Genomic DNA, 243793 nt, shown 5'->3' with positions numbered 1-243793 from the left:
AGAGAGAAACTGCAGATGCTGGAAATCCAAACAACACACACAAAATGTTGAGAGGAACACACCAGACCCGAAACGTCAACTGTACTTTTTTTTAACCGCCATAGATGCTGCCTGGCCTGCTGAGTTCCTCCAGCGTTGTGTGTTGTCCTAATACTCGCCTATTACAAGAGATTGAGGAGATCAAAGCTTCGGCCTTGCTTCTCTCGCCTACACCAGCGGATGAGACCAGCCTGGCCTGATGTCCCTGCATCAGCTGAGGACCCAGGATTTTAGCCCCCCCCCCCCCCCCTCCTCCTGACACAACACACACATCGCAGGGCGCATGCGCTCGCCAGCCGCCATGTTGTGTCCTGAACAAAAACTGGGTGAGGGGGAGCGGACGGAGCCCGGTGCGAACGAGTAAATGAGACCCGGGAGTCGAACGCTGAGCTTCGATGCGGCCTGGGTATTCCGGGAAGAGAGTCACCGGAGAGCGGCTGGCCTCCGACGCCGGCGAGCAAGCAGCGGTAAGCGGGGCTGGGGGGAAGTTTGGTCAGATTGGGGGGGGGGGCGCCGAGGCCCGGCTAGGCCGCAGCTCACGGCCGGGGCTTTTTTTTTTACCGGGCTGTTGTTCCTTCACCGGCATACGGCCCTGATTCTTTAACGTCGTCGAGGTCCGCGGCCTTCCCCTCATCACCGCACACCGCCCTTGGTGGTTGTTCCGTGGCCGCGACCGTTCTCGCCGTGTTGGGGTCCGCTGGCCGATGAGAGTATGCAGTATGATCTAAAAGGTATTTATACTGGTTCGTCAGCTCGGGTTTCAGATCTTTAAAGGGGCCTCTCGGCACCTGGAAGGGATAGGTTTCCGGTCTCACCACATACCCCCCTCCCCAAGCATTAATACACAGAAATACACTTTTAAAATTCCCTTTTCTTATTCTCACTGGCTGCTTCTCACGCTCTCTCATTCTCTGTCACACTCATGCACTCATACTCTTATTCACTCCTTCTCTCTCATTAACCATTTATCTCCCTCACCACACATTCTTCCTCACCCTCCCCTCCATTCTTCCCTCCAGCCTCTCCCATCTCTTGTTCTCCCCTCCAGCCTCCCCCCCCCCCGTCTCTCTCTGCCACTGTCTCTCACTCTCCCCTGCAACACCCCCCCACCCTCTCACCATCTCTACTCCTCTTGGACCTCCCCCCATCCTGCCCCTCCTCTTGGACCTCCCCCCATCCTGCCCCTCCTCTCGGATCCCCCCCCCCCCCGGTCCTCCTCCTCATCCTGGACACCCCCCTCCTGTCCTCCCCCTTGCCCCGGACCCCCCCCCCCCCCGTCCTTCCCCGCCTCTCAGACTCTCAGATCCCCCCCGTCCTTCCCTGCCTCTTGGACCCCCCCCCCGCCCGTACTGCCCCTCCTCTCAGACCCCCCCCCCATCCTGCCCCTCCTCTCGGATCCCCCCCCCCCATCCTCCTCCTCATCACGGACACCTCCCCCTTGCCCCGGACACCCTCCCCACCCCCCCCCGTTCTCCCCCTTCACCTCTCACACCCTCACTTCCTCCTCTTCCTCCCCCCCCAACTCCTCCTCTTCTAATTTCCCCCCCCCCCCCCGGACCCCTCCACCTCCTCTTGGATACTTTCTCCACCTGCTCCTCCTCTAGGAGCTCTCCTCCCCTCTGCCCCCTCCCTGTCTTCTCCCACCCCCCCCCCCCCCCCCCGGTTAATTGGGGACATTTTGGCCAGATAAGCAGCTGCCCTTTTTAGTCAAAGTTTCATAGAATAGTTAAAAAGGTATAAAAATGTATACTGAGTAAGAAATTATGTATTTAAATGAAATATTGAATAAATTTGAACACTGTCAATACTACTACAGAACTATAAAACCATGCAACACACACAAGATGCGGAGACCCTTCAGCCAAAACATCGACTACTTTTTTTCCATAGTTGCTGCCTGGCGTGCTGAGCTCCTCCAGCATTTGTGTGTGTTGCTTGAATTTCCAGCACTTGCGGATTCTCTCTTGTTTGTCTATAAAACTTTGTATTAGTTCATAACAAATGTCAACGTAGGAATTGATTCTGTGTACGCTGCTGTCTTCTTTTGATTGTACATTAATAAAATCAGTGCACAGTGCAGTTAATGGACTTTTGATGATTACATCCTCTAAATTTTTATTTTCACTAACATTCAAGGTGATTGTTGATGCCTTCAAATTCCTCACAGGAGTGTGTCCTAGACAAGGAAGGTTATTGTTTTTAAAGTTTTATTGGTATTTAAATAAAAGGCCAGAGCCATGAAAAGCCTGATGGTTCACTGATGTCCGATGTGAGGAAAGCTTGTCTAGTTGGACCTCTATGCAATTTCAGACCCATAGCAATGAGTAAGTCTGAAACGGCTTGGCTCATTTCTCAGTAACAGCCAAGAATGGGCACTCCATTTTTTAGGTCTACATCCTAAAAAATGAATTTAAAACTAAAAGACTGGATTGTATTGAATTTTGAGTATATTTCAGTAAGATCTTTTAATAATATTTTAGTATGATTTTTTAATATTGAGGATACTTGATAAAGGTTTTCTGATTGACAGATCCTAAATGTCTGAAGTGAAAGGGGGAGGCCACAGAAGTTTCAGAATCATAATCAGGATTAATATAATATAACTGGAATTTGTTGTGAAATATGTTTTGTAGCAATACATTGTAATACCTATTACTAAAGAAACTAAATTGCAATAAAGTATATATTATAAAATAAATTAACTAAATGGTACATAGTTTAAAAAAAAGTATTGGTAGTTTACTAGGGTATGTAGACACACCCAGCCTCCCGGACAGCCACAACTATGTCCTTAGGGACCGGGTTAGGGAACTGGAAATGCAGCTTGATGACCTTTGTCTGGTCAGGGAAAGTGGGGAAGTAATAGAGAGGAGCTATAGGCAGGTAGTCACACCAGGGTCTTGGGAGACAGACAAGTGGGTAACAGTCAGGAGAGGGAAGGGCAAGAGTCAGATACTTAACAATAAGTACTCCTGTTTGAGTACTGTTGGCAGGAGGGAAATGGCCTACCTGGGGGAAGCAACTGTGGCCACGTCTCTGGCACAGAGTCTGGCCCTGTGGCTCAGAAGGGTAGGGAAAGGAAGAGGATGGCAGCATTGCTAGGGGACTTTATAGTTAGGGGGACAAACAGGCGATTCTCTGGACACAGGAAAGAAATGTGGATGGTATTATGCCTCTCAGGTCCCAGGGTCCGAGATGTTTCTGATTGTGTCCACGATTCCCTGAAGTGGGAAGATAAACAGTACATATTGGCACCATCGACATATGTAGGAAAAGGGAGGAGGTCCAGAAAACAGACTACAGGAAGTTAGGAAGGAAGTTGAGAAGCTGGACCTCAAAGGCAGTAATCTCGGGATTACTGCCTGCGCCACGCGACAGTGAGTATCGTAATAGTGTGAGGTGGAGGATAAATGTGTGGCTGAGGGATTGGAGCAAGGTGCAGGGATTCAGATTTCTGGATCATTGGGTCTCTTGAGGCAGGCATGACCTGTACAAAAAGGAAGAGTTGCACTTGAATCCAAGGAGAACCGATTTCCTGGCAGGGAGGTTTGCTAAGGCTATTGGGGAGAGTTTAAACTGAAGAGACAGAGGAAGGGGTAGTAGGTTTACAAATCAAGAAAGCTTGTAGGCATTGTGAGAGGAAGGATAGGCAGCTGCTAGGGAAGGGATGCACTCAGACTGATGGTTTGAGATGTGTTTATTTTAATGCAAGAAGCATCATGAATAAAGCGATGAACTTAAAGTGTGGATAGTACATGGAGCTAAGATGTTGTGGCCATTACAGAGACTTGGATGGCTCAAGGGCAGGAATGGTTACTTGGAGTTAGTTGATGTTTCAGAAAGGACAGCGAGGGAGCCAAAAGAGGTGGGGGCATGGCACTGCTGTTTAGAGATAGTGTCACAGCTGCAGAAAAGGAGGAAGTCATGGAGGGATTGTCTACGGAGTCTCTGTGGGTAGAGGTTAGGAACAGGAAGGGGTCAAGAACTTTACTGGGTGTTATTTATAGACCATCCAATAGTAACGGACATGGAGGAGCAGATAGGGAGACAGATTCTGGAAAGGTGTAATAATAACAGGGTCATCGTGGTGGGAGATTGTAATATTGCCAATATTGAATGGCAGCTTCTAAGATCTAGGGGTTTAGATGGGGTGGAGTTTGGTAGGTATGTTTAGGAAGGTTTCTTGTAGGTTTCTAAGCCTACAAGAGGAGAGGCTGTATTTGATCTGTTATTGGGAAGTGAACCTAGTCAGGTGTCAGGTCTCTCAGTGGGAGAGCATTTTGGAGGTAGTGATCATAATTCTATCTCCTTTACCACAGCATTGGAGAGGGACGGGAACAGACAAGTTAGAAAAGCGTTTAATTGGAGTAAGGGAAAATATGAGGCAGTAAGGCAGGAATTTGGAAGCATAAATTGGGAACAGATGTTCTCAGGGAAATGTACAACAGAAATGTGGTAAATGTTCAGGGGAGATTTGCGTGGAGTTCTGCATAGCTATATTTCAATGATACAGGGAAAGGATGGTAGGGTACAGGAACCGTGGTGTACAAAGGCTGTTGAAATTCTAGCCAAGAAGAAAAGAAAAGCTTACGAAAGGTTCAAACATCTAGGTAATGATAGAGATCTAGAAGATTATAAGGCTAGCAGGAATGAGTTTCAGAATGAAATTAGGAGAACCAGAAGGGGCCATGAGAAGGCCTTGGCGGACAGGATTAAGGAAAGCCCCAAGGCATTCTACAAATGTGTGAAGAGTGAGAGGATAGGACCAATTAAGTGTGACAGTGGAAAAGTGTGTATGGAACCAGAGGAGATAGCGGAGATATTTAATACTTCAATATTCATTATGGAAAAGGATCTTGGCGATTGTAGAAATGACTTATAGGGGACTGAAAAGCTTGAGCATATAGACATTAAGAAAGAGGATGCACTGGAGCTTTTGGAAAGCATTAAGTTGGATAAGTCACCAGGACCGGACAAGATGTACCCCAGGCTACTGTGGGAGAAAAGGGAGGAGATTGCTGATCCTCTGGCAATGATCTTTGCATCATCATTGGGGACTGGAAAGGTTCCAGAGGATTGCAGGGTTGCAGAAGCTGTTCCCTTGTTCAAGAAAGGGAGTAGAGATAACACAGGAAATTATAAACCAGTGAGTCTTACTTCAGTGGTTGGTAGGTTGATGGAGAAGATCCTGAGAGACAGGATTTATGAACATTTGGAGAGATATAATATGATTAGGAATAATCAGCATGGCTTTGTCAAAGGCAGGTCATGCCTTACGAGCCTGATTGAGTATTTTGAGGATGTGGCTAAAAACATTGATGAAGGAAGAGCAGTAGATGTAGTGTATATGGATTTTAGCAAGGCATTTGATAAGGTACCCCATGCAAGGCTTATTGAGAAAGTAAGGAGGCATGGGATCCAAGGGGACCTTGCTTTGTGGATCCAGAAGTGGCTTGCCCACAGAAGGCAAAGAGTTATTGTAAGCATGTCATATTCTGCATGGAGGTCAGCGATCAGTATTGTGCCTCAGGGATCTGTTCCGCGTCCTGTTCTCTTTGTGATTTTCATAAGTGATCAGGAAGTGGAGGGATGGGTTAGTAAATTTGCTGTTGGGGGGTTGGAGGTGTTGTGGATAGTGTGGAGGGCTGTCAGAGGTTACAGTGGGACATTGATAGGATGCAAAACTTGGCTGAGAAGTTGGTGATAGAGTTCAACCCAGATAAGCGTGAAGTGTTTCATTGTGGTAGATCTACAAACCCCATTTCCAGAAAAGTTGGGATATTTTCCAAAATGCAATAAAAACAAAAATCTGTGATATTGTAGCGGTGTGCAGCGCTAAAATTACGACACGGAGTCGGTAACTGCAGTTGAAGGAAAAACATTATTCGAAATCCTCAGCCTCACTTTTAAGCCTCCCTCAACCTGCCCCCTGTGGCGCAGAGGCTCCAAAGCTCTGTGCTCGCAAACCCCCGTAGGCTATCTCCCTTAGCCGGAAAGCTGGCTAATTGTGAGCCGGTTCGGATGTGCCAGGAAATGGGTCGCCACATAACCCCCCCAGAACCGGCGATACACCCCCCAATGTCCACAGTCTGGGCCGGAACCTGCTTGGGAGGTCGGCCTCTGCGCCGAGGTGCCGGAAACTCAACCGGTTGCGCCAGGTCCGCATGGGCCGGTTTGAGTCGGTCTACCGTGAAAACCTCCTCTTTCCCCCCAACGTCCAGCACGAACGTGGACCCGTTGTTCCGGAGCACCATAAACGGCCCCTCGTATGGCCGCTGCCCGCCCCTTCGTACAAACACAAACTTACAGTTCTGCAGGTCGGGTTCTGCCCGTGCTGTGAAGTGAGTATGGGGGCCAGGGTACCGAGCTTCTCGCGTAGTCTGCCCAGGATTGCTGCGGGATCTTCCTCTTGCCCCCGTGGGGCTGGTAGGAACTCCCCGGGGATGACCAGGGGCGCGCCGTATACCAACTCGGCCGACGAGGTGTGCAGGTCGTCTTTGGGTGCTGTGCGGATGCCGAGTAGGACCCAGGGAAGCTCGTCCACCCAGTTGGCTCCTCGCAGGCGGGCCATGAGGGCCGACTTCAGGTGACGGTGGAAACGCTCCACTAGCCCGTTCGACTGTGGGTGGTAGGCAGTTGTGTGGTGCAGCTGAGTCCCCAAAAGGCTGGCCATAGCTGACCACAGGCTGGAGGTGAACTGGGCGCCTCTGTCGGAGGTAATGTGGGCCGGTACACCAAAGCGAGATATCCAGGTGGTGGTCAGGGCTCGGGCGCAAGATTCGGAGGTGGTGTTGGTGAGTGGGACCGCCTCTGGCCATTTTGTGAATCGGTCCACGATAGTCAAGAGGTGCCGCGCTCTGCGCGACACTGGCAGGGGGCCCACGATATCCACATGAATGTGGTCGAAACGCCGGTAGGCGGGATGGAACTGCTGCGGTGGGGCTTTGGTGTGCCGCTGCACCTTGGCCGTCTGGCAGTGCATGCGCGTTTTGGCCCATTCACTGACCTGTTTGCGGAGTCCGTGCCAAACGAACCTGCTGGAAACCATCCGGACAGTCGTCCGGATGGAGGGATGCGCCAAGTTATGAATGGAGTCAAAAACACGGCGCCGCCAGGCTGTCGGGACGACGGAATGGGGCTGGCCGGTGGCGACGTCACAGAGTAGGGTCCTCTCACCCGGGCCCCCGGGGAGGTCCTGGAGCAGCAAACCGGAGACTGCGGTTCTGTAACTCGGAATCTCCTCATCTGCCTGCTGTGCCTCTGCCAGTGCCTCAAAGTCTACCCCTTGGGAAAGGGCATGAACGGTAGGGCGAGAGAGCGCATCCGCCACGACATTGTCCTTACCCGAGACGTGCCGGACATCCGTCTTGTATTCAGAGATGTAGGACAGGTGGCGTTGCTGGCGGGACGACCAGGGGTCGGACGCTTTCGTAAACGCAAAGGTAAGCGGTTTGTGGTCCGTGAAAGCGGTGAAGGGCTGACCTTCTAGGAAGTACCTGAAATGCCGGATTGCCAGGTAGAGCGCCAACAGTTCCCGGTCGAAAGCACTGTACTTGAGCTCGGGTGGCCGCAGGTGTCTGCTGAAAAACGCCAGGGGTTGCCAGCGACCTGCGATGAGTTGCTCCAGCACCCCACCGACTGCCGTGTTAGATACGTCCACTGTGAGAGCGGTAGGGGCGTCCATTCTGGGGTGCACTAGCATTGCTGTGTCCGCCAAAGCTTCCTTCGTTTGAACAAAAGCGGCGGCGGACTCCTCGTCCCAGGTAATGTCCTTGCTCGGACCCGACATCAGGGCGAACAGGGGGCCGCATGATCCGGGCAGCTGAAGGGAGGAAGCGGTGGTAGAAATTGATCATACCTACAAATTCCTGAAGGCCTTTGATCGTGGTGGGTCGGGGGAAGTGGCGGACCGCATCTACCTTAGCGGGCAGAGGGATTGCCCTGTCTTTAGTAATCCTGTGGCCCAGGAAGTCAATGGTATCGAGTCCGAACTGGCATTTGGCGGGGTTGATTGTAAAACCGTACTCACTCAGTCGGGCACAGAGTTGACGGAGTTGGGACAGATGCTCCTGATGGCTGCTGCTGGCTATGAGGATGTCGTCCAAATAGATGAACGCGAAGTCCAGGTCCCGTCCCACCACGTCCATTAACCGCTGGAATGTCTGTGCGGCATTCTTCAGGCCGAACGGCATGCGGAGGAACTCGAAAAGGCCAAACGGGGTGATGAGAGCCTTTTTGGGGATGTCGTCAGGATGCATCGGGATTTGATGGTACCCTCGGACGAGGTCTACCTTGGAGAAGATCCGTGCGCCGTGCAGGTTTGCTGCAAAGTCCTGAATGTGCGGCACAGGGTAGCGGTCCAGTGTGGTAGCCTCGTTCAGCCTGCGGTAGTTGCCGCACGGTCTCCAGCCCCCCCGTCGCTTTGGGCACCATGTGCAGGGGGGAGGCCCATGGGCTGTCGGACAGCCGGATGATCCCCAATTCCTCCATCCTCTGGAACTCCTCCTTCGCCAGTTGGAGCTTGTCCGGGGGAAGCCGCCGAGCGTGGGCGTGGAGGGGTGGTCCCTGGGTCGGGATGTGGTGCTGTACGCTGTGTCGGGGCATGGCCGCTGTGAACTGCGGTGCCAGAACTGATGGGAAATCCGCCAGGACCCTGGTGAAGTCATTGTCGGACAGCGTGATGGAGCCGAGGTGAGGGGCTGGCAACTGGGCTGCACCCAGGGAGAACGTCTGAAAGGTCTTGGCGTGTACCAGTCTCTTCCTGGGCAGGCCGACCAGTAGGCTGTGAGCCCGCAAAAAATCCGCACCCAGAAGCGGTTGGGCTACGGCGGCCAGTGTAAAGTACCACGTGAACTGGCTGGAGCTGAACTGTAGCTGCACCTGACGGGTGCCATAGGTCCTTACTGTGCTGCTGTTCACGGCCCTCGGGGGGGCCCCGGTGCCCTGCTGCGGGTGTCGTAACTCGTCGGAGGTAAAACGCTGATCTCGGCACCAGTGTTGACCAGAAACCGGTGTCCCGACCTTCTGTCCCACACATACAGGAGGCTATCCCGATGGCCAGCCGCCGTAGCCATCAGCGGCGGCTGGCCCTGGCGTTTCCCGGGAACTTGCAGGGCGGGCGACAACGGCGGGCTTCTGCGCCTCACTGCTGGTGGTAGAAGCACCAGTGTTCATTGGGCCGGGGGTTGGCGGGCTCTGCGGCCGGGCCTGGACTGGTTTGCTGCTGGGAGCGTGGCTGGGAGATCCGTGTGATGGACGCCCCGCTCACCTTTTTGGCGTTCCACAGCAAGTCCGCCCGGGCTGCCACCTTCCGGGGGTCACTGAAATCCGCGTCAGACAGCAGCAGGCGTATGTCCTCGGGCAGCTGCTCCAGGAATGCCTGCTCAAACATGAGGCAGGGTGTGTGTCCGTCGGCCAGAGACATCTCATTCATTAAAGCCGAAGGAGGTCTGTCGCCCAAGCCATCCGGGTGCAGTAAACGGGCAGCCCGCTCGCGCCGTGAGAGTCCGAAAGTCCTGAGGAGCAGGGCTTTGAATTCCATGTACTTGCCGTCTGCCGGGAGCGACTGTACGAACTCCGCGACCTGGGCCGCTGTGTCCTGGTCGAGGGAGCTCACCACGTAGTAGTAGCGGGTGTCTTCTGAGGTGATCTGGCAAACGTGGAATTGGGCTTTGGCTTGCTGGAACCATAGGTTCGGTCACTGTGTCCAGAAACCCGGCAGTTTCAATGAAACCGCATGAACAGAGGCGGCGTCAGTCATTTCTGGTCCAAAAATCGTTTGGACCGTCGGGGTCACCAATTGTAGCGGTGTGCTACATGTAGCGCTAAAATTACGACATGGAGTCGGTAGCTGCAGTCGAAGGAAAAACTTTATTCGAAATCCTCAGCCTCACTTTTAAGCCTCCCTCAACCTGCCTCCCATGGCGCAGAGGCTCCAAAGCTCTGTGCTTGCAAACCCCCGTAGGCTATCTCCCTTAGCCGGAAAGCTGGCTAATTGTGAGCCGGTTCGGATGTGCCAGGAAATGGGTCGCCACAATATGTTAATTCATGTGAACCTTTATTTAACTGACAGAAGTACAAAGAAAAGATTTTCAATAGTTTTACTGACCAACTTAATTGTATTTTGTAAATATACACAAATTTAGAATTTGATGGCTGCAACACACTCAACAAAAGTTGGAACAGACACCTGTTTACCATTGTGTTACATCACCTTTCCTTTTAATAACACTCTTTACTTGTTTTGGAACTGAGAATACTAATTGTAGTAGATTTGCAGTGGGAGATTTTGTCCATTTTTGCTTGATATAAGACTTCAGCTGCTCAACAGTCTGTGGTCTCCGCCGTCTGATTCTCCTCTTCATGATGCACCATACATTTTCAATAGGAGGTAGATCTGGACTGGCAGCAGGCCAGTCAAGCACACACACTCTGTGTCTACAGAGCCACACTGTTGTAGACCGTGCAGAATGTGGTCTGGCATTGTCCTGCTGAAATAAGCATGGATGTCCCGGGAAGAGACGTCGCCTTGATGGCAACGTATGTCTCTCTAAAATCCTAATATACGCCTCAGAGTCAATGGTACCTTCACATACATGCAACTCACCCATGCCATGGGCACTGATGCACCCCCATACCATCGCAGATGCTGGCTTTTGCACCTTTCGCTGATAAAAATCAGGATGGTCGTTTTCATCTTTGGCATGGAGAACTCAACGCCCGTTTTTTCTGAAAACTAGCTGAAATGTGGACTCATGTGACCACAGCACATGGTTCCACAGTCTTTCGGTCCATCTGAGATGAGCTTGGGCCCAGAGAACTCGCCGGAGTTTCTGCATAGAGTTGATGTATGGCTTCCTCCTTGCGTAATACAGTTTCAAGTTGCAATTCTGGATGCAGCGACAGACTGTGTTAAGTGACAATGGTTTTCCGAAGTACTCCTGAGCCCAGATAGCTATAATTGTCACAGTAGCATGACGGATTCTTAGGCAGTGCCGCCTGAGTGCTCGAAGATCACACGCACTCAACAGTGGTTTCTGACCTTGCCCTTTACGCACTGAGATATCTCTGAATTCTCTGAATCTTTTCACAATATTATGTACAGTAGATGTTGAAAGACCTAAATTCTCTGCAATCTTGCATTGGGAAATGTTCCTTTTGAACTGACTAACAATTCTCTCACGAATTTTGGCACAAAGGGGTGAGCCACGAACCATCCTTGCTTGCAAAGACTGAGCCTTTGATGGACGCTACTCTTATACCCAGTCATGATACCTCACCTGCTACCAATTAGCCTGCTTAATGTGGAGTCTTCCAAACCGGTGCTACTTGAATAGTCTGTGCACTTTTCAATCTTATTTTAACTCTGTCCCAACTTTTGTTGAGTGTGTTGCAGCCATCAAATTCTAAATTTGTGTATATTTACAAAATACAATTAAGTTGGTCAGCAAAACTATTGAAAATCTTTTCTTTGTACTTTTGTCAGTTAAATAAAGGTTCATGTGAATTAACATATCACAGATTTTTGTATTTATTGCATTTTGGAAAATATCCCAGCTTTTCTGGAAATGGGGTTTGTAATATGATGGCAGAATATAATATTAATGGTCAGACTGTTGGCAATGTGGAGGATCAGAGGGATCTTGGAGTCCGAGTCCACAGGACACTCAAAGCATGCTGTACATGTGGTTTAGAAGGCATACGGTGCATTGGCCTTCATCAACCGTGGGATTGAGTTTAAGAGCCAAGAGGTAATGTCACAGCTTCACAGGACCCTGGTCAGACCCCACTTGGAATACTGTGCTCAGTTCTGGCCACCTCATTACAGGAATGATGTGGAAACTATAGAAAGGGTGCAGAGGAGGTTTATAAGGATGTTGCCTGGATTGGGGAGCATGTCCTGTGAGAATAGGTTGAGTGAACTTGGCCTTTTCTCCTTGGAGCGATGGAGGATGAGAGGTGACCTGATAGAGGTATATAAGATGATGAGAGGCATTGATCGTGTGGATTTCCGGAGGCTTTTTCCCAGGGCTGAAATGGCTAACGTGAGAGGGCACAGTTTTAAGGTGCTAAGAAGTAGGTACAGAGGAGATGGCAGGGGTAAGTTTTTTACACAGAGGGTTGTGAGTGTGTGGAATGGGCTGCCGGCAATGGTGGTGGAGGCAGATACAATAGGGTCTTCTAAGAGACTCCTGGATAGATATGTGGAGCTTAGAAAAATCGAGGGCTACGGGTAATCCTAAAGCAAGTACATGTTTGGCACAGCATTATGGGCCGAAGGGCCTGTATTATGTTGTAGGTTTCCTATGTTTCTATTTTTCTAAGTCTGATGGAAGGGAAGGAGCTTTTCCTGAAATATGGAGTGTGTTTTCAGGCTGCTGTACCTCTTCGCATTGCTACCATCAAATAAGAGGGCATATCTTGGATGATGGTAATTCTTTATGTTGGATGCTGACTTTTTGAGGCATCACGTTTTGAAGATGTCCTTACTTCTGGGGAAGTTAGTGTCCACAGTGGAGTAGGCTGATTTTGCCAGGCTGGCTGCATTGTTGGGAATAGAACACCAAAGTAAAGTGTTTTCGTTTACATTTGTTGATGTAAAGTAGGGACTTTAATATGTATTCTCCAAATCAAAAAACGTGATTTAGTTGGCTGCAAAATTAAATAGCAGATGGTTAAGTTCATTGAAAGAAATCTAAGTATTTGGGTTACATATTTCATGACCCTGGCATGCCCCAAAGCACTTTACAACCAATTAAATATTTTGGTTCAACTGGAGCTGATGCTGTCATGTTGGCAATATCACAGTAAATTTTTCTACTGCTGGTTGCCACTGTCAGTAAATGGTCATTTACTAGATAGAGTGGATGTGAAAAGGAATTTTTTTATAATGGGGGGAGTCTGGGACCAGAGGGCAATGGCTGGGAATAGAGGGACGTCCAGTTAGAACAGAGATGAGGAAGAGTTTCTTTAGCTGGGGGTAGCAAATCTATGGGATTCATTGCTACAGTTTGCTGTGGAGGCCAAGTCACTGCGTATATTTAAAGCAGAGGTTGATAGGTTCTTCATTAGTCAGGGTGTCAAAGTTTACGGGGAGAAGGCAGGAGAATGGGATAGAGAGGGATAATAAACAGCCATGATGGAATGGCAGAGCAGACCTGATGGGCCAAGTTTTCCTATGTCTTCTGGTCTTACTGTTGTAGTGATTTTGTTTTAGAGATAAATGTTTTTGAAGATTCCCATGTATCTGAAAATGCTCTCCATTTGAGAAAGAAAATTTAATAGAGACACAGGAGACTGCAGATGTCGGAATCTGGAGCAGTCCGCAATGTGCTGAAGGAACTCAGCGGGTCCTTCTGGCCCAACGAGTCCATGCACCCCAGTTATACCCATGTAACCAATTAACCTACTAATCCATACATTTTTGGAATGTGGGAGGAAACCAGAGCACTTGGAGGAATCTCATGCAGTCACAGGGAGAACTTGCAGAGAACAGCGGGATTTGAACCCATATTGCTGTCACTTTAATAGCGTTATGTTAACCACTGTATTTTTCTGCATGGGAATGAGAGGGAGGATTCCTATATAAAACCGTGGATGGAAGAGCTGAAGCAAAGCTGTTAGGTGAAAAGTGGATCCAAGTGAGGGAGTGATCATATAAACTGAGAGGTGACAAGTGGAAGAATGATGCTTGAGAATTCCATTTTCATGTCATCACATTTAAGAGTTATGATTGTTTAATGGCCTTTCCAGTACACAAGTGTAAAGGGAAATGAAATAATTGCTGCAATCAGATAAAGAACACAATAATAATAAAAATAATAAATGTAAGTACATAAGGTTGCTTATATGAATGATAAAAGTAGTGGTTGTTGGGGATGTGGAAGGGTGGATTAGTAGGTGGAGGTGTTGATAAGCCTTACTGCTTGTGGAAAGTAACTGTTTTTGAGTCTGGTGGTCCCAGTTACATCCTGGGTGCTATGTAACCTCCTCCCTGATGAGAGTGGGACAAACAGTCCATGAGCAGGGTAGGTGGGATCCTTCATGATGCTCTGGCACTTCTCTGGCATCTTTTTGTATATATGTCCTTGATGGAGACTGTTCAGGTGGAATGAGATGTTGTTCTTTTAATTTGTTTTTAGCTTTGACTTGAGGCTGAGGATCAATGTGTTGATGGGGAAATGGGGAGTGGAATTAAGGTGGCTGGCTGCTGAGATATGCCAGCTAGCATAGCAGACAGACAAGAATGTACTTGGTAAAGTGTTGTTGGACTGAGTGATGTAGAGAAACCCACAATGGGAGCACCACATGCAGTAAATAATACTGCTGGATTCACATGGGAAAGACTGCCTCACCTGGAAGGGTTGTTTTGGGCCCAAGATTGTAGCAAAGAAGGAGGGTCAGGTGTAGGTGTTACATTTTTAGTGGTTATGGGGGAGGGATGTATCTGGAGAGGGAGTGGTTTGGGTAGGGAGGTATGAATGGAGAACGGAATCACAGAGAGAGTGAATCATGTGGAGAGGTGAGTGGTGGGGGTGGTTGTGTAGAATGTACCCGGTGGTGGGATTCTGCTGTAGATGGTGGAAGTAAGAAGAATGATATGTTGGATACATTGGATGTGGAGGTAGGTGAAGATTAGGATGGGTGGCAGTAAGGGCAAAGGTGAGATGTGTGTAAGGGTTCCTCAATAGCAGTTTGCGGGAGGGGACCCCATTGAAGCTGGGAGGTGAGGTAGAAGAGGTAAAGGACTGAAGAAGAAGGAATTTGATAGGAGAGGCGAGTAGACTATGGGAGAAAAGAAAGGAGGAGGGAACCGGGGTGGGGAGGTGGGAGGAGGTGATGGGCAGATGAGAAGAAGAGGAGAGCCAGAATGGGGAATGAATCCGTGGCACACTGGTCTCTTAGCACCACTAGTGGATGAGTGAATATTTTTTTATGAGGTGCATTGTGCCTCTGAAAGAGGCTGATTGAGTTGGTAGTACCAAGCTGCTTCACTCTTTAAATTAAGCTTTGTATAAGCTGTGAAAGCATTTTTAGATTCAAGAGTTATATCACCTGCGACAGATCTGTTCATCTAGCTGCTTCAAATCCATCTCATATCTGTGCTGGAGAATTTGATGCATCAATTTGAGAATCAATGGCATCACATTGATCAGAATGGGGACATGGTTAGGCTCTTGAGTGTGTTATTGGAAATGGTTTATTATAGTGATGTGTACCGAGATCCAGTAAAAAGCTTGTCTTGCATACTGTTCATACAGAACAATTTATTACACAATACGTTGAGGTAGAACAGGGTAAAACAATAAGAGAATGCAGAATAAAGTGTAACAGCAACAGAGAAAGTGCAGCCCGGAAAAAACAATAACGTGCAAGATCAAAATGCAGTAGATGATGATGTTGAACCCATCTTATCTCACCATTTAACCAATTAAGAGGGAACCACGTACATACTAACAGGGTAGAAGCTGTCCTTGAGCCTGGACATGTGTTTTCAGGCTTTTCTATTTTCTGCCCGAAGGAAGTGGAGATAATATCTGTTATGTTGGGGCTTTACTGAGGCAACAAGAAGTATAGATAGAGTCTATGGAGAGAGACCTGTCCCAATGAAAGATCTCAGCATGAGATGTCAGCTGTTTGTACTCTTTTCCTTGGATGCTATTGGCCTGCTGAGTTCCTCCCAACATTTTGTGGATGGACAGGACAGGCTATCGGTGATGTTCACTCCTAGGAACTTGAAGTTCTCAATCTCAATGAGATTGCATCCATCATGGATCTGTTACAGCAGAAGGCAAATTGCAGTGGGTTGAGTTGTCTGGAAGGCTGGAGTTAATGCACACCAACATCAGCCTTTCGAACCTCCTCGTGATACCGGATGTCAGGGCCACTGGGCAGTAGTCATTAAGGCACATTATCTTGTTTTATAGTATTGTCAATGTTAGCTATAGGTTCATTAATGATTAGGATTGGCATGAAGATTAACTAGACTACACTTGCTTTGCTTTTCCTGGTCTACCATATGTCCTGCCTGGGGTATACCTGATTAACTTTCCATATAGCATTTTTGTGGCTGCAAGTGAGCCACTGAACCAGAAGTGTGCGCTGGTTCGGGAGATTTTGCATTGTACACTCCCAATAATTTGGAGTGTGAGTGCTCTCAATTTGTTAATATCATAGGTAACTTGTCAAATTAGCTGAAGATTGGTCCCTGCCAAGGTGGGAATGTTGGGAGGTCTGAGACATAATGTTCACATGGTACTTCTGTTTGAAGATGCTATCAAATGCTTCTGCCTTGTGTTTTTCACTTCCCTGTTGGACTCTGCTATTTTTGATTTGTTTTTGAGCCTCCTTTAGCTGCTTAATTGTCCACTGTACACCATCATATGATCACAGAGACAGGACTGTAGAGCTTTGATCTGATCTGTTTATTAATTTTATTTGGCCTTTTCTATCTCCTGCTGTTTCTTCTATTTAGTCAAGATTGTTTAAGGCCCTGTTCCTGTCCTGTACTATCTTCTAATGTAAATATTGTAAGTAATATTCCGGTAATATAAATGCCAGCTTAGGAAGTTGCAGATGATGAACTGTTTGTAAGTTATATTCTTTATGTGGTTTGTTTTCAAGGTTGCTCCAAGGAAATCTGCAGACCTACTGCTTTGCTACCTTTGAAGACCTTGCTGCAGCTGACAGACTGAGCTTTGTGCCTTTTTGTACACGAGAGCAGATATTGCAAGGAAGAGCAATTAGTTTACTGGAAGGAACAGTTAACTTTAAAAGGTTGTGCTTTTAAGGACAAAATAAAGCTGATTGAGGGATCAGCATCATGTCTATCACCAATACCCCAACTAGTAATGATGCCTGCCTGAGCATTGTACACAGTTTGATGTGCCATCGACAAGGTGGAGAAAGTGAAACCTTTGCCAAAAGAGCCATTGAGAGCTTGGTCAAAAAGCTGAAGGAGAAGAAAGATGAGCTGGATTCACTAATCACAGCTATAACAACCAATGGAGCTCACCCCAGCAAATGTGTCACGATACAAAGAACGCTAGACGGAAGACTTCAGGTAAGTGCTCAGAGGAATTTTTCTTACAAATAACTATTTGTATTAATAGAATGCCGTTCCTGTATATAGACATTCCAAGGAGAATGAAATCTCCAGCACATCTTGGATAGGGTGTCATGGTAGTTAGTGGTTATTGCAATTTTATTACCATGGGGTGTGTCAGAATTCAATTCCGGCATCCTCGGTAAAAAGAATTTATGCATTCTCCTCATGACTCTGCGTTTCCACCAAGGTGCTCTGGTTTCCTCCCACAGTCCAAAGGTGTACTGGTTATTAGGTTAAATGGCCATTGTAAATTGGATTAGTGTTAAATAGGTGGGTTGCTGGGCAGTGCAGCTCATTGGGCTGGAGGGGCCTGTTCTGTGCTGCATGAAAACAAAAAAAAAACATTTCCCAGGAAAAGGAGATAAAAAATAGAGGACATGAGTTTAAGGTGAGAGATAACAGATTTAAGAATCCTGAGGGGCAACTTCTTTGCCAAGAGGGTGGTGCGTATAAGGAATAACTTCAGAGAAAGCAGTTGAGGCTGGTACAATAATATTTAAAAGACATTTGGATAAGTTCATGGATAAGAGGTATTTAGAGGGAAATGGGCCACACGCAGGCAAATGGGTCTAGCTTGGTGGGCACCATGGTCAACTTGGACGAGTTGGGCTGAAGAGCCTGTTTCTGCAACTCTATATGTAATAGAAGTTGTTATTTCATTGACTGACAACCAAGTCCAGCTCCTGGCCTTTATACGTGAGCTACTAAGTCTATTGGAACTGTTTCTGCTGACAGGAGAAGAAGCAAAGACTGGGTTCTTAAAACTATTGCTTTGGGCAGATGGGGCTCATCAGCTGTGGTGGGCATTTCATCTAGGAGAAGGAAAACTCTGATTGCAAACCTCTGCTGCTTTGTCGTTATACCCACTATTGGTGAAGGCTTCGGGAGTAAACCTCGAGAATTGAGTTCAAGAGCCGAGAAGTAATGTTACAGATGTATAGAACTCTGGTCAGATCCCACTTGGAGTATTGTGCTCCAAGTATTATTCTGGTCACCTCACTACAGGAAGGATGTGGAAACTATGAAAAGGGTGCAGAGGAGATTTACAAGGATATTGCCTGGATTGGGGAGCATGCCTTATGAGAAAAGGTTGAGTGAACTTGGATTTTTCTCCTTGGAGCAATGGAGGATGAGAGGTGACCTGAGAGAGGTGTATAAGATGATGAGAGGCATTGATCGTGTGGATAGTCAGAAGCTTTTTCCCAGGGTTGAAATGGCCAACATGAGAGGACACAGGTTTAAGGTGCTTGGAAGTAGGTACAGAGGAGATGTCAGGGGTAAGTTTTTTTATTCAGAGAGCAGTGAGTGCGAGGAATGGGTTGCCGATGACAGTGGTGGAAGTGGATACGATAGGGTCTTTTAAGAGACTCCTGGGTAGGTACATGGAACTTAGAAAAATAGAGGGCTATGGGTAACTCTAGGTAGTTTCTAAAGTAAGTACATGTTCGGCACAGCATTGTGAGCCGAAAAGCCTGTATTCTTCTGTAGATTTTCTGTGTTTCTATGTTTCTAAAAGTCCAGAACTAGAGTCCCTAAGGCAGACCTATGATGACTGGCAAGTCCTGCAGTGCCGATGGTGCCAAACTGTATTGGTCTCTGCTGTTCCTTTGGATTCATCTGCTGTGTGGAGGGGAGGAGCCTGCTGCAGAGCACAGCTTACTCTCCATATTGCATTACCCTGGCTTGTGTATTGATGGCTAGGATGCAACATCCATGGTTGGCGCCTATCCACAGAGAGCCTCTGTTTCATTGCTATGATTTTTGCAACAATCGGGACAAAAATCCATTTTGGTGTCTTTGCATCTTTGAGAATCATCAGTAGAAATCATTATTTTGGTTAACTGTTTAGATCTCATTGGCTATTAAACATGTATTTCAGTTGCAGATAGTTAATGTCATCTTTGAGGCTTCACTCAGAGAAAACAGAAAAGCTAGAGTTTTTTTCCTTCTTTATATCTGCTCATTTAGGTAGAGAGGACAGGTGAATCGTGCATGCTCTTCTTGTGGGATGTGGGAAAACGGGACCTCCAGCAATGTTCCCTCTAATTTTTAGTAGTCAGTGTGCACAAAAATCTTATGTTGTGCAAATTCTTTTCCTGTGACAAAAGTATGTGCGCACTGAATGCACACGTGGCACAATTTATATAGGTTTACAAAATATTTGACATAAAACGGCACAGAATAACAACAAAGTAACAAACATATTTAAGTCACTCAGTTATTTTTTCTCTCCTGTCTTTGGCATTTACCCATTCTTTGTAAACTCTATCTAGACTAATAGAACTTCCATCCAATTGATAGCTTTTGATTCTCATTAACATATCCAAACGACATTCACCTAAACGGTTTCTCAGCTTGTTTTTGAGTCGATTCATTAGGCTAAAACCTCGCTCACAGTCCGTACTAGACGCAAGAAAGGTTCCCCCAATGTCCATCAACTGTGCAAGGTGGCAGAACTGTACATTTTGAAGTACAAATGCCACCATTTGAGCAAAGTTTGAAATCAGTTTGGATTTAATTTTCTCTTGCATGGAAAATTTGAAAACATTAAACTGTCTAACTATTACAGTATTTTCAGCTAGAAAATCATGATATTTTAGACATAAGGCGTTAACTTGTTCATTGCCAAATGTGAAGTCACAATCTGCAATTGCGGAGAAATTAAAAGCTGACCATTCTTGTACCTCATCTTCAGGAAACCTTTCTTCTAAATGAACACAAAGACTATTTATAAAAGTCAACAGCGAACTTGTATCTACTGTGATGTTTTCTTCACGTTGTTGCCTTCGCAAAACTTTCCTTTGTCACTCCATGAAACATTGTCTCCCAGATACTGCTTTCTTACCTTAATGTGTTGAACTGAATTTAAAGAGTTACTCATTTTAACAGCTAAAAACACACTGTTGATAAGAACTTTGATTTCCTCATGGTTTGATTGTTTTCGCTGTCACTCATCTGTACTCAGCCATAACATGCGTAGCACTCCTGTAACAGGTAATGACGGGTTCTGTTGCCTGAGCGTTTGTTCCGTCCAAATGCAATTTACTTGCCAAATGATGCTTCAAAAAGTCAAGTTTCCAAGTATCATCCCACTTCTTTCCACTAGCAAATTCTCCAGCAACTTTCACATCACGACAATACAAACAGATAACTCCAGTTTCCGAATCATACAATTTCTCGTAGCTGAACGTTCATGACCTCATGAGCTTTCGGTGTAGTAATTTATACTATTTTGTTAAACCATTCAACTTTAAACAAATTTGCAGTTCTTTTGCGCTTCATGCCCTTTGCTTCTTTTGAATTTGACGTAGTTAATCAATATTTTTTTCAATAAAACTTGGTAAGCTATCTACAGGATTTGAAACAGATCTTTGTAAACTTTACAATATGAACACTGTCCGCCAAAGATGGCTGCCTCCGTGGTGCAGCTGTACAAACCGGAGGTGACGTAAATTAGCGACATGCATTGTGGTATTTGAAAAACCGACTAACTAGTTACCAGAAACATTTAGCTAAAAGATTATATTCAATAAGTATAATTATTAATTACTACATTATTTTAAGTAACTAACCTTTTGTGTGCTGGTTGAAAAATGTGTGCGCACGCACAGCTTAGAGGGAACATAAACCTCCAGAGTCCCTGACCACTCCCAACTTTGAGAAGTGCATCTAGCTGCTGCTTCTAATAAACCATATTAAGGAGTTGGAACTGGATGAACTCTGAATCATTCAGGAGGCTGAAGGGGTGATGGATAGGACATAGAGAGAGGTTTTTACACCCAAGGTAGCAGGACCCAGGAAACTGGGTGACGTTCAGGAAGGGGAAAGGGGTTAAGGAGCCAGTGCAGACTACCCCTGATCGTCCTCCTGAACAACGGGTATCACATTGGATATTGTCAGGGGTGAGGGGGAATGACCTAACAGAGGAAAGTCACAGGGAAGGGTCTCGGCCCGAAACATCGACAGTGCTTCTCCTTATAGATGCTGCCTGGCCTGCTGTGTTCCACTAGCATTTTGTGTGTGTTGTTTGAATTTCCAGCATCTGCAGATTTCCTCGTGTTTGCTCTTTAAATTCACTACTGCAAAGCCTCTGCCAGTGATGCCTACACTGAAGAAGTGGAAGGGTCTCGGCCTGAAACGTCGACATTGCTTCTCCCTATAGATGCTGCCTGGCCTGCTGTGTTCCACCAGCATTTTGAGTGTGTTGAAAGTCACAGTGGTGGGGTCTCTGGCACAGTCTGCCTCTGTGACTCAGAAGGGAAGGAGGATGAAGAGGCGCGCTGTGGTGATAGGAGATTCATTGGTTAGAGTCAGATGTATCAGTATTACGGTAAATAATGATGAAAAAGCACCCAAAATAAAGTCATGTAAAGTTAGTATCCTCCCCCCCCCCCCCCCCCCCCAGAGGAAAAAAAACTCCAGACCAAGCGCTGCAAGATGTGGGAAATATTAATCGGAGCATTCAAACCCCCAAAACTGTATATAAAAATAAGAACAAATAAAAATAATTCCTACTTTCTTTCTTTTTAAATCTTTTTATTAATTTTAAGCAAACATAAATGAAACATGAATACAGAGAGCTTGAGAGTACATCATTAATAGGTTAAAGTATAAATACAAATAGATGATAATCCATATATAATAACCTCCCAAACTCATAGTAATTACAAAAAATGGAGTAAATAAGAAAAACCCCTCCAAAAAAAGAAAAAAAACCTAACCAACCTGGGCCATTGCATTATGTCAAATATACACAGTAGCGTCAATAACTTCGCACCTCCATCCAAATAATTAAGGATAATACAAGTAAGGTTTAGGAAAAGTCAGTTTAGCTCATACGAAAATGTTGAATAAATGGTCTCCAAGTTTCTTCAAATTTAGCTGAAGGATCAAAGACAACACTTCTAATTTTTTCTAAACTCAAACAAGAAATAGTTTGAGAAAACCACGAAATATAGTTGGAGGATTAATTTCTTTCCAGTTGATGGATCTTCTAGCCCAGGGGTCGGCAACCCGCGGCTCTGGAGCCGCATGCGACTCTTTCATCTCTGTGCTGCGGCTTCCCGTGGTTTGTTAGTTTTTGAAATGTAATTCGAAATTTGAAGATTATGGTGATCTTATACAATCTAAAAACATTGTGGAGACCCCATTTCCTGGCACATCTGAACCGGCTCACAATTAGCCACCTTTCCGGCTAAGGGAGATAGCCTACGGGAGTTTGTGAGTACGTGTCTTTTGGAGCATCCGCGCCCACGGGGAGCGGGTTGAGGGGGGCTTTAAAGCAAGGCTATTTAGTTTGAATAAAGTTAACTGCAGTGTCTTTATTTTAGCGCTGCGTGTAGCACACCACTACAACTTGTTTTTTATCGCTATTAATATACATCACCACTGCCAATGCCTGACACCCGCCAGTGCGCGATTTCTTTTAATTCTTCGATCCAAGGTAGGCTAACTATGGAGTAACCTTCAACCCAACGTCTTTTTTTCGGAGTTCAAAATGTTTTTGTTGCATGCAGAAATGTAATTTCGTTTTCTCTGCAGGAATTCATCAATTTCATAAATGTAACACATTATAGTTTGTTTATACATAGCATAAAGGCAAAAAAAAAACGTTGTATGCAGTGTTATTTCATTTTAAATGTCAAACGGGTTTTGTAGCTCCCAGTGTTTTCTGTGGGAAATGGATCCATATTGGCTCTTTCAGTGGTAAACGTTGCCGACCCCTGTTCTAGCCATTAATGTAACAAATGCAATCATCCGCCGGGCTGAGGGGAATAAACAACTATTATCCATTGGTAAACCGAAAATTGCAGTAATAGGATGCGGTTGCAATTTGATATTCAGAACCGTTGAAATAGTACCGAAAATATCTTTCCAATAATTTTGCAAGGGCAAGACCAAAACATGTGGGTCAATGAAGCGACTTCAGAATGACATCTGTCACAGGTTGGATTAACATGAGAGTAAAATCAAGCAAGCTTATCCTTGGACATGTGAGCCCTATGTACAACCTTAAATTGTATTAGGGCATGTTTAGCACAAATAGAAGAAGAATTGACTAATTGTAAAATTTTCTTCCACTGTTCAGTGGATAGAAGACAAAAAAGTTCTTTTTCCCATTCCTTCTTAATTTTTTTCTGATATTCCTGGCCGTATTTTCATGATCAGATTATAAATGATGGCTACTAAACCCTTCTGGCAAGGATTCAGAGCTAAAAAATTTTCCGTAATGTCCATTGGACATGATTTTGGAAAAGACTGTAACATATTATTCAAGAAATTTCTAACTTGGAAGTATCTAAAAAAAAAATGAGTTTTAGGCAAATTATATTTATTGGATAGCTGTTCAAAGGACATAAAACTGTTATCTAAAAATAGATCACGAAAACATGTTATACCTTTTGTTTTCCATAATACAAAGGCTTGATCCATAAAAGAGGGCTGAAAAAAAAGTTAGATATAATAGGGCTTGATAAGATAAACTTTTTCAAGCCAAAGTATTTACGAAATTGAAACTATATTCGTAATGTATGTTTAACTATAGGATTAGTTATTTGTTTATTCAATTTAAATAAAGCAAAAGGAGGTTAAGATCCTAAAATAGAAAACTAAGTCTTGTACAGATTTACATTCCAAAGTTACCCATTGTGGGCAAGGTGTAATCGGTTTTTGTGTCCAAAATATTAAATATCGAATATTAACTGCCCAAAAATAAAATCTTAGGTTTGGCAAAGCCAAACCACCTTCCTTCTTAGGCTTCTGTAAATATTTTTTACTTAATCTAGGATTTTTATTCTGCCACACATTCGAGGATATTTTGGAGTCAATAATATCAAAAAAAGATTTAGGAAAAAAATAAAGTATAAGTATAATAAGTATAAAAATTTGGGTAATACTATCATCCTTAATAGCATTAATTCAACCAATCAATGACAAAGATAATGGGGACTACCTGGTAATAAATCGCTTGATTTGGTCAACTAAAGGTAAAAAATTAACTTTAAATAAATACTTATGTTTCTTGGTAATTTTAATACCCAAATAAGTAAAATGATCTGTGGCAACTTTAAATGGTAAGTGTTTATAAATTGAAACTTGCATATTTAATGGAAATAGTTCACTCTTATTCAAATTCAGTTTGTAGCCAGAAAAGCTATTAAACTGAGCAAGCAAGGATAAAATAGCAGGAATAGATCTCTCAGGGTCAGATATGTATAGTAACAAATCATCAGCATATAATGATAACTTATAAGACCCTTCCCTACGGGTAATACCAAAAATATTAGATGATTCACGAATGGCAATGGCTAAAGGTTCCAAAGCAATGTCAAATAATAGAGGACTTAAAGGACAGCCTTGCCTCGTACCACAGGATAACTGAAAAAAGGAGATCTCTGATTATTGGTAAGAACCGAAGCCAGAGGTTTATAATATATTAATTTAATCCATGATATAAATTTCAAACTAAAATTAAAATCCTGCAACGTGTTAAATAAATATGGCCATTCAACCCTATCGAATGTTTTATCAGCATCTAAGGAAATAACACATTCTGGCATTTTAGATGAAGGAGTATAAATTATATTAATTAATTTTCTGATGTTACAAGATGAATTAACGGTTTTTAATAAATCCCGTCTGGTCTTCAGAGATAATTCAAGGTAATATATTTTCTAATCTAGTGGCCAAAATTTTGGTGAAAATCTTAGAATTTGCATTCAGCAAGGATATAGGCCAATAGGATGCACATTCAGTGGGGTCTTTATCTTTTTTTAAGAATTAGAGAAATGGAGGCATCTTAAGAAAATTGTGGTAATTTACCTACAGTTAACGCATCTTTAAAAATTTTACAAAGCCAAGGAGAGAGTATAGAAGAAAAGGATTTTAAAAATTCCGCAGTATAACCGTCCGGACCAGGGGCTTTACCTGAATTCATAATAGCCTCTTTTATTTCGGTTTCCGTAATAGGTGCGTCTAGAAGTACACAATCTTCTGCTGTTAATTTCGGTATATTCAATTTTCTTAAAAATTCATCCATTTTGGAAGAATCCTCAACAAATTCTGATTGATATAAAGAATTATAAAAATCTTGAAAGGCTTTATTTATCTCTTTATGATCAATTGTCAGTGCCATCTTGTTTACGAATCTTAGTCATTTGTCGTTTAACCGAAGTAGTTTTCAATTGATTAGCCAATAATTTGCCAGTTTTATCTCCATGTACATAAAACTGGGTTCTAGATTTAATTAACTGATTTTCAATCGAGGAGGATAATAACAAACTGTGCTCCATTTGAAGTTCAGCTCTCTTTTTATAAAGTTCTTTACTGGGGGTCACTGAATAAATCTTATCAATTTCTTTAATTTTATCGATCAATGTTAGTATTTCAGTATTAGCTCGTTTCCTAACTCCAACAGAGTATGAAATAATTTGTCTGCGAATAAATGCTTTAAAAGTGTCCCATAATATTCCATAATATTCTTCTGTAGAATTTGTTGAAAAAACCAAATCAATCTGTTGTTTAATGTTGAGAAAGTCTGAGTCCTGAAGTAAAGTGGAGTTGACCCTCCAAGATTTAGCATTAGAAAATGAATTCATTGTCTTAATAGATAGCTTCAAAGGTGCATGGTCAGAAATGGTAATGGAATCGTATTTACAATCAATAACATCTGTAAGTAAACGATGATCAATAAAGAAGTAGTCAATTCTTTAATTATGATAAACATGAGAAAAGTATGAAAATTCTTTATTGTTGGGGTGTAAGAATTGCCAAATTTCAGAAGTTCCAGAATCAACCATAAAGGAATTAATAAGAGAGGCCGATTTATTCGGAAGAGCTTGGGTGGGTTTAGATCTATCCATCGAAAGATTTAAGCAACAGTTAAAATCCCCACCCATTATCAACATGTACTCATTTAAATTAGGAAGGGATGTAAATAAACACTTAAAAATTCAGGACAGTCAGTGTTTGGAGCATAATCATTAACTAAAACAACTTTTTGATTAAAAAGTGAACCAGTGAGAAGCAAAAATCTACCTTGTGGGTCCAAAATTGTTTCATACTGTATAAAAGAGGTTGAGGAAGCTATAAAAATGGAAACGCTTCTTACTTTGGCTTGGGACTTCAAATGATATTGTTGGTCTCTCCAAAACCTAAAAAAACGTTGACTATCCACCTTCCTCACATGAGTGTCTTGTACAAAGATAATATTAGCATTCATTCTGTGGAATACTTTGAATAATTTTTTCCGTTTAATCGGATGATTTAAACCATTAGTATTCCAAGAAACAAAATTGATAATCTTATCCATATTGCCAATATTTATTGCAATTAACACATAAGGTTTAAAAAAAAGATGAACTCATGAATCCGGAAGAGGGAAGTAAGTTCAAGGAGGAACCGGAAGTTACGACACTCCAACCATTTTTGTAGTTTCGAGTCAGCCCATGAAGTGAAACTAAGGAAGAAGCAAAGCAAAAGAAGAATCCCCCTCTCCCTCAAAACCCCAGAAACAAAGCCAGAAAGAGGCAAGCAGGCAAACTGATACTAATTTTACCCCCATGTCTCAAGACAGCAACTCAGACGAAAAAGTAAAACAAAACAAACACAAACCACCCATATTCAAAAAAAAGGGTTAGTATAACGAAGATTAAACTATAAAATTAGTGTTATATATACATAAAATAAAAGGATTAAAAGAAAAATACTAAAATGGTAAAACCTAAGAATGGATAATATTGTATTAATATTTTAAAAGAAAGTCCTCAATCTTACTCAGACATTAGTCAACTCTTAGTGAGAAAAGTACTATTCTTCAAGGAATCTTTGGGCATCTGCTGGAGATTTGAACAACCGAAAAGTCTCATCTTTGAGAGTAACTCTCAGTTGTGCTGGAAATAACGACGCTTGTTTGTAGCCTTTCCAATGAATTTCCAACATAACTGATTTAAAAGCCATTCTTGCCCTCAAAACTAAGGGACTGTAGTCTTCCAGAATTTGAAATTTTGAAAGCTGATCATACCCTTTTTCCAGGCAGCCCGAATCAGACGTTCTTTAGTATGAGGATAATGAATCCGGAGAATCACTGGTCGTGGTTTCATACCTGGAGCTGGTTGAAAACGAAATATGCGATGTGCATGGTCGATTATTGGAGGGGTATCCAGAACTTCTGAGCCAAAGACATCCATTAAAAATTTAGAGAAAAATACAGTCAGATCACTGTTCTCAAAATTTTCCAGAAACCCGATTATCCGGAGATTTTGTCTTCGAGACCGGTTTTCAAGATCCATAAGTTTAGATTTATAACGATCCAGCAGTTGAGAAGTTGAAGATTGCTGTTGTTCCAGAATTTCAATTTTGCAATCTCTCTGGCGAGCGGCATCTTCAAGAACTAAAATTCTTGCTTGTTGTTGTTGAGAATCCAGTGTGAGTGATTGAAGTTTTGCATTGACTGTCTTTAAAGTTTCATCGAGCGTAGAAAGCTTTGGGGTTAGTTTGTTCTCCAGTTTTTCAAGTCTCTCGACCATAAGTTTTGCATTTGCTTCCAAAGTTAACGGTTCTTTCGCCAGTTTTGATTCCTTAGGTTCTCGTGGTTTAGACATTTTAACGAGTTGAAAAATAATTCAAACAGTCAAAAAAAAATTCGTAAGTATCAACCCCTTTAGAAATAGGTATAAACAGGTCAATTAGGGGGTGATTGTAGGTAGAAAAAAGTAAAAGGATTGGAGCGAAGCCTAAAACAGTCTCACTCCATAAGCACCATCTTGAGACCTCAATAATGCCTACTACCAAAGAAAGAAAAAAAAGCTGAAAGTAAGGGACTGAAAAAAAGACTTAATCTAAAGAGGAGTTATGAAAATATTCAAGAAAAGGTCCCCCACACCTTATGAAACTTTATGTCTGAATTAAGAAGTGAGTTGTGAATTTTTTTCAAGATCTAAACAGGATATAATATCATTAAGCCATTGAGCATGAGTGGGTGGGGCAACATCTCTCCACCTAAGAAGAATTAAATGTCTAGCCAAAAGAGAAGCAAAAGATAATGTTTGACATTTAGTCGGACTCAGATGTATATCCGCCTTACCCACAGTATCAAAAAGAGCAATCAGAGGGTTAATTAAGTGGCAATTAAGAATATGGGATTAAGAAAATTTCTCTCCAAAATTTCTCCAGAGTAGGACAGGCCCAGTACATATGGATAAGAGAAGCCTCACCACTTTTACACGTATCACAAACAGGACAGGGTAAAATCAGGACAATTTAGATTTGGACTTGTGAGCCCTATGTACAATCTTAAACTGTAAAAGACAGTGGCAAGCACAAAGAGAGGTTGAATTAACTGACTTGAGAATTGAGTCCCAAACCGCATCAGATAAAGAAACATTTAAGTAATGCTCCCAAGTCGTTCTAATTTTATCAAAGGGGGCGTGCCGTATGGGCACTGATTTATCACGAATAAGAGATATTAAGCCTTTACCCAATAGATTAATAGAAAGAAATAGGTCCACATTGTTTTTCTCAGGTATCGCAGGAAAGTTGGGTGATAAAGGATTAATGGAATGTCTAATTTGAAGGTACCTAAAGGGCATTAGGTAGATTGAACTTAGCAGAAAGTTGTTGAAAAGTTGCAAAATAATTATCAATGAAAAGATCTTCAAAATGCCTAATGCCCTTTCTATGCCAATCATGAAATGTTGAATCATGCATAGAAGGTAAAAAAGGATGATTATGCAAGATAGGACTAGGAAGGGAGAAACCATGAAGACCATTAAATATTCTAAACTGGGCCCATATTCTCAGAGTATGTCTAATAAGAGGATTAACAATTAGTCTAGGCAAGCGACTAGGGAGTGCAAATCTAAGAAGTACAGAAATAGAGAGATCCTTAGTGGAGTTCAACTCCATTGCCACCCATTTAGGACAATCAGACTGGCTATGAAAAAAGGACCAGAAAGTAAGATAGCGAATATTAGCTGCCCAGTAGTATAGACGGAAGTTAGGTAAAGCCATGCCACCTTTTGTTTAGATTTTTGGAGGTAAGCTTTATTATGTCTAGAACGCTTACCCTTCCATAGATGGGACAAAATAATAGAGTCTTTTGAATCAAAAAAGGTTTTAGAAATAAAAATTGGAATAGATTGAAATAAGTATAAAAATTTAGGAAGGATATACATTTTAATAATATTAACACGACCTACCAGAGAGATAGATAAGGGCAACCATTGTGATAAACTCTGTTTTGTAGAGTTCAAAAGATTGGCAAAATTCTCATAAAAATCCTTGAAATTTCTTGTAACTGTAATACCAAGGTAAGTAAGTTGATAATTAACTACTTTAAAAGGGAGGTCGCAAAATGCTAATAATTGTGCTTCTTTATTAATTGGAAAAAGTTCATTCTTGTGTAGGTTAAGTTGATAGCCAGAAAGCTGGCTGAATTGATCAAGAAGTAAAAACATTGGGGGTAAGGAAGTGGACGAATTTGATAGAAAAAGTAATAAATGGTCATCATAAAGAGAAACATTATTTAAAGAGAAATCATGAAGAGGTTCAACACTCCCTCTCTAGATCCCCGTCAGTTCAGGACAGCTTTGAAATGTAATCGCCAGTGGCTCTATAGCCAAATCAAAAAGGAAGGGACTTGAAGGGCATCCTTGACAGGTGCCATGTTTAAGGCTAAATGACTGGGATTGCTGAGAGTTAGAACAGAGGCAGTAGGACATAGGTATAATTTGATCCAAGAAATAAAACTTTGACCGAGATCACATTTTACTAAAACCGCAAAAAGGTAATTCCACTCTACACGATCAAGCGCTTTCTCCGTATCAAGATAAATAACATATTCAGGAGACCCAATTGAAGGTGAGTATAAAATATTGAATAAATGCCGTATATTAAAGAAGAGAAAACGATTTTTAATAAAACCAGTTTGGTCATCAGAAATAATAGAAGGTATAACATTTTCCAATCTATGGGCCAAAACTTTGGCCAAAAATTTAACATCAGCATTTAACAAAGAAATCGGCCTGTAAGAGGAGCACTCGTTTGGATCTTTACCTTTTTTGGGTAGAAGGATAATACATGCCTCATTAAATGATGGTGGCAATTTACCATGTTTAAACGAATCAGACAGAACTGAAAATAACTGAGATGAAGGAAGTGAGGAAAACGATTTGTAAAATTCTGCAGAAAACCCATCAAGTCCAGGAGATTTACCTGACGACAGTGCAGAAATGGCAAAAGATACTTCTAATGATATTGGCTCATTAAGTTTTGCTTAAAGTCAGATGAGAGTGAAGGAATATTCAAACTATTTAAAAAAGGTCAACAGAAATATCATTCAAGGATTCGGAGGTGTAAAGCCGAGAATAAAAATTCTTGAATGAGTCATTAATTTCAGAATGATTTGATGTAATATCCCCATTCTCCTTTCGAATCTTTGTAATATGTTGCTTAGCTTTAGAGTATCTCAATTGATTAACTAGAAACTTATCAGATTTATCACCATGAATATAAAAGCGGCTCTTACTTTCAAGAAGTTGATGTTCAACTGGTTGAGTGGAAAGAAGGTCAAATTTATTTTGGAGTTCTACACGCTGCTTGTACAATTCAGGGATTTTAGTCTGAGCATATAGTTGATCTAGTACTTTAATCTGATTAATCAAATCTAATCGCTCTAAATGGAACTTTCTTTTAAGATTCGCTGTATATGAAATTATTTGACCCCTCAGATATGCTTTCGTAGCATCCCAGACAATCTGGGATGAAATTTCAGTCGACATATTGGTGTTTAGGGAAAAAGTTTTCTGATCCTTCATAAATTTTACAATATCATCGTCAGATAACAAAGTCGGATTAAAACGCCAATGTTTATTCATTTGAGGGAGACCGGGAAGATTTAAAGACAAAGTAACTGGAGTATGATCAGAGAGCAATATACTCTGATAATCACAAGAGTGAACAAATGAAAAAAGTTGATTATCAATTAAAAAATAATCAATTCTAGTAAAAGTATGATGGACATGTGGAAAAAAAGGAATAATCTCTCAGTAGGATGAAAAAAAGCCACACATCGGAGATACCATAGTTAGAAAGGAAAGAATGAATAGCTAAAGCAGATTTGGTAGGTAATCTAGGAACAGAGGACGATCGACCCAAAGCTGGATCTAACCAACAGTTAAAGTCACTGCCCAGTATAAGAGAATATAGATTCAGATCAGGTATTGAGGAAAAAAAATGTTCAAAGAAGTTCACATCATCCGAATTGGGAGCATACAAATTAGCTAATACTACTTTAGTGTTATATAATTTGCCAGAAACAATAATAAAACGGCCATTTGTATCAGATATCTTACTGTGGAGTTCAAAAGGAACATTTGGATTGATAAGGATGGAAACCCCCCCCCCCCCCCGGCTTTGGACGGGAGGGAGGAATGCAAATACTGACCCACCCACCCTGACATAAGATGAGAATTATCAAAACTATGAATATGAGTTTCTTGCAGAAAGGCAATGTCAGCTTTAAGTTGCTTAAGATGGGAGAAGACCTTCCTTCTTTTAACAGGATGATTCAATCCCTTAACATTCCAGCTTACAAATTTCAATGGACTAGCCATTATCAATTGTTAAAACATAAAAGGTAGCAGGCATAGATAGGGTCAAACATTCAAATAACAGTTTTGGAGCAAAAATATAAATCAATAAAATCAGGACAAAAGAAGTCCTGAATAACAAGGAAAAGCAAAAAAAAGCACTAGATAGTGTTGGCACTGGAGAACCCACCCCACCCTCAAATCCCAAAACTAGATGGCTACCCAAAAAAGCAACTAGCTCTACAAGAAAAAGGACACCCCAAAAATCGACTTCCAGTTTCGTAACATTAACATAAGCTCCCTTTAAATAATATAGCAAAAACTAGCTAAGTTATGCACTGCAAATCAAGGTTATAGATAAAAAGAAACAATACCATCAAAAAAAATAAGACTCAATATGGAATAATAATCAAGAAATAATCTACCCGCGAGAAACTATGAAAAAATGAAAGAAAAAAAAGTAAATTTGAGAAGAAAACAAAGGGAAAAAATAGAGAAGAAAAATTTTATATATATATATATTAAAAAAAAAGTACTTATCAGCTGTTTAAAAAAAGCAAATCTGATGCAGTAAACTGGTAGGGAGACATTCAATAAAACTCTAAGCCTCCCAAGCCAACTGAAACCATTTGTGGTTCTCAGTAGTTAAAGTTATTCGAAAGTGAACTAAATTACGCAAGTAAAATCTGAGTCCACAAGAACGCTTTTTTTTAAAGAAAATACTTATCGGCCATTTTAGAAAGTCACACCGAGTCCGAAGAAAAGCTGACAAAAACCATTTGCGGTTCTCAGTAGTTAAAGGTATTCGAAAATGGACTAGATTACGCAGATAAAATCTGAGTCCGCAAAAAGGCTTTTTTTATATAAAAAGTACTTATTGGCCATTTTAGAAAGTCAAACAGAGTCCCAAGAACTCGAAATGGCTGGGAGACCTTCAATAAACTTCTGAGCCTCCTTGACCGAGTTGAACCATTTGTAGTCCCCAGTAGTAAAAGTAATTCAGAGATCAGTGGGATTACAGTGGGAAAGTTTGAGTCCACGATGAAAGAACTCTTTCATAACATCTTTGAACTCGGCGTGCATCTTCAAAACCTGAGGGGCAGTCTTCAACGATATGAATGGTGTTACCTCGGTATCCAAATTACCTCTCAGGCGTGCCTCCATGATCAGAAGGTTTTTCACCTGATATTGATGAAAACAGCGAATTATTGGACGTGGCCTAGAACCCAGGACAACTTGAGAAATGATTATCCTGTGGGCTCTTTCTAACTCAGGTGAAGTCAGAAGAATTTCCTTCCTGAAAATCTCACAAAGTAAAGAAGAGAAAAATTCAACGGGAGATCACCTTTCGATGGCCTCTGGCAAACCGAGAATTCGTAGATTATAACGTCTGCTCCGATTTTCAAGATCTGTCATTTTGAAAGTAAGTTTGCTGTTCTGCACCGTCAAATTGGAGCAGGCAGCTTCCAGATGCTGAACGCGGCATTTTAAATCTTCGGAAGTTAAGTCGATGCAAGATAACGTTCGGCATCTTCATCCACTCTAGCGTTAATCTGATCCAATTTTGACTCCAGTGGACTGATAGAAGACCTAAATTCAGACTTGATATCAGATAGAATGTCTTGTCGATTCTGTTCCAGGACAGAGAGAATCTCCGCAGACAGAGACGCGCAGGCTTCTTTTTTCCCAGATTTAGGAATCTTTGTAGTCATTGTGAGATAAGCGTATTCGCAGGCAGATGAGAAAGACAAAAAAATTAACATACTGAGATAAGAAAAGGGAGATACATAGTGTGAAGGTAAGAAATGTAACGGAGTGAAAATTTTAAGCGACTAAACAATCGCCATCTTACTGGAAGTTCACACTCGGTAGGTCTAATATGATGGCAGAATATAGCATTAATGGTAAGACTCTTGGCAGTGTGGAGGATCAGAGGGATCTTGGGGGCCAAGTCCATAGAACACTCAAAGCTGCTACAAAGGTTGACTCTGTGGTTAAGAAGGCATACGGTGCATTGTCTTTCATCAATCGTGGGATTGAGTTTCAGAGCCAAGAGGTAATGTTGCAGCTATATAATCTGGTCAAACCTCAGCTGGAGTACTGTGCTCAATTCTGGTCGCCTCACTACAGGAAGGATGTGGAAACTATAGAAAGGGTGCAGAAGAGATTTACAAGGATGTTGCCTGGACTGGGGAACATGCCTTATGAGAATAGGTTGAGTGAACTTGGCTTTTTCTCCTTGGAGTGACGGAGTATGAGAGGTGACCTGATAGAGATGTACAAGTTAATGAGAGACATTGATCGTGTGGATAGTCAGAGGTTTTTTTCCCAGGGCTGAAATGGCTAGCATGAGAGGGCATAGTTTTAAGGTGCTTGGAAGTAGGTACAGAGGAGATGTCAGGGGTAAGTCTTCTACTCAGAGAGTGGTGAGTGTGAGGAATGGGCTGCCGGCAGTGGTTGTGGAGGCGGAAACGATAGTGTCTTTTAAGAGACTCCTGGATGGCTACATGGAACTTAGAAAAATAGAGGGCTATGAGTAAGCCTCGGAAGTTCTAAGGTAAGGACATGTTCGGCACAGCTTTGTGGGCCAAAGGGCCAGTATTGTGCTGTAGATTTTCTATGTTTCTTTTGGGGCTGAGAGGAAAATTGGATTCAATGGTCCAAATGGTCTAATTCTACTCCTATATCTTATGTTCTATGGTCTTATCTTGATTTGGGCTGCTTCTCAAATAAGCTTGATTGGTTCATGTTAAAGATATTTAAGCAATGACTGTTGGTGAAAAATATACTGCTTTGCAAAGAGTAGGGGAAAATAATGCAATTTATAGATTTTCAAATGGGAATAAATAAACCCGTGGGATAGAGATACGTCTGTTTCTAAAGGAGGTGTAAGGCACTTCTTCCCTCCGCTAGCATGCAGGTGTAGCAAGATGTAGCACCTGCTTAGCCCCCCAATCAGGGTCACATGAAACCATGGGAACAGGTGGTGGATAGTTGTATGAGCAGCTGGTGCATATCACAAGTCCTAGTTTTGTGACAATCACTGAAGAGCATTGATAATGGCTGAGGTCACCCTTCTTGTAAAGGCACTGCCCAGAAGGGAGTGGCAGAGTACTTCTTTAGAAAAATTTGTCAAGAACAGTCGTGCTCATGGATAAGACCATGATCATACATTTCAAACTACGCAGCACATAATGATGAAGTTTGTGAATAAGGAGAAAAGGCAGGTACTAATAACAATTCTTAATTGTAATGAACATTTTGACTCAAACAGTACCTGAAGATTACAAAAAGAAGTATTACTCCCTCTTCATTAGCCTGTGTTTTTTTTTATTATTTAGCATTGGTCCCCTCTTTGAGATATGGTGTTCCCCACATTAACATAATGAGTTTTGCATTATGTCAAAGTGCTGAAATCAGTAATTGCCAATGCATGGGAGCATACTTTTTCTAATCAAAAATGTTAATGTAAGACCTGACTCTTTCTCCAAGACCTGTTCTTCAAGATATTTGGTGACTTGCACTTGGTTTTGAATCTTGGCTTTACGTAGCTTAACCTACATCTTTTAAATATCCTTCTTGTCCTTAATATTTTGGTTATGTTACCAGAGGAAATGGATTTTTTGTGAATATCCTAGCAAATGTTTTCTTCATTTTAAACACTCTATTAGATTAACATCTCAATTTTCAGTACTTGAGAAATCAGGCTAAAGCTTATGAAATGTGTTCTCTTGGGTTCTGCGATTGTTATACCCATTCAAGGTCATGTATTTTCTTGGATATAGTGCCCAAAAGTGAATATAGTACTTCAGATGATTAGAGGTCTGCATAACTGAACAATATATTTCTTTCCATAGGAAGAAACAAATGTTCTATTTGACTACTCCTTATTAATACCTGCAAGATATTCATAATCTGAAAACCCAGATCTCTCCAGCTTCTCCACAGTTGTCACTATAAATACATTACTCAATTTCAAGTATAGTTTTTTGTCATTCATCCGTTCAGGTGTATACCATCTAACAAAACAACTTTGGACCAAAGTGCATTACTTTGTACCGAATATAACTCGCACACATAATGTATAAAGTGATATTATCACCATAAATTAAGAAATAATAAAGTGCATGTAGATTTCGAACTAGAATTTTATTTCTTACAATGTGATAGAGTAAAAATATTTGTTGTATTTCTGTAACTATGTACAAGCAATAAGAAAGGGAAATGAGGGAGGATATTGCCCAAACACTAAGATTGTATATATAATTGTTTTGTATACATGTATGTACAGTCAAGATATGCATTCAGATCAATGTGTATTGATGCATTTGATGGCCTGGTGAAAGAAGCTGTCCCGGAGCCCGTTGGTCCTGGCCTTAATGCTGTGAGACCATTTGCCAGATGGAAGGAATTGAAACAGTTTGTGGTTGGGGTGACTGGAGTCCCTGATGATCCTGCGGGCCCTTTTTATGCACCTGCTGCTGTAAGTGTCCTGAATAGGTGCACTGGGCTATCCACACCACTTTCTGCAGTGCTCTGTGATTGAGGGTAGTACATTTCCCATACTAGACAGTGACACAGTCAATCTGGATGCTTTCGATGGTGCCCTTATTGAAAATCCAGAGGATGTTGGGACTCATGTCAAACTTCAGCTATCTGAAATGAAAGAGGCACTGTTGTGCTTTTTTCACCACACAGCCAGTATGTAGACCAGGTGAGATCCTAAGTGATGTGTGCATCCAGAAACTTGAAACTACTCATCCTCTCAACTACAGTCCCAACTGATGTCAGTAGAGGCTAGCCTGTCTCTGTTCCTCCTCTAATCCATGATCAACTCCTTTTGTGTTTTTCAATTTTGAGAGAGAGATTGTTTTCTTGGCAGCACTGTGTCAGGGTGTTGACTTCTCTGTAGGTTGTATGACACCAGTTAAAAAGTAAACAGCATAACACTACTGGCACATCATATGTGATGAGACCTGTGTGGTGGCAGGGAGTTCAGTTGTCTAGGGGAAGAAGCTATTTCTTGTCCTAACAGGTCCTGTCCAAGTGTTGTGGTACTTTCTGCCTGACGGTGTTTGGGGGGGGGGGGGGTGGGGGTGCAGGGGTCAAAGAGATTGTTGGACGGATGGGAGTGATAATTGATACTGGTGAGGGCCGCTTGTGTCTTCATCTTTAATCCGTTTCACTTTTAGATCTTTGGCTGTGGTTAGCGAATATTTGGGAGTTCTTGTGCAAATTCTTCCGCATCCCGATAATCAGTAAAAGATCTTCTTTTTCCGTCATCCAAAAAAATTATCAGGGTTGCCGGGTGGCGCAATATAAATTTATAACCCTTTTCCCATAAAACATCAGAGGTGCTGAGGGACTTGAGAGAAGATATGCAAGTTTAATTGACAGGTTGAGTCTGTGGTAAAGAAGGCAAATGCAATGTTGGCATTTATTTCAAGGGGATAACCCTGAGCCTTTATAAGACACTAGTGAGACTGCTCGAAGTATTGTCAACATATTTTGGGCCCCATATCTCAGAAGGGATGTGTTGTCATTGGAGAGTGGGAATGAATGGGGTTAATATATGAGGAGTGTTTGGCAGCTTTGGGCTGGTACTACTGTGGGGATCTCATTGATACCTACCAAATGTTGAAAGGACTAGATAGGATGGATGTGGAGAGAATGTTTCCTACGGTGGGGTATCCAGAACTCGAGGGCACAACCTCTAAATTAAGGGGTGACCCTTTAGAACAGAGGTAGGGAGAAATTTTCTGAGTCAGAGAGTTGTAAATCTGTGAATGCTCTGCCACTGACTGTGGTGGAGGCCAAGTCTGTGAGAATATTTAAGACAGTTGATAGTTTCCTGATTGGCCAGGGCATCAAAGGATATAGCAAGAAGGCAGGTGTATGGGGTTGGGTGGGATCTGGGATCAGCCATGGTGGAATGGTGGAGCAGATTCATTGGGCTGCATGGCCTATTTCTGCTCGTATGTCTTATGGTCTTATATCCTAGAGGGGAAATATGCTTTTGCAACTGGAGAGAATTTTAACTAGATTGGCAGGAGAGTACCACGGGGATTTCAACTTTGGTAAGCATGATATATTTTGAACTGTTGAACAAAGATAGGATTCATAGCTGTGGGACAGAAGGACCTGGGACTACAAGTACACATTTGGCTGAGAGTCAAGATAATTTATTGTCATTCTTCAGCATGAGTGTAAAGAAGAACAAAACGATTGTTGTTCTGGGTCCAGTGCAGCTTTAAAAAAATACAATCAGCATAAAAACCCAATAATAAACCACAGAAAATATAAATATAAAAGTAATCCTATTAAAATATACAAGGAACTATTATATTTGTAAACACAAGAAATTCTGCAAATGCTGGAAAACCGAAGTAACACACACAAACATTGGAAGTATTCAACAGGTCAGGCAGTATTTATAGAAATGAATAAACAGTCACCGTTTTGGGCTGAGACCCTTTTCAGGGCTGGACTGCATGTACATAAAATGGTGCTAGATAACGTGTATCTAATGGTGGTTGGGGGTGTGGAGGTGTGTGTTACTGGGTGGAAGTGTTGTTCAGCCTGATGGCTTGGGAGAAGTAATTGCTTTTCAGTCTGGTGGTTCTGGTGTGAATACTATAATAACATATGACACTCTTGGATGTGAGGGTTTTAATCTTATTGTTTTAATAGTTTATTAAAACTTTGCAGGACAGGAGTGAAATTGAGCCTATTGTTCCCACCATCTCCATAGCAATGAAAGCTCAGCAGCGTCTCTACTTTCTGTGAAGGCTGAGGAAAGTCCCTCCCCCCTGCCATCCTCACCACATTCTACAGAGGATGTATCAAGAGCATCCTGAGCAGCTGTATCACTGCCTGGTTCGGGAATTGTACCGTCTCAGATCGTAAGATCCTGCAGCGGATAGTGAGGTCAGCTGAGAAGATCATTGGGGTCTCTCTTCCCGCCATTACAGACATTTACACCACACGCTGCATCCGCAAAGCAAACAGCATTATGAAGGACCCCACGCACCCCTTATACAAACTCTTCTCCCTCCTGCCATCTGGGAAAAGGCAGCAAAGCATTCGGGCTCTCACGACCAGACTATGTAATAGTTTCTTCCCCCAAGCCATCAGACTCCTCAATACTCAGAGTCTGGACTGACACCAACTTACTGCCATCTACTGTGCCTATTGTTTATTATTTATTGTAATGCCTGCATTGTTTTGTGCACTTTATACAGTGCTGGATAGGTCTGTAGTCTAGTTTAGATTTTGTGTTATTTTACGTAGTTCAGTGTAGTTTTTGTATTGTTTCATGTAGCACCATGGTGCTGAAAAAGTCTCATTTTTAATATGTACTGTACCAGCAGTTATGGTCAAAGTGACAATAAAAAGTGACTTTAAAAAAATCTTTTAGCCAGAGGGTGGTGAATCTATGGAATTTTTTGCCACGGGCAGCAGTGGAGGCTAAGACATTGTGTGTACTTAAGGCAGAGATTGATAGGTATCTGAGTAGTCAGGGCATCAAAGATTATGGTGAGAAGGCAGGGGAATGAGACTAAAGGGGAGATTGGATCAGCCCATGATGAAATGGTGGAGCAGACTCGATGGGCCAAATGACCAACTTCTGCTCCTTTGTCTTATGGACTTGACTTGACTTGACTTGATACCAGTTTCCTAAAGAGGAATCTGCTATTCCTCAGTGTTAACTTTAGTTAGGTTTCTTATGAGGGCCTTTTGTGAACTTGTGAGTAAATCCATGTCAGTTACTCAGCTCTGTAGTGATGTGTTTGCCAATTAGCCCGACTCTTAAAAAAACTCTCACCCATTCCTCAACTACACTTTATTTACTTGTGCACAAGAAGAACAGCATGACCCCTGTCCACCATACCGTTCTGAAATTACATTTTTGTGCAGAATTGGTCAGCAGTTACAGATCTTGATAACTTTCAAATTCCTTATTTGCAAGATCAACCACCATTCACAGTAGAGATGTTTAAGGTTAACCATGGATTATACTTTGAAGTTGGTGAAGCAGTTGTTCCTTAGTTGGTATGTGTGCCTTGAATCCTTGCTTACATTCTCAACATGTCACAGTAAGCCAGGCTCTTTTTCTTTACCGTACAAACAGAAGCTATGCTTTTCTAAGACTTTTCTTAAAATACCTTTCTTGCCTGATCTGCTGCTTAAGCTATGTATGTATTCAATATTCATTGAGAATATTCTCAATTCAAGATTGTTTAATGTTATTTCCAGTACACAAGTGTAAGAGAGAACAAAATAAATGTTATTCTGGATCTGATGTGGCTCACAAAAAAACAAATAAGATAAATAGCACAATAATAATAAAAAGCACAATAAATATAAATACACAAGAACTTCCATAAAGTGATGCTAGGCACAGGAGTGTCTGTACATAAGGTGATGGAAAATGATAAAAGTAGTGGTAGTTGGGGGTGTGGAGGGGTTGGTTGGCAGATGGACACGTTGATCAGCCTTACTGTTTGTGGAAAGTAATGTTTTTGAGTCTGGTGGTCCTGGTGTAAATGCTTTGTAGCCTTCTCCCTGATGGAGTGGGACAAACTGTCCATGAGCAGGATGGGTAGGATCCTACATGATATTACTGACCTTTTTGCCAGCACCTTTCTGTATATATGTTCTTAATGACGGGTTGGCTAATGCTGGTGATGCATTGGGCAGTTTTGACTACTCATTGTAGAGACTCCCTGTCTGCCGCAGTGCGGTTTCCATACCCTGCAGTGATGCAGCATGTTCAGATACCCTCTACTATGCATATGTAGAATGATGCGTGCATAGTCCATTTCTCTTCAGCCTCCTCAGAGAGTAGAGACATTGGTGAGCTTTCCTGATTGTGTAGGATGTGCCCGGGACCATGAGAAGCTGTGTGTAATGTGCACTCACCGGAGTTTGAAACTGCTGGCACTGATGTAAAGAGGCATATGAAGTTGATAACCATCTCCTTTGTCTTGTTGACATTAAGTAAGAGGTTATTTCCCTGGCATCAGGTCTCAAGCTCTTGTGCCTCCTTTCTGTAAGCTGTCTCGTCATCGTTGGTAACCAAGGTAAGAAATCAGTATTAGTGATTCAGTGTCCTATTCTGGTTTCCACTTGAACTTGCTACATACAATGTAAGAGGTCATTGTGTTCATTGTGCCCATGCCAGCTCCCACTAGTACAGTTCCATTCTTCCTGAAGGTTGATGGAAGTCCAGCAGTCAAGGCCCAAAGTCCTGAGCCCCAAGTCTGCAAGTCCACTGGGGAAGTTGGGGCCCAGTGTTTGGAAATCCATGAGGCTGCTGAAACTGGGGCCATGGGCAGCCTGTCATAGGTTAGAGGGCTGTGTGTGCATTGGTGGTTGGGTGAGTGGGAGGAAAGAGCAGGATTTGTTTTGCTGTTGCTGGTTACATTCTGTTTTGTTATGTTCTGTGTTGTTCTGCTGAGCATTGTGGGCATGCTGAGCTGGTGCTAGAATGTGTGCAGGTACCTGCAGGTTGTCCCCAGTATATCTATGTTGATTGTTGATGCAAAAGATACATTCCATTATGTGGTCTGATGTTTGGATATACATGTAACAAATAAAGCTAATCTTTGTTTTTCCAGCTAGCTGGGGTCCATGCTCCCCACAGCTCACTTCTAATACTCTGGGATCCTTGGTTCTTGTGCTCCCTAGAAACTGGGTGGGTTCACTAGAACAACTGTTGTGAATTGAGTAAGTGTCTTATTTTATTTGGAGATACAGTGTGACACAGGCCCTTTGAGATGAGCCGCCCAGCTACCTCCAGTTTAAACCTAGCCTAATCACAGGTCAATTTACAATGACCAATTAACATACTAACCGTAGGACATACAAACTTCAAACAGAGATCAATGAACTCTTGGCACCCCAAGCTGTAATAGTATCGTGCTAATTGAACATGATAAGGACTAGATAGGGTGGATATGGAGAGGATGTTTCCTATGGTGGGGGTATCTATAACTAGAGGGCAAAGCCTCAGAATTGAGGAACTATGGCGACCCATTTTCTGCACAGGCGAACCAGCAAATCGGCTCACGCGCGGGGGGAGACTTTAGTAATATACCTCCGACGTCATTTCCGTGAACTTCTACCACTGTTTCCTCCCCTCAGCAGCCCGTATCATGCGCCCTTTGTACACCCTGGTGTCGGGTAAAGGCAAGGACATTACTTAGGATGAGGAGGCCAGGGCCGCTTTCGTTAAAGCCAAGGAAGCCTTGGCAGATGCTGTGATGCTGGTGCACCCCAGAACGGACGTTCCGACCGCCCTCTCGGTGGACGCATCCGACACAGCAGTCAGTGGGGTGCTGGAGCAGCTCATCGAGGGGCGCTGGCAACCCCTGGCGTTCTTCAGCAAGCACCTACGACCACCCGAACTCAAGTACAGTGCTTTCGACCAGGAGCTGTTGGTGCTATACCTGGCGATCTGGCATTTCAGGTACTTCTTGGAAGGCAGGCCGTTTGCTGCGTTCACGGACCACAAACCGTTGACCTGCGTGTTCATAAAGGTGTCCGATCCCTGGTTGACTCGCCAGCAGCGACATCTGTCCTACATCTCGGGAGTACATGACGGACGTCCAGCATGTCTCGGGGAAGGACAACGTCATGGTGGACGCACTCTCCAGACCAGCTGTCCAGGCCCTGTCCCTGGGGGTGGACGATGCAGCACTGGTGGAGGCGCAGCAGGCAGACGATGAGATGCCCAGCTACAGGACCACAGTCTCGGGTTTGCAGCTGCAGGACTTTCTTGTAGGCCCAGGTGATAGGACCCTCCTGTGCGATGTGGCTACCGGCCAACCTTGCCCCATCATCCTGGCAGCCTGGAGGCGGCGAGTTTTCGACTCCATACACAGTTTGGCACACCCATCTATCAGGACAACCGTCCGGCTGACAGCCAAGGTGCAACGGCACAGCAGTTCGAACCCACCCACCGGAGGTTCGATCACATTCATGTGGATTTCGTGGGCCCCCTACCAGTGTCCCGAGAAGCGCGGTACCTCCTAACGATGGTAGACCGGTTCACGAGGTGGCCAGAGGCGGTCCCGCTCACTGACACATTTGCCGATTCCTGCGCCTGAGCACTGATCGCAACCTGGGTAGCACGCTTTGGGGTGCCGGCCCACATTACCTCCGACAGAGGTGCCCAGTTCACCTCCAGCCTGTGGTCGGCTGTGGCCAGCCTGTTGGGAATGCAGCTGCACCACACAACTGCCTACCCACGCACAGTTGAACAGACTGGTGGAACGCTTCCACCGTCACTTGAAGTCGGCTCTCATGGCCCGCCTGAGAGGACCTAACTGGGTGGACGAGCTTCCCTGGGTCTTGCTTGGAATTCGTACAGCGCCCAAAGAGGATCTGCACGCCTCGTAGGCTGAGTTGGTGTACGGCACGCCCCTGACCATCCCGGGAGAGTTCATACCAGCCCCAGGGGGGCAAGAGGAAGAACCCACAGCAATCCTGGACTGGCTACGTGAAAGGCTTGGCAACCTGGCCTCCGTACCAACTTCACAGCACGGACGGACCCCAACCCATATACCCAAAGACCTGCAAAACTGTAAGTTTGTGTTTGTACGAAGGGGCGGGCACTGGGTGCCGCTACAGCAGCTGTACAAGGGGCCGTTCAAGGTGATCAACAACAACGGGTCCACGTACGTTCTGGACATTGGGGGGAAAGAGGAGGTTTTCACGGTGGACCGACTCAAACCAGCCCATGTGAACTTGGCGCAGCCGGTTGAGGTTCAGGCACCGCGGCGCAGAGGCAGACCGCCCAAACAGAGGCTGATCCAGACTGTGGACATTGGGGGGGTGTATCGCCGGTTCTTGGGGGGGGGGGGGTTATGTGGCGACCCACTTTCTGCGCAGGCAAACCGGCTCACAAATAGCCAGTGCTTGGGGGGAGACTTTAGTAATGTACCTCCGGTGTCATTTCCGCCTGGAGAGGGCGGGCGCTAGGGATTTAAATGCCAGCACCACGAAGTTTGAATAAACTAGTCTCGAAACGACTTACTGCGTGTCGTTATTTCAGCACTGTGTGTAGCGCATTACTACAGATCGACCCTTTAGAACAGAAGTAAGGAGGAATTTTTTTAGCTGGAGAGTAGTGAATCTGTGGAATGCTGTGCCACAGTGGTGGAGACCAAGTCAGTGGGTATATTTAAGGCAGAAGTTGATCGCTACCTGATTGGTCAGGGCATCAAAGGATATGGCGAGAAGGCAGGTATATGGGTTTGAATAGGATCTGGGATCAGCCATGATAGAATGATGGAGAGGCTCAGTGGGCTGAATGGTCTAATTCTGCTCCTATGACCCCAGGTCCGGGGGGGGGGGGGGGGTGATAATCTTTAACTACTTTGCCCTGTATGTTTTTGTTTGCTTATGAGGGTACCTTCCTTTCTTTCATACATGATATCAAGCTTATTGAATGATGTTGGAGCAGTAGTAGTCCAGAAGTGGAGAATATCCCATGAACTGTGCCTTGTATAGTGTGGGAGGCAACAATCCCTCTAATATTTTCATACAGCTACACAGACCAGCTATTGCTCTGAGTGGGAAATTTTTACACAGCCTGAAATCTGCGTGGCACTTTAAATGTATTTTTGGAATATGCGTATCAAACAGAAATCACAGCTCACAACACAAGTAAATGATGGCATGAAGTCAGAAGAACTGATAGGCACAACAGCAAAAGTAAAGACTAGACAGCATTGGTGTTTAGCGGGCTGTCAGTTTAATAACACTGAGCTACTGACCTCCATTCTGTGTTTATTGTTACAATTGATAACAGTACAGGTGCCCCCCCCCCATTTTTCGAACGTTTGCTTTACGACAGTTTGCTGTTACGAAAGACCTACATTAGAACCTGTTTTCACTAACCAAAGAGGATTTTCGCTTTTACGAAAAAAAGACGCTCACTTTATACGTGGGTTTACCCCGAGATAGACTACAATGACCGTGAAGCCTTGTGCGGACAGTTGTTTGTGCATGTGTATGTGTGTACGTGCGTACGCATGCGTGAACATGCGTAGGCGTGTACGTGCCGATTTTTTTTTCTTCTCCAAATGGATTTTGGCTCACTCACTTCCTGAGTTTGATAAGTGAAACTACACTGTATGTACAATATTTTTACTTTATATAGGGTGTATATTTATCATATAATTCCTGTTTTTACTATATGTTAGTGTTATTTTACGTTTTATGTGTTATTTGGTTTGATTTGTTAGGTTATTTTTTTGGGCCTGGGAACGCTCAAGAATCTTTCCCATATAAATTAATGGTAATTGCTTCTTCGCTTTACAGCATTTTGGCTTGCAAGCTGTTTCATAGGAACACTCTACCTTCAAATAGCAGGGGAAACCTGTATTGTAACTTGAAATACTGACTAAAATGCATTGAAGCTCTGAAATATTCAAAGTAAAGGTTTCAGTTAGAATTGGATCATACCTGTGAGTGACATTCACTTATTCACTTATAAAACACCCTCCCACAAATGTACCCCTAATCTCCCAGGTGCGTGACACATGTAGTAACTGAAATGCTTCCATGCACAGTGCCTTGTGATGTGCAGCTGGAATTCCAGCTGCACATCAACAAGGCACTGTGCATGGAAGCATTTCAGTTACTACATGGTCACGCACCTGGGAGATTAGGGGGTACATTTGTGGGAGGGTGTTGAGAAGTGAAGAAGTGAGTCACTCACAGGGATCCCAATCTCTGATTTGCTTTGTAGTCACGGTATTCCTGTGGCTTCTGAATTTGAGTGTCTAGTCACTGTGGCCTTCTTATGTTATGTGCAGTGTCATGTGATGTTGGCAATCATGGTCCATGACAGGTGTCCCCAGTCATTATCAATACACTGCAGAGATTGTCAGCCTGGCGTCAGTGGTCGCATAACCAGGACTTGTGATATGCACCATCTGCTTATACGTCCATCTGCCACCTGCTCCAATGGCTTCACATGACTGATTAGGGAAGGGGGTGATAAGCAGATGCTACATCTTGCCCAAGGGTGACCTGTAGGCTAGTAAAAAGGAGAGCCTTGTACTTCCTTTGGTTGAGACGTATCTCCACCCCACTACCCAATGTGAATACAGCGGATATTAATTCAATCAAGTACCGATTTTCAGTTCTTAATTTAAATTGTATGCAAAAAATTGAAGTTAAACTGATTCAAACACTGGGTCTATTGCAATTGGCGTGCAATAAACCAGGGAACGTGGTTAAGTTACTTGGACCTTTCTGACTTGAGTTCAAGCTGGCAGACCAGATGGATCTTGTCACTTGGATATCAAACTTAGTCATAGGTATAGTTGCAATCAATAGCTGACCTATTGTGTACTCTGGAGTCTGGCTCTGTCTCTATAAGGTTTTAGAATACCACTGTCAAATAATTTGCCCCAGCAAGGGTATGTGAACAGTCAGAGGTGTCTCCCACTATAGATATGTAATCAAAGGAAGCATTATTAAAGTAAACAACATCATTAACCATTGAGATTGTACTGAATCACATGCTGTTTACCTTTGATCTTAAGAGTATAAAAATATGATGTACTTTTGGGTTTGTGTGCCTCTGCCAAGAGCGTCTCCAAGAGAATGTTTGCTTGTTGTCATGAATAAAGACTTGTATATCCACAACCCCAGTATCTCTCCCTGTAGGATGTTGATACTGGGAACTCTGTGTCACTGAATGTTGAAGATAGGTGACTGACACTCTTTTTGGAGGTGTCATTGCCTAGAACTGTTATTGCGCAAGTGTTTCTTGCCAGCTATTAGTCCACGTTTGCCTTTTTCTTGGTTCTGGAGTGTGCAGGCCTGAATGTTTGAAACTGCAGTGATCAAAACTGCAGTGATCAAAACAATTCCAAATTGTCCTACTGTTTATTTCTTGCCAACTGTCAGTGACAAAACTCACTGCTATTTGAACACAAATACATGCAACTGATGCCATTTAAAAACAAACAAGAAAATTGGCAGATGCTTGAAATCCAAGCAGCACACACAAAATGCTGGAGGAACTCAGCAGGCCCGGCAGCATCTATTTAAAAAAAATGCAGTTACTGTTTCAGGCTGAAACCCTTTGGCAGGACTGGGGGGAAAAAACTGACGAGTAGATTTAAAAGATGAGAGGAGGGGAGAGAGAAACACGAGGTGATATATGAAACTTGGAGGGGAATGGATGAAGCTAGGAAGTTGATTGGTGAAAGAAACAAAAGGCCATGGGTGAAAGAAAGGGTGAGGTGAAGGAGCATTAGAGGGAGGCAATGGGCAGACAAGGAAATAACATGAGAGAGGGAAAAGGGGATAGGAAAAGGTGGGGGGGGGGCATTACTGGAAGTTTGAGAAATCAAAGTTCATGCCATCAGGTTGGAGGCTACTCAACCGGAATATAACGTGTTGTTCCTCCAACCTAAGTGTGGCCTTACCACAACAGTGGAGGAGGCCATGGATGAACATGTTGGAATGGCAGTGGGAGGTGGAATTGAAATGGGTGGCCACTGGGGGATTCTGCTTGTTCTGGCAGACAGAGCATAGATGCTCAGCGAAGCAGTCTCCCAGTCTACGTGGAGTCTCACTGATATGCAGGAGGCCACACCAAGTGCACTGAACACAGTATATGACCCCAACAGACTCACAGGTGAAGTGTCGCCTCACCTGGAAGGACTGTTTGGGGCCCTAAACGGTAGTGAGGTAGGAGGAATAGGGGCAAGTGTAGCACTTGTTCTGCTTGCAAGGATAAGTGCCAGGAGGGAGATCATTGGGGAGGGACGAATGGACAAGGGAGTCGTGTAGGGAGCGATCCCTGCGGAAAGTAGAAAGTCGAACTGGATCCCACCACCAAACACATCTTTCCCTCCCCTCACTTTTTGCTTTTTTCTCTAGTCCTACCGAAAGGTTTCGGCCTAAAACGTCGACTGTGCTTTTTTCCATGGATGCTGCCTGGCCTGCTGAGTTCCTCTAGCATTTTGTGTGTGCTATTTAAAGACTGATTGCTCTAAGCATGGTGTAGAGTCTAATGGCCACTCAAGTGCACGTCACTGATGCTAGTTAGAAACTGTTCGGCAACAGTCTCCTAAAGAGTTAAGCAGCACAGTATTTCAAATAAATGAGGAAGTCCTGGCTATTTTCTTGATTATGTTTTGTTCTTTAAGAATTGAGTGGCTGTCCTGATTAACCGATGACCCAGTCAACTTGTAAAATAGTACAAAATCTAGCTAACAGAGAGACCTCATGTGGTAAATCATGTATTTTAAATATCAAACAATGCTAAAGAACATTTGTTGTCTGTTTCGAGTTCAGTAATTTGCCTGTCCCCGTGACTGATTTTCTACATAGCCTGATTTGTTCTTTTTATTTAATTGAAGTTTCAAATTCATATTCACAATATTTGCTATTGCACTATTCCAATTAACTATTGTATAGTTGTATTGTATAGTTTATGATTACTTTTGTGTGTATGTATAAATATATATCTATATATTTAAAAAGTCCTGTTTTCCCCAGGTTGCTGGACGGAAAGGTTTTCCACACGTGATTTACGCCAGACTCTGGAGATGGCCTGATCTTCACAAAAATGAACTCAAACATGTAAAATATTGTCAGTATGCATTTGACCTGAAATGTGACAGTGTCTGCGTGAACCCTTATCACTATGAGCGTGTGGTTTCTCCTGGCATTGGTAAGGGCTTCTGTTTTATTTTCTGTATGTATGTACTAGCAAATATATAGTGAGTGGTTGTTGTGATTTAGTTACTTGTGGTCAGGTGCCTGTGATAACATTAGACAATATACAATAGGTGCAGGAGTAGGCCATTCGGCCCTTCTAGCTAGCACCACCATTCACTGTGATCATGACTGATCATATACAGTCAGTACCCCGTTCCTGCCCTCTCCCCATATCCCTTGACCCTGCTATCTATAAGACCTCTATCTAACTCTCTCTTGAATGCATCCAGAGACTTGGCCTCCACTGCCTTCTGGGGCAGAACATTCCACATATCCACCACTCTCTGGGTGAAAAAGTTTTTCCGCATCTCTGTTCTAAATGGCCTACCCCGTATTCTTAAACTGTGGCCTCTAGTTCTGGACTCACCCATCAGCAGGAACATGCTTCCTGCCTCCAGTGTGTCCAATCCCTTAATAATCTTATATGTTTCAATCAGATCCCCTCTCATCCTTCTAAATTCCAGTGTATACAAGCCCAGTCGCTCCAATCTTTCAATATATGACAGTCCTGCCATTCCGGGAATTAACCTTGTGAACCTGCGCTGCACTCCCTCAATAGCAAGAATGTCCTTCCTCAAATTTGGAGACCAAAACTGCACACAAGACTCCAGCTGGGGTCTCACCAGGGCCCTGTACAGCTGCAGAAGGACCTCTTTACTCCTATACTCAATTCCTCTTGTTATAAAGGCCAGCATGCCATTAGCTTTCTTCACTGCCTGCTGTACCTGCATGCTTGCTTTCATTGACTGATGTACAAGAACACCTAGATCTCGTTGTACTTCCCCTTTTCCTAACTTGACTCCATTTAGATAGTAATCTGCCTTCCTGTTCTTGCCACTAAAGTGGATAACCTCACATTTATCCACATTAAACTGCATCTGCCATACATTTGCCCACTCACCCAACCTGCCCAAGTCACCCTGTATTCTCATAACATCCTCCTGGCATTTCACACTGCCACCCAGCTTTGTGTCATCGGCAAATTTGCTAACGTTACTTTTAATCCCTTCATCTAAATCATTAATGTATATTGTAAACAGCACCGAACCTTGCGGTACCCCACTGGTCACATCCTGCCATTCCGAAAGGGACCCATTAATCGCTACTCTTTGTTTCCTGTCAGCCAGCCAATTTTCAATCCATGTCAGTACTCTGCCCCCAATACCGTGTGCCCTAATTTTGCCCACTAATCTCCTATGTGGGACTTTATCAAAAGCTTTCTGGAAGTCCAGGTACACTACATCCACTGGCTCTCCCTTGTCCATTTTCATAGTTACATCCTCAAAAAACTCCAGAAGATTAGTCAAGCATGATTTTCCCTTCATAAATCCATGCTGACTCGGACTGATCCTTCTACTGCTATCCAAATGTGTCGTAATAATAATGTGCCTTTTATAATTGACTCCAGCATCTTTCCCACCGCTGACGTCAGGCTAACCGGTCTATAATTCCCTGTTTTCTCTCTCCCTCCTTTCTTGAAAAGTGGGACAACATTAGCCACCCTCCAATCAGCAGGAACTGCTCCTGAATCTATAGAACATTAGAAATGACCAATGCGTCCATGATTTCTAGAGCCACCTCTTTAAGTACCCTGGGATGCAGACCATCAGTCCCGGGGACTTATCAGCCTTCAGACTCAACAGTCTATCCAACACCGTTTCTTGCCTAATATAAATTTCCTTCAGTTCATCCTTTACCCTAGTTCCTTTGGCCACTATTACATCTGGGAGATTGTTTGTGTCTTCCCTAGTGAAGACAGATCCAAAGTACCTGTTAACTCATCTGCCATTTCCTTGTTCCCCATAATAAATTCACCCGTTTCTGTCTTCAATGGCCCAATTTTGGTCTTAACTATTTTTTTTGCTATTCACATACCTAAAGAAGCTTTTACTATCCTCCTTTATATTCTTGGCTAGTTTACCTTCGTACCTCATTTTTTCTTGGCGTATTGCCTTTTTTGTTATCTTCTGTTGCTCTTTGAAAGCTTCCCAGTCCCCCGGTTTCCTGGTCATCTTTGCTAAGTTATACTTCTCTTTTATTTTTATACTGCCCTTTACTTCCCTCGTCAGCCAAGGCTGCCCCTTACTCCCCTTAGGATCTTTCTTCCTCTTTGGAATGAACCGATCCTGCACCTTCTGCATTATTCCCAGAAGTACCTGCCATTGTTGTTCCACTGTCTTCCCTGCTAGGGTATTGTTCCATTGAACTTTGGCCAGCTCCTTCCTCATAGCTCCATAGTTCCCTTTGTTCAACTGTAATACTGACACATCTGATTCTCCCTTCTCCTTCTCAAATTGTAGGTTAAAACATATCATATTATGGTCATTTCCTTCTAATGGTTCCTTTACCTTGAGGTCCCTGATCAAATCCGGTTCATTGCACAACACTAAATCTAGAATTGCCTTCTCCCTGGTAGGCTCCAGTACAAGCTGTTCTAAGAATCCCATCTCGGAGGCACTCCACAAACTCCCTTTCTTGGGGTCCAGTACCATTCTGATTCTCTCAGTCTACCTGCATGTTGAAATCCCCCATGACAAATGTATCATTACCTTTGCGACATGCCAATTTTAACTCTTCATTCAACTTACACCCTACATCCAGACTGCTGTTTGGGGGCCTGTAGATAACTCCCATTAGAGTCTTTCTACCCTTAGAATTTCTCAGTTCTATCCATACTGACTCTACATCCCCTGTTTCTATGTCCCCCCTCGCAAGGGACTGAATATCATTCCTCACCAACAGAGCCACCCCATCCCCTCTGCCAGTCAGTCTGTCCTTTCGATAAGATGTATATCCTTGAATATTCATTTCCCAGGCCCTGTCCGCTTGAAGCCATGTCTCTGTTACTCCCACACCATCGTACTTGCCAATTTCCAACTGAGTCTCAAGCTCATCTACTTTATTCCTTATACTTCGTGCATTCATATATAATACCTTTAATTCATTACTTGCCTCTCCTTTCATATCAATTCCTATTTCACTTGGCCATACTGTATGATCTCTTCTTGAGCTTTCTACTCCATTGATTCTGTTGTCCTTTTTAACTTTTCTTATTTTCACTTTCCCTTTAACTCCACCCTTAATATTTCCAGTTCATCCCCTCCTCCCCCACTACTTAGTTTAAACACATCCATGTTGCAGTGGCAAACCTGTCTGCCAGAATGCTGGTCCCCCACCTATTAAGGTGCAACCCGTCCCTTTTGTACAATTCATTCCTACCCCAAAACAGATCCCAGTGGTCCAAGAATATAAATCCTTGCTTCCTGCACTAGTTCCTCAGCCACACATCCATTATCTCCCTGTTCCTGCCCTATCCAGCACGAGGAACTGGAAGCAAACCAGAGATAACCACCCTGGAAGTCCTGCTTTTCAGCCTTCTTCTGAGTTCTTTGAAGACCCGCTGCAGAATGTCCTTCCTCTTCTTCCCAATGTCATTTGTGCTGACTTGCTCTACCACTTCCGGCTGTTCGCCTTCACCCTTGAGGATTCCCTGCAATCGGTCCGTGATGTCCTGGATCCTTGCACCAGGGAGGCAACACACCATCCTTAAATCTCGCCTGTTGCCACAGAAACCCTTTTCCGTACATCTTACTATGGAGTCCCCTACTACCAAGGCTCTTCCTGATGTCTGACTCCTCGGCTCTGCTTCTGCGCCAATTTTCGGCTCGCAGACCTGTCTGCCTCTCAGACTGGCAGTATCTTCTGTCCTGACAGCTTCCAAGAGGGTGAACCTGTTTACGAGAGGTACATCCCCTGGGGTCTCCTGTACTTCAAGCATCCTTTCCTTCCTCATTGTCATCCCCTTTCTCCTGGTATCCTCGGTATAACGACCTCACTGTAGGTCCTGTCCAGAAATCTCTCGTATTCACAGATAAACCTGAAGTCATCCAGTTCTTTCTTCAGTGCTGCAACATGGTCCTTCAGAAGCTGAATCTGGACACACTTTCCACAGCTGTAGCAGCCGGGGGCACCATCAGTGTCCCTGACCTCCCACATCATGCATGTAGCACACTGAATCAGCTTAGCGGTCATGTCTTCACCCTTTCCAATTGTGCCTGGCATAGTCTCTTCCCTCAGCCTCCTCGCCGAAGACTCTCGAGCTAAAGACTAGCACTTTTCACACCAGGCACTTCCCTCAACCGGGTCACTTCCTGACAGGCATTGACTTCGAGTTTATTGTCATCTGACTGTACAAATATTCAACCAAAAGAAACAACATTCCTCTGGACCATGGTGCAGCCATGATGCATATGACACACATAGCACATAAACAAAATACTACCACAATTAAGTCAGTAAAATGTAATTCAAAATACATGTGAGGTGTGCAGCACTGGTAAAAAGTGCAGTATGTAGCTTGCTGTTCTAGTGACGGGACTTTGGTGCTGGTAGGGTATTCATGACTGTCACGGCCTGTGGGAAGACTTATTTTCACTATAGCAACACCTCAGTGAGGAGCAAGTCTGAGTGCAAGCTGTTTCTGGTCCTCAGTTCAATAGAGATTAGAAGAATAGTTAGTTGACAACAGTTAGTGATGTACTTTGTAAGCAGTAGTGAAATAAGGAAAAACTGAGGGATCTTCCATAGATTTGGAGTTCTTGACCAGAAATTGGAGTAGTATGCAGTACTGAGTCTTGATGTAAATCTTCATACGACCCCTGCTACAAGTCAGAATCAGAATCAGGTTTATTATCACCAGTATGTGACGTGAAATTTGTTAACTTAGCAGCAGTAGTTCAATGCATTACATAATATAGCAGAGGAAAAATCTAATAAATAAAAATAATAATAAAGAAGTAAATCAACTGTGTATATTGAATAGATCACAAAAAAGTGCAAAAACAGAAATACTGTATATTTTTTTAAAAAGTGAGTTCGTGTCCAAACATTCAATGTCCATTTAGGAATTGGATGGCAGAGAGGAAGAAGCTGTTCCTGAATCGCTGAGTGTGTGCCTTCAGTTGGGGTGTAGATAAGGTAAATACAAGCAGCAGAGAATATAGATAGGGTAACTACAAATAGACTTCTTCCACTGAGGTTGGTTGGGACTAGAACTAGAGGTCATAGGTTAAGGGGGAAAGGTGAAATATTTATGGGAACATGGGTTCCCATAAATGGGTTGTAACTCAGGCTGGTGGGAGTGTGGAACGGGCTGTCAGGGGAAGTATTAGATGCGGATTCAATCGCAACATTAAGAAGAGTTTGGATAGGTACATGGATGGGAGGGATATGGAGGACTATGGTCTGCATGCAGGTTCGTGGGACTCAGCAGGTTAATGGACTAGATAAGCTGAAGTGCCTGTTTCTGTACTATAGTGTTCTGTGACTCTGTGTAAGAAAAATCAAGTGAAGATTGATGTTGAGGGGATTTTCATCATTAATAGGATAAAATATTTCCCTACCACCTTAAGTTATGTTATTTTGATATGTAAGTAAGGCATAATGAATATCAAAACAATTAGAATTGGAAAAACCTGAAATATTAAGTTCAACAGCCTTCCACTTCAGTTTTATATTAATTTCAATGCTTTTGTGTATCATGTTTGGAATTTTGTTTAATAACCTGGTAGTTATTAGTGTTTTGAAAGTGTTTTGGTTGGAGACTGTTCATGCCACTGCAGCAGATGCTGCAGATTTGCCGATAGTCATAGCACAGAAATAGGCTCTTCAGCTCAGCTGGTTCATGCTGAACTATTGATCTGCCTAGTCCCATTGACCTGCATCCAGACCATCATCAGCATCAGTGATAGCTCGTGGTCGAGTATGATTCCTTTTGTGGTTGGTCTGGTCACTTGTGGATCTTGAGATGACTGAAGAGACCAATCTGTGATTCACAAGTCCTTTTGCAGTGTTGGCAGATGCCAGTCATTGAAGTGGTGGCAGATGTAGCTAGTTGGGCCAGTTTCTCTTAAATGTTGAAATTGAACCTGAATCCATCACTTTTACTGGCATCTGATTCCACATTCTCACCACCCTCTGAGTGAAGAAATTCTCTCTCAGGTTCCCCTTAAACATTTTTCTATTTACACCTGTGATAATTTTATGTACCTCTATCAAATCTCCCCATATTCTCGTACACTCCAGGGAATCAAGTCCTAACGTATTCAACCTTTCCTTATATTTCAAGTTCTGGCAATACCCTTGTAAATCTCTGCACTCTTTCAGTCTTATCGACATCTTTCATGTAGTTAGGTGGCCAGAACTGCACACAGTACTCCAGATTAGCCTCACAATGTCTTATACTACTTCAACATAGCATCCCAATTCTTGTACTCAGTACTTTGGTTTATGAAAGCCAATGTGCCAAAAGCTCTCTCTACAACCCTATCTACTTGTGACACCACTTTCTGTATTCCCAGATCCCTTTTTTCTACTGTTCTCCTCAGTGCTCTACCACTCAGTGTTTTAAGTCCCACCCTGGTGTGTCCTACCAAAGTGCAACTTATTTGCATTAAATACCATCTGCCATTTTCAGCCCACTTTTTCAGCTGGTCCAGATCCTGCTGCAAGCTTTGATAGCCTTCCTTGCTATCTTGGTGCAATCCACAAATTTGCTGATCCAGTTTTATGTGAATATTCAGTCGTTATATTCCACTAAACTATCTTTATTTGCTGTCAACATATTTGAACATGCTATATAGTTAAAGAATACTGCAGGCAAGGGTTCTGACCCTAAAAGAACAATTGTCCATTTCCCTCCATAGCTTTTTGTGAGTTACTTCAATTTATACTATTTGTTAGAAGAAGGTAATGCCGCTTGCTTGGTTTCATTGAAGGATTGGTTTTAATGTGCCTGCTTTGTTCATCTTAATGCAGGATGTACTTGGTCTTTTATGCCATTGCTGTACGGACTAATTTTATTACAGCTATATTAAGACCATATAGGAGCTAAATTAGGCCATTTGGCCCATTGAGTCAGCTCCACCATTCAATCATGGCTGATCCTTTTCCGCCTCCTCAGCCCCACTAACCCGCCTTATCCTTGTAACCTTTGATATTGTGTCCAATCAAAAACTGATCAAGCTCTGCCTTAAATGTACCCAATGACCTGGTTTCCAATGGTAATTAATTCCACAAATTCACCACCCTCTAGCTAAGGCAATTTCTCCGCATCACTATTTTTAAATGGATGCCCCTCTATCCTGAGGCTGTGCCCTCTTGTATTACTCCCCCACCATGGGGAACATCCTTTCCACATCTACTTTATTTATACCTTTCAATATTCAAAAGGTTTCATTGAGATCCCCCACCCCCTTCTAAATTCCAGCGAATACAGATGCAGAGCCACCAAATATTCCTCGTTTGATAATCCTTACCTTCCCGGAATCATCCTTGTAAATCTACTCTGAACCCTTTCCAATGCCAGCACATCTTTTCTTAGGTGAGGTGCTAAAAACAATTCACAATACTCAAGGTGAGGCCTGACCAGTGCTTTATAAAGCTTCAGTATCAATCCCTGCTCTTGTATTCTAGACCTCTTGAAATGAATGCTCACATGGCATTTGCCTTCCTCACCACAACTGCTACCTGCAAGTTAACCTTTAAGGTTTTTTGCACAAGGACTCCCAAATGCATCTGCATCTCAGATTGTTTGATTTTTCTCCCCGTTTAGAAAATAGTCTGCAGATTTATTTCTATTAAGTGCTTTACCATGCATTTTCCAACATTGTATTTCATTTGCCACTTTCTTGCACATTCTCCTAATCTAGGTCCTTCTGCATCCTACCTGTTTACTCAACTCTTCCTGCCTCTCCACCAATCTTTTTATCATCTGCAAACTTGACAACAAAGCCATCTATTCTATCATCTAAATCATTCGTATACAGCATTAAAAAAAGCGGTCCCAACACCAGCCCCTGTGGAACACCACTTGTCACTGGCAGCCAACCAGAAAAGGATCCTTTACCACTCACGGCTTCCTACCAGTCAGCCAATGCTCTAACTATGCCAGTAAATTTACTGTAATACCATGGGCAGCCTCATGTGTGGCACCTTGTCAAAGGCCTTCTGAAAGTCCAAACATACAACATCCACTGCATTCCCTTTATCTATCCTACTTGTAATCTCAAAAAGTTCCAACAGGTTCGTCAGGCAAAATTTTCCATTAAGGAAACCATGCTGACTTTGTCCTGTGTCACCAGTTACTCCATAATCTCATCCTTAACAGTTCACTCCAACATCTTCCCAACCACTGAGGTTAGGCTAACTTGCCTATAATTTCCTTTCTGTTGCCTTCCTCCTTTCTTAAAGAGTGGAGTGATATTTGCAGTTTTTGAGTCCTCTGGCACTATGCCAGAGTCCAATGATTTTTGAAAGATCATTGCTAATGCCTCTGTAATCTCTACTGCTACCTCTTTCAGAACCCTAGGATGCAGTTCATCTGGCCTGGGTGACTTATGTACCCTTAGGTCTTTCAGCTTTTTGACCACCTCCCTTGTAATAGTAACTGCACTCACTTCTCTTCCTTCACACACTTCAACATCTTGGCACACTGCTAATGTATTCCACAGTGAAGACTGATGCAAAATACTCAGTTCATTTGCCATCTCCTTGGCCACCGTTATTATTTCTCCGGCCTCATTTTCTAGCGGTCCTATATCCACTCTCAGCTCCTTGAAAAAGCTTTTACTATCCAAATTGGAATAGTTTGTGAGTTTGCTTTCATATTTCATCTTTTCCCTCCTAATGATTCTTTTAGTTTTAGGTGTTTAAAAGCTTTCCAATCCTCTGTCTTCCCACTAATTTTTGCTTTGTTATGTGTCCTATCTTTTGCTTTTACATTAGCTTTGACTTCCCAAGCCATGTTTGTACCATTTTGCCATTTGAGTATTCCTTTGTTTTTGGAATACATCTATCCTACACCTTCCTCACTTTTCCTAGAAACTCATGCCATTGTTGCTCTGCTGTCATCCCTGCCAGCATCTCCTTCCAGTTTACTTTGGCCAGTCCCTCTCCCATGCCACTGTGATTTCCTTTACTCCACTGAAATACTACTATGTCAATCTTTACTTTCTCCCTATCAAATTAAATTATCTTATGTACATCAGTTATTACTCATGTTAATACTGCAAATGCACCATCTGTTAGATTCTGATGTTTTTAATCCAGGCTTCTTTTGGAAGTCAAAAAAGAGACATAAAGCTTGTTGCTTCACAGGAATTTTATGAAGCTTTAATAGAACAAAGAAAATTAAAAATGGACTGTGATAGAGGTATAGTAAGGGAGAGGAGAGAAGAAGAATAAGATGGCAATTTTTCATGGCCATCTCTTTTTATACCCCAAAGATGAGAAACATTACATTCAAATTCATAGATAAGAGTCAACTAATTGGATAGCTCTTGTTGAAATAATGAAACGCCAGAGAACCAGAAAAGCTTCAGAAGCTTTCCAGAATGATTCAAAGAACTGCAACAACCAGACACACTAAACTGCGTATACATTCTGTGGCCACTAGGAAGCATACTACACAGTTATTAAAGCAGTTAAAAGTACTAAAAAAGTGCTAGCAGGCATTAATTATTAAACTGTAAAGATAATGCCAATTAAACAATCTAATCCAACACATTGTAGTTAATATGTTTATACTTATGTTAGTTTCATTTTTGTATTGAGATCTGTTGATCATACAATGCAGTTTTTATATGACTAAATTTCTTACCACTTTATACAAGCTTTTTGGTGTTGTAAAGAAATACTTTTTCTAATAATGATTAGTGAGGCACAGAGAGATCTGTATTTACTGACAAGTACCTTTATTGTTTAAATAAACAAGTACGTGAATTCATACACTAAGTATCTCTGACTCTCCTGAATAGTCAAAGAATAGCAAAGGTTTTACCCGGCAAGGGAGTTTGTGCTAGCCAGGCGTTCCTCTTTGTCCCGATTCACCCTCGTGTTTCACACAAGGTTGCTCTCGCTTGTAACTGCGATGGTCATTCTTCAAAGTTACTGCTGCCAGCACACATAAGACATCCACTTTTATATCCTTCCTTATCAATTCAAATATTGCATTCCAGGGTCATTGACCACAGGTCATGTATTTGTCCTTTAACACCTTGTTATTGGCTGTGCTCCAAACCAACATCCATATATTGCCTTCTTCCCATCAAGTGACAGTCGATAATTTATGGCTCTTTGTTCTCAGTCAGCAACAAGCTGGATTCATGCAGAACAGATACTAACTCCAACAGTCAAAAGCCTGCATGTTATATCCAACCAAAGAACATCTCACAAATAACTTATTAATAACAAATTATTTGGAAATGATCATCCGTCCAGCAGATTACCTGAAATATCATTGCGTCTTCTTTAAAACATTGATCAAGCCCAGCATGTCAAGCTCTGAAAATGGAGACTAGAGTGTCTTCACAAAATGGCAGCCTCCATCTCCAAGCATGTGGCAAAAACAAAGACAATTAGTCTGTCTGCTTCCATTGCCCTTGATTCATTTGATTTCACTGATTTATAGACTTGTCATTCTTTCTGGCCAGCATTGGCATAAATCTTCTTAAACACCTTTTCAAAGTTGTTAATTGAACATGGTATTTAACTACTTCATTAGGGAGCTGGGATACAAACTACATGTGTAAATTTACTGCCATTTGTGTCCCTCTAGCCTGCAACCAAAATCAAGTTACCCTACTACAGTTTTACTATGATGAGCTGCTATGGTAGGACCAAGGGACTTTTGAGTACTGTATTCAAATTTTTGATCTATATAATAAAATGTGCATAGTTCTTTTTATTCTGATTCTGGTTTTAAGAAAACACCCCAGAAATAAATTAAAAGGCTAACCACCATTAGGATCAAGATACTTGACCTCAGTGGCTGATTATTCATTGCTGTAGATTGGACATTGCTGCATTTAGTTGAATTAGTGGTAATTGTTGCAACTTTGGAATTTCTAAGTGGGAGCAGAGGCCTAAGAAGTTTCCATCTCTTTGCAACCACTATGTTAGATTGTATCTGTATTCAGTCGTGAAATGGGAGTTGGAGGTGAATAGGTTTGTTAAAAGTTGATAAACCTGAGCACAATTCTGTATTGTGTATATTTGTTATGGTACCGCTGATGCTGACGTCCTCCTGGGTACCTATCTCTACAGACTGACGTGGATCCCGCACAGTGAGTGGATTTCACTGCATTACTGGTATCAATCAGTGTGGTAGAATGTATTGCTTTCTCATGTTGATCTTATTTAACATTTATTAAAGAAAAAGCACCTGTAGTTAAATTATTGTAATATTTGAATAAAATAAAATGAGTACTAATTTTTGATTTTTTCATTAAATGAAGATCTCTCAGGATTGACGCTGCAAAGCTCAGGTAAGAAACATCAATTGCTTTTGGGTTAATCGGTGTTGTGAATTAATTGGTTTTTATCTTCTGATTGTAAGCTGGCTGATCAGTGTAAATCTCTTTCTGCACTCTGCACTTCACGTACTGAATACTGGAATTATAAGTCTGCACTGCTAGCATTAATTCAGAGGTGCAGGTGCTAAATTCAATTGTAATGTTGTATTCAGTCTCCTGAACATGAATGGAAGAAAGAATTTCAACCCCGCAATTAATGAAATGGCTCAGTCACTTTGAATCAAGCCTTGTTTTGCGTGTTTAACTTGGCATTGAAAATGTAACTGAAAAGTTAGCATGTGCACAGGAGTCGGTGAATAGTTTAATTACTAAATGATGATGATATGAATATTGATTTCTCCAACTTCCAGTAATATATCACCCATCCCCCTTCTCTCTTTTTTCATTGCCCATTCTTTTTCTATTCCCTCATACCCCTTCTCTTTTCATGTGCCTATCACCTTCCTCTGATGCCCCTCCTTCCCTTTCTCTCATGGTCCATTCTCATCTCCTACCAAATTCTTTCTTTGTCAACCCTTTTCCGCCTATCATCTTCATACTCTCTCCCCTGCCCACATGACTTCTTCTATCACCTTCCAGCTTATGCTCCTTCCCCTCTCCCCACCACTTTATTCTGGCTTCTTCCCCCCTCCTTTCCAGGTTCTCGGCCTGAAACTTCATCTGTTTGTTTCTCTCCATTGAAGCTGCCTGACCTACTGAGTTCTTCCAGAATTTTGTGTGTGTTGCTCTGGATTACCAGCATCTGCAGAGGTGTTAAGGATTTGATTATATTGATTTATTTCTGCTTTTCCACATCACAAATATATCTTCACACACCTCTTGGTAGTAAACAAAAGCAGGTCTGGTCTGGTCTATTATATTTTTTTTCCAATCCAACCAGCTGATAGTGAACTGGAATGTGACTTCAGACCTGTGCATCCCTTCCTTAACCCAGAAAACTTGTCATCGCAGCCCTCCATTCATTACGGCATTGGCTTATATCAGCTTAAGAATTTAATAAAGCACATTTCTGCAAACAATCTTACCGGCATCTTAAAATAACTTACCCATCAACACTAATCAGGAAGTATCAGAATGTAGCGTAGAAAATATTTTTTAAAATCATGTTCAGAGGAATGTATTTGAATTGGGCACCTGAATCTAGAGAGAGGCAGCCTGGCAAAATAGTTTTCATCATCAAGCCCCCATCTCTCGCTCCTCTTGCTGCCTTTTTGCCGCTGCCACCAAGAAGCAGATACAGGAGACTTGGGATCCACATCACCAGGTTCAGCAACAATTATTACCCATCAACTAACATGGATAACTTCACTTACAGCAACTTGGAAGTGATTCCACAACCTATGTATGGACTCACTTTCGAGGACTTTACAACTCATGTTCTCATTATTATTTATTTACTTAGTTATTATTATGTTTTGCATTTCCATAGCTTGTCTTTTGTACATTGTTTTTGTGTGTAGATTTTCATTGATTCTATTGTATTTCTTTGTATCTACTGTGAATGCCCACAAGAAAATGAATCTCAAGGTAGTATATTAAAATATACTAATATATTAATAGATTATTTTTCATAGTTAATAATTATTACATTAATAATAAATTAATTTTGAGTATTAAGCCCACTCCCAAGCTGACTTCCTTTGCTCTTTTTCTGTTATTAGAGGTTATTCCAAAACCTACATTACCTCTCTGCAAAACAAACCACGACTTAGAAATCCTCAAAGTTCAAAGTAAATTTAGTATCAAATACCTATATGTCATCATATAAAACATTGAGATTCATTTTCTTGTGGACATTCACAATAATTACAAGAAACACAATACAATGAAAGACTGCGCACAACAGGTTAGACAAACAGCCAGCACGCAAAGAACAACAAACTGCAAGTATGAAAGAGGGAAAAGATAATAATTAATAAATAAATAAGCAATAAATATTGAGAACATGAGATCAAGTGTTTTTAAATCCTCTCTCATCTCTTCAGTCCCTATGTCTCAAGATGATAATGTTTAATTTTGCTGTGCACATCCACAAATCCATTGGTGATAACTAGCAAGTTCCTGAGCTCTGGATTTCTCTGCTGCACCACCTCGGCCATTTTTCCCTTCCCACCCCTTTGCTCCTTTCAAGATGCTACTTTCAAATCTCTTACTATCTCTTCTTTCAGTTAGTCCTGACGAAGGGTCTCAGCCCGGAACGTCAACTGTACTTCTTCCTATAGATGCTACCTGATCTGCTGAGTTCCTCCAGCATTTTGTGTGAATTTCTGTAACATTTATTCTCATGTGGCTCAGTGCCATTTTGCTCAAATGCATTAGTTGTGCATGTAAAAGTGGCAAAATAAATAGAATTTTTATGATAGTGTTGAAATTGCTAATGAGGCTTTCATAAATCAGTACACATTATTTGGCACTTTAATGACTTAACTGGATCTTTGGAATGGGAGCATCATTGAATCTGAAGTGGTAGCATTATAATAGCAACAAACTTAATGAAAATTGTTCTTCATCTGTAACAAATCACAAACCGGACACTTTTCAGCAGTCGATTTCCATAGTAGAATAAGGTGGGAAGGGGTGGAGCAATTGTTCTCTAGATTTTAGCATGAGCACAAAATATTAGCACATGCTTAAGTAATCTTCTGCTATATCAAGTTGATTATTATATTGACTTAAAGGAAATATTTAAAAATCATCAGTCCTAATGGAATTGTATTCAGAATCTGGCATATGTTGTGAAATTAGTTTTGTGACAGTAGTACAGTGCAATACATAAAATATACTATCACATACAATAAGAAATGGATATTATTTATTCAACAGTACAGTATAGAGTAGGTACTTCCAGCCCTTTGAGCCTTGCTGCCCAGTACAAAAAGGGAGCAAGCATGATGAGGTAGTGTATATTGTCCGTTAAGAAACCTGATGGTAGACCAGAAGAAGCTGTTTCTAAAATGTTGAGTAGGCTCCTGTACCTCCTTTCTGATGGTGGTAGTGAGAAAAGGACATGTCTTCGGTGGTTAAGGTCCTTAATGATGGATGCTGCCAAGTTGCGGCATCACCTTTTGAAGATGACCTGGATTGTGGGTAGGCGAGTGCAAATGATGGAGCTGGCTGAGTTTACAACTCACTGCAGCTTTTCCCGATTCTGTTCAATGGCTATACCAGACGGTGATGCAGCCAACCAGAATGCTCTCCACAGTATATCTGTAGAAATTTACCAAGTGTTTTTAGTGACATATTAAATCTTGAGGTAAACTTTGAAGAAGCCTTTGAAGAAACCTCGTGATAAATGAGAAGTAGAAGCATGCCTAATAATGTAGGCGATCCAAACCATTTGATCAGCTCCTGGTATCAGATCAGACTGGATTTATGGAAGCCTGGAAGCATGTTTATTTTAATGACAGATAATGTGAAAGATGCTATTGTAAGAGAAAATACCAAATGTGTAGTCTGTTAATAATTTTTCCATTAATTCCAGGTCAAACAAGCCTTTTAGTGAAAGATGAATTTGTAAATGATTATGTGCAAGTTGAAGGACCGCCGTCTCTGTTGAATACTGAAGGACATTCTTTACAAACCATTCAGCATCCACCCAGCAGCAGGCAACCAAATGAAAGTTACAGTGGACCAGCCATGTTAACACCAGCAGAGCCAAGTACTCCAAGCACCACAAATTTCCCCAGCATTCCTGTTGCCACCACAAGTAAGTAGAAATGTGATTCTTATTGTAAGTTAAATTGGCATGTAATGTAAAGAAATACTTTCATATTTTATGTAATAAAAAAGTTTCAGTATCTAGTATATTTTTGTAATATCTATTTTAAAGGTTCTGCATCTGTCGTCTGCTTCAAACGGTAGTGCTCTAAAACTTGTGTTGAATTTTTTTTAAATGACAATCTACTTTTGAAATTGTGAGACTATTTTCATTTCTGCTATTTCTCACCAAGACTACTGGCTGCTTTTTAAAAATCTCTTCTGTTGCTATTGGGGGTTGTTTTGTAGGGGGATGTCAGGTACATTTTTACACAGAGTGGTGAGTGCATGGAATGTGCTGATAGAAATGGTAGAGGCAGATACATTACAGACATTGAAGAAACTCTTAGATAGGCACACAGATGATAGAAAAATGGAGGGCTATATAGGAGGATAGTGTTAGATGGAGCTTAGAGTTGGTTAAAAGGTCAGCACACCATTGTGGGTTAAATGGTTTGTATTGTGATGTAGTGGTGTTCCAGGTTTATATTTTTAAACTTTTTAATGTGGAGTTTATATGCATTGGTATTTTATAAGTTTGCTATACTGGAAGGACATGTGGGAGGGGGGAGGGTAATGCTACTTCTGGAAATGGAACAAAGCAGAAAATGTATTAGATTTCAGAAGTTCCGTTGGCAGCAGTGGAGAACAGAAATATACTATATAACTCCAACTCTCTGAATGAATTAAGTATACGTACTTAATGGCATTGCCTGATTGGGTGTGGAGGGCGATTGAACGTGTCAGCATCATAGCACAGATCAGATGGAGCATGTCTGCACTGTTGCATCTGCCTTCAAACAATATGATTGTTGCTTTCTGCAAACAAATTTTAAAAAGACGCAGATTTTGTGCGTGTGAGCAGGGGGAGGTGGCACTTAATTCCATTTACTTGCCTTTCCCCTTTTCTCTTAGTCTTTGAAAATTAAAAGTGCACATGCTGACAATCTGAAACAAAAAAGACAAGCAGGAAATACACAGCAGGTCTGCCAGCAACTGTGGAAGGAAGATCTTTTGTCAGAATTGAAGAAGTTAATGCTATAGAAAAAGTAGAGAGGGGAATGGGTAGAACAAAAGGAAGACTTGTGACAGGTTGAGGCAATTGATGCTGTAGGGGTAATTTGTTAAGAGGGGCTGTTAGAAGATGACAAAGTATGATGTGTTTCAAGTTGGGGTGTATTAATGGAGAGGAATGAAAGCTGAGCCAACATCACAAAAGGATAATCAGAATCAGGTTTATTATCACTGACATCATGAAATTTGTTATTTTGTGGCAACAGAAAAGTGCAATGCATAAAAAATTGCTATAAATTACAATAAGAATATATAATCAAAATTAATAGTGCAGAAAGAGAGCAAAATAGTAGTGTTCACGGGTTTGTGGACTATTCAGAAATCAAATGGCAGAGAGGAGTTGCAGTTTCTAAAACATCGAGTGTGTGTCTTCAGGCTCTTGTACTGTCTCATTGATGGAGTAATTAGAAGAAGGCATGTTGTGGATGGTGGGGGTCCTTCGTGATGGATGAGGTCTCGTTGAGGTATCGCCTTTTGAAGATGTCCTCAGTGGTGGGCCCCACGATGGAGATGGCTGTTTTTACAACTTCCTGCAGCTTTTTTTGATACTGTACATCTCGGCCTTCATACCAGGCAGTGATGCAGTCAGTCAGAATGCTGTGAATTTTCAACAGTTGTTTATTTCTCATTTACAGTGTATAAGATGACACTTTGACACTTTAATTGTAACTGTGCTGTATAGCTTTGGAGTCTAATGGGAACTATTATGATTTCTCACAACCTTATTACTTGTAGTGTTTTTGAAATGTAGTACAGAAAATGTAGAACAGTTTAATCACAGTATAGGTCCTGCAGCTCATGATGTTGTGCTGACCCTTCTAACCCCTTTCTACCTCCCACTCACCCACCCATTAACATTGTGGCTAAGTTCCAAAGAGTTTATGTTTAATCTTGCATTTTGTCAAGCACCTCCGCTCCATCCACTAAAAGCAGAACTTCCTGGTGGCCAAACATTTTAATTCCAATTCACATTCCAACATGGTGGTCTATGGCCTCATCTCAGCACCTCAGGGTGGAGGAGCAACACCTTATATTCCATTGGGCTAGCCTTCAACCTGATGGCATGAATATTGATTTCTCCTTCTGGTAAAAACAAATTCTGGCCCCCTTTGCTCTTCCATTCCTCATTCTGGCCTCTTACCACTTCTCACCTGCCTATCACCTCCCCCTGAGTCTGCTCTGTCTTATCTTTCTCCTATGGTCCACTGCCCTTTCAGATTCCTTCCTCTCCACCTCTTTATATTTTCTTTCCACCTGGCTTCACTTATCACCTTCTAGCTATCCTCTTTGCCCTCCCCCAATCTTTTTATTCTGGCATCTTCTCCCTTCCTTTCCAGTCCTGATGAAGGGTCCTGGTTTGAAACATCGACTGTTTATTAATTTCCATTGATCCTACCTGACCTACTGAGTTCCTCCAGGATTTTGTGTGTGCTGCTCTGGATTTCCAGCATCTGCAGACTTTCTTGGTTTATAATCTTCCATTCTACTTTATTCTCTCAGGTCAGCCGAGTAATATGTTGCCAGTGAGCCATAATGATGGATTAATACCGATCGCCTCGGGACCTCAACAAACAACGCAGCAGAATGGCTTCCCAGCACAACCAGCAACTTACCATCACAGTAAGGAAACAGTTCTCCAGAGTTTTTTGAGTATCATTGTGACATGTGATCTGCCTCAAACAAATACAGTGGATCCGACTATTTGGGACACAAAGGGACCAGTACATTCTGGCCCAATTAAGTGACTGTCCCAATTAGTTGAATTTAGTGAAAGTTGTTAGAAAGGTATATTAAAAAAAAGACAAACTACCTTTTAACTGAGTTATAAATTTATGTATTTAAATGAAATAGAAAACAAATTAGAAAGCTACCAATATGTCTGTAAAATTGTGTATTAGTTCCTAATAGTTATCAACAGAGGAATTCATCCAGTGTACGCGGCCTTGCTTTTTTGATTGACTGTAAGTGAACAAAATCAGCACAGACACCTAGTGTAGATAACAGGCCACTTTCATACAATTTTCTAAGATTGCATCCTCTAAGTCTTCATTTTCATTGTAACATTCAAGATGATTGTTGATTCCTTTTAATTCTTCATAGTTCCTAACTGGTTGAAGTAGTGAAAATGTTTCATTTTCACTCCCTGGCCGTTTCTAAAGTTATTTAAAAACTGTTTTCTCTAGTTACAGTATACTGTCTAATGACCACACAAGTGCATGTGGCTGGCCTGATTAGAAAATGTTTGGCAACAGTCTCTTGTCCCAATTAAGCAGCATTTTTTTCTTTAATAGTTGTCCCAAATAAGTGGCTGTCACAATTAACTGATGGTCCAATTAATCGGAATCCACTGTAGTCACAGATGATTAAATCCTCTGTGGTTAAGATTAAGTGGCAGTTTGACTCATTCAAATCAAGGCATGCATATCACATACATCATGTGTGTTTGATGGTTTCATAAAGTATAGTGCTAGTTTGTGTTGTTGGGCTCATTCTTATACAATTTTTTTGATTAATTGTTGTCCCTGGTATTTTTATAAACTGATTTAATTTCAGGCTTTATGGAACATAAGAGATTCTGCAAATATTATTTTATTTATTTAGACAACGCAGGATAGGCCTTTAGGCCTTTCTAGCCCTTCGAACCATGCCACCCAACAACCCCCACAACATTGATTTAGCCCTAACCCAATCTTGGTACAATTTACAATGACCAGTTAACCTGCCTCGTGCATCTTTGGACTGTGGGAGGAAAACAGAGAATCTGGATTAAAACCCACACATTCAACAGGGAGCACGTACAAACTCCTTATAGAGGATGCTGGGATTGAACTCCAATGTAATGGCATTGCACTTACCTAACTGATGACAGTGATCACATAATCACAAGAGATTATGCACATGCTGGAAATCCAGAGCAGCAGACACAAAATGCTGGAGGAATTCAGTATTTCAGGCAACATCTATGGAAATTAATAAACAATCAATGTTTTGGGTCAAGGCTCTTCTTCAGGACTGAGAAGGAAGGAGTGGGAAGATGCTAGAATAGATGCAAGGAGGGAGGAGGACAAGCTATAAGCCATTCCTGCTGAAGGGTTTCAGCTCAAAACATCAACTGTTCATTAATTTCCATAGATGCTGCCTTTCTTGCTCAGTTCCTCCAGCATTTTGTGTGTTTTGCTCTACTTTATGGAAGTTTGTTTTGCTAAATAATTAGTTGCTTTAATTGTTTTGAGTTCAGTCTGCCGATTCAAAGTGTTTGTATTTGGGGATATATATGAAATAAAGAAGCTTAACCTGGCGAAAATGAAATTTGTTGAAACGGCATTGTTTTTTATTAAGAAGTGAGGCTTCACATCTGTGTTTGGAAGGATAACAAATCAGCCACGATGGAAAGGTGGAGTAGGCCTTATTTTGCTCCTATGTCTTATAGTAATAGAAGGATGTGGAGAGGTGGGAAAGCTTGGACCATTTGGCATGAATATCCTATTGTTACACTGCTAATTCTACATATTTGCTTGAATTTGCTTTTCTACAGTAACTACTCATGTCAGAGTTAATATGGATAAATTGCTTTAAAAGCTTACCAACCTGCCTTGTTCTGAATATTACCATTTAAACTTGTTGTTTCAAGTTTTTGTCCCATCGTGAGTTGGATCAGAGTACATATAGATCGATGTTTGGAATGCCATGACTTTATCAGTAATTAAATATTTAAAATCTTAAGAGGGTTGCTATGGATCAAATTTGTTAAACACACTCTCCTCTACATTGTTCATTTCACTTTTCATCAAAGAATGGGGCCATTTTGTTCCACTCCTGTTGCACTGATACACTCGATGATCTGATGATGTTCTGAAAATTCTTTGCACATTGCTCTAAAATTGTGACTCTCGGGAAGCACGGCGGGCCCGTTTGGAAATGCGTGTTTACGATGAGCTGCCTCAGTTTGGTTGCTGCTTGCGGCTGGGAAATATACGGAGACATTTAACGACACAGAAGCTGCCATTAAGTGCACCAAAACAAAACTTCAGACAAGAGAAATTGTATAGAAGTGCAGCACCATGAGGAGGAATTGTTCAGAAAGGACAAAACCAAACACTGTCCCATAGATGGCAAAAATCAAAATTGTGGTGGCCAGTTTTTTTGGAAAAAAAATCTTTATATGTTCTTCTCTTTACCCAAGATATGTTTGAGCGGAAGTAACAGTGATCCAGCTTGCATTAAATCTATGCTGTCTCTGCATTGGAAATAATTGCTGGAGGGATGTGGAGGAAGCAGGGTTCACCCATAATATCCTGAACCTCTCAAAGCCTTTGGCAAGAGGCAACACAGGTGTGCCTTTACTTCGTACTAGAGACAGTCATCCTTTTCACACTAAGTTATCTTAAAATCTGTGAGAATCGCTAACTATATTGGTGGCAGTGCTAATGTCATCTTTTAAACTTTGCAAATCAGGAAGTAGGTCCAATATCCTTTGAATGCATCAGACATAAACTCTTGGTGTGCAGTGAACATACGCAGACTAACCAACAGCTGTAAGACACACTTAGCTTGTGATGACTTTAGCTTGTAGCAGCACTCCCAGATTTTCTTATAATGCTCATTAAAAAAAATTCACTCAGTTTTCCATGATTTAAAATCATGCCTCATTATCGTAAACCCCTCCACAATTTATCCCTCTCCCCTCAGTAAGAACAGGCTGAACCTCTTTAGCCTCTTGTAATGGGCTAGGAGCCATCCATGTTTCCCCTTCTGAATCCTTTCATATGAATGTACTTGTCCTCCTGGATAATCGATATATGCTGAGATTCCCGCTTCGCCTGTTTTTCTCACAGATACCTCGACGGATTCGAACCTTGTAACCATTGAAGATGAAGGTGATGATGAGGATGATTATGAGGAGCCCCAGGAGATCATTCATCCAGATTCTCCAGGGGATGATCCAGATAATGGGCCAAATAGGTGGAGGTCTTCAAGTTGGATTCCTGAAGAGACTTTGTTAAAAATTGAGGAATGTCACAGTGCCATGTTGATCGATGGTTTCCAAAGGATCGAAGAAGGAATTCATGGACTTCGCCAAGACATGAATGAGCACATGGAGAACTTGTGTGGCTCTATTGAGTCTCTCCGTACACCCCTGCAACTAATAGGACAAACCCTTCGGGAACTTCTTGCACACTTGCAGGCCAGCCACCGGCCAGTGCAGGTGGATTCGGCAACTTCACATACTGAAGCGACTGCAGAGCCTGGTCCTTCCAGTGTCTCTTTAGAAACAGTACTTGGACAGAGTGAAAGGGGGCCTTTCAAAAAACAAAGAATTAATTGAAGATATGTAGATCTACATGGGACAGTTTTTTAAAAATCTTGTACATATTAGCTTTTCTTGGAAGGTGTGGTCTTGCCTTAAAAATGTGTGACATCACATATGTAGGTTTGGCTTCCTATAAAGGAGGAGCCAATTTTTTTTTAAACAAAATTTATTTTTGCGTTTTACTATTTTGCGCACTGACACATTCCCTTTACAGCCCATCAAATGAAAACCTAACTGACATAAACAATCATATAACCTCGAGATTCTGGAGAGGTTGGAAATCCAGAGTGTGTGTGTGTGTCTGTCTGTCTCTCTGTCTCTCTCTCTCTCTCTCTCTTTCTCTCTCTCTCTCTCTCTGTCTCACTCACACTGTCACACTCTCTCTCTCTCTCTCTCACACACACACACACACACACACACACACACACACACACACACACACACACACACACACACACACACACACACACAAACACACACACACAAACACACACACCACCCCTCTCTTCTCCCCCCCCCCCCCCCACCACCTAGAGGAGCACAGCAGGTCAGGCAGCATCCCTGGAACACAATAGTCAACACTTCCTGCTGAGACCCTTCACCTAGTCCTGATGAAAGGTCTTGACTCAAAGCTGGAGAGCTTTATTCTTCTCCATAGATGCTGCCTGACCTGCTGAGTTCCTCAGCTTTTTGTGTTACTTCTGTCATGTAGTTGCGCTGTAAGTTACCATAACTGAAAGTTTAGCTATGCTATTTTGATTACTATAAAGTATTTTAAAGGACAATATAATGTCGAGAATGTTGTAGACATGTAACTGAGAATGAAAATCCCTCTTCAGACCACCAAATTTACTTTTTAAGTGGCTTGTCTTGTGGTACAGTGTGTTTGATTATCTCTGCTGGTCTTTATGAGAATGCCTGACTTCAAGATCTTTGCATCTAAAAAAAGGAACAAAATCTAAGAAAGGGTGAGGTCAATGATATGTTTGGAATAAATATATAGAGCTATATGTGTTTATATACATATACAGTGGATTCCAGTTAATTGAGACACATCGGGACCAGTACAGTTTGGCCCAATTAAGTGGCTACCCCAGTTATTGATGGAGGGATTCATTGATTGTATGTTGCAGTGTTCTTTTGATTGACTGTAAATGAACAAAATCAGTTTAGGCTGCTAGTGCAGATAATGAACTGCCTTAATGAAATTTTCTAAGATTGCATCATCCAAATTTTCACTTTCATTGTGGCATTAAAGATTATTGTCGATGTCTTCAAATTCTTCATAGTTCCTAACTTTTTGAAGTAGTGAAATTGTTTCATTTTCATTCCCAGCCATTTCTAGCATCTCCAAGAGTGAAAGCTTGAAACCACAGTGAACAAAACTGTTCCAATCGTCTTACTGCTTATTTCTTGCTAGTTGTGACAAAAATCACTACTTTTTGAACACAAGCTCACGCAACTGATGCTATTTAAAAACTGTTTACTCTAAGCATGGTGTGGTGTATAAAGCCACACGAGTGCGCACATCTGACACTAGTTAGAAATTGTTCAGCAACAGACACCTTCCCCAGTTAAGCAACATAATGTCCCAAATAAATGAAGGGAACCCTGGCTATTTTGTCAGTTTGTTTTTGTTCTTTGAGTTGTCTCAAGTAAGCAGCTGCCCTGATTAACCGATGGCCCAATTAACCAGAATCCACCGTATAAAGTTATATCTGTTTGGAATACGTATGTAAGGTGTGGGTGTTATGGTAGGGTGGTGGTTAGCATGACGCTATTACAGCTTGGGCCATTGGAGTTTGGAATTCAATTCTGGTGCCGTCTGTAAGGAGTTTGTATGTTCTCTCCATGTACACTGGGTTTACTCCAAGTGCTCCAGTTTCCTCCCACAGTCCAAAGATGTAAATTAATTTATCATTACAAATTGCCCCGTGATTAGGTTGCTTGGTGGCTTGGCTTGTTGGGTGGTAGGGCCTGTTCTGCACTGTATAAATAAATAATAAATAAAATTATTCCTTACGTTTGAGATTAAAACTTCATTTGACCCTCTGATTAAACTTGCCCCATTGGGACTGGAAGACTGCAGGATGGTGATATGTACTAATCCTGGGAAATGTTCCAAGGGACAATGTCCCCACTCCTTTCCTCCAGCCCACCTTGATAATGCAATGGTGATATTATTAATTTTGCACTTAGTGTGTTAATACTTTTCAGTCTGTGCAGATTTGCCTGAATTGTGCATGAGTATTCCCTTGGTTAGATTGGCTTTTCATTAGGTGTTGGAATGAAAGGGTTACAAAGCTACTTTGCATTATGTTCCTCTGTCTGGCTTAAGAAATGGTTCATTGGATTTAACAGCAGCATATCTTAGGCAGCTGTAAGATGGCAGATGCATATTAGTATTGACAATTGAAATAGTTTGAGTTTTAATTATGCAGATTATGGGGACCTCATTACAGTGCAGAAGCAACTCAGATCCAGGTTTCAGAACTCCATAGATCTTGCTTTGGTTCTGCATAAACTATGGTCTTAGACTTCTATTTCAGGATAGTTTGGGTGCTCACCCATTAACTTCTCTCGACTGTGAAGTGTGGGTTCTGCAACTTGGTCAGGATGTTTTACAGGAGAAAGAGTGGTAGCATGTGTTTAAAGAAAGATTGTAAAGATTATGTTAAGAATGAGGGGAGATGTAATCTGTTACTCTTTGACAAATCTTTTCTTGTTTATTCCTCAAAGCTTTAGACCTGTTGGTAAATTCCATATCTGAAAATAATAGCTACAATTTCTTTGCTGAGAGGCACTTAAAACTAAAACTTATGGACACTATTCATAAAATAAAGCTCATTTGTAGAAGTATTTGTTCACTTCATCTGTTATTTGACCTCCGTGCATCAGTAAAGTTTTTTATTAAAATTACTTGTACACTTAATTCACCATTTTGATTGAAGCAGTTTTATTATTGGCTCAACTGCCATGAGTTTTTCTGTCAAGTTCAGTTTTCTGATTCTGCAAATATAAAAAGGTTTGTGAAAATGGTACAGTTATGAAGAAAATTGCAAATTTACAGGTTTATTTGTTAGCATTAGAGGGAATTTGAAATGATGGCTTTTAATATTGAGCATAATCTGAATATTTCATAAAGAATTTATATACAGAGCAAATTTCAAATCTATTAACACATCTTTTCTCGCTGGCAATAAAGGTTTACTGTTCTGACAATTTCTGACCATTTGATGTACTTATACTCTATACAGTTGGATTGCTTTTTATCTCAAATAAATCCTTATAATGAGCACCATTGTTATGGAATCCTTTCACATAAGGGTCTTTTGACATTTCATAATAGTCATTATTTCTTCCCATACATGAAATAGGCATTGCCTCAGCTTTCTGTTCCAGAATGTAAAGAGTATTGTGGGGTGTTGAAGTTAATATTAAAAGACTCATTCTTGTTTCTTCTTGGCTTATCAGTCCTACTGGGGCCTAGGCCGCCAACAGCAGCTTGCCATAGTCCTCTATTGTGGGCCAGTCTTTCAAATTGTCCCTGGTGTAGACCATCTTTGAAGAACCTTCATCTCCTAGGATGAGGTCTTTGGAGCTTCGGTTGGCATTTCTGTAGTGCTGTGTTTTTACGGGATGGGGTTGCTAGAGCCTCCTGATTTCGCAGCCAGGCTTTACTGTCCATGGAGGAGTTAAAAGATTAATTCTTCTTTATATATTCACAATGTAACTAATGATTTTAAATCAAAATTCCTCTCCATTATATTAAAAGTGGTTCTTTAAATGTATTGCATGTTGAAAACTGATTTATATATTTGATTGTTGATGACATTGGGTCTCTATTTATTTCACTGAGAAGCAATTACAATGGGCTTAATTTCCTGGTCCTATATGAAAACGGTGTGATTGTCCCTTTATATTTTCTTCAGATGTTAGGCCTTTTGATGACAAAGGTTTATTTTTTTCAGGTGGTTTTTCTCAACCCCATTTTTAGCACCTTAACTGGGTAAAGCTATAAATCAAAGGAAACACTGAGAAACTGATATTTGGATTATATTGATATACTTTGATGAAAATGTAATTAAATATTCCTGCTGTAATGTTTATTTAACAAAGATTATATCCTTATAATATCTCCTCCACTGTATTTACGTATTTGAAGAATGACACTGTTTATTAATTTGTAAATTAAATATTTGATTTAATTGTAAAAATTCATATGCAACTATATCTTCCCAATTTGTAATTTTTAACAGATAGCACTACAACTTGGACTGGAAACAGGACAGCAACATTTACACCAAACATGCCTCATCACCAGAATGGACACCTTCAACACCATACCCCTATGCACCATACAGGCCATTACTGTAAGTCATTGTGATCAGAATAAAAATTGCTATTAGGAAAATGGAACAAAGTGAAAAATTTAATTTGTAACATAAATTTTGGACTGCAGTATTATTTTGTGTTAGTGTGCTGGTGAAGTCAATAATGGTTGAAACAATGGATTGGGAACTTCCCTACATTTTAGCTTCTTAGTGTGCAATGGTCTTGATCAACTTTTAAAATTGGAATCCCTAGATTTGTCTTTCAGTCTGTTTTATTTATTTATTCATTCATTCATTCATTCATTCATTTATTTATTGGGATAGTGCACGGAATAGACCCACCCTGCCCTTTGAGCCACACTGCCCAGAAACCCCCAAATTCCCCAGCCTAATCATGGGATAATTTACAATGACCAATTAACCTATCAACCAGTTAGACTGTGGGAGAAAGCCGGAGAACCCAGAGGAAACCCACGTAGTCACAGGGAGAACATATAAACTCCTTACAAACAGTGGCGGTAATTAAACCTGGGTCGATGGTACTGTAAAGTGTTACTATGCTGTTGTGCCAATGTATTTGTAGTGTTAACACATTAATTTTTCATTAAAATTTACTTTAATATTTAAAATTTCATTTTCCCTTTTGTTAGTCATTACAAATGATGGATCTCAGTGTTGTATATTCCAATATACATGTACTTTGATAATAAACTACTTTAAACAAAAGGAAGGTTTAAATCAGAGCTTACGTAAAATTTCATAAAACTCCTTTCACAGTGCTTCCCAGTCTTCTTACTAAAGTTATTTGCAGGATAAAATTCCAACATAGTTGATGTTGATCACCTATGTGCCATTAATTATTCATTCAACTTTTAAGACAGCATTACATTTTAGAGAGGAAATTCTGAAGAATTGGTGGGGGGGGTGGTGGACCTCATTGAATATTGAAAGGCGTAGACAGAGTGGATGTGGAGAGGATGTTTCCTCTGGTGGGTGGGGGGGGGGGGGTCTAGGACCAGAGAGCACAGCCTCAGAATAGAAAAATGTCCATTTTAAACAAGGATGAGGAGGAATTTATTTAGCTAGATGGTGTTGAATCTGTGGAATTCATTGCCACAGATGGTCATATCATTGGGTGTGTTTGAAGTGGAGGATGTACAGTGCAGGAACAGGCCCTACAGCCCACAGTGTTGCACCAGACCAATTAAGTTAGTAATTAAATGGCCAACTAAACTAAACTCATCTGCTTAATCAACATCCATATCCTTCAATTTTCCTCACATTCATAACGGCTTCAAAGGTTATGAGAAGACAGGAGGATGGGGTTGAGGGATAATAAATTAGTGATGATGCAATCGCAAAGCAGACTGGGTGGGCTGAACATCCCGATTCTGCTCCTGTGACTAATGGTTCAGGGACTGTTCAGGAGTCTGATGGTGGAGGGGAAGAAGCTGTTCCTGAATCATTGAGTGGTTTTCAGGTCTCATAAGTATTGATACATAGTAAAAGAAGAAATTATATATATACATACATACACACACACACACACACACACACACACACACACACACACACACATATATATATATATAAAGGTTTTGCAACATAATACAGAAAGGAATTTGGAAAAAAAAGGTCTGCTTCATTGGGATAAATGGGCTAGTTTAATTTCCACACTTAGACCATAAGATATGAGCAGAATTAGGTCACTGGGCATCAAGTCTGCTCCATTTCGTTATAGCTGATCTAATTTTCCTCTTGGCCTCAGTCTCCTGCCTTCTCCCTGTATCCCTTCAAGAATCTATCAACCTCTGCCTTAAGTATACATAACGACTTGGCCTATCAAGTTGATCAAGGTTTTTCAGTTTTCAATAGTATTCAATTAGGCCACCCCTCATTGTTCTGAATTCTAGTGAATACAGACCCAGTGCCATCAAATGCTCTTCATATGACAAGCCATTCAATCCTGAAATCATTTTTGTGAACCTCCTTTGAACCCCGTCCAGTTTCAATACATCCTTTCTAAGATGAGAGCCACAAGGGACTGTCCTGTCTCTGTTTCTGTTTACACTGTACACTTCAGACTTTCAGTACAAATCTGAGTCTTGTCACTTGCAGAAGTTCTCTGATTGGTTGGGTGTATCAGGGATGGGCAGGAGTCAGAGTACAGAGGACCAGTGGACAGGTTTGTGGAGTGGTGCAGGAGTAATCATCTCCTGAATGTGGCCAAAACCAGGGAGGTGATGATTGATTTAAGAAGAAGACTGTGACATGTCCTTTATACATTCTGGGAGAAGACGTTACAGTGGTGGAGGAGTACAGATGCTTTGGTGTACACCTCAACAACAGACTTGACAGGAAAACCAACACCAAGGCTGTTTACAAGAAGGGGGACTCTTATTTTCTAGGAAAGGTGAGATCCTTCAAAGTGTGTAACAGGATGTTGGAGATCTTTTACCAGTCTGTTGTAGTGAGTGCAGTCCACTTTGCAGCTTTATGTTGGGGGAGCAACATCAGTAGTGGTGATCCAAAAAGACTAAATAAACTCATCAAAAAGACTGGATCGTTGATGGCTACAACCCCGACTCTTGTGAGTTAGTGGTGGAGAGAAGGTCACTAAACAAACTGTTATCCATCATGGACAATCAGGCACATCTCCGTTACCAACTGAATAAGCAGTTGAACACCCTTTCAAACAGGCTCATTTAGCTTTGCTGTCATAAGAATTGTTACAAAAAATCTTTCCTACCAAATGCAATAGGCATATACAGCAGTTCATCTCAATGTAACCGGAGAACTCACATCATTGTACAATATTCTGTTTTATTATTTTGTACATTACTATTGCACATTGGTAAACTATTGTGCATATTATGATTCTGTACTTTAGTATTAGTTATTTATTATTATTGCTAAGTGTGTTAAATGTTGCTGCTGTATTGAAATGATTTCCCACTTGGGATCAATAAAGTACTTATTATTATAAGGGGCTCAAAACTGTTCACAATATTCCATGAGGCCTCACCAGTGCTTTATGAAGTCTCAACGTTACGTCCGTGCTTTTCTATTCTAGTCCTCTTGAAATGAATGCCAACATCACATTTGCCTTCATAAAGAGATCTATGAAAGATCACATCACACTTGTGTGGCTATTTCACTGTATTACATAGACCATAGATCATTACAGCCTTCGGCCTATAATATTATGCTGAACCAATTAGCTGAGTAATCAAGTTGCCAACTAAACTAATCTCTTCTGCCTTTACAATGTCCATATGCCTCCGTTTTCCTCACGTTAATGTGCCTATCTAAGCACCTTTGAAAAATCTCTGATGTTTCTGCCTCTACAACCACCCAAAGTAGCGCATTCCAGACACCCTTCCTTTGTGTGAAGAGCAACTTGTCCTGCTCATTTCCTTTGAAATTACCCCTTTCACCTTAAATATATGCACTCTGGTATTAGACATTTCAACTCCTTGAAAAAGATATTGTCTGTCTACTCTCTCTATGCCTCTCATAATCTTGTAACCTCTGTCAGATCTCTTCTTAGCCTCCGGTGCTCCAGAGAAAATCAGCCAGGTTTGTCCAATTTCTCATTCTAGCACACACCCTCTAATCTAGGCAGCATCCTTTTCTGCACCCTCTCCAAAGCCTCAACATCTTTCCTATAATGGGGTGACCAGAACTACATGCAATATTCCAGATATAGAGTTTTATAAAGCTGCAACGTAACTTCCTGACTTTTGGACTCAATGCCTCGACTCAAGCATGGCAAAGTTCAGAGTTAAAATTTATTTTAGAAGTATGTATATGTACAGCCTTGAGGTTCGTCGTCTTCTCTCGCAAAACAGAAAAAACAGAATAGAATTCACAATAAATACACACACAAGACCGCTACATATCCGATTTATAAAGGAAGTCAAGTCTTGTAAATGGTAAAAAATAAGTAAACAAAAACATATGGAAAATGAATTGCAGATCCCCAAAAGTGAGTTCTCAGCTGCGGAGCCTGTTCAGTGCTGGGGCAAGTGAAGACCAAACAGGATCCTAATGGCTGTAGGGCAACAACTGCTCCCAAACCTGGCAGTGTGAGACCCAAGATGCCTGCATATGCCATGTGTCGTCTTAACCATCCTATCAACCTGTGTAACCAATTTTAGGGACCTTGAAGTACTGTTGACTAAAATAGTGCATTTTATTAATGTAGTGAGACTCTTTTTAACAATATTTAGTTTGCCACTGTTGATGTCAGAAGTACAGACATTATAGCCCATTTTCAATGAATTAAATTATCTTAAGACAATTCCCTTAAAACAAATCTTTTCTACTCCTAGTATAGTAATATGTGTGTGTTGTGTATTTAAGTTATAAAATTACATGCAACTTTCTTTCCCTAGGGGCAGTACATAATGAGCTTGCCTACCAACCACCCATATCTAATCATCCAGGTTAGTAAAAATGATACCTGACATTTGCATTATCTATATAGATACTTATAATTTGAATCTTGACTGAAATCTATGTTGTCTCACTAAGTTAGAAGCAGTCAGGGTTTAGGAGTGATGCTCCAGAATTGGAAATCCAACATGTCGGTCCACGGCCTCCTCTACTGCTGCGATGAGGCCACTCTCAGGTTGGAGGAGCAACACCTTATATTCTGCCTGGGTAGCCTCCAACCTGAGGATATAAACATCAAATTCTCGAACTTCCTGTAATGGACCCCCCCCCCCCCCCCCACCCCAACTTCACCTCTCCCCATTCCCGTTTCCCTCTCTCACCTTATTGCCTTCCCTGCCCGTCACCTCCCTCCCTCTGGTGTTTCCCCCCCCTTCCCTTTCTTCCATAGTCTTCTGCTGTCTCCTATCAGATTCCCCCTTCTCCAGCCCTTTATCTTTTTCACTAATCAACTTCCCAGCTCTTTACTTCACCGTCTTCCCCCTCTCCCAGTTTCACCTATCACCTGCCTTGTATGTCTTTATCCCTCCCCTCCCCCCCCACCCACCTTCTTAACCTGTCTGCTCATCTTTTTTTCCAGTCCTGACGAAGGATCTCGGCCCAGAACTTTGGCTGTTTATTCTTTTATTTCTTTATGCTGCCTTGCCTACATTTTGCAAGTGTTGCTTGGAAATTTATCCATGGTTTTCAGATGCACGTGACATGGTTTGAGAGATCTATGAAAGATCAAAAAAAAGTCATGGGCTCCATTTTAAGTATATATTTGAGAAAAGGAGCCATATGAACTGGACAATTATATTAATAGTTGTAAAATAAATGCATGAATTATAATAGTTCATTATCAAAATAATTGCTTATATCTACCTGTTAATTAATTTTAATCCCTGGAAATAGTCTTTAAGATTTTAAGATACAGTGATGCAAGAAAGGCTTTTATGCTGGGTATTCAGAGAACTACCACATCTGAGAGAAACTACTTGATGTAGCCACTGGATTATCTGTGATGTGTAGATTGAAAAGCTTCAGAGTGCAGAAGTTGCTTAGAAGGTTGCCAGAGATTAGACTTTCACAACTGCTGTTTTGGTCATTCATGTGCATCTTAAAATCACCAGTCATCACGGTTAAAATGGATCATTTATTGAGGTATCAGGGAGATTGGTGTAAGGGTCCTGTCTCAAACAGAAAACAGTTCTTCAGTAGGTGTTGCTTTATTCTGCTTGGTGAGCAAAGCTACGTATATGCTTGTAGCTCTTTTTCAGGCAAAACTCAACCAAATTTGATGATGCTTTTGCTGATTTTCCAGAGTTGATGTTGTGAAGCACTACGTGATTTCTGGATATGACCAGAAAGCATGTGATGCATCAGGCCATAGATCTATCACATTCATGAGGGTGTAAGAGTCATTGATCTCATAGAATTATACAGGATGGAGCGAGCCCATTTTGTTCATGCCTCTTAAACATTAATTGTATGCATTTCTACAGCTTCCTCTGACAGCCTATTCTGTACACTCACCATTATCTGTGTGGTAAAGATTGTCCTTGGATCCTTTTTAAATCTTTCCCCTCTGTTATTTATGCCCTCTTTGACTTTATGTACTCGTATATTTTAGAAATGCATGTGATGTGGGTAGGAATATAACCTGATATTTTAACCATGTAACCATATAACAATTACAGCACGGAAACAGGCCATCTCGGCCCTTCTAGTCCGTGCCGAACACTTATTTTATCAAGTAAGTTTTCAAATCTGATCTAATAGTGACAGGTTAGTAGATATGAGGGTCTTTCTTTCCTTGCAAATTGAAAGAGAAATGTATAATTTGCAAATCTACATTTAAATTGGTTAATTGAGTTCTGTAAATAACAGGCTTAATGTGATGATTTTATGATCCTTTAATTCTTTTTTGATTTTCAGAATGAAATGATTAACTATATTTTTGGGTTACAATATGATTTTTATTCTCGCTGAATGCTTAGTGTTAAATCGTAAAATTGCTCAGGTATTTCTCAAATTCTTTCAATCCATTTTCAAGTTCCTGAATACTGGTGCTCTATTGCCTACTTTGAGATGGATGTTCAGGTTGGAGAAACATTCAAGGTGCCCTCTAGCTGTCCTGTGGTTACTGTGGATGGATATGTGGATCCTTCTGGAGGTGATCGTTTCTGTCTGGGCCAGCTTTCCAACGTACACAGAACTGATGCCATTGAAAGAGCCAGGTAAAAAAAAAACAAGTTTAATTATTCAACCATATAGGAATACTCATGAATAAATACAGACAAATGAAGCAGTGTTCCTCTGAGGCACATGCAGCACATAAAAAAAAAATTAAAAAGAAAAAGGGCCCATTTTAATGAAAAAGTTAAAAGTGCACGTTGGAACTCACTGATACAGCCATTCATCAACAAAACAACCTCCTCTGAGTGTCACTGACCTTTGGACCCTCACTCCCAGTCCACTTCATCCGGTGGTCTACCAGCTCTCTCCTCAAGCATCTTCCTTCTTCATCCCTCGCCAACAAAAAACCACGAAAATCCTTCTTCCAGACCCACAAGAACAACATTCCTGTCATTGGATAGCCCCACATTCCAAAGCCCCATTATCTCCAGTCATAACCCAAACATTGCTGCTACAGAGAAACCATTACAGTAGCAGTGAAACCATACAGCATGTTACACTTTCCCCCCACCAGCTTTAGTCATGTCCTCATGATGCTAAGATAATTCGCCAACCCTTCCTGCAAAACTCAAATCCCAATCCAGGTGTAAAAGGCAGTGACGTAGCTCCCCAAAATGGTAGCAGTCATACCCTGTTCCCCGGTGTTACATAGGCCAGCTTATCTGGTGACCTCCTAATTCTCTGAGACCTCCATATCACCTCATTTAGCTCTTCAGGCTCATACACTACTGGGGATACTTCTGGTCTACCTGGCAAGACTTCCCCTGACCTATTACTCATGCCCACCTGTAACTTGGCACCCTCTGTCCTGTGGCCAAGGCCTGCTTCATCTGCTGCAGAGTCCCGTTGCAAACCAGGCTGTCCACAGATAGTGCCCCACCCCCCAAATTCACCTGACTCAGCAGGGAAAAGACTGGGAGTCACTTCCTCAATCATTGGGGAGTTAGCAAAAGGCAGCATATACCACATATCCAGGTCCTCATCCTCCGAATCAGTATCCCTCTCAGGGGTGGGGGCCAGCTTAACCTCGCCTGCTGTGGGCCCTGCAGTCACCCCACGTTTCCGCAGAGTCCTCTTACGAGGTGTAGGCTCCGAGTCAGGCTCTGAGTCTTCCTGCACCCTCCTGACCCAGGGGCAGTAGGTGGTACTGATGGAGAACCTTGACTGATCTATTCCTATCCTCTGGTTTCACCCAGAAAACTGGTAGGTTTGTCATCTGACTCTCCACCACATTAGGCTTAGCCACCCAACGGTCCACCATCTTATGCTTGCCAGTTAGCCCCAAATTCCTTATGAGGACTCGATTTCCCGGCAGGAATTGGGAGAACCTCACCTTTTGATCATACCTCCTCTTATTTCCTTAATTCTGTTTGGCAGCTGCAACCCCAGCTAATTCATAAGCCCTTTTCAGCTCTCTTCTTGTATCAGGCACATAACTTTAGATAAGGCTTCGGTGGTAATTCACCCTCCTCAGTCTCAAAGCAGAGGTCAATGGGCAACCTTCCCTTGCACCCAGACATCAGATAGTAAGACGAGTACCCAGTAGCGTCATTTCGTGTACAGTTGTAACTGTGAACCAGATGCCCAGTATGTTGATTCACCTGCTTTTCTTGCTGATCTCCAGGGTTCTGAGCATGTCTAGCAAGGCCCAGTTAAACCTCTCTGGCTGGTGATCACCATGTGGGTGATAGGGTGGGGTCCTCAACTTCTCAATTCCAAGCATACCCAGTAACTGATGGATGAGTCTGCTCTCGAAATCCCATCCCTGATCAGTATGTATCCACCTGGGAAGGCTATAATAAATGAAATACTTCTCCCATAGCACTTTTGCCACCGTAGATGTCCTCAGACCCTTGGTAGGAAAAGTCTGAGCGTATCTGGTGTAGTGGTCCGTGATGACTAAGACATTCACCATGTTGCTGGCATCAGGTTCTATTGACAGGAAATCCATACACACTAGGTCCAGGGGCCCTGCACTCTGCAAGTGGGACAAAGCAGCTGCCCGCGCAGGCAGTGTCTTCCACCATATGCATGACTTGCAGTATTCTTTGACCTCCAACTTTATTCGGGGCCAATATAACTGGTCTCTGAGCAATCCGTAGGTTTTTTCCACCCCCCAAATGTCCACAATCATCATGAAGTGACTTCAACACAATCCTGCGATACTTCTCAGGTGAACCAGCTGGCAACTCCGAGGTCACTCTGTGGTGATGTGATCTGGTAAAAGATACAGTTCTTCAACTCCAACCAAGGCCATTCTTGCAGTAATGGAGGCACCAAAGCATGTTTCATCTTCTGCACCTGAGCCATGTCTCCCTTTTTGACCACTGCCCAAGTGGTACCAATGCCCGGATCCTCTAGCTGAGTAGCTACCACTCCCCCAGAACTCAATTCCAGCAGCTGATTTGTCTTCAGAGCAGTCAGGTTACAGTAAACTAGGGGGATGGTGTCATCATAAGCTCCCATTTGATCCATCACTTGACCCTGCCCCTCCTTTTCCTCTGCCTTCATGGTGATGGCAAACTAACACACGGCCTTCAACCCCAGGGCAGGAATGTCCTCGCACTCCTCAACCCTGTCCAATACTTCAGGCTGAAATTATAGGCAGACAATGCTGCCAACCACTGATGGCCGGTGGCATCCAGATTCGCCTAGGTCAGAATATAAGTTAGGGGGTTGTTGTCTATCCTCACCTCAAACTTGGCACCATAGAGGTACTCACTCAACTTACCCACCACCACCCATTTCAATGCCAGAAATTCCAACTTGAGCATGGGATAGTTTTTCCTCAGAGGGCATCAGACGCCGGCTGACAAATGCAACGGGTCTCAACCTGGTGCCCTGATCCTGATACAGGACGCCCCCCCCCCTCCCCCCAAGCCCTCCTGGCTGGCATCCATGTGCAGTACATACGGCATTCAGGGGTCTGCAAAAGCCAGCACCTTCAACGTCTGAAAGGCCTCTTCACCGTTTATGTCCCACCTTGGTCCAAAGGGCTCCAACGGGCTAAGATACTCTCCACCCTCCTGTCTTTTCCCTCCCCTCCCCTCCCTTTCTTCCCCAAGGGAGGGTAACCACATAGAAGCTGATTCAATGGGTGACTCACTTTTGCATAGCCCTTCACGAACCTCCGTTAGTAACCATAGAGCCTGAGGAACAAGCGCAGAGTGCTCACAGTCTGGGGTCTTGGCCAAGTGATCATCGCCTCGACCTTAGCCAGGTCTGTAGCTACTCTGTTCTGTGAGGTGATGTACCCAACATAGCTAACAGACATTTTGCAGAACTGGCACTTGTCCAAGGAAAGTTTTAGCCCTTCAGCGGTCAGGCGGCTGAGCACCTTCAGTAGCCTCGCTTCATGTTCCTCCAAGGTGGATCCAAACACTATGAGGTCATCCAGATACACCAGTATCTAAAGCAAGTTCATGTTCCTGTCTTCTCCATGACCCGCTGGAAGGTTGCAGGAGCTCCCGATATGCCCTGGGGCATCCTTTCGAACTAGTAGAATCCCAGGGGATATATTAAAGCCGTCTTCTCTTTGTCAGCCTCACTCATGGGGATCTGGTAATATCCACTCCTCAAGTCCAGCACACTGAACCACTTCACACCACTCAGACAGTCCAGCGTGTCTTTGACTCTTGGGACTGTATACTGGTCGGGGACAGTGCGCTGGCTCAGAGTCCTATAGTCCACACACATCCATACTTTCCCATTCTTCTTCCAGGCCACTACAATTGGGGGCACTTAGGGGCTTTGGGACTCAGTAATGATCCCAGCTTCCTTCAACTTACACTAATGCTGCTGCATATCTTTCATGTCTGCAGGGGCCAGTCACCGTAACCTCTCTCTAAATGGGGTGTCCTCAGTCACCCGGATAGTGTGACGCGTGCTCTTGGAACAACCCACATCAAACTCATCAGTGGAAAAGACATCTTCCAGCTTCAACATTTTCTCTACCAACCGCCTCTTCCAACCTGCAGGCACCGGGGAGTCCCCAAAGTTGAATGACTCAGTTGTCAACTTCCCCCCTTTTTCCAATAGTCTCGCTCCGACTTTCTCACAGGGGCATTAGACATTACGATCACTGGGAACAGGTGTGCCAGAGGCATCCCCCACTTGAAAGTGACCTCCCTCTTCGTAGTGTTCCTGATAATCACTGCCATCCTTCTGCACAACAATGTTATATCACGTTTGTTTGAGTTGCTGTCAGCTTGAGGCAGTCCAGCCATTTTCCTCTGGCCTCTCTCATATACAAGATGTTTTCACCCATAGTACTGCTGCTCACTGGATGTTGTTTTGTTTCTCACACCATTCTCTAAACTGTAGAGACTGTTGTGCAACAAAACTCCAGGAGATCAGCATTTTCTTAGATGCCTGGTTTGGCAGCAACTATCATTCCACAGTCAAAAGCACTTAGATCACATTTCTTACCCGTTCGTAAGCTTGGTCTGTACAATGACGAAACTTCTCAACCATTTCTGCATGCTTTTATGCATTGAGTTGTTGCCACGTGAATGGCTGATTCAATATTTGGATTTATGAGCTGGTGTACCTAATAAAGTGGCCATTGAGTGTATAAATGATTTGGAGTTAAATATAATGGCCACAATTAGAAATTTGTTAATTTGGGGAGATGGTCTTCTCATTCAGTCTATTAAGGAAACAAAAGGCTACTTTATAAATGCTGTACAACAGAGAGAAATGGTTAATTAATAATCTGGCAGTTCTGGTCCTTCAGGGAAAAGTAATTATCCTGTTTAATTGAAAGTTATTTAGATCAATTTGAAGCTTACTCTTTCAAACCAAGCCACCCACAGAGGTATGAGGCATTAAATGACAGTGGTAGATTTGAAGATTAAATTAAGTAGAGAACATGCGATGGATAATATAAATAATTAGTACTTGGTTCATGACAAATTTTAAACCCTTTAAGGCATAAAAACTCAATTTTCATGGTTAACAAACAATTTTAAAAGTACATACACAATGTAATGTTGAAGAAAAGAACAACAGGGCTGTGCTTTGCCGCTTTTAAATTCTGTTACTCTTTTTTTTGAAGATTTTTGGTAAAATTTTAGCAAAGGAAGATATTGATAAGGGTAAGAGGAAAAGCCAAATCCAACTCCACTCTGTGAGTGGAGGCCAAGTCTTTGGCTATATTTAAAGTGGAGGTTGATATGTACTTGATTAGTCAGGGTTTCAAAGGTTATGGAGAGAAGGCAGGAGAATGAGGTTGAGAGAGAATGAGTTATATCAGCCATGATTGAACAGACTCAATGAGCTAATTTGTTCCTGGGTCTTAAGGAATTATGGAAAGCATGATTAATCTTGCTAAAAGTATAAAAACAAATAGAAAAAAATAATTTAATATGGGTTTATGAGGAATTAGCACTGAAATTAAATATTTGGTGACAATAAGGTAGAGAAAACCTGCTGGGAAAAATGGAGAATTTAGTGGGTCTGAAATTTGCCAAATCTGCAGGATCAGCAGATGCCAAACCTTTACAAGAGTCAGACAGGGAGGTAGTGCATGCCATGTTATTAGCTTTTATTTAGAGACACAGCACAATAACAGGCCTTTCTGGCCCAATGAGCTTGAGCCTCCTAATTACACCTATATGCAATTAACCTTCTAACCCATACATCTTTTAACTGTGGAGGAAACCCATGCAGTCACAGGAAGAAAATACAAACTGCTTACAGACAGCGGCAGAACAGGACCCTGGGTTACTGGCTCTGTAAAAACATTACACATGTTGCCGTTCTTGTCATCTCACAAATTACAGAACAACTCAGGCTTAAGGTGCTGAAGGTTTACTACTCTTATTTCTTATGTTCACTTTTAATGAACATAGTGATTTTGATAGTGGAGAAACAAAGTACTTGAGAACGTCCACAAATATTCTTTACTACAAATCATGTGAAAAAGGTGGAATATTTTAGTGGAATATAAAGGTGGAATATAAAAGACATAAAAACATAGAAAAGTACCAGACAGAAACTGGCTTTTCAGCCCACCATGTCTGTGTTAATAGTGTTGTGAAATTAAACTAACCCCACTGCCTGCACTTGATCTTTATCTCTCTATTCCCTGCTTGTAGCTGGGTCTAAGTGCCTCTTAAATAGTGCTAAATCCCCTGGTTGAGGGCACAGCCTCAAAACAGAGGGATGTTCATTTAGAACAGAGATGAGGAATTTCTTTAGCCAGATGTTGCTGAGTCTGTGGAATTTGTTATCATAGGCAGCAGTGGGGCAATGGCATCAACACGGATGATGCCAGCAGACTCAATAAACTGATTAGAAATGCTGACTCTACGAGTCAAACTGGACACACTGGAGGCTGTGGTAGAAAAAAGGATCCTACAGAAAATCCAGGCAATTCTGGACAATATTTCCCACCCTCTGCATGCCACCTAGGCTGAACAGAGGAGCACTTTCAGTAATAGACTAAGACAATTGCACTGCTCCGAAGAACACCATATGAGCTCATTCTTAACTCTCAGCCATTAGGCTCTATAATGTGTCAACCTGTAGCCAGGGAAGTAATGAGCCCCTCCTGTTGGACTGTTGGGAGGTAACTAATTTTAAAAAATTCTCTCTTCTCTTCTAATATTTGCATATCTGCACTTGTAATGCTACTGTGACACTGTAATTTCTTTTGGTATCAATAAAGTATATCAATCCATCTATCACCACTGCTTTATAAAGTAAACATTACATCCTTGCTTTTATATTCTAGTCCTCTTGAAATGAAAGCTAACATTACATTTGCCTTCCTGACCACAAACTCAACTTGCAAATTAATCTTTAGAGAATCCTGCACAAGGACTCCCAAGATCCTTTGCACCTCAGTTTTTTTGTATTTTCTCTCCATTTAGAAAATATTCAACCCTTTCATTTCTTCTATCAAAATCTATATTCATACACTTCCCAACACAGTATTCTTCCTGTAGCCTCTCTACTTCCTCAAAACTAGGTGCCCCTCCACTTCTCTTCATATTAGCTACAAACTTTGCAACAAAGTCATCAATTCCATCACCCAAATCATTGACATACAACGCAAAAAGAATCAGACCCAGCAAAGCCCCTGGACTTCATACACTTCATGCCCCCGGCACCTGGATCTTCCACAGCGAACATCAATGCAAAATACTTATTCAGTTCATTCATCATTTCCTTGGCCCCTTTTTCTACTTTTCCGGCACCGTTTTCCAGAGGTCCGATATCCACTCTCTCCTCTCTTACATTTTAAGTATCTGAAGAAACTCCTGGTGTCTTAATATTATTGTTTAGCCACTTTTGTATTCCATCTTTACCTTTTTAATGACTCTTTTAGTTGTCTTCTGTTGGTTTTTTTTAAAGCTTCCCAATCCTCTAGCCTCACACTAATTTTTGATCTATTATATGCCCTCTCTTTGGCTTTTATATTGGCTTTGATTTCTCTTGTTAGCCACTGATGTGTCGTTTTTCCTTTAGAATACTTCTTCCTCTTTGGGATTTATTTGTGTGTGGTTGTGTGTGTGTGTGTGTGTGTACGTGTGTGTGTGTGTACGTGTGTACGTGTGTGTGTACTGTGTTTGTACTGTGTTTTCTGAATTGCTTCCAGAAATTCCAGCCATTGCTGCTTTGATGTCATCCCTGCCAGTGTTCTTTTCCAATCAATTCTACCCAACTCCTCTCTCATGCCTCTGTAATTCCCTTAACTCCACTGTAATATTGATACATCTGATTTAGCTTCTCCTCAAATTGCAGAGTGAATTCTATCATACTGTGATCACTTGTCCCCAAGGATTCTTTAACAAGCTCTCTTATCAATTCCGGTTCATTGCACAAATCCAGAATAGCTGATCCCCTTCTGTATTCCAGACCAACCTGATTTTCCCAATCTACCTGCATATTGAAGTCCCCCATGACTATTGTAACATTGCCTTTTTGGCATGTATTTTCTATCTCCTGTGGTAATTTGTAGGCCAATTCCTTACTATAGTTTGGGGGTCTGTATACAACTCCCATCAGGGTATTTTTACCCTTGCAGTTCCTTAGCTCTATCCACAATGATTCATCACCTTCCAACCCTCTGTCACCTCTTTCTAATGACTTGATTTCATTTTTTACCATCATATCAACGCTGCCCCCTATGCCTTCCTGACTCTGCTTTCGATGCAGTGTGCATCCTTGGACATTAAACTCCCAACTGTAATCTTTCAGCCCTGATTCAGTGATGCCTTCAACATCGTACCTGCCAATCTGCAACTGAGTTGCAAGTTCATCTACCTTGTTCAGTTAACTACATGCATTCAGATACACCTTCAGTCCTGTATTCACCCTTTTCCATTTTGTTGCCTTTTGATTCCTAACTTCGTCTGAGGTCTTACCAACATCTGTCTCCACAACCTCTCCACTAACTGTTCTGGCACTCTGGTTCCCATCCCCCTGCAACTCTAGTTTAAACCCCACTGTGCAGCATTAATAAATCTTAACTGCTAGGATATTAGACCCACTCCAGTTCAGATGCAAACTGCCCCTTCTGTACAGGTCCCACCTTCCCTGGAAGAGAGCCCAATGATCCAAAAATCTTATGCCCTCCCTCCTATACCAAATCCTTAACCACGTATTAAACTGTGTAACCTTCCTACTTCTAGCCTCACTGGTACGTAGCACAGGTAGCTTCTGAGATCACAACCCTGGAGGTCCTGCCCTTTATCTTAGCACTTATCTCCCTGAACGCCCTATGCGGAACGTCGTCACTGGCTGTTCACCCTCCCACTTAAAATTGCCGAGGACTCTATGCAAGATATCCCAGACCTTTGCACCTGCAAGGCAAGATACCATCCAGGAATCTTATTTTCTCCAACAGAATCTCCTGTCTGTTCCCCTAACAACCAAATCCCCTATTACCACAGCAGGCCTTTTCTTTGCCCTTCCCTTCTGTTCTCAGAGGCAGACTCAGTGCCAGAGACCCGACCATTGGTGTCTTTCCTCCGTTAGCCCCCTCCCACCCTCACAAACAATATCCAAAGCGATTGTTGAGGGGGTTGGCCACAGGGGTACCCTGCACTGTCTCCTTAACCCCTTTCCCCTTCCTGACTGTCACCCAATTTCCTGTGTCCTGCGCCTTGGGTGTAACTACTTCTCTGTATGCCCTATCTATCACCCCTTCAGCCTCTCTAATGATCCAGAATTCATCTAGTTCCAACTCCTAACGTGGATTGTTAGAAGCTGCAGTTGGATGCACTTCTCGCAGTTGTCGTGGTTAGGGTCACTGGAGTTGTCCCTGCTGTCATCCTGCAGGAGAGCATTGCACTATCCTGCTGTCATCTCTACTGTCCTAGCTGAGCAGGTATAAAGAAGAGAAGGAAAAAAACTCTTTGCTTTATTTGAATGAAGCCTCTGTTCTCTAAGGTCTCAAAGACCCCCTAAAGCTTTAAGATCACCACTCTGCCTGTGTCTCCTCAAACAATGGCCAGACCACTTGCCCCTGCCTTCCTTTAATTTGCTTTTACTAATTAATCCCAAACTCCGACTGGTCGCTGATCAAAGCTCTGTTACACTGCCATGAACTGCTCCTGCCTTTTATCCTCAGGCTGTGGATCTGATTGAAGTGCATTCCTCTCAAGTTCTGATATTTGGATTGGCCACTGGTCAACGCTCTATTATAGAATACAGATGAACAAATTGAAGTGTTTGATTGTTTTACACCATGTAGTTTTTGATTAATTGGAGGAAATGAATACCTTTGGCACTTTGGAAGGCCTGGGCAGTGGTGAATGAAGTAAAACAAGGCAGATTGGTAGCCCTTTAAATCGTCGTTTGGACTCTGGGTTTGTTCTTTGTGTAGTGGGTGCCTTGTGCCAGTTTGAGGTATTGCAGACTTCAAGGATGACATGCAATTCAAGTACTATAATTGCAAAATAGACATTACAGCAACCAGAATGGCTACTTAGAACTGAAATGATGCTCTTGCAATTTCATCTACCTCTGTGAGACTAAACCTGACCAGCAGTACAATTCAGGAAAGAGGCAGAAATTGCAGTGCTCCTCTTTTTTCACTCCTTGTATCTGTAAAGTGCTATCTAAATTTAAAAATACTTGCACAGTTTACATGATTGAAGCCCAAAGGTCTCGATAAATAAATAAATCTTAATTTATTAGTGCTATTTTAGACCATAAGGCCATAAGATATAGGAGTAGAACAAGGACATTTGGCCCCTAGACAGTGCTTAGCGATTCCATCATGGCTGATTTATTACTCTGCTTGAGCATTCCTGCCTCCTCCCTGTAACGTTGATTAATCAAGAACGTATCAATCTCTGATTTAAATATACCCAATGACTTGGCCTCCACAGCTGTCTGTGGCAATGAATTCCACAGATTCACCACCCCTGGCTAAAGAAATTCCTCATCTTGTAACATTGATCAACCACCTCTTCTTATTCCTTTATCATTGAATGTTTAACCTGGCTTCATTTGATTTTGACAGGTTACACATTGGGAAAGGCGTGCAGTTAGAGTGCAAAGGGGAAGGAGATGTTTGGGTCCGATGTTTGAGTGATCACGCCGTGTTTGTGCAGAGTTACTACTTGGATCGGGAAGCAGGCCGGGCACCTGGAGATGCAGTCCATAAGATTTACCCAAGTGCATACATTAAGGTTTGTTCAATTGGATTAACTAAGTGATGAATATATTCATTTTTAAAATATTTGTGTTGTTTCATTTTACATAAAGCCATAGTTATTTCTCAAAATGTTCTACATTTTTTTTTTAAAAGGCAAAAACTCTAATTATAGACCATAGATCATAGAACATTACAGCGCAGTTCAAGCTCTATGGCCCACAATGTGCCGACCTTTTAATTTAGAGCTTGCATTCCACATAGCCCTCCATTTTTCTATCATCCATTTAAGAGTCTCTTAAATGTTCCAAATGTATCTGCCTCTATCACCACCCCAAAAGGGTGTTCTACACACCCACCACTCTGTGTTTAAAAAAAACAATCTATCTTTGACATCACCCCTATCCTTTCCTCCAGTGGCATTAAAATTATGCCTCTGGTATTTGCCATTTCTGTCCTAACAATGACTATCCACTTGATTTAGCCTCTTAACATCAGTATTCCTCTATGAAGTCACCTTTCATCCTCCTTTTCTCCAAAGAGAAAGGCCCTAGCTCAAATTACCTATCCTCATAGGACGTGCTCCCTAATGCAGGCAGCATCTTCAGTAGGTACATCTAATGTCAGAGAAATGTGTACAATATACATCCTGAAATTCTTTTTCTTCGCAAACATCCATGAAAACAGAGGAGTGGCCCAAAGGGTGAATGACAGTTAAATGTTAGAACCCCAGATTCCCCCCCAGCTCCCCCTCCCCACATGTAAACAGCAGCAAAGCGACAACCCCCTTCCGCTGAGCACTCAAGCATGCATCAAAGCATCAGTAAAGACACATTCTTGCAGTACCCCAAAGACTACTGGTTTATCCGATAATTCGATATACTACAGGCTCTCTCTCTCTCTCTCTCTCTCTCCCTCTCCCTAATAAGGAAAAAAGAGGCTTCGTTTCACAGCAAGATGGGAGACGTAACAAAACAACTCACCGATTTATAGTGTTAGAAGTCTGTCTGTTGCTTTTTCTGAGCTCTGTGTCCCAAGATCTCGGGTCTCTGGGCAAACAGCCAGCAGCCAGCTTACTGCTTTCAATTTTCTGTGTACTCCCATGACACGCCAGTTTTCTGCGGTGGCACCAACCTCGAATCCACCTGCTTCTGTAGAACCATAGAACGTTACAGCACAGAAACAGGCCTTTTGGCCCTTCATGGCTGTGCCAAACTATTTTTCTTCCCAGAGCCATGAAAATCTGCCACCCTGAAGGTGCATTAGTCTTTCAAGTCGCATCCTTGGCATATTGCAAAGCGGCCAGTTGCGAGGCCCTGAGAATGGGTCCCATTCCCGCACAGAAGGTAAATCTCATCTGTATCTTCATTACAGCACACTGCAAGCCCTTTGGCCCGCAATGTTGTGCTGACCTTATAAGCTGGAGTTGAAAATATAATCAGTATGTTAATTATAGCAAAGGTATCCAAAATCAATAATATCCAGGACATAATGCTGCAGGTTTATTCTCAAGCCATTAGGATACTGGAATCTTAACTCAACAAATGTGTCCTACAGAAAGCGAGCAAATTCCTTCCTGCTAAGTACTTTCCCTCAGTCAATTTTCAAGTGCAGTGGATTTCAGTTAATTGGCCACCGGTTAATAGGGGCAGCCGCTTATTTGGGGCAACTAATCAAGAAAATAGCCCAGGATTTCCTTTGTTTATTTGGGAATTATGCTGTTTAATTGGGGCAGGAGATTGTTGCCAAACAGTTTCTAACTACTGTCAGTTATATGCACTTGCGTGGCTGTTAGACATTACACTATGCTTAGAGCAAACAGATTTTAAATAGCGTCAGTTGAGTGTGTGTTCAAAAAGCCGTGATTTTTCTGAGAAATAAGCAGTAAGACAATTCGGAACTGTTTTGTTCACTGCGGTTTCAAGCATTCATGCTTGGAGATGCCAGAAACAGTTGGGAATAAAGATGAAAATTTGGAGATGCAATCATGAAAAAGATTGTTTGAAGGCAGTCCATTATCTACAATAGGTGTCGGTGCTGATTTTGTTCATTTACAGTTGATCAAAAGAACACAGCAGTGTACAGTGGATGAATTTCTCCATCAATAATTATTAGGAACTAATATAATTTTATAGTAACACACACAAATTGCCGGAGGAACTCAGCAGGTCAGGCAGCATCTATGGAAATAAATAGGTAGTAAATATTCTTCAGAATTGAGAAGGAAGGAGGAAGATGCCAGAATAAAAGGTGGGGGGAGGGGAAAGGTTTAGCTTGGAAGGTGATGGGTGAAGCCAGGTTGTTGGGAAAGACCAAGGGCTGAAGAAGAAGGAGTCTGATAGGAGAGAAGAGTGGAGCATAGGAGAAAGGGAAAGAAGAGGGGCCCCCGGGAGAAGAAATTGGTAGGTGAGAAGAGGTAAACGGTCAGAGTGGGGGAATAAAGGAAAGGGGGGAGGGGGAAATTTGATTATCAGAAGGAGAAATCGATAATCATGCCATCATAGAAACATAGAAAACCTACAGTACAATACAGGTCCTTTGGCCCACAAAGCTGTGTCAGACACCTTAGAACTACCTAGGCTTACCCATAGCCCTTTATTTTTCTAAGCTCCATGTAGCCATCCAGGAGTCTCTTAAAAGACCCTATCGTTTACGCCTCCACCATCACTGCTAGCAGCCCATTCCACGCACTCACCACTCTGCGTTTTAAAAAAAAACTTACCCTGACATCTCCTCTGTACCCACTTCCAAGCACCTTAAAACTATGCCCTCTCATGCTAGCTATTTCAGCCCTGGGAAAAAGCCTCTGACTGTCCACACAACCAATGCCTCTTATTATCTTGTACACCTCTATCAGGTCACCTCCCATCCTCCATCGCTCCAAGGAGAAAAGGCAGAGTTCACTCAACCTATTCTCATAAGGCATGCTCCCCAATCCAGGCAACATCCTTGTAAATCTCCTCTGCACCCTTTCTATAGCTTCCACATCCTTCCTGTAGTGAGGCAACCAGAATTGAGCATGGTACTCCAAGTGGGGTTTGACCAGGGTCCTATATAGCTGCAAAATTACCCCTCGGCTCTTAAACTTAATCCCACGATTGATGAAGGTCAGTGCACCGTATGCCTTAATCCTTAACCACAGAGTCAACCTGCGTAGCAGCTCTGAGTGTCCTGTGGACTCGGACCCCAAGATCCCTCTGATCCTCCACACAACCGAGAGTCTTACTATTAATGCTATATTCTGCCATCATATTTGACCGACCAAAATGAACCACATCACATTTACCTGGGTTGAACTCCATCTGCCACTCCTCAGTCCAGTTTTGCATCCTATTAATGTCCCATTGTAACCTCTGACAGCCCTCCACAGTATCCACAACACCCCCAACCTTTGTGTTATCAGCAGATTTACTAACCCATCCCTCCACTTCCTCATCCAGGTCATTTATAAAAATCACAAAGAGTAAGGGTCCCAGAACAGATATCTGAGGCACTCCACTGGTCACCAGCCTTCATGCAGAATATGACCCATCTACAACCACTCTTTGCATTCTGTGGGCAAGCTAGTTCTGGATCCACAATGCGATGTCCCCTTGGATCCCATGCCTCCTTACTTTCTCAATCAGGTTGGAGGCTAAATAGACAATGAAAGGTGTTGCTCCTCCACCCTGTAGGTGGCCTCATCTTGGTACAAGAGGAGACCATGGATCTACACGTTGGAATGGGAAGTCCTGCTTGTGGCAGATGGTTCAGAGGTGCTTGACAGAGTGGTCCCCCAATTGATGATGGGTCTCACCAATGTAGAGGGGCTGCATTGGGAGCAATAGACACAACAGATGGCCCCAGCAGATTCACAGATGAAGTGTTGCCTCACCTGGAAAGAATGCCTGGGGTCCTGAATGGAGGTGTGGGAGGAAAGTACTGTAGTACTACTGGTAGTATTCTAATTTGTTGTGTATTTCATTGCGTTACATAAAATTTGTTACTCGATTTGTCTTTTTTATACATTTTTAACTATTTCCATTAAACTTCAGCTGATTAGACAAAAATGTACTTGTCCTGATGTGTCCCAATTAATCAGAATCCATTGTATTCCTAAAATGATGAAAAATGTTGCTGATGTACTATACAACTAATAATTTGTCATCAGATGTTCAGTTTAAACTCAGCTGGGACCAACCACTCAGTTCCACACCTCTTTGTAATCTTGGCCCAAACATTAATGAAGTAAATGACTTACAGTGGTGAACTGCCTAGGATAAGAAATAGCATCTCACCTAGTGCAATGGAATCCATTTGTCCCAAACCCCAGAACTGCACTGAAGTAATGTTTAATGGTAAAATTGGGTACTCTAAACTTGGCCAGTGTTGGTGATAACAATCCATTTTAGGAATGCCCCACCAATGCCCACAGTATCATAGTCTCAAAAGTTGTCTAGCTGATGAATTCTGGATGTGCTATGTTCTGAAAAGTAATGGATACATCCCAGTCCATCACAGATAAAGCTCTTCCCTCCACTGAATACATCTAATTGGGCCACAGGAAAGCAGCATCCATCATCAAGGACTCCAACCATCTAGTCTCTTCTTGTTGTTATCATCGGGAAGAAGATACAGGAGCATCAGGACCCACACCACCAGATTCATGAAGTTATTACCCCTCAACCATCAGGCTCTTAAACCAAACTTCACTCAGCTTCTCTCACTCCAAACCTGATCAGTTCCCACAAACCCATCATAGAGTTCAACTTGAAATTTGACAGGGAGAAAGTAAAGTCTGACGAAACAGTATTTCACTGGAGTAAAGGAAATTACAATGGTATGAGAGGGAAGTGAGCCAAAGTAAATTGGAAGGAGCTGCTGGCAGGGATGTCAGCAGAGCAGCAAATCCGTGCATTTCTGGGGAAAGTGAGGAAGGTGCGAAACATGTGCATTCCAAAAATGAAGAAATACTCGAATGGCAAAATCGTACAACCGTGGCTGACAGGGGAAGTTAAAACTAATGAAAACATAGAAAACGTAAAAAACCTATAGAACAATACAGGCCCTTCAGCCTACGAAGTTGTGCTGAATATGTCCCTACCTTAGAAATTACTAGACTTCCCCATAGCCCTCTATTTTTCTAATTTCCATGTACCTATCCAAAAGTCTCTTAAAAGACCCTATTGTATCTGTCTACACCACTGTTGCCGGCAGCCCATTCCATGCACTCACCACTCTCTGAGTAAAAACTTATCCCTGACATCTCCTCTGTACCTACTCCCCAGCACCTTAAACCTTTGTCCTCTTGTGGCAACCATTTCAGCCCTGAGAAAAAGCTTCTGACTATCCACATGATCAATGCCTCTCATCATTGTATACACCTCTATCAGGTCACCTCTCATCCTCCGTCACTCCAAGGAGAAAAGACCAAGTTCACTCAACCTATTCTCATAAGGCCTGCTCCCCAATCCAGGCAACATCCTTGTAAATCTCAGCACCCTTCTACATCCTTCTACATCCATCTGGTGAGATGACCAGAACTGAGCACAGTACTCTGTGGGGTCTGACCTGGGTCCTATATAGCTGCAACATTACCTCTCGGCTCCTAAATTCAGTTCCATGATTAATGAAGGCCAATACAGCGTATGTCTTCTGAACCACAGTCAAGCTGCGCAGCTGCTTTGAGCATCCTGTGGACTTGGACCCCAAGATCCCTCTGATCCTCCACACTGCCTAAAGTCTTACCATTAATACTATATTCTGCCATCACACTCATCTGGGTTGAACTCCATCTGCCACTTCTCAGCCCAATTTTGCAACCTATCAATGTCCCGCTTTAACCTTTGACAGCCCTCCACACTATCCACAGCACCCACAACCTGTGTCATCAGCAAATTTATTAACCCATCCCTCCACTTCTTCATCCAGGTCATTTATAAAAATCACAAAGAGCAGGGATCCCAGTACGGATCCCTGAGGCACTCCACTGGTCACCAACCTCCATGCAGAATATGACCTCTCTGCAACCACTCTTTGCCTTCTGTGGGCAAGACAATTCTGGATCCACAAAGCAATTTCTCCTCGGATCCCATGCCTCCTTACTTTCTCAATCAGCCTTGCATCGGCTACCTTATCAAATGCCTTGCTGAAATCCATAGAAAATACATCTATTGCTCTTCCTTCATCAATGTGTTTAGTCAAATCCTCAAAAAATTCAATCAGGCTCATAAGGCACAACCTGCCCTTGACAAAGCCATGCTGACTATTCCTAATCATGTTATTCCTCTCCAAATGTTCATAAATCCTTCCTCTCAGGATCTTTTCCATCAACTTACCAGCCACTGAAGTAAGACTCACTGGTCTATAATTTCCTGGGCTATCTCTACTCCCTTTCTTGAATAAGGGAACAACATCCGCAATCCTCCAATCCTCTGGAACCTCTCCCGTCCCCATTAATGATGCAAAGATCATTGCTAGAGGATCAGCAATCTCCTCCCACAGTAGCCTGGGGTACATCTCATCTGGTCCCAGCGACTTATCCAACTTGATGCTTTCCAAAATCTCCTGCACATCCTCTTTCTTAATATCTACATGCTTAAGCTTTTCAGTCTGCTGCAAGTCTGCCCTACAACCACCAAAATCCTTTTCCATAGTGAATACTAAAGTATTCATTAAGTACCCCTGCTATATCCTCCAGTTCCATACACACTTCCCTACTGTCACACTTGATAGGTCCTATTCTTTCACGTCTTATCCTCTTGCTCTTCACATACTTGTAGAATGCCTTGGGGTTTTCCTTAATCCTGCCCTCCAAGGTCTTCTCATGGCCCCTTCTGGTTCTCCTAATTTCCTTTTTAATCTCCTTCCTATTAGCCTTATAATCTTCTAGATCCCTAACATTACCTAACTCTCTGAACCTTTTGTAAGCTTTTCTTTTCTTCTTGACTAGTTTTATTGCAGCCTTTGGACACCAAGTTTCCTGTACCTGTGCAGAACTCCACACAAATATCCCCTGAACATTTGCCACATTTCTTTCGTACCTTTCCCTGAGAATATCTGTTCCCAATTTAAGCTTCCAATTTCCTGCCTTATAGCCTCATAATTCCCCTTACTCCAGTAAAATGCTTTTCTAACTTGTCTGTTCCTATCTGTCTCCAATGCTATTGTAAAGGAGATAGAATTAAGATCATTATCTCCAAAATGCTCTCCCACTGTGAGATCTGACACCTGACCACGTTCATTTCCCAATACCAAATCAAGTACAGTCTCTCCTCTTGTAGGCTTATCTACATATTGTGTCAAGAAACTTTCCTGAACACACCTAACAAACTCCACCACATCTAAACCCCTTCTCTAGGGAGATGCCAGTCAAGATTTGGGAATTTAAAATCTCCCATCACGACAACTCTGTTATTATTACTATTATTACGGCTTTCCAGGATCTGTTTCCCTATCTGCTCCTCGATGTCCCTGTTACTATTGGGTGGCCTATAAAAAAACACCCAGTAAAGTTATTGACCCGTTCCTGTTCCTAACCTCTACGCACAAAGAGTCCGTAGATAATCCCTCCATGACTTCCACCTATTCTGCAGCCATGACACAATCTCTGATCAACAGTGCCACACCCCCCCCCCCCCCTTTTGCTTCCCTCCCTGTCCTTTCTGAAACATCTAAAACCCAGCACTTGAAGTAACCATTCCTATCCCTGAGCCATCTCAAGTCTCTGTACTGGCCACCACATCATAGCTCCAAGTACTGATCCACGCTCTAAGCTCATCCGCTTTGTTCACAATACTCCTTGCATTAAAATAGACACATCCGAAACTGTTGGTCTGAGTGCGTCCCTTCTCTATCACCTGCCTATCCTCCCTCTCGCACTGTCTACAAGCTTTCTCTATTTGTGAGCCTTCTGCCTCTTCCCCAGTCTCTTCAGTTCGGTTTCCACCCCCCAACAATTCTAGTTTAAACTCTCCCCAATAGCCTTAGCAAACCTCCCCGCCAGGATATTGGTCCCCCTGGGATTCAAGTGCAACCTGTCCTTTTTTGTACAGGTCACACCTGCCCCAAAAGAGGTCCCAGTAATTCAGAAATCTGAATCCCTGCCCTCCTGCTCCAATCCCTCAGCCACACATTTATCCTCCATTTCATTCTGTTCCTATATTCACTGTTGTGTGGCACAGGCAGTAACCCCGAGATTACTACCCTTGCAGTCCTGCTTCTCATCTTCCTTCCTAACACCCTGTAGTCTTTTTTCAGAAACTCTTCCCCTTTCCTACCTATGTCATTGGTACCAATATGTACCATGACCTCTGGCTGTTCTCCCACCCACTGCAGGATATCTTGGATGCGATCTGAAGCATCCCGGACCCTGGCACCTAAGAGGCAAAAGATGTAAAAACAAATGTAATTTTAATGTAAAAACAAAAGAGAGGGCATACAACAAAGCAAAAATTGATGGGAAGATGGAGGATTGGGAAGTTTTTAAAAACCTACAGTGAGTAACTAAAAGAATCATGAGAAGGGAAAAGATGAAATATGAAGGCAAGCTAGCAATTAATATCAAAGTGGGTAGTAAAAGTTTTTCAAGTATGTAAAAAAAAAAGAGACTAGAGTGGATATAAGACCACTAGAAAATGAGGCAGGAGAAATAATAGTGGGGGATAAGGAGATGGCAGTTGAACTAAATGAGAATTTTGCATCAGGCTTAACTCTGGAAGACACTAGCGGTATGCCAGATGTTGTAGAGTGTGAAGGAAGAGAAGTGGGTGCAGTTATTATTACAAGGGAGCAGGTGTTCAAAAAGCTGAAAGACTTAAAGGTGCAAAAGTCACCTGGACCAAATGAACTGCACCCTAGGGTTCTGAAAGAAGTAGCATTAGAGATTTTGGAGGCATTAGTAATGATCTTTCAAAAATCATCAGACTTTAGCATGGTGCCAGAGGACTGGAAAGGAGGTAGATAGCAGTAAGGAAATTACAGACCAGTTAGCCTGACCTCAGTGGTTGGGAAGATGTTAGTCAATTGTTAAAGATGGGGTGATGGAGTACTTGATCACACAGAACAAGATAGGACAAAGTCAGCGTGGTTTCCTTAAGGGAAAATCCTGCTTGATGAACCTGTTGAAATTCTTTGAGGAGATTGCAAGTAGGATAGATAAAGGGGATGCAGTGGATCTTGAATATTTAGACTTTCAGAAGGCCTTTGACAGGGGTTGGTGTTAGGACCGCTTCTTTTTATGCTGTATATAAATGATTTAGATGATGAAATAGATGGCTTTGTTGCCACGTTTGCAGATGATACGAAGATTGGTGGAAAGTCAGGTGTTGAGGAAACAGGTAGGAAGCAGAAGGACTTAGATGAGGAGAATGGGCAAGGAAGTGGCAAATGAAATATAATGCTGGAAAATGCACAGTCATGCACTTTGGTAGTAGAAATAAATGTGCGGTTTATTTTCTAAACGGGGAGAAAATTCAAAAATCTGAGATGCAAAGGGATGTGTGAGTCCTTGTGCAGAACACCCTAAAGGTAAAGTTGCAGGTTGAGTCGGTGAGGAAGGCAAATGCAGTGTTAACATTCATTTTAAGAGGTCTAGAATATAAGAGCAGGAATGTGATGCTGAGGCTTTATAAGGCACTGGTGAGATCTCACCTTGAATATTGTGTATAGTTTTGGGCTCCTCATCTTAGAAGAGATGGGCTGGCATTGGAGAGAGTCCAGAGGAGGTTCGCAAGGATGATTCCAAGAATGAAAGGGTTATACAAGGAACATTTGATGGCTCTAGGTCTGTACTCACGAGAATTTAGAAGGATGAGGGTGGATCTCATTGAAACTTTTCGAATGTTGAAAGGCCTAGGCAGAGTAGATGTTGAAAGGATGTTTCCTATGGTGGGAGAGTCTCGGACAAGAATGCACAGCCTTATAATAGAGGGGTTGTAGCGGTGTGCTACATGCAGCGCTAAAATTACGACACGGAGTCGGTAACTGCAGTCGAAGGAAAAACTTTATTCGAAATCCCCAGCCTCACTTTTAAGCCTCCTTCAACCTGCCCCCCGTGGCGCAGAGGCTCCAAAGCTCTGTGCTCGCAAATCCCCGCAGGCTATCTCTCTTAGCCGGAACACTGGCTAATTGTGAGCCGGTTCGGATGTGCCAGGAAATGGGTTGCCACATAACCCCCTCCCCCCAGAACCGGCGATACACCCCCGATGTCCACAGTCTGGGCCAGAACCTGCTTGGGAGGTCGGCCTCTGCGCTGAGGTGCCGGAAACTCGACCAGTTGCGCCAGGTCCATATGGGCCGGTTCAAGTCGGTCCACCGTGAAAACCTCCTCTCTCCCCCCAACGTCCAGCACGAAATTGGACCCGTTGTTCCGAAGCACTGTAAACGGCCCCTCGTAGGGCCGTTGCAGCGGTGGCCGATGCCCGCCCTTTCTTACAAACACAAACTTACAGTTCTGCAGGTCTTTGGGTACGCAGGTCGGGTTCTGCCCGTGCTGCGAAGTGGGTATGGGGGCCAGGTTACCGAGCTTCTCGAGTAGTCTGCCCAGGACTGCTGCGGGATCTTCCTCTTGCCCCCGTGGGGCTGGAAGGAACTCCCCGGGGACGACCAAGGGCGCGTCGTATACCAACTCGGCCGACGAGGCGTGCAGATCGTCTTTGGGCGCTGTGCGGATTTCGAGTAGGACCCAGGGAAGCTCGTCTGTCCAGTTAGCTCCTCGCAGGCGGGCCATGAGGGCCGACTTCAGGTGACAGTGGAAACGCTCCACTAGTCCGTTCGACTGCGGGTGGTAGGCAGTGGTGTGGTGCAGCTGAGTCCCCAAAAGTCTGGCCATAGTTGACCACAGGCTGGAGATGAACTGGGCGCCTCTGTCGGAGGTAATGTGGGCCGGTACACCAAAGCGAGATATCCAGGTGGTGATCAGGGCCCAGGCGCAAGATTCAGAGGTGGTGTCGGTGAGTGGGATCTGGCCATCTTGTGAACCGGTCCACGATAGTCAGGAGGTGCCCCAGCAGGGGGCCCACGATATCCACATGAATGTGGTCGAAACGCCGGTGGGCGGGATGGAACTGCTGCGGTGGGGCTTTGGTGTGCCGCTGCACCTTGGCCGTCTGGCAGTGCATGCACGTTTTGGCCCATTCACTGACCTGTTTGCGGAGTCCGTGCCAAACGAACCTGCTGGAAACCATTCGGACAGTTGTCCGGATGGAGGGATGCGCCAAGTTATGAATGGAGTCGAAAACACGGCGCCGCCAGGCTGTCGGGACAACGGGACGGGGCTGGCCGGTGGTGACGTCACAGAGTTGGGTCCTCTCACCTGGGCCTATGGGGAGGTCCTGGAGCTGCAAACCGGAGACTGCGGTTCTGTACTTCGGAATCTCCTCATCTGCCTGCTGCGCCTCTGCCAGTGCCTCAAAGTCTACCCCTTGGGAAAGGGCATGAATGGTAGGGCGAGAGAGCGCATCCGCCACGACATTGTCCTTACCCGAGACCTGCCGGACATCCGTCGTGTATTCAGAGATGTAGGACAGGTGGCGTTGCTGGCGGGACGACCAGGGGTCGGACGCTTTCGTAAACGCAAAGGTAAGCGGTTTGTGGTCCGTGAACATGGTGAAGGGCCGACCTTCTAGGAAGTACCTGAAATGCCAGATTACCAGGTAGACGCCAACAGTTCCTGGTCGAAAGCACTGTATTTGAGCTCGGGTGGCCGCAGGTGTTTGCTGAAAAATGCCAGGGGTTGCCAGCGACCTGCGATGAGTTGCTCCAGTACCCCACCGACTGCTGTGTTAGATGCGTCCACTGTGAGGGCGGTAGGGACGTCCATTCTGGGGTGCACTAGCATCGCGGCGTTCACCAAAGCTTCCTTCGTTTGAACGAAAGCGGCGGCGGACTCCTCGTCCCAGGTAATGTCCTTGCCCGGACCGGACAGCAGGGCGAACAGGGGGCGCATGAATTGGGCAGCTGAAGGGAGGAAGCGGTGGTAGAAATTGACCATACCTACGAATTCCTGAAGACCTTTGACCATGGTGAGTCGGGGGAAATGGCGGACCGCATCTACCTTAGCGGGCAGAGGGGTTGCCCCGTCTTTAGTAATCCTGTGGCCCAGGAAGTCAATGGTGTCGAGCCCGAACTGGCATTTGGCGGGGTTGATCGTTAGACCGTACTCACTCAGTCGGGCGCAGAGTTGACGAAGGTGGGACAGATGCTCCTGACGACTGCTGCTGGCTATGAGGATGTTGTCCAAATAGATAAACGCGAAGTCCTGGTCCCGTCCCACCGCGTCCATTAACCGCTGGAACGTCTGTGCAGCATTCTTCAAGCCGAACGGCATGCGAAGGAACTCGAAAAGGCCAAACGGGGTGATGAGAGCTGTTTTGGGGACGTCATCCGGATGCATCGGGATTTGATGGTACCCTCGGACGAGGTCTACCTTGGAGAAGATCCGTGCGCCGTGCAGGTCTGCTGCAAAGTCCTGAATGTGCAGCACAGGGTAGCGGTCCAGTGCGGTAGCCTCGTTCAGCCTGCGGTAGTCGCCGCATGGTCTCCAGCCCCCTGTCACTTTAGGCACCATGTGCTGGGGGGAGGCCCATGGGCTGTCAGACCGCCGTATGATCCCCCAACTCCCCCATCCTCCTGAACTCTTCCTTTGCCAGTCAGAGCTTGTCCGGGGGAACCCGCCGAGCGCGGGCGTGGAGGGGTGGTCCCTGGGTCGGGATGTGGTGCTGTACGCCGTGTCGGGGCAGGGCCGCTGTGAACTGCGGTGCCAGAACCAAAGGAAAATCCGCCAGGTCCCTGGTGAAGTCATTGTCGGACAGCGTGATGGAGCCAAGGTGAGGGGCTGGCAACTGGGCTGCACCCAGGGAGAACGTCTGAAAGGTCTCGGCGTGGACCAGTTTCTTCCTGGGCAGGTCGACCAGTAGGCTGTGAGCCCGCAAAAAATCCGCACCCAGAAGCGGTTGGGCTACGGCGGCCAGTGTGAAGTCCCACGTGAACTGGCTGGAGCCGAACTGTAGCTGCACCTGACGGGTGCCATAGGTCCTTACTGTGCTGCCGTTCGCGGCCCTCAGTGGGGGACCCGGTGCCCTGCTGCGGGTGTCGTAACTCGTCGGAGGTAAAGCGCTAACCTCAGCACCGGTGTCAACCAAAAAGCGGCGTCCTGAACGCTTGTCCCACACATATAGGAGGCTATCCCGATGGGCAGCCGCCGTAGCCATCAGCGACAGCTGGCCCTGGCGTTTTTCTGGGAACTTGCAGGGCGGGCGACAACGGCGGGCTTCTGCGCCCCACCGCTGGTGGTAGAAGCACCATTGTTCGTTGGCCCCCCACCCCTGCCCCTGGGGTTAGCGGGCTCTGCGGCCGGGCCTGGACTGGTTTGCTGCTGGGAGCGGGGCTGGGTGATCTGTGCGATGGACACCCCACTCACCTTTTTGGCGTTCCACAGCAAGTCCGCCCGGGCTGCCACCTTCTGGGGGTCACTGAAATCCGCGTCGGACAGCAGCAGGCGTATGTCCTCAGGCAGCTGCTCCAGGAATGCCTGCTCAAACATGAGGTAGGGTGTGTGTCCATTGGCCAAAGACAACATCTCATTCATTAAAGCTGATGGAGGTCTGTCGCCCAAGCCATCCAGGTGCAGTAAACGGGCAGCCCGCTCACGCCGTGAGAGTCCGAAAGTCCTGAGGAGCAGGGCTTTGAATTATGTGTACTTGCCGTCTGCCGGGGGCGACTGTACGAACTCCGCGACTTGGGCCGCTGTGTCCTGGTCGAGGGAGCTCACCAAGTAGTAGTAGCGGGTGTCTTCGGAGACGATCTGCCGAACGTGGAATTGGGCTTCAGCTTGCTGAAACCACAGGTGAGGACGCCGTGTCCAGAAACCCAGCAGTTTCAATGAAACTGCATGAACAGAGGCAGTGTCGGTCATTTCTGGTCCAAAAATCGTATGGACCGTCGGGGTCACCAATTGTAGCGGTGTGCTACACGCAGCGCTAAAATTACGACACGGAGTCGGTAACTGCAGTCGAAGGAAAAATTTTATTCGAAATCCCCAGCCTCACTTTTAAGCCTCCTTCAACCTGCCCCCCGTGGCGCAGAGGCACCAAAGCTCTGTGCTCGCATATCCCCGCAGGCTATCTCCCTTAGCCGGAACGCTGGCTGATTGTGAGCGGGTTCGGATGTGCCAGGAAATGGGTCGCCACAGGGTGTCCATTTAAAATAGAGATGTGGAGAAATTTCTTTAGCCAGAGGGTGGTGAATATGTGGAATTCGTTGCCACATACAGCTGTGGAGGCCAGGTCGTTGGTTGTATTTAAGGCAGAGATTGATAGGTTCTTGATTGGACATGACATCAATGGTTACAGGAAGAATGCCGAGAAATGGGGTTGAGGTGGAGAGAAAAAAAGTAGCAGCCATCATTGAATGGTGGAGCAGACTCAATGGGCCAGATGGCCTAATTCTGCTTCTATGTCTTATGGTCTTATGGACTCACATTCAAGGAGTATTCATCTCTTGTTCTTGATTTATTGCCTGTCTCTCTGACCTTGTTAATTCCTGAGATCCTGAGAGCTGTGCTGTCTGGAGATTAGCCATCTGGCTTTTAGATCCAGGTAGGGCTACCCATGAAGGTCTGGAAGCCCCTCAGAATATGTGGACTTTGGATCAATATCTACAGTCACCTTGAAGTCCCACCAATAGACAACCTTTCAGGCAAACAACATACTCGACTCGTGATTGCACTACTACTACAACTATCATTACTGTACCAACAACAACTACAATTACAAAATGATAAGAGTCATACTGTGGGTTGAGTGGACAGCCAGAGACATTGTCCCAGTGTAGAAATGGCTAATAAAAGGAGTCATAAATTTTAATGTGTTTGGGCAGAAGTCTAGAGGGATGTGACGTAGGTTTTTTACACAGACTGGTTGGTGTATGGAATGCCCTGCCAGAGGTTGCAGTAAAGGCAGATACATTAGAGACATTTAAGAAACTCTTAGACAGGCACATGGATGAAAGAAAAATGGAGAGCCATATGGGAGGGAAGCGTTTAAAGCAGGTTAAAAGGTCAGCACAGCATCATGACTGAAGGCCCTGTACTGTGTGCTGTATTCCATATACCAGATGCAAAATACGATAACGACCTTGGAATTTGGCTTCATGTGTTGATAATTTATGTGGGCTGAATGTTGGATGTGCATGGGAACAGTTTCCTCATAAAGGCCATATTTTGAAGTCTTGTCCAGTCCTAATGTATGGTCATTTTAAAATCTATGTTGTTTGTGTTTCAGGTGTTTGATTTGCGTCAGTGTCACCGTCAAATGCAACAACAGGCTGCCACAGCTCAGGCCGCGGCTGCTGCCCAGGCCGCAGCTGTTGCTGGAAACATTCCTGGACCAGGTTCGGTGGGAGGGATTGCTCCAGCCATCAGTGAGTAACGATGCCAGCCAGCATCTTTGTTCTTCACACAATTCACAGTTTGCTACATACAGGGCCATTGATTTATTCACAGGATCATAGTGTTTTGCAGCACAGAAGCAGGCACTTCAGCACAACTTGTCGTTTGCCAAGTTCCATCTACCTGATCCAGACCATATCCCTCCACACCTCTCCCATCAAAAGTACATTTACTATCAAAGTATGTAAGCAGTATACAACCCGAGATTTGTCTTCCCGTGGACAGCCATGGAATAAAGAAATAGCATGGAACCCGTTCAGTGACAACATCAAACACCCAGTGTTCAAAAGAAAAACAAACTGCGCAAATGGCAAAAATGAGCGAATAACACAGAGTATCACACACCAAACCACAGAGTCATTGAGACAGTCTAAGCATGTTCAGTTCAGATCAATGTACCACTGTGTCATTCGTTGAATGCAGGCTGCAGAGCCAGTGCATCATCATCAAAGTTGTGCAAAATAACAAAAAAAGGAGAATCCATGTACATACTTATGCAAACTTCTCTTAAATGTTACAGTTGAATCTGTATTCATCACTTCCGCTGGCAGCTCGTTCTACATTCTCACCATGCTCTCAGTGAAGTGGTTCTCAGATTTCCTTTCAATATTCACCTTTTATCCTTGACCTATGTTCTCTAGTTTCACCCAACCTCAGTGGAAAAAGCCTGCATGCATTCAACCTGTCTATACCCCTCAGAATTTTGTGTACCTCTGTCAAATCTTTCCTCATTCTCCTACACTGCAGGGAATAAAGTCCTAACCTGTTCAAGCTTTCCCAAGTCTAAATTTTCTCTGTACTTATTCAATCTTATTCATATCTTTCCTGTGGATAGGTGACCAGAACTACATACACTAGTCCAAATTAGGCCTCACCAATGTCTTATACTAAACATCCCAACTCCTGTTCTTAGTGCATTGATTTTTAAAAGCCAGTGTGCTAACTCTACCTACCTGTGACACCACTTTTAAGGAAAAATTAATCTGTATTCCTGGATCTCTCTGGTCTTTCTCACTCCTCAGTGCTCTTCCACTCACCGTATAAGACCTACCCTGACTGGTCCTCTCAGAGTGCAACACCTCACACGTCTCCAATAAATACTGTTTTCAGCCAGCTTTCCCTACTGGCTCAGATCACCCTTGAAGATTGATAGTCTTTCTTGCTGTCCATTTCGCCTCCAGATTTGCTGTCATCTGGGGAAATTTGATTTAATTTTCCACATTATTGTCTAAATCATTAACTTAGCTATCAAATGAAAGCAGACACACTGATCCCTGTGGCACAAAACTAGTCATAGGTCTCCAATCAAAGAGGCTATCATTTACTTTCACTGTTTGGCTTCTCTGGTTAAACTAACGTTGAATCCAACTGACCAATTCATCTTGGAAAAAATGATTTTTTTTGATGAAGTAACAATACAAATTGTTAAAGATAGAGTGGTGGATGTGGTGTATATGGATTTTAGTAAGCTGTTGGACAACGTTCCCCCATCAGGCATGGAATCCCGGGAAATTTGGCTGTGTGGATTCTACTGGCTTGCCGATAGAAGGCAGGTGATGGTAGTAGATAGAAAGTATTTTGTCTGGAAGTCAGTGACTAGTGTTCTGCAGGGATCTGATATTTGTGTTTTTTTAATTACTGACTTGGGTGAGGAAGTGGAAGGATGGGTTGGTAAGTTTGCAGATGAAACTTGGTGGTGGTGCGGTTGTTAAAGTGTCAAAGGTTGTTGTAGGTTACAATGGAACAGGATGCATAAGCTGTCTGAGAAGTGGCAGTTAGAGCTCATTACAGAAAAGTGTGAAGTGATTCACAGGTGAAATTTGAAGGTAGAGTACAGGGTTAATGGTAGGATTCTTACCACTATAGTGGAACAGGGATCTTGGAGTCCTCGTCCATAGATCTCTCAAAGTTGCCTTGCAAGTTGATAGGGTGAATAAACTCTTCCCAGGCTTCCATCCAGGTATAGATATTGATTTTAACCAAGGTTTCGATGCCAAACTCTGCTATCTTCAACAGGAATGATGCCTAGGCATGTATAGTCTGGTGGTATTATACACCCCAGTTACTTGTCCCTCCTGATTAGTTAGTCCTCATCCAATCAGGTTTCCATTGTCCCACCTTGCACACAATTGAATTGCATTTCTTACTTGGAGTGAGACCTTCGCTTTTGAAATTGAAAGAGTACTTCTGACCTATTTCTACATGTGACATATTACACGGGATTTGTTTTAGACATTTGTCATCCTAACAGTAAGTTAAGTACCAGAGGGGATAACTTCATCCAGCTCTGTCCAGAATATTGAAGAATGTTCAATAAATTGTGTAAGTGTAAATCATTTGTAGGGATGGTCTTGGGGACAAAGGGGGGGAGTTAGCTGGTCAGATTAGGGTTTAGAGACAGGGATGTGGAGAAGTAAGGTGGTCAGGTTAGAGTTTCAGGACAGGTTCTTGGGGGAGTTCGAGGTCAGGCTCCACATTTAAAGACCAGGTGGACAGGTGATGAAGAACATACAAGGATGTCTGGCTGTTCCAGGTCAGTGGGACTCCGGATCAGATGTACCAGGGTCAGGAGGCATGGGAGGCCAGGATTTGAGCCTGGATTACGTCATTGGTTTGTCCAATGATTTTTGAAGCCCATAGGTTGATCAAAAGTCTGGAACTCAAAGTCGGATGGTGGGAGGCATGTCCTTGAGTTGGAGAGCTGCTGTGTGTGCGGGTGGGTAGGAGGGATGAATGGGGTTTGTTTTGCTGCGGCTGTTTTGCAGCTTGTTGTGTTCTGTTTTATTGTCTTTTGTGTTGTTCTGCCGACCATTGCGGGAATGCTGTGTTGGCACCAGAATGTATGGCAACACTAGGGTGCATGGTAACGTAGTGATTAGCACAATACTTCGGAGTTTGTATTAAAAATACAACGTCATCTGTAAGGATTTCAAGTTCAATTGTCATTGAATACCAATGTATACAGCCAAATGAAAGAGAGTTACTCCAGGGCAAAGTTGTAAAACACATTACCAATGGTCAAGCACAGCACAAGACACTTATAGCACATATAAGATAGCAGTAAGGTAAACTTACAGTCTCACAAAAAATATAGTCCAAGTCCTTGAGACCATGAATATTGCAACTGTCTGCAGTCAAACACATGTCTTCTGCCAAGCTATCACTGGAGGGCAGCACCAACCAAGCTTGGACATCGCACTCCAGTGGAGTGCACAGACTCCAACGTCTGTCTCCTGGGCAGCTGTAAATAGGTGACACCACAGCTTGAGGCCTAGTCCTGGCTACGACCAAGGCCACACAACTGTCTTGCCGTCCGCTGATAAATCAGTGAATCGGACTTTCAACATTCCACATTAAAAATGTCCAACAATCTGACGATCACAAGAAACATAATCTGTACGTCCTCCTTTGTAAATACGTGGGCTTCCTCCCACAGTCCAAAGATGTACTGATTAGTTGGTTGATTGTGATTGTAAATTGTCCTGTGATTAGCCTAGGGTAAATTAGTGAGTTGCTGGGTGGTATGGTTCGTAGGGCTGGAAGTGCTTGCTCTGTGCTGTTTCTCTTTTGGTTGTTAACACAAGTGACACATCACAATATGTTTTGATGTACTGTACCATATGATAAATGAATCTGTGGTAACCAAGTAAACTGGAACTAAAATCATCTGATTATTATTTCTGCTGAAATGGGAATGCTACTAAAATGGTATTCATTTCCAATATTCAAAGATATTTGAAGATTTGACCTATAGGCATTCAGATGATAGAACATTAGCAAAATCAGTATGCATAATATAGGTTGAGTACCGCTTATCCGAAAATCTTGAAGTTTTTTAAGCACTAACATGACGTAACAAATGGAAAATTCCACATGGCGCTGGGAAGGTTCCTGGGCAATGCACAGGTCTCTTTGGGTCACGGTTCTGAAAAATGACCTCATGAATGTAACGAGCAGAAGTTAATGAAAAGTAGAAACACTGCATTAAGCAAAAAATGAAGATCTCAAATGTGTATTGGAAGAGTGGATTCATCTGTGTGGTGAACATATGCTGCTTTACAGTATGCTGATCACGAAACAAAGATCTGTTGTGATGAAATGAAAATTGAAGATAGTTGGGAATATTCAGCAGACTGGTTGCAGAAGTCTAAGAAAAGACACAGCATTAAGTTTTTCAAAATCTTAAAAATTTTGAAGATAAAGTGTTTGATAATCACAAAGCAACTGAGAAATTCATTGCCAAGTTTGCCAAGAACGTTGCTGATGAAAATCTAGCACAGAACAAGTCAACAATGCTGATTATTTTTATACCTTACATAAAATATACAAATCCAGTGTACTGTAACTTTTTAATCAAAACATTGCTGCTGTTTGTTATTCAACTGCTGATTCAGGTATTCTCCCCATGATGCTCTGCTGTTTTTGTTACCCTGCATACATTATATTCCAAAAGGTTTTAAAAAATCCACAGTCAGAAAGTTCCAGTCCCAAGTATTTCAAACAAGGGGTGCTCAAGTTGTATTAGTTTATTGGTGTAGACATGGAATGGAATATTGTGCCAGACAGCCTTCACAACAATCCTTTTAGAATTTGGCTAATCTGGCAGAGATTTTGAATCCCTTCGGTTTTTATTTCTAACAATCATAGACATTGGAGCAGAATTAGGCCGTTTGGCCCATTGAGCCTGTTCCACCATTACATTATGGCTGATATCCTGTAGCCTTTGGCGCCCTGACTAATCAAGAACCTATCGAGCTCCACTTTAAATATACCTGGAGATTTGGCTTCCGAAGTCATCTGTGTCAATGAATTCCACAGATTCATTACCTCTGACTAAAGAAATTCTTTTTCACCTCTGTTCTAAATGGATGTCCCTCTATTCTGAGGCTATGCCCTCTTGTCCTGGGCTCATTCATTGTAGGAAATATCCACTCCACACTCACTCTTATCTAGGCCTTTCTGTATTTGATAGGTTTCAGTGAGATCCCCAATAATTCTCTAAATTCCAGCAAGCACAGGCCCAGAGACATCAAAAACTCCTCATATGTTAACCCTTTCAGGTTTGTGAACATCCTCTGAACCCTCTCCAATCTCAGCACTTTTTCTTTCTTTCAGTTACACTCAGTTAATTACCACTCAAGATTTTTATTATCATTCTTCAGTACACACATGTAAAGGAGAAGAAAATGATTGTCCCTCTGGATCCGATGCACTATAGAAAAAATACATTAAGCATAAAATACACAATAAATATAAATACATAAGATTAGCTTATATACACTCAGTGGCCATTGAGTGTATATAAACAAGTAATTGCTGATGTAGCCTTTCCACTTTAAGGTTTGACATGTGTGTTCAGAGATGCTCTTCTGCACATTACTGTTGTAACATGGTTATTTGAGTTACTGTCACCTTCCTCTCAGCTTAAACTGGTCTGGCTGTTCTCCCCTCTGATCTCTATCATTAACAAGGCATTTTTGCCCATAGAACTGCTGACAACTGGATGTTTTTTTGCTTGTCGCACCATTCACTGTAAACTCTGGAGACTGTTGTGCATGAAAATCTCAGCAGATCAGCAGCTTCTGAGATGCTTAATCCACCCCATCTGGAACCAACAATCATTCCACAATCAAAGCCACTCAGATCACATTTCTTCCCCATTCTGATGTTTGTGTAATGCTGGGTCATATTTTTACTGTTAAGATGTATGTATTTCATTCTGGCAGTTCTGTAAGAGCAGCTTGTTTGGGTTAATGTTGAAGATAAGGGATGATGTGGAATGTGTACCATCCACTTAGCAGGAGGTTTTCTTGGTGAGGGACGATAAGGTTGGTCTTGGACTTTGGGTCATTGGGAAATGAAGAGAAAAGATGCTGGGGAGAACCAGTTGTAGCATACGATCCGGTGGGAGACCCGTTGGTTCGAGATGGATTGCGAGCGATGTTCAGGCATTCACACTGACAAGGGCCCAGCTCATGAGTGACAGAGAAGTTCAAGGTGAATTCCATCTTGTCCACATTTGACTGTTTAATTAGAATGGGCCCTTTTCTTTTTGTTGTTCTTTATGTAACTCTTGATTAGGCAAGAGGCTTAATCTAGGGGAAGACAGCCGTCGGCCCGGCCAAACTTTAGAAATCTTGTTTGGGTGAATGCTGCACAATTTGTCCCATTACAAATCAGTACCACGAAATAACAAACAGCACACAATATGTAATTAAACAATTGAGCTTCATAATTCTTAATCTGACTACAGGTTTCCCCCGCTATCCGAAGGTAGAGCATTCCTGTGAAATCTTTCGTAAGCCAAAATGGCATAAAGCGAAGAAGCAATTACAATTAATTTATATGGGAAAAATTTATGACCGTTCCCAGACTCGAAAAATAACCTACCAAATCATACCAAATAACACATAAAACCTAAATAACACTAACATATAGTAAAAGCAGGAATGATATGATAAATACACAGCCTATATATTGATTTCTCCTTAAGTATAACTTAATGGAACACCATGCTTTGTACATCCATCAATCTACTCAAGCAATAGACTTTCCATTACTGGATGCCAACTGAAAGAGACCACCTTGCAGCTTTCAAGATTCTTTTTCTCTGCGTGTAAATAGTACGAATGGTGGACGCAGGCAAGTTCAACGCATGCACAATGTCTTTATTTCGTTCACCACGATTGAAACGCTTAATTACATCCAGTTTTACACTGAGTGTAACACCCTTACGAACTCTGTTAGGCTTTTCTGATACCTTAGGACACATGTTGCTAACAGATGCACAAAATAAATTGAGATAAAGCACAGATGCTCACAGACACAGTTCAAAGCTATGGTGGCTTGATGCCGAGTGTAGTTCCCAGGGAAGGAGCTTGGTGGCGCCACTCTCACTGCTCGGGGTGCACGCTGCCTCTATAACGGCTCGCTGCAAAACAAACGCTGAACACTGTTTTTGCTTTTTACCTTTTTTTGTAAAAGCGAAAATCCTCTTCGGATTTCTTTCAGTTAGCGGACTCTCCGGGGGCGCTCATGGTGTGAGGTTCACTCTGGCTTTGCTCCATTCCTTTTAATTTGTTTTACCTGTAACACTCTTATTCATTTTGTTTATACCTACACTGCAGGGTTCATACCCAGATATATTTTTGAACTTTGGTTTGAATTTGCTGAAAATGCAGACTAGAGCTCGAGAATTAAAAGACGGGAAAGACTCTTAAGGACAACGGAAAAAAAGATGGTGACCCTAAATTATCTAAGCAAGCTCCATTAACCTTTGAAACAATGTCGAAGCTCCTAGATGAAAAATTCAGCCAAAAATATGCCGTGTTTGAAGGACTTTTAAAAGCGGTTGAAGATAATCTTAAATTACTTAAACGTGAATTTGAATTACAGCAAGCAAAAATTTCAAAACTCGATGAATCTGCTTGGCAGAGAGACCGTAGGATTGATATTCTCGAACAAAATCTATCTTCAACATCTCAACTGTTGGAACGCTATAAATCCAAGATTATCACCTCAAAAATCAATCCTGGAGACAGAATCTACGGATAATCGGGATTCCTGAAGATGTCAAGATGGGTGATCTTATCAAATACTTTTCTCAATTTCTATATGATGTGTTTGGTTCAGAAGTTCTGGGCACTCCTCCGTTGATCGATTGTGTTCACCGTACTTTGCATGCTAAACCCCCTAGAGAATCTAAACCAAGACCAATGATAATTCGGTTCCATTATGTTCACGTCAAGGAGCGTTTAATACGAGCTGCCCAGTGGAAAGGTATGCTCAAATTTCAAAGTTTCAAATACCGCTTCATCGAAGATTTTAGTCCCAAAGTCCTAAAGGATTTATTAGTGAAAGCAGGTACTAATGTAGGTCTTTCGTAAAAGCGAAGTGGAGTAAAGCAAAGTTTCGAAAAGTGGGGGATACCTGTATATGGGTTAGTAAAGAAACAGAAAAAAGAAAAGGGCCCATACCCATGAAACAGTCCAATGCACAACGTTGGAGCTCACGGTTCAGTCCACTGGTTTCTCGTCGACCTCCTCTAAGCGTAGCCGACCTTTGAACTTCTTGTCTTCTTTCCTCATCTCTCCCTGGCAAAGGACTATGAAATTGCTGCTCCCAGACCTACAAGAAAGAACAACATCCCTCATTGGATAGCCCCACATTCCAAAGCCCTGTTATAAGAACATAGGAACATAAATAGGAGTAGGAGTAGGCCATCTGGCCCATTGAGCCTGCCCCACCATTCAATAAGATCATGGCTGATTTGTCCGTAAACTCAGCTCCATCTACCTGCCTTTTCCCCATAACCCTTAATTCCCCCACTATGTAAAAATCTATCTAACTGTATCTTAAATATATTTAGTGAGGAAGCCTCAACTGGTTCCCTGAGCAGAGAATTCCACAGATTCACCACTCTCTGGGAAAAACAGTTTCTCCTCATCTCCGTCCTAAATCTTCTCCCCTGTATCTTGAGGCAATGTCCCGTAGTTCTAGTCTTACCTACCAATGGAAACATCTTTTCTACTTACCTATCCCGTTCAAAATTGTGTATGTTTCTATAAGATCCCCTCTCATCCTTCTGAATTCTAGAGAGTGTAGTCCCAAACGACTCAATCCCTCCTCATAGGTTAACCCCTTCATCTCTGGAATCAACCTGGTGAACCTCCTCTGCACTGCCTCCAAAGCCAGTATATCCTTCCTCAAGTATGGAGACCAGAAATGCACACAGTACTCCAGGTGTGGCCTCACCAGTACCTTGTATAGTTGCAGCATGACCTCCCTGCTCTTGAATTTGATCCCTTTAGTAATGAAGGCCAACATTCCGTTTGCCTTCTTCATAACCTGTTGAACCTGCAAGCCAACTTTTTGCAATTCATGAACAAGCACTCCCAAGTCCCTCTGCACAATAGCATGCTGCAATCTTTCACCATTTAAATAATAATCTGCTCTTCTATTATTCCTTCCAAAGTGGATGATCTTGCATTTACCAACATTGTATTCCATCTGCAAGACCTTGGCCCACTCACTTAACCTATCTATATCCCTCTGCAGACTCTTCACATCCTCTGTACAATTTGCTTTTCCACTCAGTTTAGTGTTATCAGCAAATTTTGCTACATTACACTCAGTCCCCTCTTCCAGATCATCAATGTAAGTGGTAAACAACTGCGGGCCAGCACTGACCCCTGCAGCACCCCACTCACCACTGACTGCCAACCGGAGAAACACCCATTGATACCAACTCTCTGCCTTCTATTGGTTAACCAATCCACTTCCTCCAACTCCATGCATCCATATCTTATTTATAAATCTCTTGTGCGGCATCTTATCGAACGCCTTCTGGAAATCCAAGTATACAACATCCACCTGTTCCCCTCTATCCACTGCACTCATTATGTCCTCAAAGAACTCCAGTAAGTTTGTCAAACAGGATCTGCCCTTTCTGAATCCATGCTGCATCTGTCTAATGGAACCACTTCTTTCTAAATATTTTGCTATTTCTTCCTTAATGACAGCTTCAAGCATTTTCCCGACTACAGATGTTAAGCTAACTGGCCTATGGTTGCCTGTCTTTTGCCTACATCCTTTTTTAAAAGGTGGCGTGACATTTGCTGTCTTCCCATCCGCTAGGACCTGCCCATAGTGTAGAGAGTTTTGGTAAATGATTCCCAACGCATCTACTATAACCTCCGTCAATTCCCTCAGCACCCTGGGATGCATCCCATTAGTCATAACCCAAACGTTGCTGCTACAGGGAAACTATTACATTAGCAGTGAAACCTTACAGCGCATTACATTTACTAACCCTTTGGTTAAGTTAAGATTCATAAATATAATTCCTTTAATCATATGCAGTGTGCTGTCTGTTATTTCGTGGCCCCAATTTGTAACAGGGTAGCAAATTACGCAGCATCCACACAAACCAGGCTTTGGGTTGGGAGATCGGCTCAATCTCCTGAGTTCGGCGGTGCTGGATGTTGTCTTTCCTAGACTTAAGCAGCCAAGGACACCAGAGGGTTTCATTGGGTGTGAACAACTGAACCTCTTGACCACATCTGCATACTTTTATGTATTGAGTTACTGCCACATGATTGACTGAATAAATATTTGCATTAACGAGCTGGTGTACCCGATTAAATGGCCATTAAATGTACATAGACTGAATGTATGTACATAAGATGACTGATGGGAAATTATAAAATACTGGTGGTTTTAAACAAATTGTAGTTTTACACAAGCTTTTTCAGTAATCCAAGTGTTGTTATCTCCAGGTTTGTCAGCTGCAGCTGGAATTGGAGTGGACGATCTGCGACGCCTATGCATTCTCAGGATGAGCTTTGTTAAAGGCTGGGGACCTGATTACCCGAGACAAAGCATTAAAGAAACCCCTTGCTGGATTGAAATCCACCTACACCGTGCCCTCCAGTTACTGGATGAAGTGCTTCACACCATGCCAATCGCAGAACCACAGCCCTTGGACTGAGTTCCTCTGTGCAGTTACCGTCTTGCTTGGGTGGGTGAGGGAGAAGACTAGAGTTCTGCCTTGCTTAAAAACTGATATTTTACCATTGTTCACAATATGCTTTCAGAACAAAAAAAGGATTGCAAAACGAAAACCAAACAAAACTACTGTTTATTTCTCTCAAGACAAGAAACCCAGTATTCCATCTAATGCCTTTGTTTTATATATAACTGGTGTTCCTGAAACTCCACCAGTATGTTTCTCAGCCTGTGTTATTTGTAACAGACTGCATTTTAGTTCCCAGGAACAGTTAGTTAGTTAAGCCCATCACCCCTAGTGGGACATAGACCACCAACGTGCCAGGATCCTCTGTCCTGGGCCAGTATTTCAAGTTGTCTCCAGGTGTAGCCCATCTTCAAAGAGCCTTCCTGTCCCAGGGATGAGCTCTTTGGAGTTTATGTTGGTGTTTCTGTAGTGCTGGGCTTTTTACAGGATGGGTTTGCTAGCTCCAAGCCCAGTCCTCCTCTTTTCACAGCTGGGCTTGGGACCATTCATGGCAGAGTTTCCCAGGAATCATGCCTTCCCTTTATATTCTGTGAAGAAAGCTTAACTTGGTTTAGAAACAGGCCGCTAGCTTATTTTAAGTTAAGATACTTTTCTTGAATCCAAATTGAATATCTGGAGTGGTGGTGAAGAGATGGAGGGGTGTGTGGGGAGAGGGAGATGGTGATTGAGAAGTTGGTGGGATAAATGAAGTGCAGGAGTGAACATTAATTAATTGTTTTTGCTGCCTGTGTCAAGAGAGGCAGTAAAGGAGAGGATTTATTTTAAGTTAAGGAAAAGACATGGTTTATGATTTATAAGTTAGAAATTTCAAAAATTGATTAAAAAAAATTGGTAGCCTTCTATCGCATTGTAGTTCATGCATTAGTTCAAGGAAGCCAATCTCTTGCTACCCTTTACACATCCAGGCTTTCTTTATTTGAAAGTACACCTGTATTGGCACTTTATTCAAATTTCTGTTTATGTACTGCGCCCTTGAGAGATCTCCTCTCCAGAGAAATGTTTGTCTTGTACAGTCCGTTCTTTACCATTAATATAAGTTAGCTTCATTATTTTTTTCAGTTTGAATTTTCTTTACGATTTTTTTTCCATTTGGCCTGTTTTACTAACTTGCTTTGGCCAAAGCCTTCAGAATGTTTAGTTTCTTATCAGGAAAGAGGTTCCAAAAGGGGGTTAAAAATTATAAGGAGCCCAGTTCTTGTTGGTAACACTAAAGATTAGTGGAACTTTTTTCCCAGTAGCATCTGACATTGAAACATCTCTTTTGTTATCTTTATCAGCTAACCCATCCTATTTTAACCAGCTACAGGGACGGGCTGGAAACGATAAATATCGTCAGTGATGTTACCTTTGAGATGGGCTTTTGTTGGTGGTGAATATTCCTACAATTTACAGCCAAATCAAATTTTATTTTTAATAGCTCATACTGTAGATCTTTTGGACTTCAATTTTTAAAAAAATAATTCACTGGTGTTGATACTTAATGTAATCGGCTCTAAAATAGATCTTGGAAAATGACACCATCTGAAATTGCTTCTACCATTATCACCGGGTGTTTAATCAAGTGCAAATATTCTCGTCTAGACAGTCAGAATCTGACTTGTGTTATTGGATGTTTTCCAGTTTGGGTGGGCATGACGTACAAGTTCTGAGCATCCTCGCTCTCTGAGGAAAAAATACCCAAAAGGGAGTGTGTCAATGACTGCTTCACATCATTGAAATTTAAATTATTTAATTTCTTGCTCCGAATCACTGGGATACGTCATGAAATTTGTTGTTTTGTGGCACTAGTACGTCTGCTGATTAGTTTCTGTGAAGGACAAACTACCACCATTTCAAGTGAATCCAAGTCTAAAATGAAGTGTATCTCTTATGAAATATTTGTCATTTTTACGGGAATTAAAAGTGAAGATAGGAAACTATAAATTTACATGATTTTTTAATCAACATCACATTGTCTTTGAATTGCTTGTCAATAATGTTGACGACGTGACCATCTAGAAATGCAATAAGTGGAGTACAATAACTCAATATACAAGATTTTTTTTGCACACCCCTCTTTAAAATGTTGAATCTGGATTTATCTACTTTCTGGTTACTGGCTATTAAATTGCAAGTGATTTGCTATTGTAAAGTTTTTTAAACTTTACTAAAGGGCAAAAGGGGAAATTGCTGGCAAACTTTTTTTTTCTCCTCCCTTTTTGATGTGTATGTGTGCACATTTTGCAAATTCCTTATACAATGCTTAGGCACCATTTGTATCTAGAGACTACTAGAAAACCAAGTATTATTAGGTTACTTAAAGCAAAACATGGTAAAGGTCTGAAATATCTATCTAGAAATAGTAAAGAGAGTCCTTTTTCTTACATTAGAGTTGCATTGGATTATGGTATTTATTAAAACTAATGTGCAAGAGATCAGGCATTGACATTACATCGGTGAGGATGAAATAATTGTGATGAATTCCAATGAGGTGAGTGAGTGCCTGTCTCACACGTCTATTTTAATTATTTGAATGGGGGGGAGATGTGAAACCTTGGACACAGATGTATTTAGAATACTATTTTCTTTCTACAAGTATATTTAAATCTAGGAATACATGTCACTTTGAAAATTACAAACTTTAAAAGGTGAGTTTAAGAAAAACAATCTTCATATCAAGACCAACTCAATTTCTATGAGGCTATACAGCATTGTGGGCTCTTCTCATCATTTTCTTCTGATAAATAGGGCACCACAGTACCATAGTGGTTAGCGTGAGGCTATTCCAGCTTGGGGCATGGAGTTCAGACTTAAATTCTGGTGTTCTCCGTAAAGTACGTTCTTCCCGTGTGCATGTGGGTTTCCTCCAGGCGTTCTGGTTTCTTCCCACAGTGCAAAGACGTTCCCGTTAGTAGGTTAATTGGTCATTGTAAATTGTCCTGTGATTAGACTAGGGTTAAATCAATGGGTTGCTGCGCAGTGTGGCTCCAAGGACTGGAAGAACCTATTCCATGCTGTATGTCTAAATAAATAAAGTGGATAAATTTTGTTGTAATAGACTAACAAAGGCTATTATGATGTGACTGAGCTCAGTTAAGGAAAAAAATTCCTGAAAAAATTAATTGTGCATCAAAACAGCAAAACATTAATTGATGAAATGGTATCAACATTACTTTGACACCAAATCCTTTATTAGTGAGAGTCAGGCATTCAGAATGTTCTTTGGAGTAACTATTTGGTGATGGGATGGCATTGACTGCACAAGGCAGCACTGAAAGCCTGTCTGAGGTAGAACAATTTTAACAAGAAATGTCATTAAACGTTTCGGTTGAGCAAGTAATGTATGCATTTTATCTTTTCAGCAACTAGTATAAATAAAATGTTTGCGAAGTATAATATTTTTCATTTTTACAGCCTCTTTCTTAAAATTATCTATAAATTTAGATATTCTATTCAACCTGAAATATTGTATATCTCCAAATAATGTAGACTACTTTGATTATATTCTGTAGGTGTGTAGACTGCAATAAATAATTTGCAGTTTGATTATGTCTCTTGATATGCTTAATTTGTATTGGTTAAGTTGACGGGTCAAGGGTAAGATGGCGGTGTGTTCTATCGCAGTGGCTTCTACGGGGTCAGTGGAAGGTGTTATTGTCCCTTTCAAATGGATTTTTTACGATCGCAAGACCCTGCTGGACATTAAGTATTTCAGTCTACCCCATCAGCAAGTTGCTTGTTGGCAAAGAAATGGAAGGATCTGGACAGTGCTGATCGTGTTGCTATCTGCATCAGAGAGGTGTCGGTAAGTGAGGGAGGTGTGCTGTCTTACTACGAGTGATCATCTTAGTCACTTTGACCCTGGTGGACATTATTATGTATAATGCTTCAAGTACAATTCACTGATATATTGGCAGACAGTGGGGAAGCTGTGTGGCCTCGGTCGTAGCAAGTTCTAGGCCTCAAGCTGTGGTGTCACCTGTTTACAGCTGTCCTGCCCCCTATTGTTTGCTCAGCAGAGGACAGATTATTGTATTTGACTGCAACATTCATGGAATCAGGGTCTTGGACTATAATTTTTTGTGTGACTGTATTTTACTGATATATGTGCTGTGTGTGACTGTTGGTACTGGTGTGTTACACCTTGGCCTCAGAGTAACAGTGTTTAGTTTGGCTGTATTTGTGTATGGTTGCATGATAATTAAACTTGAACCTAAATTGAAGGGTTCATCTGGTTTCCTAATACCATCCAGTTTGTTCAGCAGCAACTTTAAGATGTAAAGAAAATTAAAAATTCATAATGTATTAATTCATATAGTATTTATGGTAAGACTCTTGGCAGTGTGGAGGATCAGAGGGATCTTGGGGTCCGAGTCCGTAGGAGACTCAAAGCTGCTGCACGGGTTGACTCTGTGGTTAAGAAGGCATACAGTGCATTGGCCTTCATCAACCATGGGACTGAGTTTAGAAGTCGAGAGGTAATGTTGCAGCGATATAGGACCCTGGTCAGACCCCACTTGAAGTACTGTGCTCAGTTCTGGTCACCTCACTATGGCAGGATGTGGAAACTATAGAAAGGGTACAGAGGAGATTTACAAGGATGTTGCCTGGATTGGGGAGCATGCCTTTTGAGAATAGGTTGAGTGAACTCTGCCTTTTCTCCTTGGAGCGTCAGAGGATGAGAGGTGACCTGATAGAGCTGTATAAGATGATGAGAGGCATTGATTGTGCAGATAGTGGCTTTTTCCCAGGGCTGAAATGGCTAACAGGAGAGGGCACAGTTTTAAGGTGCTTGGAAGTAGGTACAGAGGAAATGTCAGGGGTAAGTTTTTTACACAGAGTGGTGAGTGCGTGGAATGGGCTGTCAGCAACGGTGGTGGAGGCGGATACAATAGGGTCTTTTAAGAGACTCCTGAACAGGTACATGGAGCTTAGAAAAATAGAGGGCTATGGGTAACCCTGGATAATTTCTAAATAAGTACATATTCGGCATGGCATTGTGGGCTGAAGGGCCTGTATTGTGCTATAGGTTTTCTATGTTTCTATGTAGTGTCACTGATTCAGGTTATAAATCTGAATTCTGACTCAGGATGTTTTCTGATCTGCTTTTGTAGTGGTCTAAATATAGGAGCACAAGAAATAAGTACAGAAGGCGGCCATTTGGCCCATCGAGCCTACTCTGCTATTCAATAAGATTGTGGCTGACTCAGCTTCACCTACCTGCCTTGTTCCATAAACCTTTAAGTCCCCTGCTATGCAAAAATCCATCTGAACTTGTCTAATGGCACCATGGTAGTGCAGCAGTTAGCAGGACTCTATTACAGCTCGGGTGTTCCGGAGTTCAGAGGTCAACCATTATGTAAGGAACCTCCGTATGTCCGCCATGAAATGTGTGGGTTTTCTCTGGGTGCTTCAGTCCACAACCCAAAGAAGTAAGAGGTAGATTAATTGGTCATTGTAAATTGTCCTGTGATTTGGTTAGGATTAATTGGGTTTGTTAGGGGTTGCTGGGGCTCAAAAGGTCAGGAAGGCCCTATTCTGCACAATATTGCTAAATAGATAATATATATTTAATGAAGTAGCCTGGACAGAGAATTCCACAGATTCACTGCTCTTTGGGAAAAGCAGTTTCTCCTCATCCCTGTTCTAAATCAATGCCTCTGAATCTTGATACTATGTTCTTTAGTTCCAACCAATTTTGCCCTTTCATCAGCCTCTCCTTGCTAGGAACTCTGTTTGTAGAGTACCTCATTCTCAGCACTATCACTCTGGTTTCCAACCCCCTGCCAAATTAGTTTAAACAGTCTCCGGGAAACCTACCCACAAGGATATCAGATCCCCTTGGGTTCAGGTGTAACCCATCCCTTTTGTATAAGTCGTACCTTCCCCAGAAGAGATTCCACTGATCCTTAAATCTGAACCCTTGCCCCCTGCACCAGTCCCTTAGCCATGCATTCACTTGCCAAATAATATTATTCTTACCCTCACTGGCATGTGGCGCAGGCAGCAATCCAGAGCTTACTACCTTGGAGGTCCTGTTCTAGCTACCAAGCTCCTTAAAATTTCTCTTCAGGAGCTCCTCGTCTTGTCTACTATGTCATTAGTGCCAATATGCACCAAGATGTCTGGCTGCTCACCCTCACCCTTGAGAATGCCATGGACCCAATCCTGATCCTGACACCCTGACTATCCAGATGTCTCTGTCACACCAACAGAACCTCATCTCTGTTCCTCTGACTAAGGAATCTCCTGTTACCACTGCACGCCTCTTCACCTCTGCTTTTCTGAGCCACAGCACCGGACTCAGTACCAGAAACCCCATCACCGTGGCTCCCCCCAGCAGGTTGTTCCGCCTCAGTAGTGCTTAAAGTTGTATACTTATTATTGAGGGGAACAACCACAGAGGTGTACTCTGCACTGGCTGTACATTTCCCCTCCTTCTCCTGACAGTCATCCAGTTACCTGCAACCTAGGGGTGACTACCTCCCTGTACCTCCTCATTCTCCTGTATGAGTCGAAGGTCATCGAGCTGCAGCTCCAGTTCCTTAATACGTTCTCTCAGGAGCTGCAGTTTGGTGCACCTAGTGCAAATATGTTTATCTGGGAGAATGGAGAAGTTGTAGAAGAGGTTCACCAATATGCTGCCTGCTTTAGAGGGCACATGTTATTACGAGCACAAGAGGCTGGAAAAATTTGGGTTGTTTTCTCCAGAGCGCTGGAGGCTGAGGAGAGATCTGATAGAGGTTTACAAGATTATGAGAAGCATATGGAGCCTATAAAAAGTATTTCCCCCCCCCCCCCACCCATTTAATATGACACACCAAATCATCATTGGTGCAACCAATTGGTTTTAGAAGTCACATAATTAGTTAAATGGAGATCTGTTTTTGGAGACCTGTGCACAGTCAAGGTGTTTCAACTGATTTTAGTAAAATACACCTGTATCTGGAAGGTCCAATTTGTTACTTACCCCGTAACTGTGTGTCTAACCAATAGAGAAAGAAGAATCCGTTGGAGTCTGGTGGTACCAAACTAAAGGTGTTTATTAATAAAAATAAGCAAAACCATATCAATAATGCAAATATACATATAAAACAAGTTAGCAGTAATAAACCTAAAAGTGTAGGAATATTAATAAGCAATAATAAACAAGCTCTATCGATGCCTGGGGTAAATGAATTGTCATAGAATATAAAGTTCAGTTCATGAGTGCTGAGGTAGTTATGGTTATTGTATTGTAATCGTTGGAGAGAGAGCGGGAGAGTGAGCGAGTGAGTTGTAACAACTACTGCAGCCAAACCTTTCTTTGCTTTCTTAATCCGTCGTATCGTTGTGGTCATTCAGTTATGACCCCTCTGGTCTTCAGCCAGACCGTTCTTTTGTGGTGGACTCATCACTCTGGCAAGAGTGGACACACACACACAAGCCCCCACCGGCCCTGCTGCAACACTGATAGCCTTACTGACCGATCTCCTGGTTCAGTCTTAAAAGCCCCCACCTTTCTTGTGGGTTCCAACACTCAATCAGTGTCCACTGGTGTGTCTGGAGGGTGTCTCTCCAGACCTGTCTTTTATCCCTGCTCACGGGGACTCAGCTATCCATCACTCCTGAATGACTGTCCATCAAATAAGTCCACTGAGGAATGTTTATGAGCAAATTATTGTCCTTGCAGCGAAACAGTATCCTGGCAAAAACTACACCATGAAGACAAAAGAACACTCCAAGCAGCTCAGCAAAAAGGTTATCAAAAAGCACAACCCAGGAGATGGATGGAAGAAAATTTCCAAGTCACTGATTATCCCGTGGAGAAATAGTTACATCAATTATCAAGAAATGGAAAGAATATGGCACAGCTCTAAATCTGCCTAGACCAAGCTGTACTCAAAAACTGAGTGACTGCACAAGAGGGGACTAGTGAGGGAGGCCACCAAGAGACCTAGAACAACTGGAGGAGTTACAAGCTTCAGTGGCTGAGATGGGAGAGACTGTGCATGCAACAACTGTTGCCCCGGTAGTTCACTACTCACAGCTTTATGGGAGAGTGGCAAATAGAAAGCCAATGTTGAAAAAAAGCTTACATGAAACCTTAGCTAGAATTTACCAGAAGGCATGTGGGAGAATTCTGAAGTCAGCTGGAAGAAAGTTCTATGATCTGATGAAATCAAAATTGAGCTTTTTGGCCATCAGACTGAATGCTATGTTTGGCATAAGCCAAACACTGCACATCATCAAAAACACACTATCCCTGCTGTGAAACCTGGTGGTGGCTGCATCATGCCGCGGGGATGCTTCAGCAAGCCCTGGGGCACGTGAAGGTAGAGGGTAAAGAGAATGCAGCAAAATACAGGGAAATACTGGAGGAGAACCTGATGCAGTCTGCAAGATCTGCAATTTGGTAGACTTGTTTTCCAGTAAAGCAATGACCCCAAGCATAAAGCCAAAGCTACACAACAAAAAGCAATAAAGTTAATGTCCTGGAGTGGTCATGTCAGAGTCCAGACCTCAATCCAATTGAAAATTGAAAAGGACTGTTCACACACTATCCCAGTGCAATCTGACAGAATCTGAGCAGTTTTGTAAAGAATGGGGAAAAGTTGCAGTGTCCGGGTGTGCTGACAGAGACCTGTCCACACAGTCTCAAGGCTGTAATTGCTCTAAAGGTGCATTTACTAAGTACTGACGAAGCGGGTGAATTCTTATGCAATCAATTATTTTGTGTTTTATATTTGTAATTAATTTAGATCACTTTGGAGAGATCTGTTTTCACTTTGATATGAAAGAGTCTTTTTTTTCTGTTGATCAGTATCAAAAAATCCAAATTAAATCCACTGTGATTCAATATTGTAAAATGATAAAACATGACGACTTCCAAGGGGGGGTGAATATGTTTCATAGGCGCTGTAGATAGAGTGGACAGAGAGAATCTGTTTCCCTGGATTGAAATGTCTGATATCAGGGAAGTTGCATTGAAGGTGAAAGGAAGTAGGTTCAAATGGGACATGAGGAGTAAGTTTTTTACTCGAGTCATGGACCCGGAAATCACTGCCTGGTATTCTGTAAAAGCAAATGCATTGAAGGTTTTTAAGAGATGTTTGGTTAGGCACATTGATTGTAAGGAAGATGGGGGGATATGAACATGGTGCAGGTAGGAGGGATTAGTGTTACAGTGTTTTAGATTTGCTTTTTAGCTGGTTCAGCACAACATTGTGGGCTGAATGGCCTGTCCCTGTGCTGTACTGTTCTAAGTTCCTGAGTGCTGTGTCTATCTCCTGAATGAATACAGATGCAAAGAATTACTTTAAGAACTCCCCCCCCCCCCCCACCCATCTACTTTGGCTCCATACATAGATTACTATTCTGATCTTCCAGAAGACCTACATTGTCCTTTGCAGTCCTTTTGCTCTTAATCCCTTGGGATTCATCTTCACCTTGTCTGCTAGAGCAAGCACACACCTTCTTTTAGCCCTCCTAATGTGTGGTTGATGATAGGGAAGCAGGAGCACCTGCGGAAAGAGAAATGATAATATTTCAGTTTGAAGAACTTTCATTGGAAATAAGAGAAAACAAACTAGTAGAAAATGGAGAAAGGAGGGTAACTAGGGAAAGGGTAATGGAGCCATGAAATGGGTGGCTTATCACCACAAAATTGGTGATATTGGTGTCTGATATTGTGCCCAGGGATTCGAATATAGAGTTGGAATGTAGTAAAGAGGAATGCCAATTAAAATGAAATAAAGTTACAAAGAAAAATATTATCTAGAATTGACAAATTCAATAGACATTCAGTTCCAACTTTATTAGTTACACCTACTTGTTAATGTGAATATCTAATCAGCCAATCATGACAGCAACTGAATGCATAAAAGCAATTCAACAGGTTCAGCTGTTGTTCAGACCAAACATCAAAATGGGGAACACACACAAAATGCTGGAGGAAATCAGCAGGCCAGACAGCATCAATGGAAAAGAGTACAGTCGATGTTTCCGGTCGAGACCCGATGAAGGCTCTCTGCCCGGAACGTAAGCTATTTATTTTTTTCTGTAGATGCTGCCTGGCCCACTGAGTTCCTCCAGCATTTTGTGTATGTTGCTCGGATTTCCAGCATCTGCAGATTTTCTCTTGTTTGTGATCAGAATGGGGAAAAAATGTGATCTTAAGTGACGTCGTGCAATGATTGTTGATGCCAGAGGGAAGGGTTTGAGTATCTCAGCAACTGCTGATGTCCTGGGATTTTCACACACACACACACCAAATGGTGCGAGAAACATAAAACATCCAGTGTGGCAGTTCTCTGGGTGAAAGCAGCTTGTTAATGAGAGAGGTCAGAGGAGAACGGCCAGGCTGGTTCAAGCTGATAGGAACTCAGAAACAGCGCATTACAACAGTTCTGTTCAGAGGGAGCATCTCAGGACACATAGGTTGAACTACGAAGTGGCTGGGATACAACAGCAGAAGTTCATGAATATACACTCTGTGGCCACTTTATTAGGTACTGGCTGCAATGGGCATAGTAACAGTGCAAGACAGCTCAAATCAGACACCCCTCCCCAACCCCATCATACATTCCTCCAATCACCTTACAATTCTGTCCATGTGTATTAGCCATTTCTGCCTCGGAAAACATCTCAGACTGGCAAATTGATCTGTGCCTCTTATCATCTCGTACACTAGGGTGGAAATGGCTACAAGAGTGGCATAACTTTTAAGAAGTCAGAGATTGGTGATTGCATGGAATGCCTGGCAGGGGTGGTGGTAGGGAAAGATACATTAAGGGCATTTAGGAAACTCATAGGCACATGGATGAAGAAAAGATGGAGGGCTGTGTAGGAGGGAAGGGTTTGATTGGTCTTGGAGCAGGTTAACGGGTTGGCAGGACATTGAGGGCTAAGGGGCCTGAACTGCACTGTAGCGTTCTAGTCCTTCAGAACGTACTTGATACCAGTTCTAACAGACGCCATGTGTGAGGCACGGAAATCTGTAACCTACCATGTGGCTTCCTGAAACACTGTTCCAGCCAGTGGCATAGTTGAGCTGAACTGCATCTAATGTTGATGATTAATGAGTATTCAGGCATGTATCTGGCTCCAGTCAACACAGAATCAACCTTTACTGGGAGCTCTTAAAATTATGCAGAACATCTAGTTTACTTTGAAAGTAGTGTTCCATACATGAATCAGATGTCCATCAGCTATAACTATGCAAAAAAGGGTAAATAACCTCTGACCCAGAATCAAACCACAGAAATTTCTCAGGAAAAACATTAATTTCTCATGAAGAGCTACTCATGAATGTAACAGGAACTAGTATAAACCATAAAATCATAAGACTGAGGAGCTGAATTAGGCTTTTTGGCCCATTGAGTCTGCTCTGCCACTCCATTGTGACTGATGCTGACACTAATCAACCTTAAATATACCTGATGATTTGGCCTCCACAGCTGTCGGTGGCAATGAATTCCATACTCTGGCTAAAGAAATTCCTCCTCACCTTCATTCTAAATGGATGTCCCTCTATTCTGAGGCTATGTCCTCTGGTCCTAGACTCCCCCACCATAGGAAACACCCTCTCCACATCAACTCTATCAAGGCTTTTCACCATTTGATAGGTTTCAATGAGATCACCCCTCATTCTTCTGAATTTCAATGCATACAGACCCCAAGCCATCAAGCGCTCTTCATATGACAAGCCATTCAATCCTGGAATCATTACTAATGCACTGGACCCTGAGCCAGATCTGAGCATCAGCCTCCCCTCATTAAACAAAGTCATATACAGAGGTTCTCCATTAAAGCAATCTACGATAACATCCCAGGGCTGAAATGGCCAACATCAGAAGGCACAGTTTTAAGGTGCTTGGAAGTAGGTACAGAGGGGATGTCAGGGATAAGTATTTTACACAGAGTGGTGAGTGCGTGGAATGGGCTGCTGGTGGTAGAGACTGATACTGATCTTTTAAGAGACTCCTGGATAGGTACATGGAGCTTAAAAAAAAAGAGGGCTATGGGAAACCCTAGGTAATTTCTAAAGTAAATTCATGTTCAGCACAGCATTGTGAGCCGAAGGGCCTGTATTGTGCTGTAGGTTTTCTATGTTTCTATCCCAGATTAAGTCCTGTGCTGATCAGCAAGTGACAAAGGGAGGATTGTGAGGTGTGGAAGATGTGGACCCTGGATGGGTCTCCACCTGAGGACCCAGCAATAGACAACCCCTTTGGAGAACATCATCTTTGGCTCGAATGATCACACTACACTAAATGTCCAAAGACCTTTGCAAAATAAATGAGTGAAGGATAGGAATTTTTACTACTGATTTGGATGATTTGCGGTGTGATTAAGCAATTTAAAAGTAGGAGCAGGTGTCCAAAGCAATTTAATGTTATTTGCTTGTTAATGTAGCATAACATTTCATGTTCTCAGTAATTTTTTATTTGCACAATTTGTCATCTTCTGAACAGCCAGAGACTCTTCCCCAGTGTGGCAACAGCAAATATAAGGGTTAGATTGACCTTAGAATGGGTTCAAAGGTCATGGGCCAAAGTGCCTGTACTGAGCTGTATTTAATGTTCAACATTTTTCGGATTAGTTGTTTTTTCAGTCTTTGTTCTTGTACCGTTTTTCGTTAGCTCTATTGTATTTCTTTATTTTCCTGTGAACACCTGTAAGAAAATGCATCTCAGGGTTGTACTATATGCTAACATATACGTACTTGAATAATAAATTAATGTTCAAAAACGTTCGCACAACTTCAGTCTATGACTGAAATTTTATTCTGTTTGAAGTATTTGCACTAAAGTAAAAAAAAAGAAACATGGTGTTTATAAAATCTTTAGGCATAATAAAGATTATAAATTAGCTATAGCTGCCATTGATGGGTAAAGATTGAGCATTTTTTGTTAATGATCAGCAAGAAATCAACAGAGTACCCTCTACTGGTATAACAGCATATGACAAATAATTAAAGGCCACAAACTAAGCAGTAATTAAACACAATTTCTAGAATTCAGAGACAAACATCAAATTAAATGAGTACTGAAACTTGGTTTGACAAAATACTAGATTTAAATGTCTAAAATAGTGAATCAAAATCAGAATCAGGTTTAATATCACTGGCAAATATTGTGAAATTTGTTTTACAGCAAAAGAACATTACAATACGTAATAAAAACTACAAATTACAATAAGAACTTTATATGCATTTATACATATACAATACATAATACAGTTCTGTGCTGATGTATTATAGGGTGTCTAAGACAGTACTTAAGTAATTTTATGTGTTGCACTATACTGCTGCCTCCCCCAAAATAACACATTTCATGACATATGTGAACGATGATAAACCTGATTTTGAAATGGGTCTCTAGTTTGGACTGAGAGTGGGAAGGGGGCAGGGAGAGAGGAATCATGGTTGGGAAAAAGGGGAGGGAGCAGGAAGCACCTGAGAGACATTCTGTAATCATCAATAAACCAATTGTTTGGAATCAAATTACCTTGCCTGGTGTCTCAGGGCTGGGTGTGTCTGCACCCCTGGCACTCCTTCTCTGCCACCCGTCCCACACCCATCTCACGACACTCCACCCTCACCATTCCCAAAATCCTTTGCTCCCGCCAGATTTACAAACTCTCTCTGTGCTCCATGTTGACAAATACAGTACTGTGCAACAGCCTCAGGTGCCCGAGCCTGACTTGTTCACAGTACTGTATATATATATATATATATATATATATATATAATCAGATGATGTGCTGAAAGGCCTGTTCCTGAGCGGTAGTTGTTCTATGATCAAATTAGTGTGAAAAGTGTAAAATAATTTACAAATTAGTGTAAAATAGTGAGGCAGTGTACATTCAGAAATCTGATGGTGGAGGGGAAGAAGCTGTTCCTGAAATGTATGTGCTTCTTCAGGCTCCTGTACTTCCTCCTTGATGGTAGCAATGAGAAGAGGGCATGTCCTGGGTGATGAGAGTTCCTACCGATGACAAAAGCTCCCAATATCTATATTCATATACTGTACAATTGCTGCACTCGTGTCTTATCCAAGACTTGTGATCAGTATGTCAACATCAGTGTATCTCCATGCAAACTGTTGCACAAATACAGTGGTAACCAGGCAGACTGAAGTTCCCTGCAAGATCTTACCATCTTCAAACAGAAGTGTTCCCAAATCTTCCCCTCCCCTACCTTGGCCAATCAGTTTTATTGCCAGTTTGAAATGGACATTCAACATATATCTCTTCTGACCCCCTCTGATCCTGATATGCTGAGCCCCTACCCCCTTCCCTTTCACACCACTCCAATGTCATCATCCCCCCTTCACCGTCTTCAGTCTCCTCCCCCTCCCTCCACCCCACCCTGTATTTTCTGTAAAGCAAGGAGATGTTTGCAAACTATTTGGAAAATAAGGACTATTAGAAAAGCTGCAAGCCCTTTTGGCGCAGCATCTCACCTGGTACTCCAAGGCACTCTGGACCAGCTCACACCTGTCTTCACTGAGGTGCTTAACTTCATGCAATTATGCAGGAATCCGATCTGCTTTAAAGTTGCTACAATCATTCCATTTCTCAAGAAAGACAAGATCTCTGGACTTAGTGATTATAAATCAGTTGCGTTGACTTCAGTAGTTATGAAAATCTTTGAACATCTAATGTTAGCCTACTTTAAATCCAAGAAGTTTCTCTTCTTGACCCACTACAGTTTACAGAGCAAATTGCTCAGTTGAGGATGCAGTTAACTTGCACCTTCATTACTTAAACATTTGAATTCCCCCAACACCAACGGTATGTGAGGATCTTGTTTGTGGATTTTAGCTCTGTCTTTAACACTACTGTTCCGGCGTTTTTCCACAGCAAGCTAACTGAGCTAGCTGTACCCTACAGTTCATGCAGTGGATTATAAACTTACTGACAGAAAGGAAGCAGAATGTAAGGCTGGGGTCTACTTGTCCAGTCCAATGTCTATAAGCACAGGGTCTCCCCAGGCTGTGTTCTTTCACTTAATTCACAGGCAGATCCATTAAAATCCTAATTTCGCAGATGGCACAGCTGTAGTTGGTTACATCTCTAATAATGATGTGGCTTGTTACTAAAGTGAGGTAGACTGTCTTGCAGCATTTGTAACAACCTGAAGCTTACTGCCATTATGACAGTGATATCATGACGACTTATCTCCATTGACAACGCCCTAGCTGCCCTCCCTTGGAAATTGATACTCAGGCTGTGTCTGTGATTGTGCCATTCAGGTACCTGGGGACTACCATTTCCAATAAGTTGAAGTGGGACAAGCATGTTCCATTCAGCACTGGGAAAGCCCAGCAGAGACTGATCTTCCTACACCAGCTTAGGAAACTTAATATCTCAGGGCATATTCTGAACAACCTCTACTCAGCCATTATTGTGAATATTGTGACCACCTCAGTCAAGTCACGTGTATAAAGTCAAAGGCATTTCTCTGAACCAGGCTGTCAAACACAGCAGTACATATTACACACAATAACTTAGGAAAGAATAAAATCTACAGAGGAATTATGCATAAATAAACAAAGTGCATAAATTAGATATTGTAAGGTACAGAACAGATTAACCGGATATCATAGTTTGGTTTCCTGCTACCTCCTCCCTCACCAGATACAAGTTACAGTTAGTGGTCCTCTCAGCAGAGATCCTTGGCTACCAGCTACTGACATGATCGTGTTTAGGGGTAACATGAGGGGGAACTTCTTTACTCAGGGAATGGTAGCTGTGTGGAACAAGTTTCCAGTAGAAGTGGTAGAGGCAGGTTCGATATTGTCATTTAAAAAAAATGGATAGGTATATGGACAGGAAAGGAATGGAGGGTTATGGGCTGAATGCGGGTCAGTGGGACTAGGTGAGAGTAAGCGTTCGGCACAGACTAGAAGGGCCAAGATGGCATGTTTCTGTGCTGTAATTGTTATATGGTTATTTTTTAATATATGGACATGAAAAGACCAGTTCATCACCAGAGCGAAGAAAAGAGCTGAAAAATTTACTGTTGACTCCATCCACCATTTGGTGATGGTCACTTATTCACCAAATTGCCATCAGGGAGATGCTACAAGCCTATCACTACCAGGGCTAGATGTCATCTCCAAAATTTGTTTCTTGTAGCTCAACAAAATTCACTCAGATGTAATACCCTAACTGTCCTTGCACAACATCTGTTAAATGGTCTTTCCTACTCTCTTTGTTCTGTTGATAATTAATGAGTCTGTTCATATGCTCATATTTAAGTTTAATTATTGATCATGGCTATTTGGACTGTTGTCTTATAAATTGTTGGTTGCTGTTGTGTTGTCTGTTATGGTATTGTCCTGGGCAGGTTTCCTAGAGCTGTTGGGAGTGGTTTAAACAAATACAGCAGGGGAATGGGAACCAGTATGATAGAGCTGAGGATGAGCCAGCAGGTTTACAAGTAGAAAAATGGGTGTAACAAGAATGTAAGGAAGGGTAAGCCAATGATTGGGTCCAAATGCAGACAGAGCAAAGAGTTAAATTGTACCACAGAGGCAAAATTCAAAAGGGCGAAGAATGCAGACTGAAGGTATTTAAATTTTACATAGCATTCGGAATAAGGTGGACAAAATCGTGACGCAATTAGAGATTGGTTGGTATGACGTTGTGGGCATCACTGAGTCGTGGCTGAAAGAAGTCCATAGTTAGGAGCTTAATATCAAAGGATAAGCAGGAAGGCATAGGTGATGGTGTGGTTCTGATGGTAAGGGATGGAATTACACCTTTAGAAAGAGGTGACATAGGGTCAGAGAAGGTCGTATCTTTCTGGGTGGAGTTAAGAAATTTCAAGGGTGACAAAACCATTATGGGAACAAAAGGCCTCCAAATAGTAGCCAAGTTGTGGAGTTGAGATTGCAAAGAGGGCTAGAAAAGGCATGTAATAAGGGTAATGACACAATTATAATAGGGGACTTCAATATCCAAGGGGATTAGAAAAATCAGGTTGGTGTTGGATCACAAGAGAGGGAATTTGTTGAATATTTTATGAGATGGCTTTTTAGAACGGCTTGTGCTTGAGCCTACTCGGGGAAAGGCCATCTTAGATTGGGTGTTGTGTAATAATCCAGATCTTATTAGGGAGCATAATGTAAAGGAAGTTAGGAGGCAGTGATCATAATTGAATTCATATTGCAATTTGAGAGGGAGAAGCACAGGTCACATGTACCAGTATTGCAATGGAATAAAGGGAATTGTAGAGACATGAGAGAGGAGCTTGTTCAAGTGGATTGGAGGAGGATACTGGTGGGAATGACAGCGAGCAGAAATGGCTAAATTTTCTGGAAAGACTCAAGGTGCAGGATAGATATGTCCCACAGAGGAAGTTGTTCTCAAATGGCAGGGGTAGGCACTGTTGCTGACAAAGGAAGTTAAGAACAGCATAGTAGCCAAGGAAAGGGCTGATAAGGTGGCAAAAGTAAGTGGGAAGTTGGAAGATTGGGAAGCTTTTAAAATACAGTAAGAGGCAACTAAAAAAGCTCTAAGAGGAAAAGAAATATGAGTGAAGACTAGCTAATAATATAAAAGCAGGATAGCAGATTTTTTTCAGTTATATAAAGAGTAAAAGGGAAGTGAGAGTTGATACTAGACCACTAGAAAAATGATTCTGGTGAGGTAGTAATGGGGGACAAAAGAAATGGCCAATGAACTTAATAAATACTTTGCATCACTCTTCACTGTGGAAGACACTAGCAATATGCCAGAGGTCCTTAAGTGTCAGGGAGCAGGAGTGAGTGCCATTGCTATTACAAAGGAAAAAGTGCCAGGCAAACTCAAAGGTCTTAAGGTGGATATGTCACCTGGACCAGATGGACTACATCCTAGAGTCTTGAGAGAGGTTGTAGAGGAGATAACAGATCCATTGGTCGTGATCTTTCAAGAATCACTTGATTCTGACATGGTCCTGGAGGACTGGAATATTGCAAATGTCATTCCACTCTTTAAGAAAGGAGGAAGGCAAAAGAAAGGAGATTATACGCAAGTTAGCCTAACCTCAGTGGTTGGGAAAGTGTTTTGAGGTGCTTGGAGACTAATAATAAAATTATTTGAGTTCTTTGAGGAAGTAACAAGCAGGGTGGACAGAGAGGCAGTTAATGTCATTTACTTGGATTTTCAGAAGGTGTTTGATAGGGTTCCTCACATAAGGCTGCTTAACAAGATAAAATCCTATAGTGTTGCATGAAATATACTGGCATGGATAGAGTAATTAATGGCTGACAGGCAGGAGGCAGTGAGTGGGAATAAAAGGGGCCTTTTGGGTTTGGCTGCTGGTGAATGGTGGTGCTCCTCAGGGGTCTGAATTGGCACTGCTAATTTTCACATTGTCAGTGATTTGGATAATGGAATAGATGACTTTGTGGCAAAGTTTGCGGATGATACAAAGATAGGTGGAGGGGGTAGGTAGTGCTGAGGAAGCAATGTGATTGCAGCAGGACTTCAAATTGGAAAATGGGCAAAAAAAGTGGCAGATGGAATACAGTGTTGGGAAATGTACGATAATGCATTTTGGTAAAAGGAACAATAGTGTGGACTACTATCTAAATGGGAAGAAGGTTCAAACATCAGAAGTGCAGAGGGACTTGGGAGTCATCGTGCAAGACTCCCAGAAAGTTAATTTACAGAGCGAGTCTGTGCAAAAGGCAGAAAAAGCAATGTTGGCATTTATTTCAAGGGGAATAAAATATAAAAGCAAGGAGATAATGCTGAGCCTTTATAAAACACTAATTAGATCATATTTGGGAGTATTTTCAACAGTTTTGGGCCCCATATCTCAGAAAGGATGTGTTATCATTGGAATCCAGAGGAGCTTGACAAGGATGATTTGACATTTGACAGCTTTGAGTCTGAATGCACTGGAATTTAAAAGAATGCGGGGGTGGGGAGGATCTCATTGAAACCTACCGAATGTTGAAAAGACTGGATAGGGTGGTTGTGGAGAGGATGTTTCCTTTGGTGGGGTTATCCAGAACTGGGGGGCACAGCCTCAAAATTGAGGGGTGGCCTTTTAGAACAGAGGTAAGGAGGAATTTTTTTAGCCAGAGAGTGGTGAATCTGTGGAATGTTCTGTTAAGAATGTGGTGGAGGCCAAGTCCGTGGGTATATTTAAGGTGGAAGTTGATCACTTCCTGATTGGTCAGGGCATCAGAGGATATGGCGAGAAGGCAGGTGTACGGGGTTGAGTGGGATTCAGGATCAGCCAAGATGGGCTGAATGGCCTAATTCTGCTCCTATGTCTCATGGTTTTATTCTTGGCATCAAGCCACAATCAATTCTGGTTTGTTTCACATACTGGCACTGAAGTGATTCTGATTCAATGCGTCAAAAGCTCTCTCTATGACCCTATCTACATATGATGCCACTTCCAAGGAATTTTATGAATCTCTAAGAGACATCCTTGTACTCTGAGGCTGTGTCCTCCAGTCCTAGACTCTCCCACTACAGGAAACATTCCCTCCACATACACTATATCTAGGCTGTTCAGTATTACAATAGGTTTCAATAAAATCCCACCTCATTCTTCCAATCTCAACAGGTATAGGCCCAGAGCCACCAAACACTCCTTGTATATTAACCCATTAGGTTGTTCAATGATGATTCATAATCAAGCTATACAGTTTCTATTTACTTCATATTAAATTACCACAATGGGTTCCTGTGGAAGTACAGATTTTACTCAAATCTTTCCCAGCAGAAAATGGGTTTCATTTCTACCTCTGGCCATCAGAACTTACTGAAGCTATTTATCCTCCATGAGAATGATTCCAGGAATGAAAGGGTTAATGTATGAGGAGTATTTGATGCCTCGGGGTCTGTACTCATTGGGAACGTAGAAGCAGCCTTCCATGAACTGGATACCAGCATCGTGTGCACGATTCACATTCAACACGTTTTGTGTTGTTCTGCCGAGCATTGTGGATGCGTGTGGTGACACTTCCGGGCTGCTTTCTGTGCACCTTTGGGTCTGTCGTTGTTAATGCAAATAACACATTTCACTGTCTGTCCCTATTTACCTGTGAGAAGTAAATAAATCCAGAAGCTGTTCTGTAAACACAAGAGATTCTGCAGATGCTGGAAATCCAGAGCAACTGGAGGAACTTAGTAGGTCAGGCAGCATCTACGGAAATGAAAAACCATTGATGTTTTCAGCTAAGACCCTTCTTCAGGACTGCAAAGGAAGGGAGAAGATGTCAGAATAAAGACGTGGCGGCGGGGGGGGGGGGGGGGGAGGAAAGGAGGACAAGCCAGGTAATTGAAGTCAGGTAGGTGAGGGTGGGGAGTGTTGATGAAGCAACTGGGAGGTGATAGGTGTTAAAGAGATGGAGGAATCTGATAGGGGAGGAGGGGGACAAGATGAGAGGGGAGAGGGCAGGGAGAAAAATATACTGAAGTAATGAATCCTCCATGTGAATGAAAGGTTCAACATATCAGGAGCATTTGATAGCTCAGGGTCCGTATTCCCTGGAGTTTAGAAGAACGGGGGGGGGGGGGGAGGGGGGAGGAGGGGATCTCTTTGAAACATCGAATAGTGAAAGGCTTAGATCCAGTGGATGGAGAGAGGATGTTTCCTATAGTGGGGGAGTCTAAGAACAGAAGGCAGTCTCAGAATAGAGGAATGTCCATTTAGAATGCAGATGAGGAGGAATTCCTTTAGCCAGAGGGTGGTGAATCTGTAGAATTATTTGCGACAGCCAGTTGTGGAAGTCAAGTAATTTAAAGCAGAGGTTGTTAAGTTCTTTATTAGTCAGGACATCAAATGTTACAGGGAGAAGGCAGGAAAATTGGTTTGAGAGAGATAATATATCAGCCATGATTTAATTGGCAGAACAGAATCAATGGGCTGAGTGGCCCAATTCTGCTCCCATGTCTTAAGATCTAAAGCATTTTTGGTTGTCTGAATGTATTTCTCATAACTAGCAAGGTTAACTCAACTATAAATACAGAAAACCATTAAAAGGGAAACTTAGGAGTAATAATTGATGTAAGGCAAAAACAGATTTAAATGTAGTTACAATTATATTTTGACAATTACACCCATGGCAGATGTACTTTGACCTCAACAGACTCACAGGCAAAGTGTTGCCATAGCTGGACTGACTGGGGCCCTGAATGCTGGTGTAGAGGAAGATGAAGCATTTGTCCTGCATGCAGGGCTAAATGCCAGGAGGGACAAATGGACAAGACAGTAACAGAGAGATTGATCCCTGCTGAAAGCAGAGTTGGGAGGGAATGATGTGTTTAATGGTAGGTTGCCATTGAAGATGTCAGTAGTTATGAAGAGCTCCATACTTTAGCTCCTGCGCTTTTCCATGTAATACTTAAGACTCGATTGTTAGTCATTTCCAGTACAAAGTTAAAAGAGAACAAAATAATTGTTACTCGATCTGATGCAGCACAAAAAAACACAATAAGGTAAAAAAAAATAAAATCCATTAAATATAAATACACGATAGCTTACATACAAATTGATTGTTCATAAAGTGGCACAATGCATAGGAATGTCTGAACAAGGTCATTGTCAAGAAATGATAAACTAGTGTTGGCTGGGGCTGTGGAGGGTGGGTTAGTAGGTGGTGGTGTTGATCAGCCTTACTGTTTGGAGTAAGTTACTGTTTTTTGGAGTCTGGTAGTCCTGGTGTGGTTGCTACATAGCCTCCTTCCTGATGGGAGTGGTACAAATAGTCCACGAGCAGGATGAAGGGTCTCTGCCTGAAATGTCGTTATTCCTCCTTAGAAGTTGTCTGAACCACTGAGTTTCTCCAGCATTTTGTGTATGTTGCCTTGGATTTCCAGCATCTGCAGATTTTCTCGTGTTAGTGAGCCCATGAGCAGGGTGGGTGGGATCCTTCATGATGTTCCTGTATATACATCCTTGATCGCTGGTGCCCATGATGTGTTGGGTAGTTTTGACTACCCATCGTTGAGCCTTCCTATTATTTTATTCAGGCCCTCAAGTTTCATCACTCTTGAGTTTAGCACTGGTATTCTAATATTCAGATTTTGATGACAAAAGATTTTACTGGGTCAGTTAATCTTCTACTTGAGCCTTTAGCTCCCAGTGGAGCATAAGCCATTGATGACCTCCTGTCTCTATCGTCCAGTGAATGGTTTGGTTGTTCAGTGTTTGTATTCTATTGTATCCACTGTACACGGGATTGGCCCATACATCATCACCAGAGCCCTGCTGGCTGACTTTACTCATTTCCATCTCTGATCGGTCAGTTAATCAACAAGCATTAAAAACCAGGTGTGTCAGTTTTAATGGAAACCGTCTTTATTAAGTAACTTTTAATATCAGAAAAATAAAACTCTTATAATTCTCTTTACAGCAAATATATATCAGTGCTTTGGCCACATTAAGTTAAAGGCCCTTTATCATAAAATATATGGTTTTAAACTTTACTCAATAAATTGAATTTTTATCCCTATCACTTTCCTACATATACATAACAAACAAGGTATTGTAAAATTAGCAAATACTAAACTCTATTGGTATGTTTTTCCCATTCTCGGTTTGTGTTTTATCTTCTGAACTAGAAATAATACAGGCTTGTGTTATTTCCTTGGCTTTTTTTCCCCAATTGTAGTGTACAGTATAATGCAGTTTAAAGTTTACTAATACAAAATACATGCGTAGCGAACTTTTGTTTAATACCTATTCCAATATGGCAACTAGTGTTCATTTTAATACTGACATCAACTAGTCTACAAGCAAAAATTAGCAGTGAAGTTATGCATTACATCATAAATGCCATCAAGGCAATTTTCATACTGGAAAAAAACTTGAAATAAAAACCTTTATTTTTGTAAACTTTGAATAAGAAATGTAACTTCAAGTGGAAATAAAAAATAAATTGTATATCTACTCGATGAATATATATTTACATGTACTGAAGTTAAACCTGCCCTTGAGTGGAGAACAAATACCGGTTATATTTTGATAAAATTAATGTTCTGTGTGGCAGTAGGACACATCTACTAGACCCATCTTCCTGTTTCAAAGAGTACCCTAACCACCAGCTTTCTGCCAGACTCTCATTTGGAGAGGTTGCCTGCTTTCCAAGGCTCCAGATCCAAATGTCCACACTGCTTCCCATATTTCACCCAAGTCATTAAATCCCCAGCTCCACCTGGCTGTGAAAGGAGGGTGGGGCATGGAACTAGCACCCATCCTGTTAAAATCCCAGTGCTACAGAAATGGCAACAGGAGCTTTGAAACCTTACCCCTGGGAGTGGAAGGATGGGGACAATTTGAAAGACTGGCCTGGGACAGAGGTCTCTAGTGAGTTGCTGTAGGTACACCTGCTCCATGTGTCATTTGTGTTTGACACTAAACTGTCAAGCACAATTCTACATCACATCTTCTTGCTTCTACATTGAGAACTGTAGGATTAAAGTCACATTAGTTTCACTGATCAGTTATCCCTGCTCAAATTTACCTACTGTTGTGATGCATCCTGCTCCAGTGAGTGGTAAGTGAACTAACTTCACCCAGAGCAGAGACGCACATCACTTGCATTTAAACTACTAGTATGTTTGTCAAATGGAAGCTCCCCCAACATCAGAAACAAGCCAATTCAAGGCAAAACGCAAGCACCCAGGCCACATAATTCATAACAGTTTAATAATTGGGAAGTTAGCAACAGGGCGTCAATGTTTGGAGTTCAATTCTGGTATCCTCTGTACATTCTCCACATGGAATGCATGGGTTTCCCTGGGTGCTCCAATTTCCTGACACAGTCCAAAGACATAACCAGTAGGTTAACTGGTCATTGTAAATTGATTAAGTTAGCATTAAACTGGGGCTGCTGGGGCAGTGCTTCTTGAAGGGCTGGAAGAGCTTACTTCACGCTGTATTGCTAAATAATTAAAAAACTTTAAAAACTTAAAGTCACACTTATGATCATTACAAGTTCTAAGTTAAATGGGGGCGGGGAAGGTGTAAGAGAGGAGAGCAGGGTTAAATAGATGCCTCCTGGTAACTACCCCATGAGACAAAACAGTGCTCATTATTAATAATAAGGAGCAGATCTCTAAGTCACAGGAAAACTGCCAGAAGTGTGGCTCATTGCCACTGCTTGTTGGGAGGGAAGAGGGATTTTACCCAAGATGTGTACCCAATGGCATATTGTATTTAATAGGCAGTACTCAATGAGTTTTGCAAGACACTTGCATGAAGGCTATACAAGGATGGGGGTGGGGGGAAGAGAAGAGTATGCTATTTGTTTTAGATATATAACTATCTGATTTTAAGAAATATTTAGAGATACAGCGCAAACAGCCACACCACCAGCAACCCACCTATTTAACCCTAGCCTAATCACAGAACAATTTACAAAATGGCCAATTATTAATTGGTACATCTTTAGACTGTGGGAGGAAACTGGAGCACCCGGTGGAAGCACACGGGAAAGATGTACAAACTCTCTTTTAGAGAATGCAGGAATTGAACTTTGAAGGCTGACACCCCAAGCTGTACTAGCATCATTCTAACCACTACACGACTGTGGTTAAAAAATTTCACTCCGAAATTGGAAACAACTTTCATATTAATTATAGAATCTTCGAGCGTCTATATCCTAACAGAACCTTAAAACAAGATTTGTAATTTTTTTTATATAAAAAGGTAAAAAGCTGGAATGCTATTTAAAAATTAATGCTGAATTTCTGCTTCAGGCAGCTCTGCTCAGAGTCCAGTGAGAATTGTGTTCTTGGGATGACCTCCCATGGGGTTGATATGCTGCTTTAAAACTCCCATTTCCATCTGATTACACACCTTGCATCCTTCTCCGGGTTAAGTTTGATAAAAAAATATTGAAGCAATAACACCACAAAAACTGAAAGGTAGAATTTTCCATAGAGATTGAGAAACTTTGCAAAGGGTACAGGAGCTCACCAGGTTGCTGCCTGGAGTAGAGGGCCTGTGCGAAAAACAAGAGGTAAGACAAACTTGGGTTGTTTTCTCTGGAGCGGCAGAGGCTGAGGGGAGATCTCAGAGGTTTATAAGATTTTGAGAGGCATAGATATAGACAGACAATATCTTTTTCCCAGGGTTGAAACGTCTAATACCAGAGGACATGGTGAGCAGAGTAATTTTGAATGAGATGTGAGGGACAAGTTCTTATAAAGTGGTGGGTGCTGGAATGCACTGCCTGGGGTGGTGGTAGAGGCAGATACACCAGAGACATTCAACAGTTGTTTAGATAGGAATATGAATGCAAGGGAAATGGAAGGATATAGACATTGTGTAGCAGATTAGTTTAGATAGCCATTTGATAATAACCTAATGGGTTCAGCACCACATTAAGGGCCAAGGGCCTGGTTCTGTGCTGTACTGTTCCATGTAGAATAACAATGCATCCCATTTTGATTAGTTACAAACTGGATAAACTATCTCTCCACACACTGCCTGTTTAAGTTAGCACTGACCTTACACTCGATTTGCACAAATCTATCAAGCCTAAGATTAATCAGTGTGATAAGAGTTTTACATGTCGAGCATATGGTCAGTGGTAATTTTAAACAGACGATACATGGAGGGAAAGTTTAATTCTAAGATTTTTCAATTGGAAGTAAGCTAAATAAATGGTTACTGAAAGATCTGCTTCCAAGAAATTTACAAATGGGAGATTTCAAGTAAACTGTGACTCCCAACAGGTTCCCATAATAAAAAAATATATCAAAGTGAAAAATATCAAGCTGGTTGAAAACCAATGTTGCAGATCTCTCAGGCCATTTAATTTAATTTGCATATTTAGAGATACAACACAGAACAAGTCCTTGCAGCCCAATGGGCCATGCTGCCCAGCAACCACCTATTTCACACCAGCCCGATCACGGGACTATTTACAACAACCAATTCACCTGCTAACCAATACGTTTTGGACTGCGGGAGGAAACCCACACATTCACAGGGAGGAATGTATAAACTCCTTACAACTTATGTCAGAATTGAACTCTGAACTGTGACACTTTCAAAAAGTGATATGGGAGTGCAATTTTCAAATCATCTGACATTATGTATATTTAAAGAAAAACAAACATGTTATAGAGAATCACTGGACTGTTTTAGATTTCAATTTATAAACGGCTGCAATTAAAAAAAATTCATACAATTCTGCCCCAAAAAAAATTAAATTGAGAGGATGTGACTCAATTCATGACACATCTTGGTTCTGTTAATGCTGTTCACTTACTTCACATCCACCATCTGTGATCACAAGTGCACCCAAACTAAAATTTCAACTGTTATTCATGTCCAGAATCAGTAATTAATGCACTAATATTAAAAATGTAAAACTCCCAAGTCATTCTAAAGAACAAAAAAAATCAATGAATCTTTTACCCAGGATATGATAAAAAACAGCTCAGCCAAATTGGTGCAATGACTTAGCCTCCTCCTGTTGAAAGCTATAACAGGCAGTTGGAAACAAACTACAAATACCATGGCAAAATAAAAAATACTGTGTTAATTAAAATTTGAACTGCTAGTAGTGATAGTGCTTTTATCACTGCCTTCAAAACAATCCGTATCACTGGACAGTTCTGTTACCATCAATGCTTTAAACTAAGTTCTTGGGTAACAGGGCTGAATCTCGGTGGTGAAATGTATTTAAACTTGGGAAAATTAATAGTCTGCACACAAAAATAAAAATTTTCACATATCCCAAAGTACAGTAGATTCCAGTTAAATGGGCCATTGGTTAATTGGGACAGCCACTTAATTCAGACAAACGAACAAAATCTGATCAAGAAAATAGCTAGGATAGGAGGATGCTGCCAAACAGTTTCTAACTAGCATCAGTCACGTGCACTTGCGGGGCCATTAGACACTACACTGTTCTTAGAGCAAACAATTTTTAAAATAGTGTAATTTGCCTGTGTTTCTGTTTAAAAAGCAGTGATTTTTATCAATAATAGTTGGTGAGAAATAAGCAGCAAGACAATTCAGAACTGTTTTGCTCACTGTGGTTTTAGGTATTCAGGCCTGGAGATGCCAGAAACAGCTGGGAGTGAAAATGAAATGATTTCAGTACTTTAACAAGTTCGGAACTACAAAGAATTTGAAGGTTACAATGAAAAATAAGATTTGAAGAATGCAATTGTTGATTGCATTGTATGAAGGCATAGACACTAGGTGTCTATGCTGATTTTACAGTCAAAAGAATGCAGCACCATATAGTGGATGAATTTCTCCGTCAATAACTATTAGGAACTTTTGGTAGTGTTCTAATCTCTTCTGTATTTCATTTAAACACATAATTCATTACTCAGTTAAATGGTAGTTTGTCTTATTTATACCTTTTTAACTATTCACATGCTATTTCAGCTAATTGGGGCAGCTGTTTAATTCTGCCAAAATGTACTGGTCCCCACATGTCCCTATTAACTGGAATCCACTGTATCGATATTCCTTCTTCATTAGGATCCAAATATGGTAACATCCAATCTAACAAGATTATGGGAATATCTTAACAAGAGGGTTAATGCTCACTTCCATTTGCTAAGGGGATTAAGAGCCTCACTAATAATGCCCATATGCCGTGAAAAGTAACTCTGAACAGTTTACTAAACTGTTCCTAAGAGAAGGAAGGTAGTTACTGCACAATATTGGCCAGTTTAGAAAAACAAAGGAAACAATGATGAAAAAAAAACCATGGGGTTCAGAGAAATTATGCAGGGAAAAAGGTTACTCATTTATGATTGGAAGCCAAGGCTGGTGACTCCTGGATTAATACCTACAAAATTACTGAATATTTAAAAATGTTTAATGGCAGGGATTTGCAGCTTGTTGAGTAGTGAGACTTAGTCCACAATCCATCATGTAGAATATTAAAAAAAAACAAAAATCACTCAGCTGTTCATTAGCCAAGTTCCTCCCACAAGGAAACCACTAAAAAAAAACCTCCAGAAGTCTCACTCTAGAAACAATATTGTTTAGTTTAGAGAAGTTTTTAAAAAATCGGGAAAAATCATGAGGTTCAGAGCAAGTATTATGTAGGGGAAACCATCTGCAAGCTTATGATTGGAGGCCAAGCTTGGTGACAGATGGGCTAGGACAAGATTACTGAAAATTTGAAGATTTTCTATAGCAGGGATTTGCAACTCGAGTATTAAGACTCAGTCCATATGTATAATATATTCTTTAAAAATCAATCAACTGTTCATCAGCTAAGTTCTTCCCCCAGGGAACAAGTTAAGAATTTCTAGAAGTCTCACTCAAAAATCAACAAACTACCACCTAGCAGCCTGGGTTCAGAATATTTGCCAAATGGCTGAAGATCAAAACTCAAAAAGAGCAGTCGTTCACTTACCATCACCAAACACGAATCCCACCCCACTAGAAAAACAGCTTTTCCCTCTCCACACACCAACTACTTCAGTATGTCATTCAAACTGATAGCAAATGTATTTGTGCATCACTAAAAATGGTCTGTCTTTGATTAAAGACAAATGGTATGTGTAGGACACATACGCTAATGGCTCAATATAGTTTGCAGATATATATTGACTTAACTTTTTTCTAACAGATAATATTCAACATTTTAAAAATGTTAATCAAATCACAGGAGTTGAGAAGGCAGAGAATCTACCTGCAACAACAGACAAAATGCCCAATTTTCCATATCCACAGAACAACAATTCCTTAATTTCCCTCTGGACCCAACCAAGTTCATGGCAGTTTCACATCTTTCATACCTCTATCTTTTGATCCTAATCCCAACTTTTAACTCTTTTCCTCAAATCCCTTACTGCACCAGAGCTTCATAGGTGCTTGCAATCCTTTCATACCTTATCCAAGTTTGAACCAACAACTTGAGGGACAAAAGAAAGGTTTAAAAGACAATTGTCAGAGGGTTTCAAAATAGCAAACTGTTTTTTCATTTAGACATTTCCAGAAGGAATAACCAGAGCATGGAAATGGTTTTAGAGATCAGGTACCCTGGCAGAAATTTTAACTAGGCTTGAAAAAAGTGGTACAACTTAAAATACTAACTCCTCCAGACCACTTTCACATTGTTGAGAAACATATTTTCCAAAGTGTTTATACTCAGGTTGATTCACCTTGCATCTTAATCCATTAAACAGGTTTACCCATCAAAAAATTACCCAACTGATTGAAATTTAGAGAAAACTCATAGTCTAATCCCATGAATCCAACTATGTAACAGTCATGGTTTAGAATTAGGAAGTTTCCAGACAAGTACCAACATCTAAACTCTTCCTTGCCCATTCATCACCCTGCCAATTGGTCCATTGAGTAGATGCGGATTGCCTGAGTAACAAGTGCGTTACACACTGGGCACACCGGCTCTTCCTTGTCGCAGATTCTGTTGGCACACTCCATGCAGAAATGGTTGTGCCCGCAAGGCACCAGGGCTGCGATCACTTCACTTTCAAAGCAGACCACACAATCGCGTTTGCCCCGGGCCATTCCAGAGCCGGAGGAGTCGGTCGGTGAGCCGGACGTGGCGCTGCTGTTGGAGGAGTAACTCGTACCGTTGGAGAAGGCAGAGATGTATACTGGAAGCCCAACTTGACTGACCATGTTCAAGGGATCACTGCAAGGCCTCCTGGCAAGGTGGATCTCTATGTTTTCCATAAAGGTCGGTGATAGGCGGGGGGTGGTTGGCTGACTATCGTGGGTTATTGCACCAGCAGCCGATTCATTAGCAATGCCAACAGGATTTCCCTGTTCAAATGGACACCAGATCACAGACTGAGGTGTGGCCGGAAGAGGGTCAAAAGCAGATGATTCAAAGCCCAAATCATCCGAACTCATGGTTGCAACAGACTCGCCGAACCAGAAACCGCTCGCACTGAATGGACTTGTCGGGCTAAAGTCAGCCACCTGGTTATTTCCAAAGTAGGAATCAGTTGATCCACTCCCGAGGGAGCTGGAGCTGTCGTTTCTGTAGCTGGAGAGAAGTCTGTTGCGGGTGGTGGGAACAGAGCTCATCTTCCCCCACGTTGACTCAAACCCACTGCTGTCAAAACTCACATCTGTGCCATTTGAGTGGAAGTCATTCTCTTCATTTACTTCAATGTAGTTGCCCGTACGAACAGCAATGTGTGCTTCTATTTCCTCCCTAGCTCGGTCAACGTTCTCAGGCATACCGGTCACTTCGAACACCGGCTCCTTGTCCCGACTGGGAGTGACTATGTACGTATGGGTTTGCTGTTGAATACGTTTAATCGTGGCTCCTTTGGGCCCCACTACCAAACCCACCACACGGTAAGGAACCCGTACCTGAATGGTGGTTTGCCCAGGCAGATTGGGAGTCCCAGGTACAGCGAGGCCAGGTATTCCAGAAGGAGCGCCAGGTACAACCCCATTTTTGTTTCGGGATGCTCGTATCATTGAGAAGTGTTCTGCAGCTGAAATGATCTCCCTCTTGGCCATTGCCACATCCTCCTTTCTCCCAGTGACAACAAAGATGGGCTCTTCTCCTCGAACTGGAGTTTTGATATAAGTGTTGGTTTTTGCTCTTAGTGCTTTGATTTTGCAACCTTTAAACAGGATGGGGGACAGCAGGACCGAGAAAAAGAAAGGCAAAACATTAGTAAAACATTTAAATGTTCAGTTATTCCTGTTAATTTACAATGCACAACAAATCTCAAATTAACACAGAACAGTTCAGGACAAAACAGGCTGTTGGCCCATGATACTGTGGTGACATTTTAACCAACTCTTAAGATCAACCAACCCTCCCTCCTACATAACTCTCCATTGTTTTCTATCATTCATGTGCCTATCTAAGAATCTCTTAAATGTCCCTCTATCATTCCCCCCAACCCAGCAGTGCATTCCACACAATCACCACTGTTTAATAAACCTACCTCTTGACATCTGTTCTACATTTTAATCACAACATCTCAAATTTATATCCCCCTGTATTAACTAGTTTACCCCTGGGAAGTCGCTGGCTGTCCATTTGATATAAGCTTTATCCTCTGGTCTACCTTTATCAAGTCAACATGTGATTTTCTAATTCAGAATCTTTAGCAAATGTTCTTAAAAAATAATAAACAAACTTGAGGTCGAAGGAATGTGGAAAATCAGGCAGCACCTATGGAGAGAACCAGTCACTAGTTCAGGCCGAAAGCCTTTATCAGGACTTAATTTAGTTTAACTTCAATCCAAGAGGACTATGAGCCATGCAGGACAATGTTTACCAGATTTTCAATGTTTTAGTGAACTTTACAAGTAATGTTTTGGAGCAGTCTACTGTTAGAAGTTTAATGAATGTTTCTCTTATAGATGGACTCTTGACCTCAGAATCAGATTTAATATCACTAGCCTATGTCATGAAATTTGTTGTTTTGTGGCAGCAGTACATAATAAAAAAATAACTTACAATAAGAAATATATTGAAAACAAATAAGTAGGGCAAAAAGAGAGCAAAGATGTGAGGTAGTGTTCATAGTCCATTCAGAAACCTGAAGGGAAGGAAGCTGTTCCTGAATCATTGAGTGTGTATCTTCAGGCTCCTGTACCTCCTCCTCGATGGTAGCAATGAGAAGGGGGCATGTCCTGAGTGTTGGGTGATGGATGTTGCCTTGTTACATGCTTTAATATGCCTTATTATGTTAATCTTGCACCTTATCTACCTGCACTGTTCTGCACTCCTACTGGTTTGCCTTGCATGATCTTAATGTATAAAGACCTGTATGAACAATATACAAGATTTTCACTGTATCTTGGTATATGCAACAATAATAAACCAATTCCACTGACGCAGTCAGAGAGCATTTCACTATTTATTTTATTTGGAGATACAGCGTGAAACAGGCCCTTCAGCCCAACAAGCCATGCCAGCCAGCAAACCACCTACTTTAACACGAGTCCAAACACAGGATAACCTAATGATCATTTAACCTTCTAACCAGTATGTTTTTGAAGTGAGGAAAGAAACCCATGTGCACAAAGAAATGCACTTCCAAATTCCTTAGAGGATGTTGGAACTGAATTCCAAACTCTGACGCTGCGAGCTGGAATAGCAATGCACTAACTGCTACGCTGCCATGGCGGTTCATCAATATGCTTCGATATACACAATAAATTCAATCTGAGTAATGATTTCTACACAACTCCAGATATTGTCCTGGATGTTCATTGCAGTCATATGTGGAGTGAGCAGCACTGTGCAAATATCAGATGCTTCCTATGAAAAGTTTCAGCAGCATAAATCAGTGAGCTACCCCCTGGTGGTCCTTGTCCATCCATATCACAATGGTTGAGCTTCAGAGTCCCAGCACGAGGTAATATTTTAACATTGCTTCCTGGTGTGTTCTACAGTCATTCAGATGGTAATAAGCTGAAAGCCAAACCACAAAAAATTATGCAAACAGCAATATTCAGTGGTGTTGGATTAAACTGTTTAATTGTCATCTATGCAGCTTAATTAGTTATCTACAAGTTGTTTTTAATACTGCTTACATACATTTAACTGTTTAGCATGTTTCCTAGTGATCACAGTATGTACATGTAATTGTTCAGCGTGTCCCTAGAGGTTACAGTTTTCAAGTTCTGGACAGTTTTCTTGGTTTTGCATTATTTGAGTAGGAGCTAATCTAAGTGGTTAATTCTTATCTACAAATTTGAATGGAAAGTCTCTTTATGAGTGAGAAGAAAGGTCAATCATATTGGTCCACCATCTTTTAGCCTTAAATCGCTGCTTTTAGCTACTAGACTTCTGCAGCTATACATTTCCAAATCTCTTTGTGCTTGATGAAAAACTTGTGAAGCAGTAAGACAGAGCAATGACGCGCAGGCATGTGGTCGTTAGTTAGACTGGCTGGAAGAGTATAAAAAAAGACAGCTTTACAGAAAGGGCGATACCCAGAGTACAGGGAGTCAAAGTAGGAGGGCCTTGCCTTAATGGGTCGAGGTGAAGTAACTTACTTGTGAAGAATAGGTATAGAAGGTATGTGTATGAGGCCGGTGTTCTGTACTGGGTGTTGGGATGTGGGATGTCCGGGAGACCAGGTGTGTCTAGCTGCAGCTCCTTAGGGACCGGGTTAGGGAACTGGAGATGTAGCTCGATGACCTTTATCTGGTCAGGGTAAGTGAGGAGGTATTAAAGAAGAGTTATTGGCAAGAAGTCATACCAGGGCCTTAGGAGACAGGTAAGTGGGTAATTGTCAGGAGAGAGAAGAGCAAGGGTCAGATACTAGAGGGTACCCCTGTGGCTTTCCCCCTTAACAATAAATACTCCTGTTTGAGTACTGTTGGTGGGGGGGGGGGGGGGGGGGGGGTGGAATGACCTACCTAGGGGAAGCGGCAGTAGCTATGCCTCTAATGCCTCTGGCACAGAGTCTGGCCCTGTGGCTCAGAAGGGCAAGGAAAGGAAAAGGATGGCAGCAGTGATAGGGGACTCTATAGTGAGGGGTCAGACAGGCAATTTTCTGTGCACAGTAAAGAAATGCAGATGGTAGTTTTCCTCCCAGGTGCCAGGGTCTGGGAGGTTTTTGATCGAGTCCACGATATCCTGAAGTGGAAAGATGAACATCCAGAGGCTGTGGTACATACTAGTACCAACGACATAGGTAGAAAAAGGGAGGAGGTCCTGAAAACAGACGACAGGGAGTTAGGAAGAAAGTTGAGTAGCAGGACCTCAAAGATAGTAATCTTGGGAATACTGCCTGTGCCACATGACAGTGAGTATAAGAATAGAATAAATTGAAGGATAAATGCATGGCTGAGGGATTGAAGCAAGGGGCAGGGATTCAGATTTCTGGATCATTGGGACCTCATTTGGGGTAGGAGTAACCTGTACAAAAAAGATGCACTTGAATCTCCGGGGGAACCAATATCCTGGAAGGGAGGTTTGCTAAGACTATTGGGGACAGTTTAAGCTAGAATCACTGGGGGGTGGAAACCAAACTGAAAAGACAGAGGAAGGGGTGGTTGGCTCACAAGTCAAGAAAGCTTGCAGACTGCATGAGAGGGAGAATAGGCAGGTGATAGCAAAGGAATATGCTCAAACTTATGGTTTGAGATGTGATTAATGTAAGGGGTATCACAAACAAAGCAGATGAGCTTAGAGCATGGATCAGTACTTGAAGTGACGATGCTGTGGCCATTACAGAGACTTGGATGGCCCAGGGGCAGGAATGGCTACTTCTGGACAGGGAGGGAGCCAAAAGAGGTGGGGGCATGGCACTGTTGATCAGAGTTAGTGTCACGGCTGTAGAAAAGGAGGAAGTAATGGAGGGATTGTCCACGGAGTCTGTGTGTGTGGAAGTTAGGAACAGAAAGGGGTCAATACCTCTACTGGGTGTTTTTTATAGACCGCTCAATAGTAACAAAGACATCGAGCAGCAGATAGGGAGACAGATTTTGGAAAGATGCAATAATAAGCTTATGAAAGGTTAAAAAAACTAGGTAATGATAGAGATTGAGAAGATTATAAGGCTAGCAGGAAGGAGCTTAAGAAAGAAATTAGGAGAGCCAGAAGGGGCCATGAGAAGGCCTTTGCAGACAGGATGAAGGAAAACCCCAAGGCATTCTACAAGTATGTGAAGAGCAAGAGGATGAGACATGAGAGAATAGGACCAATCAAGTGTGACAGTGGAAAAGAGTGTATGGAACCTGAGGAGATAGCAGAGGTACTTAATGAATACTTTGCTTCAGTATTCATTATGAAAAAGGATCTTGGCAATTGTAGGGATGACTTACAGCGGACTGGAAAGCTTCAGCATCTAGATATTAAAAGGATGTGCTGGAGGTTTTGGAAAGCATTAAATTGGGTAAGACACTGGGACCGGACGAGATGTACCCCAAACTACTGTGGGAGGCGAGGGAGGAGATTGCTGAGCCTCTGGGGCGATGATCTTTGCATCATCAATGGAGATGGGAGAGGTTCTGGAGGATTGGAGTGTTGCAGATGGTGTTCCATTATTTAAGAAAGGGAGTCAAGATAGCTCAGGAAATTATAGATCAGTGGTTGGTAATTTGATGGAGAAGTTCCTGAGAGGCAAGATTTACGAACATTTGGAGAGGCATAATTTGGTTAGGAATAGTCAGCATGGCTTTGTAAAAGGCAGATCATGCCTGTTGAGCCTGATTGAAATTTTTGAGGTTGCGACTAAACACATTGATGAAGGTAGAGCAGTAGATGTAGTGTATATAGATTTCAGCAAGGCATTTGACAAGGTACCCCATGCAAGGCTTATTGAGAAAGTAAGGAGGCTTGGGATCAAAGGGAAAATTGCTTTGTGGATCCAGAACTGGCTTCCCACAAAAGGCAAAGAGTAGTTGTAGATGGATCATATTCTGCATGGATGCTGGTGACCAGTGGTGTGCCTCATCTGTTCTGGGATCGCTGCTTTTCGTGATTTTTATAAATGACCTGAAGATGAAGAAATGGAGGAATGAGTTGGTAAATTTGCTGATGACACAAAGGTTGGGGTGTTGTGGATAGTGTGGAGGGCTGTCAGAGGTTACAGCAGGACATTGATAGGATGCAAAACTGGGCCGAGAAGTGGCAGATAGAGTTCAACCCAGATAAGTGTAAGGTGGTTCATTTTGGTAGGTCAAATATGATGGCACAATATAGTATTAATAGTAAGACTCATGCAGTGTGGAGGATCAGAGGGATCTTAGGATCCGAGCCCATAGGACACTCAAAGTAGCTGCGCAGGTTGACTCTGTGCATAAGAAGGCTCATGTTGCATTGGTCTTCATCAATCATGGGGTTGAGTTTAGGAGCCGAGAGGTAATATTGCAACTGTACAGGACCCTGGTCAGACCCTACTTAGGAGTCCTGTGCTCAATTCTGGTCGCGTCATTACAGGAAGGACGTGGAAACTATAGAAAGGGTGCAGAGGAGATTTACAAGGATGTTGCCTGGATTGGGGAGCACACCTTATGAGAATAGGTTGAGTGAACTCAGCCTGTTTTCCATGGAGTGACGGAGGATGAGAGGTGACCTGATAGAGGTGTAATAAATGATGAGAGGCATCGATCGCAAGGATAGTCAGAGGCTTTTTCCCAGGGCCGAAGTGGCTAACACAACAGGGCACAGTTTTAAGGTGCCTGGAAGTAGGTACAGTGGGGATGTCAGGGGCAATTTATTCATCCATTTATTTATTTACGCACGCAGAGAATGGTGAGTGCGTGGAATGGGCTGTTAGCGTCGGTGGTGGAGGTGGATATGATTGGGTTTTAAGAGGCTCCTGGATAGGTACATGGTGCTTAGAAAAATAGAGGGCTATGGGTAACCCTAGGTAATTTCTAAAGTAAGTACGTTTGGCACAGCATTGTGGGCTGAAGGGCCTGTATTGTGCTGTAGGTTTTCTGTTTCTTTACTTTCAAAAGAACCTGGGATTAAAAACATCACAATGCAACAGCAATAACAATCCCAACTTTACAGGAAGGTAACCTAACAAATCCTCATTGCACAGGTGCTACAAGAGTAGTATTTTTGTATACATTTATCTAGCATGCTCTGAACTAGCACACTTTAGGTACAGCAAGGTCAACACTGTAGCAAAGAACCAATAAAATGCAGCTGGTCTTCGATACATTGAGTATGGCTAAGCGGGTGGGGGAGATACTAGAGTTGCTTAACACTATAGTGTAAGGGTGTTTATTGTCTGTCTGTCTAAGTACCATACCCAACGTGGACGTTGGGATACAGATCGATCCCTTGTTCTTTGGATGACTTCCATTTCCTCGATGTGTAGCCACCTGGCTGGGCTTTTGATGTACATAAGCCGAGGTCCTCCTCTAGGTTTGCTCCCCTCGATCTTTCCAGAGAGTGTGAGTTTTTCTAGTTCATCATTCCGCATGATGTGTCCTAGGAATCTTTGGAAGTTTTGTTTCTGAGTCAGCTGAGTGAGTATGTGAATTATCATGAGAGGAGTCAGGCTAGGTTGTGTCTTTTCACCCGACTTATTCAACCTGTATAGTGAAAATATCTTGAGAAGTATCAAAGGACTCACAATTAGAGGTCATAATATAAATAACATCAGATATGCTTATGACATCATACTAATAGCTGACTCAGAAACAAAACTTCAAGAACTACTCACTATAGGGTGTTTATTAGGCATGTCAAAAATCTAACTTACAAAAATGAGAAAAATGGTGAAACCTGACGATATTTAGGGGTGATGACTTAAGAAGATACATTGGCAATGGGAGAATGGCGATGTGTGAACTGACCCACACATCCGTGATACAAATGGCTCATTTCACTGTATGTTTCAACATACGACAAATGTGACAATAATGTTTATTATTTTTATTTGACTTAAACCTCAAAAAGTAGGTCAAGCTGAACAGAGGGAACTGGATGTCATCACTTCATACCCAGGTTCAGAAATATTACCCCTCAATTATCAAGCTCTTGAACCAGTGTGGATAACTTCACTCACCACAACACTGAACTGTTCCACAACCTGTGGATTCGCTTTCAAGGGCTCTTCATCTCATGCTGTCAATATTTATTGCTTATTTATATATTATTATTTGTATTAGCAGTTTGTCTTTTGCACATTAGTTGTTTGCGCACCTTGAGTGTGGTCTCTCATTTATTCTTATGTGTCTGCAATAAAATTAATCTCAGGGTCTCAGGGTATGTATTTTCCAAGATGGCGGCACGATGCAGCTTGCTGCGGCCACTCCGGAGCTGATTATCCGTTATTTGTGAAGTGGGGTGCCATGCGCAATCATAATCGATTGAAAACAGATGTGACAGAATGGAGGAACATCTGGAAATCTCCAGGAAGACCTTCTTCGTTGTTGCTGCTGCTGCTGTGAGGTCCGGGACTTTGCTGGGAAGAACAGGCCCCCAGTCCTTGGGGTCGCATTGCCGATGGCTGTTGGTGGGGCTGTCTTAATACGCTCAGCAGAGGGTGGTGCTCGGAGAAGCTGTGCCGGAGGGGATGGTTGTCGGCTTGGAGTTTTGACGGACTCGGAGTCCGCTACGGTCAGGTCGCTTTCGGTGTGTGCTGGGTCTGCGAGGCTGGGCTCGACGGAGCTTTCAATGTGTGCTGCGGCTGCGAGGCTGAGTCAGGTGGCGCCGTGGGAGTCCATAGCGGGGGTATTCCCTTCTGCCACCGACGTGGGATGGCGAGTCTGTCAGGACCCTGGGGACTTGTGGAAACTGTGTGGTGATTTCTTTTGAACTTACAGTCCTTTAACATCTTTGGACTATTTTTTTACTGTGCCCATGGTCTGTTTATTTAAATCAATTATGCTATTGTTTGCACTGTTGTAACTATGTGGTTTTGTGCAGGTCTTGTAGCTTTAGTTTTTGGTCTTGTTTGTCTGGTGGATTTGGAGTTCCTTTCCGGGGAACTCGCTAAGACAGTAGCGCGATATTAATATGCAGCAGCCTCTCCAGACTCTGGATTGGGAATTGCCAAACGTTACGTGGATTTTCTGGTGTAGTCTGTTTTGTCATATGCTTTTGTGCTATCATTCTGGGGAAACATTGTCTCATTTTTTAACTGCATTGCATTTGTGGTTTCTAAATGACAATAAACTGAATCTGAATATAAGGTGACATACATGTACTTTGCTAATTTCAAATCAAGTTGAATTATCATTCAGACCATGCATGGATACAGTCAAAGGAGAGATTATTCCTCTGGGGCCCAGGTGCTAATGACAGTGTGAGAGAGTGAGAACACATTGTTATGCAAGAAAACACATGTATAGTTGAAGACCCCGAGCAACATGCAAATGCAGATTGATGGTAAAGCTGTCAGCAGTCCAGCCTGTCATTCCACCAGCCACACACTGACAGAAGAGGCCAGCTCCCACGCTATACACCAGCTCCAGCATTCTCTCCCCTGGACTGCAGCAGCAGGCAAGCCCATTTCAGGCCTCGTCCTTGCTACAACCATGTTGCACATCTCACCAAAGGGAAACAGGCCTGCGGCATCTTACATATCAATGTCCAACAGGGTCCTGCAATTGCAAGAGAAACGTCCAAGACAGTCACTCACAGTTACTATGCACGCTGCTTTTGTGCACTAACTCTGATGTCTTCTCCCAGCCAGTGGCTCCAAACAGTGAACAGATCACAGATGCAGTAGATCTGTTGTACCTGTTGTTCTAGGAGTAGAGTATAGTCTTAAGATCATTAAAAAAGACATTTTAAAGTGAAAAGTGCACCTTTGGTTGGCCCAAGAAGCCACTACGTTCGAATGCGCCTCCATCTTACCAGAAGTTTTAGTCTGGTTAAGTAACGGGGAAGTAATAAATTTACTTGGAACTTTAAAAGCTCTGTGGGAATGTAATGCCCACAAAGTAATAAATCATTTAACTGAAAGCTACAGTCTTAAATGCAAGGCAGACAAAACCCCCACATTGTGATGGGAAAGCTGCAGCACTGTGTTGATCAGGTACTAACACAGTGGGCTTGCAGCCAACGCAGAGGTCTGGTGAGGTATACAACTGAAACCAGATTATAAATTCAAAATCTGACCCCAACCCAAAGTCAAGTCACACTGGCTCTAATTGGGAAAAGTACAGAGCCGGACAACTAAATTAATATAATTATAGTCCCTTGGTACAATAGGCAGAAACAATTAAAGAATTTGGAATGATTTGAGAAAAGTAATTAAATTTTTGGGATACAAGCTTGGAAAGTCAAGAGGGTTGTGCAATCAAGTAACATGTATGCAGGAACTTGGGCCAGTGTTCATTGGTTTTCCTCCAAAAGAAATTAATTAGAATATAGCAAAACTGTTCATTAATGCAAATATCTAAACAGCCAATCGTGTGGCAGCAACTCAATACATAAAAACATGTAAACAGGGTCCAGAGGTTCCGCTGTGGCTCAGGCCAAACATCAGAATGGGGAAGAAATGTAATTCAAGAGACTTTGACCATGGAATGATTGTTGGTGCCAGATGGTGTGGTTTGACGATCTCAGACTCTGCCGATCTTTTGGAATTTTCATGCGTAATGGTCTCTAAAGTTTACAGAGAATGGTGTGGAAAGCAAAAAATATGCAGTGAGTGTCTGTGGGCAAAAACACCTTGTTAATGAGAAGTCAGAGGAGAATGGCCAGACTAGTTCAAGCTGATAGGAAGACGACAGTTACTCATAACCACAAGTCACAAAAGTGGTGTGCAGAAGAGTATTACTGAACGCACAACATGTTGAACCTTAAAAGCAGATGGGCTACATCTACTTTTAAAAGTAAGTGGCAGCAGACCACCAGGTTCCACTTCTGACAGCTCAGAACAGAACATTGAGGCTAGTGGGCACAGGTTCACTAAAACTGGACAGCTGAAGATTGGAAAAACATTGCCTGGTCTGATGATCCTCTATTTCTGCTGTGGCATGTAGATGATAGGGTTTGAATTTGACAGAAACAATATGAATCCGTGAAACCGTCCTGCCTTTTGTCAACTGTTCAGGCTGCTGGTGGTATAATGGTGTGTGGAATGCTTTCTCCATAGATCAGAATATGGAGTATTGCATACATTACGGTTGCTCCAGTATATGAAGGACGTTCAGGCTTTGGAGTGGGTGCAGAGTAGGTAACAATTAAATGTTCCCAATGGCAACAATTAAATGTTCTCAAATAGCCTCTGACAACCAAGTCCAGTTCCTGGTCGTCATGTCTAGCTCAGCTACTAAGCCTGGTGGAACTATTTCTATTCACAGGAGAAGGGCAAAGGCAGGTTATTGTCACTAAAACCAGTCGCTTCATGCAGATGTAGCTTGACAGCTGTGGTTGGCACCTCCTCTCAGTTGCCCTGTAGCTATACCCACTCACGGTGAAGGCTTTGGGAGTAAATCTCAAGGAAAATCCAGAGCTGGAGTCCTGAAGGCACTGAGTAAACTCTTGCCTCACAGCCAGTGCCAAACTGTATTGGTTTCTGCCATTCTTTTGGATTCATGAGCTGCATGGAGATGGGGAGCCTGCAGCATGGGCAACAGCTTATTCTCCATATCGTACTGCCTTGGCTTGCGTATCAAACGTAGACAGGTAGGATGCTACATCCATGGCCGATCCTGACCAATGACGGGCCTCCTAGCTGGAGAGGATGCAGAACTGATCAGAGCCTTTGAATTAGAAAGAGAGATCAAATATACAAAAATATAAGAGATATATATAAATAAAAGACAAGAATCTTGTCCCTTAGTGGGGGTGTCTAAAACAGGAGGGCAGAGGTAAAAGGTGAGAGGTAATAAGTTCAGAGGGGAGTTATTCTGCCCCCTCCACACACAGAGAAAGTGGTTGGAATCTGGAATGCACTACTCTCAGAACATTTTATTATCTGCACGTTTAATCACCAAGGTGCAAAAGACTACAGAACAAAAAGGAAAATTCAGGAAATGTAAAAAGTACTACAGTTGGCAAATGGACTGTTTTGTGCTGTACAATAACAGCTTCAACACAGACGGCTATGATAGAGTCCTGACGAAGGGTCTTGGCCCGAAACGTCAACGGTGCTTCTCCCTATAGATGCCTGCTGTGTTCCACCAGCATTTTGTGTGTGTTGTTGTTTGAATTTCCAGCATCTGCAGATTTCCTCGTGTATGCTAGAGGTAGTTTTGTTTACAAACACACACATACAATGGTGAATGATGGCAGAGGCAGGTACACCAGAGACATTTAAGAAACTCTTAGATGGGCACATGGATCATAGAAAATTGGAGGGTTATTAGTTTGATCTCAGAGAAGGTTAAAACGTGCACATATCATTATGGGCCAAAGGGCCTGTACTGTGCTGTAATGTTCTGTGCTCTATGGAAATATCAGTGATGATACATCAGAGTGGGTTAATGTAGAGATCACAAGGAAGAGGAGCAGAATTAGGTCATTCGGCCCAAGTCTGTTCTGCCGTTCCATCATGGTTGCCATAATGTTAGGGTGAGGATGTCATGAGGGAAGGGACTTGGATCTTCAATGCACAGCTATCTTTGGCAATTCATTAAAATTGGGAACTAACATTATGTAATTTCAGTTAACTGGGCCATCAGTTAATCAGGGCAGCTACTTATTTGAGACAACACTTAAAGAATGAAAACGAGAAATCGAGAAAATAGCTGGCATTCCCTTAGTTTATTTGAATACAAAATTTGTTACTCAGTTAAATAGTAGCTTGTATATTTTTTATACCATTTTAACTAACGTTATGAAGCTTCAGCTAATTGTTGGCTAATTGGGACAGTCACATAATTGGGCCAAAATGTACTGGTCCTGATGTGGCCCAATTAACTGGAATCCACTGTATTTAGATCATATTTTTTCTGAATATTCTTCTGTGGTCATAAGAATTAATTCCAAAAAAAGGCAATGGCATTATAGTGTACAAATTATATAATGAAAACATTTTCTGCTATACTAGATTATGCTGTGGAGAACTGATTAAGCATACAGAAACCTGAAGCTGCTGTATCCAAATTAGAGGATAAAATTTATTTTATTTGTTTAGAGATTGTGTGCAGTAACTGGCCTTGCCAGCCCAACAAGCCCCCACTGCTAAAATACAACCATGTGACCATTTAACCTATTAACTGGTACGCTTTTGGAGTGTGGGACGAAACCCATAGTCATGGGGAAAGCGTACAAACTCTTTCCAGACAGTGGTGGGATTGAACCTGGGTCACTGACACTATTGTGCGATGCTATCACAGCTCAGAGCAGAGCTCATAGTTCAGTTCCGGCACCCTTGTTAAAGTAGTGTGCACGTCATTTCCTCCAGATGCTCCCGCTTCCTCTCACATTTCAAAGACACACCGCTTCTTAGATTAACTGGTCATTATAACTTATCCTGCGATTACGCTGGGGTTAAATAGGTGGGTTGCTGGGTGGTGCAGCTTATTGGGCTGGAAGGGCCAGTCCAAAGCTGTATCTCTAAATAAATTTTGCCAAAATCTAGGGCACACCAGCTTTGAACAAGCTTCCCGTTCAGGCTTTCACAAGTCTGCACATTAGACTCCGAAGTTTAAATGTTGGAAAATTAAGAGCAGCCTTTTCTGTTCCTTTAATCCTTTAAAAGGATTAATAATTACAATAAAAAAATGCTGTTTTACAGATATGCAAAGAAGTCCAGTGTAAATCATTGGCTGGGAAAAGATAGTCCATATCAGGAACTTAACATATACCCATGCCTGCACTGCAAAATAAAATGAACATATAAAATTTGATGACAGATTCAAAAGTTTTGTATACAAATTGGAATAATTTACAAGTTTCTCTGAATAGTAAAGAAGTTAAGGAAGAGAAGACAGCCATAAGGCCTCATTCCTGGGATTATAGCTAATCCAGGACACCTCATGTTCTTGCTCAGTTGATATTGTCATGTCAACTTTCATTTTCTTGAGATTCTTACACACTTGATACAAATGCAATTCGCCAACTTCTGTGGATAGCCATGATTCTTTATTTAAGTACAAGCTTTTTGAAGGATCGCTTAAAAAACTTTGCAGTGCTTGCGGAGCCCTGTCAAGCGATGCTCCCCAAACAAGGGAGCAGTCCTCCCTTTTTATAGGGTTTTACACCACAGTCATTCATGTATGCAAGATACAATTTTTAGCTACCCCCACAGTCACATGCCTGGCAATAGTGATAGTATGAGACAAAGAATACTTAAGCACCTAAAGCAGAGGCAAAGGTCATCCACCCAGGAACAATGTGCAATTAGTATCTACATTTTTAACCTTTAACATCTCAATAGTACTTGACAAAGTACTAATCACCTAAAAGCACCCACAGGCAGTCCCCGGGTTACAATTGAGTTCAGATCCTGAGTCCACCTTTAAGTCGGATTTGTATGCAAGTCGGAACAAGTACATCCAGTATTATTAGCGTCAGTTAGTCAAACATTTGTCTTATAATATATATTACCTTTCTATACTTATAGAACACTTAAGAAACATATGTATTCCAATAATGAGACCACTGCATTGCTTAGTAATAACTGTAGCTTTCATTGGGGTAGGGCCTTTCTCCATTATTCTCACTTTATCCTTTAAAATTGTTCCGGTCTTTGACAGTAGCCTAACACTTTTCCAATGGTCAATGACGTTTCGCGTCTTTCCAAACACTGTATTATTTTCACTTTATTATCAATCGCGATCGCTTCCCGTCAATGGAATAGAAACACTGCGGGCGGCGGCTCCCGAGCTCCACCGGATCCTAAGGACCACAGCACTGAATTCCTCGGGTCCTAAAATCCACCGCTCTGAGACAGGCTAAATGGTACAAGTGGGGCTATGCTGGATTTGGGTTTTTGATCCTCCACAATATTCCATGTGGGAATTTAAACTGGAGGTGGCAGTTTTTTTAGAAACGAGGTCGAGTTGCAAGCTCAACATCAACCCGGGACGGATGGAGAGCACGCTTGGAAGTGATCTGTCACTGGATTGAACTTGGGAACCTCTGTTCTCGAGCCTGGCGCTGATCTCACTGCGCCACCAGCCGAGCAGAAAAGGGGGCCCAGGCAGGGTCAGGGTGAGTCTTGCTAAGAAAAGTTTAGGCCAAATACAAAGTTACACACTCAACGCAGTGTCAACAACAATGATCCGACTTAAAATGGCAGACGTCGTTCTCCTTCCTCGGTTCGCAAGTCGGATGTTCGTAACTCGGGGACTACCTGTATTTTCCTGCAAGTCAACATGACAAATTATCCTTTAACACCATGTTCTTCAGATTCTTTTGGCTTAGAAACCTCTGCTAATATAACCAAATAACTACAGCATGGAAACAGGCCACCTTGGCCTTTCTAGTCCATGCCAAACACTTACTCTCACCTAGTCCCAGCTACCTGCACTCAGCCCATAACCCTCCATTCCTTTCCTGTCCATATACCTATCCAATTTTTTTTTTAAATGACAAAATCGATCCTGCCTCTACCACTTCTACCAGAAGCTCGTTCTGTCCAGAGATCTGCATGTCCTCAGTCATTAGGCTAGTTAGAAGAGTGGGCTGAAAGATGGCAGATGGAGTTTAATGCTGATAAGTGTGAGGCTTTTGGTAGGACGAATCAAAATAGGACATATATGGTAAATGGTAGGGCATTGAATAATACAGTAGAACAGAGTGATCTAGGAATAATGGTGCATAGTTCCCTGAAAGTGGTATCTCATGTGGATAGGGTGGTGAAGAAAGCTTTTGGAATGCTGGCCTTTATAAATCAGAGCATTGAGTATAGGAGTTGGGATGTAATGTTAAAATTGTGCAAGGCATTGGTGAGGCCAAATTTGGAGTATTGTGTACAGCTCTGGTTACCGAATTATAGGAATGTCAACAAAATAGAGAGAGTACAGAGGAGATTTACTAGAATGTTACCTGGGTTTCAGCACCTAAGTTACAGAGAAAGGTTGAACAAATTAGGTATTTATTCTTTGGCGTGTAGAAGGTTGACGGGGGACTTGATAGAGGTAATGAAAATTATGAGGGGGATAGAGTTGACGTGGATAGGCTTTTTCCATTGAGAGTAGGGGAGATTCAAATAAGAGGACATGAGTTGAGAGTTAGGGGGTAGAAGTTTAAGGGTAACACGAGGGGGAACTTCTTTACTCAGAGTGGTAGCTGTGTGGAACGAGCTTCCAGTAGAAGTGGTAGAGGCAGGTTCGATATTGTCATTTCAAGTAAAATTGGATAAGTATATGGACAGGAAAGGAATAGAGGGTTATGGGCTGAGTGCAGGTCGGTGGGTCTAGATGAGCGTAAGCATTTGGTACGGACTAGAAAGGCCCAGATGGCCTGCTTCCATGCTGTAATTGTTATATGGTTATAAGTTTAGAGAGAATGCCAGGCAGGATGTTGGAATGCTCCTCTTGCAGGATGTGGGAAGTCAGGGAGTCTCCCTGACGACGACACCTGCAAGAAGTGCATCCAGCTGCAGCTCCTATCAAACCACGTTAGGGAACTGGAGCAGGAGCTGGATAACCTCCGGATCATTCAGGAGAATGAGTTTATAGATAGTAGTTTCAGGAAGTTAGCTACTCCTAAAGTGCCGGGCACAGGTAATTGGGTTACCATCAGGTGAGGGAAGGGGAAAGAGCAGGCAGAGCAGGGTTCCCCTGCGGCCATTCCCCTCAACAAGTATACTGATTTGGATACTGTTGGGGGTGTATGGCTTACCGGGGACAAGCTGCAGCAGCTGTATCTCTGGCACAAAGTCTGGTTCTGCAGTGCAGGAGGGGGGGGGAAAGAAGAGGAGAGTGGTAGTGATAGGGGACTTGATAGTAGAGGTACAGACAGGAGGTTCTATAGTTGTGACAGAGACTCCCGGATGGTTTGTTGCCTCCCGGGTGCCAGGGTCAGGGATGTCTCTGATTGCGTGCAAAGCATTCTGAAATAGGAGGGTGAGCTGCCAGATGTCATGGTATACATCGGTACCAATGACGTAGGAAGAAAGAGTGAGGAGGTCCTGAAGAATGAGCATAGAGAGCTTGGTAGGAAGTTAAAAAGCAGGACCTCAAGGGTAGTAATCTCAGGAGGATGAACACTTGACTGAGGAAATGGTGTAGGGGGCAGCGTTTCAGATTTCACGATCATTGGGACCTCTTCTGGGGTAGGTGGGACTTGCCACAAGAGAGACGGATTACACCTGAACTACAGGGGAACCAGTATCCTTGCAAGGAGGTTTGATAGTGCTATTGGGGAGGGTTTAAACCAGATTTGCAGGAGGATGGGAACTAGAGTGCCAGAGCAGATAGTGGAGCGGGGGTGAAAATAAATGATGTTAAAAGTTCATACAAAGTCAGAAATAGAAGGGTTGTGTGTGGTGGTAATAATCTTCTGAGGTGTGTCTATTTCAATGCGAAGAGTATTGTGAGGAAGTCAGACGAGCTGAGAGCGTGGATTGACACATGGAATTATGACATTACAGCCATTAGAGAAACTTGGCTGCAGGAGGGGCAGGACTGGCAGATTAATGTTCGAGGGTTCCAATGTTTCAGACGTGATAGAGGCAAGAGGGATGAAGGGTGGTGGGGGGGGGGGGGGGGCGATGGCATTGCTAGTCAGGGAAAACGTTAAAGCAGTGCACAGGCAGGACAGATTAGAGGGCTTGTCTACCGAGGCCATATAGGTAGAGCTCAGAAACAGGAAAGGTATGAGGTATTATAGACCACTCAATAGTCAGCGAGAATTGGAGGAGCAGATCTGCAGAGAGATAGCACACAACTGCAGGAAACAAAGTTGTGATTGTAGGGGATTTTAATTTTCCACATATTGATTGGGACTCCCATACTGTTAAAGGTCTAGATGGGTTAGAGTTTGTAAAATGTGTTCAGGAAAGTTTTCTAAATCAATAGATAGAGGTGCCAACTAGAAAGGATGCAATATTAGATCTCCTATTAGGAAACGAGTTAGGACAAGTGACGTAAGAGAGAGAGAGAGAGCGGGGAGAAGGGGAGAGTGAGTGTGTGTGTGTGTATACACACACACACACACACACTTTGGTTCCAGTAATCATAACACCATTAGTTTCAACTTGGTCATGGATAAAGATAGATCTGGTCCTCGGGTTCAGGTTCTAAACTGCTCAGATATTCAAAGCAGCTTGCATCTACATCTAGAGACACACAAAATATATAGGCTTCAGATAGGTGACAAGCTATGTCACAACGCACATTTCACAATAATGACCCTTTTGAGAGCCATAGAACATCACAGCACAGAAAGACCACTCAGCCCATCTAGTCCATACAAAAGTATTAATCTACCTAGTCTCATTAACCTGCATCCAGACCATAGCCATCCATACCCCTTCCATCCACATATCTATCAAAACTTCTTAAATATTGTGATCAAAACCTGCATCCACCACTTCCATTAGCAGCTTGTTCCACACTTGCCACCCTCTAGAGTGACGGAGTTCCCTGAAACATTTCACCTTTAACCCATGACCTCCTACTCAAGATTGCTTAATGTCATGTCCACTGTGTGAGACCTCTGTCGGTCAGGTTTGATCACGGATGTTGCATCCTAGCTGCCTAGATAGTAGTAAGCATGTAGTAAGCTCCCCCTCTCCATCCATCTGATGAACCCAAAGGAATGACAAAGACTGATACAGTTTGGCACCAGCTGTATTGCAGGAGTTGCCAATCAATGTTGAACTCAAGGTAGGACTGCCTTAGGGACTCCAGCTCCGGCATTTTTCCCTAGGGGTTTTCTCCTGAAGTCTACTCCAGAGCAGATATAGCTGCATGGCAGCAGAGATCAGAATCTTCCTTCTCCTAGATGAGCTGCCAACCATGGCTAATGAGCCCCATCTGTCTGAAGTGACTGGTTTTAAGGCACCAATAACCCACCTTTGCCCTTTCTCCTTTCAGTAGGAACAGTTCTGCTGGGCTTGCTAAGCCACACATGAAGGCCAGGAACTGGACTTGGTTGTCACAGGCTATTTGAATACATTTCCAGTACACAAGTGTAAAGGAGAACAAGATAATTGCTATTCGAGATCCGATACAGCACAAAAACAATGATGAAGAACACAGTAACTAAGAAACAAAATACAGGTACACAAGATAGGCACAAGGTAACTGATAGGAAATGATAGTGATGGGGGAAGGGGTGGGTTGTAGGTGTTGATCGGCCTTATTGCTCGGGGAAATCCTGTTCTTTCTCTTCTGACCTCAGTAGAAAACGCTTGCTTGCATTTACTCAATCAATACCCTCGATTTTGTATACCCCTATCAATCCTCCCCTCATTTTTCTCTGCTCTAAGAAATGAAGTCCTAATCTATTCAACCTTTCCCTATAACTCAGGTCCTCAAGTTCCAGCAACATCCTTCATTTATATTCCTCCAATCTTCTTGACATCTTTCCTGTAGGTAAGCAAAAGGAATCAATCCACCTATTATTCAAAGACATCACTATTAACAAAGCCCTCAACGCTCAACGTCACCATCCTTGGGATCATTACTGATTAAAAGCCAACAGGAAATGGAATTTAATGTGAGGGAATGTGGGCCAGGCCATTTGAAAACAGAAACCAGCGGGGACAGTATCTAAAGAACACCGGTGAGAAAGTACAGTGAAACCTAGATGTTCTAGTGCATAAATTATAACTTTAGTAGGCAGGACCACCAGAGAGTATTGCAAAAAAGTTGGATTTTAAGTAGAGAGGTTCTGTTGCAAACATCCAGGAGGTTCATGACGTCTCACCTGGAACACTAGACAATTGTGGTTCCCTTACCCAAAAGATATAGCAACAATGGAAGATCGACAAGCTGAAAAATTCCTACATATTCAAGTCAAAATGAGAGACAAGGCCCAATTCTGACAGTTATACATTTAAAAACATCAGCTTAGACATTAAGCACTCTAATAAAGATATCAGTTCCTCATCATTAATAGTATTCTGAGAGTTCAATAATAAATTTAAATAAAAATGGGAGAATTTGGGAAATCTTTATCAAACCCACTGGAAACCGTCAGAAAACACGTGGAAAGAGAAAACAGTTAACAATGTTAACTGTGTTAAATAATAACTCAGACTAGTTTGAGAATGCCCATTAATTAATAGCATAAACACAAAATTACTTCATTCATACAGCATGATCACATGCCAGCTCCCTAGATGACATTGTAAACCATTGGAAACCACCTGAAGAAAAGCTGAATCTCTTCAACCTATGTTGAATGAGTGGTGTCAAAAGTACACAAGTTAACTATGTAACCCCAAAAACAAAGGAGAGGGCTTTCACTGGAATACAAATTAAAAGGACAAGCAGAAATAAATTTTCTGCAAATGCAACTTTTCAAAATTTTGACAAGACTTTAAGTAAAATATTCAAAGAAATAACTTCTTCAAATATTCAGTAGGAAAATTAAGCACACTGTCAAAGTGACATCAGAATACTTCAAAACAAAATAGACTTGTTCTTAGATAGGCTAAAATCTAGTTTAAAGTCCAGACTAAGAACACATCAGGCAAGAATAAAGGAGAGACCATAAGGAACTCAACATAGTCTTAACACAAGAAACAGAACAATGCTGTCTCCATTTTCAATATTGCAAAGCCATCCAGTCTTGATGAGGGGTCTCTGCCTGAAACATCAATTGTTAATTCATTTCCATAGATGCAGCCTGACTTATTGAGTTCCTCAGCATTTTGTCAGAGACTCTGGATTTCCAGCATCTGCAGAATCTCTTTGTTCATAGCAAAGCTACCATCTGGTTAAGAATGGCAAGATTTTCCTCCCACACGATGTGTGCTCAGCGGCAAAGCATTTCAAACAGATTGTTTTAAACTTTGCTATCTACAGGTCCAACAAAAAATTGCTAATAAAATTCCTGCTGAAAGGATACCAGTAATGTCAGTGATAATCACGATGATTCAGGATAATTTATTAACTACTTCCAATAATTATTTTAAGACTGGAAAGCGAGGGACCATTTTGTGTGCTTCAAACAAGAGGCATTTGGATCCCTTAGAATCAGAAACTTGAGACAACTGTCAAAATATGAACCGAATAAAGCAATTACATCAAAAATTCCATACATCAGCATTTCCGGAGAGAATTTTTTTGGGGGTGTGGGTGGGGGGAGGGGAAAAAGAAAGAATTGTGCAGATAACAAAAAAAAAAATCACACTTTAATCAATGGTCACATACCATTTAATTTGACCAAATAACCTGATACTTAAAAGGAAATGCAATACAGCCCAAGCAGGTTCGGTGAATTAAACAATAACCCACTTTAGCCACATTAACAAAACCTCCAAATGCCAAAGTAATCACACTACTCTCAAAACAGTAACAACATAGTAATCTGTGCTCTGGTTGTGTAATATTTAGAGCAATTAACAGTTAACTTTACATTAGAGACAGTCCAAGGAGATCCAAGTGAATGACTTGAATGAGCGCAGCGCTATTACAGCTCAGGGTGTTGGTGTTCACAGATCAATTCCAGCGCTTCTGTAGTTAGTTTGTACGTCCTTCCATGAACACGTGGGTTTCCGCCAGACACTCTGGTTTCCTCCCACGGTTCAAAGACACTCCACTTGGCAGGTTAATTGCTCTTTGTAAAATGCTGTGATTAGGCTAGGGTTAAATAGATGGATTCCTGGGCTTCACAACTTGTTGGGCCAGAAGGGCCTTTTCCACGTTCTTATATCCCAATAAAATCTCTAAAGATATAGCTGGTATATTTGCAGATAACTCAAAAGGTAGGTAGAAAACCAAATTGAGACGATGATTATAGAGGAACTATAAAGGAAAGTGGATAAGTAAATGTGCAAATAAAATGAGGAACGTGTAAAACTGGCAAAAGAAAGTAAGGAGCATACTTTTAAACAAGATTGCACAGATCAAATATACAAAAGGATCTGGCTGTCCCGGCACATCATCTGCAAAATCGGTATGCCGGCAATTAGGGAAGTTAGCAAAAGCAGGGAAATTATGTATCAGTAATGTAGGACTGGATGAAAACTCATCCAGAGTACAGTGTATAGAATTGTTCTCTATTTAGAGCAGACTAAATTACGGTTAGAGAATTCAGGGAAGGGTACGGCAAACATTAAAAAGACATCTGTATTAGTTGGTTCAGCTGATACAAAAATGAAAAAAATCTTGAGGTCCTGATGAAATATATCCAAAGCCACTGTGGGAGGCAGGACTACAGGGGTCCTGAGCTTTTTAAATCTTTCCTGGCCATAGACGAGGCACCAGAAGACTGAACGTAGCAAATGTGGTAACGTTATTCAAAGGCAGCATCAATAAACCACCTCATTATACAGCTATGAATCTAACATCAGTGATAGGGTGTTTGAAGACAAAATTAATCTAACAATTAGAAAGGAAGAAATTAATCAAAAGAATAACATGCATTGATTCTGTCCACACAAACTTCAGTAAGAGACCTTTGACAAGGTTCCACATAAACCCATAGGATCTGACACAAACTGTATCCAAAACCTGTTTGGAGATGGGAGATATGTGGTAATGGTTGCTCTGTATTACAGTCAGAATCAGGTTTAATATCACTGGCATATGTCTGAAATTTGTTGACTTTATGGCAGCAGTACAATATGATACATGATAAATATAGAAAAACTGAATTACAGTAAATTATATATATTAAACAGTTAAATAAATATATATTGCAAAAATAGAAATTAAAAATGTGAAATAGAGTTCATGGGTACAATGTCCATTCAGAAATTGGACGGCAGAGGGGAAGAAGCTGTTCCTGAATCGTCAAGTGTCTTCAGGCTTCTGTACCTCCTCCTTGATGGTAACAATGAGAACAAGGCATGACCTGGGTGGTAGGGGGTCCTTGATAATGGTCACCACCTCTTTGAGGCATGGATACTACAAAAGCTAGTGCCCACAATGGAACTAGGTTTACAACTTCCTGCAGCATGTTTCAATCCTGCGCAGTAGCCCCTTCCATACCAGACCGTGATGCAGCCAGTTAGAATGCTCTCCATGGTACACTGTCTTTGGAGACATACCAAATGTCTTGATGCTATGACTTTTACTGTTTGATGTATATAATAATAGTTTGGTTATGAATCTGGGTTGAATTAGTAACTTTGAGAACATGAAAACTGATGTTGTTGTTAGCAAGAAAGTGGTCTAAGGACACTGATGAATTGGTAAAATGGGTGAAATAACAGCAGATGGTAATTAATCTTGCTGGTGAGGTGATACATTTTGGGATGATTAATAAAGGTAGGACATACAGAATCAGGTTTATTATCTGATATATCTTATGAAACCTGTTGTTTTCCAGCAGCACAGTGCAAAGAAAAGGAATAGTGTGTTAATGTTCATGGGTTCATGAACCGCTCAGACATCTTATGGCAAAGGGGAAGAAGCTGTTCCTAAATTATTGAGTGTTGATCTTCAGAATTTACAACTACTTTTAAAAAAAAGTGGTATAATCCATTTAAAGCAGACAAGGAATATTTTCCTCAAACCCATGGCAACTATGACTATATGATATATACATAGAATATCTGAAATACTTAAGGAAATGTTTGTTTGATGATGAACTTCAATAAAAAAAATAAATTACAAAAAAAAGTCACGAGTCTAGAACTTTTCCTGAAGAGCACTAGAAGCCAAGGTTTTTGAATACAATGCCTATAAAATATATTTACTCCCCCCTCCCTGGAAGTTCTCATGTTTTATTGATTTACAACATTGAATCACACTGGATTTAATTTGGCTTTTGGCACTGATCAACACAAAGATTCTTGCATCAAAGTGTAAACAGATCTCTACAAAATGATCTAAATAAACTACAAATATAAAACACAAAATAATTGATTGTGTAAGCATTCACCTGCTTTAATGGCACACCAAATCATCACTGGTGAAGCCAACTGGTTTTAGAAGTCATATAATTAGTTAAATGGAGATCACCTGTGCGCAGTCAAGGTGTTAGAAATTAACTGTTGTAAAAATACTCCTGGAAGGTCCAACTGCTGGCAAGTCAATATCCTGGCAAAAACTATACAATGAAGACAAAAGAACATCTCAAGATACTCCGCGAAAAAGTTATGAAAAGTTGGATACAAGAAAATCTCCCAAGTCACTGAATATCCCTTGGAGAAGCAGATAAGTCAATTATCAAGAAATAGAAAGAATATGGCACAGTTGTAAATCTGCCCAGAGCAGGCCAACCTCAAAAACTGAGTGACCTTGCAAGAAGGGGACTAGTGAGGGAGGCCACCAAGAGACCTATGACAACTCTGGAGGAGTCACAAGCTTCAGTTGCTGAGATGGGAGTGACTGTACATACAACAACTGTTGCCCAGGTGTTTCATCAGTTGCAGCTTTTATGGGAGAATGGCAAAGAGAAAGCCACTGTTGGGAAAATAACTCACATGAAATCTCAGCTGGTTTGCCAGAAGGCATGTGGGAGACTCTGAAGTCAGCAGGAAGAAGGTTCTGTGGTCTGATGAAACCAAAATTGAGCATTTTGGCCATCAAACTAAACACTATGTTTGGCACAAGTCAAACACCGCAGATAATCAAAAACACACCATCCTTACCGTGAAGCATGGTGTTGGCTACATTATGCTGTGGGGATGCTTCACTGAAGCAGGCCCTGGAAGGCTTGTGAAGGTAGAGGGTAAAATGAATGCAGCAAAATACAGGGAAATTCTAGAGGAAAACCTGATGAGGTCTTCAAGAGAACTGCAACTTGGGAGAAGATCTGTTTTCCAGCAAGACAATGACTCCAAGCACAAAGCCAAAGCTACACAGGAATGGCTTAAAAACAAAATTAATGTCAAGTCAGAGTCCAGACCTCAACTCAATTGACTGGGAGAATCAGAATGGTACTGGACCCCAAGAAAGGGAGTTTGTGGAGTGCCTCCAAGATGGATTCTTAGAACAGCTGGTACTGGAGCCTACCAGGGAGAAGGCAATTCTAGATTTAGTGTTGTGCAATGAACCGGATTTGATCAGGGACCTCGAGGTAAAGGAACCATTATGAGGTAGTGACCATAATATGATACGTTTTAACCTACAATTTTGAGAAGGAGAAGGAAAAATCGGATGTGTCAGTATTACAGTTGAACAAAGGGAACTATGGAGCTACGAGGGAGGAGCTGGCCAAAGTTCAATGGAACAATACCCTAGCAGGGAAGACAGTGGAACAACAATGGCAGGTATTTCCGGGAATAATGCAGAAGGTGCAGGATCAGTCCATTCCAAAGAGGAAGAAAGATCCTAAGGGAAGTAAGGGGCGGCCGTGGCTGACGAGGGAAGTAAAGGGCAGTATAAAAATAAAAGAGAAGTAGTATAACATAGCAAAGATGATCAGGAAACCGGAGGACTGGGAAGCTTTTAAAGAGCAACAGAAGATAACAAAAAAGGCAATACGCCAAGAAAAAAACGGAGGTATAAAGGTAAACTAGCCAAGAATATAAAGGAGGATAGTAAAAGCTTCTTTAGGTATGTGAATAGCAAAAAAATAGTTAAGACCAAAATTGGGCCATTGACGACAGAAACGGGTGAATTTATTATGGGAAACAAGGAAATGGCAGATGAGTTGAACAGGTATTTTAGATCTGTCTTCACTAGGGAAGACACAAACAATCTCCCAGATGTAATAGTGGCCAAAGGAACTAGGGTAAAGGATGAACTGAAGGAAATTTATATTAGGCAAGAAATGGTGTTGGATAGACTGTTGAGTCTGAAGGCTGATAAGTCCCTGGGACCTGATGGTCTGTATCCCAGTGTACTTAAAGAGGTGGCTCTAGAAACCGTGGACGCATTGGTCATTTCCAAAGTTCTATAGATTCAGGAACAGTTCCTGCTGATTGGAGGGTGGCTAATGTTGTCCCACTTTTCAAGAAAGGAGGGAGAAAGAGAAAACAGGGAATTATAGGCTGGTTAGCCTGACATCAGCGGTGGGAAAGATGCTGGAGTCAATTATAAAAGAGGAAATTACTACACATTTGCATAGCAGTAGAAGGATCAGTCCGAGTCAGCATGGATTTATGAAGGGAAAATCATGCTTGACTAATCTTCTGGAGTTTTTTTGAGGATGTAACAATGACAATGGACAAGGGAGAGCCAGTGGATGCAGTGTACCTGGACTTCCAGAAAGCTTTTGATAAAGTCTCACATAGGAAATTAGTGGGCAAAATCAGGGCATATGGTATTGGGGGCAGAGTACTGACATGGATTGAAAATTGGCTGGCTGACAGGAAACAGTAGCGATTAACGGGTCCCTTTCGGAATGGCAGGATGTGACCAGTGGGGTACCGCAAGGTTTGGTGCTGGGACCGCAGCTGTTTACAATATACATTAATGATTTGGATGAAGGGATTAAAAGTAAGATTAGCAAATTTGCTGATGACACAAAGCCGGGTGGCAGTGTGAAATGTCAGGAGGATGTTATGAGAATGCAAGGTGACTTGGACAAGTTGGGTGAGTGGGCAAATGTATGGCAGATGCAGTTTAATGTGGATAAATGTGAGGTTATCCACTTTGGTGGCAAGAACAGGAAGGTAAATTACTAGCTAAATGCAGTCAAGTTAGGAAAAGGGGGAGTACAACGAGATCTAGGAGTTCTTGTACAATGAAAGCAAGCATGCAGGTACAGCAGGCAGTGAAGAAAGCTAATGGCATGCTGGCCTTTATAACAAGAGGAATTGAGTATAGGAGTAAAGAGGTTCTTCTGCAGCTGGTCAGGGCCCTGGTGAGACCCCACCTGGAGTATTGTGTGCAGTTTTGGTCTCCAAATTTGAGGAAGGACATTCTTGCTATTGAGGGAGTGCAGCATAGGTTCACAAGGTTAATTCCCGGAATGGTGGGACTGTCATATGTTGAAAGTTTGGAGCGATTGGGCTTGTATACACTGGAATTTAGAAGGATGAGAGGGGATCTGATTGAAACATATAAGATTATTAAGGGATTGGACACGCTGGAGGCAGGAAGCATGTTCCCGCTGATGGGCGAGTCCAGAACTACAGTTTAAGAATAAGGGGTAGGCCATTTAGAACAGAGATGCGGAAAAACTTTTTCACCCAGAGAGTGGTGGATATGTGGAATGCTCTGCCCCAGAAGGCAGTGGAGGCCAAGTCTCTGGATGCATTCATGAGAGAGTTAGATAGAGCTCTTATAGATAGTGGGGTCAAGGGATATGGGGAGAGGGCAGAAACAGGGTACTGATTGTGTATGATCAGCCGTCTATCACCTACCGTCTATTGTTATCCAAGTAACTATTCAAATTTCTCTAAAATGTTGTAATCAAACTTGCATCTACCACTTCTATTGGCAATTCAGTCCACACTCTCACCATCCTCTGAGTGAAGATTACCCCCCCCCCCCCATGTTCTCCTTAAACTTCTCACTCTTAACCTCTTTTTCTTTCACCCAACCTTAGTGGCATTTACTCTACTTATACCTTATACCTCTCAATTTCCTTTACCTCATTCTTCTACACTCTAGGGACTAAATTTCAAACCTATTCAACCTTTCCCTTTAACTTAGGACCACAGCAGTGTAAAACAGTTTACAAGCACCTCAAGGAAAAGTATAGCCATACAATTGTTGACAATCGTGTGCTCTCCACTTTCAACTAATGCTTTAAGTGGGTTTAATCGAGCCTTACAACACAAAGCTTCACCTTCTAAAAAGCACTTCAAGCACCAACTATGGCTGAATTGTTTCATTCTCATCTCAAATATAAAGCAGGATACTAAATGTTTCTATATAAAGAGTAAAAGGGAGATGAGAACTAACATTGGACTATTGGAAAATTATGTTGGTGAGGTCGTAATGGGGGACAAAGAAATAGCAGATGAACTGAATAAGTACTTTACATCAGCTTTCACTATGGAAGACACTAGCAGTGTGCCATTGGCCCATAAGTGTCAGGGAGGAGTGAGCGCTATTGTTATTACAAAGGAAAACGTGCCAGGCAAACAAAGGTCTTAAGGTGGATAAGTCACCTGGACCTAATGGACTACATGCCAGAGTCCTGGGAGAGGTTGCTGAAAAGATAGCAGATGCATTGGTCATGATCTTTCAAGAATCACTTGATTCTGGCATGGTCCTAGAGGACTGGAAGATTGCAAAGGTTACTCCACTCTTTAAGAAGGGAGGAAGGCAAAATAAAGGAAATTATAGGCCAGTCCTTAGTGGTTAGGAAGGTGTTGGAGTCTATTATTAAGGATGAGGTTTTGGGGTACTTGGAGACAAATGATAAGTCAATGTCAGCACAGTTTCTGTGAAGGTAAATCTTGCCTGACAAATCTGTTATGAGTTCTTAAGAGGATAGACAAAGGAGAGGCAGTGGATGTCATTTACTTAGATTTTCAGAATGCATTTAATAAGGTGCCTCACAAGAGGCTGCTGAATAAAATCGTATGGCGTTACAGGAAAGGTACTGACATGGACAGAGGAATGGCTGACAGGCAAGAGGCAGAGGGTGGTTAAGGTTGGCTGCCTGTGACTAGTGGTGATCGTCATGGGTCAGTATTGGGACCGCTACCTTGCATATCGTTTGCTGATGATTTGGATAATGGAATTGATGGCTTTATGGCAAAGTTTGCAGATGATACAAAGATAGGTGGAGGGGTAGGTAGTGCTGAGGAAGCAATGCGATTGCAGCTGGACTTAGACAAATTGGAAGAATGGGCAATAAAAGTGGCCGATGGAATACAGTGTTGGGAAATGTACAATAATGCCTTTTGATGAAAGGAACAATAGTGTGGACTATTATCTAAATTGGGAGAAGGTTCAATCATCAAAGGAGCAGAGAGGAGTGTTGGGCAGCTTTGGGCCTATACTCACCAGAACTTAGAAGAATGCGGGGGGGGGGGGGGGTGGGTGCAGGGGGAGAATCTCATGGATCACCTGGACAATACACTGCACAGGACCAAAAGAAGCAACCTTTTAGAACAGAGGTAAGGAAGAATTTTTTATCCAGGGAGTAGTGAATCTGTGGAATGCTCTGCCACAGACACAGTACAGTGGAAGTCAAGTCTGTGAGTTAATTTAAGGCAGAAGTTGATAGTTTCCCCGATCGGTCAGGGCATCAAAGGTTACAGCAAAAAGGCAGGTGTATGGGGTCAAGTGACACAAGGCTCCTGTACCTCATTCCTGATGCCAGTAATGAGGAGTGGGCATGGCCTGGATGGCTGGGGACCTTGATGATCAATGCTGCTTTCCTGTGAAAGCGCTCCATGTATATGTGCTCAACGGTGGGGAAGTATTTACCTGCGATAATCTGGGCTGTGTCCACTAATAGCAGAAGGGCAGTGGTTAACAAATGAAGAACTACACAGAAAATGTCCAAATACTGTAGTCGACCCACAGTTTCATATAAAGCTGCCATAAAAGTACAATGGTAAAACAAAATTAAATATGGCTCTTTTTCTACTATCTGTAGTTTGATGCAGTTTTTGCAGGATAGAATGCAGCAAAAGCTCTTCCTACGTGATACTGAAAACTCTATTTCATAGTCAAACAATCCTGGAAACTTCTAACACCATCACATTATTGCACTGCGTCGAAAGGAGATCAAATATGGGTCAAACATCCAGTGCAGTGAGAATAAGCACCAACACATTTAAACTCAAAAGCACCTTCTACTCTTGTCAGGGGAACATAAACATCCCCAGCCACGACTTATTAGTTCTTTTTAAGAGTCAGCAAAGTCATTTGGGATAGTACAGTACACTTACACCCCAAAGAACATCACAAAGCAAAAAGCAGTGCTATTTCTACGTAACTGACCCTCATTTTGTATATTACTGTTTTGATGTTAAATTATTTAGGGATGTTTGATTCTGAAATGTATTACATAACTGAAAGTGTCATTCATCCTTCAACTGTGTAGCCACAAAAGCATCTCTTACATCCATTAATATCCAAATTAAACTGAAGATGACCCAAAAACTGACTCAAAAATATTTAAGGTAACAGATCAATAATTCTTTCAAAAAAGCAATACCATCTTTTCCAGCATTCTCTTATTTTGTCAGTAAGAAAGTTGAACAAGCAATGTTTTTTTCATTTCTTAGACACTGAATATAAACTCATGATTTACTAAATTATGCTCAGGCAAAGTTTAAGTTAACTGCCATCGATGGTCCCAGGCCCAGCTGTGAAAGGAGAGTTGGCTTGGGGCCAGCAAACCTATCCCATTTAAAAAAAAGTAGAGCTACAGAAACGCCGATGACCTCATCCCTGGGAGAGACGGTTACATTAAGATGAGCTACACCTGAAGACGTTGTAAAAGGCTGGCCCAGGACAGAGGACCGTGGCGAGCTACTTTTGGCAGCCTATGTCTCAGTAGGGGCAATGGGCTTATGCAAGTTTAAAGTTGTTTCACTTAATCTGCTTATCAGCAAAAGGGGGAAAATACCACAGATCATTTTCTCTCTAATCAGCACTACATCAATTCTGCCTTCCCACCCAGACAGAAATTAGCAAAGATAAACTGATAGAATCACTTTCTTACAGGACTCTTGTTAACCAAGTTAGAAACTAATTTATTCACTTCTGTACAATTTAAATGCAAATTTCAAACCAAAGCTCTAAGATGTTCTCCTTTTAATTTGGCAGTATCTCAGAAATTGAATTGAGCTGTTGCCAAACACAAAATACATTCCAAAGCTAATAGGCTGAAAAGATATTTGAGTTAAAATGTGATGATAGGGCTTACTAACAGTTGAATTTTCAGATCATACAATCTTGTACACCAAGAACCAGTCAACCAAACTTCCAAGCTTACGTCAAGTGTTCAAGGAAGCAAGTGCCATTTTATTTCAGAAATCCTGCAACTTCACTTTGGTAAATTCCATTCATTCTATTGTGTAAAATAAGGGACCAAGAACCTTCAATCCGAAGAGTAATGACTCTGATGCAATTTTCAAAATCTATACTAACCATTGGTAAAAAATTTCAATTTTCTCTTCCTGAAGCACAGTGGAGAATCACAGATCTACAAGGAATTATATTATAATCTGCTTATTCAGCATGCTGGTGCTGGGGAATGAATCTTCAACCAATTTGGTCCGTCTAAATCAAATGTTGTTTCTTAACTGAAAAGTGTCTTGCAGAACTATTTTTTATTATTTTAAAGTTGACAGCTTATGATTAACAAATAACAATAATTCTGAAGTGTGCTTAAAATAAAACTATAGATTATGTTTGCTGTTGCTCGCGTGGCAGAGGGGTGAGAGGGCTATGGGGTTCCTATGTTTATCTGTCTTTCATTCTTTTGGGGTGTGCTTTTTGTGGATGCCTGAAGACAAGTATGTCAGGTTGTATTCTGTATACGTCCTTGGATAATAAGCAGAACCATTTAACCATTAAAGCATGAAATGACTTGCAATATACAAAGCTGCAGAATGTGCCAAAGAACTCAACTAATCAAGTACTTTTTAATGGTTATCATTATCAAATATATAGTAGTAATGAGTAAAGTATTATAAGGTTAGGTTGATCAAACTAGGTCATTTTTCTTTAGAGGGAAAGAAGATGAGGTGACTTGATGTACAGAAATGATAGATCAAGTAGACGGCCAGAGACTGTTTCCCAGGGCAGAAATGGCCAATACAACGGGATTAGAGGAAGTACAGAGGGTGGCAAGTTGTTTACACTGAGAGTGGTGAATGCATGGACCACTGTGTGGTGGTAGGGGCAGATACATTATGGACATTTAAGAGAATCTAAGAAAGGCAGATGGATGATAGAAAAATGGAAGATTATGCAAGAGAAAATGGTTAAATTGATCTTAGAGTAGATTAATTCTTCACAGGCTGAAAAGCATGTACGGTGCCATAATGTTTGCAGTTCTATGTTTAAGTCTGCAACATCAGTTGGATAAATACAAGACAAATTAAGCTGATACTGGATTAATCAACTGATTGGTTTTCATTCCCATGGAGTCTTTTTAGTACAGGGGAAGATAACACTATGCCTCACATGTACAGCAGAAATCATCCAGTTTTGCCTTGTGAAGTTGTTCTCCTTACTTTGCGCTACTACCTCTGGAGAATTCAGAATCTGCATCTCTCAAGCTGAGACTTTAAATTGTTTATTGATAAACTGGTTTATAATAGCATGAGTCATTAATATGGTTCCCTGATGCTGGAGGCCTGTCTGTATGAGGTGACAGGAGGATGAAAGGGTGGGAAAGGGGCTTGTTTTGCATTTGTTGTTTCCTGTGTTGTTCTGCTGAACTGCCACACTTGTGAACTGCCCTAGTACATCCTTGTTGGGTGTGTGAGCTCTTAACACAAACGATGCATTTCACTCTATGTTTCCACGTACACTGGATGAATACCATGATTCTGAAGAAAAAATATTACTGGAAGGAGAAGATGTTGGGAGGGAGGGTAGGGGGAGAGGGTGGATGGGGCATGAAGGGGGGGAAATCGGTGTGGGGGCGTGAGAAGGGGGGACCGGCGTAGGGGGGGTGAGAAGGGGGGGACTGGCATGGGGGGTTGCGAGGGGGGGGGACCGGGAAGGGGAGACCGGTTGGGGGGACTGGGAAGGGGAGACCGCGGGGTTGGGGGGGGGGGGGGGAGACTGGGAAGGGGAGACCAGTTGGGGGGGGTGCGGGGGGGGGGGGGCCGGGAAGGGGAGACCGGTTGGGGGGACTGGGAAGGGGAGACCTGTGTGGGGGGGGGTTCGAAGGGGGGGACCAGGAAGGGGAGACCGGTATGGGGGGGGACTGGGAAGGGGAGACCGCGAAGGGGGGGGGGGGAGGAGACCAGGAAGGGGAGACCGGTTGGGGGGGGGGCAGGAAAGGGGGGGACTGGGAAGGGGAGACCGGGGTGGGGGGGCAGGAAAGGGGGGACTGGGAAGGGGAAACCGGTGGGGGGGGGCAGGAAAGGGGGGACTGGGAAGGGGAGACCGGTGTGGGGGGGGCAGGAAAGGGGGGACTGGGAAGGGGAGACCGGTTGGGGGGACTGGGAAGGGGAGACCGGTGTGGGGGGGGGGGCAGGAAAGGGGGGACTGGGAAGGGGAGACCGGTTGGGGGGACTGGGAAGGGGAGACCGGTGTGGGGGGGGCAGGAAAGGGGGGACTGGGAAGGGGAGACCGGTTGGGGGGACTGGGAAGGGGAGACCGGTTGGGGGGACTGGGAAGGGGAGACCGGTTGGGGGGGCAGGGAAGGGGGGACCGGTTGGGGGGGCAGGGAAGGGGGGACCGGTTGGGGGGGCAGGAAAGGGGGGACTGGGAAGGGGAGACCGGTTGGGGGGACTGGGAAGGGGAGACCGGTTGGGGGGACTGGGAAGGGGAGACCGGTTGGGGGGACTGGGAAGGGGAGACCGGTTGGGGGGACTGGGAAGGGGAGACCGGTTGGGGGGACTGGGAAGGGGAGACCGGTTGGGGGGACTGGGAAGGGGAGACCGGTTGGGGGGACTGGGAAGGGGAGACCGGTTGGGGGGACTGGGAAGGGGAGACCGGTTGGGGGGACTGGGAAGGGGAGACCGGTTGGGGGGACTGGGAAGGGGAGACCGGTTGGGGGGACTGGGAAGGGGAGACCGGTTGGGGGGACTGGGAAGGGGAGACCGGTTGGGGGGACTGGGAAGGGGAGACCGGTTGGGGGGACTGGGAAGGGGAGACCGGTTGGGGGGACTGGGAAGGGGAGACCGGTTGGGGGGACTGGGAAGGGGAGACCGGTTGGGGGGACTGGGAAGGGGAGACCGGTTGGGGGGGCAGGAAAGGGGGGACCGGCGGGAAGGAGACGGGGCGGTGTAGGGGACCCCACTTTACTTTCCTCGCCTGTAGTCACTCACCCTGCCTACCGACGATCTCGGCGACGTGCTCGGAGCTGGGCACGGGCACACACTCGGTCATGTTGACGCTCTTCTTCCTGGGCGGCGGCTGCTGTTGCGGCGGCTGGACCTGCTCGGCGTCGAATAGAGCCAGGACGGAGGAAACGAGAGGGAGGCCGCCGGGGCAAGGGGCCGCTCCTTGCGGCGGGTGGAGCGGCCCGACCCCGGGCCCAGACACCGAAACGCCGCCGGCCCCGGCCGACGACGGCGGGGGCGGTGAAGGCGGGGAGTCGGAGTCCGGGCCCCGGCGGTGTTGAGCGGAAGGAGGTGGCGAGTCCGGGAGGCCGAACACGGAGAGTTGTTCCATGGCGATGTGGAGCGGCCTGGAGTCGCCGTCGTCCCGCTCCACCTCTGTAAACACTGTACTACTCGGCATTGTATAACACTAACAGCACAAGATTATCATTAAATATTTTTCTCATTAAATAATAAACCTCTTCTTTTTTAAAAAAATATTTTTTCTCTACAAAAGCGCCAGCGCCCCTGAATTAATTCTTTTGTTCTTTCACTCCATCGTCGGAAGGTCCATAGCCCCGCCCCCTTATCGAAGGGGGCGTACATTCTGATTGGCTCCGTTCTCGTGGAATCACGCCCGTTTCCAATCTGACGCGCGGATCTCAGCGCAAATTGGATGGATGAGCTGTCACTCATGTAGTGATGTCCCGCCTTGCCACCCTGTCCTCTCCGAGGCGGCGGGATGGCGTCACGCCGACCCGCTCCGAGGCTTCGTGTCGGCTGTTTTAAATACAATAGGCGAGAACCCTCTTCTCATTGTTCTCTGTATCTCCCAACCAGGCCGTCCTGGGGCGGAAAGTTAAACGAAAACAATGCCGGTGGTGGCGGTTCTACTGAATGGTCTATCTCTATTCATGATGGCTAAGGCAAGGTCACGCCCTGTTCCCGCCATCAGAGATGGTGGGTGAATGAGTGAGTTGGTTGGTTAGTTGGTTACCGGTGAGTGGGTTGGTTTGCTAGTTAATTGCTTGGTGATTGGGTGACTAGGTTGGTTGGTGATTGAGCTGATCGGTTAGTTGGTTGTTTAGGTACTTGGTGTGTGTCTGAGTGATTTGGCGGGTTGATTGACCCTAAGACCACAAGACACAGGACCATGATCAGCTTGGTTGAGTTGAACTGAAGGTCCAGTCTCTGAGGTGTGCTCCATGACTTTATATTGTAAAATGTAGGATTGAGGTTGCATTTAAAGAGTCTCGATCCAAAGTAACTTTTTACTCTTCCATAAGATGCTGCCTGACCCGCTGAGCGCCTCCAGCATCTTGTTTGATGAAAAAGTAAAGATAAGCTTTATTTGCCACAAGTTCATCAAAGTTTAAAGAAAATTTATTATTGAAGTATGTGGATGTCACCATTTACCACCCTGAGATTCATTTTTCTGTGGGAATTCACAGTAAATACAAAGAAACTCAACAGAAAGATGGACAACTAATGCACAAAAGACAGGAAACTGCAAATACAAAAAGAAAGTAATATTAAATTACTACTGAGAACATGAGTTGTTGAGTTCCTGAGAGTGAAATGTGTCATTTGTATCAATGACCAAAACGGTATGAATATGTGCTGGGAGCAGCCTGCAAGTTACTGTGATTCCAGCTCTAACATAGCATGCGAGCAACTTTAACCTGTATGTCTTTGGACTGAGGGAGGAAACCCATGCATCAATGGGAAGAACAGACACACTCCTTACAGCGTTGGAATTGAATCCTGAACACTGGATCTGCTACACTACCAGATTCAGATTTATCACTTGTGTATTGAAACGTACAGTGAAAATGTGTCATTTGTGTTAACAACCAACACACACAAGGATGTGCTCAGGGCAGCCCGCATGGTCCAGCAGCAACATAGCATCCCCACTGTGCTTAGCAGAACAACACAGAACACAGCAAAATAAACATGCCAAGTCTCAAAACAACAACAGCAAAACGAGCCCCATTCCTCCCTCCCACCCACCCACTCAATCACACACAATCTCTTCCAAGCTGCTATGAACAGGAAAATGTTAATGTTTTGATCATCTATTTTAATAATATCACAGGACAGCAAATTTTCTCGGAAGTGTTGCTTCCTCAGATTTTTTTTGCTTAATGATGGATCTCTTGAAGCTGAACACAAATATAATTTCAGTCTACTTGTATCATGTTGGAATTTGGAGAAATAAGAGATGAACTTTTATTGAATATAATATGTTTATCTGCATAATGGTGCTGACACTGCAATAATTCAGCTAAGCTAAAGCATTAAGCATGTATGCCTGTACACCTGCTTGTAATGCAAATATCTAATCAGCCAATCGTGTAGCAGCAACTCAATGCATGAAAGCAAGCAGACGTGGTCAAGAGTTTCAGTTGTTATTCAGACTAAACATCAGAATGGGGAAGAAATGTGATCTGAGTGACTTTGACTGGAATGATTGTTGGTGCTAGACAGGGAGGTTTAAGTATCTCAGAAACTGCTGATCTCCTGGGACTTTCATGCACAACAGTCTCCAGAGTGGATGGAGAATAGTGTGAAAAACAAAAAAAAAAATCGACTGCCAGTTCTGTGGGTGAAAATGCCTTGTTAATGAAAGAGGTCAGAGGAGCATGCCTAGACTGGTTCAAGCTGACAGGAAGCAGCAGTAATTTGTTACAATGATAGTTTGCAGAAGAGCATCTCTGACGTTGAAAATGTAAGGTGTTTCCTGGGCATTGATGGTATAAGATGCCACAGACCTGTTTCCCTTGTTTGGTGGTGAGACAGGCTACACAGCCTCGGTTGTAGTGAGGGCTAGGTCTCAAGCCAGGGGCTTCCCTGCTGCGACAGTCCAGGTGAGAAGTTACCAGAGGTGGTGTAGCGTGGCGTCTGACCTTCTTTGGAGGTTGGGCTCTCCTGTCATTGTGTTCTGGTGCTCAATCATTGGAATCACAGGCTGGATTGCCAGGAGCTGTACCATCAAATTGCAGGACACGTCGATCAGGGTCTTGGACTATGTATGTGTTTCTTTGTGTGTCTATGTTTTCTTTGCTTGCTATTTTGAATGTGCTGTGATTGTTTTGCACCTTGGCCCCAGAGGAATGCTGTTACGTTCGGCTGTATCCATGTATGGTTGAATGATAATTGAACAATTTCATTTGTTTTGATTTTGAATGCAAAACAAATTGGACCTTGAAGTGGGTGGGTTACATCAGCAGAAGACCATGAATATACAGTCAGTGGCCACTTTATTAAATATAGGAGGTACCTAATTAAGTGGCCACTGAGTATATACAGACTTTGTTAATACTGTACATTTTACTCTGCCTTTGACTTTGACTTTGCAGTGATTCAAGAAAGATAGTTATCACTGTCCTTCAATGGCCTTGTCAGTGAAACTAATATCCCATAAGAGAATTACATCTAGGCACTTACAGATGTTATGCTAAGTATGAGTGAGAGCCAGACTGTTGAATTTCATGCCTTTTGGAAAAATTAAACCAAGGTTCCATTTGCTCATTCAGCAAAGTCTAGAACAGGGGTGTCAAACTCAAATACACAGTGGGCCAAAATTAAAAAATCGGTATAAGTCGAGGGCCAGACTGGTTCAGCGTTTATTGCAAAACTTATTGAAATGAATTTATTACACATATTAACCTGGAACTAACAAAGCTTCGGTTAATGCCTACAAAAACAACATTGAACATTAAATTAATAAAAAATCAGTTGCATTTATTTCTTATGGCTTTATCTGCAGCTTTTCCGGAGTAATTTCTAATGAAAACATTTTTCCACAGGCCAACACTCTGTGATTCACACTAGTCTAAGCCAGATACTTGGCATCTCATCTTGGATGCAAGTTCATCAATGTTTGGAGTCAGGCTCTGAGCTGAGGAAATCCTCAGAATTGAGTAAAGGTGTTCATCAGAAAGACGACTCCTGTGTGATGTTTTGTTTATCTTCATCAAAGAGAACAGTTGTTCACACAGATATGTGTTGTCAAACGTAGAGAGCATTTGAGCAGCTTGGGTATGTAGCTGGGGCATTGTGTCGGGAATGAAACGTAGAAACTGTGCAGCGCCAACCGAGTCATACTTTGCCTTGAGTGTGTCACTACATCGGAGTTCAATCAGCTCCATTTGTATGTTGGTTGGTGCGCTTTCCACGTCAGCTGCAAATGGATTACTGAGCAGTTCAAACCTGCTTTTTTGGGCTTCAAAGTCGGCAAATCGCCGTGTGAAGTCAGCACCAAGTATGCTAAGTTTTTCAGCAAACTTTGCACGTGGGAACACTGCGGTAGAAACCTGCTCTTTCATAGTTTGGCAACACGGAAAATGGGTCAAGTTTTCTTGCTGCATCTGCGTCTCCCACAGGCGCAGCTTGGTTTTAAAAGCCCTCACTGCAACGTACATGTCTGTGATCACACGACCCCGCCCCTGAAGCTGCAGGTTGAGCGCATTGAGATGGCTCGTGATGTAACACAGAAACGCCATTTCACAAAGCAACTTTTTATCCCAGAGCTCTGTTGTGTCTTTCCCTTTGCTTTCCATGAACTGACAGATCTCCTCATGCAACTCGAAACATCTTTTCAGCACTTTTCCTTGGCTTAACCATCGCACCTCTGTGTGATAGGGCAAATCATTATATTCTGAACCCAACTCCTCCAGAAACGACTTGAACTCGCGGTGATTTAAACCTTTGGCTCTTATGAAGTTAACTGCTTGTGTTATGGTGCTCATTATATGTTCCATTTTCAAGGCTTTGCCACACAACGATTCCTGGTGTATGATGCAGTGATAAGCTGTCAGCTCACCTGCGCCGTTTTCCTCCCGCATCTTCTCCCGGATCCTGCCCACCAATCCACTCTTTTGACCGCACATCACAGGCTTCTGTTTCTTGTCCAGATGCTTGCATTTGTCGTGGTGTTTCATTTCATAGTGTCGTCTTACATTATATTCTTTAATTACAGCCACACCATCTCCGCACACAAGACAAACAGGTTTGCCCTTTATATCTGGAAACATATACTCTGCCTCCCACCTGCCTTGAAAACCCCTGTTTTCAAAGTCCACCTTTCGTTCAGCCATTTTTGGGGTGAGGGATAGCTGAAAGTTGACCACACGTGACTAGCGCCATAAGGATGCTGATGAGAGAGTAAGGCAAGTGCGAGCAATGCAGTGGCAGTGCATTGTGGGATTTGTAGTATTAGTGGTGCATGCACTATACTGGCGGGCCAGCTCTAATAGAAAAAAAATTTATTCATTAATGATATTCAGGAAATAAACCAGGGAAACCGAATAAACTCTAAAAACCCTGAAAACCTGGTACCTGAATAAACTCAGCATTAGCCATATTATACGCCATAGGCGCTTCGATTACTGGGGCCAGCTTTAATAGGAATTAGATATTTTCTGGCGGGCCAAAGATAATTCCACCGCGGGCTGGATTTGGCCCGCGGGCCTTGAGTTTGACATATATGGTCTAGAAGACTGTGAGATAGTATTTTGAAGAAGAAGGATGGTGATAATACCGTTATCTGGACAATATTTATCTCTCCACCAGCATCATTATATCAGGTTATTCGGTTCCACTAATGGTAATGAGAAGGTACTGTGAACAAATTTCCTGATATATCTGCTGCTCTTGATCAATGTGATCTTTGAAGCATACTTAATCATTTGTTTAATATAGAACATAGAACAATACAAACCCTTTGGCCCGACAGTGTTGTACTGACCTTTTACCTTATTCTAAGATCAATCTAATTCTTCCCTCCCAAGTGGCCTTCCATTTTTCTTTCATCCATGTGCCTATTTAAAATTAAAGATTAGCTTCATTTGTCACACGTACATTGAAACACACAGTGAAATGTGTCATTTGCACCTACAACCAACATAGTCCGAAGATGTGCTGGGGGTAGCTCACTGTGATTCTGGCATCAACATGGCATGCCCAAGACTTACTAACCCTAACTGGTACATCTTATGAGCACGGGAGGAAACTGGAGCACCCAGAGGAAATCCATGCATCTCAGGGAGAATGTACAGATACCTTTTGGACAGTGGTGGAAATTGAACCCCGATTTTACAGCTGGTGCCATAAAGCGTCCCCCTTAAGAGTTTCCTCAATGTCTGTAGCGTTTTTCTCTTGACCACCTCTCCTGGTAGGTGGGAGGAAGGAAGGCTCTTGTTGTTCTGCTGAACGTTATGCACATGCTATATTGGTGCTGGAATGTGTTGCGACATTTGTGGGTTGCCCCAGCACATCCTTAGGTTGTGTTGGTTGTTAACATAAATAATGCATTTCACTGTATATGTCAATGTACATACAATGAGTAAATCTGAATGTAAAGGCAGTCTACTCACTCTTCGAGTTTGAAAAAAATCTACCTCTGACATCCTCTCCTATGCTTTCCTCCAATGAGCCAAAAATAATGCCCTCTTGTATTAGCCATTTCCACCCTGGGAAGAAGTCCCTTGCTATCTTCTTCATCCAGGCCTTTTATCATCTTGTACACATCTATTAAGTTCAAAGAAAATTTATTTTCAAAGTACTTATATGCCACCACATACAAACCTGAGATTCATTTTCTTGTAGACATATTCAGAAAATCTATAGAATAATAACAACAGAGTGATGGAAAGACCGCCCAACTTGGGCAATCAGTGTGAGTGCAGAAGATAACAAAGACATAATGATAATAATCATAGTGAATAAATAAGCAATAAATATTGAGAACATGAGATGAAGAGTCCCTGAAAGTGAGTCCTTTGGTTGTGGGACCATTTCAAAGACTGGGCAAGTGAAGTTGAGTGAAGTTATCCCCTTTGGTTCAAGAGCCTGATGGTTGAGGGGTAGTATATGTTCCTAACCTGGTGGCATAAGTCCTGAGGCTCATCCTGATAGCAGCAATGAGAAGAGAGCATGTCCTGGGTGGTGGGAGTTCCTGATGGATGCAGCTTTCCCGTAGCCGCATTTCATGTAGATGTGCTCAACCGTTGGAAGGGCTTTACTCGGAACGGACTGGGTCATTCTTTGTAGGATCCTTCGCTCAGGCGCATTGGTGTTTCTATACTAAGCTGTGATGCAGTCAATATACTCTACACTACATAAGTATAGAAGTTTGTTGAAGTTTCAGATGTCATTCTATATCTCCACCAACCCCTAAGGAAATAGAGACACTGTCATGCTCTCTTCATAATTGCTGGGCCCAGGACAGGTCCTCCGAGGAATTTAAAGTTGCTGATCCTCTGATGAGAACTGGCTCATGGATCTTTGCTTTCCTTCTCCTAAAGTGAATGATCAGCTCGTTGGTCTTGCTGACATTCAGTATGAGGTTGTTGCGGTACCACTCAGGCAGATTTTCAATCTTAATCCTAAATGCTGATTCTTCACCACCTTTGATTCAACCAATGACAGTGGTGTCATCAGCAAACTTGAATATGGCATTGGAGCTGTATTTAGCCACACAGTCATAAGTGTAAAGCAAGTAGAGCATGGGACTAAGCACACATCCTTGTGGTACACGTGCTGATGGAGGTTATGGAGGGGGATATTGTTGCCAATCTGAACTGACTGAGGTCTGCAAGTGAGGAAATCAAGGATCTAATTGCACAAGTAGGTATTGAGGCCAAGGCCTTGAAGCTTATTAATTTGAGGGGATGATGGTATGAAATGCTGAGCTGTAGTTCATATATTCCATGGTTGAGTAAAGAGCCAATGACATGGCACCTGCTGCAGACCTGTAGGCAAACTGGAGTCACTTATCAGGCAGGTGTTGAAATGTTTCATCACCACCCTCTCAAAACATTTCATCACCATGGATCTAAGTGCTACTGGAGGATAATTACTGAGGCATTGAAGTTGCTTCTCATTGGCTCTCCAAAGAGCAAATGAGCATTACTTCTCTCCAAAGAACCAAACCCGAGCTCACTCAACCTTGTCAGGAGTATAATTTCTTTTTGCTTTCTTCTCCATTTAAGATATATTTCACTTCTTTATTCTCAGCCCGTTATTGTACATTCTGCTCACATGTGACTGCACAGCTAAACATTCGAGTAATCACATTGTCAAGTTCACCAATGACACGACAGCGGTGGGGCTCGTCACCAGCAATGATGAGATGGCCTACAGTGAGGAGGAAGAACAGCTCAAGGCCTGGTGCTAGGTAAGTAACCTCTTCCTCAATGCCAACAAGACAAAGGAGATGGTTATTGACCTCAGGAGAATCGCACCACTCACACTCCTCTTTACATTGGCAGCATAGCAGTAGAAAATGTGAGCAGCATCAAACACCTGGGAGTGCACATCTCACACAACCTCTCATGGTCCTAGAACAACTGTACACATTCAGAGAGGTTCACCAATGCATCTACTTTCTGAGGAGGTTTAAGAGAGCTGGACTGCATATGTACATCTGTAGTCCCATCATTCTACAGATGTGCAGTGGAGAGCATCCTAGCAAGTTGCATCACCGCATGGTACCGAAACTTCAATGTAACAACCAGGAAAGCTCTATAACGGGTAGTAAAAACTGCCCAACACATTACCAGCACTGGCCTAGCTGCCATCAAGGACATATGTACAGAAAGTGCTGGAGAAGAGCCAGTAACGTCACAAAGGATCCCACCCACCCTGCTCATGGACTGTTTGTCCCGCTCCCATCAGGAAGAAGGCTACATAGCATCCACACCAGGACCACTAGACTCAAAAACAGTAACTTTCAGCAAGCAGTAAGACTGATCAACATCTCCACCCACTAACCCACCCAGCCACACCCCCAACCACCAATACTTTATCATTTCCTGTCAGTCACCTTATCTAGAGACATTTCTGTGCCTAGTGTCACTTCATTGATATACAATCAATCTATATGCTATCTTATGCATTTATATTCACAGTCTACTTACATATATTATAGTTTATTTTATTATTATTGTGTCTTATTGTGTATTTTTGTGCTGCATCAGATTTGGAGGAACAATTATTTTGTTCTCTTTTACATTTGTGTGCTGGAAATGACATTAAACAATCTTGAGTTTTCAAATTTTTAAGCATGAACTGGCATCTGTTGTGTATCGTTCAGCTGCTTCTAACACTCAGTAACAAACTACAATAAATTCAGATTGGATCAAATTATAGGTGCATTTTATTCACTCGCAAGAGTAGGCTACCTCCACGTGTTATCATCCAGAAAATACCTTCAATTTTATAGCTCAAACAAAGACTCAATACTCTATTACAGAAAAGAGTAATCAAGTTCTTTCATTCCATACAGACATGCTTCTGTTATCTGCAAATGTCTCCAGTTCCTGCCATTTGTTTTTAGAGGCTTCTTCCTCATGATGGCTATGTCCTGTTTTTCTCTGTTGTCAAAATACTCTTGCCGTAAACACCCCCCCCCCATCATAAAGCACGCAACCCCTATCATAAAACACACACAACTTCCAATATTCCTCTATCCATACCAGCAAACCAGTAAAGCACTCTGGAATCTCACAGGTTCCATTTTGTCACCTTACATTTTACAAAGGTTATAAATTCACAAAGACTTCAGGATTGCAGAAAAATTTCCACTCTATTATTCAAGTCCCACTAGTTGAGCTATGTCCTTACTTAGCCCATTATTGACATCTTAATTTTATATACCTCTCAATTTGTTGTCATATTCCTTTCTTATTTCTTAAATTTTGATTTTACTACACTCAACTACCAGAAGTAGTTCTACTAATGAGCATTTTGAACTCAATAACCTGACAAATGGTTCTACTTTATATAAGACATTGATTGTTAAAATAGCAATTTCCTTTTTATAATTACAACGCACATACACAACATAAGGGTGTAGCAGGAAGCATGCTACTTTCCAGCAGCAGCTGTAAGATCAGGGTTCGATTCCCGTCGCTGTCTATAAGAGCAATTTCAAATTCCTGAGTGTCAATATCTCTGAGGATCTTACCTAGACCCAATATATTGATGCAGTTACAAAGAAGGCACGACAGCTGCAATATTTCTTTAGTAGTTTGAGGAGATTTGATATGTCACCAAAAACATTCACCGACTTCAACAGGTGTACTGTAGAGAGCACAGGACTGAAGTAAACTGTAGAGAGCTGTAAACTTAGTCAGCTCTGCCATGGACACTAGCCCTCTTCTCATTGCTACCATCAGGAAGGAGGTACAGAAGCATGAAGGCAAATGATTCAGGAACAGCTTCTTCCCCTCTTCCATCCATTTTATGAATGGACATTGAACCCATGAACACTAGCTCACTACTTTTTTACTTGTTTTTGCATCTCTTATTTAATTCAGCTATTATAGTGTTTTTCTATTATTCTGTATCGCAATGTACTGCAGCCGCAAAGTCAACAGATTTCATGATATGTGCCAGTAGTATTGAACCTGATTCTGACTCTGAAGGCGTTTCTTTGCTTTCCACTTGACTTCATGGGTTTTGTCCGGGGGCACCCACTTCCTCCCACGTTCCAAAGACGTAAGTTGTGGGCGTGCTATGTTGGTTCCAGAAGTGTGTTGACACCTGCAGGCTGACCCCAACACATCCTCAACACAAATTAACACATTTCATTGTATATTTTGATGTTTTTTTTCCAATAATTGTGATCTTTAAAATAAAAACAATCTTTAAAAATCTTCAATACGTAGAACAGAAAGGCACAGAACCAGGTCTTGGTGCCTTCACACTATCCACTTTCATTTCATGCATATTCATGCGCCTCTTGAACACCCCTATCCTGTCTGTGTCAACCACAACCACTGGCAGTGCATTCCAAGCATTCATCACTCTCCGTTTGATTAAGCCTGCCCTGTACATCTCTTTTGAACCTATTCCCTCTCATCTTAAATGCTTGAGATTTGGTATTAGACATTTCAACTCTGGGAAAAAGATACTGTTTGTCTGTTTTATCTATGCCTCTCATAATCTGATAAACCTCTATTGTATCCCCTCTCAGCCTCTGCTGCTCAAGAGGAAACAACCCAAGTCAAATTCATGAGAATAATCCCAGGAATGAAAGGGTTAATGTATGAGGAGCGTTTGAGGGCTCTGGACCTGTACTTGCCGGAGTTTTGAGGAATGAAGGGTGATCTCTTTGAAATCATTTGAATATCGAAAGGCCAAGATAGAATGGATATGGAAAGGATGTTTCCTTTAGTGGGCGAGTCTAGGACCAGAGGGCACAGACTCAGAATAGTGGAACGTCCAATTAGAAATGAAATGAGGGAGAATTTCTTCAGTCAGAGGGTGGTGAATCTATGGAAGTTGTGGTGCAGACAGCTGTAGAGGCCAATTCATTCAAAGCAGAGGCAGAGGTTGATAAGATTTTGATTAGCAAGGGGAGAAGGCAGGAGAATGGGGTTGAATGGAAAATAAATCAACCATGATGAAATGGCAGAGCAGACTTGATGGGCCAAATGGCCTAATTCTGATCCTCTGCCTTATGGTCTCGAGTTACAGTTTAATAAATACGTAATGACCCAAAATGTTGTATTTTCGCAAAATGTTGAAATAAGTATTGAATGGCTTTTAAAGATTTATGGGTAAAATACAGTATTTTATTCCCCTTCTTTCTAATTTCCTCCTGCTAACCGGAAACTCTGACGACCATAAGACATAGGAGCAGAATTGGGCTATTTGGCCCACTAATCGATCATGGCTGATTTACTATCCCACTCAACCATATTAACCATGATAGAAGAACTGATTTATTGTAAACAATGATGAATAGAATCCAAACAATATTGTGAATTCATTGCCAGTTACCAGCAGATTTATTTTGTTATTTACTTACTTACTTACTTATGTTATTATGTTATATTTCAAATGAAGCCATGAAGAGCGTGAAGTCAGGTATATAATGTGCTCAGAGAATAAGTTACCATGAATGATTTAACAAGAAGCTTGCAGAAATATTTCTGGAAAGCGCAGCCATATGGAAATTATTTGTCAATGTATAGAATTATTGGTAAAGTGACCTTTTTGAATATTGTTTACTTATTTATGAACTTGACAAACTGAAAGGTTTTAGATTACCAGCTATACGAAGTCCAGTAACATTTGCTGATGACTGTTAATAAGTATTCCCTGGTAATTATGTAATTCTTAAATCTTCTTGTTTAAGTAAGTGTTCTTTCTTTGGAAGTTGTCTCAGTGGAACTTATTTTAATATCTGAAATGGATGCCAAATATTGAATTGTTGGCTTAGACTGGTTCATTGTTGTTTTCTTTTCAGCTTATTTACCTGCTAGTATTTTTGTACGTAGCCTGCTGAATGTCCTCGTGGTTCACCAACAACATCTTGCATAAGTACAGTAGCCTCAGGACTTGCACCACCAAATTCAGGAACAACACTCAGCCAAATTTTTAATCTCCCTCCTATATGCTGGTAAGTCACCACCTTTAACTTAGCTCACAACAGCGGTGTCATTGGTATAAAACAAGTAGAGCCGGGCATTAAGCACACAGCCTTGTGGTCCAATACTGCTGACGGAGATCACGGAGGAGGTTTGTTGCCAATCCAAATTGACTGGGGTCTACAAGTGAGGAGATCCAGAATCCAATTGCCCAAGGAAGTATTGGGGCCAATGTCTTGGAAGTTACTGATGGGCATACCCTATAGTCTAAATGTACTGATGGGCATTATAGAATAATAACCATAATAGAATCAATGAAAGACCACACCAACTTGGGTATTCAACCAGTGTGCAAAAGACAACAAACTGTGGAAGTACAAAGAGAAAGGAATCATAATAAAAAATAAATAAATAAGAAATAACTATCGTAAATATGAGGTGAAGTCATTGAAATTGTGTCTATTGGTTGTGGGAATATTTCAATAATTGGGCAACTGTAGTTGACTGAAGCTACCCCCTTTGGTTCAAGAGTCAACTTGGTCATCAACTGATTATAGACCTCACAAGAGGGAAGCCAGAGGTCCATGAACCATCTTCATTGGAGGATCAGAGATGGAGTGGGTTAGCAACTTTAAATTCCTGGTTATTACTATTTCAGAGGACTTGTCCTGGACCCAGTATATAAGTGCAATTGTGAAGAAAGCATGGCAGTGCTTCTATGTCCTTAAGAGTTTGTGGAGATTCAGCATGACATCTAAAATTTTGACAAACACCTATAGATATGCAGTGGAGAATATATTGATTAGCCTCATCACAGCCTGACATGGAAACGCCAATGCCCTTGAATGGAAGGCATTCTTTTTTTCTACATAAAATAGAAGAATTAATATATCAACTTTTATAAATATAATTGTTTCAAGCTGAGCTCACTTAATGCATTATTGGATTAGGGTAGTGGTCACCAACCTTTTTAAGCCCAAGATCCCCTACCTCGGCCTTAGTTCAAGGCAAGATCGACCCCAGAGCAATTAGTTACACGCACTCGCACCGGGGCAGAAAGACCGGAAGTAAAACCCCGCAACCCGGAAGTAGAAATAATGCATAAACACCAGGGGTCCCTACCCTTTTTTGCACTGCAGACCGGTTTAATATTGACAATATTCTTGCAGACTAGCTGACGGGGGAGGGGTGTTAAACACAACGGGAATACAGTGATATTCGAAGCAGGTTCCTTATGTCCAGTCTATTTCGCAATTCAGTTTTCATGGCTCTTGGCACTTAGCTTCCGTCCCACGCTGCTCACGTTTTTTTCTGCTGAAAAAACTCAGCGGGTTTGTCTTTAAGCACAGTGTGCTTGGACTCCAGGTACCGAAGCAGTTTTGAGGGCTTCATTGCCTCGTTAGATAGCCTCCCAGCCCGAACTCCAGCCTCTGCCCGCCCGCCGCCAGATGCCCTGGCCAGGTGTGGCTGGTCGTGGGTGGGGTGAGAGGACAAGGTCAGGGCCAGACGTCCCCATACTGGGGCCGTGGTGGTTGCAGTCTGGAGAGAGTGACCGACCGAGTGAGGAGAGCGACAGGCCCACGCCTGCCGCCCTTGTAGGATCTATCGGCCAACAAAAGTTTGTTTCAGCAGATCGCGGTGAGGTAGCTGCTCTGATACTTACGAAACCCTGAGCCAGAATTAGGTCGTCTGTGAATATTTTAGCACAGGGTTCCTCACGTCATTCGGTGTGGTAAACAGGTTCAGAGGGGGTGCCCATCTGTCTGCGCTCCAGACCAGTAGCAATGGCACTTCGCACCGGCCGCACTCCGGGCCAGTGGCATCGGTGGTTCTCACCAGCCGCGCTCCAGGCCAGTAACATCGGCGGTTCTTGCCGGCCGCGCAAGGGTATCACTGTGATTAGGCGACTGATGACCTCGCGTGGGTTCAAGTTCAACAGTGGGTATGACAGGGAATGAGGAAAGGTGCAGCTGACTCATATCGTTTCCTCGCAGCCCGGTGGTTGGGGACCATTGAAGTACACTGTGTATTCCGGGGAGCTACACGCATGCACACTGGGCAGAAAGAATGGAACTAAAACCCCGCAACCCGAAACAATCTCACAACAGTATTTGTGTATTTATTTTTCTTTTTTTTCAGGGTCTACTGGGAAAGTCTCAAAGATCGACCAGTCGATCGCGATCGACGGGTTGGCGACCACTAGATTAGGTTGTAGAATTGTTATTTTCCTCGTATTTTTCTTGAAGTTGGGCTTCCTTGTATTTTTATATAGTCACCTATACGTGTAATTGTTCAGTGAATTTTCCAGCAGTTGCTTCTGTATTTTTTTAAAGTTTTTGTAAACTTCTTATTCCAGTATTGAATCTGGCTATTTTATAGTTAATTGTAGTTACTGGAGTTTGTATTGTTTATTTATATTATTATTTTCTTTAGCATTTTGCCTGGTTTTTTTCATTTACACAGTACATATAACTGTTTGGTATGTTTTCTAGTGGTCACAGTATGTATATACAGTTGTTCACTGTGTCCCCTAGTGGTTATTTGTATGATTCTGGAAGTTTCTCTGGTATTGCATTATTTGGGTAAGAACTATCTGACTGGTTGACTCTTATCTGAGATTCTGAATGTAATGTTTCTTTTATATAGAGTATGAAAATAGCTGACCTCGAGGTTCTGACATCTTTTTGCTCCACTCGCCCTGCTATCACTGTCCATTTTTGCAATTCTCTTTGTTCAATTAATGTTTAATAAAATAATCATGAAGCAACAAATGTTGTGCCTCTTCCCTGACTTCTGAAAGAACCTTGGATTAAAAACGTTAGAATCCAACACAATAAATCATATTCTTCTGGGACAGGACAATTTACATGACATCATTAAGAAGTGATTTATGTTGCCAGGTTTATTGGCTGTTCTTTTACTTCTGATGATTACCTTGTCGATGTGAATAATACAACTACAGTAGATCAATTTCTGAAATTTGATTTCTAAGATTGAGATGCTTTTCTCTCCTTCCCTGGCAACAGAGGGCATTGCAGTCCATTATATTGTCAAAATGCCCTTCCTCACAGCAAGAGCAGTTAAGTTATTTGGCAATGGCCATACTTGCAGCTGGAGTTTAAAGTAGTCCTAGCAACACTTTCTAGCAGGACATCTCAAATTCAAATACATTTATTTATCTCATGTACATTGAAATACAGTAAAATGTATCATTTGTGTTATCAACTAAATCGAAATTCAGAATCATTTATCTACCACATCTACGTGATGGATGGGTTGAGTTGTTCTCTGATCTTGGTAATTTACTTTCAAATGTTTCATCACCGTGTGAGAAGACACAGTCAGTGTGCTGTAGACTGTGGTGTGTCCTCCGAATGCTTGGCTTTTATATACTTTTCAATAGCTGATTGGTCGTTGTTGTGAAGTGGGGAGGAAATTCGTCACTGATTGGCTCTGCAGCGAACTTTGTGCGTTGTCTGGAATTTTGTTCACATCCGCTCATAAATAGAATCGACTTCTATGTGTTTGTTTGCAGAAATGTTTGTGGAAAACCAGGTTTCTAGGAATTCACTTGATTCAGATTCATTTATTTATCACATACATCAAAACATAGAGTGAAATGAGTTTTTTGTGTGACAAGTTAATGCTGGGACGCTGCATGAAAATGTCACCACCCATTCCAGCGGCAACGTAGCATGCACACAATGTTCAGTAGAACAACGTAAGCAACAGCAAAACAAAACAACACCAAAAAACACGTCCCTTTCCCACCCTCCCACCCTCTCACATGCACAGACAGGCCTCCAGCCCCAGGACTGGCCACCTCCGGGCCTCCAGTTCTTGTCCCCAGACTGTCAGACTCAATGAGAATTGGGAGCTGAACTTCACCAACCTTCTCCTTCATCCTCAGACTCAAGGTCCATTGATGCATTTCATAAATTTTGTTTTAGACTGAAAACTTCTCTGCATTTGCGTCAAAGATGCCTCTGTGCTGTTAACCTGTTCTTGCATCTCATTGTTACCTAAACCTTTATATTCTCATAAACACAAGAGATTCTGCAGATGCTGGAAACTGTGAGCAACAAAATGCAGGAGGAACTTGACAGGTCAGGCAGCATCCATGGAGGGGAATAAACTGTCGATGTTACTGGGCAAGACCCTTCATCAGGATTGGAAAGGATGAGGGCAGGAGCCAAGGAGGGGAAGGAGTACAAGCTGACACCATTTGAAGAGAGAAGGTAGATGTGTGGGGGAGGGGGAATGCAGTGAGAAGAGGTAAAGGGCTAGAGCGGAAGGAGTCTGATAGGAGAAGAATGTGGACTGTAGGAGAAAGGGAAGGAAGGCGCGGCACCTGAGGGAGGTGATGGGCAGGTGAGGAGGAGAGAAGGGGTTAGAGGGAGATAGAATGGGAATGGAAAAAGAGAAGAAGGAGGAGGGAGAGATACTGGGAGTCAAATTGATGTTTGTGCCATCAAGTTGGAGGCTACAGCAAATAATATTAGTTGAAGTTAAAGGATAACCATCAAGACACACCATCCAATGAAGTGAATCAGAGGTAAAAAATTAAAATACTTCTCTTAATTATCTCAATTCACCCTATTAACTAAAACAGCTAGGCACAGCACAAACACATCTATAAAATGACACAACTGCTGTTAGCAGACTCTCAGATGGAGGTGAGGTGGTGTACTGGCGGAGTGAGCTGGTTGATGTTACGACACACACCCAACTTTGGAGTTTAGATGCTCTCACTGGCCAGAATATGATTAGCTGACTTATCTCCTTTATAGATTTAGGCCTGTCCGGCTAATTGACGGCCATGTTTTAGTGCCAGGGTTTTAATATTTAAAGAGCACTTCAACTGAGATTCAGTGCTCAATTGCCAGCTCAACTTTGTATTCTCGTCTAGCGTCTAGTTTAGATCCCTGTCCTGTATTGAGTCTCGATTCTGGTCTTTGATACTCCAGCACTTGGGTCCAAACCATCCTCACCTAGGTCTCTCGTCACAATACGACTGAGCCTAATTCTGGTGTCACCCTGAAAGCAGAAATCTCCTGGGGAAAGAACCGATGAGAGGTGAATCCTTTTGTGGACTCTGGGGCAGCCGTAATTTCCTGGACTTGGGGATTGTCTGTCGGCTCAACATACCTCAGCAGGACTTGAGCCAGCCCATGCCTGCAATTGCTCTAGACAGTCGTCCTCTTGGTGTTGGGCAGACATCAGCTTTGCTGATGATGATAGAGGAACATGTGGAGGATTTTTGTTTCTATATCTTCAATTCTCCTCACATACGCCTGATCCTCATCATCCTTGGCTCTCCCAGCATAACCCTTCTCCTGACTCTCCCGAGACCAGTGGCTGACAAAGAGGCAGACTTTTGTTTGGGGTAACCTGGAGCCTTTGGGAGACCCAGTCCTGCCTCTGAGGGCAGACAAGCCTGCTCCAGCCAACAGGACTGTGTGAGTTCCGATCCTGTCTAGTTGGGGGTGTGCTGGAACTAGAGAGTATCTCTAGTTCAGGAGTGAGCCAAGGAGGTGAGCAAGCATGATGGAGATTGTGGAGGAGATGTTTTTTTTTCCAATCTGAACTAACTGAGATCTGCAAGTGAGGAAATCCAGCATCCAAATGCACAAGGGGTTACTGAAGCCCAGGTCTTGGAATTTTCTGATTAGTTGTGAGGGGATAATGGTATTAAATGATGACCTCTAATCAATACAGAACATTCTAATGTATGTAACTTTGATGTCCAGATATTGCAGGTTGTGTGAGGAGCCATTGAGATGACATTGCTTCGGTAGCAAATTAGAGTGGATCCAAGTCACCACTCAGATAGTAGTTGATATGCTTCAACATCAGCCTCTCAAAACATATCATCACTCTGGCTGCCAGTGCTACTGGGCAATAGTCACTGAGGCACGTTACCACACTCTTCTTGGGATAATGTTTTTCCTGATAACAGGGATCATTCTGCTTGGCAGGTGAGACTTGTGGCTTTGAAACAATCTCAAGTTTGGGGCCTCTTCCATGGTGGTTGTAGAAGTTGACTCTTGAGATTGCCGGAAGTGGTCCTGACAACTCTGGACTCCTTTCTTTTCCTTTTCTCTCTCTGAATCTTCTTGATCCTTCTCTTTTTCTTGCTCATGTTCCTTCTTCGTTTCACACCTTTCTTCTTTCTTTTCGGCCTTCCAGCTGGGCTTTGGTCTTTGCATTTACTTCTACAAGAGGCCTTTTGTCCCCACTTGAAGTTTATGCAACAGCCTTAATGGATGCAGAGTTGATTCTGGTTTTTAGTGCAGTACTCACAAACGCCGAATGCTTGCAACTTTCCTGAAGCTCCTTGAACTCTCTTCTGGCTTAAAACCAAGCCGCATTTTGGAAGTAACAGCCTGATTAACAAATCAGAAGCTTTCTCAGATATGTTGCTTACCAACTGTTGTAGTTGACCACTGCTTTATCACTTTCACGCTTCCTCTGAGCAAGCAATCTGTTTTCTGGGTTGAATTTTCTTACCAACCAGAGGCACAGAGGTTGGCATCAACACCTGTTTGTCCTCTTTTGGACAATGGTTCATGGTGTTTGGCATGGAGGCAGTTGTGGCATCGTCAGTTCCTTTCTTAGTTTGCTTTCTGTTGGCTTCATTGCAGGGGAAGTGGCATGCAAATGGTGGATTGTTCTCCAATCAAAGTTGTAGTTGTCTCAACCACTTCTGCCCTCACAGTGCTGGTGTGGTCCTCCTGATCTGACCACATACAAGTATATAGACAAAAGACAATAGACAATGGGTGCAGAAGTAGACCATTCGACCCCTCGAGCCTGCACCGCCATTCTGAGATCATGGCTGAACATCTACTATCAATACCCGGTTCCTGCCTTGTCCCCATATCCCTTGATTCCCCTATCCATAAGATACCTATCTAGCTCCTTCTTGAAAGCATCCAGAGAATTGGCCTCCACTGCCTTCTGAGGCAGTGCATTCCACACCCCCACAACTCTCTGGGAGAAGAAGTTTTTCCTTAACTCTGTCCTAAATGACCGACCCCTTATTCTCAAACCATGCCCTCTGGTACTGGACTCTCCTAGCATCTGGAACATATTTCCTGCCTCTATCTTGTCCAATCCCTTAATAATCTTATATGTTGCAATCAGATCCCCTCTCAATCTTCTTAATTCCAGTGTGTACAAGCCCAGTCTCTCTAACCTCTCTGCGTAAGACAGTCCTGACATCCCAGGAATTAACCTTGTGAATCTACGCTGCACTTCCTCTACAGCCAGGATGTCCTTCCTTAACCATGGAGACCAAAACTGTACACAATACTCCAGGTGTGGTCACACCAGGGCCCTGTACAAATGCTAAGAGGATTTCCTGGCTTGTTGGTTGTTCACTGTTATGAATGTCATTCCCACAGGAATTACCTTTCCTCCAGTATAAGGAACATCTGCAATTTTCTAGCAACTCTTGAAAGATCATTGTTAATGCCTCTGTAATCTCTCCAGCTACTTCCAGGAGTGGGTAGTGTCGATGAAACAGAGAGCCTGCAGAGAGACTTAGATAGTTTAGGGGAATGGGCAAAGAAGTGGCAAATAAAATACAATGTTGGAAAGTGTATGGTCATGCACTTTGGTGGAAGAAATAAACAGGCAGATTATTATTTAGATGAAGAGAGAATTCAAAATGCAGAGATGCAAAGGGACTTGGGAGTCCTTGTGCAGGATACCCTAAAGGTTAACCTCCAGGTTGACTTGGTGGTGAAGAAGGTGAATACAATGCTGGCATTCATTTCTAGAGGTATAGAATATAAGAACAGGGATGTGATGTTGAGGCTCTATAAGACACTCGTGAGACCACACTAGGAGTATTGAGTGCAGTTTTGGGCTCCTTATTTTAGAAAGGAAATACTGACATTGGAGAGGGTTCAGATTCACGAGAATAATTCCAGGAATGAAAGGGTTACCGTGTGAGGAATGTCTGGCAGCTCTTGGACTGTATTCCCTGGAGTTCAGGAGAATGAGGAGGGGATCTCATAGAAGCATTCTGAATGTTAAAAAGCCTGAACAAATTAGATATGGCAAAGTTATTTCCCTTGGTAGGGGAGTCTAAGACAAGAGGGCATGACTTCAGGATTGAAGAAAGTCCATTAGAACAGAAAAATTACTTTAGTCAGAGGGTGGTGAATCTGTGGAATTTGTTGCCATGAGCAGCTGTGGAGGCCAAGTCACTGGGTGTATTTAAGGCAGAGGTAGATAGGTTCTTGATTAACCAGGGCATCAAAGCGTATGGTGAGAAGTTAGGGGAGTGGGGATGGCTGGCAGAATTGGATCAGCTGTGATTGAATGGCAGAGCAGACTTGATGGGCCAAATGGCCTACTTCTGCTCCTATATATTATGGTCTTATGGTCTTATAAGTTATTAGTTGGCTATCTGCAGGCTTCAGTTCAGTATCTTTGCTATGCCTCTCAAACTCATTCATGGAATGACTGAAACAGCTGAACTGGAGTCTAATTTCATTTTAATTAATTTATTGTTCACTTCTAATGTAAGTCACATTGCTTGTCTATTGTTAGTGTTCACATTGTAAATCTCTCACCTCTCCAGTTCTGTATCACTCTCATCATTATCAGATTTTTCATCAACAGAAATGAAGATTAGTGCTCTTTTTGAAACTCCAACTTGACTGTTTAACTTTTTCTCTTCCTTGAGCATCCCATTTATTTTTGTCTGACTGATATACTCTTTGTATGTGTCCTTCTTTGTTACATTTTCTGCAAGTTTCACTTTGAATCTGTATTTGTTTGGTGTATGTAAGCCTCATGCCACAATGTTTACACAATTTGTTTGGCCAGACAGTTTCTGTTTAGATGATGCAATTTCGCTCACGCTCATTTTCATTCCTGACTGCAACTCTTTAAGACCAAAAGACACAGGAGCAGAATTAGGCCATTCAGCCCATCAAGTCTCTTTCACCATTCCATCATGGCTGATCCTGGATCTCACTCAACCCTGTACATTTGCCTTCTCACCATATTTTTTGATGCCCTGACCAAAGAGGAAGCTATCAACTTTCGCTATGAATATACCCATGGACTTGGTCTCCACCGCAGTCTCTGCCAGAGCATTTCATAGATCCACTACTCTCTGGCTAAAAAAATTCCTCTTTACTTCTGTTCTAAAAGGTCACCCCTCACTTTAGAGGCTGTGCTCTCCAGTTCTGGATGCCCCCACCAGAGGAAACATCCTCTCCACATCCACCTTATCTAGTCCTTTCAACATTTGGTAGATTTCAATGAGATCATCCCGCATTCTTCTAAATTTCAGTGAGTACAGGCCCAAAGCTGACAAACACTCCTCATATGCTAGCCGTTCCATTCCCAGAGTCATTCTCGTGAACCTTCTCTGGACTTTCTCCAATGACCGCACATCCTTTCTGAGACATGGGGCCCAAAACTGTTGAAATACTCCAAGTGCAGTCGGACTAGTGCCTTATAAAGCCTCAGCATTATCTCCTTGCCTTTATATTCAATTCCCCTTGAAATAAATGCCAACTCAATTGCATCTGTCTGCACTTTCCAGGAGGGGGATCGGTGGGAAGGGATTGGGGGGGGGGGACAAATGGACAAAGGAGTCACATAGGGAGCGATCCCTGTGAAAAGCGGGGGGGAGGGAAAGATGTGCTTGGTAGTTTCCCCCCATCCCTTCCCACCGATACTACCAAGCACATCTTTCCCTCCCCCCCCTCTTTCTGCCTTTTGCAGGGATCACTCCTTACGTGACTCCCTTGTCCCCCCCCCCCCCCATCCCTTCCCACCGATCTCCCTCCTGGCACTTATCCTTGTAAACGGAACAAGTGCTACACCTGCCCTTACACTTCCTCCCTCACCACCATTCAGGGCCTCAGATAGTCCTTCCAGGTGAGGCGACACTTCACCTGTGAGTCGGCTGGTGTGGTATACTGCATCTGGTGCTCCCGGTGTGGCCTTTTATATATTGGTGAGACAAGACACAGACTGGGGACTGTTTCACTGAACACCTACGCTCTGTCTGCCAGAGAAAACAGGATTTCCCAGTGACCACACATTTTATTTCCATGTCCCATTCCCATTCTGATATGTCTATCCATGGCCTCCTCTACTGTCAAGATGAAGCCACACTCAGGTTGGAGGAACAACACCTTATATACCAGCTGGGTAGCCTCCAACCTGATGGCATGAACATTGACTTCTCTAACTTCCGTTAATGCCTCTCCTCCCCTTCCTACCCCATCCCTGATATATTTAGTTTTTTCCCCCCTCCTCCTCTTTTTTTCTCTCTCTGCCCATCACTCTGCCTGTTCTCCATCTCCCTCTGGTGCTTCCCTCCCCCTTTCTTTCTCCCTAGGCCTCCCGTCCCATGATCCTTTCTCTTCTCCAGCTCTGTATCCCTTTTGCCAATCACCTTTCTGGCTCTTAGCTTCACCTCACCCCCTCCGGTCTTCTTCTATCATTTCACACTTTCCCCTCCCCCCCACTACTTTCAAATCTCTTACTATCTTTCCTTTCAGTTAGTCCTGACGAAGGGTCTCGGCCCAAAATGTTGACAGCACTTCTCCTTATAGATGCTGCCTGGCCTGCTGCGTTCCACCAGCATTTTGTGTGTGTTGCTTGAATTTCCAGCATCTGCAGATTTCCTTGTGTTTGCTTTTCAAATATGGAATTAACTTTTTATTGGAAGAGCCAATTCAGTAAATGGAAGTATGGGGACAATACTCTCTTAAAAGTTTAGATATTTCTTTCTACTTTGAGTGTAAAACACTTCAAAGTCAAAGTAAAAATCAGAGTAAACTTATTATCAACATACTTATTAGTTAATGTTGTATTTGTTTATCATTATATTTGTCATTTATCTTTATTGGTTGCTTTGTTAGTTCAGTTTTTTATTTGTCGCATGTACTCCAGCAACACGTTCAGAGGAAAGCAACACACACACAATGCTGGAGGAACTCAGCAGGCCAGGCAGCATCGATGGAAGATTGTAGTCGACGTTTCAAGCTGGGACCTTTCATCAGGACTAGAGAAAAAAAGATGAGGAGTCAGAGTTAGAAGCTGGGGAGGGTGAAAGGTGAAACCGGGGGTGGGGGCGGTGGGGTGAAGGGTGAAGTAAAGAGCTGGGAAGTTGTTGATGATACAGGGGTGGGGAAGGGGGAGTCTGATAGGAGAGGACACAAGGCCATGGAAGGAAGAAAAGGGGGAGGAGCACCTGAGGGAGGTGATAAGCGGGTAAGGAGGTAAAGTGAAAGAGGAAAAAGGGGATGGTGAATGATGAAGGGGGTGGGCATTACTGGAAGTTTGAGAAATCAATGTTCATGCCATCAGGTTGGAGAACACCCAGATGGAATATAAGGTATTGCTCCTCCAACTTGAGTGTGGCCTCATCATGACAGTAGAGGAAGCCATGGATTGACATATCGGAATGGGAATGGGAAGTGGAATCAAAATGGGCGGCCACTTGGAGATCCCACTTTTTCTGACGGACGGAGCATAGTTGCTTGGTGAAGTGGTCTCCCAAACTGTATCGGGTCTCACCGATATACAGGAGGCCGCACCGGGAGCACCAGATACAGTAGATGACTCCAACAGACTCACAGATAAAATGTTGCCTCACCTGGAAGGACTGTTTGGAGCCCTGAATGGTAGTGAGGGAGAAGGTGTAGGGGCAGGTGTAGCACTTGTTCTGCTTGCAAGGCTAAGTGCCAGGAGTGAGATCTGTGGGGAGGGACAAATGGTCAAGGGAGTTGCGTAGGGTACAATTCCTGCAGAAAGTGGTATCGAGTCGACTGACATGATTTGAACAGGCAATGTCTTTGTACTGACTGCATCCAGACAGATGCTCCAAAGGTCAGTCTTATTGTTCTAGTCAACGCCAAAGAGATTCAGATCTGGCTGGTCCATTCGGTAACACACACCATTGACTTGGTTACCGTTTAGATTCACCGTGCAGTGCGGTTCACCAGTCAGCTGGACGGTTCTACCCGGTGCACTGCAGGCGGAGTGATGAGTGTTCCGGGGACCCAAGCGCCTGTCATGTGTGTTTGGAGATAATGGTGATGTATTGAGTTGTAGCCTGACCAACTGTTTGTTGATAAATACGTTGAGTTACCTTCTCAAAGGTTTCAATGGTATATTTAATGCCAGAGAAATGTATACTATATATATCCTGAAATTCTTTATCTTTGCAAACATCCATGAAAACAGAGGAGTGGCCCAAAGGGTGAATGACAGTTAAATGTTAGAACCCCAGATTCCCCCCCAGCTCCCCCTCCCCACATGTAAAGCGACAACCCCCTTCCACTGAACACTCAAGCATGCATCAAAGCATCAGTAAAGACACAGACTTGCAGTACCCCAAAGACTACTCGTTCACCCGGTAACTTGACATACCACTCTCCCCAATAAGGGAAAAAGAGGTGTCCCCGTTTCACAGTGAGAGGGGAGACATAACAAACAACTTGCTGATTTATGCTGTTAAAAGTCCGTTGCATCGCTTTTTCCGAACTCTGTGTCCAAAGATCTCGGGTCTCTGGGCACTCGGCCAGCTGCCAGCTCGTTGCTTTTGATCTTCCGTGTACTCCCACGACAAACCGATTCCCTGCAGAGGCATTGACCTCGAGTCCGCCCGCCTCCAGAACCATGAAATCGCGGAACCCTGAAGGCAAGCTAGTCTTCTAGGCCGTGTCCTCGGTATATCGAATAGCGGCCAGCGGCCAGACCCCGAGAGTGGGTCCCATTCCGGCAGAGAACTGAAGTCAGCGTGTAACTCCAGGTCTGGGTCTTCAAAAGAACTTTGAAAGGGAAAAATAGAGATATTAAAGATAGAAATAGAGCTGTTTCCGAAGATGCGAGCAAAGGAGTCGCCGTTAGGTGCCATGGAGTCATTGTTGGGGCAAAGGCAACTTTGAATGCGAGCATTTTTTTGCAGGCATTCACAGTAGAACAAAGAAATACAATAGAATCAATGAATGAATACACAAAGGCTGACAAACAACCAACGTGCAAAAGTAGAGCAACTGTGCAAGTACAAAGAAAGAACAAATAATAATAACGGTGAAGTCTCTGTTGGTCATGCTTGACTATCCTAGCAGTTTAGATATGCAAGCCAGTGCACACACCAGGGTAGTACAACGTGGAGGGCATGCTCTTGCCCATGTTGCAGGCTCATGCTCTCCGTGCAGCTGATAAATCCAAAGGAACGGTAGAGACCAATACAATTTGGCACCAGCAGCGCCGCAGGACTTGCCAGTAAGCACTGAACTCAACGTCGGACTGCCTTAGGAACTCCAGCTCCAGATATTTTCTCAGGCTTTACTCTCGAAGTCTTTCCCAGCAGTGGGTATATCCGCAAGGCAGTGGAAGTTTGACAGCTTTTTTTCTCGCAGATGAGCTGCCAACTGAGGTATCCCATCTGCACCAATAATAATGATATGCAGAGTCTTTGAAAGAGAGTGCAAAGGTTGTGGAATCAGTTCAGTATTAAGTTGAGAGGTAAAATATAGAATATCAACTGAGATACAAATAAAGTCCCTGTTCTGCAAGGTTAATAGGGAAACACACAAAGTTTGAAGATTGCCTAGCTATTCAATAGAACAGGAATGACATTTTTCAGGCTATTAATCGGTTTACGAGGAATGATCGATAAGTTCATGGCCTAAAGTAGAAAGAGTCAATTTTAGAAAACCTAGCACATTTATTTTTCCTACATTTACACACTTAGTCCAGCGGTCGTGGAGCACACGGATCCCTTCTTTGTAGAAGTCAGTGTCTTGGACCTCCAGAAGTGGTCCACAGCAGGGGTGATTGATAAGTTTGTGGCCTAAGGTAGAAGAAGATGAGTTATTAATTTCAAACTTTCTGCATAATCACTCAGAGTTGAACTGCACGAGCATGTAACGAGAGCTGTATAACTCATCTCCTTTTACCTTAGGCCATGAACTTAACAATCACCCCTGCTGTGGACCACCTGGAGGTCCAAGACACTCTCGTTACATGCACATGCAGTTCAACTCTTTGAGTGATTATGCAGAAAGTTTGAAGTTAATAACTCATCTTCTTCTACCTTAGGCCACGAACTTACCGATCACCCCTGCTGTGGACCACTTCTGCAAAGAAGGGATCTGTATGCTCCACGACCGCTGGACTAAGTGTGTACATGTAGGAGGAGACTATGTTGAAAAATAAATGTGCTAGGTTTTCTAAAATTGTCTCCTTCTACCTCAGGCCACGAACTTATCAATCACCCCTCGTACGTTGATGTGTTCCATTTGTGAGTGATGGTTGAATAAGTAAATAATTCCTTGAAGTGTGGCCAACGTGATAACATTGTTCAGCCAAATGAATTGCTGTAGAACTGAGATACTACATTCTTAAAAAAACAAAAAACACAAAATGCTGGCAGAACTCAGCAGGCCAGACAGCATCTATGGGAGGAGGTAGTGACAACGTTTCAGGCTGAAACCCTTCATCAGGAGTGAGGTAACATGGGATGGTCAAGGAGGGATAAGAAGTGCGGGGAGGGATAAAGTAGAGAGCTGGGAAGTGATAGGCTGGAGGGAAATGGGCTAAGGGGAAAGTGGAGAATTATGGGAAATAAAAGAGAAAGAAAGGTAGGGCTGGGGGGGGGGGGGGAGATTATAGTGAGGGGGGACAAGAGAGAGAAAGAGAACCAGACTAGAATAATACATACGGTTGGGAGTAAGGGTGGGGGGCAGGGGTATCAATGGAGGTCAGTGAGTTGGATGTTCATGCCGGCAGGAAGGAGGCTACCTAGGTGGGAGATAAGGTATTGCTCCATCAACCTGCGTGTGGCCTCATCTTGACGGTAGAGGAGGCCATGGACAGACATGTCGGAGTGGGAGTGGTCTGTGGAATTGAAGTGTGTGGCCTCAGGGAGATCCCACCACTGCTGGGGGACTGAGCATTCCCACATTCTCGGAGTAAAGGCCTTAAGTGTAAAGCATCAGCCTAGAAAGAAAAGGCTTTGTCATTCTCTGCAATTATTTTGCTTATCTAGGGTAGGGAACAACATTCCGCATGGTATGATCACTTTGTAGAACTGCTATGGCATTGTTGATAGGTGATGTCATTGTATTTTTAAAGATTTAGCTTCATTTGTCAAAGGGTACAAGCAGAAGGGAGGAGAATAGTGTTGAGAGGGATAATAAATCAACCATGAACAAATGGCTAGCAGACTTGAATGGCCAAATAGCCTAATTCTGCTCCTATATCTTCAGGTTTAACCCTAATTTTTGGAAGGTGGGAGGAAGCCGAGAGGCAGGAGAAAACCCACATGGTCATGGGGAGAATGTACACAGACAGCAGTAGGAACTGAGCCTCTCCACTCTGGAGCTGCTAAGTGTCGCATTAGCTGCTCGGCTCTGCTTATCTGGGTAATATACAACATAGTATATGGCATTAAAATGTTTGATCACATAGTAAAAATCATGCAGATCTGGTCATCTATCCACAGAAAAGATTCATTGCTGGGGCTGGAGGAACTGAGTAATAGGGAAAGTTTGAATAGGTTGGAACTTTATTCCCTGGAGCACAGCAGGATGAGAGGATATTGATGGAGGTTTAGGTAGGGTAAATGCAATCAGGCTTTTTCCACTGAGGTTTGGTGAGACTGCAACTAGATGTCATAGGCTAAGGATGAAAGGTGAAATATCTAAGTGGAACCTGAGAGGAAACCTCTTCACTTAGAAGGTGGTAGAAGTGTGGAACGATCTGCCAATGGAAACAGTGGATGTAGTTTTGATTGCAATATTTAAGAGAAGTTTGGATAGGTACATGGATGGGATGGGTATGGAGGGCTATGGTCCAGGTGCAAGTTGATGGGACTAGGCAAAATAATCATTCAACAAAGACTAGATGGGCCAAAGAGTATGTTTTTGTGCTGTAGTGCTCTATGACTCTACAACTGTAAGAATCCTTCAGTGTTGTTAATGTGGGTGATGCCATTGCACTGAAATGGATGTTAACCAGAAAAAACTCTGCAGATGCTGGAAATCCAGAGCAACACACACAAAATACTGGAGGAACTCAGCAGAATTATGGAAATAAATAAATATTTAAAATTTTGGGCTGAGCCACTTCTTCAGGTTTGGAAAGGAAGGGGGAAGATGCCAAAATCAGAAAGTGGAGGGAGGGAAAGTGGTACAAACTGGAAGGTGATAGGTGAAGCCTATTGATTGGTGGTTGGGGTGGGCTGACAAAGTAAGAAGCCGGGAGGTGATAGGTGAAGCCTATTGATTGGTGGTTGGGGTGGGCTGACAAAGTAAGAAGCTGGGAGGTGATAGGTGGAAAAAGTGAAGGCTGTAGAAAAAATAACTTGATAGGAGAGCAGAAGTTCACAGTAAAGTTATTATCAAAGTACATGCTGTATATGTCACCATATACAACCCTGAGATTCATTTTCTTGCAGGCATACTGAGTAAATCCAAGAATCATAGTAGAATCAATGAAAGACCATACCCCACAGGGTGGACAATCAGTGTATACAAAAGACAACAAACCATGCAAATACAAAAAATAGAAATAATTATACTGTAATACATAAATAAACAATAAATATTGAGAGCATGAGATGAAGATGCCCTGGTTGCGGGAAAAGTTCAGTGATAGAGTGTGAAGTTGAGTGAAGTTATTTCCTCTGGTTCAGAAGCCTAACTGTTCCTGAACCTGGTGGTGTGGGTCCTGAGGCTCCTGTACCTCCTTCCTGATGGCAGCAGCAAGAACAGAGCATGGCCTGGATGGTTGGTGTCTCTTATGATGAGAAAGGGAAGGAGAGGGCACCGGGGGGGGGGGGGGCGGGGTGATAGGCAGGTGAGGAGAAGAGGTAAGGGGTCAGAATGGTGAATGGAAGAAGAGGGAAGGGAAATAGGGAAAAATTGCCAGGAGTTGGATAAATTGATATTCATGTCATCTGGTTGGAGCTTACCCAGACAGAATCTGAAATGGATGCAATTGTTTTGACTCCTCCTTCCTGGCAAAGGAGATGATGCCTTTAATGTAAATCCATCCTGACAAGAGTTGTGTTATTATCAGAGCAGTTTGAACTGAAGGTAAACACTACTAAGTTGACTGAAGAAGCTGACTCCTCTCTAGACCTTGTGATAGACCAACAATCAGCAATGACACGTTGAAAAATCTTTGTGCTAAACACACATCCCTGAAGAACTATTGCAGCAGAACTTTTGTGGGTGGGGGCAGGGCCATGCTCTCTTCTCACTGCTGCCATCAGGAAGGAGGTACAGGAGCCTCAGGACTCACACCACCAGATTCAGGAACAGTTATTACCCTCAACTATCAGGGTCTTGAACCAGCGTGGATAATGTCACCCACTCCGACACTGAACTGTTCCTGCTCCTTATTAAGGCTCTACAACTCATGTTCTCAATATTTATTGCTTATTTATTTATTATTGTTATCATATTTTTTCTCTTCTCTGTGTATTTGCATAGTTTGTTGTCTTTTACACATTGGTTGTATGACCATCTATGTTGTGTGCAATTTTTCATTGATTCTATTGTTTCTTGCTATTTACTGTGATTGCCCACAAGAAAATGAATCTCAAGGAAGTATATGATGCTGTATGTACTTTGATAATAAATTTTACTTTCAATTTTGAATTTTGAGGGTGTTAGTTGTCCTTATTGAGTCTGCTTAAATATTTGTTGAGATTGAAGCTGTTCTTTGACCTCAAGTCTGGTTTCTTGTCTGATATTAACAGTTATTGATCCTTTAAAATCCAAAACGCTATCATTTCACACTTGTTTAAAAACAGAAGATTGATGATTAGTTTTATTTTCACATGCACATTGAAACATACAGTGAAATGCGTCTTTTGCGTCAAATCAAATGCACAAGAATTGTACTGGGTAGCACACAAGTGTCACCACACTTCCAGAGTTAGTATGGCTTTAGGATTTTTTAAAGATTAAATTTTAAGGTTAGCTTTGTGTCATTTGCCTCAACGACCAACACAGTCCGAACATGTGCGGTGGGCAGTTGTTAGGATCTTACTTGTTAACTAATAGATCTGCTGAGTTGTTTTGAAATTCAGTTGGACCACAACTGGAAGTCAACCAGTTTTGTTTTTAGTGTCATTTTTCAGTCAGACTGAATTAGAAAAGGCAGATAAGCTTATGACATGGATCTGCATGTGGGATTATGATATTGTAGCCAATAGTGAGATTTTCTTGCAGGAGGGTCAGGACTGGCAGCTTAATGTTCCCAGGTTCCATAGTTTTAGATGTGATAGAGCAGGAGGGATTAAGGGGGAGAGGTGGTATTACCAGTCAGGGAAAATACCACAGCAGTGTTCAGTCAGGAAAGACCGGAGACTCATCTAGTGAAGCGTTGTGAGTGGAACTGAGGAATAGGAAAGATATGATCACATTAAGTAGATTATATTATAGATCACCCAAAGGTTTGTGGGATTCAGCTGAGGAAATTTGTAGAGAGGTCGCAGACTGTTGCAAGAAACATAATGCTGTAATTGTAGATGATTTTAACTTTCTACAAATTGACTGGAACTCCCATACTATAAAAGGTGTAGCCATGGGCACCTGCATGGGTCACAGCTATGCTTGCCTTTTTGTCAACTACATGGAACAGTCAATGCTCTAAGCCTACACTGGTATCATCTTTTCCTATGCTACGCTGACGACTGCATTGTTGCTGCTTCCTGCACCCATGTGGAACTCGTTGACTTCATCAACTTTGCCTCCATCTTCCACCCTTCCCTCAAGTTTACCTGGTCCATTTCCAACCCCTCCCTCCCCTTTCTCGATCTCTCTTTCTCTATCTCTGGAGACAGCTTATCTACTGATGTCTAATATAGAAGCACTGACTCTCACAGCTACCTGGACTGTACCACTTCACACTCTGCTACTTGTAAAAATGCCATCCTCTTCTCTCAATTCCTCCGTCTCCGCCGCATCTGCTCTCAGGATGAGGCTTTTCATTCCCGAGCTAATGAGATGTCCTTCTTCTTCATAGAAAGGTGCTTCCCTTCTTCCACTGTCAATGCTGCCCTCAACTGCATCTCTTCCATTTCACTCACATCTGTCCTCTCCCCATCCTCCCATCACCCCACCAGGGATAGGGTTCCTCTTATCCTTACCTATCACCCCACCAGCCTCCGCGTCTAGCACATAATTCTCTGTAGCTTCTGCCAAGAACCTATTTCCCTCCCCCCCCCCACCCCACTTACTGCTTTCCACGGGGATCGCTCCCTACACAACTCTCATTTCTATTCATCGTTCCCCACTGATCTCTATCCTGACACTTATCCTTGCAAGTAGAGCAAGTGATGCACCTGCCCCTACACCTCCTCCCTCACTACCATTCAGGGTCACAAACAGTCCTTCCAGGTGAGGTGACTCTTCACCTGTGAGTGACATATGTTGGTGACAATAAACCTGATTCTGATTCTGATCTGCTGTACCTGGTGCTCCTGGTGTAGTGTCCTGTATACTGGTGAGAGCCATAGATTGGTAGACTGTTTTGCCAAGCACCTATGCTCCCTCTGCCAGAAAAAATGGGATCTCCCAATGGCCACACATTTTAGTTTCACTTCCCATTCCCATTCCGATATGTCAGTCCACGGCTTCCTCGACTGTCGCAATGTGGCCACAGTCACGTTGGAGGAGCAACATCCTTGTATTCCATTTGGGTAGACTCCAACCTAATGGCATGAACATCGATTCCTCTAGCTTCAGGTAATGTCTCCCCCCACCCCAGCTTTACCATTCCCTTTCCCTCTCTCACCTTATCTCCTTGCCTGCCCATCACCTCCCTCTGGTACTCCTCCCCCTTCCCTTCCTTCCACGGCCTTCTGTCCTCCCCTATCGGATTCCCCCTTCTCCAACCCTGTTTCTCTGTCTTCACCGCTCCCCCGCCCCCCAGCTTGTGTTTCTTTGTTCCCTCCCCCACACTCTAACTCTGACTCCTCATCATTTTTTCTCCAGTCCTAATGAAGGGTCGGCACGAAACATCGACTGTACTCTTTTCCAAAGATGCTGCTGGGTCTGTTGAGTTCCTCCAGCATTGTATGCATGTTTTTTGCTTGGATTTCCAGCATTTGCAGATTTTCTCTTGTTTTAGATGGGACAGATTTGTCAAATGTGTTCAAGAAAGTTTCCTTAATCAGTACATAGAAGTCCCAACTAGAGAGAGTGAAATACCAGATCTCCTATTGGGGAATAAGACATTGCGGGTGGCAGAAGTTTGTATCTCGTGGTCATAAAGTCATTTGCTTCCATATATTTATGGAAAAGGATAGGTCTGGTCTTTGGGTTGAGAGTAAACGTACTTTTGATGGTATCAGAAAGGATCTGGGCAAGTGTGGACTGGGGCAGTTTTTTTTGCAAAGATGTACTTGTTAAGTGGGAGGCCTTCAAAAGTGAAATGTTGAGAGGACAGTTTCTATATTCCTGTCAGAATAAAAGGCAGGGATAACAGGTTTAGGGAACCTTGGTTTTTGAGGGATATGTAGGCTGTGGTTAAGAAGAAGAAGGAGGTGCATAGAAGTATAGGCAGGCAGGAACAAATTAGATACTCGAGGAGTATTAAGAAATCCAGGGGAACACTTAAGAAGGAATTCAGGAGGGCTAAAAGAAGGTATGAAGTTGCCCTAGAAGATATGGTGAAGGAGAATCCTAAAGGATTCTACAGGTATGTTAAGAACAAAAGGATTACAAAAGGTAAAATTGATCCTCTGGAAGATCAGAATGATAATCAACATGTGCAACCGAAAGAGACAGGGGAGATCTTAATTTGATTTTTTGCATCTATATTTACCCAGGAGATGGACACAGAGTCCATAGAAGTGAGACAAAGCAGCATCAACTTCATGGATATTGTACAGATGACAGAGGAGGAGGTGTTTGCTGTCTTGATGTAAATTAGGGTGTATAAATCCCCACGGCCTGACAAGGTGCTCCCTCTGACCCCGTGGAAGTCCAGTGCAGAAACTGCAGGCATATTAGCAGATATTTAAAACGTCCTTAGCCATGGGTAAAGTGTTTGGGGATTGGAGCATAGCTAATGTTGTTCCATAGACAATAGACAGTAGATGCAGGAGTAGGCCATTCGGCCCTTCTAGCCAGCACCACCATGCACTGTGATCATGGCTGATCACACCCAATCAGTACCCCGTTCCTGCCCTCTCCCCATATCCCTTGACCCCGCTATCTATAAGAGCTCTATCTAACTCTCTCTTGAATGCATCCAGAGACTTGGCCTCTACTGCCTTCTGGGGCAGAGCATTCCACATATCCACCACTCTCTGGGTGAAAAAGTTTTTCCACATCTCTGTTCTAAATGGCCTACCCCTTATTCTTAAACTGTGGCCTCTAGTTCTGGACTCACCCATCAGCAGGAACATGTTTCCTGCCTCCAGTGTGTCCAATCCCTTAATAGTCTTATATGTTTCAATCAGATCCCCTCTCATCCTAAATTCCAGTGTATACAAGCCCAGTCGCTCCAAACTTTCAACATATGACAGTCCCACCATTCCGGGAATTAACCTTGTGAACCTATGCTGCACTCCCTCAATAGCAAGAATGTCCTTTCTCAAATTTGGAGACCAAAACTGCACACAATACTCCAGGTGGGGTCTCACCAGGGCCCTGACCAGCTGCAGAAGGACCTCTTTACTCCTATACTCAATTCCTCTTGTTATAAAAGCCAGCATGCCATTAGCTTTCTTCACTGCCTGCTGTACCTGCATGTTTGCTTTCATTGACTGATGTACAAGAACACCTAGATCTCGTTGTACTTCCCCTTTTCCTAACTTGACTCCATTTAGATGGTAATCTGCCTTCCTGTTCTTGCCACCAAAGTGGATAATCTCACATTTATCCACAATAAACTGCATCTGCCATTCACTTGCCCACTCACCGAAACTGTCCAAGTCACCCTGCATTCTCATAACATCCTCCTGACATTTCACACTGCCACCCAGCTTTGCGTCATCAGCAAATTTGCTAATGTTACTTTTAATCCCTTCATCTAAATCATTAATGTATATTGTAAACATCTGCGGTCCCAGCACCGAACCTTGCGGTACCCCACTGGTCACAGACTGCCATTCCGAAAGGGGCCCGTTAATCACTACTCTTTGTTTCCTGTCAGCCAGCCAATTTTCAATCCATGTCAGTACTCTGCCCCCAATATCCTAATCTCCTATGTGGGACTTTATCAAAAGCTTTCTGGAAGTCTAGGTACACTACATCCACTGGCTCTACCTTATCCATTTTCATAGTTACATCCTCAAAAAACTCCAGAAGATTAGTCAAGCATGATTTTCCCTTCATAAATCCATGCTGACTCGGACTGATCCTTCTACTGCTATCCAAATGTGTCGTAATAATAATGTGCCTTTTATAATTGACTCCAGCATCTTTCCCACCACTGACGTCAGGCTAACTGGTCTATAATTCCCAGTTTTCTCTCTCCCTCCTTTCTTGAAAAGTGGGACAACATTAGCCACCCTCCAATCAGCAGGAACTGTTCCTGAATCTATAGAACATTGGAAAATGATTACATTTTCTAGATTACATCCACGATTTCTGGAGCCATCTCTTTAAGTACCCTGGGATGCTGACCATCAGGTCCCGGGGACTTATCAGCCTTCAGACTCAACAGTCTATCCAATACCGTTTCTTGACTAATATATATTTCCTTCAGTTCATCCTTCACCCTAGTTTCTTTGGCCACTATTACACCTGGGAGATTGTTTGTGTCTTCCCTAGTGAAGACAGATCCAAAGTACCTGTTCAACTCGTCTGCCATTTCCTTGTTCCCCATAATAAATTCACCCGTTTCTGTCTTCAATGTCCCAATTTTGGTCTTGACTATGTTTTTGCTATTCACATACCTAAATAAGCTTTTACTATCCTCCTTTATATTCTTGGCTAGTTTACCTTCATACCTCCTTTTTTTCTTGGCGTATTGCCTTTTTTGTTATCTTCTGTTGCTCTTTAAAAGCTTCCCAGTCCTCCAGTTTCTTGCTCATCCTTGCTATGTTATACTTCTCTTTTATTTTTATACTGCCCTTTACTTCCCTCATCAGCCACAGCCGCCCCTTACTCCCCTTAGGATCTTTCTTCCTCTTTGGAATGAACCGATCCTGCACCTTCTGCATTATTCCCAGAAGTACCTGCCATTGTCTTCCCTGCTAGGGTATTGTTCCATTGAACTTTGGCCAGCTCCTTCCTCATAGCTCCATAGTTCCCTTTGTTCAACTGTAATACTGACACATCTGATTCTCCCTTCTCCTTCTCAAATTGTAGGTTAAAACATATCATATTATGGTCATTACCTTCTAATGGTTCCTTTACCTCGAGGTCCCTGATCAAATCCGGTTCATTGCACAACACTAAATCTAGAATTGCCTTCTCCCTGGTAGGCTCCAGTACAAGCTGTTCTAAGAATCCATCTCGGAGGCACTCCACAAACTCCCTTTCTTGGGGTCCAGTACCATTCTGATTCTCTCAGTCTACCTGCATGTTGAAATCCCCCATGACAAATGTATCATTACCTTTGCGACATGCCAATTTTAACTGTTCATTCAACTTACACTCTACATCCAGACTGCTGTTTGAGGGCCTGTAGATAACTCCTATTAGGGTCTTTCTACCCTTAGAATTTCTCAGTTCTATCCATACTGACTCTACATCCCCTGATTCTATGTCCCCCTTCGCAAGGGACTGAATATCATTCCTCACCAACAGAGCCACCCCATCCCCTCTGCCAGTCAGTCTGTCCTTTCAATAAGATGTATATCCTTGAATATTCATTTCCCAGGCCCTGTCTGCTTGAAGCCATGTCTCTGTTATTCCCACAATATCGTACTTGCCAATTTCCAACTGAGCCTCAAGCTCATCTACTTTATTCCTTATACTTCGTGCATTCATATATAATACTTTTAATTCGGTACTCCCCTCTCCTTTCATATCAATTCCTATTTCACTTGGCCATACTGTATGATCTCTTCTTGAGCTTTCTACTCCATTGATTCTGTTGTCCTTTTTAACTTTTCTTATTTTCACTTTCCCTTTAACTCCATCCTTATATTTCCAGTTCATCCCCTCCTCCCCCACTACTTAGTTTAAACACATCCGTGTTGCAGTGGCAAACCTGTCTGCCAGAATGCTGGTCCCCCGCCTATTAAGGTGCAACCCGTCCCTTTTGTACAATTCATTCCTACCCCAAAAAAGATCCCAGTGGTCCAAGAATGTAAATCCTTGCTTCCTGCACCAGTTCCTCAGCCACACATTCAGATCCATTATCTCCCTGTTCCTGCCCTCTCCAGCACGAGGAACTGGAAGCAAACCAGAGATAACCACCCTGGAAGTTCTGCTTTTCAGCCGTCTTCCGAGTTCTCTGAAGTCCCGCTGCAGAATGTCTTTCCTCTTCTTCCCGATGTCATTTGTGCCGACATGCACCACCACTTCCGGCTGTTCACCTTCACCCTTGAGGATTCCCTGCAATCGGTCCGTGATGTCCTGGATCCTTGCACCAGGGAGGCAACACACCATCCTTAAATCTCGCCTGTTGCCACAGAAACCCCCTTCCTTACCTCTTACTATGGAGTCCCCTACTACCATGGCTCTTCCTGACGTCTGACTCCTCGGCTCTGCTTCTGCACCAATTTTCGGCTCGCAGACCTGTCTGCCTCTCAGACTGGCAGTATCTTCTGTCCTGACAGCTTCCAAGAGGGTGAACCTGTTTACGAGAGGTACATCCCCTGGGGTCTCCTGTACTTCAAGCATCCTTTCCTTCCTCATTGTCATCCCCTTTCTTCTGGTATCCTCGGTATAACGACCTCACTGTAGGTCCTGTCCAGAAATCTCTCGTTTTCGCGGATAAACCTGAAGTCATCCAGTTCTTTCTTCAGTGCTGCAACATGGTCCTTCAGAAGCTGAATCTGGACACACTTTCCACAGCTGTAGCAGCTGGGGGCACCATCAGTGTCCCTGACCTCCCACATCATGCACGTAGCACACTGAATCAGCTTAGCGGTCATGTCTTCACCCTTTCCAATTGTGCCTGGCGTAGTCTCCTCCCTGAAGACTCTCGATCCAAAGACTGGCACTTTTCACACCAGGCACCTCAACCAGGCCGCTTCCCATAGTTTGAAGGTTCAAAGTTCAAAGTAAACATATCCAAGTATATATATACATCACCATACACAACCTTGAGATTCATTTTCTTATGGGCCTACTCAATAAATCCAAAACAGAATAACGACAATAACAAAATCAATTTGCCCATGTGCAGCAAACAACAAACTGCAAATACAAAGAGAAAGGAATAATAATAAGAATACATAAGTAAGCAACAAAGATCAAGAACATGAGATGAAGAGTCCTTGAATGTGAATCCATTAGTTGTGGAAGCATTTAAATGATGGGGCAAGTGCAGTTGAGTGAAGTTGTCCCCACTGGTTGAAGAGCCCGATAGTTCAGGGGTAGTAACTATTCCTGAAACTTGTGGTGTTGGTCCTGAACCTTCTTCCTAATAGCAGTTGTGTTGACTCCCCCTTCTTGGCAATGAAAATGATGCCTTTAATGTAAACCAATCCTGTTTTTATGCATCAAATGTGGCTTGTGTTATTATTGAAGGAGTTTGAACTGGAGGTAAATCGACTAGAGAAGATGACTCCTCTCATGACCTTGTGACAGACTGATGATCAGCAATGACACATTGAAAAGTCATTGTATTAACACACTTCCCTGAAGAACTATTGCAGCAGAACTTCTGTGGGTGAGGGCAAGTGAGGAAATCGAAGATCCAAATGCATAAGGAGGTAAACACGAGGAAATCTGCAGATGCTGGAAATTCAAACAACACACACAAAATGCTGGTGGAACACAGCAGGCCAGGCAGCATCTATAAGGAGAAGGGTCTCTGCCCAAAACGTCAACAGTACTTCTCCTTATAGATTCTGCCTGGCCTGTTGTGTTCCACCAGCATTTTGTGTGTGTTGTTTGCATAAGGAGGCATTGAGGCCAAGATCTAAGAGCTTATTGATTAGTTCTGAGGGGGCGATGGTAATGAATATTAAGCTGTTGTCCATAAAAAGCATCCTGATGTATGCATCTTTGCTGTCCAGATGTTTCAGGGTTGAGTGAAGAGCCAATGAAATGGTATCTGCTGTAGACCTATTGCTCCAGTAGGCAAATTGGAGTGGATATAAATCACTCCTCAGGCAGCCACTTAGAAAGGCTCTAAGCATAAGTCACAAAATTATAGTCCAGTGAGCCTGTCATCAGCACCAGGAAAGTTATTGGAAGGTATTCTAAGGGACGAGATATATAAGTATCTGAATAGACAGGGACTGATTAGGGATGGTCAACATGGCTTTGGGCATGGAAAGTTGTGTCTAACTAATCTTATAGAGTTTTTCAGGGTAGTTACTAGGACAACTGATGAAGGCAAGGCTGTGGATGTCTATGTGGACACTTGCAAGGCCTTTGACAAGGATCTACATGGGAGGCTGGTCAAGAAGGTTCAGTTGCTCGGCATTCACAATGGGGTAGTAAATTGGATTAGACAGAATTGGCTTCATGGGAAAAGCTAGAGAGTGGTAGTAGATGGTTGTTTCTCTGATGGATCAGCAAGTTTGTAGGTGGCACCAAGATTGGTGGGTGTAGCGGACAACAAGGAAGACTTTCAGAGCTTGCAGCAGAATCTGGACCAGCTGGGAAAAATGGGCTGAAATGTGGCAGATGGAACTTACTGCAGAAAAGTGTGAGGTGTTGCACTTTGGGAAGACCAGCCGGAGTAGGTCTAACGTGGTGAACGGTAGGGCACTGAGGAATGTGATAGAGCAGAGAACATGGATCCATATTTCCTTGAAAGTGGCGCCACAGCTAGATAGGATTGGAAAGAAAGCTTTTGACAAATTGCCTTTCATAAGTTGAGTACAGGAGTTGGGATGTTATGTTGAATTTGTACAAAATGTTGGTGAGGATGAATTTGGATTATTGTTTGCAGCTTTGATCACTTTCCTTCAGTAAAATGTAAATAAGATAGAAAGAGTGCGGAGAAAATTTACGATAATGTTGGTTGGACTTAAGAAGCTGAGTTATATGGAAAGGTTGAATGAGTTGCAGGAGGGAGGTAACTGGGTGGCTGTCAGGAGAAGGAAGGGAAATGGGCAGCCAGTACAGAGTAACCTTCACCTCAATAATAAGTTTACCATTTTGGATACTGTTGAGGGGGACAACCTAGCAGGGTGGAGTAGTAGTGACCAGGTCTCTGGCATTGAGTCTGGTGCTGTGGCTCAGAACAGAGCTAAAGTGAGGAGGACTGCAGTGTTGATAGAAGATACCGTAGTCAGAGGAAGAAAGGTGAGATTCTGTGAGGTGCGAAGGAGACATCCAGAGGGTATGTTGCCTCCCAGATGCCAGGTTCAGGGATGTCTCGGACTGGGTCCACAGCATTCAGGTTTGCTGGAGTTGTCCGGAAGGGTGAGCAGCCTGAAGTCTTGGTACATATTAGCACCAATGACATAGGTAGGAAAGACAAGGAGGTTCTAAAGGGAGATTTTAGAGAGCTAGGTAGAAAGCTGAAAAGCAGGAGCACCAGGGTAGTAATCTCTGGATTGCTGCCTGTGCCACGTGCCAGGGAGGGTAAGAACAGGGTGATTTGGCAGGTGAATGCGGGGTGTGAGGAGCTGGTGCAGGGGGCGTGGGTTCAGGTTTATGGATCATTGTGACCTTTTCTGGAGAAGGTATGACCTGTACAAAAGAGACGGGTTTTGCCTGAACCTGAGGGGGACCAGTATCATTGTGGGCAGGTTTGCTGGAGTTGTTCAGGAGGGTAAAATCTCATTTGACAAGGCTATGGAAATGGAGTGACCAGGCTGAGGGTGAGGTAGTTTGTATACAAGCAGAGGAAGTGTGTAGTGAGACTCCTAGCAAGGAGAGGCTGATGATAGGGCAAAATTGCAGTCAACAGGCTGAGTTGCAATGTAAAAGGGGGACAAAATCAAAAAGGGTGTTGAGTACAAGACTGAAGGTGTTACATCTGAATGCACACAGTATATGGAATGAGGAGATGAATTTGTAACACAGTTAGAGTTTGGCAGGTATTACACTGTGGGGATCACTGAATCATGAAAGAGGATTATAGCTGGAAGCTTAACATCCAAACACATTGTATCAGAAGGACAAGCAGGCAGGCAGAGGAGGTGGGGTGGCTCTGCTGGTAAAAAAATGAAATTGAATCTTTAGAAAGAGGTGACATAGGATCGGAAGGTGTTGAACCATTGTGAGTAGAGCTAAGGAACAGCTAGAGTAAAAAGACACTGATGAGAGTTATATATAGACCTCTGAACAGCAGCAGAGCTACAGCGTACAAATTACAACAGGAGATAGAAAAAGCATGTCAAAAGGGTAATGTTATGATAGTCATGGGGGATTTCAACATGCAGATAGATTGGGAAAGGCAGGTGCTGGATCCCAAGAGGGTGAAATTGCAGAATGCCCACGAGATGGGTTTTTAGAGCAGCTCTTGGTTAAGATGGTTTTGTTGCTAAGTCTGCAGATGATACGAAGATTGGTGGAGGAGCAGATAGTGTTGAGTAAACAGAAAAGCTGCAGAAGGACTTGGACAGATTAGGAGATTGGGCAAGAGAGTGGCAAATGAAATACAACGTTGGAAAATGCATGATCATGCACTTTGGTAGAAGAAATAAATGTGCGGACTATTTTCTAAATGGGGAGAAAAATCAAAAATCTGAGATGCATCAGGACTTGGGAGATCTTGTGCAGAATAGCATAGAGATTAACTTGCAAGTAATGTCAGTGGTGAGGAAGGCAAATGCAATTAAGAGAAAATCTGCAGATGCTGGAAATCCGAGCAACATGCACAAAACTCAGTAGGCCAGGCAACATCTCTGGAAAAAGTACAGTCAAAATTTCGGGTTAAAACCCTTCAGCAGGACTAGAGAAAAAAAGCTGAGGAAAAGATTTGAAAGTTGGGGGAGGGGACTGAGAAACACCAGGCATAGGTGAAACTTGGAGAGGGAGGGATGAAGCAAAGAGCTAGGAAGATGATGGAAGGCTATGGAAGAAAGGAGAAGGGGGTAGGAGACCAGAGGGAGCTGATAGACGAGCAAGGAGATAACATGAGAGAGGGATAAGGGGATGGGAAATGGTGAAGGGGGTGTAGTGGAGGCATTACTGGAAGTTTGAGAAATCAATGTTCATGCCATCAGGTTGGAGGCTACCCAAATGGAATTTAAGTGTGTCTTTATCCAGTCAGTGGAGGAGGCCATGGATTGACATATTGGAATGGGAATGGGAAGTGGAATTAAAACGGGTATCTACTGGGAGATCCAGCTAGTTCTGACAGACGACAAAGTGGTCTCCCAATCTACGTTGAGTCTCACCAATATACAAGAGGCCACTCTGGGAGCATATGACCCCAACAGACTCACCGGTGAAGTGTTGCCTCACCCGGAAGGACTATTTGGGGTCCTGAATAGTAGTGAGCGAGGAAGTGTAGAGGCAGGTGAAGCACATTCCGATTGAAAGGATAAGTGCCAGGAGGGAGATCAGTGGGGAAGGATGAATGTACAAGGGAGGGGCATAAGGAGCGATTCCTGCGAAAGCAGGAAGTGGTGGGGAGGGGAGATGTGCTTGGTGGTGGGAACCAGTTGGAGGTGGTGGAAGTTTTGGAGAATTATGTGCTGGATGCAGAGGCTGGTAGGGTGGTAGGTGAGGACAAAAGGAACCCTATCCTTGGTAGTGTGGTGGGAGGCTGGGGTACATGCATGAAATGGATGCGGTTGAGGGCAGTGTTGACGGTGGAGGAAAGGAAGCCCCTTTCTTTGAAAAGGGAAGATATCTCCTTCATTCTAGAATGAAAAGCCTCATTCTGAGAGCAGATGCGGCAGAGACAGAAAAATTGAGAGAAGGGGATGGTGTTTTTACAAGTAGCAGGGTGGGAGGAGGTGTAGTCCAGGTAGCTGTGAGAGTCCATTGGTTTATAATAGATATCGGTGGATAACCTGTCTCCAGGGATAGAGACAGTCAGATCCAGAAAGGGAAGGGATGTGTTGGAAGTGGACCAGGTGAATTTGAGGGCAGGGTGAAAGTTGGAGGCAAAGTGGATGAAATTGACAAGTTCAGTACAGGTGCAGGAAGCAGCACCAATGCAGTCATTGATGTAGCGTAGGGAAAGTACGGGATGGTCACCAATGTCATAGGATAAAGGCAAATCATACAAGGAACATCTGATGGTTTTGGGGTGGATCTCATTGCAACTTTTTGAACGTTGAAAGACCTAGACAGAGTAGATGTGGAAAGGATATTTCACAGTTGTGGAGAGTCTACAACAGGAGGGCACAACCTCATAATAGAGGGGTGTTCATTTAAACAGATATGTGGAGAAATGTCTTTAACTAGAGGGTGGCAAACTTGTGGAATTTGTTACCACAGGCAGCTGTGGAGGCCAGATCATTGGGTGTACTTAAGGCAGAGCTTGATTGGTTCCTGATTGGCCATGGGATCAAAGGTTACGGGGAGAAGGCAGGGGAGTGGGGCTGAAGAGGAGAGAAAAAGGATCAGCCATGATTGAGTGGCAGAGCCTACTCGAAGGGCCAAATGGCCTAATTCTGCTCCTATGTCATGGTCTCAACATGAGAATTCACCCTGCAATTTGAGAGAGCGAAGCTAAGTGAGATGTATCAGTTTTACAGTGGAGTGAAGGGGATCAAATCAAATCAAACTCAAGTTGAATTATCATCCAACCATACACAAATACAGCTGAATGAAACAGGGTTCCTCCGGGGCCAAGGTGCATTACATACACACACGTCACTCACTCATATATATCTCAGATCCCTGAGTGACCAGTCCCGCAAATTGACAGTGCATTTCGTGGCAGTCTCCACAGGCAAATACACACACGCAATCCAGCTCTCAACGGGAGAGACTAGTCCCCAACCAAGCATGGACGCCACACTACATTGCCACTGGCATTTCCTCTCTTGGACTGCAGCAGCAGGCCACACAGCTCCCCCGCCATCTGTTGTACTACCGGACAGTGGAAACAGGCCTGTGGCACCTTACGTTCTCAGTGTACAGCTGGGTATTGCAATCACAAGGGAAGCATCCAAGACAACCACCCACTGTTACACTGCATGCTGCCTTCATGCACCAACTCCAATGAATTTGATGCCTTCCTTTAGTAGGCAGCAACATGGTCTGCACCTAGTCCAGATCCTCCTCCAACGAGCAGCCATTGAGAAAGACTTGCACAACCCAAAGTACTTGGAGGCCAACATTGTCTTGCAATTGTAGAAAAGACATTTAACAAAGAAATAAGAACTTTGGTCGGTGGAGATGGCGCTGTATCTGAATGTACCACCACGTTTCCAGAAGCTACCAGAATTACAGAGGCATGAGAGAGGAGCCGGCCAGAGTTGATTGGAAGGGTACACTAGCTAGCAGGGATGACAGCACAGCAATGGTTGGTGTTTCTGAAAGCAATTCTGAAGGCGCAGGATAGATACATCCCAAAGAGGAAGAAATATTTTAAAGGCTGGATGACACAACCATTGCTGACAAGGGAAGTCAAAGGCAACACTAAAGCCAAAGAGAGGGCTTATAAAAGAGCAAAAATTAGTGGTAAGTTAGAGGAAGTTTTTAAAAACCAATAGAAGGCAACTAAAAAAGAAGGAAGGGATGGAATATGAAGGTAAGCTAGTTAATATTAAAGAGGATATCAAAAGTTTCTTCAGATGTATAAGGTGTAAAAGAGAGGTAAGTAGATATTGGACTGCTGGAAAATTATGCTGGAGAGGTAGTAATTTGAGCAAGGAAATGGTTAATGAACTGAATAAGTATTTTGCATCAGCCTTCACTGTAGAAGACACGAACAGTATGCCAGAAGTTCAAGAGTTTCAGGGGGCAAATGTGAGTGAACTTGCCTTTATTAGGGAGAAGGTGCTTGGAAAACTGAAAGGTCTGAAGGTAGATAAGTCACTTGGGCCAGATGGCCTGCACCCCAAGGTTCTGAAAGAGGTGGCTGAAGAGATTGTGGAGGCATTAGTAATGATCCTTCAATAATCAGTAGATTCTGGCATGGTTCTGGAAGACTGAAAAATTGCAAATGTCACTCCACTCTTCAAGAAAGGTGAGAGGCAAAAGAAAGGAAATTATAGGCCAGTTAGTCTGACCTCTGGTTGGGAAGATATTGCAGTTGATTGTTAACAATATGGTTTCTGGGTACATGGAGGTACATGGTAAAATATGCTGAAGTCAGCTCAGTCTTTGAAATGGAAAATCTTGCCTGACAAATCTGTTGGAATAGTTTGAAGAACTAACAAGCAAGATAGACAAAGGCGAATTGGTAGATGTTGTGTACTTGGACTTTCAGACGGCCATTGACAAGGTGCCACATGAAGTTGTTCAACAAGTTACAAGCCCTTGGTATGACAGGAAAGATATTGGCATTGATAGAGCATTGGCTTATTGGCAAAAGGCAAAGAATGGGATTAAAGGGAGGCTTTTCTGGTTGGCTGTCAGTGACTAGCGGTGCTCCACAGGGGTCTGTGTTGGGACAGTTTCCTTTTACGTTATACGTTAATGATTTGGATGATGGCATTGATGGCTTTGTTGCAAAGTTTGCAGATGATACAAAGATAGGGAATCAGCAGAATACTTTGACAGTTTAGAGGAACGGGCAAAGAAGTGACAGATGAAGTACAGTATTGGGAAGTGTATTGTCATGACTTTGGTAGAAGAAATAAAATCATAAACTATTTTCTAAACGGAGATAAAATTCAAATATCTGAAGTGCAAAGGATCCTGGGAGTCCTTGTGCAGGATCCCCTGAAGGTTAATTCACAGGTTGAGTCTGTGATGAGGTCGGCAAATGCAACGTTCACATTCATTTCAAGAGAACTAGAATATAAAAGCAAGGATGTAATGTTGAGGGGGGAAGGGAAAATTTACCAGAGTTGGAGAAATCAATGTTCGTGCCGTTACATTGGAGGCTACAAGAACAAGACATGCTACTGCTTTTCAAATTACTTGTATTTGGAAAATGTTTTTTTGCTTTTAAGTTTTTTTCCATTTTATTAAATGTCAAGGACATTCAGATGCATTGGAAAACTTTGAAAATCATAAATTGCTGAATTGTAGAGCAGGCTTTTGGACTATGTGTCTTCTCATACCTTCTAATGTTCTTGGGTGAAGCTAATGTTTTCCATTGTGAGGAGAGTTTGCAACTGGCCTAGCAGTTATCGTAATGCTATTACAGCCAATGAACTAGGCCCAATTCTCACCGTGACGTGTGAGGAATTTGCACACTCTCCCCGCGCTGGGATGGATTTCATCTGGGTGCTCCTGTTTGCTCTCACATTCCAAAGACGGGCGTGTTAATTAGTCACATGGGTGTAACTGGGCAGAATGGGCTCGGTGGGCCGGAAGGGCCTGTAACTGTGTTGTACTCTAAGTAAATAAATAATCAAATGACTGAAAGAATTGGAAGCGATGGAAAGAAGGAAAATATGCGTGACTGAACAATGTAAAGGAGTACAAAGAAGGTTCACCAGATTGATTCCTGGGAAGGCAGGACTTTCATATGAAGAAAGACTGGATTGACTAGGCTTATACTCACTGGAATTTAGAAGATTGAGAGGGGATCTTATTGAAACATATAAAATTCTAAAGGGATTGGACAGGCTAGATGAAGGAAGATTGTTTCCGATGTTGGGGTAGTCCAGAACGAGGGGTCACCGTTTAAGGAACGAGATGAGGAAGAACTTCTTCACAGGGAGTGGTGAATCTGTGGAATTCTCTGCCACAGGAAACAGTTGAGGCCGGTTCATTGCCTATATTTAAGAGGAAGTTGGATGTGGCCCTTGTGGCTCAAGGGGTCGGGGGGTGGGTATGGAGAGAAAGCAGGTACACGGTTCTGAGTTGGATGACCAGCCATGATCATACTGAATGGCGGTGCAGGCTCGAAGGGCTGAATGGCCTACTCCTGCACCTATTTTCTATGTTTCTATGTAATCATTTTCAGTTTTCAGACAAGCATTTAATTTTTATTTTAAGCAATTGAAGAACCTGAGTTCAAAGATTTCCAGAACAGAAAACCTGTTTCTCCTTCAGATGCCCAATTGCTGAAATGTTCCCACAACCTATGGACTCACCTTCAAGGACTCTCCTTCTCATACTCTCGATATTTATTGCTTACTTATTTATTATTGTTATTTTTTTCTTTATTTTTGTATTTCCACGGTTAGTCATCTTTTGCACACTGGTTGTCGTCCTGTTGGTGTGGTCGTTCATTGATTCTATTATGGTTATTGGATTTATTGAGCCTCAACATCATCGTTAGGTGCCAGGTCATGTGATGTGGGCGATCATGGTTTTTCTACAGAAGTAGTTTGCCATTGCTTTCTTCTGGGCAGTGTCTTTACAAGACGGGTGTTTCCAGCCATTATCAATACTCTTCAGAGTCTGGTGTCAGTGATCATGTAACCAGGCCTTGTGATATGAACTAGGTGCTCATACCATCATCCACCACCTACTTCCATGGCTTCACGTGACCCTGATTGGGGGGCTAAGCAGGTGCTACACCTTGTCCAAGGGTGATCTTCAGGCTAGCAGAAAGAAAGAGCGCCTTACACTTCCTTTGGTAGACACTATTTTCATTGAGTATGCCCACAGAAAACTGAATCGCAGGTCATATATGGTGCCATATATGAGGGGTAATTGACACGTTCAAGGCCTAAGGTAGAAGGAGATGAGTTATACAGCTCTCGTTACATGCATTCATTACGTTCAACTCTTTGAGTGATAATGCAGAAAGTTTGAAGTTAATAACTCATCTCCTTCTACCTTAGGCCACAAACTTACCAATCACCCCTGCTGTGGACCACTTCTGGAGGTCTAAGGTCGTATGCTTCACGACTGCTGGACTAAGTGTATAAATGTAGCAGGGGTCTATATTGAAAAATAAATGTGCTAGGTTTTCTAAAATTGACTCCTTCTATCCGAGGCCACGAACTTATCAATCACCCCTCGTATGTACTTTGGTAATAAATTTACATCAAAATTAAAGTAACATCCCAATGTTGAATATTGAGATGTTAGTTTATTGCAATTTATCACCTTATGATTTAATCGTGTGTTTAATCGGTCATTTTCCCTGAGGTTCAAACATCATGTCATTGTGATGCTGTCATGGTAAAACGGTATCCAAAATATTAAAGCCTCCGAAGATTGTGGAGTAGTTCATTTATTAACATGACACAGAATGCTTCAAGAAAAAAAAATGAAGGCTTTGCAGTTTACAGTGATTAATCAGAAAGCTACATTCATCAGTATAATCTTACCAATAAGTTGAGGAAATGGGTGAAACTTACTATATTTAAAGTCCAGTTTATGGAAACTCATTAATCAAAACTGAATGGATTTGCATTCCAAGTAGAAAGGAATATCTAAAAATTAAAGAGAGATGCGGTCTGGATTAGAGAGCATGCCTTATGATGATAAGTTGAGCAAGCCAGGGCCTTTCTCTTTAGAGCAAAGCAGAATGAGAGGTGACTCGATAGGGGTGTTCAAGATGAAAGCAGGCATAGATAGAGTGGACAGCTAGAGACTTTTTCCTAAGGCAGAAATAGCTGATATTAACGGGCATAATTTTAAGGTGACTGGATGAAAGTAGAGAGGCATTTTTACACAGAGAGTGGTGAGTGCATAGAATTCCCTACCAGGGATGGTGGCAGAGACAGATACATTAGGGTAATTTACGAGACTCTTAGACAGGCACATGAATGCAAAAGAAAAATGGAGGATTATGGGGTGTGTAGGAGGGAAGGATTAGATTAATGCTGGAGTAGGTTTATATTGGTCACCACAACATTGTGGGCTGAAGGGCCTGTGCTGTGCTGCACTGTTCTATGCTCAAAGTTCAAAGTTAAAAATAAATTTATTATCAGAATACATAAATGCCACCACATAGAACCATGAGATTTGTTTTCTTGCAAGTATTCACAGTAGAATCAATGAAACACCCTACATAACCAAGTTGGACAAACAACCGGTGTGTAAAAGACAACAAACTGTGCAAATACAGAACGAAAATACAAAATAATAAATAATAATTAATATTGAGGAAATGAGCTGAAGAGTCCTTGAAAGTGAGTCCATTGGTTGTGGAGTCAGTTCAGAGTTGGGACGAGTGAAGTTATCCATGCTGGTTTAGGAGCCTGATGGTTAAAGGGTAAAAACTATTTCTGATCCTGGTGGTGTGGGACCAGGTTCAAAGGCTCCTGAACTTCTGTTGGATTAGGCTTTAAAATTGTTACGTTCCTTGTAAATTAGCTTTCTTATGCCTGTTTGTATTCATATATAATTACCCATGTACATGTATTGTTCAACGTGTTTTCGAGTGGTTGTAGTTGCTTTTGCAACAATTTTGTTGTGATTGTGATTATCACATTACTTGAATGTGGACTATCTTATTGGTTGATTTAAGCAACAGAATTCGAATGGTATTTATTGCAGCCACCCAGGATTGAGGCATTGGAGTAGGTGTGGTGTGGTATCTAAGCTGGTGTCAGTGCTGCTCTCCAGTGTTTGCTCGGCAGAAGACAAGCTGTATTGTGTTCGACTGCAGACTACTGCAACATTCATGGACTCAGGGATTTGAACTATATATTTTTTGTGCGACTGTATTTTACTAGTCTTTTATGTGTCTTGTGATGTGTATGATTGTCGGTACTATGTTTTGTACTTTGGCCTCAGAGTAATGGTGTTTCATTTGTCTGTATTCATGGGTATTCATGTATGGTTGAACAACGATTAAACTTGAACAAACTATTGCTGTTAACAAAATGGTATAAAAAGGATGAACCACGTTGCATCAGCCACTTTTTCTATCTTCACCTTCCTTCACTATTAGGCTCTGCTTTCGCTACTCTCCTAATCCCTTTGTCCTCAGCACTTAATAAACACTTGGCAAGCAGCACATCTTATGCCTCACTCTTGACTTATGAAGAACCTCAGATCAAAACCATCAGCATCCACCACTACTTTCCTGGTGGCAGCAGTGAGAAGAGAGCATGGCACTTATGTCATGTTCTATATGTTTTCAAACAAAAATGCTGATACTTGAGCTGAATAGTTTTATTTATTTAGAGATACAGCACAGAACAGCCCCTTCTGGCTCTTGATCTGCACCAACCAGCAACCCACATAACCCCGGCCTAATCACAGAACAATTTACAAAGACCAATTAACCTACTAACCGATATGTCTTTGGACTGTGGGAGGAAACCAGAGCACCTGGAGAACATTCACACATTCAAGAGGAGAAGGTATAAACTCCTTAGAACTGAACTCCAAAATCTGACTGTAATAATATTACGCTAACTGCTACACTACCATAGCACCCAATAGGTGTTTTGTACCAACTCCATCTCAAACATCTATCCTTACATGACCAATCTACAAAGGAGAGCTTGAGTTAAGGGGAAAAAAATCTTATATTAATGAGCCCTACAAATGAGGTTAGCTCCTCAGCACCATAGGGATTTTAGACACCAATGAAATCTTTCTCTCCTTTTGGATCCACTGTTACCATAGCAGTGATAACAGAAAGCATGAAACCTATCTGCCTGTCATTATCACCCATTTAAAGGTATCAATCTGTTGAAAGAAGCTTGGCTATTTTCTGAAGGTTAACTTGGTTTTCTAGTCTCTGTGTACTGTAACATATAATATAGATTGCAAAATGTGTGAAGAGAGCTAACGATCTTCAATCATCAGCCAGACAAGATATCAGTATTATCTTTAATGATACAGTTCTTCTTCCTCCCTTTACTCCCAGTGGAGCACAGGCTATTGACAATCTCCTGTTTCCATTGTCCTCTGTTCTGAGCCATTTTCTCAAGGGTGGACTGAGAATGTAGACTTCAGGAGAGGGTCAGTAATTTTAAATTCTTGGGTGTCACTTTCTCAGAAAACCTGTCCTGGACCCATCATATAAATATAATTGTGAAGAAAGCATGCCAGAGCTTCTATTTCCTCAGGGGTCTGCAAAGATGCACACGTCATCAAAAACCTTGGAAAACTGCTATAGCTGTGTGGTGGAAAGTGTGCCGACTGGCTGCATTATGGCCTGGTATGGGAACACCAATACCTTTGAGTGGAAAATCCTGCAAAAAGTAATGGATTCAGCCCAGTGCATCATGGTAAAACCCTCCCAACATTCACATGAAAAGATGGTGTAGGAAAGTAGCATCCATCGTCAAAGATCCTCGCCACCCAGGCCAGGCTCTTTTCTCAACTGCTGTCATCAGGCAGAAGGTACAATTGCCACAGGACTCGCACCACCAGGATCAAGAACAGTTACTACCCCTCAATCATCAGGCTCTTGAAGAAAATGGGATAGCTACACTTATTTAAGGACTCTTTTTTCTGGTTATTTCATACTCGTTATTTATTGCTATTTATTTATATCTAAATTTGCAGTTTGTTGTCCATTTGATGCTGGTTACAGTTACTGTACAATAGATTTGCTAAGTATGCCTATAGAAGGCTTGTACATGGTGACATGTATGTACTCTGATTTTTACTTTGAACTTTGAACTCAGAGTGTTCCCATCATCTAATTTCAGTCACTCTGTGAAGCCCTTGTCCATTTGTCCCTCCCCACTAATCTCCTTCCCGGCACTTACCCCTGCAAGCTGCTAAAGTGTTACACTTACCCATTCACTCCTCCCTCACATCCATTCAGGGCCCCGGTCCTTCCAGGTGAGGCAAAACTTCACCTGAGGTCAGTAATTGTATCAGGCATTCCTGACGCGGCCTCCCCTTGGTGAAATCCGACATAAATTGGGGGCCTGCTTTGTCGGGCACTTACAGTCCATCCCTCGAGCAGAATTTCCCAGTGACCAACCATTTTAATTCCTGTTCCCATTCCCGTTCCGACATGTTGGTCCATGGCCCCCTCTTGTGCCATGATTATGCCGCTCTCAGGGTGGAGGAGCAACACCTCGTATTCCATCTGCGTATCCCCCAACTTGATGGCATGAACATTGGTTTCTTCCACAGGTTTAAAAAATCCCTCCTCCCTTCCTTGTCCTCTATTTCCCACTCTGGCCTCATCTCTTCTCACCAGCCTAATCCTGCCCCTGGTGGCTCCTCCAACTTCCCCCTCTCCCATAGTCTAAACTCATTTGGCAGGGGGATGGAAAGCGGAGAGAAGGGACCTGGGATAGGACGGATGGTAAAAAAAAAGCAAAGATAGTGTGCGGTCACACTGTCAGGAAGGGCAGGCAGATGATAGGACAAAGTTGCAGCCAGCAGGGTGAGCATCAGTGCATTAGGGATGCAGAGTCAAAAAGAGTAGCAAATACAATATTCAAAGTGTTATATCTCAATGCATGGAGTATAAGAAATAAGGTGGATGATCTTGTTGCACTTTAACAGATTGTCAGGTATGATGTTGTGGCCATCACTGAATCGTGTCTGAAGGATGGTTGCAGTTGGGAGCTGAATGTCCAAGGTTACCCATTGTATTGAAGGGATAGGAAGGGAGGCAGAGGGGGGTGTTGCTCTGCTGGTAAACAATGGCATCAAATCAGTTGAAAGATGAGACATAGGATAGGAAAGTGTTGAATCCTTGTGGGTTGAGTTAAGAATCAAAGGACCCAAATGGCAGTTATATACAGGCCTCCAAATAGTAGTTGCGATGTGGAACACAAACTACAATGAGAAATAGAAACGGCATATCAAAAGGGCAATGTTATGATAGTGATGGGAGATTTCAACATGCAGGTTGATTGGGAAAATCAGGTTGGTAATGGATCTCAAGAGAGTGAGCTTGCTGATGCCTACGAGGTGGCTTTTTAGAGCAGTTTGTCATTGAGCCCACTCGGGGATTGGTTATACTGGATTGGGTATTATGTAATGAACCAGAGGCGATTAGAGAGCTTAAGCTAAAAGAACCCTTAGGAGAAAGAGGTCACAGTATGATTGAGTTCAACTTGAAATTTGATAGGGAGAAAGAAAAGTCTGACATAGCAGTATTTCAGTGGAGTAAAGGAAATTACAGTGGTATAAGAGAGGAGTTGGCTAAAGTAAATTGGAAGGAGCTGCTGGCAGGGATGACAACAGAGCAGCACTGGCATGAGTTTCTGGAAAAAATGAGGAGGGTGCAGGATAGATGTATTCCAAAAGAAAGAAATACTCAAACGGCAAAACAATACAGCTTTGACTGACAAGGGAAGTCAAAGCTAATAAAAGCAAAAGAGAGGGCATACAACAAAGCAAAAATTATGGAGAGACAGAGGATTGGGAAATTTTAAAAACTCTATAGAGCAAAACTCAAGGAAGGAAAAGATGAAATATGAAAACAAGCTCGCAAACCACATCAAAGCTTTCTCAAGCATGTAAAAAATAAAAGAGAGATGAGAATAGATATAGGACCACTAGAAAATGAGGCTGGAGAAATAACGGGAGGCAAGGAGATGGCAGATAAACTAAATGAGTATTTTGTTTAAGTCTTTACTGTGGAAGAGATTAGCAGTGTGCCAGATGTTGAAGAGTGAGAGGAAAGAGAAGTGAGTGCAGTTACTATTACACGGGAGAAGATGTTTAAAAAGCTGAAAGACCTAAGGGTACATAAGTCACCTGCACCAAATAAACTTCACCCTAGGGTTCTGAAAGAGGTAGCAGTAGAGTTTGTGGAGGAATTTGTAATGATATTTCAAAAATCATTTGACTCTGGCATGGTCTGGACTGGAAAATTGTAAATGTCACTCCACTCTTTAAGAAAGAAGGAAGGCTGCAGAAAAGAAATTATAGACCAGTTAGCCTGACCTCAGTGATTGGCAAGATGTTGGAGTCAATTGTTAAGGATGAGATTATGGGGTACTTGGTGACACAGGACAAGATAGACAAAGTCAGCATGGTTTCCTTAAAGGAAAATCTTGCCCGACAAACCTGTTGGTGGTGAACTTATGAAATTTATTATCAAAGGCCGCAGTGGAGGTCAGGTTGTTGGGTATATTTGAGGCAGAACTTGATAGGTTCTTGATTGGACATGGCATCAAAGGTTACTGGAAGAAGGCTGGGGGTGGGGCTGAGGAGGGGCAAAAATGCTCAACCATGACTGAATAGTTGAACAGACTCAATGGGCCAAATGGCCTAATTCTGCTCCTATGTCTTATGGTCTTGCAGTCCGATAGTAGTGAACTGGTATTATAGGAAAGGCAGATGGGCGCAGGGCATGGATGAAGATATTGCAGACATTAGTGAGACTTACTTGTCAGCTGGGCATGTCTGGGAGCTTAGTGTTCCAGGATTCTGTTGTTTTGGATGTGAAAGAGTGGGAGGGATTAAGGGGGGGGGGTATTACTAGTCAGGGAAAATGTCATGGCCGTGGTCAGACAGCACAGACTGGAGAACTTGCTTAGTGAGGCTTTATGGATAGAACTCCGTCTGTGGCCTATAGACATCAGTAATCACCTCAGCACTGAACTGTCTCCGTCTCTGTGGCCTGCAGCCATCAGTAATCACCTCAGCACTGAACTGTCCCCGTCTCTGTGCCCTGTAGACATCAGTAATCACCTCAGAACTGAACTGTCTCCATCTCTGTGGCCTGTAGACATCAGTAATCACCTCAGCACTGAACTGTCTCCGTGTCTGTGGCCTATAGACATCAGTAATCACCTCAGCACTGAACTGTCTCTATCTCTGTGGCCTGTAGATATCAGCAATCACCTCAGCACTGAACTGTCTCTATCTCTGTGGCCTGTAGACATCAATAATCACCTCAGCACTGAACTGTCTCCATCTCGGTGGCCTGTAGACACCAGTAATCACCTCAGCACTGAACTGTCTCTGTGTCTGTGGCCTGTTGACATCAGTAATCACCTCAGCATTGAACTGTCTCTGTCTCTGTGGCCTGCAGAGATCAGTAATCACCTCAGCACTGAACTGTCTCCGTGTCTGTGGCCTGCAGACATCAGTAATCACCTCAGCATTGAACTGTCTCCGTGTCTGTGGCCTGTAGACATCAGGAATCACCTCAGCACTGAACTGTCTCCATCTCTGTGGCCTGTAGACATTGGTAATCACCTCAGCACTGAACTGTCTCCCTGTCTGTGGCCTGCAGACATCAGTAATCACCTCAGCATTGAACTGTCTCCGTGTCTGTGGTCTGTAGACATCAGTAATCACCTCAGCACTGAACTGTTTCCATCTCTGTGGCCTGTAGACATCAGTAATCACCTCAGCATTGAACTGTCTCCATCTCTGTGGCCTGTAGACATCAGGAATCACCTCAGCACTGAACTGTCTCAGTGTCTGTGGCCTGTAGACATCAGGAATCACCTCAGCACTGAATTGTCTCCATGTCTGTGGCCTGTGGACATCAGTAATCACCTCAGCACTGAACTGTCTCCATCTCTGTGGCCTGCAGACATCAATAATCACCTCAGCACTGAACTGTCTCTATCTCTGTTGCCTGTAGACATCAGTAATCACCTCAGCACTGAACTGTCTCAGTGTCTGTGGCCTGTAGACATCAATAATCACCTCAGCACTGAACTGTCTCTATCTCTGTTGCCTGTAGACATCAGTAATCACCTCAGTACTGAACTGTCTCCATCTCTGTGGCCTGTAGACATCAGTAATCACCTCAGCACTGAACTGTCTCCATCTCTGTGGCCTGTAGACATCAGTAATCACCTCAGCATTGAACTGTCTCCATCAATGTGGCCTGTAGACATCAGGAATCACCTCAGCACTGAACTGTCTCAGTGTCTGTGGCCTGTTGACATCAGTAATCAGCTCAGCACTGAATTGTCTCCGTGTCTATGGCCTGTAGACATCAGTAATCACCTCAGCACTGTACTGTCTCTGTCTCTGTGGCCTGCAGACATCAATAATCACCTCAGCACTGAACTGTCTCCATCTCTGTGGCCTGTAGACATCAATAATCACCTCAGCACTGAATTGTCTCCATGTCTGTGGCCTGTGGACATCAGTAATCACCTCAGCACTGAACTATCACCATCTCTGTTGCCTGTAGACATCAGTAATCACCTCAGCACTGAACTGTCTCCATCTCTGTGGCCTGTAGACATCAGTAATCACCTCAGCATTGAACTGTCTCCATCTCTGTGGCCTGTAGACATCAGTAATCACCTCAGCACTGAACTGTCTCTGTCTCTGTGGCCTGCAGACATCAGTAATCACCTCAGCACTGAACTGTCTCAGTGTCTGTGGCCTGTAGACATCAGTAATCACCTCAGCACTGAACTGTCTCCATCTCTGTGGCCTGTAGACATCAATAATCACCTCAGCACTGAATTGTCTCCATGTCTGTGGCCTGTGGACATCAGTAATCACCTCAGCACTGAACTGTCTCCATCTCTGTGGCCTGTAGACATCAGGAATCACCTCAGCACTGAACTGTCTCCATCTCTGTGGCCTGCAGACATCAGTAATCACCTCAGCACTGAACTGTCTCAGTGTCTGTGGCCTGTTGACATCAGTAATCACCTCAGCACTGAACTGTCTCTGTCTCTGTGGCCTGCAGACATCAGTAATCACCTCAGCACTGAACTGTCTCTGTCTCTGTGGCCTGCAGACATCAATAATCACCTCAGCACTGAACTGTCTCCATCTCTGTGGCCTGTAGACATCAGTAATCACCTCAGCACTGAACTGTCCCCGTCTCTGTGGTCTGCAGACATCAGTAATCACCTCAGCACTGAACTGTCTCTGTCTCTGTGGCCTGCAGACATCAGTAATCACCTCAGCACTGAACTGTCTCAGTGTCTGTGGCCTGTAGACATCAGTAATCACCTCAGCACTGAACTGTCTCCATCTCTGTGGCCTGTAGACATCAATAATCACCTCAGCACTGAATTGTCTCCATGTCTGTGGCCTGTGGACATCAGTAATCACCTCAGCACTGAACTGTCTCCATCTCTGTGGCCTGTAGACATCAGGAATCACCTCAGCACTGAACTGTCTCCATCTCTGTGACCTGCAGACATCAGTAATCACCTCAGCACTGAACTGTCTCAGTGTCTGTGGCCTGTTGACATCAGTAATCACCTCAGCACTGAACTGTCTCTGTCTCTGTGGCCTGCAGACATCAGTAATCACCTCAGCACTGAACTGTCTCCATCTCTGTTGCCTGTAGACATCAGTAATCACCTCAGCACTGAACTGTCTCTGTCTCTGTGGCCTGCAGACATCAATAATCACCTCAGCACTGAACTGTCTCCATCTCTGTGGCCTGTAGACATCAGTAATCACCTCAGCACTGAACTGTCCCCGTCTCTGTGGTCTGCAGACATCAGTAATCACCTCAGCACTGAACTGTCTCTGTGTCTGTGGCCTGTAGACATCAGTAATCACCTCAGCACTGAATTGTCTCTGTTTCTGTGGCCTGTAGACATCAGTAATCACCTCAGCACTGAACTGTCTCCATCTCTGTGGCCTGTAGACATCAATAATCACCTCAGCACTGAATTGTCTCCATGTCTGTGGCCTGTGGACATCAGTAATCACCTCAGCACTGAACTGTCTCCATCTCTGTGGCCTGTAGACATCAGTAATCACCTCAGCACTGAATTGTCTCCATGTCTGTGGCCTGTGGACATCAGTAATCACCTCAGCACTGAACTGTCTCCATGTCTGTGGCCTGTAGACATCAGTAATCACCTCAGCACTGAACTGTCTCCATCTCTGTGGCCTGCAGACATCAGTAATCACCTCAGCACTGAACTGTCTCAGTGTCTGTGGCCTGTTGACATCAGTAATCAGCTAAGCACTGAATTGTCTCCGTGTCTATGGCCTGTAGACATCAGTAATCACCTCAGCACTGAACTGTCTCCGTGTCTATGGCCTGTAGACATCAGTAATCACCTCAGCACTGAATTGTCTCCATCTCTGTGGCCTGTAGACATTGGTAATCACCTCAGCACTGAACTGTCCCCGTCTCTGTGGCCTGTAGACATCAGTAATCACCTCAGCACTGAACTGTCTCCATCTCTGTGGCCTGTAGACATCAATAATCACCTCAGCACTGAATTGTCTCCATGTCTGTGGCCTGTGGACATCAGTAATCACCTCAGCACTGAACTGTCTCCATCTCTGTGGCCTGTAGACATCAGGAATCACCTCAGCACTGAACTGTCTCCATCTCTGTGGCCTGCAGACATCAGTAATCACCTCAGCACTGAACTGTCTCAGTGTCTGTGGCCTGTTGACATCAGTAATCACCTCAGCACTGAACTGTCTCTGTCTCTGTGGCCTGCAGACATCAGTAATCACCTCAGCACTGAACTGTCTCTGTCTCTGTGGCCTGCAGACATCAATAATCACCTCAGCACTGAACTGTCTCCATCTCTGTGGCCTGTAGACATCAGTAATCACCTCAGCACTGAACTGTCCCCGTCTCTGTGGTCTGCAGACATCAGTAATCACCTCAGCACTGAACTGTCTCAGTGTCTGTGGCCTGTAGACATCAGTAATCACCTCAGCACTGAACTGTCTCCATCTCTGTGGCCTGTAGACATCAATAATCACCTCAGCACTGAATTGTCTCCATGTCTGTGGCCTGTGGACATCAGTAATCACCTCAGCACTGAACTGTCTCCATCTCTGTGGCCTGTAGACATCAGGAATCACCTCAGCACTGAACTGTCTCCATCTCTGTGACCTGCAGACATCAGTAATCACCTCAGCACTGAACTGTCTCAGTGTCTGTGGCCTGTTGACATCAGTAATCACCTCAGCACTGAACTGTCTCTGTCTCTGTGGCCTGCAGACATCAGTAATCACCTCAGCACTGAACTGTCTCCATCTCTGTTGCCTGTAGACATCAGTAATCACCTCAGCACTGAACTGTCTCTGTCTCTGTGGCCTGCAGACATCAATAATCACCTCAGCACTGAACTGTCTCCATCTCTGTGGCCTGTAGACATCAGTAATCACCTCAGCACTGAACTGTCCCCGTCTCTGTGGTCTGCAGACATCAGTAATCACCTCAGCACTGAACTGTCTCTGTGTCTGTGGCCTGTTGACATCAGTAATCAGCTCAGCACTGAATTGTCTCCGTGTCTATGGCCTGTAGACATCAGTAATCACCTCAGCACTGAATTGTCTCTGTTTCTGTGGCCTGTAGACATCAGTAATCACCTCAGCACTGAACTGTCTCCATCTCTGTGGCCTGTAGACATCAATAATCACCTCAGCACTGAATTGTCTCCATGTCTGTGGCCTGTGGACATCAGTAATCACCTCAGCACTGAACTGTCTCCATCTCTGTAGCCCGTAGCCATCATCACTCACCTCAGCACTGAATTGTCTCCATGTCTGTGGCCTGTAGACATCAGTAATCACCTCAGCACTGAATTGTCTCTGTGTCTGTGGCCTGTAGACATCAGTAATCACCTCAGCATTGAACTGTCTCCGTGTCTGTGGCCTGTAGACATCAGTAATCACCTCAGCACTGAACTGTCTCTGTCTCTGTGGCCTGTAGCCATCATCACTCACCTCAGCACTGAACTGGCTCCATAGCTGTGGCCTGTAGACATCAGGAATCACCTCAGCACTGAACTGTCTCCGTGTCTGTGGCCTGTAGCTATGGGCTCCTGGGCCGTTCTGCAGTGACTCATTTTCAGGGAAGCTGCAGTTCATACTCCATGCATTATTCGTTCACTTTTTAAATTATTTGCACGACTTCTTCTCTTTTCATACTTTGGATGTTTGAGTCTTTGTTGTCTGGGTTTCCTTTTTGGGGATTCTATTAAGTCTCTTTGTTTTTTCGTTGACTGCAAGAAGATGAATCTTAAGGCTCTGTATTGTGTATATATACTTGAATAATAAGAGGACTTCCAACTTTGGGTTCCAGTTCTATGGAAAAATGTTCAACTTCTATTGATTTGCACAATGAAAAGTTATCACATTTACATTGCCATAAATCTCCATTATATTCTCCAGAGAGTATTTAAAGAAAATCAATCAATCAAATGTGATTTATTTCATATACTGTAATAAAATCTGTGAACTAATCTCCCTTCACTATGACACTTCAGCATCTAACATTGACTAAACAATTATGACAATCTCCAGAGTGTATTTTGTGTAAGATAACTTAAAATGGTCTCCTCTTTCATTTTGTGATATATCTAAGGCCCGTTATAACTCAGCTCAATTTCCATCAGTAGCTGACGTTTGGGATAAATGGTGAATTATTTCCCAGACGTGAACTGGTTCAGACATGGGCTGTTTAGTTCCAGATGGAGTGATTAATGTTTGGTGCCACATGCTATGGAAAGTTATGTCAATGAACAAATTGATACATCTAGTGTTACCTGTACACAAACACCCTACTGTCAATTGGAGGATATGCTGTAATGTTACAGTCATAGAGCAATACAGCAATGAAACAGGCCCTTCAGTCCATCTAGTGCATGTTAGACTATTAATCTGCCTAGTCCCATCAACCTGCACCCAGACATGCCGCTTTATATCCCTCCCACCCATGTATTTATCCAAATTTCTCTTAAATGTTGAAATCAACTCTGCAAGCACCACACACAAAATGCTGGTGAAACGCAGCAGGCCAGGCAGCATCTATAGGGAGAAGCACTGTCGACGTTTCAGGCCGAGACCCTTCGTCAGGACTAACTGAAAGGAAAGATAGTAAGAGATTTGAAAGTAGTGGGGGGAGGGGGAAATGCAAAATGATAGGAGAAGACCGGAGGGGGTGGGATGAAGCTAAGAGCTGGAAAGGTGATTGGTAAAAGTGATACAGAGCTGGAGAAGGGAAAGGATCATGGGACAGGAGGCCTTGGGAGAAAGAGGGGGGGTGGGGAAGCACCAGAGGGAGATGGAGAACAGGCAAATAACTAAATATGTCAGGGATGGGGTAAGAAGGGGAGGAGGGGCATTAACGGAAGTTAGAGAAGTCAATGTTCATGCCATCAGGTTGGAGGCTTCCCAGCCGGTATATAAGGTGTTGTTCTAAGGTGTTGTTTTAAGGGAGCGATCCCTGCGGAAATCCCTACGTGACTCCCTTGTCCACTCGTCCCCCCCATCCCTTCCCACCGATCTCCCTCCTGGCACTTATCCTTATTAGCAGAACAAGTGCTATACCTGCCCTTACATTTCCTCACTCACCACCATTCAGGGCCCCAGACGGTCCTTCCAGGTGAGGCGACACTTCACCTGTGAGTCGGCTGGTGTGGTATACTGCGTCCGGTGCTCCCAGTGTGGCCTTTTATATATTGGTGAGACCCGACGCAGACTGGGAGACCGTTTCACTGAACACCTACGCTCGGTCCGCCAGAGAAAGCAGGATCTCCCAGTGGCCACACATTTTAATTCCACATCCCATTCCCATTCTGATATGTCTATCCATGGCCTCCTCTACTGTCAAAATGAATCCAAACTCAGGTTGGAGGAACAACACCTTATATACCGGCTGGGTAGCCTCCAACCTGATGGCATGAACATTGACTTCTCTAACTTCCGTTAATGCCCCTCCTCCCCTTCTTACCCCATCCCTGATATATTTAGTTGTTTGCCTGTTCTCCATCTCCCTGTGGAGCTTCCTTCCCCTTTCTTTCTCCTGAGGCCTCCTGTCCCATGATCCTTTCCCTTCTCCAGCTCTGTATCACTTTTGCCAATCACCTTTCCAGCTCTCAGCTTCACCCCACCCCTTCCGGTCTTCTCCTATCATTTCGCATTTCCCCCTCCTCCACTACTTTCAAATCTCTTACTATCTTTCCTTTCAGTTAGTCCTGATGAAGGGTCTCGACCAAAACGTCGACTGTACTTCTCCTTATAGATGCTGCTTGGCCTGCTGCATTCCACCAGCATTTTGTGTGTGTTGTTTCAATTTCCAGCATCTGCAGATTTCCTCGTGTTTGCTGCATGCACCACTACTACTGGCAACTTGTTCCAGAATATCACCACCCTCTGAGTGAAGAAGTGTTCCCTTAATCACCTCAGCTGTCACTCTTCAGTTTTCTGTGCGGAATTCACTGCTTTTCTGGTGTAATAGATAAAGTATTTATGGTTAACACATGAGATTCTGCAGATGCTGGAAATCCAGAGCAACACACACAAAATACTGGAGGAACTCAGCAGGTCAGACAGCATCTATGGAAATGAATAAAGAGTTGAAGTTTCAGGCCGAAACCCTTCATCAGGATTGAAAAGGAAGGGGGCAGGTGGCAGAAGGTAGGGGTACAAGTTGACAGGTAATTGGTAAGACCAGGTGAGGAGGAAGGAGAGTGGGTGGGGCAGAAGGATGAAATAAGAAGCTTGAGGTAATAGCTGGAAAAGGTATAGGGTTGAAGAAGAAGGATTCTATTGGAGAAGAGAGTGGACCATGTGAGGAAGGGAGGGAGGAGGGGAACCGGGGACTGTGATGGGAAGGTGAGGAGAAGAGAAGGGGCTAGAAGGGAGCCAGAATGGGGAATGGAAAAAGAGAGAAAGGGGAGGGGGATGCTCCATGGGGAGCATTCTAATTGGCTATATTACTGCCTAGTATAGAGGCACTCTTGCACAGGATTGGAAAAGGCTGCAGAGGGTTGCTGAGGAGGCTAGGGCCCATGATGGAGCTCAGCCAGCTTCATCTTGGTCACTAGCTTCCCAGCAACGAGGACATCTTCACAAGGTGATGCATCAAAAAGATGAAGGACCCTCGCCAACAGAACAGGCCCTGATCTCACTGCTGCCATCAGGGAGGAGGTACAGGAGTCTGAAGACACACACTCAACGATTCAGGAACAGCTTCTTCCCCTCTGCCATCGGGGAGGAGGTACAGGAGCCTGAAGACACACACTCAACGATTCAGGAACAGCTTCTTCCCCTCTGCCATCAGGGAGGAGGTACAGGAGTCTGAAGACACACACTCAACGATTCAGGAACAGCTTCTTCCCCTCTGCCATCAGGGAGGAGGTACAGGAGTCTGAAGACACACACTCAACGATTCAGGAACAGCTTCTTCCCCTCTGCCATCAGGGAGGAGGTACAGGAGTCTGAAGACACACACTCAACGATTCAGGAACAGCTTCTTCCCCTCTGCCATCAGGGAGGAGGTACAGGAGTCTGAAGACACACACTCAACGATTCAGGAACAGCTTCTTCCCCTCTGCCATCAGGGAGGAGGTACAGGAGCCTGAAGACACACACTCAACGATTCAGGAACAGCTTCTTCCCCACCACCATCAGAATTCTGAATGGACAATGATCTTAAAATGCCTCACTATTTTGCTATCTTTATTTCTTTATTTCTAACATATTTGTAGTCTTTATGTAGTGTGCTGTACTGCTGTCGCAAAACAACAACTTTCATAACGTATATTAGTGATGATCAACTGATTCTGATTGTGAGGTAACAGTGACATAGCTGTCATCTCAACCCCTCTATTGCCTCACAGTTGATTGGTATAAATTTACAAGAACGACCAAATATTCTGCCACCCTGAAATTGTCTGCAGTTGTTGGTTAGTCTAGGGACTATACAGGCTCAAGTGGCAAAAAATGATTTATTTCTGAATGTACTTTAACAAACCTCAATCCAGGGCCACAAACAGTCCTTCCAGGTGAAGCAGCTGTTCCAATGTGTTGGTAATGTGGCCTCCGTGGTGAGATCTGTCGTGCATTGGGAGAC

At 42.9% G+C, this 243793-nt stretch overlaps 2 protein-coding genes and 1 long non-coding RNA gene across 4 annotated transcripts; 2 read left to right on the top strand and 1 right to left on the bottom strand.

Annotated features, from left to right (window-relative positions):
- The first annotated feature begins 317 nt into the window (after positions 1-317).
- Positions 318-120911, top strand: LOC132405026 (mothers against decapentaplegic homolog 4). Of its 2 annotated transcripts, none has more exons than XM_059989724.1 (12): positions 318-506; positions 16663-17101; positions 48265-48439; positions 59781-59810; positions 63340-63564; positions 66189-66308; positions 74259-74372; positions 78731-78781; positions 80824-81007; positions 91444-91612; positions 106836-106974; positions 114398-117273. In XM_059989724.1, exons 2-12 carry the CDS (start codon positions 16862-16864, stop codon positions 114421-114423), a joined length of 1473 nt encoding a protein of 490 aa, XP_059845707.1. In that variant the 5' UTR covers positions 318-506; positions 16663-16861; the 3' UTR covers positions 114424-117273. The 2 variants fall into 2 exon arrangements, with proteins under 2 accessions (XP_059845707.1, XP_059845706.1); XM_059989723.1 differs by lacking the exon at positions 114398-117273 and adding an exon at positions 117280-120911 and having other exon boundaries at positions 319-506.
- An 18877-nt stretch (positions 120912-139788) lies between these two features.
- On the bottom strand, positions 139789-181269 carry LOC132405024 (RNA-binding E3 ubiquitin-protein ligase MEX3C). The gene is made up of 2 exons (XM_059989721.1): positions 180699-181269; positions 139789-148049 (listed from the first exon to the last, which is right to left on the bottom strand). The coding sequence occupies exons 1-2, from the start codon at positions 181111-181113 to the stop codon at positions 146776-146778; spliced, it is 1689 nt and encodes a 562-aa protein (XP_059845704.1). The 5' UTR covers positions 181114-181269; the 3' UTR covers positions 139789-146775.
- LOC132405025 (uncharacterized) lies at positions 165940-170285 on the top strand. Its single transcript, XR_009515736.1, has 3 exons — positions 165940-165990; positions 166241-166305; positions 170216-170285. It is a non-coding gene; the product is annotated as an uncharacterized LOC132405025 (long non-coding RNA).
- Positions 181270-243793: the final 62524 nt, after the last annotated feature.

This window comes from Hypanus sabinus, chromosome 14 (assembly GCF_030144855.1).
Source record: "Hypanus sabinus isolate sHypSab1 chromosome 14, sHypSab1.hap1, whole genome shotgun sequence".
Lineage (NCBI taxonomy): Eukaryota > Metazoa > Chordata > Chondrichthyes > Myliobatiformes > Dasyatidae > Hypanus > Hypanus sabinus.
The sequence above is the reverse complement of the archived record's forward strand: the minus strand, read 5'-3'. Positions and strand labels throughout refer to the sequence as shown.

What these genes read in the sequence shown, in the direction of transcription:
- LOC132405024 (XM_059989721.1), bottom strand. Translation starts at nt 181,113, where the DNA reads ATGCCGAGTAGTACAGTGTTTACAGAGGTGGAGCGGGACGACGGCGAC. An exon ending in CGAGATCGTCGGTAGGCAGG is followed by an intron (nt 148,050 to 180,698) that starts GTGAGTGACTAC and finishes TCCTGTTTAAAG; the next exon opens with GTTGCAAAATCAAAGCACTA.
- LOC132405026 (XM_059989723.1), top strand. Translation starts at nt 16,862, where the DNA reads ATGTCTATCACCAATACCCCAACTAGTAATGATGCCTGCCTGAGCATT. An exon ending in CGCTAGACGGAAGACTTCAG is followed by an intron (nt 17,102 to 48,264) that starts GTAAGTGCTCAG and finishes TGTTTTCCCCAG; the next exon opens with GTTGCTGGACGGAAAGGTTT. An exon ending in GCACCATACAGGCCATTACT is followed by an intron (nt 74,373 to 78,730) that starts GTAAGTCATTGT and finishes TTCTTTCCCTAG; the next exon opens with GGGCAGTACATAATGAGCTT.